We start from the raw sequence: 269,589 nt of genomic DNA on the forward strand, positions 1-269,589 counted from the left end.
AGGTTAGCATTTCCAATTATACTTTATAGAATTTTTTTTCCATATTTCACGGTGGTATCATTGAGAAATAAGAATAATGAGAGAAGAAAATTCACAGCATCTCTGGAACCAGTAATCTGCACCTCATCATCCTTTATCAATAAAATTGACTCTGAGATTATCCTCTGCTACATTTTCAATCACCATTTACTCCAGCCGGAATCACACCTTTCCTAAGGATGAGGTTTCCATACAGTGCAGTTTCCCCCGTGGCAACCACAGCGAAAGATTTCTTCGCCCGTTCGTAAAATTTGAATCCCTCGACGACTTCCAGCTTTTCCATCTGAGCCTCCATATCAATGAAAACGCTTCAAAACTCCTTCGCACTTTGGTCTGTGAAATACTGTATGTTCTACCAGAGGAAGCTGGCCCCTTCTTTCTGAAACCTTCACTGCCCCCATTCTGCGGTATAGGTTTTTATTATAATGACACTAAATGCCGAAGCCAGAGTGAAAACTAAGTGTTTCACTCCGGCGTCGGAGGCCGCTCCTTGCCCCCTCTTCTCCCACCCCCCCCAGGGGGCTAGGAGCAGCGCCGCATCAATTTTGTGCGCCGGGCCTTGGCGCCCACGTCAAAGCGGCCCCGCCTAAATGACGCGGCCGGCGGCGCTTAAATGACAGGCGCGGTTGACGTCCTCCCCGCGGGCGCCCCGCAAGACATGGAGGAAAAAAGAGTGCGTCCTTTAGAGACGCTGGCCCATCGATCAGTCGGCACCGATCGCGGGCCAGACCCCTCCTGAGCACCCCCCTGGTACTCGATCCTCCCCCCCCCCCCCACAAGACGCACACGATCGCGTGCTGTTAACGCCGGCAGCGACCGGGTGTGGTTTGCGCCGGTGTGAACCGGTCGGATTGGGCAGGCTGCTCAGCCCATCTGGGCCGGAGAATCGCCGCTCGACCATTAGAAACGACGAGCGCCGATTCTCCGAGTGGCCTGTCGTAACACTCGGCACGCCGTTTTGGGGGGGGGGGGGGGGCGGGGGGGGGGGGAGAATCGCATGCGGGTGCCAGGGCTGCGTGGTGATTCTCCCACCCGGCGTGGGGGTCGGAGAATCGCGCCCTATATGTCCCTGCGGGGCAGTTTATACAAATTATGTGCAATTCCGAAATACCTGGGCCATAGAAACTATTTCTGATTGCTGCTTCAAAGGGGCTGGTTTAGCACACTGGGCTAAATTGCTGGCTTTTAAAGCAGACCAAGGCAGGCCAGCAGCACAGTTCAATTTCCGTACCAGCCTCCCGGAATGTGGCGACTAGGGGCTTTTTACAGTAACTTTATTGAAGCCTACTCGTGACAATAAGCGATTTTCATTTCATTTCATTTCCATATATCAGTTGGGAACCCAGGATCATGGGAATTACGGGTGATATGGAAAGCTGGGATGCAGGACCTTTGCCCCCAGGCAGGATGACATTGTTTTTAAAATTACCGATCGGGGAACGCGACATTCCATCGATGACCCAAATCAACCCATTGTGAACTCGTAGGTTATGGGGGACCATCTGGTAATTCACTGTATGGATCCCTGCCAGGCACCTAACCGTACTGACAATCATGAGATGATATGTGATAGAATAACAGTTTTGTATCGGGAAAGTGTGTTAGGCAGCCAGTCAGCGCAGGAGTCCGAGAATCGGGTGGGATATTGTCGGAAGCAAGGACTCCACAGGGTATGGGGATCAGGGTGGCGATCAGGCCGAAGCCGACCACCACCACTGAGACACCGGTGAGCTCTGGCTCGATTACAACCATGTGTCCAGGGACAACCCCCAAACCCGAATGTGGTGAGCATATCACTAGCCACACTGTGGGACACGGGTTAGTTCTGACCCTCAATGGTGAATCAGTGATGATGATGAATCAGAGACGATAGTATCACAATATGGACAGGTAAGAGTTATGATTGATGTTGCCAAACTACACTTACCAGCCTATTGCTGTGGTCTAGGTTTGTTTGTAGCCTTGGAGAGGGGGATTTTGGACGGGAGTTGGTGGAAAATACATAAGCGACAACAGAGAGGCATAGTGGAACTGAACGCCCTTGACATTGCGGAGGTAAGTGAAGGGATTGAGGTTATGAAAGGGCAAATGAGAGCTGCAGTTCAGGATATATACCAGGAAATGGTTACAGCCCGGAGCCAGCAAGTCAATCAGCTTGTGTGGAAGGCACGTAAACAGTTGTAGCCATATCAGACAACAATTAATGAGTTACATGGTATAACAACGATACCAAGCGAGGCATTGTGTGTGAATTGCCTGGGCATAATATCTGTTACCATTGGCTGACATGAACTGACTCTATACAGGGATGTGTCCATCGTGGACGCGGATGACCCCGAGCGAACTGACGATGACTAGCGGATTCACCGATATGTCCAGAAGGATGTTCCACGCATCCCGCGCTTGTGGGCCGATTGGGAAGGAATTCGGCAGGTGGCAACGCCAATTGACCACTGGAGCACGGAGCGGGAGCTCATCCAGACTCACGCCGAGAAGGCTGCGGAACTTTTCAGTCACAGAACTTTTTCTCTACAATATGGACTTGGAGACTGAATGCCAATATCCATCCATGGATACCTATTATATCGCAAGTTGTTGTACTTTTGCAGCTGTTTATATTGTTCGTCTTTTTTATTATGCTCTGTTGCCTCAGACGCCGCATAAGACGTCGGGTTCTAGTTTTTCCTATCAGTGAAAACATTCTCTCCATGTCCACTCTATCCAGGCCTCTCAGTATCCTGTAGGTTTCAATAAGATCCCCCCCTCATCCTTCTAAACTCCGAGTACAGTCCTCAACCGTTCCTCATACAACAAGCTCTTCATTCCAGGGATCATTCTCGCGGTCCTTCTCTGGATCATAAGACCATAAGACCATAAGACATAGGAGTGGAAGTAAGGCCATTCGGCCCATCGAGTCCACTCCGCCATTCAATCATGGCTGATGGGCATTTCAACTCCACCTCCCAGCATTCTCCCCATAGCCCTTAATTCCTCGCGACATCAAGAATTTATCTATCTCTGCCTTGAAGCCATTTAGCGTCCCGGCCTCCCCTGCAGTCTGCGGCAATGAATTCCACAGGCCCACCACTCTCTGGCTGAAGAAATGTCTCCGCATTTCTGTTTTGAATTTACCCCCTCTAATTCTAAGGCTGTGCCCATGGGTCCTCGACTCCTCGCCTAACGGAAACAGTTTCTTTGCGTCCATCCTTTCTAAGCCATGTATTATCTTGTAAGTTTCTATTAGATCTCCCCTTAACCTTCTGAACTCCAATGAATACAATCCCAGGAACGCCAGCCGTTCCTCATATGCTAGACCCGCCATTCCAGGGATCATCCGTGTGAATCTCCGCTGGACACGCTCCAGTGCCAGTATGTCCTTCCTGAGATGTGGGGCCCAAAACTGGACACAGTACTCCAAATGGGGCCTAACCAGAGCCTTATAAAGGCTCAGTAGCACATCGCTGCTTTTATATTCCAACCCTCTTGAGATAAATGACAACATAGCATCCTTTCCAAGGCCAGCACATCCTTCCTTAGATATGGGCCCCAAACCTGCTCATAATACTCCAAATGGGATCTGACCAGAGCCTTATACAGCCTGAGAAACACATCCCTGCTGTCGTATTCTAGCCCTCTCGCCATGAATGCTAACATTGTATTTGCTTTCCTAACTGCCGACTGAACCTGCATGTTAACCTGAAGAGAATCTTGAACTAGGACTCCGAAGCCCCTTTGTGCTTCTGATTTCCTAAGCATTTCCCCATTTAGAAAATAGCCTACGCCTCCATTCTTCCTACCAAAGTGCATAACCTCACATTTTTCCACACTGTATTCTATCTGCCACTTCTTTGCCCATTCTCTTAGTCTGTCCAAGTCTTTCTGCAGTCCCTCTGTTTCCTCAATACTACCTGGCCCTGTGCATGATAATGACTAGACAAACTGGTTTAGTGATATTGATTGATGTATCAATATTGTCTATTTTTAATAGGACTATATACATTCAATGCTAACTAGGAGTCTAAGTATATCCATCTGACTCTTACTGCTACTTAGACTGAATAGAAATCATTGGATGTGATGAGACCGTCAATTCACGCGACACGTGGTTAGAAGTGAACAGTGGTTTTAATCATCCTACAACAGAGCCTGCCTGTGACGAGATGAACTCTAGATGAACTGGCAGGCAGGCTCCGACTGCCAAGCTTTATACAACCAGTGGGGGGGGGGAGGAGTCATGGGTGGAGCCCAGCACAAACTTCCGTACATTCCTAGTACACCTCCCCCTAGGGGCAGAGCCACGCAACTGCTCGTGTGCCGAGCTTACAGAGGCATGGTACAACATGTGTGATAACAGCGTGAATTATGCTATTATGAAATGAAAATCGCTTATTGTCACGAGTAGGCTTCAATGAAGTTACTGTGAAAAGCCCCTAGTCGCCACATTCCGGCGCCTGTCCGGGGAGGCTGGTACGGGATTCGAACTGTGCTGCTGGCCTGGTTGGTCTGCTTTAAAAGCCAGCGATTTAGCCCTGTGAGCTAAATCAGCCAAATGATTTTTATGATTAACCACGGGATGAAAACGTCACAATCTGTGTCAATGTGCAGTGATTGCTGGTAGCTTAAGATATGCGTCCTTAAATGTGCATTTAACTCATATCACAACATCCCCCTTTTGTCTAACTGAAGGTTTACCCTGAAAGAATCAAATTATTTTCATGACGCAGAATAACATTGTATCTGAGTGCACTTTAACATTTTCACGTCTTGGAAATGTCCCTATCGCCGATTCGTTGATCCGTTCAGACTTTGATACATTGATCTTCGCTGGATGCTGCTGTACATTTTCAGAATGGTGGTTCGGAATGCTTTGTTTGTGTTGCGTCTTAGACTGTGTTTTGTTTGCAATAGGATCACTCTGTGTTTCTGATTGTAAACACTCATCAGAAATCATCTCTTTCAAAACTACGGTGAACAACCTCATCCGAGAAATATAAACACATTCAACTCCTCTGCATCTACAAACAACTGTTGCATTTCCAACTGCCCTTTCCTGTTCATAGTCCTTGAAAGTGTTGCCGACAGGCAGCATGATGACGCAGTGGTTAGCGCTGCTGCCTCACGGCGCCGAGGTCCCAGGTTCGATCCCGGCTCTAGGTGACTGTCCGTGTGGAGTTTGCACATTCTCCCCGTGTTTGCATGGGTTTCGCCCCCACAATCCAAAGATGTGCAGGGTAGGTGGATTGGCCACGCTAAATTGCCCCTTAATTGGAAAAAAATGAATTGGGTACTCTAAATTTATTTTTAAAATGAAAGTGTTGCCGACTCCCCAACCCAGTTTCAGCTTTCCCATGGTTGTGTCGCTCACATCAGTGTACCACACGATACAATGCAGCAACTCAGCAAGGCTGTTTAGACAGCACCTTCCAAACTGGCAAGGCCTCAACCACCTACAAGGACAAGGACAGTGGATGCATGGGAACATCACGACCTGCAAGTTCTACGCCAAACCACTCACCATCCTGACTTGGATATATATCGTTATTCCGCGCTGGCTCAGAATCCTGGAACCCACCCCCTCACCATTGACATCACGGTGGAGTTTTCCAACACCACATGGCCTGCGGCGGCTCAAAAAGGTGACTCACTACCACCTCCTTGAGGGCAATTAGAAATGGGCAATAAACACTGGGCACAGCTCCCGGGAACAAATATTTAAAAAATTAGATTTCTGAATCTCTGAAATGGCTCTAATCAAAACCACCCCAAAGGGCATTCTCTCTGACCATGACCATGACCAAGGTATATTTTCCATCCTTGTTCTCCTTCGATTCTCTGCAGCCTTTGTTATGATCAACCTACAGCTTACTCCTCCAATGTTTCTGATCCATTATCCCACTCAGATAGAATATCCTTTCACTATTAGCAATGATATTTTACCCCCCCCCCCCCCCCCCTCCAACTAAGGTCGAACCAGATTGTTTGCAATCCCAACCTCAAGCTGAACTTCTTACTCCATATCCATTCCATAACAAAGACCTTCATGTGGCTGAAATCTTTACCCTTAACTTTGTCACCCACAGGCAGCCCTTCTGGCTGGGTTCTCCCTACTAGTACACTGTGTAAACTTGAGCCAATCAGCTTGTACGAACTCTGCTGCCTTCTACCCTCTCCCGCATCAAACCTCATTAATTCCCTCAGCCATGCCTGCCGACTTACATCAGCTCCGCAAATCAAAAATTCCCATCCATGCATGAAACATGGGCCGGGATTCTCCACTCCGAGTTTGCCCTGCCACTGCTACCAATGGGAATAGAGAATTTGGCACTCAGCCAAAACTCTGTTTTCTGTAGAGGGCCGGAGAATCCCACCAGCGTGAACGGACGGAGAATCCCGCCGGCGTGAACGGGACGGAGAATCCCGCTAGTGTGAACGGATGGAGAAATCCCGCCATGGTGTCTGAAGTGGAGCCATAATAGCTTTTTGAACCCTAGTAAAAGCTGCAGGGACACTGAGGACCCGGGAATACAGAAAGGCTCACATCTGCCAAAGAAGCTGCTGAAAAGAACAAAGGGAAACAGACAAAACTGCAAGTGAGACACAGCTCAAAACAGGCGCACAGGAAAGTACAAATCTGCAGAAAGCTACCAAAAATACTGAAGGAGTGACCATGGGAAGTTTTGAAGACTTTTTAATACGATTGCCAGAGGAAGCGCACCAGGTGAATCTGAAGCTGAACAAGAGAAAATTGCAACTGAAGATGCCTGAAGTCAAGTACATAGGTCATGAACTGTATTGACAGTGGAAGGTCTTTGCCTGCATCCCGACAAGGTGAGACTGGAGCAGCGATGCAGTGGCCAACAGATGTGAAAACACTGCAACAATTTGTTGGATTTGTGAACTATTTGGCAACATTTTTGTCTAATTTTGTCAGCACAATGTGAACCTCACTGACAAGGCGCTGTGGTATTTCGATAAAATATTAAAGCACGCCGCTGTTCAGAGAGACTTGGGTGTGCTAGTGCATGAGTCACAGAAGGTTGGTTTACAAGTGCAACAGGTGATTAAGAAGGCAAATGGAATTTTGTCCTTCATTGCTAGAGGGATGGAGTTTAAGACTAGGGAGGTTATGTTGCAATTGTATAAGGTGTTAGTGAGGCCACACCTGGAGTATTGTGTTCAGTTTTGGTCTCCTTACTTGAGAAAGGACGTACTGGCGCTGGAGGGTGTGCAGAAGAGATTCACTAGGTTAATCCCAGAGCTGAAGGGGTTGGATTATGAGGAGAGGTTGAGTAGACTGAGACTGTACTCATTGGAATTTAGAAGGATGAGGGGGGATCTTATAGAAACATTTAAAATTATGAAGGAAATAGATAGGATAGATGCGGGCAGGTTGTTTCCACTGGTGGGTGACAGCAGAACTAGGGGACATAGCCTCAAAATAAGGGGAAGTAGATTTAGGACGGAGTTTAGGAGGAACTTCTTCACCCAAAGGGTTGTGAATCTATGGAATTCCTTGCCCAGTGAAGCAGTTGAGGCTCCTTCATTACATGTTTTTAAGGTAAAGATAGATAGTTTTTTGAAGAATAAAGGGATTAAGGGTTATGGTGTTCGGGCCGGAAAGTGGAGCTGAGTCCACAAAAGATCAGCCATGATCTAATTGAATGGCGGAGCAGGCTCGAGGGGCCAGATGGCCTACTCCTGCTCCTAGTTCTTATGTTCTTATGTAACAGAACAGGAAGCAGTGTTCACAAAAACCAAGCAATGCCGATGTTGAAGTATATGTCAATAATGGAGTCATCTTGCAGCGTGACGCAAGTGAGGCAGGTCTTGGAGCAGACCCAATGCAGCAAGGACAACCAGCGGCATTAATGCAAATGTAACAGCGCTATGCTCAGATTGAGAGAGTGCCTGGCTATTGTTTTTGCCTGTGAGCATTTTCACCAGTGCTTGCTTGGGAGACACAAAGTTGCAGTGGAGTCCGACCACAAACACCTTCAAAGCATTTTCTTCACACCTCTATCTGCTCCAAAGCGACTGCAAAAGATGTGACTAGCCTTCATGTGCAATGCACGAGTACATGTAGTATTTCAACATTGCCGTTGTCGTCACTAGTTGCTTGATTTTAGTGAATGCTGATTCCTGTTCTGTTCCTCAATACCACAGCGCCTCGTTGGCAGTGAGCTTGCATAATGGTTCACACTGGAAGGAATGACAAGACAAGGGAGTACTCAATGAATGGCAGGACACTGGGAAGCTCAGCAGAACAGAGGGATCTTGGGGTGCTGGTGGTCCTCAGATCCCTGGTTAATAGGGTAGTTAAGAAGGCATACAGGACACTTGCTTTCATCAATCGTGGCATAGATTTTATGATCAGGGAGGTTATGTTGGAGCTGTACAGGACTTTGGTGAGGTCACTGCTGGAGGACTGTATTCAGTTCTGGTCACCGCACTATCGGAGGGATGTGACTGCACTGGAGAGGGTGCAGAGGAGATTCACCAGGATGTTGCCTGGGATGGAACAATTGAGCTATGAAGAGAAGCTGGGGAGGCTCGGGTTGTTTTCTTTGGAGCACAGAAGACCGAGAGGGAACCTGATTGAGGTGTATTAGATTATGAGGGGCATGGACAGGGTGCATAGGAAAGCAGCTGTTCCCCTCAGTTGAAGGGTCAGTAACGAGGGGGCATAATTTTAAGGTGAGGGGCAGGAGGTTTGGAGGGGATTTGAGGAAATATCTTTTCACCCAGAGGATGGTGGGAGTCTGGAATGCACTGTCTGGGTGGGGGGGGAGGGGGGGGGGGGGGGGGGGGGGGGGGGTTAGCAGAGGGGGAGAACCACACAATCTTTAAAAAGTACATGGATGAGCATGAGAAAGTCCTAACATTCAAGGCTATGGGCCAAGTGCTGGAAAGGAGGATTAGTGTAAATTTAGCGTAGTTTTGTTGGTGTAGGCTCGATGGGCTGCAGGGCCTTTCCTGTTCTGTATGACTCTTTGCCTAAAATCAATTGCAGGAACAGCAGATGGCTGCTGCAGAAAGATAACTGAATATATCACATATGCGGTTAAAACTGATTTCTATTGGGCAGCACGGTGGCTCAGTAGGTTAGCCTCACGGCGCCGAGGTTCCAGGTTCGATCCCGGCTCTGGGTCACTGTCCGTGTGGAGTTTGCACATTCTCCCCGTGTTTGTGTGGGTTTTGCCCCCCCCCCCCCCAACCCAAAGATGTGAAGATTAGGTGGATTGAACACGCTAAATTGCCCCTTAATTGGAAAAAGTTAATTGGGTACTCTAAAAAAAAACTGATTTCTATTGAAAAGTGAAAGTTATATATGGCCTGATTACCACAAGATCAAATGATTCAGGTTTGGTCCATGTTTTAAGCAGAATATTAAAGGCTGCAGCACCCCCTAGTGGTTAATGCAGGAAATAACCTCATTTGGAAGTCACTTCCTATTTGACAAAATACCTAACATATTTAGAAACATTTTGATCCCAGTGGCTCATTTTGTGTGAAACAGTGTCAACGTTGAAAATCCACAATTTAAATATATTAAAATGAGGTACAATCTAAGACATAGGGTGAGATCTAACAATCACGTTGCGTCTGGTAGATGACGGGAAATTCCACTTCCGGTCGCGATGTGAATCCCGCCCATTGTGGACAGCTACTCTCACTCTGACATGCGTTCCCGAGATCCAACCATGGCGTTGGGATCAATCCCCTTCGCCTTGGCGATCTCGGGCGAGTGCCGTTCAGTGTTGGTTCAGTGTCCCCATTCGGGTAGATTGCGCCCATTGTAAATATTGTTTCCCATAGATTTCCTCAGCTTGCTGCTGATTTCTGGGAGTTCAATGATGACTAAAGTGGAGCATGGGTTGCATGAACTTGATGCAAATTTGGATTGGTGGTGAAGGATTCATAGTGTCATTGTCTATTCAGTGAAACCAGACTGGTTTTGAAAAAAGGAAAGGCTTGTATTTGTGTAGCATTTTTCACAATCACCCTCTGTAACTTTGAACTAACCAAATACTTTTAAAATGTAATTACTGTTGTACTGTAGTAAACACAGCAGGCATTTTTTTTATTATCAATCTTTATGGGATATGAGCTTCGCTGGCTAGGCCAGAATATGTTGACCATCTCTAATTGCCCTTTAGAAGGTGGTGGTGAGTTGCCTTCTTGAACCGCTGCTGTCCCTGAGGTGTAGGTACACCCACTGTGCTGTTAGGGAGGGAGTTCCAGAATGTTGCCCCCAGTGATAGTGAAGGAGCGGCGATTTGTTTCCAAGTCAGGTTGGTGAGTGGCTTAGAGGAGAACCTTCAGGTGGTGGGGTTCCCAGGTATCTGCTGCTCTTGTCCTCCTAGATGGTAGTGGTCGTGGGTTTCGAAGGTGCTGTCTAAGGAACCTTGGCGAGATTCCGCAGTGCATCTGGTAGATGGTACACACGGCTGCCACTGTTCGGTGGTGGTGGAGGGAGTGAATGTTTGTGGAAGGGGTGTCAATAAAGGGGGCTGCTTTGTCCTGGATGGTGTTGAGCTTCTTGAGTGTTGTTGAAGCCGCACTCACCCAGGTAATTGGAGAGTAATCCATTACAGTCCTGACTTGTGCCTTGTAGATGGTGGACAGGCTTTGGGGAGGGTGAGGATATGAGTTACTCACTGCAGGATTCCTAGCCTCTGGCCTGCTCTTGTAGCCACAGTATTTATATGGCTAATCCAATTCAGGTTCTAGTTGATGATAACCCACAGGATGTTTATAGTGGGGGATTCAACGATGGTATCGTGGTAGTTAAATTTCCTCTTGTTGGAGATGGTGATTGCCTGGCACTAGGATGAATTGCTCAGAAATTAGAAGCCCTGCAGTGCAGAAGGAGGCCATTCAGCCCATCGATACTGCACCAACCCTTAGAAAGAGCACTCTACCCATGTCCATTCCCCGTCCACCCCTGTAACCCAAACTGCACATTCCTAGACACTCAGCGGCAATTCACCTAATCCGCACATCTTTGGACCGTGGGAGAAAACCGGAGCACCCGGGGTAAACTCACACAGCCACGGGGAGAACCTGCAAACCCCACACAGACAGTCACCCCAAGGTCGGAATTGAACCCGGGTCCCTGGTGCTGTGAGGCAGCAGTGCTAACCACCGTGCCACCATGCCATGAATGTTACCTGCCACTTATCAGCCCAAGCCTGAATATTGTCCAGGTCTGCATTGCACATGGACGCTTCAGTGTGTGAGGAATGCACAGCATTGTGATAATGATCAGATAATCTGTCATCAGTGATGTTGGTGGAGGGATAATTATTGGCCAAGACACCGGAGAAAACTCCCCTGCTCTTCTTCGACACAGCGCCTTGAGATCTGTTACATCCAACCAAGCAGGCAGATTTGTTTCACATGCCGTCTGAAAGACGGCACCTCCGGCAGTGCAGCGGCCCCTCGGTACCGCGCGAGCGTGTCAGCGTTGATTGTGCTCAGCATCGGAACCTTTTATTAGTTTCACACAGTCGCAGCTTCATTTAGTGCACCTGGAAACATAGGCCGCACTGACCACAACCTGCCAGTGTGTGGCACCCGAAACAGAAATATTTGGATTCAGACAATGACACAAACATGAATCTTCGGCGCCATTTGCTGAGTTTGTTCCACTGCTGGTGTTTGAATTCACCCAGGCTGTGTTATGGAAGCAAACAAATGGAGCTTGGAACCCTGTGCACAGCTGGGAGTTTGCTGTGTGGGGAGTTAGGTCAGATGGGGAAGGCAGTGAAGTAAACAGCAAAGGGGGAGTCCGAAGACTTTGTAAGAAAGACTTTAATTCAGCATGACAGCAGTATTGACACAGGACTGGGTCACACGTCTCACGGTCCTCACCCCTTCCTGTCAGCGGCTGACCTGTTATACGAGTGCTGATTAACTCACAGCCCAATCAGCACGAAGCAACAATCATTTCCAACGCGATGGGTGCCAAGCAGAGTTATTCAACAAAGAACAAAGAACACCTTCTGCTTTTTAAAAAAAACTGTAGGAATTGATTCTTACTCTACTTAAGGGAAAGGTTGTTTAGTGAGTATCTGGCAATGGGGAAAGGCCACTGTGTAAGGTCTTACCAGCAAATGTACACTAGGGGTGGGTAACAGTGTAAAACCCCTCGGTCTGGGTCATTAACCCTCCAATGTGTAAAATAAACACGATGATGTAAATATTTAAGAAAGAATTGTAATGTAAAGAGGGATACGTGTGTAATGCCATCCCAATTGAATGGAAGAAAGTCAAGGGAATGTGTAACTTTGATGGAAATGTACAGTCAAGACAATTCGAAATGTTCTGTAATGTTTATTATAGATTTTATGAATAAAGTATATTTTTTTTTAATCTGGCAAGTGGTTAAGGTCTATTCCATTCCCAAGGGTTAAAACAGTGCAGCAATTGATGGTAAGTTTAATAAATGTATATGTATTTTAAAAAAAGGAAATTAATGCCGGGGGTGATGGAGCTGTTGGCTGAGTTTGGGGGCTTTTCGGGCTATAAGCTGAATCTGGGCAAGAGCGAGGTATTTGTAGTGCACCCTGGTGATCAGGAGGAGGGAATTGGTAGGCTCCCGTTTAAGAGGGCAGTGAAGAGTTTTAGGTACCTGGGGGTGCAGGTGGCCAGGTGTTGGGGGACTCTCCACAAGCTTAATTTTACCAGGCTTGTGGAGCAGATGGAGGAGGAATTTAAAAGGTGGGACATGGAGGAGGAATTTAAAAGGTGGGACATGGAGGGGCAGCACGGTGGCACAGTGGTTAGCATTGCTGCCTACGGCGCTGAGGACCTGGGTTCGAATCCCGGCCCAGGGTCACTGTCCGTGTGGAGTTTGTACATTCTCCCCGTGTCTGCGTGGGTTTCACCCCCACAACCCAAAGATGTGCAGGATAGGTAGATTGGCCACTCTAAATTGCCCCTTAATTGGAAAAAATAATTGGGTACTCTAAATTTATTTTTTTTTAAAGGTGGGACATGGTGCCGCTATCGCTGGCGGGTAGAGTGCAGTCCGTTAAAATGACGGTGCTCCCGAGGTTCTTGTTCCTTTTTCAGTGTTTGCCCATCTTTATCCCTAGGGCCTTTTTTAGGAGTGTGACTAGCAGCATCATGTGCTTTGTTTGGGTGCATGGGACCCCGAGGGTGAAGAGGGTCTTCTTGGAGCGGGGCAGAGATGGTGGGGGGCTGGCGTTACCCAATCTCTCGGGGTATTATTGGGCAGCCAATATGTCGATGGTGTGCAAGTGGGTGATGGAGTGGGCGGGGGCAGCATGGAAAAGGTTGGAGATGGCGTCCTGTGGAGGCACAAGCCTGGGGGCCCTGGTAACGGCACCATTGCCGCTCCCTCCTACGAGGTAGACCACGAGTCGGGTGGTGGCGGCTACCCTCAAGATCTGGGGGCAGCGGAGGCGACATAGGGAGGAAGTGGGGGGCTCGATGGAGGCCCCGCTAAGGGGGAACCATCGGTTCGTCCCGGGGAACATTGATGGGCGGTTCCAGGGTTGGCACAGAGCGAGCATCAGAAAGTTGAGGGACCTGTTCATTGATGGGAGGTTTGCGAGCCTGGGAGAGTTGGAGGAGAAATTTGAGCTCCCCTCGGGGAACATGTTCAGGTACCTGCAGGTAAAGGCGTTTGCTAGGCGGCAGGTGGAGGGATTCCCTTTGCTTCCCGCGGGGGGGGGGGGGGGGGGGGGTGAGGGACAGGGTGCTCTCGGTTGTCTGGGTCGGGGATGGGAAGGTATCTGATATCTACAAGGTAATGCAGGAGGTGGAGGAGGCGTCAGTAGAGGAGCTAAAGGATAAATGGGAGGGGGAACTGGGGGAGCAGATCGAGGATGGGACATGGGCGGATGCCCTGGAGAGGGTTAACTCTTCCTCCTCATGTGCGCGGCTTAGCCTCATCCAATTCAAGGTGCTGCACCGGGCATATATGTCCGGGACTAGGATGAGTAGGTTCTTTGGGGCGAAGACAGGTGTGTCAGGTGTTCAGGGAGTCCAGCAAACCATGCCCATATGTTCTGGGCATGCCCGGCACTGGAGGAGTTCTGGAAGGGGGTGGCGAGGACGGTGTCGAGGGTGGTAGGATCCAGGGTCAAGCCAGGCTGGGGACTCACGATTTTTGGGGTTGCGGTGGAGGCGGGAGTGCAGGAGGTGAGAGAGGCCGGTGTTTTGGCCTATGCGTCCCAAGTAGCTCGGTGGAGGATCTTGCTACAGTGGAAGGATGCGAGACCCCTTAAGCGTGGAGACCTGGATCAATGACATGGCAGGTTTTATTAAACTGGAGAAGGTCAAATTCGCCCTGAGAGGATCGGTACAAGGGTTCTTTAGGCGGTGGCAGCCTTCCCTCGACTTTCTGGCTCAGCGATAGGGAACTAGGTCAGCAGCAGCAGCAACCCGGGGGGGGGGGGGGGGGGGGAGAGGGGGGGGAGGGGGGCGTTGACTATGTTTATTTTAGTTAATTTTAATTTATTTTCCAGTTCTCTTGTTTACTGGGTTTGGGGGGGGGGGGGGGGTTTGATATATGCGTTGCTACGGTCTTGGGGGTGTTCTGCTTATTATTATGTTGTTTTATTGTTGAAATGAAAATGAAAATCGCTTATTGTCACGAGTAGGCTTCAATGAAGTTACTGTGAAAAGCCCCTAGTCGCCACATTCTGGCATCTATCCGGGGAGGCTGGTACAGGAATCGAACCGTGCTGCTAGCCTGCTTGGTCTGCTTTAAAAACCAGCGATTTAGCCTTGTGAGTTAAACCAGCCCCTATTGTTGCTTGTTACTGTTTGTTGTTATATATTTTGTAAAAAATTTTCAATAAAAATTATTTTTAAAAAAAGGAAATTGAATAATATAATTAATTAGTTCATTAAAACACAGTAAGGATCACAGGATAGCCGGACAGGTGATGTGTCGCGGCTGCAGCATGTGGGAGCTCCTGGAGAACATTATGACCCAGGGAAAACACGCCTGCAGTAAGAGTTTGCAGCTCAAGGAGCTTCTGCTCAGACAGTCACTGAGCTGGAGGCTGAGCAGCAGACACTGAAATTCATCAACAGCTTGGATGTTCTGTACCAGGAGGAAGTTACAGCCTTGATGATAGGGTCTTCAGATTTGATCAGTCGTCATGACCAGGAGGGTGTGACTGCAAATGAGGCTGATAAGGGGTCCCCGAGGGCAGGGCTGGGCGAATCTCAGCCCTTGCAATTGTCCAAAATATTTGAGGTTCTCCCAGTTTGTTTTGGATGCGTTAGGGGGCTGGAGGGTGAATGAGCTAACTGACCATGGCATCATGGGGGTCAGTTTAGTGAGAGGGATTGGCATTGTTTATAGAATCACAGAAGAATAACAGAATCCCTACAGTGCAGAAGTGACCATTTGGCCCATTGAGTGTGCACCGACCCTCTGAAAGAACACACTACCTAGGCCCACTCTCCTGCCCTATCCCGTAACCTCACCCAACCATTGGACACTTAGGGCAATTTAGCATAACCAATTCACCTAACCTGCACATCTTTGGACTGTGGGAGGAAACCGGAGCACCCAGAGGAAACCCACGCACACACGGGAAGAATGTGCAAACTCCACACAGTAGTCACCCAAAGCCAGAATTGAACCCGGGTCTCTGGTGCTGTGAGACAGCAGTGCTACCACTGTGCCACCATGTTCCCTGCAGCGGGCAGCACGGTGGTGCAGTGGGTTAGCCCTGCAGCCTCACGGCGCCAAGGTCCCAGGTTCGATCCCGGCTCTGGGTCACTGTCTGTGTGGCGTTTGCACATTCTCCCCGTGTTTGCATGGGTTTCGCCCCCACAACCCAAAAGATGTGCAGGGTAGATGGATCGGCCACACTAAATTGCCCCTTAATTGGAAAAAAATGAATTGGGTACTCTAAATTTTTTTTAAAAGAAAAAAAATGTTCCCTGCAGCAACAAGCATCGTGGCGGCTGTGTCACCTGCCCAGTGCCTGGGTTCGGGATAGCTGCTCAGAGCTGGAGGGGAACTTGCCGTGGGAGGGAGGAGCTAATTGTAGTAATCCATGAAAGTACCAATGACATGAGTAGAACTAAGAAAGAGGTTCTGCACAGCCAAAATGAGGAGCTGAACACTAAATTTAAAAAGCAGAACCTCAAAGGTAATATACCTGAGTCACGTGCAAATTAGAGAGATTAATGCATGTCAAAGATTGGTGTGGGAGAAGTGGATTCTGGTTTGTGGGCACTGGCACCGGTATTGACCATCCACTGGGATGGTCAACGCCTGATCCATGCCGAGGCTGGTATTCTAGCGAGCTGCATAACTAGGAATATAGAGAGGGCTTTAATGTAAATTGTAGGGGCAAGGGATAACATTTGGGACATTATGTTGAATCAAGAGTAGGGACAAGGGAAGAGAGAAAGGTATTAATGTGGGAAATGATAAACCGACCATGACAGGAAGGGACAGACAGTACAGATCTGAGCGTCAATCAGCAGATGATGCTAGAGGTTACAAAAATAATAAAAGCATAAAACAAAAGGCTCTGTATCTGAATGCATGAACCATTCAAAACAAAATAACCCATCACATTTCTCCCTCGCGTTAGCTCTGAAGAACAGTCATACGGACTAAAAATGTCAACTCCAGAATTCGGGGTCACAGTTTAAAATTGAGGGGTCACCCATTTAAGGCAGAATGAGGAGAAAATGTTTCCATCAGAGGATCGCGGGTCTCTGGAACTCTCTTCCTCAAAAGGCAGTGGAAGCAATATCTTTGAATATTTTTAAGGCAGAAGTAGATGGATTCTTGATGCCCAAGGCGGGGTGGGGGGGGGGGGGGGGGGGGGGGTTGAAAGGTTATCAGGTTAAGTGGGAATGTGGCATTGAGGTTACTGTCAGATCAGTCTTGGACTTATTGAATGGCGGAGCAGGTTCGAAGGGCCGGGTGCTGCTCCTAATTCTTATATTTGTATCTGGATTCTTCCTATTTGGCTCGATTAACAGTTTGACGTCCTAATTGGTACATTGGTGTCATGTAGAGAAGCAGCAGGAGAGTTGTATGAACAGTAGAACTGGAGTAGGCCATTTACCCCATCCAGCCTATTCCACCATTCATGGCTGGCCCATTACCTTATTCCAGGTACCCACCGTTGCCTCATACCGATTGCACCTTTGGATAACAGGATCCTCGCTGGTTATACCTTCACATGCGTGCAGGCCCCTGAGCCTCGGCTGCGGCCATCTTATGTATTCAGGTTCCTGGGCCTCAGTTCGAACAATTAACCCTTCCCTCACAGGGAGGCGTGTGCACCAGGTAAACAAAAGTTCCACCTGTGGGAATTGCTTGGCAATTTGGTTCAGGGAACTAAACATCGGGCTGGATTTCAACACAGGGCAATGATGTCACAACTAAGAGCAGTACCTGCAATTTGGTTGGAGAGTTCTTACATACAGTTTGGGGTCTTTGATGCGAGGAAATATAGTGATGTATACTCGATTAACACCTCTGCAAGTTTTGTTTTCATGAAAGACAGCTTACAAGATGGAAATGCTGATTTTCAAAGTTTGTTTTTAGATTTTGCAACATTACACTTAAATAATTACACACTGAGGTGAAAATATACTCTGGGGGGTTGTCATGACAATATGCCATGACCATATTATCAATCGTGAAAACTGTACTTTATAGATTACATTTTCTAAATGGAAGCCTTCACTTCAGACAGTGTAACAACGTAACTACGAAACTACAAGAACCTGCGCTGAAACAGAGAACGAGACCCATTCCATTTTTATTTGTATTGGTTTTACCTTCATCTGTATCCAGAATCAAGTGCCAGGGGGGCACTGCCAGGGTGCCTGGGTGGCACTGCCAGGGTGCCATATTGGCAGTTCTGGGGGAATGTCAGGGTGCAACCCTGCCATCTCCAATAGCCCGCGAGACCCCCTCCCCTCACCCGCCCCATCCCGAGGTGCTGTCACGCCTCATCCGCGTTTGTGTCGACCAGTTGTAAACGGCATCCTGGCGAGACGGAGTTAGTTTAGCTCAGTGGGCTAGACAGCTGGTTTGTGATGCAGAACCAGGTCAGCAGCGTGGGTTCAATTCCCGTACCAGCTGAGAATTCTGAATTCTCCCTGTGTACCCACACAGGCACCGGAATGTGGCGACGAGGGGCTTTTCACAGTAACTTCATACTTGTGACAGTAAAGGATTATTATTATTATTATCTCGCGGGCCTGGCCACTGAGTCCCGGTCTCCGGGTGAATCCGGATTCTGGGTATTTAATTGAGCCATTACGTTGATTTAAATATGCAGATCTGAATGTCGGCCAGCAAGAGAGAGGTTCAGAGCACGCCGGGCTATCCGAATCGGGTGACTTGCGTTGTTCTGAGCGGGTTGCTGAATCACGGCCGTAGTTTACCTCCAATTAAGCTCCCCCTACCCCTCCTGTTTTTAATTACAGATGGCTTGCTGCTGAGTGATTTCACTCACTCCAGGGGTAACAAACCGCGTGCACTCACTTACAAATGTTAATGACCATGTGCACCTTAAAATTGTATCCGACAGGGTTAATGTTCTTGCTTAATGCACTGGTAGAGTTAGCGTACTTGGTGTTCTACTTTAACACTTAGTTTTAAAATGTTATGACTGAATTGAAAGGTCACATGATGGAATCTTACACAAAGTATTTTTTTTTAAATTAAGGGGCAATTTAGAGTGGCCAATCCACCTATCCTGCACATCTTTGGGTTGTGGGGGTGAAACCCACACAGGCACGGGGAGAATGTGCAAACTCCACACGGACAGTGACCCAGGGCCGGGATCGAATCCGGGTCCTCAGCGTCATGAGGCAGCAGTGCTAATCACCTTGTCGTCCTGACCAAGTGAAGGTTTTAAATGGCGCCCTACCGCTGCCTAGAGCAACCTTTATAGTGTTACGGGTTAAATTTGGAGATGATGACATTTTCTGCACATGTAGGTGGATTGGCCAAGCTGATTCTGCCCCTTAGTGTCCAGGGGTGTGCAGGTTAGGTGGGATTATGGGGAAAGTGCAGGGGAGTGGGCCTAGGAATGGTGCTCTTTTGGAGGGTCGGTACAGATTTGACAGGCCAAATGGCCTCCTTCTGCTGGGATTCTATGGTTCATCTGCAGCTGAACTGGGCTGACTTTGGTTGCTTTGCTCCGCCAAGGTATAAGCTGCAGCTTCAGTTTCCATCAAACAGGATGATCCTGCAGGACTGTTTCTGCGGAAAGCTATGTACAAAGCGGCAACGCAGGTATCTTCTGCTTGTGCGTTTTTCTTTCCTGCTGCGGAACCTGCTGAGGGATATTTTCCTCCCAACTCGGAACTATCTTCTCCTCTGAAAACAGGCGGCACGGTAGCACAGTGGGTAGCACTGTTGCTTCACAGTGCCAGGGTCCCAGATGCGATTCCCGGCTTGGGTCACTGTCTGTGTGGAGTCTGCACGTTCTCCCTGTGTCTGCGTGGGTTTCCTCCGGGTGCTCCGGTTTCCTCCTGAAAGACGCGCAGGTTAGGTGAATTAGACATTCTGAATTCTCCCTCTGTGCATCCGAACAGGCGCCGGAGTGTGGCGACTAGGGGATTTTCACAGTAACTTCATTGCAGTGTGAATGTAAGCCTACTTGTGATAATGAAGATTATTATTATTACATCTAGAGGTTCTCTCCCACCTGCCTTTCACAGACTGACATGATTCTGCTGCCTGGGGCCCCATCAATGATAGCACATTGCAACAGATGTCATCACTTAGCAACCGGGGGGGTACAGGAAATAGATATCTTATTGAAACAAGCTTTTTTTTAAAAAAAAATCGCTGGGAAAGCATCTCGCTGGCAGAAATGAAGTATTGTGTGAAAACAAATACAGCGAATGAGCCCTTTATTTAAGTAAAGTGAGAACGGGTTTTATTTCTACATTGCATTGACCTCCGAAGAAGATGCAAGTGTTTTTATTAATCGGTCTAGCTGAGGTTTTTCTTTCCCGCAGTGGGAGAAGATAACGAAATGTTAATAGCATGACGGAATCTTCAGTGTAGACTCTTGAATAAGTGCATCAAATGTGGCCGACCATAGCGACTCCGCTCAGAGTTGACGGTGCTCCTGAAACAGTTTGGTTGCACATTGGCAAAAACCCATTTTTTAAAAAGTCATTCCTCCTTTTCCTGTCCAAATTATGTGCGAGCTGCGATCATGTGGAGTCCAGTAAGGTTGGCACAGAGGAGGTTAATTGGATTATTACTTTGAATCAAACTGCGAGGGCAGGGCAAGGAGACGGAATTTGAAACAGCCTGTTAGTTCCTTCCAAATCTTCCATTCCTCAGGCTAATATCACCTGTCACTCATCTGTCATCCCTCTCCTCACTGATCTCAATTGACACACCACCAGGGGAAAACCATAGAATAATAGAATTCCTACTGGGCAGAAGAGTCCATTCGGCCCATCGAGTCTGGAGCAATCCTCTGAAAGAGCACCCTACCTAGGCCCACGTCCCCGCCCTATCCCCTGTAACCCCAACTAATCCGCTCATCTTTGGACCGCGGGAGGAAACCGGAGCACACAGAGGAAACCCACGCAGCCACGGGGAGAACGTGCAGACTCCACACAGCCAGTGACCCAAGCCGGGAATCGAACATGGGATCCTGGAGCTGTGAAGCAATTGTGCTAACCACAATGCTACTGTGCTGCCCAATTATTTTATTTCTAATTAAGTGATGAGAAATGCCTTCAAGCTGTCCAAACTTGCAAGTACTCACTTAACAGTTACTAACAAAACCTATATACAGGGAAACTAGATAATGGGTTTTTAAAGGTTAATGGTAATCAGATACTGTCCGATGCTTTTGAACTGAAAACATTTGGCACACCAAGGGAGTCACGTCTTTAATTATTTGGAGTTGCGTCTTTAACAATTTGAAAATGAAATGAAATGAAATGAAATGAAAATCGCTTATTGTCACGCGTAGGCTTCAATTAAGTTACTGTGAAAAGCCCCTAGTCGCCACATTGCGGTGCCTGTTCGGGGAGGCTGGTACGGGAATTGAACCTTGCTGCTGGCCTGCCTTTGTCTGCTTTAAAAGCCAGCGATTTAGCCCAGTGTGCTAAACCAGCCCACATTGGTGCTAAACCAATGCCACATTGAACTTAAATTTATTTGCTTTCTTCTAGTGCTATTAAATCAATGTCAATTGTTAAAGAAAGCTGCTTTATAAACCAAACACGTCTATTTCCTAGCCCCAAAAGTCATATTTTTGCATATACTTGGTGTATAAGTCGACCCCCCCTTCTCAGGCGTGACATGTTATACCCGTATTAGTGGTCAGAGTCAAACTTGCACCCCACGAGTGTGTGTTTTATTTACTGGTACCATATAACTGTGGATAAGGGATCAAGCAGGCGCTACGGGCTGTGGTGTGAAGGTGCACGGGAGTTTAAGACACAGCCATTCTTTATGGCAGAAGCAGATAGCATTGCAAAATGGCGGCCACCCACACCCACATTGGGGTTTAACTTTTAAACTCAGTGGGTAAGTCGACTCACTTATTTGGAGGGATTTTGTAAGGTTGCAAAGGTTGATATATTTGAATCTGCTGGAGAGAGCATCTCAGGAGAATCCACGGCAGGTTAGAGCAGTGCTGGTGTTAGCTCTGTACAGAGCCCAAAGGCCTCTGATTAACAACCTACAAAGAAGAAGCTTAACTTGGGAACAAAGCAGTATAAAGATAATTTCTTGAGGTCTGATTTTGTCAATTGTGCTAATGCAAATAAGGATGCAAAGCACATGTGTGTCATATACAGGGAAGTACTGGCAACCTGACATGTGAAAGAACGTCTCAGGTTCAAGCCCCACACCTGGCCTCAAGTAGGGATCAAGGCTGACTCCAGTTCAGTGCTGAGGGAGTGCTGCATTATTGACGATGCATTCTTTCGAAAGAGACTTTAAACCGAGGCCTCTTGTGCCTTTTCGGGTAGATCTAAAAGACCCATGGAGCTATTCCGGAGACAATTCCAACTGAATATTTATCCCTCCACAACATAACAAAAACAGATTTATTTGGTAATTCGCTCACTGCTGTTTCTGGGATCTTGCTGTGCAACATTACAACAATGATTACACTTCGACAGTGCTCCATTTGCTACATAGTACTTTGGGACATACAGGAGGCAGTAAAGAGTGCGACAGAATTGCAAGTCTTTCTATTTTCTTCAGTAACATCCATTACCAGATCCTGGAAAGTTCAACAGGAAAAGTCTCTTGATTAATGTGCTGGATATTACAGGCGGCATGTTTTACAGGACGTGCATTATTGATGTTGTTCATTACTTCTAGAAATAAGCATTTTTTTTTCAAACGAAAGGATGCGGACTCTAAATCAGACAGAACTGCCACAGATGGTGATGTGGACTGTTAAATCCTAACCATTGGTGAGAAGGCAATGGGCTAGTTCCTTCTCTTACAACAACAACTGACATCGCAATTCCCAGCACCAGAGTTGTCCCGAAGCCCCTTACTCGGGGCGGGGTCAGAAGAGACAAAAGTAATAAAAGAGCCAATGGAAAGTTCTGGCAGGAGAGGCGAGGGAGGGGGAATTGAAGGCCTAGTTGAAAGGAAGACGGGTTTCGAGGCGGTTTTTCAAGCTGTTGAGGGGAGCAGGGAGATGGTGGGAGGCGAGGTTGGGCTGGAATGGCTGCGGGGCCTGTCACAGATGGTGGGGCGAAGTCGGATGGGAGGCCGGAGACAGTGGCTCGAGAGCGAGGGAAGTCGACAAAGGACCAAGGTTGCAGAGACGGGGATGTGGGGAAATACTAGACCATGGAGGGACGAGATAAGGAAGAGGGATTTTATAGGATGGACATTTAAGTTTTAAACAACTGGCAGCCGTGAGGTCGGTTTAGTGTGTGGCCAGAGGACAGAATATAAAGTTAAAATGTTCGGAATCCTGTTACAGACCTTCTGTGAATTTGCAAACATCAAATGCAAATTTGAGATGTGGAAAAATGCAATTCTATTTCTTCTTCTGCTAATTTTATCTGACTGAGTTTCCAATGCGGAGGGAGGACTGAAAAACACAGAGCAGTGCTAAAAACTAAAAGCAGACTCATGAAATGGGCACTGGGAGTTAAATCATCTCTGATTGAGGAGGGGCTCCGTAGGTATAACATTTCTAGTTTGGGGAGGGTGAAAGCTGATCTGGCAAGGTGGGACGGTCTCCCTCTGTCATTAGCGGGTTGGCACAGGCAGTTAAAATGAATGTGCTGCCGCGATTCCTGTTTATTATACAATGCCTGCCAATTTTCCTGCCCAAGAGCATTTTTTAGAGAGATTGAAGGGATGATTACCTCGTTCATATGGGGAGGAAAGGTGGCCAGAGTTAGAAAGGTGTTACTACAGAGAGGAAGGCAGGCAGGGGGGTTGGGACTTCCGAACCTGATGTATTATTACTGGGCGGCGAACGTGGAGAAGGTGTGGAGCTGGGTCAGAGGGGTTGACTCCCAATGGGTCAGAATGGAGGAGAGTTTGGGTAGGGGGCCGGGGAGATACTCAGGGAGACCGGTAGTAATAGCTTTGTTGAGAATTTGAAGGCAGTTTTGACAGCACTTTGGGTTGGGGGCAGGGTCAAGGGAAATGCCGATTCGGGGGAACCATAGATTTGAGCCAGGGAAGTGGGATGGAAATTTTCGGAGATGGGAGGAGAAAGGAATTAGGACACTAAAAGATTTATTTCTTGGGGGTTGCTTTGCGGGATTGAAGGAGCTGGGAGCGAAGTATGGGGGACTGGAGAAGGGGGTAGTGTCAGCGGTTTACGGAGCTATTTTGGAAGAGGAGAAGGCACCACTGGAAGGGACCAAAGCAAAGTGGAAGAGTTGGGAGAGGATATGGAGGAGGGGGTTCTGGTGTGAGGTGCTCCGGAGGAAAGCTTTCCTTTAGGGGCAGCAGGGTAGCATGGTGGTTAGCATAAATGCTTCACAGCTCCAGGGTCCCAGGTTCGATTCCCGGCTGGGTCACTGTCTGTGTGGAGTCTGCACGTCCTCCCCCTGTGTGCGTGGGTTTCCTCCGGGTGCTCCGGTTTCCTCCCACAGTCCAAAGATGTGCGGGTTAGGTGGATTGGCCATGCTAAAATTGCCCGTAGTGTCCTAATAAAAGTAAGGTTAAGGGGGGGTTGTTGGGTTTCGGGTATAGGGTGGATACGTGGGTTTGAGTAGGGTGATCATGGCTCAGCACAACATTGAGGGCCGAAGGGCCTGTTCTGTGCTGTACTGTTCTATGTTCTATGTTCTATGTTTTAACATCCATAAGATTTAAAAACAAAACCTTTAACAGAAGCACCTCAGGTTTAATTTCCTTACTGAGAACAGTTACCGCATTGAAATCAGCAAATGGACATTCATAAGCTTGCAGAGATTCACACACAGCCTGCTGTGATTGCAGCTTCACCAAAACTAAAATGAAATCAAACCCACCCTGCAGCAAAAAGCCTAAAGCGAAAGTAAAAAGCTGACAGACAGCCCAGCTCCACCCACACTCTGACATCACTGCAGTAAAAAACACCCATTTCTTAAAGGTACTCTCAGTACAGATATTTATATACACACCCATTTGTAAACACCCATTTCTTGAAGGTACTCTCACATGACACCTGCGCCTAATGAAAAAGAAGAAAATAGGACAAGGGCCATCGGTTCATAATTAATAAATTAATCCATCCATGGGCATTATCTCCTGCTTAATCATTTTTGTTATGAGCTCATTTAATTGCTCAGAGCTGAGTTTTCCCTAAATTCAGAAAAGGTCGACAGTGGGCGGGAAAAGCAGCTTTGAAGTCATCAGCACCAATGTAGCTTTCCCCGCCCTGTCGTCGGGACATAGAACAGCAAGGGGCAGGTCCCACAAGGTCACACAGGTGGGGCAGGCTCCACCAACAACTTAGGGTTTGGTAGATGGGGAAGCCATTTCTAAAGGCCGCCCCAGTGTACAAAAAGCAACTTTCAACCCCCCTCCCCCCGCCACCCCATGCAAAAACCCCTCCCCCAGCACTGCACGGACATTAGTGCCCAAGGCTGACTGTGCCCCCCCCCCCCCTTCCTCCCCCCCCCCCCCTCCCGAGCGATGCACTCACCTGAGCTCCTCTGGAAGATCGGCTCGTCAGTTGCACTCCTTTGGAGACCAATTGGGTTTCACACTGGTCGTCCCTCACTCCGATAAATTTTCTTCGGGGCGGGGGGAGAAATCCAGAGACCCAGACTAACGCTCTGAGGACCTGGGTTCAAATCCCACCACTGGAATTAATTAAAAGTCTAATGATGACCACAATTGTTGATTGTGGTCAAAAAAAAAACATCTGGATCGCTAATGTCCTTTAGGGAAGGAAATCTGCCAGCCTTACCTGGTGTGGCCTACATGTTGTGGTGAAGCACAGTAGCGTAATTCACACTGTATTACACATGCTGTACTATGTGTCTGTAAGCTCGGCACACGAGCAGTTGCGCTGCTCTGCTACTAGGGGGAGATGCACTGGGAGTGTACGGGAGTTTGTACTGGGCTCCACCCTTGGCTCCACCCATGGCTCCTCCCCCTAATCGGAAGTATAAAGGTTGATGCTGAGAGCCTGCCTGCCAGTTCATCTGGAGTTCATCTTGTCACAGGCAGGCTCTGTTGTAAGACGATTAAAACCACTGTTCACTTCTAACCACGTGTCGTGTGAATTGGTGGTCTCATCACATGTGACTCCAGATCCACAGCTAGACCGAGCAAGCCACTCAGTTCAACAGCAATTAGGGATAAGCAACAAATACCTGGCCTGGCTAGCTATGCCCACATTCCATGAAAGAATGAAATAAAGAACACTGTCTCATTCATTTCATAGTTTGGATTTAAGGTCTGGTATTTAATCGACAGAAAAAAAACTTGCTAAATTGAGGATAAATGTCAAGTTGTTGAAAAAAGATCTTGTTTCAATAAACACCGTTCAAAGTTCTTTCCAGCCAAGGAATTAGTTTTGGGGTGTAATCACTGCTGTGAAATCGTGACAGCAACTTTGTACACAACAGGTGTAAATGATCGGCAATCTAGATTGTTTGGTGGTCTTCGTGGAGGGATGAATGTTGGTCAGGACATTGAGAACTCCCCTGCTCCTTGGATATTCACCTGAACTGTGGACGGGAGAGTCAGGGGATTAGTATTCAAAGAGCAGATGCTAAGTTACAAAATAAAAGTAGGATACTCTGGTCACACAAAAACACAGGGGTAGGTCACTCGGCCTGATTTGATTACCTCTTGGCCAATCTGTACCTCAGTTGCATTTATATGGTATATGGATACCTTTGCTCCATGTTCCTTCATTCTCTTATTGAACAATAATATCTACCTCGGGTTTCAACTTTTTAAAGATTTGACTTATTGCCGTTAACAGCGTCTTGAGGGAGAGAGTTCCAGGTTCTCACTTGCCCCTTGTGCAAGGGGGTGCTTCCTGACAAGTTCCAGAATCAGAATCTTAACAGCGAATCCACAGAGTACAAAAACTGTCCCTATCTGGGCTCAGTGACAGATCTTTGATCCTTGCACACAAATATTTCTTTTTTTTTTAAATTTAGAATACCCAATTATTTTTTTCTCCAATTGAGGGGCCATTCAGCTTGGCCAATCCACCTAACCTGCACATCTTTGGGTTGTGGGGGCGAAACCCACGCAGACACGGGGAGAACGTGCAAACTCCACACGGTCTTTGACCCAGGGCCGGGATTCGAACCCGGGTCCTCAGCGCCGCAGTCCCAGTGCTAACCACTGTGCCACATGCCGCTCCTGCGCACAAACACTTCTGGCACGTGGCTCGGCATTACCAGTGGGACAGAGGGCAATACTGGCAGCCCATCTCTCAGTCTTGAGAATTGGGGTGATTGCATTGGCAGGGACCAGACAGAGTTCCACTGGGGGCTGCACTGCGTCGCGTGGTACCTGAACAGGCACGGTGTTCTACTAAACACAAATGAGGCGCAGGAAATTAAACACAAACTCAAAATAATCTGTATTTTTGCATTGGTTTAATGCACAAATAGAATACCATTAAAAGTTCGATAAGCGGGCTTATACTAACCAGCATAAAGTAAGGCACATGACGGAATGCCATTGTAATGGACATTAATGAGAGAGGGTAACATCCGTCCATATTGAACTGGCTGTTTATAACACTTCATATACAGGACGTTTTACTTCCATTACCCAGTTCCTCTGAGTCTGCCCATACATTACAGCTGTACAAAAAAAGTCTTAACACTGTTATCTAGAAATAATAAGTAAACAATCCCATCAAGTTGAACTGAAAAAGGCATGCTGGTTACAAACAGTCTACAGAAAGTTCCAAATATATATAATACCTTATTCTTCATTTGAGACTACAACCTTAAGCAGCAGCAGAATGCTTGATACAATATTAGTCAGTGTAATACAACTATAAGAAAATGTAGTGAAGGGTTTTTTTTTATTCCTAGAAGATTCTTCAGCAAGTTAAGTTCAAGTACTTTTTTTTTTTTTGCAAACTCCCTTGGCATTCAGAAACATCTAACTCTTGCAGTAAGGCTATGATTAAAAAATAAAAGACTTTAAATGCTCTCATATTCCTGCCCTAGCAATGTACATGCATAGTCTACACTATCAACGTGTTCAAATGGTTTAGTCGCACCCCTGTGCGCTTTCCCCGACTTGAGCCTGTGTCGCTCCCACAGATAAACTGCTGTGGAACAATTGAAGGGAAAGGGCATTTGCAGCATCCGTTTCTTGTCAGTTTGACGGCACAGGGTTCTTGCATGCACCAATAGACCAGGCGTACGAGGCTAACTCACAGTTTCATAGTTGCACAGTGGTGGATTTCCATCTACCAGTTAAATATCTAAAATTACTCTTTTATGAGTCTTCCTCTTTAAACAAAGAAAAATGTGTTTCAATCTTCTGGTAGTACAAAGTGTTTTGCTTACAAAACATCCAATTTGTCTCTGCCTATATAATAGCAATCAAATAAATGGTCGCGTTTTCTTAACATCAATATGCACATTCCTCGACATAACAGCAATTGTTGCCTTCCTGGTAACAGATGTACAATAGTTGCTTGTTATTTTTGAACAATCTAATACAAGACTGCTAGCTTAAATGGCAGTTATTTTCCAAAATACACATATATAAACTGTAATGTATTAATAGAATAAAACTAGAATTAGTTTAAACATTGGAATAAATGCAGGTTAATTAATACTGATAATATTTTCATCCCGATTTCAATATATGGCTTCAAGAATTGTAAGGGTTCACTTTTTCTTCCCCAAAGAATTATGTACCAACTTTCATACAATAATCATCTGTTTTAAACATCATTATTTACCTTCCTAGTCAGATTACTCTGGTTGCATACTTTATACAGACAATGACCTGTAGAAAAAGAGACTTTTCTCCGATAAATAATATTTTCTTTTGGCTATAACCTTGGTTTGTAAAATATTCAAGAAAACTCTCAGTTGTGTTAGTAATTTAGTAGAAAAGGTCTTTTGAAAAAAAAAATCTTTTTAAAAAAAATCCACGTTATTTTCAGAAAAAAAAACCTCAAAAGAACAGGACCCTAAAATTCATGCCCCTGAATATATACAAAAAAGGTTACTGCAGATAAACAGGAACTTGGAGAGATAGGAACTTGGCTTCATAAGAAATATTTGTTAACATTAAAATTTTTAACATCTAGAAGATTTCCAAAATACACACACAGTATAAAAATCCAAACAAACGACTATATAGTCAGTAATACTTAAGATAAATACATCTGCAAGCAGAATTCAGAATACATCATATATGGGTAAATATATCCAATATAGCTAAAAACTCCACACTCTTCATTTTCTTGATTGTCCCTTAAAAACCTCACTTTCATACTCACATACTTAGCGTATAAGTTTCTTGTCAGTTTTCTGACATGTCAGTCTAGGTTAACCCTTTAGGTACTGAGTTAATAGTTCTGTCAGAAGTGTTCAGGTGACTGGACACTCATCTCCCTACCTCTGCCACAAGCACCTTTTAAGGTATGCAGTCTGTCTCTCAGTTGCGGCCGAGAATTAAGTGCCTGGAAATCAGGTAGCTGTTTGATCCTGTTCCACTGGAACCTACCTACAAAAGAAGAAAGTACGGCTAGATACTTCGGTTGACCAGGCACCCAGGTGTCAGGGCTGTGGTGGGAGCTGCACTTTTCCTCATTCCATGACTCACACCGACTGCTAACATTACCCCGCACCCATGCCCCCATTTTGAGGGATGACGAAAGAGGCAGAGTTAGGAGGCGGCGGAGGGAGAATGTTGTGGGCTTTTGCATGCACATGCTGTTTTCTCCATGACTGTCTGAAAGTGTGTGTGCATGTTTGTGTACATGTCTGTGTATGTGTGTGATATGCGTGTGTGTGCCTAAAAAATATTTCATCTCGAGTCTGGTTAGCAACAGTAAAGATAAAAATCAATAACATGGCCAACCTTTGTTAACTGCTGTCTTGTCCGCATCATCACTGTCTGTTTGATATACAGATATGCCCAAGTATTGTACATAAGAATAGTTTTAACCATTTGCGTCAGATAACAGTAGCATATCTTTGTGGGGTTTGCTGATGTGATTCCTTACAGCTGAGATCTCAGTCAGAGTGTTGGTTTGTTTGATTGCAAGGAGGCAAAGGCTGAGCGTCTCACCAGAGACAGGTGGTGAGCAGAGTCGCTCTCCCTCGTGAATTGACAGCTCACTCAAGAGGGCCATGAGGAGAGACCGAGGGAGCAAGTGTCCCACTGAACCATCCAGAGAAGCGAATGGGGCTTGGCTCCAAGGAGATGGGAGGGGAGTTGTGGGGGGGGGGGGGGGGGGGGGGGGGGGGGGGGGGGGGGGGAATAATTTATGAAATGAAGCTTCCGTCTCCAGAACCTGTATGTTTTATCCAACAGAATGAATATTGTGAAAAAAAGAGTAAATGGTTGAAATGCGCATCAGGCCAGTCAGCATCTGTGAAAAGTCCTTGATCAATACTGGTGTCTGAAAGATACAGAGCATTTTAAGAGTAGGGGGAAAAAGGTGGGAGAGGAGGGAATGAAAAGGCGAAAAGATTGACCCATGATATTCTATTACCCTGTTCTTCCACTTTACAGATGTCGACTGACCTACTGTGAATTTCAGGGGCTATTTTAAACCCCAGGCAGCTTTTAATTTTTTATTTCATTAGTTTAATGGCTTGTAGGAAACTTTAAGGCAACAGTTCATCTCAGTAAGGCATCATGCCAGTGCTTAGAGTAAAGAGATCACAGTGCATGGCACGCAGAAGAAATGGCACATTGTAATAGGGAAAAAAGGCCTTTCATTCTAAACGGTGAAACTAAATTTATCTGAGGAGTTCAATTTTTTTTTAATGTTTAAATAAAAAAAGAGGAAGAGTTGATGTTCTGCAATTCCCTTGTAATTCAGTTATCTTTTAAATTGATCAGGATATACAATGGTGAACATCAATCCACGTAAAACACAACAGCCTGGATTCTGCAGTGTAAGGAATGGTGAACCTATTGTTTTTCACTTATGAAAAAATAAATTGGACGGCAATTTCTGGGGACCACACATGCCGAATTAAATCTGAAAATCTGTTTGAGTTGTCCTGCTCCTCCAGAAGCTACACTACACTAGAATCCCGCAATGGGATCTACCATTCAATCAGGTAGAAGGGATGAGGTTACTGCAATTGTGTACACAAAACGCAACAGAGGAAGTTGCAGCTTGCCGATTCAAGTGTAAATAATTTTTCAAGAGCCCAGTTGGTCTTAATTACTGAAAAAACAACATCTGGCACTGAAAATTTACAAGTGCGGAATAGCATTCCTTCAGATTTTAACAATTGTTAGGAATTTTTTTAAAGTTTATAAATCTAGGGCGGGGTTCTCAATTTCCGAGAATAAGTGTTGATGACGGGACAGGATCGCTGGACTTCTACGACAGCAAAATCTGTGCCAGTCCTGGAGCAATCCCGGACAGTTAATGGGCTAGCACCAGCCCCACGTGGAACACGGCTGATTCCAATGAAAAATGGTGTCCGATTCACCGGGGTCGGGATCGGCACTCGAGAGGCTGACAAGCTACAGCCGCATATTTGCACTCCACTCCCCACACACACTCATTCAAGCCAACAAGATGGCACTGGGTGCACTTTGGTGTGCCCATTCTGATGATGGGCTGACTGGGGCCAGAGGATATCTAGGGGATGGCCTGCATACGACCCATGGCACTACGTTCACAGTGGGAAGTCAGCGACTTGCGCAGCAGCACGGCTGCCTTGCAAGCTGAGGCAATGGTGGTCCATACCCATCCACCTCTGACCCCATGGCCCAGCTCCTGGCCGATCCCACTACCCCCCTTCCCAGACAGCAGCACAACCGTCAGCACACTTCAACGATGTTGGACATTTTGCGTTCCCCCCCTCTCTCTCCCTCAACAGCCACGGCACATGCTTCCCTATTTTTAAAATCACAAGTGAAACACGCCGTCGGTAATTACTCCTGGCGGAGCCCCAGAGAATACCGAGCCAGGCCCGTTAATGATCTGTCAGCGGTGTTTACTGTACATGTGGAGAAGAATGCATTGACGGCGCTGCCAAGGCACCGGATCATGGCATTCTGTCGGGTGCCCGGCGCTGGCCACGATTTCCGCCTCATGCGTGTTTCTGTGCCCAATCGCCTTTCCCGATTCCGGCGTCGGCCGACGGGGAATCCCGTCCCTAATGCATTTTTACTGTTTCTTTCTGTCTCTTTTAACTTTCTCTCTTCATCCCATCTTTTATTCCTTCACTTTATTTCACTTTCCATACATGATTGGATATTGAGTTGACTATTTTAACTTACAGCCTTGCTTTTTTTTAAATAATACATTTAGAGTACCGAATTATTTTTTTCCAATTAAGAGGCAATTTAGTGTGGCCAATCCACTTACCCTTTAACACCTTAGGATGTAGGCCATTAGGCCCTGGGGACTTGTCTGCCCTGAATCCCAAGAGTTTGTTGAATAGCATTTCCCTCTTGATGTTGATTGTTGTACATTCCACCTTTTCTATTACCCTAAGGGCAGCACGGTAGCATTGTGGATAGCACAATTGCTTCACAGCTCCAGGGTCCCAGGTTCGATTCCGGCTTGGGTCACTGTCTGTGCGGAGTCTGCACATCCTCCCCGTGTGTGCGTGGGTTTCCTCCGGGTGCTACGGTTTCCTCCCACAGTCCAAAGATCTGCAGGTTAGGTGGATTGGCCATGATAAATTGCCCTTAGTGTCCAAAATTGCCCTTAGTGTTGGGTGGGGTTACTGGGTTATGGGGATAGGGTGGAGGTGTTGACCTCGGGTAGAGTGTTCTTTCCAAGAGCTGGTGCAGACTCGATGGGCCGAATGGCCTCCTTCTGCATTGTAAATTCTATGATAATTCTATGAATCACCCGTCAATGTCAGCGGTAATATAATCTTTTTTTTAATTTAGAGTATCCAATTCTTTTTTTTTTCCAATTAAGGGGCAGTTTAGCGTGGCCAATTCACTTACCCTATACGTTTTTTTGGATTGTGAGAGTGAGACCCACGCAGATACGAGGAGAATGTACAAACTCCACATAGACGGTTACCCAGGGCCGGGTCCTCAGCGCCATGAGGCAGCAGTGTTAACCACTGCACCTCCGTGCCGCCTAACACAGCCTTATTAACGATTATTCTATTTGATTGCTTAAGGAGGTACATTGTTACATGTCTTGTTCATATAGGTCCCACATTCCCTGTAGAGGGTACCGGGCAGTTCTGGATTCCTAACTCCGAGTTCAAATGTAAAAGCCCCCCGAAAGTCTGTGGGAAAGTGTAACGCACAGCAGGCACCAGGGTCCCAGGTTCGATTCCAGCTTGGGTCACTGTCTGTGTGGAGTCTGCACATCCTCCCCGTGTGTGCGTGGGTTTCCTCCGGGTGCTCCGGTTTCCTCCCACAGTCCAAAGATGTGCAGGTTAGGTGGATTGGCCATGATAAATTGCCCTTAGTGTCCAGAATTGCCCTGAGTGTTGGGTGGGGTTACTGGGTTATGGGGATAGGGTGGAGGTGTTGACCTTGGGTAGGGTGCTCTTTCCAAGAGCCGGTGCAGACTCGATGGGCCGAATGGCCTCCTTCTGCACTGTAAATTTTATGAAATTCTATGATATGGCGCTGACCATAAAATTCAGCCTTTAACTCCTCTGCTGATGACAATGTGCATTTATGTGAAATCTTGGAGTGGCCCATTAAGGTCACAAGGTGGAGATGTTGTGCCTTTTTCAAGTAAATTAAAGATTGATTACTTTTCACGAATTGTCTGATTCCTCGACCAGTAACGAGTGTGACACAGGAATTTACGTGGGCAACCGGAAGGACACGTCTCAAAACGTATGGAAAATCTAATAAATAACTTTGTATCTCGTTGGGGGAAGAACAGAAAATGGTGGTTGTGATGGTTAATCGATATTTCTTCACATCACCGATGCTGGGTTTGGAACGTTCCAGTGTCTCTAAATTATGGTCGGAGGTTATTACAGCATTAATGTGCTACATGCCTCCACACCCTGGAACAGTGTGACACTTTGGGGAAAGGGGGGGGAGGAAAGGGCGCGTGATGATATCCCACTCTCTTCATCACTAGGCAAGACAGCTCTAAGCAAAGGGGCAGTGCATCCTGCGATGGGCTTTGCTGCGGTACATAGAACATAGAACAGTACAGCACAGAACAGGCCCTTCAGCCCTCGATGTTGTGCCGAGCAATGATCACCCTACTCAAACCCACGTATCCACCCTATTCCCGTAACCCAACAACCCCCCCCCTAACCTTACTTTTTATAGGACACTACGGGCAATTTAGCATGGCCAATCCACCTAACCCGCACATCTTTGGACTGTGGGAGGAAACCGGAGCACCCGGAGGAAACCCACGCACACACGGGGAGGACGTGCAGACTCCACACAGACAGTGACCCAGCCGGGAATCGAACCTGGGATCCTGGAGCTGTGAAGCATTTATGCTAACCACCATGCTACCGTGCTGCCCACCAGATCGTTCTGCCTCGCCTCTTCCCCTCACACACTCAATCTGGACATTTCAGATAAATGGCCTGGGGAGAGGTACTTAAAACAAGATCTGGCATTTCCCCATGCGGGGAATGAATGGGGGAGGCAGTCCCTCCAGGTTGCAGTCTTAAACTACTTAGCAGCCACACCCGGGGCAGCAGTGGAAAGAGCAGAACCAGATGCGAGCTGAGACTAAATATGCGCTAACTTCATGGGGAAGTGCAGCCAAAAAAGTGGAAAAATAAAATTTACTTTTGAAATGATGGGACGATAAATAACATTTAAAAATTGAACTCCACAGATAAGTTAAAGGCATGGAATTACGAAGGCACCTCGTGTTCAGTGATATCTTCAAGATTTAAAAGTTCTTATAGAAATTCACAGTATCATATCGTGCCGCTGTAGTTACTTTATGCGGATACCCAGGGATTTCACTCCAGTTTTGATAATGCGCTGTACGTTCAAACATATTATTCAGTCACCCAAGAGTTAACCACGACTCTTTCCCTATTCAGTCTACTCTTCATTCTCTACAATACCAGACACATATTTGTCAGTCTTCATTATAATCACTTGCCAATAACCATATTTTATTTTGTACTCTTCTAATACTGATGCGTGCCAGTTTTCTTGTCACAAAGAGCTGGGGTGGGGGTCAAAGTTCTCAAGCCATGTGCCAATTCACAGCAAATGGACTTGTACTACCGGCTTACAGATTAGTAATGGCACAGAAGGGGTTTGGTTTAAAGTATCAGCCTTTGAGCCCAGTATGTTCTTTCCCCTACACTGGCTTCACGTACAAAGTCTCTGTAAACAAAGAGCAGGCAAGACACCCCATTGGAGGTGCCACTTTAGATTGCTATTGGTAATACTGTTTCTGGTAGTTAATACTATAAATACAACCTGGGAATATGCACACACGGAGGAAAGAGTCACATTCTACCAATTTAAGGCCACTTTGTTTTCTGTCTCGAGCGAGATTTTGGTGAATTCATCTTTCGACTGGATGTGTAGTCTGAGGACTCGTAAGCGGTGTTGGGAGAGGGAGGCGTGCGGGCGGGTGGGGTTGGCGATGGCGGTGGCTACGAGGTCTTGTGTACCACTCACTGCACCCGGCGACAGTAATAGCCCAGAACTTTGCACTTCTCGCACAGATGCTGAGGATGTTCTTTGCTCTGGTCTGACACATCAAGGCCATCAGGTTTCTCCAAAGGTCTCTGGGAAAGATAAAAATGAGATAAAGAACCATTAATGATGACCTTTAAAGCTAAACACGTGGAAACTCAACCATATGTCATCATGACCACCTTTGAGATTATTTTCATTAGAACATTTATATTTTGCCCATCCAGAAAGGACTTCAGTTTACAGGATCTAGCTAGATAAATAGTTATTTTTGCACCAAGGTCCAGATCTAGGAGGAAGAAAAAGTCCATTCAATCCAGCTGGCTTTTCATATTGATAAAAGAAAATTACTGCAGATGCTGGAATCTGAAACAGAAACAGGAAACGCTGCACAATCTCAGCAGGTCGGACAGCACCTGTGAAGAGAGAAGGGAGCTAAAGTTTCGAGTCTGGGTGACTCTTTGTCAAAGCTGCCCTTTCTCTCCTCCACAGAGGCTGTCAGACCTGCTGAGATTGTCCGGTATTTTCTGTGTTTGTGACTTTTCATGTTGCTCCGGTCCATCCATCCATCAGGGTTCAGCTTTGCCGTGGCATCAAACAGCTATTTGATACATTCAAGGGCAAGTTGGATAAGTACGTGGAGGAGAAAGGGATAGAAGGAGAAGCTGATAGGGTTAAATTAACTCGAGTAGGAGGAGGCTTGCGGGAAGTGTAAACACCAGCACGGACAATTGGGCTAGAAAATGTATTGCTGTGTTGTAAAGTCCATGTAAAGCTATCCCCCTTAAAGGTTGACTGATGGGCTTTTTACCCACATAGGCCTGTATTGTAGCCTCTATAAAATGTTGGGGGCCGGTTTAGCTCAGTTGGCTGGACAGCTGATTCGTGATGCTGGGCGAGGCCAGCAGCACGGGTTCGATTCCCGTATCGGCTGATGTTATTCAGGAAGCCCTGGTCTTCTCACCCCTCGCCTGAGGTGTGGTAAGCCTCAGGTTAAATCACCACCACTCAGCTCTCCCCCCCCCCCCCCCCCTCAAAGGGGAAAGCAGCCTATGGTCACCTGGGACTTTACTTTACTTTATAAAATATAAAGGTAACGTTAACAATCCTCAGTCCTGAGTGGCAAGCCTTGCCTAATAGTAGCATAAACTAGAGAGGTTCCTCAGTCTGTGATTCGAGCAAGGCATTGGCAAATTTACCTTAAAGTGAGCTGGAGTCATGACACATACTGACTGAACTTCCATGTGGAATTTCCCGAGTGTGGTGAATTTGTACTTGGACTTCTACCAAATACTGTACAGCCACTGGCAGTACTTCAGAGGTTTAGCAGGGCAGATTTATATTAACCTGAGTGTGATATACAGGCAAGTAAAACACAGATCTATGTTCCAATTCTTGGGTATCCTTTCCTGTTCAACAGGTCACGAGTTGTCAACTGTCCATTGTCATATACTCGTAAACTAATCGTTAGTCAACACAGTTCGACTCCATGAAAAACAAAACCATCACAAGTGAACTCTAAAAATGGAATCTGCGATATTGTTTTGTTTATTCGTTCCTGGGATCTGAGCTGTCATTCCTAATTGCCCTTGAGAGAGTGATGGTGAGTCAACTTCTTGAATCGTCCATATGATGTAGGTATACTGACAATGTTAGGGAGGGAGCCCCAGGATTTTGACCCGGCGACAATTAAGGAACAGCGATTAATTTCTACGACAGGATGATAAATGGCTTGGAGGGGAGCCTCTAGGTGGCGGCGTTCCCAGGTATCGGCTGCCCATGTCCTTCTAAATGGTAGAGGTCATGGTTTGGAAGGTGTTGTCGAAGGAGTCTTGTTGAGTTGCTGCAGTGCAGCTTGTTGATGGTACACACGGCTGTCACCGTGGTGTAGGGAGCGAATGTTTGCGGACCGGGTGTCAATCAAGAGGGTTGCTTTGTTCTGCATGGTGTCGATCTTCTTGAGTATTTTGGAGGGTTTTTAAAAAATTTAGATTACCCAATTATTTATTTCTGCAATTTAGCGTGGCCAATCCACCTACTCTGCACATGTTTGGGTTGTGGGGGTGAAACCCACACAGACACGGGGGAAAATGTGCAAACGTTACACAAACAGTGACCCAGGGCCGGGATCAAACCCGGGTCCTCAGCGCCATAGGCAGCAGTGCTAACCACTACACCACCGGGCCGCCCCGAGCGTTTTGGAGTTATACTCATCCAGGAGAGTATTCCAACACACTCCTAACTTGTGCTTTGTAGATGATAGACAGACGTTGCGGAGTCAGAAGACACGCTACCTGCTGTTGTTTGGAGGAGGAAGCACCTTTAGAAACAGTTCCAGAAAATGATTGACAGCATCTGTGGAGAGACAAGGGAGCTAATGTTTCGAGTCTTTTTGACTCTTTGTCTCCAGCTTTGACAAAGAGTCATCCAGACTCACAACGTTTCCTCCCTCCTCTCTCCACAGATGCTTTCAGGCCTGTTGAGATTGTCCAGCACTTTCTGATTTTGTTGCAGATTCCAGCATTCACAGTAATTTGCTTCTATCCAGAAAATGATTTGTCTTTTCGGATCTCCTCAAACTAATCACGGTGACAATCGCTTTTAGCTTTTGGAAATTTATCTGCGCTGTTTAAAATCACTATTTATTTTCTGCACAATGGCAGTTGAGCAATTGAACCTCAACGTTCACAGAACAACTCAAAACTTCAAATTTCAACAGATGTGTGGTAAAGGCCTGTGATGAATCACCTATTGCTGCTCTGCGCAACAGTATTCCCAGAATAAGATTTCATTTGTTTTAGAGTTTTTCAGTACAACAGACAATTTTATCATCACGTACGTTGATACTTGGATCTGCCTATTGTTTGATTTTCATTTTGTGGTACTTAAATGTTGTAATCAGAGTGGTGTCATGTCAATGTAGCATGTAAGCTATCTTGTGGGCTGTCGCAATAAAGTGTGCAGAGCGATATTACGTGACTGCATCTCTCACTATTTTTACATATGTACATCTTGCAACTGACATGCATCTGTCAAACTGCAGATGGCACATGCCAAGTATCACACTTTGTTCCAGATGTAAAAATGTGCTCACTGACTGTAGCTGAAAATGAATAAAACCATTCAATCAGCTAACATGCTCACCAGGCAGCAATTAAGCTCTGACTGACCTCACCCAGAGTTTACTGAGCAGCAAGAAAAAGAGAAAATGTCTGTGCAGGTCTGACAGCATTCCAGACTCGAAACATTAGCTGCACTCTCACTCCGCAGAGGCTGACCTACCCGCTGAGATTTCCCAGCATTTCCTCTTTTTGTTTCCGATTCCAGCACCCGCAGCAATTTGAATTTTAGAGACGCAGCTTTAGCAGCAAGGTAATACATTCTGCACCTTGTGGCATAATACTCTTGTTCTCATTCATAGAATTATCATGGAATTTACAGTGCAGAAGGAGGCCATTCGGCCCATCAAGTCTGCACTGGCTCTTGGAAAGAGCACCCGACCCAAGGTCAACACCTCCACCCTAGCCCCATAACCCAGTAACCCCACCCAACACTAAGGGCAATTTTGGACACTAAGGGCAATTTATCATGGCCAATCCACCTAACCTGCACATCTTTGGACTGTGGGAGGAAACCGGAGCACCCGGAGGAAACCCACGCACACACGGGGAGGATGTGCAGACTCCGCACAGACATTGACCCAAGCTGGTAATCGAACCTGGGACCCTGGAGCTGTGAAGCAATTGTGCTATCCACAATGCTACCGTGCTGCTTCGGCAGCATATTGTCCAAATTTGTTTGGACGGTAATACAATGAAACTTGCTAGTGTTAATATTAATGGCACTCTCATCACTCGGCAAAGCAAGGCTCAATATGTCCAATAGCTCAACAGGGAGAAGTTGAGACAGATACACCAGGAAGACCTTGAATGCCCCATCTGCACTGATCTATCGGGAGAGCAGTAGAGGCACTGGGAGTGGGGCAGACTTGACTGTACTGAAAACAGAAAATGCTGGGGGAAAAAACCCGGCAGGTTTGGCAGCATCCGTGTGATGTGTTGGGTAAGCTGTGTCTGCGAGGACTGCGTTTACTGCAGCAGTGAGAGAGACAGGCTTCCAACACTTGAAGAAATGCAACTCTATTTTATTGAACTCTTAACTATTATACATACTTTAACTGTGGGTTGACACTAAGCTGAGTTGACTGGAGACCTGAGGCCAACCTGACCAGACTATCTGACAACCACATGGTGGATGTTCTAGTTGTTGCTCACGGGCTCTGACTGTCTCAGAGGCTGCATCCCAAGAGAGCGGGAAAACTAGTGCCCTCTGGCTTTATAGTGGCCGTGTCCTGTCTGGTGATTGGCTGCTGTGTTCTGTGTGTTCATTGGTCATCCTGTGTGTCAATCAATGCCTGTCTGTGCAGCATCATATACTTGTGTGTATATTATGACACCGTGGAAAGAGAAACAGGGTTAACGTTTTGAATCCAATATGCCTCTTCTCCGGAGCGTTCACAGCCTTGACTGTGTGGCTTTTATGAGCTGTTGAGTTGGACTCACCAATGAATAGCGACTTAGACGAAGTACCAGAGGGCAAACTATTTTGGAAGTTGGCCCAGTCAGGGGGCAGCTCCTCCCTCGAGATAGATATAGGGGAAGATAAGAAGAAGGGCTCATGCCACATAACAGCAGTGCGAGCTGTCACCATCCCTTCACAGTACAGCGAGCGGGAAATAGACAAGAACATCCTACCTTGTACCAGTAACACAAAAAGAAGGCAACATAGCCCCAGTACCCTTGCTTGCAAATCAATGCAACGTGTTTACCATTGACCTTTTATTTGGAATAGTGCCTGGTGTGTACTCCCTAAATTGGACTTGATTGCGCGGAGTATAAACACACATGCCAATCCAATCTTAACTGATCCATTTCAACCCTCAATAAGCCACTTTTTTAGTGTCTTAAAACTTCGAGGCCCTTAATGAGCTGGCTTAGCATCAAGGTCAAGGGCAAACCCCACATCTGTTACTGTAATTCACATGCACTCTGTCCCGTAGCTACTCAGCTCACTCCCCCTCAGCTATTTGTGTAATTCCAAACGACTGACGATTCCCTACCCAATTCCCTGTCCGTTTTGTTTAATCTCAGCCCCCGTCATTATTATCCCAAGTGCCAAATATAAACCACTGGCTTTGCACACGATTAACTGTCCGGATAGGTTAACTCAATGCCTGCCATTACCAAGGCAGTGAATTAATGGATGGTACGCAGTGCCATTTCCAAATGGAATTCAACTCAATTCTCCATTCTAGATGTGAGTACATTAGGAATATCAGTGCCAAAGACGTATTCCACATTCAAGACTCTTTTTCCTACTCTTTAATGAATGTGTTATTCAGCACCATCGCACACTTGCTGCTTTCTGGATGTCTGACAGCTTCACCTTTATGCCTCAGCAATAAATGCAGCCCAAATTCGGATTTGAACAATTATTCATGACAAGTACTTGCTCACCCATCAGTTGATGGTGCGAATTACACATTGCGTTTGTCATAACAGAAGTCGTTCTGGGCCTTAGAGCAGGTCAGTCAGTTCCTTGAGGTGGTGCCACATCGGGCTAGATGGTCTGGTGTCTCTGCAGAGAGTTTCTCTGTGGCCCGCCGTAGACCAGTGATGGGATCTTCTTGTGTCATTGCTGTCAATGGTATTTCCCATTGAATCCACCCCATATCACTGGGAAACCTGCAGCAGACGTGCACCGTTGGCGGGACGGGTATAACCCGCGCAACATCTTGAAGTCCAGGGTGTGGAATTCTCCCATCACGCGGCAGAGTGTCCACGCTGTCTTAAACGCTGTCGCGTGATCGGGCCGCTCCCAGAACTAATTCTGGCCCCTACAGGGGGTCAGCGTGGCAGCTGGAGCGGTTCGCGCCGCTCCAGCTGCCAATCCCGGCATGAACTGTGCGCCACGAGATCCGCGCATGCGCAGTGGCACCAGCACAAACGAGGACATGCGCAGTGGCGCGGGAGCCAACGCGCCGGCCCCGACGCAACATGGAGCAGGACTACAGGGGCCGGCGTGTAGGAAAGGAGGCCCCCAGCCACAGAGGCCGACCCGCCGATTGGTGTGCCACGATCGCGGGCCAGGTCGGACCCCCCCTCCACAGACCGCCACCTGACCCTTCCATGCCGAGGTCCCGCCGGCCCAGAGCAGGTTTGAACGGCATCGGCGGGACTTGGCTCTTTTCTTACGGCCGCTCGGCCCATCCGGGCCGGAGAATCGGCGGGCCGGCCGCGTAGAGCGGTCCGCGACCGGCGCCGCGCCAACCATGCCGGGGCCAATGGCATCGGGGCGGCGTGGCCTGTTCGCGGGATTCTCAGGCCCGGCCCAGGGCTGGGAGAATCCTGCCCAGGATTTCGGACCAGGGACTTGGGTGTTAGAATGGTGTGATTCATGGAGGGAAGGACTTGAGGGTTGTCCTCCTGCATGTAAATTAACCACAGAGACCACAAACATCTCCAGGATCAATGGCTGGGCACAAAGAATGTCAACCATGGCTTAGTAGGTAGTGCACTTGCCTCTTGAGTCAGTCAATCATGGATTGAAGCCCAACCCCTGAACTTTGTCGCAAAGTCCACTGACGCTCCAGCACAGTACTGCGGGAGTGCCACACTGTCACAGACGACACCCTTGGACTGAGATATTGAACCGAGGTGCTGTCTGCCCTCCCGGGTGGGTCTAAAAGATCCCGTGAGGCTATTTTGACGAAGAGCAAGGTTGTGCTCCCTGGTTTCCTGGCCAATACTTATCCCTCGAACAACTTCACTAAAAATAACAGATTATCTGCTCGTATCACTTGTGGGATCTTGCTGTGCGTAAATTGGATGCTGAAATTCCGACATTACTTTAGTGGCTGCACTTCAAAAGAGTACACCAATGTCTGTAAGGCACATGGGATATGCCGAGGTTGAGAAAGGTACCATAGTTAAAAAGATGCCACAATTATTCTTAGTAGCCCGAGGTTAGGATGGAGAAAATAGGTCGAGCTTCCTCTGCCAGGCTATGAATCAGGAACCCCTGATGGAGATGCACGCATGCTCAGATTATGGGAGTCTGGGATCAGTGAGGCCTGATGGAAGCTGAAGCCCTGAGAAAAAAAGGTAATCAGTTTGTCAAACAAAAATCTGTGGTGTACTTCCAACGTTTTATGAAAAGGTATTATAAAAAAACTTGGTGAATAAATACTGACAATACTCCGGGGGCGGGATTCTCTGACCCCCCCCCCCCCCCCCCCCCCCCCCCCCCCCGGCCGGGTCGGAGATTCGCCGGGGGTCGGCATGAATCCCACCCCCACCGTCCTCCTAATTCTCCGGCCCCCCAAAAATCGACGCAGCGTGAGTCACGTCACTCGCCTCGGAGAATGGTGGGGACCGGAGAGATTCAATGGGCCCCGGGGCTGCCCGAATTCTCCGGCCTGCGGTGGGCCGAAGTCCCGCCCGTCTTTTGCCAGTCTCGCCGGCGGAAATTGGAGTAGGTCCCTTACCGGCGGGACCTGGCGGCGCGGACGGCCTCCGGGGTTCTTGGAGGGGAGCAGGGGATCTGGCGCCGGGAGGTGCCCCCACGGTGGCCTGGCCCGCTATCGGGGCCCACCGATCCACAGTCGGGCCTGTGCCGTGGAGGGCACTCTATCCTTCTGCACCGGAGGCTGTACCGGTCCACCATTCCCGGTGCGGAAACAAAGCCCTCTGTTCATGCACGGGGATGACGCCAGCAACCACTGGTGCTCCCGTGTATGCGCCAACTCACGCTGGCTGGCGGAGACCCTTCAGTGCTGGTTAGCGTGGCGCCATGCCCCTTTCTCGCCGGCCTGCAGGGCGCAGACCACTCCGGGGCGGGCCTAGCCCCTGAAGGTGCAGAATCGGGGCGGCCCGATGCCCGATGCCCTTCTTACAGCTCTGTGAACCAGGGGCTGGTTTAGCACACTGGGCTAAATCGTTGGCTTTTAAAGCAGACTAAGCAGGCCAGCAGCACGGTTCGACTCCTGTACCAGCCTTCCCGAACAGGCGCCGGAATGTGGCGACTAGGGGCTTTTCACAGCAACTTCATTTGAAGCCTACTCGTGACAATAAGCAATTTTCATTTAATTTCATTTCATTACAATCTAAGAGACCGCATTCAGTGCTTACGATGCAGCCTCCTCTACACTGGGACACCAAACACAGATTGGGTGACTGCTTTGCGGAACATCTCTGTTCAGTCCACCTGCACGATTCCAATTTTCCGGTGGCTTGTCATTTTAATTCTTCACCTTGCTCTCACACTGACATCTCTGTCCTCGGCCTGCTGCACTGTTCCAGTGAAAGCTCAACATAAGCTTGAGGAATAGCACCTCATCTCCCGATTAGGCCCTTTACAGCCTTCCAGGCTCAACATCGAATTTAATGATTTCAGACCATAAATTCTGCCTTCCGTTTTCTTTTCTTTCCCTGTTTCTCTTTTTCTTTCTCTCTGTACACCTTTGGTTTCTGCTCTTGCCCCATCCCCACTGGCCCTGGAAGACAAACTCTTCTGTCATCCAATCTCTCGCGTCCTCCACCCCATCACAAACCTTCCCTTTGCAGCCTGTCTCACCCACCCCGTACTCAAAGCCTATTGCCTCACGGCCATTTTCCCAGTTTCAATGAAGGTTCATTGACCAGGCGACATTAACTCTGTTTTGTCTTTCCGTAGCTGCCACGTGACCTGCTGATTATTTCCAGCATCTTCTGTTTTCAATTTTAGATTTCCAGCATCCACAGTATTCTGCTTTTCAAAACCGATATTTATCTTTGACTGATAGGCGAGGTGTTAGTCTAACGCAACAGGGGTTGACGACATGGCTGGGTCGATTGAAACGTCCAGAGCCTTTCCAACTGATCCTCTTATACAGTCACATGTTTTTAAGATTACAATCCAAGACTACAGAACAAGTAATGTCTCCATCCATTATTGGATGCTTTCAGATAATGAAATAGAAACATACATAGAAAAAAGATGCAGGAGGAGGACATTTGGCCCTTCGAGCCTGCTCCGCCACTCATCATGAGCATGGCTGATCATCAAGTTCAATACCCTGATCCTGCCTCCGACCCCCCCCCCCCCCCCCCCCCCCACCCCCCAATATCCCTTTATTCCTTTAGCCCCAAGAGCTATATCTAATTCCTTCTTGAAATTACACAATGTTTTCGCCTCAACTACTTTCTGTGGTTGCGAATTCCACAGATTCACCACTCTCTCTGAGTGAAGACATTTCTCCTCATCTCAGTCCTACATGGTCTACCCCGTATCCTCAAACTATGACCCCTAGTCCTGGACCTCCCACCATCGGGAACATTCTTTCTGAATCTATCCGGTTTAATCCTGTTAGATTTTTATAAGTTTCTATGAGATCCCCCCTCACTCTTCCGTAGCTGGATGAAACCATTAGCAACCATATAGAAGAATTTGCATCATTTCATTGTGACATAGTTGTACTAAAGGTGTCTACAGAAATTGTCAATGGTCAAAAGTATGGTTCAGTTAAGATCGGGCAGCCAAAGGGAAGTGCTCATCGCTGTTGCTGTTTCCTGGCCAATCTTCACTGAATCTTTGTGGCATCATTTATAGTTGTTACTCTAGGCAATAATATCTCAAAGAGGGGGAAACGCGAATCAGTAGCAGATTATGAATGACAAACAGCAGCCAAAGGAAGATCTCCATGTCCGTACAATGTACATCTGTCCAATGAGCCTCCAGCATGCTCCACTCCAAATTCTGCTTCAGGTTGGAATGAACGGAAACCCATCGACTGTCAATCCAATGGGCCATTTCCAGGGGTGGATATAGGCTCACTGACTATCTGTAACATTGAGGAAGATGCACAGTTGACTCGTACATCAAGATCAACACCTGAGGAAAAGAGGAATGTGAGACGGATCTCCCCAGAACCACTCCTGCCTTGACTTCACCAGACAGGTAAGTGCACACCTGTTTGTGGTGGTTTAGGAGCAGTTACGAGGAAAATTCCAACACCAGAAATAGATGAATGGTTAGAGAGAGAGCAAGAGTGAAAGACTGCTAGTTAGCTTGCACGCACAAAGCTTTGCTGCACCTTTCTATCTCTGCGCGCATTTCCTATTTACGAACAGCATTCTTTGTGATTACAATTTCGATCACATATTCATGCCAACATTTAATACTGACAATACCTGTGCCGATATATTGGGAATTCCCTATGTAAACAGGTCCCAGTAATATTGCCATTGCATGCTGCTAGGTGGCGGTATAACTCCACTGTACCCTGTTCCATTGTAGCCTCTTGTCACACACAGGTGGAAAGGCATTACTGACGATTCTGCAGAGTTTCAGTCAAATTGTACAATTCTGGCATTGCCATTTTATGAGGAAACATGTTTGGACTGGTTTCCCTGTTCCTGAGGCTAAGTGCCGGTGCCAACGAAGGATCAGTTGTGTTTCACGACGGGGAAATCGGCGTAAACCCTCACCGATTCCGGTACCGGTAGCAACGGCGCCACGTGAAACAGCCGTGGAACAGGTGGAAAACGGTCGGAGAATTGCCAGGTCCCATGCTGCACATGCGCAGGGCTGACAAGCTGCAGTCGCGCACACCTATACCCCCCGCACACGCACTGGTTGCGCCGGGAAAAATGGCGGCAACCGTGCTGGACTGCGTACCCACCCACCCCAACCCCAGAGCCAACTTCCTGGCCACCCCCCACCACTCCCCCCCAGCCCTGGCAGAAGACACCCGGCCAGCGGCACAGATCTCGGCTGAGTGTGGCAGTGCTGGACACTGTCTGCATGCCCTCTCTCTCTCCCCGCAGCCAGCATGCTAGGTTCCCGACCGCGGGGACCACACCTGGCCCATTGGAGGTGGAGCATCGCGGGTGGGCCGGCCGATGACGTGCAAAAGGTGTTGCGACTGCGCGCGGCGCACGTCCCAATGATGCCGATTTGGAGGGGATGGAGTATCGCGACCCACAGTCAAACTGGCATCTGCCCCAATTCCGGCATTGGGAGCCGTTCCCGATTTCGCCATTGGGCTACAGATAATCCCACCCAGAATGAGATTGTGAGATTCACTGAATTAAAGATAGGTTAAACATTTGGAAACAGCAGAACCAGTAAGTCCAATCCTCAAAAATGCTTCCTGCCTATTCATTCGTCCCCTCTTCACGTGACTGGTTAAGGGGTTTAGATAGGAACCGAGGAAATTAAACCAGAAGTAGGCCCCTTGAGCCTGCTCCACTATTGATTAAGATCAGGCTAATCTCTTGCATCCACTCAACTTGTCACCTGGTTTTCACAACCATAGAATCATAGATTTGGGTCACAGCTTCACTCCATATTTCCCATTCAAGTTTTGTAAGTCAATAGTCACAATGTAATGCAGACTCCTTGCACACAAGATAGATGGCAACAATGTTGGGAAAGAAATTGCAGGAATTTGTTCCTCAGCCCCACCTGGTGTTCGGAGTCTGCATTACGTTGTGACTGTTGACATCCAAAACTTGAATGGGAAATATGGAATGAAGCTGTGACCCAAATTATGTAGACGGGAAGTAAGATTTGTGGATTTGAAGTGTGCACCATACACAAGATACTGAAGCCGTACATTCTTGTGAAGTAGTGACAGAAAAGGTTGAATTTCCAAGGAGGACGGCCGATCAGGATCACCAATGCAAAACCATACTCCAGGCTACTATTGAGTAATTCAACAGGGGGTGCAAGTGAAATGAAAACCATTAGTGAAAGTTAATTGGCTTTTGACCGCCACTGGTACTGGATATATGTTGGATGTGATAACGTGGAGATCCAAGGAGAAATTTTATGATTTCACGTTCCTGAAAAAGCCCCACTTGGCAAACACAGCAGCCATTCCGGAAAATGCTAATCATGCCCGAATTCCAGTTTGTGCTCCTGGAGGTCCAGGTTTCCTGCCAAGAATGTGGGAAAGTTAGAAAAGAACCCCTTCGTTGAGAGCAGCATTTTGTATCGCTTACTTGCACAATAATATTTTTTCGCCCTGTGGTTGACGCCTGACGTTAACCGACCTCTCCCAAGTGCAAAGTGAGAGCTAGGGAGAAGAGCTCAATAAACAGTAGACCACAATGTTAAAGAAAAAGCAGACACGATAGCCCAATGAATAAGCACACAACCACCACGGAAACTAACACAAAACAGAAGTAGCAACTCGATTCAAGGCTTGGGAATCAGTTTTTTCTACACCGGAACGTGTGCAAAAGAGCTTTGGAAAGTTCTGTCAGAGTTTCTGGAAAGAGGTCAGGAACAACAGTTGCTCTAATAATTTGCTCTTGTACAGCTGCCCGAGTTCATCGCTGCAAAGTATTGCAGTGGAAGGAGAAGTGTTTGCCTTCGGAGAATTTTACGATCAATCATGGGATTGGAAGGAGCAAAATCACAGAGGGCAGGTAGTTGAGCCAATCTAAGATTCTATTAGTGGTTTAAAAAGTATCGTTTCAAACGTCAAGGGGAAAGATATACAAGCTGAATGCTGAAAAGCAAACTGCACTTAAGATATTAAGACTAAAGTGTCATCTTGCTTCTTTTCTCCAGAGCTCTTGTGCATTATTTTCACACAGCTGGGGGGGGTGTTGGATGGAATCAGATCTCAGCCCCCCCCCCCCCCTGCCCCCCCCTCTCCCGGGTTTCCCCAGAGGGTTGCAATTGCAAACCAAAATGACAGTGAGGGATTTTCTTTGGCTGCTACGTCTGAGCAATTGCCCATAGGGACTGCAATTGAAATAAATCTCCCTTAATTGGCAGGGCCAATTCCCTTAGTTATGCCCTGGGGGGGTTATGGCCTCTCTCTGGACCCACTCCAAGTTCCTTCAAAAAAAAAGCGCCATTTGATTTGGAAACGAGAATGCGTTGGGGTCCAGGCCGCCCCTCTGGAGAAAGCTGAAGCCTGCAGTTTGCCTGTGTATTGGGAAAGAAGGCTTGGCATTGATACAGTAGAGTATTAAATCAAACGGCAGGGGCAGTTCAGCTTGTATCTGAATCATGACTGTTTTAAGTCATTAAGAACATTAATTCCAGCTTATGGTAAATCCAGATGAATGCAGGAAGTACAGGGTGAAGGGAGGCAAATGCCAATATTGCTGCTAACCGTCTAAAAGTGTTAATAAGCCTCTTTACAATAGCTTACAACGAAAATCCAAAATGATAGTTTATTTCGCCAACACCATGTTAACCAATACTTAATCCATTTGCTATTAGGAAATAGGTGACTTTGTATATCGAGAAGTCAGGGTTCGGGCCTTAGGACTGTCTGCCACTCAAAGCTGTCCATGTGTACACAGTTTGGAAGCTATGAAATGATAATTTCTCAGGCAGGCAGGTCAGTGGTAGAACATTGTCACAATCCACCTCCTGGAAAGGAAAACAGTTGCCAATCCTATTCAGCCTGGGTCAGGCACAGGCCGCGTTCTTCCAGGCCGCGGACTCATCAAAAATAATGGGTGTGGGCTTCCAGAATTTAAAGAACACCCTTAAGGTGAAAGTTGAACCAACTCGTAGAAGGAAGTAAAGAAAGCAGGGGAACTGTAAAGTGAAAAGCTTTGCTTTGATACAAAAATGAGCAAAATAAATTTTTTTTAAATGGCAAATCTGAACGAACGCATTCAATTGCAACAGGCAAGTAAGTGGAAAACATTTGATTGAGTTCACAAGAGAGTTAGTGCCTCAGAATACATTGTGCAAAAAGTATGTCCAAATGCATTCATGTAAAGAATCTTCCTGATAGCAAAGTAGGTGAGAGTTGGATAGATGTTCAGTTTTATTGGCCTAATTTAGGGGTCAGGTGGTGGTTACGCTGAACTTTCCTAAAGGAGATTAATTGTGTTGGGTTGAGTTGATGATAAAGCAGATTTGTTCATTGTCCATAAAAGGAGCAGCCTGGCCTTTTCTTGTTCTATGTTATCTTAAGCTGCTGAAACTCATGAGTGGCCACATTAGAAATGTGTAGGGTCATAGAATCATAGTATTTACAGTGCAGGAGGAGGCCTTTCAGCCCATCGAGTCTGCACCGGCTCTTGGAAAGAGCACCCTACCTAAGCCGACACCCCCACGCTATCCCGAAACCCAGCAATCCCACCCAACACCGTTGGACACTAAGGGACCATTTACCATGGCCAATCCATCTAACCTGCACATCTTTTGACTGTTGCAGGAAACCGGAGCACCCAGCGTAAACCCACGCAGACATGGGGAGAACGTGCAGACTCCACACAGACAGTGGCCCAAGCCAGGAATCAAACCTGGGACCCTGGAGCTGTGAGGCAACTGTACTAACCACTGTGCTACTGTGCCCCCACCCTGCACTAGATTCCTATACATCATATGCATCCACTTGTGTTTACAACTGGTTCAAAGAAGATTTAAGTGTTACCACTAAGCTGAGTTAGAGAGTACGATTTTATAATAATCTTTATTTTCACAAGTCGGCTTACATCAACACTGCAATGAAGTTACTGTGAAAAGCCCCTAGTCGCCACATTTCGGTGCCTGTTCGGGTACACAGAGGGAGAATTCAGAATGTCCAAATTACCTACAGCACGTCTTTCAGGACTTATGGGAGGAAACTGGAGCGCCGGAGGAAACCCGCGCAGGCATGGGGAGAATGTGCAGACTCCACACAGACAGTGACCCAAGCCGAGAATCGAACCCGGGACACTGGAGCTGTGAAGCAACAGTGCTAACCACTGTGCTACCGTGCTGCCCCGCAAGGAGGCTGGTCCCAGGTTTACCTCAGCTGGAGCAGGGATCAAACCTCACAATGTTGCCATTGTTGGGAAACACATATATTTACACACACACGCAGTCATACAGAACTTGATTATTGCTGAAAAAATACATTTTGTCGAAGCTTTTCATCTTTCACTCATCAGGACTATCACAAGAATACCAATGTCGGGGAAATAATAACTTTATACTAGAAGAGGGTGCTAATCAGTGGGCAAATGGACTCTGGTTGGAAAATGGACTCTGATTAGTAGAGCTGTTGCCATGGAGAATGCACCAGTTGATGGCGACTGACAGTTAACTGCCAAGCATTGTTTAAAATTTAAACCAAGCCGATTGTCTCCAGTCAAGGCATGCCAAGTGGAATAAACTAGCGAACAGCTACCACTTTTTTGTTTTCCTGAAACAGATGCAATGTGTGTACATGTTCTTTCTCTCTGTAATGCATGCATACATACTCATACATATTATATGCACATGCATTTATATGCACGCGCTGACCATATATTTTATATACACATATAATCATATATACATGTATACTCACATATTACATCCCAAAACAATGCGATTGTCTAGGAGAATATAATTTCAAGCCAATTCGGGAAAAAAATATATCTGGAGCCTCCTGACCCTCTTAGGGGAGCAAAGAGGCTGCTCACCACATGATAATTGAAAGAAAATTAAATCAAGCTGCCTTGTGTTGTTCCTTTAACAGTAGAATTTTTATGTTGACATAAAAATGGGGAGAATCCCTGTTCACAACCAAATCGGGGGCGGCGCCTGTTTGCGGATGCTCTGCCCCCTCCAAAACGGTATCACTGTTGGGGCGGCCTCAGGACGTTACCTGAAGCCCCTCCCCCGATGCTGGGGGGGGGGGGGAGCGTCGGCGAGGGCTGGGGGCCTGGTGGGGGCTGGCCCAGGGGTGGCAAGAGGGTGTCCAGGGGGACACGATCTGGCAGGTCGGGTTTGTGCGCGGCCGGCACCAAGTTGTATGGCGCGGCCGTAACAGGTTGTCACCGTGCGCATGCGCCGCCAAGAGCCCGGCAATTCTCCAGGTGTTTATATCGGAAAGGCTGGGGGCGGAATTCTGAGATCCTGAGGCTAAGTGTTGACGCTGACGGAAATGCCTACACGGGGCCAGAACGGCACTGGAGCGGTTCCTGGTGTGAACTGGGCGTCGCGGGGTCTGCGCATGCGCAGTGGCACCGGCACCAACGCGCGCATGTGCAGTGGCTCCCTTCAACATGCCGGCCCCAACGCAACAGGGCGCAGGGCTACAGGGGCTGGCGCGGAGGAAAGGAGGCCCCCAGCCAGTGACGCCGGCCTGCCGATTGGTGGGTCCCGATTGTGGGCCAGGCTAAATCGGAGGCCCCCCCCCCCCCGCCCCTGGGGTCGGACCTCCCCCCTCCCCTCCACACTGAGTTACCGCCAGCTGAGAGCAGGTGTGGACGGCGGCGGCGGGACTCGGCCTTTTCACGACGGCCACTCGGCCCATCGCGGGCCGAGAATCGGCTGGCCGGGCGCCAGATGTCGGGGAGGCGTGGCACGATTCGCGCCAGTCACGGGGATTCTCCGGCCCGGCCCCGGACTCAGAGAATCTCGCCCTGTGCATTTTACTAGCCCCTCACCGGTTGGAGGATTGGTGGTGGGGCCTCGCTGATTTTTCCGTTGTAAAACTAGACACTGCCTCCGGACACAGCCTGAAAATCGGAGAATCCAGCCCATTGTCTCCCAAACAGAGAGTCCTACCCAATGCCATTCATGATCTCAAAGCTGTGCTTCCAGATGGTAAGAAAGAAAGGTCTGTATTTAGATCAGGACATCCCGAAGCACTTTACAGCTAATGATGTACTTTTGAAGTATAGTTACGATTGTAACTGTAGGGTTAGGGTGAAATCTGGGAGTTTGTAAATACCATTCAGTAGTGGAACCATTCACCTCCCTGATGCCAGTAGCATTTTCTTCATCAAAGGAGGCTCAGATATGGGTGCGGTTGGGCTAAACTCATGTTCCACAAGCGATTGTGCCAATTCACTCATTTTTCATGCGTTACTGTAAATTTCCTTCAGCCGCGAATTTTCAGAGCAACAAGCAAAATTATGGAACAGATTTATTAAATGTTTTCCACACAACCTTGCCAACTTTTAATTTATTCCATTAATATTACTGTAACCTGCAATTTGGAAAGTAGCAGACAGAATTTCAATCTTGACTCTTTTTGGGGGAAAATGTCAATGAATCTCAATCCAAGGGTACCATTAAAAACAAATATTTATCCGTACTTCACTGAGAGGGTGATCTGTAGGGGCATAAACCTACGGATTAGAAAATCATGGGGGGGGGGTGATTTTCCAATAGTTGCCATCAGTTTGTGAGTTGGATGTTTCAGGACAGCACTGGGAGAGTACTCCAGTGTCAGAGGCCTTCAGATTAGACACTAAACTGATAGATTGCAGATCGAAAAGATCAGCATCCTTAACGAACAAACACAAACCAGCAGAGAAAAGCTTTAAGTCATAAATCACTCTCAAAGCCATTCAGAATATGATTATAATTATAATTACTCAATCCTTTGGCTTTAGTCTGTTTTAAGACTTTGCAAAGCTTTAAACTAAGTCTCTGGTTTGCAAGTAGAGTCTACTTTCAAGACACCAATGAAAATCGCGCAACTGAATGTGGCAACAGGGGAATTTGGTTTTACGGTCAACCTAAACCAATGGGTTCGCTTATCATCGGGAGGAATCTTCACTGCTGCTGGGTCAAAATCCTAGAATTCCTTCCCTAACAGCACTGTGGGTGTACCCACACCACGTGGACTGCAGTGGTTCAAGAAGGCAGCTCGTCGCCACTTTAGAACCATAGAATTCCTCAGGGTCAGAAAGAGGCCACTCGGCCCATCGGGTCTGCACCAACCCTCTGAAGGAGCACCCTACCTAGGCCCACTCCCTCCCCGCCCTACCCCTGTAATCCATCTGACCTGCTCATCTTTGGACACTAAGGAGAAAGTTAGCATGGCCAATCCACCTAACCTTGCACATCTTTGGACTTAACTTAAGGGCAGTTAGGGATGGGCAACAAATGCTGGCCCAGCCAGCGACGCCCACATCCTATGAACAAATAATCTTTAAAAATATAACTACTCAAACTAGCTTGGAGAGGAGGAGGTTGGTGTCACCTATCTTCACAGGGTTGAAGGTTTGGATGGGGGTTGGAGGAATTTGAACCGGGCGTTGAATTTGACAGTAATTTATTCATTAATGCCATCTTTCCCATTGACACCTGTGGCATGACCTCAGTATCAACAGTAAAGGCGGAAACATTTTTTTAATAAAGATTTTTTTATTTAGACATAAATCTAAAACAAAGCCATGGGCCTCTTTGCTCTAGAGAAGCAAAGAAGCATCCAATGAAGGCCTTTAAAATCATGAAGGAGTTTGATAGGGGAGAGTTCCAAGATGTGTCCGCGTGTGGAGAAGTCTAAACTAGGGGTCAGCAATCTAAGATGGTGACTAATAAATATCATCAGGAATTCAGGAGAAATTTCAGGTGGAATTTCCGGCTGGTGAGACTTTCTACTCCCGCCGAAGTCAATGGACTTTTGAATGCTTCGCCATATTGTCCAGTCTTGCCGCCTCCGTGACTAGGCCGTGAAATTCAGCCCTTCTTCACTCCGAGGGTCGGCCAGAATGGGAAATGAGCTGCCACATGGTGAGGTTGACAAGAATAACATAGATGCCATGAGAGAGAAGCTAAGATAAGACTATCAGGGATGAGGAAGCGGACTAGACCGATAAGTGGACAGGAGAACACAAAGTAAATAGAGTAGGAGGAGGCACATGTGGAAAATAACACCAGCACAGATAGGTTGAGCTGAATTGCCTGTAACATTGGTAAAAATCCCAATATCCCATCTAAAATGGGTCTTGACTTGTTTAGTCAAATAGCTCTCACCCTAAGCGTCCACTCCTTAAAAGCTCCCGAGCTTTACCTTAAAATAGGATTGAGCATAAATGCCATTCTCATCGTGTATGCTTCATAGTTTAGTCTGTGATATAAACTAGCAGCTGTTGGTCTACATTTACTGTTAAGCAGGCAGAGACTAATCAAATCCATCTCAATTAGCAACTTTCCGACCAGCCGAGAGGTTTCACAGAAAGTTATGGTGATCGGGAGCAAACTAGCTGAAAGATGGTGTAAGCAAACTCAGTAGTAGCTTTCAAAAAGAAATCTCACAAACACTTGAAGGGAAAATAACTGTGGGGCTATGGGGGAAAAAAATAGAGGAATGGAACTAATTGGAACGTCCTTTGAAAGAGCCATAATGTGGACAATGGTCCAAATGGCCACCTTCTATGCTGTATCATTCTGTGATTCAAACCCAGGATTAAGATATGTGATATTGGGCGGCACGGTGGCACAGTCGTTAGCACTGCTGCCTCAAGGCGCCAAGGACCCGGGTTCGATCCCGGCCCCGGGTCACTGTCCGTGTGGAGTTTGCACATTCTCCCCATGCCTGCGTGGGTCTCACCCCACAACCCAAAGATGTGCAGGGTTGGTAGATTGGCCACGCGAAATTGCCCCTTAATTGGGGAAAAAAAGAATTGGGTACTCTAAATTTATTCAAAAAAAGATATGTGATATTATCCATCAACTCATTACGTTCTCCCCATCATGACTTCATCTAGTCTCATCAATCTTTTCCAAACGTTCTTGGTATTAGCAGGATTGATGTCTATTAGATACAATAAATAAAGTCAAGTGTATGAAATACCTTTGGAACTAGAAGGTATTTATTCCACTGGTGTCTAGTGTCCGTAGTCAGGCTCCCATCCTATGGTCTATATCTTTAATTTCAGCCTTGCATTCTAGGCAATTACCTCCCAATAATGGTACCAACTTCGGTGCTGTTCCTTTCTCATTAAAATTCTTGAGCCAAGGAAAAGCACGTTCACTTCATTATATCGCGCACTTACAAGCCTGCTTTTAATTTCATATTCTGTTCATCAGCAGCTTCCACCAAACACAAACGAGCCATTAATCATGCCGGATAACCCCTGGCATTGCGAATGCTCACGGAATATCCACCACCTTTCAATTTGGCTAATGTTTCAACTGATGGAGAACGCACATACCCCTGGAGCCAGACCAGACCCATCATCTTCTTGCAGTGGAATAAGTGCCTTATGACTGTATTTAGGGCAGTTACATTCTTTCTGCTCAGAATTATTAACAGATGATAAATTATACGCAAAGTTACAGTAAACATAATGTTGGCCAGGAACATGAACTAATTAACACTGACAACACTTGAGACTTTTTCCATTATCTTGCTGGTGCCTAATTATTCAAAGCTGTCACAGGAGTTAAAGATTTGAGGAAAAAAAAAAGTTACAGAAGACAGGGAGGAAAGTTCAGGGCAATCTAATGGGGATTCACTGCATAACATTCATCCCCGATCCACTGAATAATACTGAGGGGGCGGCAAGCAATTTTTAAAAATGCATCCCACCCTAAGCATATTCCTCCTGAAGGAGCACAGGAAGCTTAAAGGAATTATTTACACCCAGGTGGAGTTAGTGTGCAAGTTTTCAAAGTGGGACCCAAAGGGATTCCAAGGAGGAAATGCCGGGATTGTCCCGAATGTCACCAGATTTCTGTCCACCATCAAATTCATTTTTTTAAATATTCACTGACTATAAAGAACCAGAGGACAACATTTCAAAATTAGGGGGAAGCCACTGAATGACGAGATGAGATGAGCCGATTCTTTTACTCAGAGGGTTACAAAACTTTGCAATTCTCTGCCGCAGGGAGCTATGGAGGTTCATTGAGTATGTTTAAAGCAATGTTTGACCAATTTCCAAATCCCACTGACATAAAAGGATATGGGGATGGTGTGGGGGAAAAGGCACTGAAGTGGAGGATCAGCAGTGCTTGCTTCACAGTGCCAGGGTCCCAGGTTCGATTCCCCGCTGGGTCACTGTCTGTGTGGAGTCTGCACGTCCTCCCCGTGTGTGCGTGGGTTTCCTCCGGGTGTTCCGGTTTCCTCCCACAGTTCAAAGATGTGCAGGTTAGGTGGATTGGCCACGCTAAATTGCCCCTTAGTGTTAGGTGGGGTTTCTGGGTTATGGGGATAGGGTGGAGGTAGGGGCTTGGGTAGGGTGCTCTTTCGAGCCAGTGCAGACTCGATGGGCTGAATGGCCTCCTTCTGCACTGTAAAAAAATTCTATGAAATGGGCTGAATGGCTTTGCGACTTTAGAGGAGTTGGAGGGGAAGTGGGGTCTCCCCCCGGGAACAATTTCAGATATATACAGATTAGGGCGTTTGTTAAGCGGCAGGTGGCGGAGTTTCCGCTATTGCCGCCAAGGGGGTGCAGGGTAGGGTGCTCTCGGGGACATGGGTCGGTGAGGGTAGGATCTCGGCAATTTATCCGGTGATGCAGGAGGGGGAGGAGGCCTCGGTGGATGAGCTGAAAGCAAAGTGGGAGGAGGAGCTAGGGGAGGAGATCGACGAGGGGACGTGGGCGGACGCCCTGGGGAGGGTGAATTCGTCCTCTTCTTGCGCACGGCTCAGCTTAATTCAGCTGAAGGTGCTGCATAGGGCGCACATGACTGGGGCCAGGCTGAGCCGGTTCTTTGGGGGTGAGGACAGGTGTGGGAGGAGTTCAGGAGGCCCGGCGAATCACACCCACAGGTTCAGGGCGTGTCCGGCGTTGGAGGGGTTTTGGAAGGGAGTGGCCGGGACCTTGTCCAAGATGGTCGGTTCCAGGGTGGAACCGGGCTGGGGGCTCGCGATCTTTGGGGTAGCATCGGAGCCGGGAGTGCAGGAGGCGAGAGAGGCCGGTATCCTGGCCTTTGAGTCTCTAGTAGCCCGGTGAAGGATTCTCTTACAGTGGAGGGACGCGAAGCCCCCGTGCCCGGAATCCTGGATTAACGACATGGCCGGGTTCATCAAACTGGAGAGGGTCAAGTTTGCCCTGAGAGGTCGGCACAAGGGTTCTTCCGGCGGTGGCAGCCTTTTCTTGATTTCCTGGCGGAGTGTTAGAGGGTGGTCAATCTCAGCAGCAACCGGGGGGGGGGGGGGGGGGGGGGGTTTGGGATCTGTTAAGGGGGTTTGTTTGTGCGACTGTATGTTTGCTACTTTCTTTTTTGGTATTAATTTATTGTTTTGTATTGGGGGGGGGGGGGGGGGATTTCTTTCTGTTTTCTCTATGCCTTGTTTATTTTATTATTGGGAGAAAATTTGTTGTTGAAAAATTTGAATAAAATTTTTTTTTTTAAATGGGCTGAATGGCCTGCTCCAATGTCCCCAAGAACAATTTTAACTTAACTCATCTGCTAGGAAACTGATGGGATCGGGTGCAATGAAGGTTTCCCAGTCCACCTGATTTAATTAATGAAGAGCAATATTGGATTGGGGGAGGGTGTTGGTAGGAGTGTTACATAAAACCACTGTTCCACACGATCCCATGAGATCCCTGACTGAGGAACTATAAAATAATAGAACCACACAGAATTGAAGGCGGTCTCTCAGCCATTCTGTTATTCTCTCTCTCCCCTCATCCCACTCTTTTCCCACATGCCTGCATATTTTTTGCCCACAAATATTCATCCAATTCCTTTTTGAAGGCTACTGTTGTATCTGCAGAGGGCAGAGCTCCCCAAAGAGTGAGGCTCAAATTACCTATTTCCATTGATGTGTACTAAAACTCCAACGTAACTGAAACTATCTTTTTGAACGTGAGGACACAAAGGGTCTCTGGGACAGTATCAATATTTGGAAGGAGGCCATGGGATTGTGCTAATACATGCAGGGAGTTCCTGGCAGCATAGCCGTGGGGCCTTTTGGAATTTGCCAGACCACATAAATATTGAGGAACACCAGTTTGGAGAAGCATCAATAAATTTGATCAAGTGCGTTATTTTGTTAAGGTGTCATGCAAGTACCTAAAGACAAATGGTTTCCTAAAAAGGCCTTGATGATTTTCCAATACACCAGCATTCACTGCCTCTCATACTTTTTCTATATTAGACAGTGGGTTGTAGCCCTTGTATGAAATGTAAGGAATGGAGTTTCTGGTAAGGCAGTAAAAGGATTGCTTTTATCCAACTAGAAGGTATATTATAAATTTAGGCAAACGTTGTGTGCATTTTCCACACAGGTTGGGCAGAACATTATGGGTGGGATTCTCCATCCGCTCGCCAGGTTGAAGAATCCCCGGGAGACAGGGCGAATCCTGCCCCAACGCCGGCTGCCGTATTCTCCAGCGCCTGTTTCAGGGCGGGGTTCACGCCACGCCGGTCAGCAATTCTCCGGGCCACGATGGGCCGAGCGGCTGCCGGTTTCTGGCCAGTCCCGCCGGCGTGGATTAGACATGGTCCTACACGGAGGGACCCGGCAGGTATGTCAGCTGGGGCAGTCCTCGGGGGAGGGGGGGGGGATTCCACTCCCAGGGGGGCCCATCACGGTGGCCTGGTCCGCAATCAGGGCCCACCGATCTGCGGGCGGGCCAGTGCCATGGGGGCACTTCTTCCTTCCGCACCGGCCCCTGTAGGGCTCCACCATGGCCGGCACGGAGAAGACACCCTCCGGCATCCACCTAGCCCCAGGAAGTGCGGAGAATTCCGCTACTTCCGGTCGGCCCGACACCAGAGTGGTTCGCACCGTTTTTGACGCTGGCGTCGGGCCATCACGTCGATTGTGGAGAATCCCGCTGTACGCCTCCAATAGGTGCTCCAAGTGGATAAGGACCCCTGACATGAATGTGAGGCTTAAAAATGACCCATTAGAGAACATTCCTCAAGCCAATATCGATTTTAGTGCCTGACTCAATCGGTGTATCTGGGAAAAGTTAATCAGAATAATCCTGATATTCAAAGGGAAGGATTTTGCTCTATATGAGAGAGTCAATTTTGTTTTTTAATTTTAGAGTACCCAATTCAGTTTTTCCAATTAAGGGGCAATTTAGCGTGGCCAATCCACCTAGCCTGCACGTCTTTGGGTTTTGGGGTTGAAACCCACGCAGACTCAGGGAGAATGTGCAAACTCCACACGGACAGTGACCCAGAGCCGGGATCGAACCTTGAATCTCGGCACAGTGAGGCAGCAGTGCTAACCACTGTGCCACCGTGCTGCCCCCGAGAGAGTCAAATTAAAGCGAGAGCTCATTGTGGGCGTTGCAGGCCAGGATTTATGACTGGGCTCTTTCTACGGATCCAACCTTTCACCCTCAGTTAGAATGGGACTCATGTTGCTTGGAGCAATGGAGGTGGGAGCAGTGGAGATTTCTGCAGGCTTTCTTAGAAGAAGCCCAACGATGGGCCGACTGGGACTTGCGCCCTACCCTCACCAAACGCTCCCCAGTCGACCATAATCAGGGTACAGACACAATGTGATAGAGATATGGGGCCTAGCTACACACTGGCTGTTGCCTTTCCTCCATGACAACACTGACTACATTTCCAAAAGTGCTTACATGGCCGTAAAGCCTTGAGATCATCTTGTTTATTCTATCTATCTGCTGATTTGTGTAGCTGATTTTAATCAATGCTGGTGGCTACATTTTGGGATATTACGGCACTATGCTGAAACACGGGAGTACAGAACCCAACACCCTCCCAACCCTTAACACATCGCAAACATTTCACTTCAAAAGTACACACTGCTCTCTCAACTGGCATTCCTTTGGCTTTGTTTGACATAATACGCCTGCTGGAAGGCAGCTATACTGTTACAGTAACCAGCGCTATTGCAGAAGCAGCATCATCATCTAAGTGCTATGCCAAGTGGCGCAGGTGACAATGACTTTCCAATCTTTCAGATCGTAGCAACAGTGGACGACCTTATTGTTGGGAGTTCTGATTCCACCAACAGCTCGTGGAATGTCCACATTGAGCGGGGTGTTGACACCAGTGGTGCCAACCCAATTCACATTGTTGTCCTGGTAAAAAACTGCTTGCATTGACCACATCTGACAGGAAAAAGGAAACATGCAGTGGTTTCCCGTTGCCTTCCTCTTCCCAAGGAATCGTCCAGCTGGCACCAGTCAGCTGCTGTCTTCCCAGATCGTAGATCCTCCCCCTTCACTGCCGTAGAACCCCCCACACCCACCGGTCGTCGTCGCTCACAACCCCGAGGATGAGACTCTTCCAGGTACTGTCTGGGCTGGCAGGAGCTGGGTAGCGTAAAGGGACAAGGCCAACCACACCCTGGATGCCATTCAGGTACCCACAGCCGCCCTACTGAAATGGTGTTGGGGAAAAACACAGGGTTAACTTGTCAGCTTACGTGAGCCTTTAAACATTGAGAAAAGGAGAACAAAATGGCTGTGGTGATCATGTGGGAAGAATTCAATTGGATGAGATGGGGCAAAACTAAAATTAATTTCATAATCAAGAGATTCTTATCAACACAAGAGGAGATTTGTGTTTAAGATGCCAGAGTTGGAACTATTTTCTAATTGGTGGTGGTTCCTGAGAATTACATATTAACAACCAAAGGTCAAAACAAGAACTTCTAACTGTTGACTGAAAGTCCGTATAAGGAGACACCACTTGTGAAAACAATTTAAGGATGGCCCCTGGCTCAGACTATTTACACCAGAACACTAATACAACAAACACGTTGAAGGGTGAAGAGTTTCGCTGTGGGATTGAAAAGAAATATTGGACAGGGTGTGATTGATGGCTCAAATTCCCTGAGGCAACTTGCTTTTTGACGCCGGGGCAGGAGAAAGGCAGAAACTGTCAGCTGTTTTGAAAGGCACAGCACGAAGTCACCACCTTCAGGAGGAAACGGAGAAGGGAGCTTGTTTGGAAAAGTCAGGACACCGGAATCTTGTCCAGAGAAATATTGTCCACGGATTTGTCAATCCAGGGGGCAGACAATGTTAATGATTCAAAATCGACAGTCAGAAACCTACTGCACAGGAGGCAAGTCAACCTGACAGTCTTTGAAAGAGCATTTTTAAGAATATTTATATTGTACTCGCATATGATAAACTAGTAGAAACAAAGAAAACTCCACACGAGTTTCACAGGAATGGAGCTGAAGGAGAGATTAGATGCAATTTGCATTGCAGAGTAATAGACAATTCAAGATTGTTGTAGAAGTTGTAAATCTTTAAGCCAGCTGTATCTAGATTCCAAAAAGATCACTGATTACTTCATGAATACTCCTAGACTTAAACAACTCTTACCTGTGGACATCTTGGACCGCAAGATTTCAGTGTCCAACTGAAAATTCACAGAATCAGAGAATGAAACTGCACAGAAGCAGGCCATTCAGCCCATCTCATCTTTGAAAGAGCTATCCAGTTAATACCACTTCTCTGCTCTTTCCCCACAGCCCTGCAGAACTTTCCCACTCAAGAATTTAACCGTTGAAATTTAGATCAGACCAGTTGTGCTTTCGAAAATACGTTCTCAGGAATATTGCGATATTTACTTTGCTATCAGGCTTTTTCACAGTGGAAACTTAGGAAAATAAAGTACCGCTAGAGAGATTATTCTTTCCTTGATCTCATGATTTTTTGACCAATGCTGAACTACACGCAAGCTCTTAAGAGCAAAACCTTTTTTTTACTGCCTGTCATTTAGCTTAGTTCAATGGGGGTGAAGTGATTGGAACATTGCATCATACATACATACATACTTGGCCTTCGACACACATCAATCATCCCTACAGTCTCGTAAATATGCCAGTTACAAACTCAAATGGTAAACATCGGTAACCATTGATAAAGGCACGCCGCAAGCACTTGGCTAAGGTTGAGAAATGTTCTGCGATCTCTCCCTGGAGTATGCACCAGACGTGAGCATGGATATATTGAAGAGGTTCATGTGGTTTTCAATCACCAACTTCTCGCACACTTACAGTGCATCACTCAGAAATGGTGTTGCAGATGTAAATGTTGAAGAGCATCTGGTCCAACTTTATAAAGCTGGGACAATAATGGCACATTAAAAGCGCTCAGCGAAGTAAAGTGTAAAAAACCCAAAGCTTGGGGCTGAGGCAGAGATACGTCACGGATTTAATGTGCCATTTCATGTTCAACTTTTTGCATTTTTCTTATTTTTCCTGTCTTTTTTTTTTCTCCCTGTTAATACATCTTCCTTGCGCTCCGTTTATTTCTCTTTCTGTATCAAATTTACCCTATTTGTTTCTCTATCCTTAAATTCCATTGGTGAAGGAGATGTTGGTATCATCATTTCCAAAGTCCCAGACATCCTGGCGACTATCGTCAACTCACATTCCCAACAATTCCAAACACAAAAGTTCGAGCTAGTGGCAAATATCCAGCTCATGGAGCACATTATGAATTTGCTTAAAAATTAATGATTGCACCGAAGTGAAGGTTGTCAGTGCTATTAGGAAGCGTTTGCTAGGTATTGTTAGCGTTAAGCTGTCTTAAGTTAGGTATCGAGACTGAGTTGATGCAGAATGCATGCCATGTTTTACAGACCAATTGCATGTTTCCAATATTAATGTCCTCTGTTTGTTATATAAAATGGCTGACTGGCTACCTCATTTCAGTGCCCGATACTAAGGGGTACCTTCACACATGCTTGTGCAGGCTGACCACATGAAACTAGCTGAATTATTTTTTAATTCGATCATGGGATGTGGGTGTCGCTGGCTGAGCTTTGGACTGAGCTGGGCCATTTCAGAGACAGTGAAGAGTTAACCACACTGTTGTGGATCTGGAGACACATGTAGGCCAGACCAGGTCTGCAAGGCAGATTTCCCTCCCTCAAGGATGTCAGTGAACCAGGGCCGGGATTCTCCGACACCCCCCCCCCCCCCCCCCCCGCTGGGACATCGGCCGCCCTATTCCCCAGCGCTGTTTTTCGGATGGCAACAGGATTCCTGCCATGCTGGTCAGGGTCAGCACCTCCCCTTTTCTTACACACTTGCCCAGAGCCCCAAGTGCCCCTTTCAGGTGAGACAGCAATTTACCTGAACTTCCTCCAGTCTGGTCTATACCATTGTATTTGCTGCTCATAGTGTGACATCCTTAACACCGTGGAATCTAAACTAGATTAGGTGACCAGGTTGATGAACACTTTTGCTCCGAGCAGAAGGGTCACCTGAGGACTTCTGCTCATATTGATTCTCAGTCTCACTCTCCTTCCGTGCTCTGGGCTTTGATTTGCTGCAAGATTTCAACAAAGCTTAAAGGAATCTGGAGGAAGAGCCATGTGTCTCTCTGAGGTGAAGTGGGCTGTCTTTCATGGAATGCGGGCATTGCTGGCGTCAGCCAGAATTTATTACATACCCCTAATTGCCCACAAGGGGGATTTAAGAGTCAACCACATTGCTGTGGATCTGGAGTCACATTTAGGCCAGACCAGGTAAGTATGGCAGATTTCCTTACCTAAAGGACATCAGTGAACCGGGTGGATCTTTACAACAATCGACAATGGTTTCAATTCAAGTTTTATCATCTACCATGGTGGGATTTGAACCTGGAGCATTACCCTGGGTCTCTGGAATACTAGTCCAGTGACAATACCACTACGCCACTTGGATAGCAGTGGACGCCATTGGAAGAACATTTACTTTCCTTAGACTCCTGGATCTCTGGATCTTGTTCTAATTTGCCATATTTTCCTGTATCTCATTCCTCCAGCATATCTCCCTACCTCTCAGCTACTCGTACACGCTCTATGTTTCCCCAGTATCTTTGATTTCCTTTGCTGTGTCTCCTACTGTCTTCAGCTTATATAACTCCAGCTGTTTGACCGTTTTGTGGCTTGAGTACAGGTGTGTGTGTGTGCACTTGCGCACCTGCACGTGTATGCATGCGTACATGTGTCAGTGAATGAGTACATGTGTGTCCATGCATGCATATCTGTGTGCCTATGCGTTCATACCTGTGTGCCCATGCATGTGCCTCGGAGTGTCTGTGCATATATATCCATGCTTGTGTCCCCTGCATGCATGCGCCCATGCATGTTTCCATGTGTGCCTGTGTGTATGAGTGTGAGAATCTGAGTGTGTGTGCATGTGTCTGCACGTATGTGACTTGTGTGCGTGTGTATGTGTCTGTGCTGATAAGTCCCAATGAAGCAGACATCAAAGTCATGACAAGGGTTGGAATTTTCTGGCCCCGCCTACTGGCAGGATGTACCACTCCCGCGAAAGTCAAAGGGTATTTCATTGGCTCGCTTCAGCTACCGCAGGGTAATCCGCCAGGGTGAATGTAAAAAGGGGCTATAACAAGTGAAAAACACACTGTTATTGTTACTCTGCTTGAGGATGAGTAAAACAATGAGTGCTGGTCTGAACTGATATTGCAAACCTTAAAATGGAACTCCTGTTCAGACCCGAACCCAGTCATTTCCGAAGTTTTACTGGTTTTTCCTTCTGGGAGATTGAACCTGAAGCCTTGATCTTTGACCTTTCACCCTGTGGAAGATGGAGGCTACCCCTGAAGGCACAGCTGAGAAAGCAAACTTACAACACGGTGACCCATAAATCCTTACACCCCAAGACACATTGCACTTGTGCCCTATACTTCAATGGCTCAATAATTAATTTAAGCCAGCCCACTATGCTTCCTGTTGGATTTGCTCTTGGCAAAAGTCACGCGGTGAAGCCTGGAGTCCTTCCAAAATGGAATAAAGCATTAGAAGCCCAGATTGGCAATTGCTGCAAATCCATTTTAATGATCCTTTAGCTACCAGTAAGCCCCGCAATCCACAATTTGACTGACATTCAATCATGGCTTAAGAACTGTGAGCAATTGTGGCCTCCTCGTCACATTGTCCAAAAAATAAAATTACTGGGGAGCTTACAAATTACAATAGCATTTTTCCCAACCCCATTGTACTGACCTGAAAGGATTAGATTTTCTCAAACGAGAGGCTATTCAGCAACCAATGGATGTTGTTCAGACTGTTTCGGATGCTATTGTGGACATTTTACCCACTTTGTTACGTGGCCACAATTCTGGGGTTTTGTCTCACTTATCCAGCTTCATCAATTGTCTGCTACAACAATGCTCCAGGGTGCTCTACCTTTGCAGGTGCAAATCTCAAAGAACTGCACGGCATTCCTGAGTTGTCCTTGCCCCAACAGAACCTGGGTGATGGTATGAAAAAGCTCTCCCTGTCTTTGGGTGGAAGCTGGAGGCTTTCTACGTGAACCGAGCATGGACAGGCACCAGACTCACGGCAGATGTATGCCAAGGGAAGCTGGCACAAACACATGGGAGGGTGGCTGGCGAAGGAAAGGGAACATAATCATGCTGATTCTGCATGAGATTCGTCCGAGATGCAGAATCAGCCACACTGTTGACAGTGCTGATCAGTGCTGGCATCAATCTGTGCCAGGCAAACACCTGACCTAGGGGCTCTCAATGCTGGCACTGGGCACCAAAGATGAAGACTTGCCCAATTTTCACTGTCTCGTGTTTGAAGTGACATCTCTCACCCACAGCCAGGTTATTTAACCAGTTGCCTCTATGACCAAGAAACCCTGCAGTCCTGCCAGTGCTTTCTGACAACACTGGCCCCCACTATTTGAACGATCAGTCCTTGGAGCATAGAGCAGCCAATACACCTTTCACATCAGGTAAACAAGATATTTTTGAGGTGGGTGATATCCCCTTGAAACTGATTCTCTTCTTTCTACTTTGCCACTCACCGGATGCTCCGCACTAACAATGGCTAAAAAAAAAATGGCACTTTGTCAATACTATCATCAAACTGGCACTTTGGGCTGGGGTGGCAAGAGACCACCTCTAAATTCTAATGTCCGACCCCCCTCCCCCCAACCCCAATCGCCCCTCACCTCACCATCTCCCCAATGAGATCAGTAATGTGCTGTACGAGGGGGCCATGGGGTACAACAGTCCTGTGACCCTCGATGCGCCAAACCCACATGAATGCTGGAAGTCATTCCGTTTCCCCAATTAAACTAAATTAAGTTGAAATGAAAGGTTAAATTGTTAAACTTGCCAGTCGCGTAAGCTGTTTGTGTATTTTCTCCTTAATTGCCTTCGTTGCTTGAACTTAGGAACAGCTTGTGAGTGGTGTCATGAGGTGTTTTTTTGCAGCCTGTGACAGCTGATGCATCAAGTGGTTATGCCGGTAATGCCTGCCAAATGTGAATGCGGTGCATCGATAGTTTTAAAAGTACAGTAACATACTTGCACTTACACGGCCAGTTTCTGTTTGATTGGAGTTCACAGAACTGATGACCAAACTGCGGATCTATATAACACTGGCTCACTGCAATCTCTTACTGAGTTTGTATTTTTCTTTTGATGGAAGGCAGGAACAGGGCCCCTGGAATTCCACTATTCCTTAACCCTTGCCCGAAGAGGCATTCCATGTTTCCAAGGGAAACAGACCGCTGAGTTTATATCGGTCTGAAAACATCTCCAACTCCAAAAAGAGGGGGGGGGACAAAGACTTGGCATTTTGCAGATACCAGGGAGGCCAATGAAGGATTGGGTTGATGTTCTGTCACACAGCGGGGGAGGGGACTTGCTCTTTGCAAACTGGAAAAAAGGCAGGTCAAGGGAGTTAATGTGTAAAATCAGCCAGCATCCAACTGCAGGTCAGAACAGACTCCGAGGGACAGAATGGCCTGTTCCAGTTCCTAGGTTCCAGTGCCACTTGCAGGAAACGGACTAGGAAAGAAGGCAGGCTGCGGAGAGGAATGGCTAAATGACAACACTTGCACTTCAAACACAATGAATTGTCCCAAAGCGCTGCACATCACCATACAATACTTGACACTGAGCCACATGAGGACATATATGGAGAAATTACGAAATAATAATAATCTATTATTGTCACAAGTAGGCTTACGTTAACACTGCAATGAAGTTACTGTGAAAATCCTCTCGTCGCCACACTCCGGCGCCTGTTCGGGTACACAGAGGGAGAATTCAGAATGTCCAATTCACCTAACAAGCATGTCTCTCGGGACTTGTGACAGGAAACCGGAGCATCCGGAGGAAACTCACGCAGGCACGGGGAGAACGTGCAGACTCAGTGACCCAAGCCGGGAATCGAACCTGGTGCTGTGAAGCAACAGTGCTAACCACTATGCCACCGTACCTGATCAAACAGGTAGGTTTTAAGGAGCACATTAAAGGTAGAGAGAGAGAGATGGAGAGGTATAGAGGAGGGAATACCAGACCTTGATGCCTAGGCAGTTGAAGACGGATGAAGGGCTGCCAATAGTATAGCGATGCAAATCGGAAATGCTCAAGGCAGAATTCGAGACGTACAGAGATCTTAGGTAGGCTGTAGAAATGGAGGACGTACAGAGATCTTAGGGAGATTGTCGAGTAAACAAGGATGATATTCTTAAAGCAATCAGATTATTTAAACTAACCGGCCAGCTTAAAATTGGAGGACATAAGTACAAAATTTACAAGCCAACCTGCAGCAGGATTTGAAGTGAAATGCATCCTCCTTCAATATGGACAAAAGGAAATATTGATTGATGCAACTTATGGTCCTTATGATGCATGTTTCTGGATGTATCCTGCTCTATCTCTCCAACTAGGCTGCCCCAGATACTACCAAAGTAATTGCCAATGGCCCTCGTCTAGTACATGAACCAGGGTCCGTGAAAATGGTTGCTTTCTCCTCCTGGAATTATTTTGGAGAGGAGCCATTTGGCCCACTGTGTCTCCTACCATCACTCTGGTGGCTGCTGATCTCCTCTGCACACTCTTCTCACCTTATTCTTGGGCTGCTTTAAGATCAACATCGCCATTTATTCAAATTGCCATGGAGATGACAAGGTTTCTCCTTATTCCCAGAGCCTCCATAAAGAGTCACACACAAGAGCCCCTTTAGAGATTTCCCGTGCTGCTGAAGCCTTGCAGAATGCTTCAAGAAAGAGGTAATTCTCTTGTGATTTTGCAGATATTCCATCCCGTTCAATACCTACGTTCCACACACGCTCCGAAACAAATCAAACTCTAAAAATAACATTAAATTCAAAGAGGACAAATAGAGAATGAAAAAAGGATGAAGGGGATGGTCAAAGATATGGGTAAAGTGAAAATTAAAAGGAGTATTTCAAAATGTGTCTATGCTTTTGAAAGATCCACCACACATGTAACTTTCCTTTAGACACCAAACAGGCCACAAAGCACAATTCCATCCTTAACGGATTCCTCTGGGGCATTTGTCTAAGAACACACGGGATCAGCCGAAAAGGCAGGTCTGAAGAACACTTAATGAAATGAAAATTACTTATTGTCACGAGTAGGCTTCAATGAAGTTACTGTGAAAAGCCCCTAGTCGCCACATTCCGGCGCCTGAAGGCATCCCAGATAAACTGTGTCCCATCAGATTTCCTGGTGACAAGTGACCCGTGCGGGTGGGATTAGCCCACTGCCAGGAAAATAGGCCTTAACCATTTCTCCTGCTGACCAAGTGCAATTCTGTTCATCCTTCCATGTCCTTACCCCTCTCTAATCTCCTCCAGCCCCACATCCCTCCAAGACATCTGTCTTCCTCCAATTCTGTCGTCTTGTATATCCATGGTCTTCATCGCTCCATTATTGGTGGCCATACCGCTGCCTAGGACCCAACCTCTATAATTACCTCTCTTAAGTTTATTTGTCTGTCTACCTCTCTCTCCACCTTTGGACATTCCTCAAGACCTACCTCTTTGAGCAAGGTTCTGGTTATCTGCTGTAGTGTCCCCTTATGTGACTCGGAGTCCAGCTTTGCTTGATAATGTTCCTATGAAGCATTCAGTGATGCTCTACAATGTCAAACGCGCAATCTGAATGCAAGTTGTTGTTATTTCTCAATCTATTGTTAATTGTTTCATTCCCAATATACAGACGCTTATCCGTTGCTTACAATTGGCTCTGTGCTACATGGAACATTCTTGTCAGCAAGATCTGTTGTGTCCAGACCCAAGATAAAGGTTTGATTGTTTGTCCGCAGGTTTCCACAGTGCAGTCTTTGTCACATCTCAAGCAATCTTGAATACCCAGTGATCCTGGCGATGGTGACCCCCAGATTCTTTCCCTTGTCCAATTTTGGGCAACAGTTAGCATTCCCTCCAGTGTAACCACTGGAATGACGCAAACCATCGCGTTCAGCTCCTGCCACAGACCTCGCTGATTCCTGCAGCCCTCCCGCACGGGGAAAGTTGAAAGTCTGCGATCTGACTATTCTACATCATCTGGAGCCAAGTTTAAAATTCTACACCTAGCTGATCACCAAGATAGTTTACTGCCGCCCAACATTACTGATCTGTCCACTTTGAGTTTCAAGCATTATTTCTCATTTCCATGGGCACCGTTTACATTCTCACAAACTCCACTATTATGAGATGCAGTTACTCAGTATTGGTGCTGAGTCTTTTTTCAGGGTTTCCTTCTTTAGATAGATAAGACAGCACACAGCCTGTTCCACACACGTTTGCTAGCTGTTCCAATCAACCTCTAACTGTTTTCCCACTTCCAGGAATACCTGAGCCTGCTGTTGTTCATACCCAGACCACGGAGGAGCCATAATGTAAAGTAATATTGTACAGGGAGGGGTGATTTCCTTGGAAATTTCGCCCCCAATGGTTTTTTACAGGCAACCTTTGACACGGCGTGTTCATTTGCTCACCCGTGTACTTTGAACCCTGGCCTGTACTTCTGCCCATGAACACTTGCAATGTCTCTCCGTCCCACTGTGTGACTTTTTAAACGCCTTTTCTCATTCCGTGGCTTTCCATATCCTTACCTCTGCCATTTTGCAACCAGGATTCATCCTTCATTTGCCTTATCTGCATCTTTTCTTTTGTCCCGTTATGGGTTGATAGAACCTCCACACTTCATCCGAATGGACTCTGAAATTCTCCACCTAAAACTCCAGTCTTCGCTGCAACTCCTCACAAACTTCAACACCGCAAACATTTCCCTCCCCTAATTACTCCCCACGCCCATCCTCCTGCCATACAAAGTCTCCCCAGGTATGTTGGGTTTCTTGCTACGTGTGAAGGCCAACATTTTACACCAACCTTATTACATGGCAGCAATTTTTTGTTCTCTTACAATTCCCTCCCTGAACCTCACTCTCTCCCCCTTCGATTTGTTCCTTAAAAGCTACCTGTCTGACCCAGCCTTTGGTCACCTATTTCATTGATAATATCCCATGTGAATCGGTGGTAGATTTTGCTGGGAAATGTTCCTGTGAAACACCACTTTATGGCTTCAGAGGTGCAATATAAATGAAGGTCAGGTTGTTGTACCAAAGTGCCGTCGGCTGTGTTATTGATTTTGTTTTTACACTGTGGAAAACCACTGCCCGCACACAAGATGTGGACAAAATACCACCTGAATCTCAGACTAGCCCGGATAAGGAATAGCAGCAGTCTATCAGGAAACAAGACTCAATTATACTAAAGCGGGATGGCATGTGGCACAGTGGTTAGCACTGCTGTCTATGGCACTGAGGACCCGGGTTCAAATCCTGACCCTGGGTCACTGTTCATGCGGAGTTTGCACATTCTCCCCGTAATTGCGTGGGTTTCACCCCCACAACACAAAGATGTGCAGAGTAGGTGGATTGGCCACACTAAATTGCCCCTTAATAAGAAAAAAAATAAATAATTGGGTACTCTAAATTTTAAAAAAAAAATTGTGGTTTAGCTCACAAAGCTAAATCGCTGGCTTTTAAAGCAGACCAAGCAGGCCAGCAGCACGGTTCGATTCCCGTACCAGCCTCCCCGGACAGGCGCCGGAATGTGGCGACTAGGGGCTTTTCACAGTAACTTCATTGAAGCCTACTCGTGACAATAAGCGATTTTCATTTCATTTCATAAAGCATCATTGTGCTGGCAGAACCAAGCCGAAACAGGCTCAGTTAACCACCTTTATTTAATATATTTCCCCATCACATTCAATATCATTAGCATACCACCGAGCTTTCTCACATTCAATTCCACTCATAGAAAGCTCTATGAAGTTGTGGGCAGCACGGTAGCATAGTGGTTAGCACTATGGCTTCACAATGCCAGGGTCCCAGGATCGATTCCCGCCTTGGGTCACTGCCTATGCGGAGTCTGCAAGTTCTCCCCGTATCTGCGTGGGTTTCCTCCGGGTACTCCGGCTTCCTCCCACAAGTCTCGAAAGACGTGCTTATTTGGTGAATTAGACATTCTGAATTCTCCCTGTGTACCCGAACAGGTGCCGGAGTGTGGCGACTAGGGGATTTTCACAGTAACTTCATTGCAGTGTTAATGTGAGCCTACTTGAGACAATAAAAGATTTTTTTTTAAAGTTGTTGTGCTATGCTTTTTCACTATTGATAGCACATTGATACAACAATGTCCTTCACATCGATCGCTTGGTCTATCAGTCCTGTGCCTCCTCGTGCCTATCCCTACACAGGCCCCAGTATCAACACAGTGAATGGTGGTGGGGGGTGACGCTGGTGAAAGTGAGAAAAGGAAAATTATTCTGAACACAACAGATCACAGCTGCCCAGGAATAGCTGATTTCCTCGCACTCTCCATCAATCAGCCCTACTTTTCATAGGGGAAAGGGAAGATACTTTATAGTCTGTGGCACAGTGGTTAGCACTGCTGCATCAGGGTGCCGAGGACCCGGGTTTGATCCCGGCCCCGGGCCACTGTCCATGTGGAGTTTACACATTCTCCCCGTGTCTGCGTGGGTCTCACCCCCACAACCCAAAGATGTGCAGGGCAGGCAGATTGGCCATGCTAAATTGCCCCTTAATTGGAACAAAATAATTGGGTACTCTAAATTAATTGGAAAAAAAAACTTTATAGTGTGTGATTTCCTCTTACTTTTCTGGCTTTATAGATGGCACGGTGGCACAGAAGTTAGCACTGCTTCCTCACAGCCCCAGAGACCCAGGTTCAATTCTCACAAGTGGTGCACAGTGGGTAGCACTGTTGCTTCACAGCTCCAGGGTGCCAGGTTCGAATCCCAACTTGGGTCACTGTCTGTGTGGAGTCTGCACATCCTCCCCGTGTCTGCGTGGGTTTCCTTCCGCAGTCCAAAGATGTGGTTAGGTGGACTGGCCATGATAAGTTGCCCCTTAGTGTCCATGGATGTGAGAGTTAAGCGAGGTTACGGGGTTCCAGGGATAGGGCATGAGCCAGGTTAGGGTGCTCTTTCAGAGAGCCGGAACATATTCGATGGGCCGAATGGCCTCCTTCTGCAATGTAGTAATTCTATGAGTCACAAAGTTAGAATGCAGGTACAGCAAGTGATTAAGGTGACAAATGGCGTTCATGGCAAGGGGAATGGAATATAAAATTAAGGATGTTTTATTGCAGCTGTTGACAAGACCACATCTGGAATACTGTGGACAGTTGTGGGTTTCTTTATTTAAGAAAGGACAGAAATGTGTTAGAAGCAGTTCAGAGAAAGTACTTTCAACTGATTCCTGGGATTGTGGGCGGGCTGTCTCATGAGGTAAAGAATAAAGGCTGGGCCTGTAGCGATTGGAATTTAGAAGAATGAGAGGTGATCTCATTGAGCCACAAGATCCTGAGGGGACTCGATAGGGTGGATGTTGAAAGGATGTTAGCCCGCGTGGGGGAGACTGCAAATAGGAGACACCAACTTGTGAAGGTCTGTGTTCAAAGTTTTCTTTTGATATCCCACACGCAGAGAGGGGTATCGCTCCCTCGGCCCACTCCCACACCGCCATCTGGGGCACATTATGGGACATCTAGGAATAATCACGCATCGATCAGGAAAACCGCTGATCTTCTGCAACACGGAGGCTCAGGAAATAAAGGAACGGAAATTCTGTGCATGATCTCAACTTTCAGTAGAATAGAGTTTGATTTGTGTTAAAGCGAGTGGCCGGGCTAATTTCAGACTGGCAGTTTAGATTGAGTCACTTGAGTCCTTAACCAAGTCTTTCTTCGATGAACGGGTTGATCAGAAAATCTAATCAATGTCCTCATCTGTCAGACCTCACAAGGGCGAGGATGAGCCGACTCTTTGAGGGGGTAGAAGATGTGTGTGAACGTTGAGGCGGGGGGGGCCGCAAACCACGTTCATATGTTTTGGTCCTGTCCAAAGCTGGACGATTACTGGAAGGAGGTTTTTAGGGTAATTTCTAAAGTGGTGCAGGTGAAACTGGGGTTGGAAACGGACACGGAGACAGATGCTGTAGCTTACGCCTTGTTGATCGCCCAAAGGCGGATCCTGATGGGGTGGAGAGTCTGTGCCCTGGTGTGGCGGGGGGACCTGCTGGAATTCTTGACTCTTGTGAAGGTCAAATTTGAACTGAGGAGAAGGATGGAGGGGTTCTACAATTCATGGACGTTATTCATTGTGCACTTTCAAGAATTGGATGCATCGAACATTGGGGGGGGGGGGGGGGGGGTTTGGGGGGGGGGGGGGGGGGGGTTGCTGTGTATGGTGACTATGGGTGATTTCTGATTCCATCTTTATTTGATGTTTGTGTTGACATATGGGTTGTTGTTTGGGGGTTGGTGGGAGGATGGGATTGTTGTTGTTGATAAGGGGATTGACATTGTATTTGTTGCCGTTGATTGTTTGTTGGTGGGTGTAAACTTTGAAGAAAATGTGAAAAAGGAGAATAAAGATATTTAAAAACAAAAAATGTCCTGGTCTGCCTCCCTCAAACTGAGGCAACGTCGAAAATCCTGGCGTTTACTTTGCTGGAGTAGACATTTCAAGTCCTCATCCGTGAGGTGTATCGCCCACTGCAAGGACCTAAAAGAATACCGGCTGGGCACTGCCCCCAGAATATTCCTCCCGTTGAAATCAGTGAATAAATGATTGTGGACAACACTTTGACAGTTTTGTTAATGGGTAATCTGTGACATCACAAGTGAAGATGCGGAAAATCCATCCCGCTATCTATCCCGTTTGCGAGGAAGATTCAATATCGTCAAAACATTTGATTCTTCAACCACGGAAAATTAGCTCCTGTTCAAGTCCCAAGTTCTGAAATTCACACCCTGAGCCCCTCCAATTCTCTCCTCTAATAAAATGATCCTTAAAAACTACTTAAATAACCTAACCAATGGCCACTTGTAATATCTCGTTATATTTACATCTGTGAATATTTTTACTATGTTAAAGAGTTGCTGTTTTTCAAAATTACTTCACAGTGAAGATCCCCATGTGTACACGAGGACAATCTCATTATAAGGTTGAGTACAGCAGCATTTTTGTTAGAAACCTCTTGGAAATCTTCTCCCCAGACTCAATTTCTTGCCATGTGACGTGATGCTTCAGAGGATAATTAACAAAAAAAATCCCTTGTAGATTATATTTGGATGCTGTGTGTGTCATGGATAATTAGATTTTAAAATTTGCCATATATTTCTGTACCACCAGGTGTCTCTCACACTTATTAAATGTGTTATCAAGAAGTATCTGATTGAAAACCCACCCTGAAACAGTTACATATGTGCCCGGCTTGTGAACGGGCACTTGCGCTTTGCTTGACTTATTAATACGTTGTCAGGATCGGACAGCGAACCCGACTGTTGCTTTGGTTTGAGGGGGTTTGCTGGGTTTTGTTGCGAAAGATAGCTGCTTCCTCGGCATCTCACTCTGCCTTACATCACCTCAACCAAGATGGCCAGTCACCTGGTCTCAGGTCTCTGCCAATGCATTCCGGAACCTGGGCCAGACTAACTAGAGTAACTCGCCACCTTCCACGTACCTTTGTACCACTGGGCTGGTTTGGCTAAATAGCTGGCTTTTAAAGCAGACCAAGCAGGCCAAGCAGCGCGGGTTCAATTCCCGGACCAGCCTCCCCTAAACAGGCGCCGGAATGTGGCGACTAGGGGCTTTTCACAGTAATTTCATCTGAAGCCTACTTGTGACAATAAGCGATTTTCATTTCATTTCATTTCTTTCTCCCTCCCGCACGAAGACATGCCTGATATGGCGAGGTCAAGGACCCAGCATTTTGAAGATTGTACAGCAGATGGAGCGGCGTTGCAACAGTCAGGAGTAGCAATGACTTGAATGGTGGCAATGGCGATACCCCTTGATCTCCCATTCCTTTGAAAAATCTATTAAACTTTTTCCACACTATCTGCACCCTTCAACATCAGCTGTCAGCTGTGAGCATCACTTTGGCCTCCGCGTCAGGAGGTTGTCCATTCAAGACCCGACAGAGATTTGAGCATGCTTTTCTTTGTTCTTTCAGAAGGTTTGTTTTTTAGTTCGGGAATCATGTCCGGTGCAGGCTTGGAGGGCTGAAGGGCCTGTTCCTGTGCTGTACTTTCCTTTGTTCTCTTTGTTCTTCTAGACCGACACCCCAGTGGAGGACTGAGGGGGTGCTGCCCTGTCAGAAGTGCCATCTTTCAAATGGGACATTAAACTGAGGAGCCACCTACCCTCTCTGGTAGAAATAACAGATCCCTCGGCATTATTTGAAGCCAGCGGAACAGTGTCCGGGCTCATTTTCGTTCCTCAATTAACATCATTAAAAACCGATACGATCGGGTGTCTCAGTGTCGCATTTAGGAGTTACCATCAGCTGTCACATTGCCGATGTTGTCACAGTGACTACGCCTCAAAGTACTTGACTGGCTGTAAAGCACTCTGGGACATCCTGAGGTTGTGACGGGCGCTATTCAAATGCAAGTTCTTTCTTTTTGTTTTAATTCCGTTGCCTGTTGGGCTGCAACAACCCGCCTATCTGTAACTTTCTCAAAACTACTCTCCTGCAGATTGTGCCCCCTCGACTGCGAAAATAATCTGAGCGAGCAAGGGGAAGGGAGTTCATGGACCCAGCCAGTGTTAACGCCCTGTGAGGGAGGGCGGGATGCCAAGGAATCTGCCAACTGTTTTACTGCTCTCTAATGGCAATGAAGAGCTGTACGCGGAGACGGGCGGTACCTGCTTGTGGGGGTAAACATTGATGTGGCACTTGATGCATTCTTGGCCCATGTTGGCCCAGGAGTTGCCGCTCATCCATTTCCTTTTACACTTGGGACACTTGTATTCACCGAAGCAGCGTTTTTTCCCCTGGTAAGGGGTCAGGCCTTCTCCTTTGGGGCGCGCCTGCCAAATAAACAGACACAAACGTATATGTTAAAAAGGCAATGTCTGTCAGGCTAGGACTCTGTAACACATGAAAGCGAATGTGTTTCACAGTATTTTCCCTCCACAGTTTCTATTTAAATCACCAAGTAGAACTTTATTAATGGTCTGCCTGATGATTTTATTTGAATATAAAGATTTATTTGCAACATGCCACATGAGGAAAAACTCGAACAAAGAAATGGTTCACGACTAATATGTTCAGACATGAAAGTGTCACATATTCAAAGTCTGTGTCAAACTTGTCCAAATACCAGGAAAGTGCATAAATCGCAACTGAACAGATAGTTCGCCCACCCGCAGGATCTCAATCGAAAGAAAATAAATGCTTGTTTGCTTCTTCTGACATTGGTATCACGTCCTCTGTCCAAGCGGATGGGAGTCAGGAATACCTAAGGAACCACCAACCTACAACCCAACTTTCCTGTGAAAAGCAATTGGCATCTACTGCACTGCAGGTTATATCTCCCGAACACCAAGTACAAGACTTGGGACTTTACCTCAGGAGCAGAATAATACATTGTCTGCTACGAGCTATTGTAAAGCAGTGGCAACCTTCCAATTTACAGTGAGCAACGTGGCGAAGATCGACTCGTTACACTTAAAGTGCCCAATTCTTTTTTTTTCCAATGAAGAGTCAATTTAGCATGGCAAATTCACCTACCCCGCACATCTTTGAGTTGTGTAACACTTTTCAAAATATAAAATAGATTTTAGTAAGTAAGTAAAGTCACCATAGTCCCCGATGACCATTTCCACTTTGAAGGGGGAGAGCTGACTGGTGGTGATTTAAGGGTCACCACACCTCAGGTGAGGGGCAAGGTTGAGAAGGCGGAGCCTTCATTAGTGACCTCAGCTGATGCGGGGATTGAACCCACGCTGCTGACCTCGCTCTGCATCATTTGAGTGTGGATCCTAAGACGGTTATTAGTGCCTGCAAATAGTGAAGGAATAGGAGGCCCTGTACAGTACAACAAGAGGGAATTGTAAAATAGTTTGCAAATGTACAGCAGACTCTCCACGTCAAAGGCAGAACTTCATTGGCTGCAGAGCATTTTGAAATGCCCCAAGGTTGTGCAGGGTGCTCTCTGAATGCAAGTCATTCTTTTCTTCAAGGGTATTTATATAACGGTAGCACAGTGATTAGCACTGTTGTTTCACAGCGCCAGGGTCCTGCGTTCAATTCCCGGCTTCGAACACTATCTATGCTGTGTCTGCACATTCTCCCCGTGTCTGCGTGGGTTTCCTCCGGGTGCTCCGCTTTCCTCCCAAAAGACGTGCTTGTTAGCTGAAGTGGACACTCTGAATTCTCCCTCTGGTGAACAGGTGCTGGAATGTGGCGACTGGGGGATTTTCCAGTAACTTTATTGCAGCCTCCAGCCTCCCCGAACAGGCGCCGGAATGTGGCGACTAGGGGCTTTTCACAGTAACTTCATTGAAGACTACTCGTGACAATAAGCGATTTTCATTTCATTTAATATAAGCCTACTTGTGACACTAACAAAGATTATTATTATATGCCTGTGAGACAAAACGACCCAAGGTGCTTCCGGAGCCTTATGAAACCTAATCATCTTTATTAGTGTCACAAATAGGCTTACATTAACACTGCAATGAAGTTACTGTGAAAAGCCCCTAGTCGCCACATTCCGGGGCCTGCTCGGGTACACAAAGGGAGAATTCAGAACATATTATGACACTGAGTAATGTAAGGAGAAAAATAAAAGAATTGTGGGATCTTAAAATAAAGCGACGGAGTACAATGAATTATCTACTTCATGGCACGACGCCCCACCCCAGCACTTGAACAGATAAACGGATGCTTTGGTGGGGTGTAGAGGGAGTGTCGCACCATTGCAGCTGTTGTGCTTGGATTAAATGTTTAACTAAACGCCACCACTTAAATTGTTTCTGAAGACATAAAAGAATCTATTAGCGCAAAGCAGAGAAGAGCAGGCTGTCCTCCCAGCAGGTCTGCTCAGTATTCCCGTCTCAACCAACCCCAATGCAAATAGATTAACCAGTCAACTATCTCATCGTTGGTTGCAGGCGATAATCTTGACCATTCTTTACATTTAACAAGAACAAGCAAATATTGGCAATCACTGTGGATGGAAGTCAGAAATGTTGGTGTTGCAATTTATACCGTCTACCATAAACTCTCCTCTAAAGGCCATCTGAACGGGACAGTTATTCATGGCTCCTTGTTGTGGACATGTCGTCTACAATCCTTCCCTTGCCGGGATTTCATGACACTCATAATAGCCGATCACAGCTAATTCGAAACAATTATTTTTAGAGAACATGGGGCTGTTTGCATGTGGCATTTCCAAACTGCCCAATATTATTTCCCTTCCGTTTATAGCATATTTTTACAGTTACTATCCCAACCAAAAAAAAGTGAATGTCTCCCCCTGTCAGGCAGCAGTGCGTTCACGTGGCAGGCACTTTACAGCCAGTGAAGTATTTTTGAAGTGTAGTCGCTGTTGTAATGTAGGAAACATGGTGGCCAATTTGTGCACAGCAAGCTCCCATAAACAGCAATAAGGCAAATAACCAGAAAATCCTTTCTAGAAATGCTGGTTAAAGGGACGACATGGCAGTGGTTAGCACTGCTGCCTCACAGCGCTGAGGTACCAGGTTCGCGCCCGGGCCTGGATCACTGCCCATGTCGAATTTGCACATTCTCCCCGTGTCTGCGTGGGTTTCACCCCCACAACACAAAGATGTGCAGGGTAGGTGGATTGGCCACGCTGAACTGCCCTTTAAATGGAAAAAACAAATTGGGTAGTCTAAATTTATTAAATGGTATCACGGTAGCACTGAAGTTAGTATTGTTGCTTCACAGCTCCAGAGTCCCAGGTTTTCGATTCCGGGCTTGGGTCACTGTCTGTGCGGAGTTTGCACGTTCTCCCCGTGTCTGCGTGGGTTTCCACCCACAGTCCAAAGATATGCAGGTGAGGTGGATTGGCCATGCTTAATTGCCCTTCGTGTCCAAATAGGTTAGGTAGGATTATGGGGATAGGGTGGAGGCGTGGGCTTAAGTAGGGTGCTCTTTACAAGGGCTGGTACAGACTCGATGGGCCGAATGACCTCCTTCTGCACTGTAAATTCTATGAAAAGAGACATTTCGGTCAGGACACTGGAGACTACACACCCGCTCTTCTTCAAAGAGGTGGAACTTTGATTTAATGTCTCATCTCGAAAATGCTACCACCGTCAGTTCAGCACTCCCTCAGTGCTGCACTAATGCGGTTTCCATTATTTATGGAGATGCAGGCATTAAAAATGCAACAACAGGTATTTAGGTTTTGTCGGCAGAAGATTGTACAGATAAAAGATTTTTAAACATATTACATATTACTGAATCACCCATATTGGGTCTGGTTTAGCTCACCAGGCTAAATCGCTGGCTTTTAAAGCAGACCAAGCAGGCCAGCAGCACGGTTCGATTCCCGTACCAGCCTCCTCGGACAGGCGCCGGAATGTGGCGACTAGGGGCTTTTCACAGTAACTTCATTGAAGCCTACTCATGACAAAAAGCGATTTTCATTTCATTACTGGTCAGCTTAAGTGTTCAGAGGATTTGTGTTGACACAAACCACAGAGAATGGACATGCAGGTCCAGCAGAAAATTAGGAAGGCAGATGGTGGACTAGTATTTATTGCAAGGGCTGGTCGGCGGCAGAACAAAGTTAGGAATTCTTGTTGCAGTTATGTAGGAATTGGATAAGACCACAGCTGGAGGACTGTATACGGTTTTGGTCTCCTGACACAAGGAAGGATGTTCTTGTTTGTGAGTGGGTGCAACAAAGGTTCACGAAGACGTTAGCGTTTGTCCTATGAGGAGAGTTTGAATGAAATGGGCCGGTACTGTCTGGGATTCAGCAGAATGAGAGGAGGTTGCATTAACCTGGACAAAATCCTTAGAAGACTTGACAGGGTAGGGGCAGAGAGGTCATTCCCCCTGGCTGGAGAGTTCAGATCAAGGATCCCATTCTCAGGAGAAGTGGTTGGTTATTTTGGATTGTATATTGGGGCGATCTCTTCACTTTGGGAGTTCTCTAGCCCAGAGCGCTGTGGGTGCTCCATCGCTGAGTAGATTGCATGCAGAGATTGGTCGATGTTTGGACTCGCAAGTGCATGAAAGGATACGAGGATGGGCCTGGGGAAGGGAAAGTGGATTTGACGAGGAAAGTCAGTTATGATTTAATAATAATAATAATCATCTTTATTATTGTCACAAGTAGGCTTACATTAACACTGCAATGAAGTTACTGTGAAAATCCCCTAGTCGCCACATTCTGGCACCTGTTCGGGTACACTGAGGGGGAATTCAGAATGTCCAATTCACCTAACAAGCACGTCTTTCGGGACCTGTGGGGCGAAACTGGAGCACCCGGAAGAAACCCACGCAGCCACGGGGAGAAGGTGCAGACTCCGCACAGACAGTGACTCAATCCGGGAATCGAACCTGGGTCCCTGGCGCTGTGAAGCAACAGTGCTAACCACTGTGCTACCGCGCTGCCCTTACTGAATGATGGAGCGGGCTCCAGCGACAGTGTAGCCTAGTCCTGCTCCAATTCCCTCTGCTCTTCTGTCGCAGGACGCAGTTGGAGCTGGTACCACGCATCATTCAGTTACTAATGTGTAAATGTGTGAATCTGCAAGGCGTAACTGCTCTACATTCTCGAAATGAGCACTTGGTTTGATTACGGATCAGACCAAATTCCTTTCTTCCTTTTACAAGTTCAGCATCACAAAGTCTGATTGTTTGAGCTAGCTGAAGATGTGGTCAGTCAGCGTTTCACGTTCTTCAGGGCATGGGTCGCTTGAGGATGGAATTTGCTGACAAATTTCAGTTCAGAAGCACACAGCATTTCGAACAAAAAGCATAGACGTAACTTTTCAGTGCTTGTAAAATCGACAGATTTGCATATGTTTTTCAAATACATATCCATCCCACCTCCCCCAAACTGACTCAAAAGATGTTTTCTCCTCCTATTTGGGGAGACGGGTGGGCGGAGGACCCCTCACAGTGGGTGACAGTGGGCTTTTTATTTTAGTTCTGCGGAGTCTTGGCCGACACTTCCAGCCAGCAGATATTCCTGAGTTGCAATCAAGGAGTGGGAACTTCGGCCCAGCTTTATTGTTCCTCTTGAACTCAGGATTTCTGGGACCAAATGCGGCCTACCTGTGATTGTGAGTTCAGCACAGGCCAGAGATTAATGTTGGGGAGATTTTGCAATCCATCTTGGTTCCGCTTCTCGTTAACCGAGGCACATAGGGAAAGGCATCGGCCATTCAGCCCCTTGAGTCTGTTCTCTGTTCAGTTAGATGATGGCTGATCTGCACGTCTGTACATTAACTCCATCTGCCCAACCTTAGTTCTGTAACCCTTAATCCCATTGTGATGATGCATTATAATGTAAGGTGCTTGGCGGTGCTTGGCAGAGCATGGGTTAACATGGGACTGCAGAGCAGCACCTCCCACAGCGTGCGATACATGTAGTCACGTGGTCAGAGAACAGTGAACTCTGTAAGAAGCCAGCCTACAAGGTGAGGGCAACAACATGCATGATCACCCTTGGAACTGTAAATAATTAAAGCCTACACAGAAAGGTGCTTATGTTTAAACACATAAGCCTCAAGATCTCATCACTGAGCCACCAGCACTCCAGCGTAAAGAACCCATATTACCACAACCATTGCCCAACAAACTCTGTCTCAGTTCTGACATTTTCAATGCATCCCTATCTCAACATTCCAGGGGTGCTCACAGATGTTAACCAGTTGAGCCACGAGGAAAGTTAACCCATTTTTATAAGTCTACCCCTCCTCTCACTGAGGTTTTGTGACACAATGGATGCCCGTGGCCTTGGCAATGCCCCGTTTCTCCAGGTGCTCGTTATGCCCCCTGAGATTGGCACCAGCTCCCGGACTCTGTGGTTGTGAATCTGCCGCTTTTGTATTCACGGAGCACACGTGATGAATTTGGCAAGCTCACCCTGATGACCCCCAATTCTGGTACAGTCAGCTTACACAGTCCAGGTTCCCCTCTCAACAATAAAATGCCGGATTCGCTTTGCCTGTTGCAATTTCTGACAAAGTCCAAAAAACAAACTCACCAGCTGATTATTTAAATGTCCAATGCTCTAGTTGCCATAGCATAGATCATAGCATTTACAGTGCAGAAGGAGGCCATTCGGCCCATCGAGTCTGCACCAGACCTTGGAAAGAGCACCCTAACTAAGCCCACAACTCCACCCTCTCCCTGTAACACAGTAACCCCCACCCAAACAGTTTGGACACTAAGGGCAATTTATCATGGCCAATCCACCTAACCTGCACACCTTTGGACTGTGGGAGGAAACTGGAGCACCCGGAGGAAACCCACACAGACACGGGGAGAATGTGCAGACACTACACAGAGAGTGACCTAAGCCGGGAATTGAACCTGGGACCCTGGCGCTGTGAAGAAACTGTGCTAGTCACTGTGCTACCGTGCTGCCCACGATATGGATGGACAAGATATGTTAGCTTTGCCAACAATATGCACATTAAATGAACAAATAAAAAATATTCTGAACAGCCACAAATTTCTCTAACATTTTTATAATGTTTTTTGAAGTTTGATATTTCAGCTTCCAGCTTAATCTCACATCAGCCAATCAATGATTTTGCCCTCTTTAAATTATTCATTTTAAAGTTTTTTAAAATCAGTGCTTGTTACTTCCTGGTTTGTTGTTTGAGAGGGTACGTCAGTAGGACTGGATGCTTACCCTGCTAGATGTTTCTGAAGATCCCTTTGACTCAAACTGACATTGGGAAAGAGGAAACCCACACAACAGAGATCGCTACATTTTTGTGGGTAGTGTTCTTTGAGGTTAGTGGCAAGCATCATCAGATCATTATCTATTCTAATTTTGCTGTTGTCTATATAGTAAAAATGCATCTGTCTCCTGTACAGTTACAGTATGGTTTTCAAATTTATAAGATCTCTGGCAATGAACTAGCCAATTAATTGGTTATTCACACTTGTCAACCCAGTAAAGCATTGTTTAGGTGGTTCAATTGGTGGCATTTCTAAGCCAGCTGTGGATATCTGGGGCGGGATTCTCCCAACGGGAGACTAAGTGCCGACGCTGGAGTGAAAACCAGAGTGTTTCTCTCCGGCGTCTGAGGCCGCTCCTCGCCCCCTATTCTCCCTACCCCCGGGGGGGGGCTAGGAGTGGCGCCGCGTCATTTACGCGGGCCAGGCCTTGGCACCACGTGAAAGCGGTGCCGTGTAAATGATGTCAACTGCACATGCGCGGTTGCCGTCCTCCTCGCGGGCATCCCGCAAGACATGGAGGATTGATCTTGCGGGGCGGCGGAGGAACAGAGTGCGTCCTTTAGAGACGCCGGCCTGCCGATCAGTGGGCACCGATCGCGGGCCAGACACCTTCTGAGCGCCCCCCACAGGCCGCCCACACAGCGTTCGTGCACTGTTCATGCCGGCAGAGACCAGGTGTGGTTGGCACCGGCGTGAACCCGTCGGATTGGGCAGGCCGCTCGCCCCATCCGGGCCGGAGAATCGCCGCTCACCCGTTGCAAACGGCGAGCGCCCATTCTCCGAACGGCCTGTCATAAAATGCGGCGCGCCATTTTGGTGGGGGGGTGGGAGAATTGCGCCCCTGAAAAATCTGACAGCAAAGTAACAACTTAGAACCTGCAAAGCTCATTTCATGGTGTAGGACAGGAGAATCCTGGCCCTGGTGTCCTTACCTGGTCTGGCCTACATGTGACTCCAGATCCACAGCAATGTGGTTGACTCTTAACTGCCCCCTCAATGGGAATTAGGGATGGGCAATAAATGCTGGCACAGCCTGCGACGCCCACATCCCATGAAATTCTCGCCATTAAAAGACTAAATGGTACCAATTCCTAACATTTTTGCTGTGATCAGATAAAGAGTTTCAGAAGTTTAAGAATGTGGCAGAAAAATAACTTTATTCTAAGTATTTTAGTAATTAATTTTATTTTTCCTTTTTGTTCCTAGTAGCCAAATAGTTGAGCTTGAAAATATATTTTAATCTTCATAGAAATATGTAGTGAAGAATAACAATACATATCTTCAAATTGTAAATTTGTTCCAGTAAATTTAAATCTTTGAAACTACTTCTTAATGCACCCTATCAATTTTGTCAAATTTTAATAGAGGCATTACCCTACGAGTAAGTAAGTTAACTCTTCCATTAAACTAGTAGAGAAATGTGACACAAGTGTATTAATTGAGATGCCACCACTCAATCATTTTGAGGAATAAACTTTTCATAACGCTGATCACATGCTGCCTATAAGCAAAAATGAATACGAGTGTTCTGTAAATCTCCATTAGAATGGAACTAAACAAGTAATCCTTAGTTTAAATTGTTGATTCAAATTTGATTACAATAGCCTTGTTATTACATGGGGGTTTAAACAGGAAAATGCAATGAGAATAAGATTGTGTTCTCTATCAGGAAGTCGATAGGTTATAGCTTACCACACCCAAGTTGTGGGCCATGTGATTGTCTTCCCTGATCCCAAACTGCTTCACGTTTCTCTGTGTTTCACCATCGCTTACAGAAACTTTCCTAATTACTCTGATTGCCCTGGCACTGTAAGTGAACCACAATGTGGTAAATGCAGTCCCCTGTACAGTATTGTAACAACATAAATACTCACCAGCAATAATCTGTCTCTATGTGGTGCCTTTAATGTCGTACAATACCTCAAAGCACTTCACAGGATCATTCTAAAAACATTTGACATAGATATTACCTCAGGTGAACATCAGCCTGGTCAAAGTGGTGGGTTTTAGGAAGCATCTTAAAGGAGGAGAGAGAGAGAGAGAGGGGTAAAAAGATTCGGGGGGGGGGGGGGGGGGGGGGGGGGGAATTCATGGAGCTCAGGGGCCACAGTAATTGAGGGATGCCTACCAATGGTGAAGCCAAGAAAGGGAATTCGGAGACCTCGGCGGGTTTTACAACTGGAGGAGATCGGGTGGGGGTGAGGTCATGGAGGGATTCCAAGTTGAGGAGGGAGTCAGTCACTGATGAGAGTTTAAGAATGATGGTGTTTTTATTCCATTGGTACTAAAGCCGTACGAGTGGTGGCTGCATGTGTAGTCAGGGGGCGGAACCTTGTTGGCTCTAGGTGCCCGTTGAAAGGGTAGGTGGATTGGCCACACTAAATTGCCCCTTGATTGGAAAAAGTAATTGGGTACTCTAAATTTTTTTTTAAAATGACTGGACTCTGAGCATGATGTTTTAAAATCTTCTAGATTGCGTGACTGGCACAGAAAAGCAGATGGAGGTAACAAATTCAATGTGAGCCTTTTTGATGGTGAGTCTTGGCAGAGTTCATAACCTCCGTATCTTTCCAGGCAGGGAGGCGACTTCAGTACCACGCAAACTGAACACCTAGATTCACTGACTGGAGTGCTGAGTCCAAAATCCAGGCCTGGCTGGTGACTTGGGGAGTCAGCAGCCAAATGAAATAGATTTTTTTTTAATATTCCGCGCAGATTCTTAAGGCGGGGTCTGATTCGAATTATCCCTCCTTTGAAGTTACTTCACACTGCTATTTTAGGAAGTTCAAAGGTTAGCTGTGAAAATGTTTTCATTTTTTCAAATACCACTGACCTATTGGCAAAAGGTGCAGAACCACAAATGGGAAGTGGGACAATTTTAATCCTTCATTTTAAAGCGTTTTTTTTTTAATAAACAATTATATTGAGGTAGTTTTTGGCTTTGTAAACAGTTACAGACATCAACAGAAAGAAAGCAAAAAAGGCAAAAATGTGCAAACATCCACGTACATTCCATACTTCAGTCGTAACATACTGCACATGCCCACTCCTCTCCCACCGGTACTACCCGCCAATTTATCCCTCCTACTCGACTCTACTCTACCCCCCTGCTGACGTTCACTCTCCCGCAAAGAAGTCAATAAATGGTTGCCACCTTCGGGCGAACCCCTGTACAGATCCCCTCAGGGCAAACTTAATTTTTTCCATACCCAGGAAACTCGGCATGTCCGCAAGCCACAACTCAGTCTTCGGGGGCCTTGAGTCCCTCCATGCCAATAATATTCGTCGCCGGGCTATCAGGGAAGCAAAGGCCAAAACATCAGCCGCTTTCTCACCCTGGACTCCCGGGTCTTCCGAAACCCCAAAAATTGCCACCCGTGGACCCATCGCCACCCTTGTTTTTAGCACCCGGGACATGACGCCCGCAAATCCCTCCCAGTACCCCCTAAGCTTAGGGCACGCCCAAAACATGTGAACGTGGTTCGCTGGTCCTCCTGCGCACCTAGCGCATTTGTCCTCTATCCCAAAGAATTTGCTCATCCGAGCCACTGTCATGTGGGCCCGGTGAACGACCTTAAATTGAATCAGCCCGAGCCTGGCGCATGTCGCGGTCAAATTTACCCTACTCAGGGCCTCTGCCCACAGCCCGTCCTCCATTTCCCCGCCAAGCTCCTCCTCCCATTTGAGTTTCAGTTCCTCCGTCTGGGACCCTTCCTCCCTCATGAGCACCTTATAAATATCAGAGGCTCTACCCTCCCCTTCTTCCCCCCCAGAGACTATTCTGTCTTGGATCCCCATTGGCGGGAGGCGTGGGAAGGATGGGACCTGGCTATGGACAAAGTCCCGCAACTGTAGGTACCTAAAATCATTTCCCCTTACCAGACCAAATTTCCATTTTAAAGTGTTTTTAATCTTCCATAATAATAATAATCGTTTATTGTCACAAGTAGGCTTCAATGAAATTACTGTGAAAAGCCCCTAGTCCCCACATTGCGGCGCCTGTTCGGGGAGGCTGGTACGGTAGCCTCATCCCTGCCATCAGTTGGTAAATGGTGTTAAAATGTGACTCACTGACCAAATCCTACACTTTCATTCACTGATTAAAATATCAATATCAGATAATTAAATAAAGAATTCAGGCAAAACTTCTTTGCCCGGAAAGTGGGGGGAATCATAGAATCCCTCCAGTGCAAAAGGAGGCCATTTGATCCATTGAGCCTGCACTGACCCTCCGAAAGAACACCCGACCGGGGTCCACTCCAACGACCATCCTATAACCCCACAACCTAACTGGCACATCCCTGGACACTAAGGGGCAATTTATCATGGCCAATCCACCTAACTGTGCACATCTTTGAACTGCAAGAGGAAACCGTAGCACCCGGAGGAAACCCACGCAGGCCACGGGGAGAACGTGCAGACTCCGCACAGTCAGTGACCCAAGCCAGGAATCAAACCCGGGATCCTGGAGCTGTGAGGCAGCAGTGCTGACCACTGTGCCACCCTGATGCCCTGGGGGGTAATGGGGAACTTGCTTTGCAATGAAGTAACTGACGCCAATAGAATAGACCCATTTGAGGGACAGTCTGATAAATACGTGAGGAGGATTAGAGTTGGATGAAGTAGGGTGGGAGGAGGTGTGTGTGGCTTGTAAACCCCGGTGTGGATCAGCTGGGCCAAGTAGCTGTAAATACTTTGCAATGTAATGTAAATGCACCGCAGCCTCTATCTACACATGTGTGCAAGACCTGGGATGGGACTTGAACGACTCCAGAATACTGACAAGTGCTGCAACCAAATGGAAAAGTTATTTTTTAAAGTTCCAACATCTGAACAATTCTTTAAGCGGGGCGGGGTTGCTCTAATGGGGGGACGGAGGGGGAGGGAGGGAAGGTGGTACTCGACGAGAAAATGACATCAGGGCAGCCGTGCACTGAAGACTCTGATACTTGACAAAAGTTACATTGTTGGTGTTGGCAGGACAGAAGGCCACAATGTAGGCAGCTGAATAAAGCCACTCTGTGCTGTGCAGAGCAGTCCTGCAGAGGAAACTCTTTACAATCATTGATGCCGTCCGCTGTTACCCGGGCAATAAAGTTAACTGCCAGCCTTACTCATGTCAGTCAGGGCCAAGTATATATATAATGGATTCCACTTTATCTCATCTCTTATTCATTTGTGGTGGGGGGGGGGGGGGGGGGGTTCTTTTGCTTCCTATTCTTCTCAAAAGGGCCCAGTTCCATTTTCTCCCCCCTCTCCTGATGCTCTGTCTGTTGCCAATAGTGACTGAGGATATTCTCTCTCCCTTCAGGTGTCCCTGGGCTATGCAGCATTGTCCTGGGTGGGCCCCCACTGAACTCTGTCAGCGTTCCGATTCAGCCAGTCACCAGGAGGGTCTGTAACCGGTCTTGAACTGACAGATTAAATGGCCCCATTGCTTTAATGAGCAAACGTTATTGGGTTTTTTTTTTGCATTCTAAACAATGGAAAATCAAGAAGGAATTTTACCAGTGAGTGCTTTGAATGGCGTTTGATTTGTGCCTAACGAAACTCACAGCACTTGTCGTTCAAGCAGCATGGCACATGATACGTTTCTTGCAGCACGTAACTAATAATCCACATTGTCAGCTTATCTCAATACAACCTCAATTCCTCTCCTCCCCGACATGTGCAGCCCCCAGTCACAACGAGGGCCTACTTGCTCAAGGTGGACAGACATAATTAATCTCCCTGTAATTTCTCATCATTTCAATTCAGAGAATCATAGAATAGAATCATAGAATCCATATAGTGCAGACAGACATTCGGCCCATCGCTTCTGCAAGAGCACTCGACCCACTCCCCCACCCCACCCCCGTAACCCCACCTAACCTTTGGACACCACGGGTCAATATTTAGTATGGCCAAACTACCTAACCTGAACATGTTTGGACTGTGGGAAGAAACCGGAGCACCCGGAGGAAACCCGCGCAGACACGGGGAGGACAATTAGCCGCTTTCCCCCAATGTCATGGAGTTGCCCCCTCTGATAGTTACCCAGTTCTGCCGGTTGGGACCTAAACTCCCTTAAACATCTCCAACTTTCTCACCTTCTATAAGATGCTACTTCCACTTTAATGCCACTTTCTTTGGCTCGATATGAATCTTGTCCAATAATCCTCTTGTGAAGCAACTTGGGACGTTTGACTGTATTAAAAAGGAGCCTTTTAAATGCACGTTCCTTTTGTTGATGAGCCTGTATATGTTAATCCAATGATTGTCATGTGGCGACTTCACAGTTCACCGGCATGGCGGCGCAGTGGTTAGTACTGTTGCTTCACCGCTCCAGGGTCCCGGGTTCACTTCTGGCCTTGGGTGACTATGTGGAGTTTGCACTTTCTCCCCATGTCTGCGTGGGTTTCCTCCGGGTGCTCCGGTTTCCTCCCAAAGATGTGCAGGTTCAGTGGATTGGCCATGCTAAATTGATCTTGGCATCCAAAGGTTAGGTGGGGCTACTGGGATGAGGTGGAAGTGTGGGCTTGGGTAGGGTGCTCTTTCCAAGGGCTGGTGCAGGCTCGATGGACTGAATGGCCTCCTTCTGCACTGCAAATTCTATGATTAAGGTTAGATTGGAATTACAAGCTGAAAATCCATCAATTTACACCGATGGTGGTGTGGACATGTGGGGCCGCTGTATCCTAACACTATTTTAGTTATTGAATTTTATAAATTTAGAGTACCCAATTCCTTTTTTCCCCCAATTAAGGGCACTTTAGCATGGCCAATCCACTTACCCTGCACACCTTTTTGGGAGTGAGACCCACAGAGACACGGGGAGAAAGTGCAAACTTCACATGGGCGGTGATCCAGGCCCGGGACCGAACCTGGCTCCCCAGTGTCGTGAGGCAGCAGTGCTAACCACTGCCCCACCCTGCCGCCCTCTAACACAGGTTTGTAATAACCACCTCCAGGGCCTAGGTTGAGCGTTAGCAGGAATATGTACCTGGCCCATCCACAGGAGCTTCTGGAAACTGTATAGGAGTTTGAAAATGTTGGGAGTGCCAAATGACATTTAATAGGTCTGAATTTGAATACAAGCCTGCGTGGGCAATGGGAGGAAGAATGGCCTCTTTGTTAGAATACAGCCTCATCTTGAAACTTACACTCACTACCAGAGAACCAAATGGGCCCCAACTGGAGCACATGAACTCGGCTCCATCTGGAACGCATTAGAATCAAACAACAATATGTTTTTAAAAAACTCCACCTGCTCTTAAGTATAGGTGAGTGTAGTCTCAAACAAAGCTGAGTGTGATCGCTCAAACCCTTGCTGGGGTGAAAGGTCTCAATTTTTCCAAAGTTAGATTAACTACCAAGAAAGATTTTACATAGAACATACAGTGCAGAAGGAGTCCATTCGGCCCATCGAGTCTGCATCGACCCACTTAAGCACTCACTTCCACCCTATCCCCGTAACCCAATGACCCCTCCTAACCTTTTTGGACACTAAGGGCAATTTAGCATGGCCAATCCACCTAACCTGCACATCTTTGAACCATGGGAGGAAACCGGAGCACCCGGAGGAAACCCACGCAGACACGGGGAGAACGTGCAGACTCCGCACAGGCAGTGACCCAGCGGGGAATTGAACCTGGGTCCCTGGCGCTGTGAAGCCACAGTGCTATCCACTTACACTACCGTGCTGCCCCTAGTTGCATTCATATAGCACTTTCTCTGACCCCAGGCTACCCAAAGTGTTTTACAGACAAACATGTGCTCAAGTGTGGTCGCAGTTGTAGTGTGAAAAGGAAATGTTGCAGCCAATTCATGCACAGCAAGCTCCCACAAACAGCAATGTGGCATTGTGATGCGGGTTCAGGGGTACATAGTGACAAGGGTGTTGAGGGAGAAAGCAGCATTTGTTGCAATACTCATTCCTTTGACAGTCCTACCATAACGTTAGTGAGAGACTTTGATCTGCGGGCAGACAGTCACCTGAGTGCAGTTGATGTGCTGTTGCTCCGCATTATTTCCCTTGCCTCCTTTCATTACACAGGCAAATAATGTGCTTCATATGCTGCTTGTCTCTTTAACAAGGACCATTCCCCACTCACGTGCCAGTATAAATATGGGCTAGTACAACAAAGTTGGAAAAGGTTATATTACAGAAGTGCTTCTATTTTGAATATAAATGGAATTATTATTACACACTGGATGACGATCAAGAGGATTGTATATTTTTTAAATTTTAGTGAATGTGGATTAGTTGCGCATATTAATTAACAGGAATAAGAGGCTTCATATTTGCCTCTTCGCAAATTGCGCACGACAGCTCTGCAGGAAGAAAACTTTGAAATGTTCAATTCCATCTTTCCGTGATGTCAGCTGAAACAATTGACTGCTTGACCGCAGCATTAATTATGTGGGCTGTCTTTAATGCAGAGTACACAAGCAGAACTCCATTTGCACAACCAGACTGTCTAACTCGCCACTGTTAGCTGCATATTACTCTGAATAGGAAATTATATCAACTTCCACTGATACGGTGCTTTATTCCATCAAAATCCTCAAAGCAATTTGACCCCCCAAAAAATTAGCTTTCACAATGAATGTATGGTACCCACTATCACCCCCTTGCATGTTTACCCACATTTGCTCTTGGTCAGGCAAACGTTTGACTTTAAAATTCCCATCCGTGTTTTCGAATCCCATGTCATTTCCCCCCACCCCTATCTTTTGAATCTCCTCCAACCCCACATTCACCTGGGAGAAAAGCAAAATACGGCATTGACGTGTTACCTGAAGGCCCTCCCGCGATGCTCTGCCCCCGATGTGCCGAATGCCCGACCGCGGGGGGGGGGGGGGGGGGGGGGGGAATGTGGTCGCAGGGGTCGGGAACCCGGCGTGGCGGCTGCGGACTGTGTCCAGCGCAGCCACCGTCGGCAGGAGCCGTGCTGCAGGCAGGGGGGCTCCCGCGAGGTCTGCGGGGACCGGTGGGGGGTGGCCAGGGGGCACTATTTGACAGGTCGGGTCTGCGCAAGGCCGGTGCCATGGTTTGCCGCGCGGCCGCTACAGGTCATCGCCATGTGCATGCGCAGCCACGGAGCCGACCATTCTCCAGCCGTTTATGTTGTGGGATCCGGGAGTTTTACTCGGTGCGACTACTAGCCTCTCGCTGGTCGCGGGATCGGTGAGGGTTCGGCACTGATTTTGCCATAAAACGCCACAGTTCCCACGCCGGAGTCAGCATTTAGCCTCCAAAACGGTGAATCCAGCCGAAGTCTTTGGTCCAGAGGAGATACAATCCAAAATATCAATGCTCTTCCCATTCTAAGCTCTTGTCCATGCTCCCTATTTTAATTTCTCCACCATTGGTGGCCATGCCTAAGGAAACCCTTCCAAAGCCTCCCTACCTCACTTTTCTCCTTTAAGACACTTCTTAAAACCTGCCTCTTTGACCGAGTTTTTGATCATCTGACCTAATATCTCCTTAAATGGCTCAGTGGTTTGCTCTATTTTATTATACACCTGCCTTGGATGTTATATAAATGTAAGTCATTGGTGCGGTGGCAAGGCAGTTTACATGTGCCTGTATCATGACTATGATACTGAACTTGCAACTCAAGGTCGTGAGGTCAAACGCAATCTGGTAAAGTTGTAAAAACTGAATTGAATAAAGCTGTTATGGGCTGGATCAGTGAATGACCACCAAGTTCTGCCAGATTGACAGTTAGGGGAACGAACTGACAATCAGTACTGGTGTGGAAAGAAGTGAGACATACATGTTGGGTCACTGGGCAATGAAAGATGGGCAATATACACTGCCAGCCAATATTGCCCATATCCCTGTAGAACCAGCCTTCCAAAAGCCTCTCAGAATATCTAGCTGATCATTCCCTACATCATGAAAGCATGTGACTACCTCCTGAAATAACTCCAAATTTGTTGTCTCCTTCACCCTTTTTCGAAGACCGTGCCAGATATCTGTGCCTCTCTTTGAATGGAAAGAAAGCACTTTGTGATTTTGGTTTGTATTTAGCAGCACTCGTCCTACAGTCGTGGTTTCACTGGAAGTCGTGTTCTGGAATAAACTTTGCCATTCCACTTAGCACTTTCTAGAAAGTTCCCTCTCTTTAATTTCCTTTTAAGGCTGACTGACATGAGGAAACACATTTTTCAGCAGCCAGTGGTAAGGATCTGGAATGCACTGTCTGAGACTGGTGGTGGCAGATTCAATTCAGAATTGCAGAGTTGTTACGGCGCAGGAGGAAGCCATTTGGCCCATTGTCTTTGCACAGTCTTTCCAAATGAGCATCATGACTTTGTGCCATTCCCCTGCCTTTTCCCCCATACCCCACAACATTGTTTCTATTCAAATAGTCATCTAGTGCCCTCCTAAATGCCTCGGTTGAATCGGTCTCCGTCACACTTCCAGGCCGTGCATTCCAGACCCCAACTACTCGCTGTGTGCAAAAGATTTTTCTCACATCACATTTGCTTCTTTTCCAAATCACCTTAATCCTCTCTTTCTCGATCCTTTTACGACCAGGAACAGTTTCTCCCCATCTACTCGGTCCAGCCCCCTCTTGATTTCGAACACCTCTATCAGATCTCCTCTTAGCCTTCTTCCTTCCAAAGCCATGATGTGGAGATGCCGGCGTTGGCCTGGGGTGAGCACAGTAAGGTCTTACAACACCAGGTTAAAGTCCAACAGGTTTGATTCAAACACGAGCTTTCGGAGCGCAGCTCCTTCCTCAGGTGAATGGCGAGGTATGAATCAAACCTGTTGGACTTTAACCTGGTGTTGTAAGACTTCTTACTGTGCTTCCAAAGCAGAACAGACCCAACCTCTCCAACCTATCCTCATCACTGAAGTTTGGCATCGCTGGAACCGTTCTCTTCTGCACTCTGTCCAGTGCGTTCACATCCTTCCTATAGTGTGGCGCCCAGATTGTGGCTTTTCAAAAGGGAATTGGAGAAACAGCTGAAGAAAAGAAAATTTGTAGGGCTACGGGGAAAAGCGTGGAGGGGGTGGGGAACAGTCGAATTGCTCTTAGAGAGTCAGTACAGACGCAGTAGGCTGAATGACTTTGTTCTGTGCGGCAACCATTCTACGAACCTGCAACCTTGTGTCACTTGTTCGTGCCTCAGTGTTTGGACATGGTCCTTTCTCTGCTTCTATGCAATTTGACTGAAACTTCAGTGAAATTCTGGGCCCCACTTCATTACAACTCCAAAGCAGCAGGTAACAAAAAGCCAAGTTTACACGGAATTACAACTGACCTCAACAAGATGCTACAGCCAACTACAATCACCTCAGTGCGTCTAATTTAGAGTAGCATTTTAGAAGCGACAGATCCAGTTAGTACATAAACATCATTGCCGCTGACCCTTTGATTTCCGAACAACACCAGTGATCTGTCTGTATCTGAAAAATATATAATTCTTTCAGTAAACTGCTACCAGGCAACAGAATCTGATGCCTTGGAACCAGGAGCCACATGCTCAATTTGAGAGTTGACAGCTCCCTGACCTTCCGAATGGTTTGACATGTAGAACTCGCTGCTCTCGACATTGTTAGCGGGTGACATAACCATTTTAGTTATGAGTTGCAATGCGAAGGAGGCGGGGATGTGAGTTAAAAATAATTCCAGCACAAACTGTGTCAGAAAGTAATGCTGTGGGATCATTCTAACAGCTCAAGTGCGGATAATTGTCTCTGCGAGGCTGGTTATTGAACGTTAATTTTAGTTTTCCACCATTTCCCTGAAGGTGCTAATTATGCCTCAAACCTTTTTAATGAACGACACCGAGGCTGTAAATTGGAACTTTTACTCTGATGTTCTTGCATTCCGGCTTCAATACATTTAGAAATGACCAACCTCTGGGGCAGCACGGTGGCGCAGTGGGTTAGCCCTGCAGCCTCACGGCGCCGAGGTTCCAGGTTCGATCCTGGCTCTGGGTCATTGTCCATGTGGAGTTTGCACATTCTCCCCGTGTTTGCGTGGGTTTCGCCCCCCACAACCCAAAGATGTGCAGGGTGGGTGGATTGGCCACGCTAAATTGCCCCTTAATTGGAAAAAATGAATTGGGTACTCTAAATTTATTTTTAAAATAAATAAATTACCAATCTCTCACTGGGATCGAATGCAGATATCCCAACGTGTTCTTGAAACACCATTCCCACTAGTAAAGCACTGACTCATGTGAAATACTGTTAGGCATTAGTTGGTAGTCCCAAGGACCTCATCCAACTGGGCATCATTCCCAGTAATCGGTAGCCGAAACCTTGGCCGACAGTCCCCATTATCAGTTGAAAACCATTCCTCACGTTGTCATATTCAGAGTCACCATAGTAGTGGGTTTAATAATAGTAATGGCAAACCACTGCAGGAACTGAACCATAATGGGGCAAATGCAAACGCTCTGTGGAATACGTTAAAGGTGTTTTGCTTTACGACAGCGGTTTGCATTTAGATAACACCTTGAACGGGGTTACCAAACCGAAGTTGGCATTTGAGATATCGGTCGGTGTTTAAAGAGTAGGTCTTAGAGGAAGAGAAGGAAAGAGAGACACAGAGGTGGTGCACGGGGATAGGGGGGGGAGGGGGGGGGGGGTTGTTGGGGCATCTCTAGAGAATAGGGCTGAAAGCATGTTAGCCATACTGTGGCTCAAGCAATAAACAGGATGTGCAAGAGAGCGGAATTGGAGGGACACAGAAATCTCACAGGGTTGTAGGGCTGGGGAAAGTTACAGTGAGGGGTGAGGTCATGGAGAAGTTTGAAAACAAGGATGAGAATTTTAAAACTGGGGCTTTGATGGACCAGAAGCCAGGGTAGATTCAGTGAGCATCGAGCTATTGGTGAATAGGGTTTACGCAAGTTTTTTTTCATTCTTGCCTGAGATCTGGGCTTCACTGGCTTCACTGGCTGGGCCAACATTTATTGCCCATCCCTAATTGGCCTCAATCTGAGTGGCTTGTTGGCTATTGCAGAGGGGCAGTTAAGAGTCAGCACATTGCTGTGGGTCTGGAGTCATAGGTAGGCCAGACCGGGTAAGGACAGCAGATTCCCTGCCCAACAGGGCATTAATAATCCAGATGGATTTATTAAATAAAACAGTTAAAAAAATAAAGTTTTTTTTCAAGTAAATTTAGAGCACACAATTCTTTTTTTCCAATTAAAGAGCAATTTAGCGTGGCCAATCCACTCACCTTGCACATCTTTGGGTTGTGGGGATGAAACCCACACAGACACTAAGATTGATACTAAGATTGGTGGAGTTGCAGATAGCGAGGAGGACTGTCAGAGAATACAACAAAATATAGATAGATTGGAGAGTTGGGCAGAGAAATGGCAGATGGAGTTCAATCCAGGCAAATGCGAGGTGATGCATTTTGGAAGATCAAATTCAAGAGCGGACTATATGGTCAATGGAAGGGTCCTGGGGAAAATTGATGTACAGAGAGATCTGGGAGTTCAGGTCCATTGTACCCTGAAGGTGGCAATGCAGGTTGATAGAGTGGTCAAGAAGGCATACAGCATGCTTGCCTTCATCGGACGGGGTATTGAGTACAAGAGTCGGCAGGTCATGTTACAGTTGTATCGGACTTTGGTTAGGCCACATTTGGAATACTGCGTGCAGTTCTGGTCGCCACATTACCAGAAGGATGTGGATGCTTTGGAGAGGGTGCAGAGGAGGTTCACCTGGATGTTGCCTGGTATGGAGGGTGCTAGCTATGAAGAAAGGTTGAGTAGATTAGGATTGTTTTCGTTGGAAAGACGGAGGTTGAGGGGGGACCTGATTGAGGTCTACAAAATTATGAAAGGTATGGACAGGGTGGATAGCAACAAGCTTTTCCCAAGAGTGGGGGTGTCAGTTACAAGGGATCACGATTTCAAGGTGAGAGGGGGAAAGTTTAAGGGAGATGTGCGTGGAATGTTTTTTACGCAGAGGGTGGTGGGTGACTGGAGGTGGTAGAGGCGGGCACAATAGCATCATTTAAGAAGCATCTAGACAGGTATATGAACGGGTGGAAACAGAGGGAAATAGACCTTGGAAAATAGGAGACAGGTTTAGATAAAGGATCTGAATCGGCACAGGCTGGGAGGGCCGAAGGGCCTGTTCCTGTGCTGTAATTTTCTTTGTTCTTTGACATGGGGAGAATGTGCAAACTCCACACAGACAGTGACCCAGAGCCAGGATCGAACCTGGGTCCTTGGCACCATGAGGCAGCAGTGCTAACCACTACGCCACCATGCTGTGGTTTTTACAACAATTTTACAAGTGCATGGTCACCCTTAGACTTTTAATTTCAGATTTTTCTTCAATTCAAATTTCACCATCTGCTGTGGTGGGATTCGAACCCGGAGCATTACCCTGGGTCTCTGGAGCATTACCCTGGGTTTCTAGTCCAGCGACAGTACCACTAGGCTACTGCCTCCCCCAAGTTGGGCCTCACGGTAGCATGGTGGTTAGCATCAATGCTTCACAGCTCCAGGGTCCCAGGTTCGATTCCCGGCTGGGTCACTGTCTGTGTGGAGTCTGCACGTCCTCCCCGTGTGCGCGTGGGTTTCCTCCGGGTGCTCCGGTTTCCTCCCACAGTCCAAAGATGTGCGGGTTAGGTGGATTGGCCATGCTAAATTGCCCGTAGTGTAATGTTAATGGGGGGAATGTTGGGTTACGGGTATACGGGTTACGTGGGTTTAAGTGGGGTGATCATTGTTCGGCACAACATCGAGGGCCGAAGGGCCTGTTCTGTGCTGTACTGTTCTATGTTCCATGTTCTATGTTCTAAGTTAGGATCCAGCTTCAATTCAGATTGATCTATGACACTGAATGAGCCGAGGTGCAAATTTCTTATTTCATATTTTTGTAACCCATTCAAAGAGATCTGTATCCAAATTCAATCCTGATGGGAGCTTGCAAGATTTGGACACATCTTGTGCTGTGATTAATTGATCAGTGTTTGGAAACTAACAAATGAAAAGGATCTTTTGTGATGGTAAATGCTAATGGTCGATCCGTCTGACACCTGCTCTCCCCAGCACCATGTTTAATCTGCCTCAGTACATTGACCTCCAGGCACCCAAACAGTGGTTAAAGGAGATTACATGGAGTGGTTTAAACACTGTTGCCAAGAGTCTTTTTTTTTTTAAATCAGCTTTGGGGAATGGGCGACTATAGCGTTATCGTGTTGTTTGGCAGGTTCTACCTTTTGTGCAGCCTGTTAATTTTTCCAATTGCAATCGTAAAACCAATGACCCGTTCCAGCTGTGCTCCCCTAGGAAGGCAATCAGGTCCTGCCTAGCACTTGTATTTCCCTCTGAGGGTCTATTTCCCTCTGTTTCCACCCGTTCATATACCTGTCTAGATGCTTCTTAAATGATGCTATTGTGCCCGCCTCTACCACCTCCAGTCACCCACCACCCTCTGCGTAAAAAACATTCCACGCACATCTCCCTTAAACTTTCCCCCTCTCACCTGAATGGTGACAGCATCCAATTGGGAATAATGCCCACAGCAGTCGCGTCACCAGCTGCAACCAGGACAGGCCCGTCACACGAGGCAGAGCATCCAAATCAGAAGCAGATGGACGTGCATCTGATCCACAACCCAGGGCAGAACTGGCCTCGTCGATGTTTCAAATTAACCAAGCGTTTCAGGATGTGGCGCGATTCTCACAGGCGGGGGTGGGGCATGAAGTGTGACGAACAATCCGCAGTATCACTGCCAACTACAGAACTGGCATGACCACCCAGGTGGTGCCTTGACTCTCGCACTTGTCCCACTCCAACCATTGTCCCTCCCCCGACATTTCCTTCTCCTCTCAGAAACTTTCCAATTCCCACTCGACAATAAAATCTCTCTTTATTCTTCTACCGGAATTGTCTTTTTGGGGGATTTTCTTTTTAACTCTGCCCAATTACTCTAAATTGCGGAAACCCGTATTCAATCGTGTTATAGCCATTGGTGACGATTTACGAAGAATGACAATCACAAATCAGTCCCACTCCACAGAGCGTGACAATCGTTTACAATCTACAATGTCACCGTATAAAGTTTTGGTCATCTGGGATCCATTTCAAAGCCCTCTATTCTGATCTGAAGTGAATACTTCAGTGTTGGACTATTTATAGGCAAAGAGTAAAAACTAATGACAACTGTAGAGTGGAGGAGCCTTTCTCTCAGGGGGATTTTCTCCTGCATGCAGGCCAAGGGACTGGGTAACATGAAAGAGAGGTTCTACAGTGCCACCATTGGTGGGAGGATGTAATCAATGTGACATGGTTACATAGTCAGTTCCCATGATAAATGTGAACATAGTACGAGAACAGACATAAATTGTGATGAAAATTTGACAACACGAAGTAAGGTATCTCTAATAAGCCTATTCAGAAGACTTTAAAATATAAATATTGAAAAATAGATGTAATGCAATCATCCTCATTCAGACTACTATACAAACAATGCTTGCATCTATTGCAGCAAGATAACAAATTATTTCTAACCCCCCCTGTACTTTAGAAATGTGCAGAACCATGAGTTGTAATATGTCGGATGCTCAACTATGAACTGTACCATTTCTCAGTAATTGTATTTTTTTTCTGGACGTATTCATTCCTTGTGAAGAGTTAATAACTGATATCCGAAGCAGCAATGGAAAATAATACAAAAGCATTGTTTTCGTTTTTAAAGGAATGTTTGTGGGATTCTAACTGGTACAAAAAATTAGTGTACTGTCTTGGTAGCCCTTAGTCTGCATTTGAATCTAGACCAGATTCATAAGAGAAAGACCTTCTTCTTCCCCGAGTAAAATAAGCTTTTATATCCAGTTCCAACTCATGAAGTGCAGTTTGTTGTATGCATGCGCCATCTTAACAGGGTAGCAAAAGATAATGTGAGAAAGGTAAATGTCATTAGGTTACTGCAGGAATCAGCTTGACATGATACACATCACTGCAGTAAAACTCTCTACTCTTAATTTAATCTTTCTAATTGCTGGTGTCAGTGCATTAACAGAGGATAAATATTCAATTGCCCCAGAAATTAAATTAGGTCGACAAATTAATACATTTTGGACTGTTTCCCATACTCCATATGTGGTCCTAAATGAGAAAACATCTCAAGTACATGAGAAGCAGGGTCGTGAGGCAGGGTGAGGGTTTGGAGGAGCTCCAAGACTCTATTGTGTGGCTGGAGAAGGTTACAGAGGTCGGTGGGATTCAGGGGCTTGTCAGAGCAAGAACTTAAAACAAAGGCTTAGCCACACCAGGAACCAGCAACGGTCAGTCGGCATGCCAGTGGAGGGCAAATGGGTCTTTATGTTGAACTTGTCAAGACACTAGATTGGCCTCAGCTGGTGTGTTAGTCCAGTTCCGGCCTCCGCACTATAGCAAGGATGTGAAGCCATTAGATAGGGCGCAGAAAAGATTCTGGAGAATGGTTCCGGGGATGAGGAACTTCAGTTTCGGGGATAGGTTGGAGAAGGGTGGCACAGTGGTTAGCACTGCTGCCTCACACACAGCGTCAGGAACCCAGCTTCGATTCCAGCCTTGGGGGTGACTGCCTGTATGGAGTTTGGGCGTTCTCCCCATGTCTGCGCGGGTTTCCTCTGGGTGCTTCGTTTTCCTCCTACCGTCCAAAGATGTGCAGGCTAGGTGGATTGGCCATGTTAATTGCCCCTTAGCTGGATTATGGTGATTGGGCAGGGGTGTGGACTAGAATTTTCCAGTCAGCTCCAGGTCCCCGGAGGTGTCAGGGATGTAAGTGGCCTGAGATGACCCCCTGGTGGCAGATCGGTGGTGGGGTGGGGTGAAGGGGAAGAACTCCAGGCAGGCCTAGAGAGCTCCCTACCTGCTCTGGGTGCAGCAGACGGCCGTTTGGAAAAGTTCCTCCTCCCCAATAATGGCCGCCAGCTACGCAGTCTATTTTTTATTTTAAATTTTGAAGGAGTAGGCGAGAGGGCCACTGCTCTCCATTTACCTCAAAAGGCCAGCTTGTGCTTCCTCAATGCTGGTGGGAATCCGATTGGCCCTCCTGCTTAGAGAGCTCACTTGCTTTCCTTAATAGTTCCTTCTGGCCACTAATTGGCCCAATTGGGGAAAATCGCATGTGAATGGCTGCTCTCCAGAGTGTGGGCTTGAGACCGCTTCTTGAACCTAATGGCGGGGTCCTGAAGTCTGCAGCAAAGCTTCTGTCCCAGATCGCCCTGATGCGCTGGCTTCGAATAATTGCTTCTTTAAGTAATAGAGAAAATAAAGACCGGCATATAACCTCACAAAACTGATGATTGTCAAGAGTTTGGGACTTTTGTTGTCCAGAGCTTCCACGAGCATGTGAAGTGAAAGCTGTGATTCTATTCCCTGCCCTGTGTGGCATGACGCAAACGCAGATGAACAATTAAATGCAAATCTGGAGAATTTGCGCCCTTACTTCACCTTTCGAGCTTCACCGTGTCATGGGCCTACACAAAAGGGTTTCAAACTGGGGCCTCCAAGAGCCTTGAGACAGACAGCACGTGAGGCCCTCGCGTGTCGACAGGATCACATTTGCCAGTTGTCGGATTTCCGTATTTCTCTGCGTCGCATTCAAGTAAACTAACAAACGTCCCTTTTTAAATATTCATTTTTCAAGGCACCCTTTTTGTTTTGTTGCAAATAGTGCACTATTTTCTTTGGCAGTGAACTCCCCCTGTCAGCAGTTAAAACAAGGCTCAATGGGTGCTCGTGAATATTGACATATTTGCGATGGGTCCTTCCCACACAGGAGAATTTGCAGACCACTGTGTGGAGCTGTCTAACTGGAGCCTGCCTCCTCCATTGCACCCACGCTCGGACTGGCAGTTCAAGAACGTTAAATAAATAGAAGAAATCTTAAATTACCGAAGCTTAATAATAGCATTGAACTGATTTCCTTTCAGGTTAAGATTATTTCTGGAAGTATCGAGGAGTCATTACTGTCAGAACCAGATGGTTTGTAACAGTTTCAGAACAACTTCACAAATAATATTTATTAAGCATGAGTGCAGTTACAAGGTTGTATTTTTTCATTCGTGGGACCTGTGTATCGTTGGAGAGGCCATCGCTAATTGCCCATCCCTAATTGCCCTTGAACAGCAAGGTTCTGTACTGTCGCCAAAATTATTCAATCTGTACACGGACCAAATATTCAGAGAAGGAGATGTACTTCCAGGGGTCAAAATGAGAGACAAGCTCATGATAAACTTGGGGTAGGCTGACAACACAACATTCATCGCAGAACCTGAAGGGGCAAGAATACATACATGCATGCACAACATATTATAGATCAAGTAAAATCTTAAAAGTTTAGAATATGGTTTGGGCATGAACACCAAAAAGACAAAGACGATGGTGGTTAGCAGAAAGCTAGAGTGAAGGTTGAAGAGGTAGGTGTCACATTTAAACAAGTAGGTAGATTTGCGTATTGACAGCAGGACAAAGGATAACAGAAGGTGGCAGGCGCGATGCCAAAATTAGGAGGATAGAGATAGCCAGAAGTACTTTTGTGAAGGTCAAGGATGTATTAACATCAAGAAAACTCAAGCTTGTAACAAGGGGAAAGAAAACTCATTAAATGCTACATTCAACCCATTTTCCTGTCTGCCTCAGAAACCTGGACAATAAATAAAGATCTGTGGAAGAAAATAGAAGCCGTTGAAATGTGGATGCTAAAATGTGTGCAAAGAAATTCCATCTGCATGTCCATTAGACAAATGAAGTGGTGCTCGTCATTGCAAGACCGTAAAGAACTCTCAGAGCTGAAAACCAAAGATCTCTTCTGGAGGACAAACTGGAGGCAGCAGAATGAGACCTAGGATGTTGGACATCACAGCCTAGTTGCCGACAAGCTGTGATGGATGTGTGAGGATGGAGCAAAGATAGACGAGTGTGACATAACCCGACAGCAGATCTTCTGGTAGGAGTAGCTGTACACAGCAGCATTTGCCCTCAAGGGGCTGCGTGCCATCTTCCTGAAGCTCTGCTGTACAGGCGGTGTGGGTAAACACACACAGCACTGCTGGGCAAGGAGTTCCAGGATTTTGACTCAATCACAGTGGCCCTGATGCAGTTCCAAGTCAGGAGGGGAACATGCAGATGGTGGTGATCCCATGTGTGGTCTGCCCTTGCTCCTCTAGGTGGTAGAGGCGCTGGGCTTTGATGGTTCTATTGAAGGAGGCTTAATGAGCTGTGAAATGATACAAACTGCAGTCAATTTGTGTCAGTGGTGAGGAGAGTGAATGTGGTGGATGGTGAGCCAATTTCATTTCTCTTTTCCTTAAACGTCCTTCCCTCCACGTTAGGGATTTTTTCCCAGGGAGCTCTCCAACAATTTGTGGCAAGTCCAGAGTGCAACCTCCGTGCAGACAGTGTGGTGAATGTAATATATGATGTATATATACTAATTCACACTGTTATTGTAAGCGCAGTAGCGCCATCCTACCACTAGGGGGAGTAGCGCCGGGAGCACTTAGGAACTTGTACTGGGCTCCACCCTTGGTTCCGCCCACGACTCCTCCCCTAGTGCAGCTGTATAAGTATCCGTGTCCAGAGTCAGCCTGGTCACTACGAGTTCATCGACAGGTAACAGGCTGGCTCTGAAGTAAGTCGATTAAAGCCTAGATTCACATCGGTAACACGTGTCTGGTGAATTGATGGTTCCATCAGACAGTGACCCAAGCCGGGAATCGAACCTGGGACCCTGGCGCTGTGAAGCAATAGTGCTAACCACTGTGCTACCGTGCCACCCACACTAGTCTTTAGACACCATGTCTGCTATCCTCCAGAGGCAGATTTATCATTTTCAACAGGAGCATTGTTGATAATGACCAATAGTAGTCAGGGATGGATCTGTTTCTAGATTGCACACAGTTCCTCTCTACCTGGCAATCTCACACACCTGTTCCACCTACCTGCGCCATTCAAGCTGCCCTGTTCAAATTATAGCCCACTTCATAATTTTTTTTTAAATCACATAATTACTCTAATATCGTTAACAAAAAGAGACATGCTGTTGAAGCTTTTCATCTTGCAGTCATCAGGACAGACACAAAAATACGAAAGGAAGAACAAGGTATACTGCACCAGGAAAAGATACTGGTTGGTTGGCAAGTGGACTCTGATTAGAAGAGGCCTCGTCATGGAGAATACATCTGGGAACAGTTAACTGCCAAGCTTTTGTTTAAATTCAAACCAGTCGGCTCCGATTGTTCAAGGCAATGTCGTCGGAATGAACCAGGGAATGGCTATCCCCCAAGCACAATGCATGGGCATGTTATTTTTGTTTGCAAACGTACAGGGCCCTGTGTGTGACTATATGTAGCTTCTAGCATGTGTCGGTGAGCCACGCTGCAAATCCGACTGACAATCTTAAATTGGCTGTTAGTGTAATTCTTAGCATACATCGGGATTATTTAGTAAATGTTGTCCAATTGGGGAATCACATCTAACGTCGGACAGGGTCTTCTGCCTTTTCCAAGCTTGGGCCGGTTGCCTCTAGTGGTAAGTCAGTAAACCTTTTCTCCTGTATCGTCATGTCCATGTCCAAAAAATAAAGGCGAGGAAAATCAGTCCCCAATCATTTTTCTTCATTCTGCATTAGAATCTTATTCAATTAAGTGCATGGTGTTTGACATCACTGACTGTCCTCCAGGGAACAATCTTCTTACTGATAAACAAAATAAGGTATTAAAAAGTCAATACTGTCGGTCAATCAACCACGCAAGGTGTATTTCTGTAGTACTACCAACAAGACAAGAGCCGGTTTAAAATCCTTTTCAATAGAAAATGTCTAGCCGATCAATTAGTCTTCCTTCAATGCTGGGGTAAGGTGAGCATTGCTGTTCTTTCAACAGCAGGAGCTCGGAAGTTTCTGCTCCAGTAAGTTAATGTCGCCTTTTGGAATTGCACTTAGTGTGTCCACATATGTCGTCTGCTGTTATTTTTCTCCTGGCAGTTGTTACCTTTCAAGGGCGGCGCTGTGGTTAGCACTGCTGCCTCACTGGTTCGATTCTGGCCTTGGGTGACGGCCCGTGTGGAGTTTGCACGTTCTCCCCGTGTCTGCGCAGGATTCCTCCCACAGTCCGAAGGTGTGGCAAGTTCCTCCCACGGTCCGAAGGTGTGACAAGCTAGGTGGATGTGGCCGTGCTAAATTGCACCTTAGTATCCAAAGTGTGAGGTGGGGTTACGGGGCTGCAGGGGTAGGGGAGTGTAGGTGGAGTGCTATTTTGGTGGGTCAGTGCAGAATCGATGGGTCGAATGGCCTGCTTCTGTACGGAAGGGATTCTATGATTCTATAATTAGGAATGGGAATAGGCCACTCAGCCCTCGCAAACCCATTCCGCCATTCAAAGAGATGATGGCCGATGTGATTGTGGCCTCAACCCCACTTCCTGATAGCCTACGGCGAAGAGTTGTTTCAACCGGAGCCAATTGAAATACAGGCAAACATCATGCTCAAGTGCATCGCCTCCTCTACCTTTAGAAAGCCCACCCTTTTCACAGTATAATCACATTTGTTATTTATAGAAACTACCTAAATTACCTTAGCCTTGACTAATCAGTATTGAATGCCGTGTGCAACTTCATATGTTATGTCTCTGAATGCATTTAAACCAAATCTGACTATGTGACTCAGAGTATTGCCTGGAAGGTTTTGTACTATCAGTAAGCTCTGACATTCCATCTATTAGTGAGCAGAAAGGTTAATCTTGAAAGTGGAACTCAAAGACAGGGTAGAATGTATTTCAATTGTGGTAGAATGCTTTAGCTAATGCATATATGCAGTCCAGAGGTATGAATATTTTAAAATTTGTCCATTCTATTACTTTATATGTGATTTTAAAATTCTTATACTCATTCCGCCCTAACTCTGTGACCTCCTCCAGTCCTATATCCCTCGGACACCCCTGCGTTCTTCCAATTCTAACCCGTTGCATATTTCCGATTTGCAATGCTCCCATCATTGGTCACAGAGTCATCAGCTACCTTGTCCCCGGGCACTGACATTCCCTTCCCAAGTGACTCTGCCTTTCCAACTCTCCTCATTTACAATACTCGGCAAAACGTTACCTCTTTCAACCATTTCATTTATCTGCCTGTGTCTCTTCCTATGTTGTACAATGTCAAATGCCGCGTGTTCGTACTCCTGTGAAGTGCTTTGGACCGTTTCACTATGTTAAACGTACGAACATATGAAATAGAAATGGAAGTAGGCCATTCGGCCCCTCGAGTCTGCTCTGCTGTTCAATAAGATTAAAACTGATTTGCTCGTGTTCCTCATTCTGCATTTTCCATCCACCCCGATTATTTTTGACTCCCTTGCCTAAAGAGAATCTATCGACCTCCACTGTAAAAATAAACAGTGACCCTGCCTCCAACTCTCTTCAGAGAGTTCCAAAGTTGAACAATTCTCCGAGAGGAAAAAATGTTTCCTGACCTCTGTCCTAAAAAGGCGAACCCTCATTTTAAAACAGTACCCTCTAGTTCTGGACTCACCCACAAGATGAAACATCCTTTACATGTCGGTCTTGTCAAGAACATTGTGGATCTTGTATACTTTACAGGTGCTAGACAAATACAAGTTGTTCTCACCAACTAAGTGTATGGGTTTTAAACTTGTGCCAGTCATGGCCCATTTAGTAGCATCCTCATCTCTGATGCAAAGAATTATGGGTAAAAATCCCACTCCAGAGACTTGACAAAAATTCAGGCAACACCGGTGCAGCGGTGAGGGGGTGCTGCACAGTTGGAGGTGACATCTTTTCTGTGAGATGTTAAATCTAGACCAGTCTGCTGTTTCCAGTGGCTCTAGAAGATCACACGGTACTCTTTGAAGAAGAGAACTGTCCTGCCTATAATTACTGCATCCCTTAATCACTGTTATCTGGGCAGTGGTATGTCACTGGACCAGAAACCCAGGTAATGCCCTGGGGACGCCGGTTCGAATCCCACCATGTCAGATTTGGGAGATTTGAATTCAATACAAATCTGGAATTAAAAATTTAACGATGGCCACACAAAACCATGTTCGATTGTCGTAAAAACCCATCTGGTTCACTAATGCACGGGGGAAGGAAATCTGTCACTCTTGTCTGGGCTAGTGACTCCAGATCCACACCAATGTGGTTTATTTTTAAATGCCCTTAGGGATGGGCAATAAATGATGGCCCAGCCAGCGACGCCCGTACCCCACGAACGAATATTTTAAAAATTACCCATCTGTGGGAGCTTGCTGTGTGCATATTGGTTGTTGCATTTTCTGCAGTGACTACAGTTCAAATTCTCCTTCATCGGCTGGGACTTCCTTGAAAGGTGCGATATAAATGTAAGTCATCCCCACTAATATTCCTCACAAATATAAAATCCTCACAAATGTAACTCGTGGCAGGCTTCCCTTGAAGCCAATAGTCGAAAATGACTTCTTTTTCGAGGAAGGAAAGGGACCCGAGATTACACAGGCGGCTGTACAGACTGAACAAGTAGAGAATGAAACGGAGCGAGCTGTAAGCGATGTGGGGCTGACTCCGACGGCAGGAATTCATGATTACCAGGTCACAAGTGTTTAGTCTGAAACGGGGGATTGATATCCGCGAGCGGTTTTCTTTATTTTTCTACGAAGAAAGCTCCAGCATTGCCGGGTTGCCAAATTTCTTCTTCCCATTCAGTGAAACCAATCTATTTTCTCCTTTTTTTTTTCAGTCTCAGGATCTGCAGCTGTCTCCTTACGTGCTCGGAGACAGCAATGCGCTCCGAGGGAGCGGACCAACAAATCAACAGGTGTGCCATGAAGAGAGAAACTTTGGCAGCGAATCACCTTCATGTGTTTCTGTTCTCCACGCCCCCACCCACTCGAAGTTGTTCAGGCCCCTGCTGTGTCTCCAGGAACCCCCTTTTTCCCCCCACAGTTTCAAGGAGGTTCCTTGTCTCTGTGCAAGCAATCTCACCCCCTTGGCTGCGACTCTGCGCTGTTTCAAAGCCAGAGTGGGTCAAGAATAATTCTGTTCTGTGAAAGCTGACGCCAGAACAAATGTCAGCATTATTCTGCCATTCTGGGCACTTGTCAGACAGATGGGAACAATGAGACCATTCAGGCAGCTAAGAGACAGGAAAGGGCCTCAGGAAAAGACCCTCCGAAAGTTCTAGTTTAAAGTGTGTAAGTACGGCTGTGGAGGCAGGGTTTTTTTTTCCCCAGTAATGAGAATGCCTTGTTCACGGGCAGTGACCGATCTGCTTAGTAAAACCTGCATGTTCTTTCAGAAGCAGGGCCTCAAAGCAGGGCCAACACTGAGACCTGCATAAACAGGCGAGCCATTTCTGCAGCTTTTAAGATGTATTTGGGCGCCGTTGCAAAACAAAACAAAAAAAGCCTTTCATTGCGAGGCTCATGATCTGCTGCTGGAGAGCTTCTTTTTGAAAATGTTGCACCGTGCCAAATAAAATATTAGAAAGAAAAAGGAAGCCACAGGTCAAAGGTAATAGGACCACATGGTACACGTATCCTTGCAGCTCCCGTGTTGCCATGGGAACGTCTCTCGGGAGATGAAGTTGGTGGGGGGGGTTGGGTCTCCTCCTCCAACTCCATTGTTTACACTGATGGCTTCCAGATGTGAGCCACATCAGTGAGCAGGCTGCCAAAACAGGAACTGGTTTGATTTGTTGGAAAACAGAGGAGCGAACGTGTTTCCAGAACCAGGCAGAGTGGGATGTCAAACAGAGTTGCTTGATCCATCACCGTTCCTTTTGCTCGTGTCCCAAAAGAAATACATGGCAGGCAATTAACAAGCACACCTTTGAGAAATGTTACCAGGAAATCTCGAGAAATGCCGTTGGCTGGGAAATGTCCTTGTGGGAAGGTATTGCTTCTTTTCTTTTTGCACCCGACTCGAAGAATCATTTTGTTTCACTTATGCCTCTGCTGTGTGCTATCATTTGGTATACATGCCAAGCCCAATGGTTTGCGTTAGGCGAAGGTGGAATGTTTCAACATCATCATCACATGTTGTCACATTGGGCGTCGGTGCCAGGGAAGTTAAACAAGGTTTCCTGCCAAAGTCAGAGGTTCAGTTCAGGTGAACAGCATGGGTCAGCTTTGCTCTGGATGATCATTTCGAGTATTGGTGGGGCTGGGTTGGTGCGTGAGGCTTGGGGCGCGATGTAATGGGAATGGAACAGAATCCCGCGCCAGCCATGTTTAGCCGGGTGTTTCCCTACCCCGCTATTAATTGGGATTCTGTTTCATTTCTGGGCGTTGACGAAGAAGGACCCGCCAAGGCCGCACTTAGTCCCATTTCCGACACTAACAAGCTCTGCTCACAAGTACAGGAAAATGGTGCCCCAATCTCTATTCCTCTGACCATGGCCTCTGACCCCCCCCCCCCCCCCCCCCACCCCCACCAATGCCCCAACTTACAAATGAGGGGGTCCTCGAGGCCCCTGCACTCCACTTCATAAGGGCTGGGCCCAATTCCCAACACAGCCTGGCACCCTGGCAGTGCCCTGCCAGCCTGGCAGTGCCACCTGAGCACCATGGCAGTGCCAGGGTGGTACCAAGGTGGCACTGCCAGAGTGCCCAGGCAGCACTGCCAGGGTGTCAGGCTGCAGTGTCATGGTGCCCGGGTGGCATTGGGTATGACCAGAGCCCGACCACACAGGAACCCCCAGTCACCTGGGGGGACTCCCCACCCAAGTGCTGGTACCCCTGGTCCATGTTGGTGGAGATCAGTGCCAAACAGCACTCGCTTGGGGTCTCCGAGGCGCGGGCGTCAGGTGCCGCACCCTGGGTAACTTAGGGGCAAGCATATTCAAGTGAGCCTGGCTGTACCCTTGAATATGCAAATCTCGGCGGGATCCAGATTGCGAGAAGCTTCTCACGAGGTACAGTGGCCTCGTCACATGCCGGATTTGGCACGGCGGGGTCAATAGATCACAGCCTTAAAGAGAAAAGTGAGATTCAGGATAGTGGCTGCCACCCCCCACCCCAGCTCGAAGGAGCTCAAATGAGACTTTGTCTGAATTTTATGATCCGATTAAGTCTTTACTCGTGCCTGGAAACGGGCAATATGATTGGGGAATAGTGGGTGCAAACAATGATGGCACCAACATGTTTATCAAGCTTGATAGTATGTTTCTCTCACTGAAATGGAGGGGGTGGGGAACAATACCCAGAGTCACCAGTTACAAGAAGGATCTTAAAAACAAGAATGGTAGTACAAAGAACAAAGAAAAGTACAGCACAGGAACAGACCCTTCGGCCCTCCAAGCCTGCGCCGACCATGTTGCTCGCCTAAACTAAAATCTTCTACACTTCCAGAGTCCGTATCCCTCTATACCCATCCTATTCATGTATTTATCAAGATGCCCCTTAAACGTCACTATCAACCCTGCTTCCACCACCTCCTCCGGCAGCGAGTTCCAGACACCCACTACCCTCTGTGTAAAAAAACTTGCCTAGTACATCTCCTCTAAACCTTGCCCCTCGCACCTTAAATCTATGCCCCCCAGTAATTGACCCCTCTACCTTGGGAAAAAGTCTCTGACTATCCACTCTGTCTATGCCCCTCATAATGTTGTTGACCTCTATCAGGTTGCCACTCAATCTCCTTCGTTCCAGTGAGAACAAACCAAGTTTATTCAACCTCTCCTCATAGCTAATGCCCTCCATACCAGGCAACATCTTGGTAAATCTCTTCTGCACCCTCTCTAAAGCCTCCACATCCTTCTGGTAGTGTGGCGAACAATATACTCCACGTGTGGCCTGACTAAGGTTCTATACAGCTGCAGCATGACTTGCCAATTTTTATGCTCAATGCCGTGGCCAATGAAGGCAAGCATGCCGTATGTCTTCTTGACTACCTTCTCCACCTGTGTTGCCCCTTTCAGTGACCTGTGGACCTGTAGTGTCACTGATACCAAACAATCAGCCTTGCAATTGCCTTTGACAAGAAATGGGATCACCAGGATAGTGTTATTGAGCCTATGCCAAAGTCCCGGTTAAGCAGAAGGGTGGTATAGGTCCTTTGATGTTTCAGTGCTGGGGGAGAATTATTTCCAAGAGCCCTGACGGGCATTCCTTTTGGCCAGGCTCTTCGACCCATCATACCGCTGCAGCCTTGGTGAGTCACCTTGCTTGCGCCTTTCTGTTTTGGAAACCGAGGGTGTGGATGGGGGAAGAAAGCGAGAAAAGACGCAAGGCAGCTAGGTCCTGATTTGAAAGGGGAAAGCGCAAACAACATTGCTGCATGACTTGTATAATTCCACAACCGGAGAATCACTTGTAAGAAAAAACAGCAGCATTGAAGTCAGCCTTCGGCACATCAATGCGTAAGATTGTTAAAGTCAGTTCAATGATGTGATGCACCAACACATCCGCCTAGAGAGCGGGAGGAACGATGAAGAATAACTTGCGAACAGCTTCCTTACTCGGGTAAGCGTAACCATGGGCTAATTTTAAGTGTTTATACAGAGATTGTGTGTGATCCCAATTTCCTTAGATACTTATAGAAACACTAACAAATCTGTTTTAATGGCAACAAACTTCAAAATCATGGCTGCAGCGCGTGCTATATACAGGGTGCAGTGCAGCAACTTGCCAAGGCTTCTTCAGCAGCATCTAGAAGGGCCAGAGGGCCACTGAAGCTCCAGCATCGTCAAGCTGACCTCCTAGTCATACACCATCACCGTGCTTTCATTGTCACTGGGTCAAGATCCCTACCTGGCAGCACTGTAGGAGAACGGTCATCGTGTAGACTGCAGCAGCTCACCACCACCTTCTCCAGGGCAATTAGGGATGGGCAGTAAATACCAAAATGCCCACATACCCTGAATGAATAATAAAAACATACATTGAGAGCAAAGACTTTGTTCATTGTGTCACTGCTTTTGAGTGGAGTGCTGGCTTCTAGACTGAAAAATCCGTCAGCGTGAGGAGGAAGCAGAACCTGAAACCAAGATCCTTCTTTGGTTTAGCACAAAAGCAATTACTATTTGACACAAATATGGGTGTAAGATCGCGAAGAATCTTCTGCTCTACCAGATGGCGAGCTTGGAGATGGGAAAGGCCTCTATTTTGGCGGGGTGGCGGCGTACTGGAATTCTGCCACCTCCTTGCCTTCGCCAGAGTTACACCCTGAGCAGGAAGGCCCATGATCGACTGATCCACTCAGCCGCCATTTGCCTAAGAGCCTCATCACACTGCTGTTGGTATCAACCCAGAGGTGGGCAAGCTTGTTGCTATGTGGAGTGCATGGCAACTAAACTCGTCTGTTCAGCTGGTCGCCTCCAGGATAGAGGGTGACGTGGGGTGGCAGGAGGTGGGGCGCAGGGGAGAGAGGGGTGCGGATTTGTGGTCCCAAGCAGGGCCTCAATTGGCAGCAGGGCAGAAAGTTTGGCCAATGTCCTTCCTGCCCAGAGCTTAATTCAGGCACTGAGTTGCTTTGATCGAGGGGCTGGACATTGGGAAGAGCCGGGTCCACTTACAGCCACCCCCCCCCCTACCGTTGCTGCCAGTTCCCCCACACCCTTCTCCCCATGGCCCCAACCCCATGAAACCTTTCCTCCCACCTCCTCAAAGCCACTGCTGAGCACAGCAGCTACCAGCCTCTGATTGACTGGCAGCTCTCCGGCGGCGGGATTTCTGCCCCCAATGTCTTGATTCCCGAGGAAGGCTCACTACCAGCCTCACCATTGCCTGATTGGCTTGTGGGTCAGTGGGCTTTCCTGAATAGAGGCAGCGTGGGTCTATCGCCAACTCTCCAGCCTACAGGCAAGACCCCAGGCACCTCAACAAGATTCCGCCTATGATACTAAATAGTCAACGATATCGCTGAATTCAGGAAAGAGTTTAAGGAATGGAAGTAGACAAACAAGATCAATAGGCAGGTCATTCATTTAGTAAACAATATGAAACTTTGGTGTTGTATAGAACTTTGGTGAGGCCACAGCTGGAGCACTGTGTGCAATTTTGGTCGCCACATTATAGGAAGGATGTGATTGCACTGGATGTTGTCTGGGATAGAACACTTAAAGTTATGAAGAGAGGTTGGATAGGCTTGGGTTGTTTTCGCTGGAGCAGAGACTGAAGGGCGACCTGATTGAGGTGTCCAAGGTTATGAGGTGCATGGACAGGGTGGATAGTGAACAGTTGAAGGGTCAGTTACGAGGGACACAGGTTCAGGTGAGGGGCCGGCGGTTTATGGAGGATTGGAGGAAACGTTTATTTTGTTGAGAGGGTGGTGACAGTCTGTAATGCGCTGCCTGGGAGGGTGGTAGAGGTGGATTGCCTCACATCCTTTAGAAAGTACCTGGATGCGCACTTGGCACGCCATAACATTCAAGGCTATGGGCCAAGTTCTAGCAAATGGGGTCAGGTAGGCAGATCAGGTATCTTACATGCATCGGTCCAGACTCGATGGGCCAAAGGGCCTCTTCTGCACTATTATTCTGTGATTCTGAAGTTTTAAATGGCTTGACGTAAGGGGGAGTAAATGACTCCCAAAGTTGAATACAGTACTCTGGATGAGGTCCGATCTGTGTTCTAAAAGACTGAAGCAGAATGTTCCACCTTCTTATAACCCATAAGACCCAGTCCTTTGAGATCAATATCCCCATTAGCCTCTGATTACTTTTTGAAAATAATTGCCCTTCCCTCGTTTCCCTGTTGACAACTGAGCAGTGTGATAATCGAACATTACACATTCTGTCAAAGAGATAAACATGATCAAACCGAGATTAATCAAACCATTGAACGTTACATGTTTTCCCCATTTGAAGACCTTTAAAGACCTTGGTTTTGAATTAAATTACCCCAAACAACGAACAAATACATATGTAAACTAATTTCTTAGAATTCAACTTGTCAGTTTTCCCTAAGTACAGAAATAGTCTTTGGGACATAAAGGTCTTAAATCTGCGATTAGATCTACAAATTTGGTTTAGTGTTATCAACTTGATGAGTTGGGTGAGCAACATCACTCACTGGAAAAAGGAATGTATCCTCGTAATCACTGTCCTCATATTTTCACCGAGGACCTGCTTCTGGTTGAAACCTTCCTATATTCCGAGAACTGGTAACGGTTTTCCCATGTGTGTTTTCTAATATTCATTTTTAATCCATAATTTTTGCTGCAAGTTTTGTCACAGTAGGGACACTGGTAGAGCGCTCAGCAAATATGCACACACAGTGGGCGGGATTCTCCCCTACCCAGTGGGGCGGGGGGTCCCGGCGTGATGGAGTGGCGTGAACCACTCCGGCGTCGGGCCGCCCCAAAGGTGCAGAAGTCTCCGCACCTTTAGGGGGCCAAGCCCTAACATTGAGGGGCTAGGCCTGCGCCGGAGTGGTTGGCGCTCCGCTGGCCGGCGGGAACGGCCTATGGCGCCACGCCAGCCAGGGCCGAAGGGACTCACTGGCCGGTGGAAGTCCGCGCATGCGCCGGAGCGTCAGCGGCTGCTGACGTCATCCCTGCGCATTCGCAGGGGAAGGGGTCACTTCCACCTCCGCCATCGTGAAGACTATGGTGAAGGCGGAAGGAAAAGAGCGCCCCCACGGCACAGGCCCGCCCGCCGATCTGTGGGCCCCGATCGTGGGCCAGGCCACCTTGGGGCCACCCGCCCCGGGGCCAGATCGGCCCGCGCCCCCCCCCAGGACCCCGGAGGCCAACTGCGCCGCCTGGTCCCGCCGGAAAGGTAGGTGGTTTGAGCCCCGCCGGCAGGACCGGCATGACAGCGGCGGGACTTTGGCCCATCGCGGGTCGGACAATCGCCGGGGGGGGGCCCGCCGACAGGCGCGGCGCGATTCCCACCCCTGCCGAATCTCTGATGCCGGAGACTTCGGGACACGGCGGGGGCGGGATTGACGCCGGGCCCCGCCGATTCTCCGACCCAGCGGGGGGGGGGGGGGGTCGGAGAATCCCCCCCCAGTGTTCCACTGCTGACAAATTTCTGGCCACAGTACGGACAAATCTCCTCTCCTTGTGTCTTTTTATGACTCTCAAGCACAGAGGGAGTCGCAAAGGCTTTGTCACATAGATCGGACTTGAAAGTTGCTCTTTGTTGTTTATCTGTAGATGGTTCTGCAGAGAGAGGAGAGTCCGAAAGGAGGCTTTATACACCTCACACTAGAACATAGAACATAGAACAGTACAGCACACAATAGGCCCTTCGGCCCTCGATGTTGTGCCGAGCAATGATCACCCTACTTAAACCCACGTAACCCGTATACCCGTAACCCAACAATCCCCCCATTAACCTTACACTACGGGCAATTTAGCATGGCCAATCCACCTAACCCGCACATCTTTGGACTGTGGGAGGAAACCGGAGCACCCGGAGGAAACCCACGCACACACGGGGAGGACGTGCAGACTCCACACAGGCAGTGCCCCAGCCAGGAATCGAACCTGGGACCCTGGAGCTGTGAAGCATTGATGCTAACCACTATGCTACCGTGAGGCCCCAAAAGTTAGAGTACCCAATTCATTTTTTCCAATTAAGGGGCAATTTAGTGTGGCCAATCCACCTACCCTGCACATCTTTTGGGCTGTGGGGGTGAAACCCACGCAAACATGGGGAGAATGTGCAAACTCCACACGGACAGTGACCCAGGGCCAGGATCGAACCTTTGACCTCGGCGCCGTGAGGCAACAGGGCTAACCCACTGCGCCACCGTGCTGCCCTCTGGAATGGCCTTTCTTCCGAGTGAATCTTTTTGTGGCTCTGAATACATTTCAGTGAGAAAATACGTTTCCGCAAGGTTTGCATTCCTTAAAATGACCTGCTGCTTTGCCTTTCTGATGGTATTTATATGCTGCACCTCAGTCTCAGGAAATGACTTCGCTTTGTCGAATCAATGGAGTCTCTTTTTTCGACTATCAACAAACCTTTTTGCACAACGGGTTGTCTTAAAGCATGAGCTGCACTATTTCCCCTTGAGCTGGGCATGGCTCGTGCCCCGATGAGCATTTCTGCAAATGTGGGCACAGGTTTGATGGTGTCTGACTGGAAATGAGGGGGAGGCAGATGATGATGAGATTGCTGATATCTGCTAGTGCGCAATCCTTACACTTGGAGCTGCTTGGGCAGGCTGTCTCTGCCACCTTGGGTTTAAGGAAGCATTCAGGCATAACCTCTTGGAATCCAACATGGCAGATTCGATTTGGCCTGTCAAGATCGCGGCTCCCCCCTCCCCCCCACCCCCCGCCCCCTCCCTCAAGGTTAAATCGTCATTCGCTTTGAGGAGATGCTCTCGACCTTGTGGAATTGAAGCCTTTTCAATTAATTGGTCAAGAATTAGTTCATTGGTTAGTGTCCCAGATTGACATGCAAAAGTCAATTGCTGCAACACTGCCCTGTATTGTTTAATATTTTTCCCCCGGGATCTCCGACGCAATGTATATCATTTCATCGTCCTATTTTCCGTTGGCCCCAAGTATTTTTCGAGACGACTTCCTGCCACATCAACTGTAGACATCTTCTCTGAGCTGCTCGAATGTTTGCTGATCTTCTGCTCAAGTGACAATGTACAAATATCACTGTCTTAAGAAATGCTGCTACATCAGGACTGTCAATCCCCGTAGCCAGTAGGGAGGTCTTGAACCCCCAACTCCATCACACCATACAGGAGAATCTGGTGATGAAAGAAATGGTTCTGCAGCTGGTACAGTTAAACTTCGGTTGACCATTCTCATGACCAATTTTTGTTATGTATTTGCCGCGATGCTGTGTATTTTATTTATCTCAAAGCAATGCAGAGGTGTCTCTAGTTCTGAATCCAAAGGCTTTAATAACAGAACTATAAAACATCTCATAATTTACAGGATTTTCAGCACACACAGGGCGGGATTCTCTGACCCCCCTGCCGGGTCGGAGAATCGCCGGGGGCGGGGCGGCGTGAATCCTGTCCTGACGCCGGCTGCCGAATTCTCTGGCGTCGGTTTTCGGGCAGGGGCAGGGATCACGCCGCGCCAGTCGGGGGCCATTGGCAGCGGCCCCCCCGGTGATTCTCTGGGACCCGATGGGCCGAGCGGCCGCCCATTTTCGGCCAGTCCCGCCACCGTGGATTAGACAAGGTCCATACCGGCAGAACCTGGCTTTGAGAGCAGCTTGTGGAGTCCTCGGGGGAGCGTGGGGGGGGATCCGGGTGGGCCCCCACGATGGCCTGGCCCGCGATCAGGGCCCACCAATCTGCGGGCGGGCCTGTGCTGTGGGGGCACTCTTTTACTCCGCGCCGGCCTGTGTAAGGCTCCGCAAAGGCCGGTGCGGAGAAGAAACTTCCTGCGCATGCGCAGGAATCACGCCAGCGGTTCTGTGCATGCGCCAGAACATGCTGACACTCCTGCGCATGCGCCAGAACATGCTGACACTCCTGCGCATGCGCCAACTTGCGCCGGCCGGCGGAGGCCCTTCAGTGCCGGTTGGCACGGTGCCAACCACTCCAGCGCTGGTCTAGCCCCCGGAAGTGCGGAGGATTCCACACCTTCTGGGCGGCCCGACGCCGGAGTGATTCACGCCACTCTTTGGCACCGGTACGGCCCACCCTGCCGATTGCGGGAGAATCCCCCCCATGGTCATTGAAGGGAGCGCCAGATCCTTCTGGAACATTCTCAAAATCCAAGCAGGATTTCTTAATTTCTTAGCTCCACCCACAAGTTTAAGCAATCAAGTGCAGTTACTATGATCAGGGAACAAACGTAATCAAACCCAGATGAATTAAACTGTTGAACACTATAAGCAGGTTGTCACATTACGAGACATTATGGGCAGGCAGCACAGTGCCTCACGGCGCCGAGGACCCGGATTCAATCCCCGCCCTGGGTCATTGTCCGTGTGGAGTTTGCACATTCTCTCCGTGTCTGCGTGCGTCTCACCCCCACAACCCAAAACGTTGTGCAGGATAGGTGAATTTGCCACGCTAAATTGCCCTTAATTGGAAGGAAAAAAAGAATTGGGTACTCAAAATTTATTTTAAAAATATAAGACATTACGGACTAGATTTTCACAGAGACTATGCGGAACGTCTTGAAAAATGGCGGACATAACCTGGATGTAGAGGTCACACCCCCACTTTCAACAGATCCAAGTTTTGACAGCCAGGGAAAGGGGCAGAGTGTAATTCACACAACAGGTAACCTGAATTCAACAGTTTGAACTGAGTGTTCATAGAATTTACAGTGCAGAAGGAGGCCATTCAGCTGATGAAGTCTGTACTGACGCCCCCTACTTAAGCCCACGTCTCCACCCTATCCCCGTAACCCAGTAACCCCACCCACTGTTTGGACACTAAGGAGCAATTTAGCATGGCCAATCCACCTAACCTGCACATCTTTGGACTGTGGGAGGGAAGCGGAGCACCCGGAGGAAACCCACACAGACACGGGGAGAAAGTGTAAACTCCACACAGTCACCTGATGCCGGAATTGAATCTGAGTCCTTGGAGTTGTGAGGCAGCAGTGCTAACCACTCTGCCACCCTTGTTCAGTTCAAACTGAACCCACTTTTGCCTGCTGCAGGGACATTAACCTGCAGTGAGGGAGTCAGGAGTTGGTGAAATAGGTATCAATACTCATGAAGTTCGATAATGTCTATTTAAGTGACATGATCTTAAGCTTTTTAAATCCCCTACTCTTTAAACATAAAACACAGGCTAAACTGGTCAGTGGGTTTAAAAGGAAACCTCTGCTAGACTGCTTAGATTGATAGACCTAGGAAAAACATTACAAAACAGTATAATTAGCGGTCTTTGTTTAGATTTCCACAAGGAATGTTATGTATTTATTAATGCATTATTGAGTTTCAAAGGCTATACTTACCTGGAGGGAGGGTTTAAAGTTCAAATGACAATTTAAAGAAGCAATTAAAGGATTAACTTTCTTTCGCATGCAATTTAAATAGAAATGTGTTTGTTTTTTATTCGTAATTAACCACTTGAGAAGATTTAAAGGATTTGAATGGGTTTCATGAATGGGAGATTTATTTTTTACTAGATCAGGAGTGTATGAGTGAAAGCTGTATCAGATTTTTTAGAAGTTTATATTTTCTATCTCCACGTGACTCCTGAGGTCTGCCGCTGGTGGATACAAGGTGAATGGCTCAGGAGGTGTCTGGGGGGGAAATGAGGGAAAATGGGGGCATGAGTTGGCTTGGGATTATGAGGGGGGCATGAATTGGCATGGAAGTGCCATGGGGGGGGGGAGCAAGGGGTTGGGGGTTAGTGAGCCTAACAGCTCCGAAAACAACTGGGATGAAGTACCAGATAACTGAGGCAGGCCCTTGAACCATCCCGCCTCAGCACTTGCCTGCCCTCTTCAATGCCCTCTTCGATGCCCAGGGTCATTGGACCCAACTCAATCCCCTCCCCACCTCGCTGGCAAAAGAAATTATAACTAATGCGGCCCTTTATAACGAGGCCAGTCAGCCAATTTGGGAAATATCTCTACCTGAGCTACCTGCGGCGGTAGTCAAAATGACACCCCAGGAATCAACTTCATAGAGTGGGATTAGGATCATGTATCAGCCAGAACGTGAAGGGATAGCAGATTACTGTCTCTTATTAATGAGCACTCCAACAGTGTCCATGGCCAGTTATTTTGGTGCCATTTCCACAGAGGATGGTATTTATTCAATTTTACAAATTACCATCGTGGGATTCGAACTCATGACCTTCAAATTACTAGCCCAGTAAACCATAGAATGCTGTGCCCTACTGCGCTGATTCATCCCGGAATTTCCCGGATAATGTCTTTGTCACGTTTACAGTTACATTCTCCTCGCCCCTCTCCATTCCTTTCCTGCTTCGTTCTACAGTCTGGCTGGGGTTCGACACACGAAGCTCTTCCAGCTTTGCTAAGTTGAACTATTAGAGTAAGAACCAGTCCTCACAATAATCGACTCCTTTTTCAGTTTCGATCCACGTGGTAGAAATTAATGACACAGCAGGGCGAGGCATCAGATAATTTAATATCTACATGACCTCAAGACTGTGATTTTCCACGCATAAAATTCCAACATTAAAGGCTCCCAATTCTTTAATAATGCACAGCTAACTCTCCAACTTTGCTTGTCCAATGATACAACCCATCCCACATTGAGATTGACTTTCAATCTGCGCCTGGCAGTCTTCCCATTAACAGTCGGGGAGCGACAGAGGCAGCGTACACACAGACCTCCTGTATGCTCAGCAGGTGGGCAAGCCTCCCCATAGCGGAGGGGGATGCAAAGTCAAAAAGCGTAACCCAATATCAAAATCTGAGAGCACAGCAACCCACTCCCTTCCCGAGCAGCAAGCTACTGTGACCTCTCTCCCTCCCTCTCCAGTCACTTCCGAGTTACAATGAGGCTGCTTGTGTTTCTAGGCAGGAATTCATGAAAAAGAGATGCCTTAACTCTCCACCATAGCTGCAGAAGCTATGTTGCGAATAATGCCTGTGAGAGTTGTGCAGAAACTATAATTGCAATCAAAGAATGTTCATGGAAGTTTCACAATAAAGCATGCTGAAAAAAAGAGGGTGAATTCAGGTTTTGGAGTTTGGAAAAGGGTTCTTTTTTTTAAAAATAGCTTGAATTCTTTCAATTCAGGCCGGAGAATTTCCTTTAATAACTGGTCTATGTGAAAGGTTGTGTTTAACAGGGCCTCAGATGGCTTCAGTAGTAGCATCGATAAGTCAAAAAGGGACAGGAAGGAATCAGGACTTAATCCTTCAATGTTTAACATGAGGAGGGACAGTCAGTGCGAGTTGACGCAGCTGGAAGCTGCACATTGGATGGAACCCAGGGGCTCACTCTCTTCTGTACAGGCTCTGCTCGGCACACAGGGAGCTCCTGTGGAAGAAAGATGTTTTCTAAGAAGGTATAAGCTCAGAGGTTGGCAACAGCCATTTTGATTCTAAACCCACAAAGCTAAAAGCATGGTGTTGTTACAGAGCACACGGCACGTCAATTTACAGCCCCACACAGATTAATAGTTGCTAACATTTCAGGGAATATCAAAGGCGAAGGGACACAACCCCTGGCTATATGAGACGTTTCTATATTTTGTAAAAACTCTCTTATTAAGGTGACTTTTATGTTTCCACAAATCTAAGATTGAGCAATGTATGCTGGCACAAAAATATTATTTACTTAAACTCTCTGCTTTGTTTATGGGGCCATTTCTGTTTGTTCTTCATAATATCCATGGTGACTGTATGAAAATCTGTATAATCCTTACTCGGTTAAGGTTACAGTGTACTTTTCTGACTCCAATCCTAAGTAACTTTGGCCTTTAAACCAAATTTCTTCCTCTGCAGCTGTCCAGCTTGTAACATTAGATGCTCTTTATTCCAGTGAAGTAAATACAGACCCACAGTGAAAAATGGCCTTTTTCCTGCAGTCTTCTGTCCAACCTCCTCCTCACTGCAGTCTCGTGGTTTATTGTATGGTGATATTTTGTTAGCAATCTCCACTGAGAACGCCGACTGTGTGTTCTTGTGTTAGAATTCACAACATCCTTTCAGTCCCTCTTATTTTGTTTTTTTCGCACTTCCTCTCCTGACATTATGGACTGATCCTCACCATTCCACAGACAATATTAATGATCTTTATCAGTGTCGCAAGTAGGCTTACATTAGCACCGCAATTAAATTACTGTGAAAATCCCCTCATCGCCACATTCTGCCACCTGTTCGGGTGCACAGAGGGAGAATTCAGAATGTCCAATTCACCTAACAGCACGTCTTTCGGGACTTCTGGGAGGAAACCGGAGCGCCCGGAGGAAACCCACGCAGACACGGGGAGAACGTGCAGACTCCGCACAGAGAGTGGCCCAAGCGGGAATCGAACCTGGGACCCTGGAGCTGTGAAGCAACAGTGCTAATCACTGCGCCACGGTGCCGTCCATAGTCACATCCACTCTTGTTGGCACTGCTGCCCATTCCTCATGAATCAGCCAAAGCAGCCAGTGTAATCATGAAGACGTTGTGGAGCATTGCAAATGACGCCTGTTCCGTTCTTCCTCGAGAGCCGCACATCTCCAACCCAACTGCTGACCACTGCATAAGGAATCCCTCGCTCTACTATTGGCGGCCTTGCCTTGAGCAGGCTCAATCCTAAATTCTGGAATTCCCCTTCTAAAAATCTCAGCCTCTGTTTATAATAAGACACATCTTAAAACCCACCTCTTTGAACAGGGCTTGGTCACTCATCCTACTGTCAACGTTTGCCTGGTTATATCGCTGCCTTGGGAAGTCTTATCATGGAAAAAGCACTATAATATCGTCGATTCTTCCCCCCCACCCCCTTCTCTCTCTCTCTCTCTCTCTCTCTCTTTCCCCCCCCCCCCCCCCCCCCCCGCCCGCCCGCCCAGTGATGCTGAAGCTATTTCTGGCATCTTCAGGGAGGTCTCGATTGAGCTCAAGTTAGTTGAAAATAAACTAGGGAACAAGCTTGAAGCTCCTCAGTCTGTGGGAGATCAGGGCGGAAAAACACACACAGAAAACCTCTCAACTGAACACAGCCCCAGGTTTCTCTTGTTATTCCAGGTTGCATGGAACAAATGTACAGTAGAGGCGAGGAGGGAAACAGTTGTTAGTATAGTGGCTAAGATGGGGCCGAGGTCGATTTCTTCAGCAGCTGTCAATGAGGCAAATGTAGCTAATATTCTGCCTCGGCCTCCTGGCTGGGCGCCAGTGTAAAAAGGAAGTGATGTACAATAGTGAAAATTCTAATAGTAAAGAAAGGCGAGGCAATCTACAAGAACGTCTGGGAGAGCAAAACCACTTAAAAATTCAAAATGCCAAGAAGGTCACCTGATTGCTAAGACAGCTAGTCTGGGAACTGCAGCTCAAAGAGAGGTTAGGATGCTCCTGGAACCAATGATTCCATCTACTGAACCCTCCACTATCGCAGGAAATTTGACTGCCGACAGCATCTGACATGCATTTTCCTGTAATTCCTATTCCTGTGCCTCCTTCAGGCGCAGTTATCAGAAATGTCACGCAGGAAATTCAAGGGCATCAGTTAAAAAAAAAAAATTAACCCCGGTTTTCAATGATGTAGCACTCGCTTGCCGCCATTCCAGCAAAATTAGTACCAATGTCCCCCGAGTGCACTCCACTTTGACAAAAGTTACATATCGAAAGTCCTCACTGGGCTGTTAGTAACAGGATCTGGCGGGATTCCATGTGATAGATTATCCTGTTCCCTTCTATCCCAGAGTGCCTCCCAGTGCAAGGCAGCGGAGGCAGCTGCTTCCAGATTTGCATCCTTCTCATTTCTGAGGCCCAGCAGGGCAGGGCTGACTCACCCTTTGATGCTTCCTTCCTCAGTGAAGGGAAGGGAATGGCCAAAAAGACTCCACCTCCAAAATGGAGCAGTCCGGTGTCAGGGAATCCATGCATAAAAGAGCCCAGGTCCCCATCACACACATCTGAATCTGACTGTAAATGAGCATGCTGGGATTGATTCCACAGAACATTCTGGCGCAATACTATTTAGTGATAAGCCCGAAGGGAAAAAAAAAACTAGAAAGAGATTTCAGACAACTATGCTGAAAAATGAACAGGAACTTAACGTGAATTAATTGATAAATGGCAAATATCTTTTTCCACCCGCTTGGGACGGCGTTCAGTTCACAGGGAAAGATATCTTCACTTATTTTTGTAAGTTATGTTTTGGACAAAAACTGCTGTCCGCAACAATTAAAGGGAAAAGGTGGAGAAATCGCAAGGATGACGTGGGGGAAACATCAATTCATGTTTGAACGCTTGAGCTTACGTTCATAACTAAATGTTTGATCTCGGAGCAAGGAGACCAGTAAAATAAGGGATTGTTGGATCAGTTGGTCGAAGCAGGCCGGTGCTCTCACTGTTTGGGAGTTTCCTGCTCGAATTCATCAGCTTGCGTTTGCTCTCAGCCGAAGAGTCAAAGCCAAGGCCAACATGGAAACTTGCAACAGATGATCTCTGTTTTTCTATCAGGATTCACTCCATGAAAACAGGACAGCGAGCAAACTGCACTTAGAACATGTAAATGCCAAACCGGTCAACCCAGAGCTCCGCAGACACAAACAGAATCTTTCTGTATACTTTACCAAAAAAAAATAAAGACTCGCTGACTGAATTTCCTGTGGTGGGCCTGTGCTGTGAGAGTGAGCATTTACAAACACCAGGCCTCGGTGATATTTGTACAATGCTGTTGTGATGTCTCACACTGTGGGGCTCAAATGCAGTCTTCAAGGACAGTACATGGAGTAACCCCAGCCTCAAGTTTAACTTCAGGTTATTCTCTAATAATAATATTCTTTATTAGTGTCACAAGTATTCTTACATTAACACTGCAATGAAGTTACTGTGAAAAGCCCCTAGTCGCCACACTCCGGCGCCTGTTCAGGTACACTGAGGGAGATTTCAGAATGTCCAATTCACCAAATAAGCACGTCTTTCGGGATTTGTGGGAGGAAACTGGAGCTCCCGGAGGAAGCCCACGCAGACACGCGGAGAACGTGCAGACTCCGCACAGACAGTGACCCAAGCCGGGAATCGAACCTGGGTCCCTGTCACTTTGAAGCAACAGTGCTAACCACTGTGCCGCCCCTTTGTTCAACTCCCATGTTCCTAAATTGTAATTCGTGGAGGTAAGAGTTACTGAGGTCTCACCAACCTTGATTGTACAAGTAGGAAGTGAGCATGTGATATCAAACTCTTGCCAAGTCTCCTCAAAAAAAAGTGCCGAGTTTCTTAAATGAAATTGCGAAAAAGCTGTAATAAATCGTGATGGCGTTATACTAAATGTTAATCGACAGTTTGGGGTTTGCCAGTGGAGTAAGCAATGAGCCACTCCAGTCTTTGCAAAGCGCTGTGAAGTATTTAAAGAATGGGATATTCAAAGCAAGTCCTGCACTATCCAAACACTGTCCATCTGAAGATTACAGCCATGAATCGCTTCAAAAATAGCACCACAACCATCCCCCAGAGCGTCTGTGTGGAATCGCCAGCCTGTTTGCATTGCGTACCACAGAGATGCCGTTTTTACATCATCAAGAAACTTTTTCCTCGCGGTACTTCGTCCTTCAACGGTTAGTTTTGCTCAGACCCGGGAATTTTACTCAGCAGTAAATCCGAATAATTATGGCCAGCAGAGGTGGAGGAATGTTTGGGTTAGCGAGGGAGAAATGAAGCAGCCCTGGGCGACGCAGCCAAATTTAAACATACTTGTAGTCACGGCCGTCCAGATTATAAACTGTCACTTTGGTCAAATGGCCGACCGTTTAGCTTCAGATCCTGAAGCCACCACTTTCTCCAATCACTGCTTTCCACAAACTGTTGGCTCTTTTTTTTATATATTTATATAATAGTCTCATGACAGTGCTCACTTATTAAAGAGTACATGTAATCAAATTAGCTGATCTTGTGGTATTTTGTTGTTGAGTAAATTGCGATATTCTGACTCTCGAAGTGTGTGCTGTTTAAAAAAAAGGAGAGCTCCAGGTTTCTTGATGTCTGTGTGTGTGTGTGTGTGTGGGGGGGGGGGGGGGGGGGGGGGGGGGGAATGATGCCTGGCCTCACAGCTGTACAAAATAGCCCAAGGTAATCATAAAGAAGAAAAACTATTCTGCCCATCTTAATCAATCCATCCAGAAATCTATACTCCCCCAACATCTCACGACTTAAATGATTCCAGGGTTTCTGCGCCCAATGTTCCATCTAGGAATTAATTCCAAGTGTTGATCACCCTTCAAGATAAGAGGCTCCAACTTTGCAAATTTAAAAATAAATAGCACTTGCAGTCAGGCCACCACTGTTTCTGCGAGGTGGGAGCACCTCTCAAGGGCGGCCTGTGGCTGTTTCTGTACCCAGGCAGGTAGGGAGGGTATCTCGAGTTGGCAGGGAACTGGACTGTGCTCCCCCCCCCGCCCACCCCCTCTGGCTCTTGCCAGCAGGAGGCTGCCTCCAGCCTGTCTTCAATGTGATGGAATCCACTTCACTTGCCTAGATGAGTGCAGCTCCGACAACACTCAAAAGCCCAACACCATCCAGGACAAAGCACCCCCGCTTGATTGCCAGCCTGTAGTAATCCACGGGAGGCAGGAGTTCCGTTACCACACCAATATTTATTTACAATAACGATATTACAGGAGCAGCTACAAACAGTGCTGCTAGCAGTCCAGTCAACTTAAGACTGCTCACAAAGCCTACACAGGTGATTATATGGGCCCCCTCAATGAGCTATCATTGAGGGAGCTCATACTCCAATTGGCCAACCAATAAAGCCAATTGGAGTTCATTACACAGCCCATCCACAAACATTCATTCCCACCACCATTGACGCACAGTGGCAGCCATGGTACCATCTACAAGATGCACTGCAGGAACAAACCAGGCCGTCCCTCGACAGCACCCTCCAAACCCACGGCCACTAGAAGGACAAGGGCGGCAGATACATAGAAACACCACCACCTGGGCGGTCTCCTCCAAGCCACTTACCATCCCGACTTAGAACTATATCCTTCAGAATCACCGGGTCAAAATCCTGAAGCTCCCTCCCGAACAGCACTATGGATGTACCTATGCTGCATGGATTGCAGCGGTTCAAGATGGAAGCTCACCCTCGCCTTCTCAAGAGCAATTACGGATGGACAATAAATGCTGGTCCAGCCAGCAAAGCCCACATCCTGTGAATGAATAAAAGATCTGGTCCCCACAGGCTGCAAAAATCCAGAGGCCAAGCAAAACAATCCCAGTCTGCCTCCATCAATTGGCCCAATTGGCTTTTAATGAACCTGATTGCCCACCTATCCTGTCCGGGCCATGTCCCCATTATCCAGCTCCGCAAAACTGGCCCAACGGCCGGTTAGCCCTGAGGAATTGGCCCCAGGCTGGCAGGGCTATTATCAGCTCCCGTTCACATCCATTCCCATCCCGAGCATCAGGGTTGGAAATTCAGCCCCTTGTTCCCGCTTGCTGAAACACAAGTCATGTTACAAATCTCAGAAATGCAAGCAAGTGGCCTAAGTTTGATTGAGCGGTGGGTCTCACCTAATCAGGATCAGAAAGTTGCACTGCTTAAAATCCAGATTGAGCTATTCCACCAACTTAATTTTTTCCCAGTAGATACTTCACTCTGCAACAGAACTATGCATCCAGCATTGTTTCGGTTTTCCAATTGGTACGAAGCTCCCCATTCCTGCATGAAATCAGGCTCGCTGATTTTTGTACATAAAGACCACCATGGATTTATGGCCCCATGGCTATTAGTCAGCTGCGGGTAGGTCCAAACTACTCCGGAGCTCCAGCGATCAGGGCAAAGAGTGGGATTTTAGCTTTCTTTTCCAAACTGTTTCACTGCAGCAAAGATTAAGCACAACACCGAAAGGGGCCACTCAGCCCAACAGTCTTGTGCTGGCTCAGGAAAGCAAAATACTGCAGATGCTGGAAAACTGAAGACAAAACCCAGAAAACACACAGCAGGCCAAGCGGATTCCATGGGGAGGGAAACAGAGTTAAATGATAATCTTTATTAGTGTCACAAGTGGGCTTATGTTAACATGTCAATGTAGTTACTGTGAAAATCCCCTAGTCGCCACACTCCGGCACCTGTTCGGGTACAGAGAGGGAGAACTCAGAATGTCTGATTCACCTAACAAGCACGTTTTTAGGGACTTGTGGGAGGAAACCGGAGCACCCGGAGGAAACCCGCGCAGACGCGGGGAGAACGTCACAGACAGTGACCCAAGCCGGGAATCGAACCTGGGACCCTGGCGCTGTGAAGCAACAGTGATAACCACTGCCCTACTGCAACTTTTCAACTCAATGACCTCTCATCAACATTAGAAGGCACGAGAGATTTAAGGGTTCAGAGCAAGTGCAGAAACAATAGCAGTTGATTGGGGTTGGCGCAGTGGCATGATGGGGTGGGAACAGCAGGAGATTAAATTAAAACATTTGCCAAGGAAAGTTGGGGATATTTACACAGGGAGATGCTGCAAGTACAACGAGGGCGGTAATGAGATAAGAAAGTAAGAAATAAAGAATGAGTGCAGCAGAATAGCAGAGGGGCGGGAATCATGGGAGATCCGACAGAGGGTAAGGTCTCTTGGTTGGGAATGCGGGACAAGGTGGATAGAGCTCAGCGGCCAACACCAGTGTTTCCACATGATCTCCGTTCCACCTTATAGCGTTTCATTTGAAACATGCCAAATGCTTCTATTCATCGCTCCCTCGTATACTTGTGCAGGTTCTCCTCAAACACATCTATGTTTTTCATCTCACCCCTCCATTTGGTTGCAAGTTGTACATTCTCGTCATATGATGTCGAGAAATTACATTTTTACACATTGAGTCATTTTCTTCAATTACACCAGCGACCTCTCTTTCGGCCCTCAATGCCAATGTTCAGAACCGACCTCCGTTGTGTAGCTGCAGACTTGCTGCCGACAGATTCTCCTGTTTTATTGAGTCACTCATATGGCCACAAAGCAACTTATGATTACATGTTGACAGGTCACGGTAATTAATCACTAAGTTGGTCAAATGTTGCTTTTAGTAAGCAGTAGCAACTCAGACTTTACATTTTTAATGTTGAGAAACACTGGATCCTGTCTAAAGATTGGCTCGATGCACACACAAACTGAAACATTCATTTCCATCTCTCCATTAGCTAGGCTCACAACTCAAAACAAAGGCTCATGACTATATATCCACCCTGGTTGATTACTCAAAAATCATGCAGCTGGATTTTATGCCCCCCTCACATGTGTTTTTTGAAGGGGTGGGGAAGGTAGAAGATGTCAGGTGGCTAACCCTTAACTGCCTCCCCACTCACACACACCCAATCCGCAAAATACCGGGTTAGGGTGGGGGGGAGGGCAGTTGGATAAGGCAGCAACTAAGCTACCCGTCTTTAAGCATTAACTGGTGAATTATTACCCACTTAAGGCCCTCAATCTGCCCCTCCTGGCTTTAAACACCGGGCAGTGGAAGGCATGCAGGAGTCAGAAGGCCATTCTTTACCAACGTTTTTGTAAAGGCAGGAAAGAAGGGAGACACATCATTCAAGATGCGCGGATCAAGAACAGCTCTCCCCCCTGCCCACCACAAAATGTTACCATCTCCACCCCACCCCCTCCTTTGTTCCTCCCGGCCTGACCATACAAACCCCCCCCCCTCCCCCCCCCACCCCCAACCCGTGGTCCCCCTCCCTAGGCTGCTCGATCCCTTCCTGCCCCAAAACACCTGAGGCATACCTGGCCATTAAACCTCTTCCCAGGACTCAGCAGACCCATTTCTGTGTCCTGGTGCTACTGGCTGGGGAGGGTTTGGGGAGGTCGTGAGGGGGAGGGGGGAGGGGGGGGGGGGGGGGTACTGTGGCCGGCAGTAAATCCCACCCCCTGTAATCAGCCCACGATGTTTCTCATAGGTATCACTGGTGTATGCACACAGAAGTAGCTTTTAGACTCAATCTAGAGAGCTTCAGGGCACAGGGGAAAATATTAACTAATATTTAATATAAAGCTGAGCAAACAGGTAACGTTTAATTCAGATCTTGAGTGAATATCCGTCATGATATATCTATAAATATATCTATTTTGTATAGGTCGGGGGAATGTGCCTAGGTAGAGTTCTCTCTCGGAGGGTCAGTGCGGACACTATGGGCCGAATGGCCTCATTCTGCACTGTAGGGATTCTATGGATCCTATGAACAGTGACTTTTGTTGCTCTTAACTGGTCCGTGATATTATGACCATTAAAGTACATTGGGTGGGATTTTATGTTTCCGCCGCAGCAAGGGCTGGGGCGGGGGGGGGGGGGGGGGGGGGGGGGGGGGTGCAGTGTAAGCAGGAGTTGAGGATAGGGGTGGGGAGTGGATTGAAAAGGCTGAGTGTAAAGATACACTTTCGCATTATTAGTGAACACAGAAGGTATTTATTAATAAGAATTGTACAGCAACCACATGGGTTGTAGCTCGCTCCCAAAATGTCTCTGCCGGGGAGCCTTTCTCACCTGGTGAACTCGCTGGGGGTGGCCACCCACACTTTGGGAAGGTGCACTGCAGCGGCCCGCCAATCCACCTTCGTCAGCGCTTTCAAACCTGTGATCTCCACTACTCAGAGGGACAAGGGCAGCAGGTATTTGGGAACCACACAACCTGCAAGTTTCCAAGTCTCCCGCCATCCTGACCCGGAACCATAATGGCCGCCCCTTCACTGTCGTGGGGTCCAAATCCTGGAGCTGCCTTTCCAATTGCACTCGAGGTGTCCTTACACCACATGGACGGCTGTGCTTGAAGAAGATGGATCACCACCACCGTCTCAACGGCAATGAGGAATGGGCTACAAAGGCTGGCCCAACCAGTGATGCCCACGCTCCCGGAATGAATAATACAAAATACACTGAATTCAGCAGCTAGATTGGAATACATCTGACCACTGAAGAAAAGTGAATGTAGTTTAAAGCACTGCGGCATATTGTAGACCATGGCTGTTTCAGCTGGGCACCCAGCCATATTTCTCACTAATCTATAACCCTGATCCTTCTTATTAAATTCGTTCTAACCACCTTCGACAGCAATGAACAGCTCTACAATTCATCAGTCTCCTTCAGGATCAGCAAAAAAATGTAGAAAAGCATAAAGGCAAAGGCACATTCACAACAACTTACATTGATCACACACCTTTATCATTGCCAGACTTCCCGAGGCACTTTACAAAAACATAATCAGTTAAAAATCTCCATTGCTCCAAAGAAACAGGCATTACGAGGCTGATAATACCTGCCCAAAGAGCAATACCAGATTTACCTTAGTTGAATGGTTCATGGTGGTACAGTGGTTAGGGGCGGAACTGTGGCAGTGGTTAGCACTGCTGCCTCACAGTGCCAGGGAATTGGGTGACTGTGTGGAGTTTGCACGTTTTCCCCGTGTCTGTGGGAGTTTCCTTCGGGTGTATTCCACAGGGTGCTCCAGTTTCCTCCCACAGTCCAAAGATTCGCAGGCTGGGTGGATTGGCCATGATAAAATTGCCCCTTCGTTTCCAGAAATGTACAGGTTAGGTGGATTGGCCATGATAAAATTGCCCCTTAGTGTGCAGAGATGTGCAGGTTAGGTGAGGTTATAGGGATGGGGCTAGATAGAGTGCTTTTCGGAGGGTCAATGCAGACTCGATGGGCTGAATGGCCTCGTTCTGCACGGTAAGGATTCTATGGTTCTAACCCTCCTGCCCTTATTGAAATCAATTTTGCCCAGCTGTGCCCAATGGCAAAGGCTATCTGTTGATACATATCCAGATAAACGTTTTGAGAATCCATCACATTTCAAACGTGTATGGAAGAGGAAGGCAGTCATTTTCTCAGGAGAGACAGGTGTTTACAGGCACCTTTCAATCTGTAAAATTACTCTCGTAAATAAACTGTACCGACTACAGTTATGAAGGTTTGTGGTGGCAAAGGAACAGACTAAATGAAATATATCTCCACCCCGGGGGAGACTGGTACAGCGTGTGCTTTGAGATGGTCAAAGTACAGAGTTATTTTGAGTAATGTTACTCGACCTCTCCAGAAACATTTAAAACCCAAAGTTAGAATGTCATGACAGTGATGCAACACTGGTTTATGTTCTCCCCGTGGTACCTTTCTAAGTACCAAAGCTATCAATTTATTATAATACGTGTGAATGGGTGAAAAGGGACTCGAAGGATATGGAGACAAGAGCAGGGAAATTAGGTGAGGGCCCCTGCACATTGCCTCCTCTTTCGGCCTTTCCCGTGTTACTCGGTGCCGCCACAAAGCTGGCTGATTACCCCCTTCATATCAACCATTTTGGGATTTGGTGGGTGGTCTTACAGCGAGATGCCCGACCCATTTACTCGGGCTGGACATTGGCACTGATACACTCTAGCTTATCTAGCTTACAGCGAGATGCCCGACCCATTTACTCGGGCTGGACATTGGCACTGATACACTCGAGCTTATCTGCTAACAAGTTCAGGAGTGGGAACTGAACCTGGGACCTTATTGCTCAGGGGTAGGAGAGCATGTTGTAATTTTGATGTAACTTTACACAATAGAAGCAACATGAGTTTTTTCTTCATTCTTTCATGTGAGGTGGGCCTCATTAGCAAGGCCAGAATTTGTTGTCCATCCCTAATTGCCTTTCAACTGAATGCTGGGCCAATTCAGAGGGGACAGTGTGATGAATGTGATTCACACTATATATAGTTGCCAATATCACTCCGTGTATATATGTTCGGTATCTACCCATTGTAGGTGCAGTTGCACTATTCGACCACCAGGGGGAGTCGCTCTGGGAGTACGCAAGAGTTTGTACTGGGCTCCTCCCTTGGCTCCGCACAGGACTCCTCCCCCTGGGACCGATGTATAAAGATCAGTGCCTTAGAGCCAGCCTGCCAGTTCACCTGAAGTTCAACGACGAATAGGCTGGCTCTATTGTGAGTGTATTAAAGCCTCTGTTCAGATCCAACTACACGTGTTCGCTGAATTGATGGTTCCATCAGACAGTTAAGAGTCAACCACATTGCTGGAGTCACATATAGGCCAGACCGGGTAAGGATGGCAGATTTCCTTCCCTAAATGACATTAGTGGACCAGATGGGTTTTTACAACAATCGATGACAGTATCATGGTCTAACCATTACTGAGGCTAGTTTTCAATTTCAAATTTTTTGAATTGAATTTAAATTCCACTGGCATCAATGCTGGGATTTGAACCCACATCCTCAGAGTATTAACCTGGGCCTCTGGATTACAAATCCAGTGACAATATCACTACATAACCATCTCCCCTTATTGCCCTACTGGAGAGTCCAAATTGCTCACAATTTACGTGTCGGCGATTCTGAATAACTCACCCTTTCCCCAAGTTAGGCTCCCAATCATGTTTGAACTAATCCCCGCATCCGGAGTACTTAAAACACAGGAATCGGGTTGTAAACAGGGGAAGAAGAAGAATTTTGAGAACACCAAATGTGAAGCAGCTTCCTTAAAAATTAATTCATGGGATGTGGGCTTGTATGGCTGACCCAGCCTTTGTTGCCCATCCCTAATTGCCTTTGAGACGGTGGTGGTGAGCTGCCTTCTTGAACCGCTACTGTCCATGTGGTAAAGATACACCCACAGTCGGAACGAGAACATACGAAATAGGAGCAGAAGTAGGCCATTCGGCCCCTCGATCCTGCTCTGCCAGTTAATGAGATCACAGCTGATCCTCCATCTCAGCTGCAATGTCCCACCCAATTCCCACGTCCCTTGGAGTCCAAACCACTTACCAATTTTAGCTTTGAATATAATCCTCGTGTACGGAGCACTCCATCGAACTTTACAGGCTTGAGCGTAAAGCCAGGCCAGATGGATTTTGCAGCTTTAAAGATTCAAAAGGAGTGATTCAAAAATATCAAATGTAAACGCTCGGGTACAATGGGTTTTGTATGGTGGGCACGAGGTGGAAACTGATCATAATAATCAGTGAACAATTTGTGGTCCCAGTGCACTATAATTAAATAGAAATAAAGATGGGGGCTGGCTTCTGAATACCAGCCACCTGGCAACTTGGCAAATAAAACTAGTTAAAGAAATGCAACTTCCAGTCAGTCAGTGCAGTTAGCTGGCAATAATGGTTTGGGGATTATTTCACATTTAACCCTTCTCCATTAATTGTACGCTAGGTGGTAGAGGCATGCAATATGAGACTGACAGCTAAAAGGCACCCTTATAAAAGTGTAAATTGCTTATTGAAATGAAACGGGGCATTCAAAACATAGAAGAAAAGGGCGAAGGAAAGCTGATAAGGTCCAGTGATGCTCACTTTACCCGTGAAACCTTGTGCACCACCCTCGCCAGTCAATAGCAATGCTAACTCCTGGGAGAAGCCACAAGGAGAAAGGTTTGAACACATATTGTGTCCTGGTTTCTGCTCGTGGTAAAGCTGCACAGCTTTCTGGAGATGGATTGCTGCTGTTAACTCACACTCTTTTTATTTTGAACTCCATTAACTGCGGTCAGGTGACTTAACAATTATTCAACTGGTAGTCAATGCAAAAGAAAGGGGCGGGATTTCCAGTGAAGCCAGGGGTGAAAGGCTTGAGCAGCCACGCTAAGCAGCTGGGTGGTTTGCCGGCTGATTGAATCATAGAATCCCTACAGTGCAAACGGAGGCCATTCAGCCCATTGAGTCTGCACCGACCCTCCGAAAGAGCACCATACCTAGGCCCAATCCCCTGCCCACTCCCTGTAATCCCACCTAACCTTTAGACGCTAAGAGTCAATTTAGCGTGGCCAAAGGCAGCACGGTTACACAGTGGTTAGCACTGCTACCTCCTGGTGCCGCGTTCCCACCTACCCTTTGGGTTGTGGGGGTGAGACCCACGCAGACACGGGGAGAATGTGCAAACTGCACACGGACAATGACCCAGGGCCGGGATCGAATCCGGATTCTCAGCGCCATAGGCAGCAGTGCTAACCACTGCGCCGCTGCTCTTTCATTCGAGTGGACGTTAGACTCTGGGGGCTGGATTTTCAATTTGGGATACTAGGGGATACTAACAGAAATGTTTATGTGTCATTTCAGGCGGGTTTGGCTGGGAGTCTCTCCCTGGCTCTGTGGGTGTGTTCCCCACCGCTATCTAACCACACTTAGTCTTATTTTCTGGGCCCTGAGGAGTTTCTCCCCGGGTTAGCCCAGACTTAGAGGCCACGATGTAACGAAATGGGACTAAATTTAACTGTAGAGGGAGATCAGAATGTCATTTTTAAAAAGCATCCCGATCTCAGAGGCCCCCAAAGCAAACCCCTCACCCACCTCATCGCTCTATGGCAGCGTCTAGGTGGCAGTGCCAAGGTTCCCAGGTGGCAAAGGGAGAGCGAGAGTGCCTTCAATGGCCTGGGAGACACCCCCCCCCCCACCCCGCCCCCGTGGCCGTTCTGCCTGGTCCACGTTTGCGTACTAATTGGAGCCCAGCTGGAGTCTCCTTGGAGAGGCCAATAGGGAGGCTGGGAGCTGGTTATATCTGGCATCAGCATGGTTATAAATGCTGCGCATGAAACATTCAACTGGCACAACCAAACATTATTGGGGTCAACCTTATGCTGAATGAACAAAGTTCCGTTCAGCTGCCTGCACTGGATCACCCGAACACAGCTCTCAGCCCATCAAACTCAACTTCAGATCCCATTCACTGAAATCCTGATGCAGACTCTGCCATGTTCCATGTTAGAGGGAAAGCTCGCTTAAATTTCTTCATTAGGCGAGGAGTAGACAGACATGACTAATAGGGTGAGGGTGAGTAACTAATGTCTGCGGAGGGTTGCATGGAGCACGGGTCGCCAACCCTCCAGGATTTGGCCTGGAGTCTCCAGGAATTGAGGATCAATCTCCAGGACACTGCTGTGTGTGACCCCGGAGAAAAATCATCGGGACATTCAAAAAAAAAACCTGTCATTTGCTTTGAACATCTCTCTTTACCAGATGCAAGAAAATATTGAAAATGGAGAGAAGAAAGATTGGCCAACTGTCAAGGAGCATCCAATTGGGTAACAAGTCTTATTGCTTTATAATTGGTCTAGGAAGGCCGCGCATCACAAGGTTGGTCGACGAATGGCTGGAGCGTGCAGGCAAGACATGTGATGAAACCTCCAGGAATACATTTAATCATAGTTGGCAACTCTGGTGAGCATAAATCCTAAATCCTGACCGAGGCCGAACGGCCTGTTCCTCTGCTGTACATTTAATGTAATATTAGTTTGTTGTCACTCTTTAAAGTTCAGGTTTATTATAGAACAAGGCAATCTGATACTTGACAAAATAAAAACTGAACCCAAGAAAACCGACCCGGCTAAGTTTAGCACAGTTCGGACTTGAGCTCAATTAATATTCTCCACCCCCCCCTCCCCCCCCCCCCCCCCCACCCCCCCACCCCGAGGGGCTAATGGATTTTTCTTAGCGGGGCGGTGTATCCTGACTTACCCTTGCAGTCTCAGGCTGAACAGTAACAGCAGCCACAGCACTGGAGAACGTCTTATGTTACCTACTACACCGACTGACCAGAAATACAATAGGTACAAAATAAGCACCCGGATCAGACAGCCAGCTGGTCTGTGTAAGGAAAAACCATCTGTTAAACACTGATATAAATGAAGCTTTGAGGGGTGGGTCCTTTGTCCCAGCACTAGGGGAGATGAGCGACTTGAATTCTTAGAACCCGTCAGGAGAAGTGGGATTTTAAGCGCACCATTCCAGTGTTATCATGCCATCTGCCATCTGTTCACCCCGCAGTAGATGCTGTGCAGAGGTGCAAGATTTTGAATTGTGGATATTTCTCTCAAGTTTTTTTGTCAAAGTTTTATTTTAAACAGTGCCAGATACATTAAAGCAGTTTAACACGATGCCAGCCTTCGGATTCCACTGCGCTCCCCGTCTTGACTAGATTTTTGTTTGCTGCACACAGCATTGAGGAAAGGAAGCATCCCTGCCTCTGAGCCAGAAACTCCAGGTTTGAGTCCCAGCCCAAGACTTGATGTCCAAGGAAGGTGTCAATCTGCAAAATTCCTTTCAACGCCAATGGCAGTTGATAAGAGTGGGAGAGTCTCCTGGTCAGCCATACTTGACGCGGAGTGGCGCCCCTTAAGCTATAAGCCTCTGGCGAGAGTCTAGCGACCTGTTCCAGGGATAGCTAGCTATGGAAACCAAGGAAAGCCTGCTTTAGTGCATCACTAGGTGCAGGAAGAGAATTGGAATTGGAATTGTGCCGTATTGTACACCAAGTTGCCATTATCCCTTGAACTTTGACAGGGCACGTGAGTGAAGCTGGGAATGAAAAAAATGGAAAATTCCTCACGGGAAGAATTATTGGAGACTCCTTTCTTCTTTGTGACGAGGACCCGGGTGTGGTTTCCTTAAGGCTAGGTTTTCATTACAGGAGACATAAAAATGATAGGCTGTACCCTGACGTGTGTATCTAACTGGAGAGACTGGAGAAAGTCTGGAGGCAGCAACACAGGAATGTCTGCACTGCTGAGTAACCTTTGACCGATAAAGAATGCAATCTCCTCTTCCTTTTACCAACCCCCCCCCCCCCCCCCCCCCTCCCCACACTCCTGGACAACTCACTGATCAGATCACATATTTAAAAAGTTATATTCAGAATATTTGGCAACAATCGTGTTGCCCCTGTAAATGTTTCATGATGGATTTTTCAAAGTATTGATGAACTCTGCCTTAGGAACGTTTCACTTTGTTGAAACCCATGCTGAGCTTTACCCTCATGAGTTCCGAAGTGAATCTTGAAAATATCTCAAAATCAAACTATTTTGTAAGAGAAACAGCATTGCTTCGAGTTAAATCTATCAGCTGATGAATGCTTCTTTAAGAAAGACGTAAATGAAGCCGTTTGTTACCTCACTATCTATTCCAGGCCAGTAAAATGTGCCACAAACAGCAATAGGGTGAATCACTGATTATTCTCTTTTTTGTCGGTGTCGGTTCTGGGAGAAAGGTTGCGGCAATGACTTTAGGAGCTCGCTACGAACACCGTGGGATCTTCAACATCCACTCAATCCTTCAGAGTAAGCATACAGAGCTTTGGCTTAATATCCCATCCAAAGCACTGTAAGCTTTGCAGACCGGGATACCAAGATAAGGTGCTCCGTTCCAAAGTGCAGTCTCGGTTAAATAAAGGGTTAAAATTCTGCGTCGGAAGCTTTTGATCAATGGGCCTTTAATAATGCCCTTGCTTATTATGCTTGGCAGATAGAACAGTCTTTTCATATCAGTAAGTACAATATTAATTCCATGATTTCAATCAGCCTCTGGCCAGAGTCTTGACTGGAATTTCAATGGGGTTATGGCGCAACGTGCCTCACACGGTGAAACACACATGTTCCAAGTCTGAGGAGTGTGTTTTTGTGGAAGTTAGGGTCATTTGTGCGTAGGTTGAAACAAACTAGAATATTTTGAATTAGCTTCCAGCATTCAAAATCAGTAGATTAATACATAATGCGACGATTGCCAACCAACAGTGAATGAAATACAATTTAGCTGAATGACAGTGCAACATCATTATGGTCTTCGTTCCCTCTTTTGTGGATCTTCAAGGCAAATGGAACATCTTTCCTGTTAACTGAATGAAAAGCAATGTGGAGCTAGAAGCAGGAACATAGAAAATAGGAGCAGGAGTAGGCCATTCGGCCCATCGAGTCTACTGCACCATTCAATATGAGCGTAGCTGATCCTCTATCTCAACGCCTCCCGTGCTCTCCCCATTCCCCTTGACAACTTCTTAAATATATTCAGTGACTTGGCCTCCACAGCCTTCTGTGGTAGAGAATTCTACCGGGGGGGGAGGGGGTGGAATCGGAGATTGTTTTGAGGGCCTCAGAGATCGGGATGCTGCTTGGTATCTCTGTCTGCAAAGGTGTTGGTGTAACTTACCTTTTGGATGGGTTATTAGCCAAAGCTCTGTCTGCTTACTCTGAAGGATTGAGAGGATGTTGAAGATCCCACGGTACTCGTAGCGAGCTCTTAAAGTCATCACCGCGACCATTCTCCCAGAACCGACACCAACAAAAAAGAGAATAACCGATCTCTCGGAACAATGGGAGTTCCGGGGAGCAGAGCCCGTTGCCCGCTCAGGCCCATCATTCAACGAGAGTTGTGTTGAATAGCTATGTGTCTCCCGCCACTGCGATCGCTGGGAAACAGGCAGCTAAACTCACTAGCTAGGGGACTTTGCACCCTTTTGGAAGAACCTTGCCCATTAAATAACATAAAATCCCGACAGTGTGGAAGGAGGCCATTCGACCCATCGAGTCTGCACTTTGAAAGACCACCCTGCCTAGGCCCGATTTCCCCGTCCTATTCTTGAAATCCCACCCTCTGAGCACTTTAGCATGACCAATGCACCTAATTTGCTCATCTTTTGGACTATGGGAGGAAACTGGAGCGGCCGGAGGAAACCCATGCAGACATGGGGAGGAAATGCAAATTCCACACTGGCAGACAGTCACCTGAGGTTGAAATTGAACCCGGGTCCGTGACGCTGTGAGGCAGCAGTGCTAACCACTGTGCTACCGTGCTGCCCTACTGTATCCCCTCTAAGACAAGTCTATCCTTCCTTAAGTAAGTCGGCCAAAACTGTAACACTGCACTCTTGGTGTGGACTCACCAAAGCAGCCTTAAATGCAGCAAGACTCCTGTGGCATTTTAACTAACTGGCAGAGGAGGCCTAGGTAGTTTTTCTTGGATGATAATAAGATCCTAATTGTAGTTACCATTGCTAAAGTCTATCAGAGCACGGTAACTGCCATGTAAAACTAGAGGATAACTGCCTATCTTATAATCTTGAATAATGGAAGGCGCCCAAAGACGAGTGCAAATTCATTTTGATTTAAGTCAGTGGTGGCACTTTCATGGAGAATTCATCACCGTAAAAGGAAACATAAGCAGAAAAAAGATCCCAGAAAGTTCTGTGCAGCCTCCAAGATAAGCATCACGTCATCCTCTGGATGAATGCACTCGACGCATGTCACATAATTCACATCTAACGTGCAATTAATTTCCTTTTTCCACGGCTCATAAAAGAAAAAATAAATAACGGCATCTTTGAATGCTAGCATAGGCGTTGGTTAACAGTATGCATTACCAGTTCTTTTGATCAGGCGCCATGGCAATGCACTGCAGTGTGCAATCCCGGCATCATTGGTGCATTGTTGCTGCAATTGTTTAATGTACACCGTGTACTGCAGCAACTCACCAAGGAAAAACTTTCCCCGCACCTGTGACCTCCACCATCTGGAAGGCCAAGCAACAATCCCTTCGGAACGACATTGTGGAATCGGAATGCTTGAGAGCATGGAAGGTGGCCATTTGGCCCAGCCGGGGCCGAAAGGACTTCGCCGGCCGGCGTACGTCTGCGCATGTGCCGGAGTGTCAGCGGCTGCTGATGTCATCCCGGCGCATGCGCAGGGGAGGGGCTCTCTTCCGCCTCCGCCATGGTGAAGATCATGGCGAAGACGGAAGAAAAAGAGTGCCCCCACGGCACAGGCCCGCCCGCCGATCGGTGGGCCCCGATCGCGGACCAGGCCACCCCCCGGGGTCAGATCGCCCAGCGCCCCCCCCCCCCCCCAGGACCCCGGCGCCTGCCCGTGCCGCCTGCTCCCGCTGGTAAGGTAGGTGGTTTAATCCACGCTGGCAGGAGAGGCTTATCAGACTTCAGCCCATCGCGGGCCGGAGAATCGCCACGGGATGGTCCGCCAACTGGCGCGGTGCGATTGCCGCCCCCGCCGAATCTCGGGTGGCGGAGAATTCGGGAAACGGTGGGGGCGGGATTGACGCCGGCCCTGGGCGATTCTCCGACCCGGCAGGGGGTCGGAGAATCCCGCCCACAGAGTTTCTCGGGTGGACAATCACACTCGTTCGTGAATAATCTCCAAAGAAGAGGAAGATTCCGACCGGCTCAGCTGACGTTATTAGCAATCTTCCCTCTCTGCTATGTGGGGCTTGCCTGTTACACCTTGAACTACCCTTAAAACGCTCTCAGGACCCAGATGTTCACCTTAAAAACAACTTTGGTTTTGTGCAGTCTGCTGGTGGCATTGTGCGATACGCTTTGGATTGCTGCACATCTGTGCACTCATGCAGCTTATAGAGAACACTGCTAGTCAGCTACGATTTAGCAGATATAATTCACCAATGGAATACACTTTCTTTTTTCTGAGGAAAAGACATTGCTCTCCAGCCAAGCTCCATGCTCTGCCAACATTAATAGCCCAGTATTAACACATTTCTAATAACTGATTGGGCAAGGGACAAGAGGGCTGATCTTGAGTCGGGCTGACATCATAGTTAAAATAAAAATGCAGAATAAAATGACTTCCCTCCATCTTCAACTGTGTTTATTTATCTATCCAGAGTAAACATGCTGAGGAGAGGCTTATGAAGGATGTCATATAGAAAGCCCATTTCCAGTACTGATATTTTGACGCTTACAATAATAGATCCCAGAAGCGCCGTAATCGCGCACTCTGGACTCAGGCAAATGAACAATCAAGGCCTACTATTTACAAATGGAAAAATTAATCACAAGTGTGTGTTATGTGCACAGATTGGAATACATTCTGAACACTTAAATGGAACACAGTCGCTGCTCCATTATCGTTTGCACCTGAAATTGTGAGACGCTCGCTCCGGGTGTGGGGTCTCAAGTTAATCCCCCCCCCCCCCATATCCAATTAAAGATTGCGCACAATCTTTGAACTGGACCTGGGAGTTAAATTCAGGGGGCTCGCCACATTTTGCCACCATGGGGAATATGCATCCTTGCACTCAGTTCTCCAATTTCAAATCCCATTCCTTGAGACAGCCCTGAAATCAATGCCTCAACACCTCAGGACTGGTGTATATAAAACCATTGCAGCATTCACTTTAATTCACACATTGTGATGGCACATGGAATTGCCGTGATGACTTTATCTTCACAGAGAGTCAGGACGTCAGGCTATAGTCATATCGAACTTCCTAAAATAACTGTGGTGCCACTTTTAAACAGAAATTTCCCTTATTATCACAACACATTTTTATTTTTCCCATTCTTTAAAAATAAATTTAGTGTATCCAATTTATTTTTTCCAATCAAGGGGCAATTTAGCGTGGCCAATCCACCTACCCCTGCACATCTTTGGGTTGTGGGGGCGAAGCCCACGTAAACACGGGGAGAATGTGCAAACTCCACACGGACAGTGACCCACGGCCAGGGTCGAACCTGGGACCTCGGCGCCATGAGGCAACTGTGCTAACCACTTACGCCACCATTATCACAATACGTGAAGTCATTTTCCCATCGGGCAGCTAAAATGGACTGCTGTATCTTCTGTAATGTGTAACTTGGATTGTTGTCCAATATTTTTAAATTCTCTTAATTTACCTATTAGAGTAAATGTGTTCGATTTTCCTTCTCTTGGGGGAAGATGTTAGAGCTAACTAGATGTTAGAGCTATCCAGATGTTAGAGCTATCCAAATCAGAAGCTACAGGTCAGAAAGGGATGTAATTGGAGGGGGAAAAGAATACAATAAAAATGCAACGATCATTTGTTTTGTCAATTGTTAAGGTTTCATCACCACTCTTGGCCTCAGATTTATCTCACTAAAGTAAAATAATGTGGGTGCTGGAAACCTGAAATGGAAACCGAAAATGCTGGTCATACGCTGAGAGAGAAACAGAGTTAAACATCTGTCTCAATTCTCCCCTTCTCCAAAGTGCTCTGCCTTGGGCTTCTTTCTTCAATTCTGTGTGCAATCCTCCAAACTGTAAGTGTTCCAGACTGATTCACCTTTGCTCTTCTTCCCTCTTGATTAAGTTCCCTCTTCCTGTCCTTGCGTCACCTCTTTCAACAGCCCATTCCCTCTCTACGCAATCCCGATCCAATTAAACTTGCCCTTTTCTGATGAAAATAATGAAAACAAGTCCTTCTTGTGCCACAGGCAACTTTCCCGTCGCCACTTTTTCCAATAATCCACTTTTCCACATTAATTTCCAAGCCCACATTCTGAAAATTCCCAGGAATCTTAACCTTGTCGTTCATCGGCATCCATGTTTCTGCACAGCAGGTTCACATCAATATCCCCTTTACTTCAGATCTCCATTCAGTTAAATGAGCAACTGGTCAAAAAGGGAGACTCCCGGGTTTGAATATTCAGCCTGTTCTGTGATATAAAACGATTTCCGTTAGAACAAGTACAGGGATCGATTCAAATCAGATTAGCTTCCAGAAATCAGAGTTAATGTTTGCTTTGAATACAAATATACCAAAACAGCCAAAAGGAAAATTTGCCAAAGTTAAAATGACCTACCTTGGTTTGTAACACTAATAGGATGATTTAAGTGCCAAGAATTTGTTGAGTTGAATTTTTATTCATTTCCTGGGCACGTTTGATTCTGGTTGGGTTTTAAGCAGATGTTCAGTTTGTTTGGCCTCCATTCAGCCCCTTCCTCAAAGCAGTTGCAGTCTGAAACCTTGATAGATCAATGCAAATCCCACCCAGATACGTTGCCCCCAAAATGCTTCTTTTCACTCAATAGTTATCAATTCGGGTTGATCACGTCAAGTAGGCGACGTGAAATGTCAAAGCCCTTGTGTGAGACCCGGCCTGTTCTTCACGTAATAAGCATGCTTCACCCGATATATAACCACGATGGTTGTCATGGGTGATGGATGCCATCCTTCTGAAAGCCACTGCTAAATCTTGAGTCTTGCGTCAAGATTAGACATTACAGCTGATATCCTGAGCAATTGGAGAGGTGGGCGCACGTGACTGCAAACGTATAAGTGGTCGCTGTGGTAATGGGTCCATGTGGAAATCACAAAATAAAATTGGAAAAGTGCCCTGTATATCCACAATATTGGAACATTAATATTCCCCCATGGACATATTAGTCCCACATGCTGTGAGTTGCACATTAGTTTGACGATAATATCCTTCCCAAGTTGGAATATGCTAAACATTGATGATCAGCAAGCCAGAGACACCATTGGAAGCACCGGGCGTCACTAAAACATGCCCTCATGGTTTCAACCTAAAGCAAATGAAGTTCAAAAATTAAACATTAAATTTGAAAACGTGCCAGAGACAGGATAAGGAGATTTTTTTTTTTAGTGACGCAACAAGTTGTTGTGATTACCTGAAATGATTACGGTTGTGGTAACTTTCCAAAGTGTATTTGGATGAACACTTGAAGGGGAGAACATTTCGGAGTACTGGTGATTAATTGGACAGTTCTCTCAAAGTGGTAGCCCGAGTGTGATGGGTCGAATGGCCTACTGGTGTGCTGATGCTTTATTAGCCATTTCTGCATCATGTTCCCAGGAATGGGATGAAACAATAGAAGCTTACAGCAAGCATGGGAGAATATTCGGCCCTTAACACCCATGCTGGCCCTTTGCCGGAGCTCCCCAAAATTAATCCACCGTGCCAATCACTTTCTGCAACCACATATCTAACTTTTTTAGTTCATCCATCTGTAGGATGTTCTTCAAAGTATAATGTTGTCGTTATTGTTATAATAATACATTTCTAGAGTTTACGTAGTCTTCTGTCGGGTCTTTTGAGTTCTACATGTCGACAAATATTAGCTCCAGTCAGGGTGCTTAGAGTAAAGGTCCAAATTGATCTGCAAAACTTGTGTTCATGCGGCCAAAATATTATTTTTACATGTGCTAGACATTAGTGAATATTGTATTTATATAACACACTACGCATTTCCCCAGTATAACATGCACAGGATCTTATAGATCATGGCTGGAATTCTTTTTTTTTTATAAATGTTTTTTATTGAGTTTTCATATTTTATATCCAACAAATTACAAATTATTAGAGAGAGAAAAAGAAAAAAAAAAAATGCGAAAATTAAAATGTATATTTACAGGTAAGCATCTTCATAATAACAACTGTGGCCGCCCCCTTTAGCCGGCATACATATTTTACATTCCCCAATATGGCCGAGGCACATGTTTATAGGCATTTATTTACAGTTTGGATTTGGGACTTAGCTAGCCATCAGACCCCCATAACGAACCCATAGCCCCCCGGCTACCTTCCCCTGATTCCCGTTCATTTTCCCATGATTCTTGGCCACCCGGCTATTCTTCCACTTGTACGTTGGCCACAAACAGGTCCCGGAACAATTGCATGAATGGCTCCCACGTTCTGTGGAAGCCGTTGTCTGACCCTCGGATGGCGAATTTGATTTTCTCCATTTGGAGAGATTCCGAGAGGTCGGACAGCCAGTCTGCAGCTCTGGGCGGTGCTGCTGACCGCCAGCCAAACAGGATTCTACGGCAGGCGATCAGGGAGGCAAAGGCAAGGGCGTCCGCCCTCCTCCCCAGGAATAGATCTGGCTGGTCTGAAACCCCGAAGACCGCCACTATCGGGCATGGCTCCACCCTCACCCCCACCACTTTGGACATAGCCTCGAAGAAGGCTGTCCAGTACTCCACAAGTCTGGGGCAAGACCAGAACATGTGGGCGTGGTTGGCCGGGCCTCTTTGGCACCGTTCACATCTGTCCTCCACCTCCGGGAAGAACCTACTCATACGGTTTCTTGTTAAGTGGGCTCTTTGTACCACTTTTAGTTGTGTCAGGCTGAGCCTTGCGCACGTGGAGGTGGAGTTGACCCTATGCAGTGCCTCGCTCCAGAGTCCCCACCCTATCTCAATCCCCAGGTCCTCCTCCCATTTCATTCTTGTTGCGTCCAGTACGGTGTCGTCCCTTTCTACCAGTCGGTCAATGGCTGGAATTCTTTGGGATTCTGCCGGCAGCGTACTCCCACCCGCAGGTTTCCCGGAGGAGTGGGTGGCTTCAATGGGAAATCATATTGACAAGCGGCGGAAAGGGAGAATCCCGCCGCAAGCGAATGGCGCCGAGAAATATACAACTGGGGAACCGGAGAGTCCCGTTCTTTGTATCATTGTTATATTCTGTTCAGAATTATCGTTAAATCAACATAATTTGGACTGGTTCCATGCCAAATGTAATTCCCTAGGCAATCTGGATGTAGGTCTACGCTGCCGTGTGCAGTTATAAACGTAGGTCTTGCAACATTTGATGCAAAGCCGTAATTCCTTCAGATTGAGCTGTGCCAGCCCAGCACACAGACAATCCTATGAAAGAAAACACTTCTTGTAAAATTCCCGAGCGTTTTGATAGTTTTTCCTTGACAAAAATGTCCCAAGAGATCCAGGAAACACGGAATCGCCACTTTCTGACATCGGTGGTAGGTATGGTTGAAGCAGGTCAACTCTGATGGGTTAAATATTGTCATGGGGAATGAACCAGGGAATGGCTGTCCCCCAAGCTTTTGTTTAGTTAAGAAAGGTTCAATGCGTAGATATGCTCCTTCTGTCTGCAAAGGGCAGGGCCCTATATATGAATACAGGTTCCAGCACGTGTAGTGAGCCTGACTGATACTCTTAAATTAAGTGTCAGTGTGATTCAATCAGTATTGTTCAATAAGTGTTCCCCAATTCCAGAATCACATCTAAAGTTGGAGACCATGTCTTGGGTGTTGCGAGCAAGGTCTGGTTGGGTTGAACAGCTAAAAGGATGTGGTGTTTCACACGATCTAACTAGTCATTTTTTTTCAGCTGTACTCAAACATAAAGAGGAGACAAATATCGGAGGAAGTGATCCTACACTGCTTACCAGGTCAAAACCCTTCATCTTATAGAGAACACATACAGCAGCTACCAAGAAGTGGAAAGGGTGATGGAGAGTTAGAGGCAGTGATTCCAATCTATTCTGGGTGGTATCGAGCTTGTGCATTACTGCAGCTCCACTCATCCAGATGATTAATGAGAATTCTATCACACTCCTAACCTTGGAAACAGCGGGGAAAAGTCAATCAATTTTACTCAATAGAAGCCTCAGCACAAACAGCAATAATAATATTAATAACATTTTTTTTTAATTCCCATCTCGAAAGGTTTATTCAGTTGGAACACATTGCATGCAATTTTTCTCTAGGCTTTTGGTTTATTGATTTGAATTGATGAATTTAGTGATATTATCACATAGTTAGGACATTGCGCAATATCATCAAATCCTGCATTTTTCTAACCCATTGCACAATTTGGGCAGCAAGGTAGCACAGTGGTTAGCACTGTTGCTTCATAGCACCAGGGTTCAATTCCCAGCTTGGGTCACTGTCTATGCGGAGTCTGCACGTTCTCCCCGTGTCCGCCTGGGTTTCCACCGGGTGCTCCAGTTTCCTCCCACAAGTCCCGAAAGACGTGCTGTTCGGTGAATTGGACATTGTGAATTCTCCCTCTGTGTACCGAAACAGCCAATGGACAGTGGAGCCGAGGGCATTTTCATAATAACTTAATTGCAGTGTTGATGTAAGCCTACTTGTGATGCTAATGAAGGTTATTATTATTATTTACTCTCTGCTGTTTCAATAGGAGGTGTCACTTTCAGGAAAGTGGAGCAATACCGCATCAAATCTTTTGCCCCAAATGTAATCTCTGATCTGTAATGCCACCTCTAAGGTGCTTTTATTACTGCGGCCAATCCCCCAATGTTACATGACTGAATCTGACTCCCTCGAGCTGCAGACTATAATCCGACATATTCCTGCCGGTTTCATCACATGACCTCCTGACCCCAAACACCCTGGGCGGGATTCTCCGCCCTCGGGATTCTCCATTCTGCCGGCGCCCGGGGGTTTCCCGATGGCGAGGGGCTGCCCCACAATGGGAAACTCCATTGACCGGCCGGCGTAACGGAGAATGCCGCCGGCTGGTCGGGGCAGAAATACGGCGCAGTGGGGCGGAGAATCCTGGCCCCTGTACTGCTGTCACTGGTTCCTTAACATGTCCATCCTCAGGGTGTTCCCTTTCCTACAGGAATCAGAAATTGAGTTGGCACTTCATTCCCCAACTGGATCATTCTGGACCGTTTGGCAAATAGGCCTTTGGGTCCAATATTTTTATAATTTGTAATAAGCATGTTCCAAGGCAGTTTCTTTAAAAACTGACTATATTTTTTAATTGGCCCCAAGGTTTTTCTTCTGGATTAGCCCACAGCTGTATCGTGAAGACCAATATTTAATTTCTGGAGATGTCAAGGTCGTCCTGGAGATTTGACAGCCCGACTGAGGCAAAATTGTAAAGCTACATATTTTTTTTAAAAAACAGGTCTCTACTTCTGCTGCCAAAAATAAGAGGATGTCGGAGCGTCAACGCTCGAAGCTTGCTCATGGGCGTTGCTCTGTTGGAAGTGGCTCATGCCACTGCCTTCAATGACACGAGCACAAAACGTAGAACAATAATCCCAGGCAAACTAGGCCGCATGCGGTTAGAGCTGCAAAGTCTATTTGTTACAAAAGTTACGCTGGTTCCGAAGGGTTCCGTTTTTAACATTTACTGGTCCAATTATAAATTAAATTATTGAAAGCAGGCCATCGTATTTTATGGGCTGCTTCAACGAGATTCTTTTCAAGCCGAAGTAATCCCACACACTACTATAAGATGAAAGCATGTAAAGCTGTTTTTGTGGCGGTGGTTGATGGAGTAACATTGTTCCGGACACAGCGCTCTTCTTTAAATAGTGCCTTGGTGATCTTTAATTCGGAAATGTACATACTGTACTGTTTAGCTGCTGTCATTTACCCAGTTGTTATTTAAAAAAATAATGCTTTTTTCCATTTCCATGTTTCCTTTTTATTCACCCTGAACTCACACCCCTTCTCTTTTTTTAGTTGAGTTGTCAGTCAAGGAACTGTGACCATGCCTCTCAAGACCCTCTATGAGTAATCATTTGGGATAGTACCAGTAAAACCACACACCGCATCGCCCAGTGGACAATAGAGGTTTATAGCTGACTCTGTGGGGAGCGATAGGCTTCAGTCCACATTATGTTACTTTAAGAGATTCATAGTACAGTTCGTGTCTTAAACGTTGAATTTGACAAACTATTGAATGTTGTGGCTGGGGCTATAACAGCTGCCATTTGTTTTTCAAATCAAAGCCTACTCAGGGTTTTTTGAATCCAAAGAATTACCCTCATTTAATTTTGAAAAATGCCACATCTTAAAAGTTAAAGGGCCAAACTTCAAACGAGTGGCACATTCTCTAATGCACTGTTAATTGGCGATCAACATTAAATGGATGAACCGCAAGTGAACATTATGAGCAGAATGCCTCCCTACAAAACTTCCCAGCAGCTTTTAGCGAAACGAGAAAATTCAAGCAGGAAAAGGAATATAATTCAGAACACATGTCGGCTTTCGTTCCAAAAGATTTGGTGCTTTTAGAGTTCTGCATAACCTGCTTCCAAGAAGTGTGAAAACAAAAGACAGCTGCAAACAATGACGTGGCCCCTCTGAAATGGCCACTTCTCTCTGCTTATACGCCGTACTTCAAAACTCTCTGTGCTGGAATTAGCTGGAAACAAGCAGCCTCCAGCTCCTGAGAGCTCACACAGCATCTCCACCCGTGCCGAGTTCAAGAGGCCTCTGAAAGGCTCCTGCTTTCAACCCGGCATTTAATGGCTCCCACCTCCCTCAAAGCTGGGTCGGATGTACTGTGACATGGCAGACGCTGCTGCATTAGAAGAGATTTACGGCCCCTCATTTTCTCCCCAAAGACAAACAATTCGACTGAACAGTGATTAACTTTGTGAATGGGTTGGAATGTTCCTCTGTGGCTGTGGTGATTTGTGGTGATTGTCCCTTTAAGGGCAACACAGCAGAGTAAGGGTCACCTGGCTTGGATGACCAATGGGGACTCAGAATGGGCAATCACCCCAAGGGTGGTGTCCTTTCTTTGGCAGGAGACATGTAGGGGACTAGGTGCAGATGTGTGGCTGCCAGGGCAGCAGGGTGGCACAGTGGTTAGCCCTGCTGCCTCGCGGCACCGAGGTCCCAGGTTCGATCCCGACTCTGGGTTACTGTCCTTGTGGAGTTTGCACATTCTCCCCGTGTTTGCGTGGGTTTCGCCCCCACAACCCAAAGATGTGCAGGGTAGGTGGATTGGCCACGCTAAATTACCCCTTAATTGGAAAAAATTAATTGGGTACTCTAAATCTTTTTTAAAAGATGTGTGGCTGCTGTTCTTCCTATTAATAAATCCTTTGTGTTGCTAATGAATTCTGTGGAGGTGCATTATTATATTTTCTTGTTGTCATGTCTTCTCTTGAATTCTTTTTACTGCTTCATTTTTATGTTCAATAGTTCCTAGTTTCTTTTGACTACTTTAATTTCTGCAAGTGAATCCATCATGTTCGTACAGGACACATATTTAACAAATAATTTCTACTTGTCTTAACTTCAGTCAAAGCCTTTGGCTCCACTGTTGGTCAGATTTCCAACAAAATGTTGACTGTTTCCATTCTGTAATTATCTCGTTGTTCATCATTTGGTCATATCAGGGGCTATCAGGGCCCTCCTTCTGGGGTCTATCAGGGCCCTCCTTCTGGGGTCTATCAGGGCCCTCCTTCTGGGGTCTATCAGTGCCCTCCTTCTGAGGTGTTTCAGTGCCCTACTTCTGGGGTCTATCATTGCCTTCTCTGAAGTCTTCTGTTGCCTCTTACTTGAGGTCTTTGTTGCTTATGGACATTTTTTGAGAGCTGTCCTTCATTGGAGAAAATTCATCTTCTCCAATTTTCCTATCCATAGCCATTTGTCCCATCTTGTGGTTGTCGCTTTAAGTGCATTGCCACTTTAAGTGAATTACCTCTTTAAATGCACTACCGCTTTAATATGATAATTTTTTTTTCCCTATGAGCTGCCACCAGCTGCCTGTTTTCTCTTTGTTTTTCCCGCATTTTTGAAGTTTTGGCATGAACCTAGCTGCTCTTTTTGAAACATTTAAAACGTCTCCTTTTTCTAAGGGCAAGTTATTTCAGCGCTTTCGGGAGTTTTTATTTCTTCTTTTGGAGAGTTCATTTTGTCTTTCTTTTTTTGATGTGCCAGGTTGTTTTTGGCAATTTCAGTGGGAGATCTAGTGTTCTTGAGGTCCAAGGAGCCATTTTTTGGTTTAAATTTGCTACCTTTTTTTAAAAAAACAGGTTTAAAACTTCTCTTCTTTTGCTTGAGGTCTCATAGTGAATTCTGCCACGGAACCCCTGCAGGCTTTGCTCTGATCGGGTGCTTGTCAGTTTCAGCATGTCAATATTTTCCCCCCCTTTGGGACACCTTGCTGCAGCTCACTTGGGACATTTTGTTTTTTACTTAAAGCACTGAGTGCTTTTTTTTTAAATTGCAGCAACTTTTAAAAAAAACTTAAAGCCACAGCTCTTGCTTCGCAGGGTTATTTTCTCTTGATTTCATTTCTCTGTACGTTTCTAAACTTTTGACTGTGGCAGTTTGTATGACATCTGTCCACCAGCCTCTCCAAAGCACTGAGCCTCCCAGACCACTTTGCCTCCTAGTCCAAAATGTAAGTGGAGGTGTGTTTCTCCATTTCGCTCAACGTTCTATTGGACTCTGGCCCAGGGATCTTGTCGTGTTCTCGCCATTGCCCATGCAGCTTGGAACTGTCTGTCTTTTCTGATTCTACATTATTCAGAGGTCTGGAAATATTTCAATATTTCAAATGGGTCGATTCGTCCATTCTGGAGAGTACGTTTTTCTTCAGACTTTCATCAAAAAAAGATACTGACAGGTGTTGGGCCAGAGGCAATGTCATGATTACTCCATCCTCGTAGCCAGATGTAATGCTGCATTTTCACAGACTTCATTAGAAACCCAAAGGGTTTATTAATAAGAATAACTGTACAGGAGCCACACGGCTATACCTAGTTCCCTCCATGTTTCCTGCCTGAGAGAGGACCCCAACCCCCTGGAGTCATTACCCACTCCGAGTCATCATTAGCCATCCAAGTCAGGTGACCTCTGCTGTAATGCTCTGAAAGGGACACTCATCGCAAATCACCGCAGGGATCAAACTTACAATAGGGCTGGTTTAGCACACTGGGCTAAATCGCTGGCTTTGAAAGCAGACCAAGGCAGGCCAGCAGCACGGTTCAATTCCCGTACCAGCCTCCCCGGACAGGCGCCGGAATGTGGTGACTAGGGGCTTTTCACAGTAACTTCATTTGAAGCCTACTTGTGACAATAAGCGATTTTCATTAAGGAATGAACAGAATATTCATTTTTTTTAAATAATTTGTTTATGTTTTAAATTTCTCCCACCCCAGTTACTGCTTTTCCTCGATCCTCCATTCGAGAACATGGACATAGCAAATCCTCCTGAACGTTAGCATTCCACAATTGGCAGATAGTACGAACCTTGCTTAATATGGTCTGGGGAGGTTCAGGCATCATCCTTTCCTCCCCATGTTTGTTATTCACTGGCTATCTTCCTGACCCAGCAAAGGACAGACATCACAATTTCCCATGAACACTCAGTGCTGCCTTATGCCATTATCTCTTTCATCATTTATTCTCTCCTAGCCTCCAGCCATTACAGACCTTCCCCATCGTTCCTTCCTCCCTTTTTCCCAGTCTCTTGACTTGCTTGAAAGCTGTTCCAACTTCAACTTTTGCCAATTCTGATGAAAGGTCATCGGCCCTGAAACATTAACTCTGCTTTTTTGTCTCTCCTCAGATGTTGCTTCATCTGTTGAATGCTTGCAGCATTTTCTCTTTTTAGCATCACGTTGGGCTGGTTTGAAGCTCCAAGCTAAGTTTAGGTTTGCTGTCTACAACAGGTAATAACTGTACGACGGGAAGTCATTGACTGTGTTGGTGTAGTCACATTATCTCTTCTACCTGTCTGTATGTAAAGCAGCTTAGAGACTGGGTGTGTGTTTTTCATGCTTAAACACAGGCAATGCAGCATCCATCAAGCATGGTGCAAGTCGAGGTTGAGAACTTTGTATGGGCATTATGGGCGAAATTCTCCCATCGGGAGACTGGGCACGATTCTCCGCAAATGCGGAGAGTCGTAAAGGCTGCCGTGAAACTGGCCGTGTTTCACAGCAGCCTCCGCGCCCCCTCCCGGGACCCGATTCTCCCCCCGGGCGGGGCTAGCAGCGCCGCCCCGTGAAGCACGGCATCGCGGGCTTAGCGACCGTCGCCAAGCCCGCGCGGCAAGCGTCACGGCAGCTGACGCGCACGATGACGTCAGCCGCGCATGCGCGGATGACATCATCACGCATATGCGTCAAACCCGCGCATGCGCGGGCCGTCATGCCCCTCAGCCGCCCCGCGGACTGATCCTGCGGGGCGGCGGAGGAACAAAGAGTGCGCGGGTATCGGACCCGCTTCCCGCGATCGATGCCCACCGATCGCGGGCCCATGCCACCCTTGACACGGCCGTGGTGCGGCCGTGCCAATCGGTGCCATGGTTGTCCCGAACGGCACTTTGAGGCCATTTTCACGAACGGTGAGAGCAGGTGTGTTTGCGTTCGTGAAAACGGCCGTAAAGGCCTGGGAACTCGGCCCATCGGCCAGGGGAGAATCGCTGTTCGCTGTAAAAAAAATAGCGAGCAGCGATTCGTGTCGTGGGGCGGCCGTGGGGGGGGGGGGAGAATAGCGGGAGGTCGGGAAAAATGTCGGGAAGGCCTTCCCGCTATTCTCCGACCCGACGTGGGCAGCGGAGAATTGCGCCCTAAGTGCCGACGCCGGAGTGAAAACCAGAGTGTTTCAGTACTTTCAGCTCTGGACATTTTTTTTCAAATGTTCAAAATGTGAGAAAATCACTTCTCCCCAGCTACTGTATAATGGATAAGATGTGCGTGTATTCTACAATGCGAAACGGTCACGCGGTAATTAAAAGGTTAACAGCAGAGCCTCCAGAACCAGCTATTCCTTCCAAAAGATGCCTGGTTCAGTTTTGTTAAATAAAAAAAGTCTAACACCGCCACCGTGCCCCTCCTCCCCACCCGCCCCACCTCCAACCTCCACAATAATATCCCTCATTTATTGTTGGATTTTCAAGTCAATGGGTGTATTGATGGGGGAAGCACACTTTCCATCACTGCTTTGACTGTTCCACTTGTTCAATAAAGATCCAATGGCATAACGGGAAGGGCAACATGGAGTCCTCCCGGTCTAATGGAAAACATTCACCCTCTCAGACCAACAAAGGACTGATTAACTGGTCTTCCTTCTCATCGCCATTTGAGAGCTTGTCCCCTGCACAAAATGGCCGCCACCTCCGATAACAACATTGAAACGCACTTCAAGAGAGCCCCATTGTCTGTGAAGGGCTTTGAGATGCATCCGAGGTGCCTGACAGATTGTTAAATCTTTCTTTCGTACAGAAGAAGGGAAGTCTAACGCAATAAAAATGACCTTCCCGCCCTGGCGATCGCTGGTTTTAAAGAAATCTTTATAAAGCAAAGGTTTTGTATTCACAAAGAAAAGCTGCCTTGACAGCTTGCTCTGTATTCCAAAAATCACCATTGCCTTGGAATGTCAAATAGGCTGAGTCTGCATTGTGGACAAGAAGGCAAACACAAACTCAACCACAAAACTAGGGCCTAAATACATGTATTCCAGTGAACATTTTCAGTGATCAGAAACGGTTAAGAAAATGAAATTAAAGCTGAGCTGTTTTTTTTTTAAAAACAGCTGGAAGTGTTCAGCTGAGCTGGAAGATGGTGTGCTGTCTGCGTGATCAGAATACTCCATCTACACGCCAGGAGGCACAGATTGCAGTGAGGATTTTACCAGCTCCAGCACCAGTTGGGAGGAGCTCACGGTTTCCTCCGCTGTTATATCATTTCGCAGCCCAAAGTGTTCCTTGAAAACTGCCAAGTTTCCACATTCACGCCGTGTGGGCAGTGCTTGGTGTAAGCAATTAGTTTAGCAGATACAGCACCCCGGTTACACAGTTACTGTGAGGTTCATTCGCATAAATCTCGTTAGTTTGGCAGAAGGGGAGGGAAGTCAGTCTTAAAGGCATATTAAACAACGTGGAAATATCATCAAATGTCAATTCTCTCCTTAACCTCGCATCTGTTGGTTGGATAAAAAGTGGAACAGAGTACCTCGACGAGCCTACAGTTCAAAACATGTTAAGAATCACATGGCGCCATTGAGAAGAGGAGAAAGGAATTCCTCTGTTGTGCCCAACATTTCTCCCTTAAAGACACCAGATCGCACCGAATGGCACAGCAGCCTCGAAGGGCTGAATGGCCTACTTCTGCTCTGTGCCCCTGTTCTAATGTCCCAACGAAAGAAATGAATGGGTGCTTCACTTTATTATTGTCTGTGGGATCTAACACTGCACAAAATAACAGCAATTGCTTTTCAAAGTGCTGTATACATTCTATCATGCTCAGAAGGACATTTCCGAATCACATGTCAAGGTGCTATATGAATGCAAGGCCCTACTTTCTCGGAGCTCAGTACAGAATAAGGGAGCCATATTTTGGCACACTAACGTTAAGATGTTGTACAAGATCCAATAATGGAGACCCCAGTGACTACCACAACACTGCCTTTCCTATCCTCAGCATATCCCACTTCACTGCCAATTAATTAATTATGAACATGATTATGCAGACTGATTTGGTAGCTATTTCATCACAGCAAAGACCCACAAACAGCAAATTAGATATATGATCAGATAATCAGTTTGGGGGTTAATTGTGGAGCAGAATACCTCGCCTGTTCTTCAAGTAGTACTACGGCATCCTTGATCTCCTCGGTCTAATGATCGTCCAAATGACGGCAGCTCTGACAATGCTGTGCTCCTTCAGCACGGCACTGGGACATTCAGCATGGACCATGTACTCAAATTTCTGGAGGGTGGGGTGGCGGGGGCAAATCCAGAATCAAAGGGGCTTCTAAGGAACCACGGTGACACCTAGAACTGGCATAATATTGCATGTGATGGATTCTATTTCCAAAAAAACAACTGTGTTCCAGCCTACATTCCCTCATCCCCCATTCTAAGGTGTTCCAGAAACCAAGACTTTACTGCAAATGGTAATGTGATGACTTCCATACTGACAAATTAATGGCTGCAATGGATTTGCGATTGGAGAAGATTTCTGTTTACAATTTGTAGTAAAATCATAAACATGTGTGCATGTTTGCTATTCGCGACAAACAACAGAAATAGTACCAAGTAGGGGTGATGGAATTGTTGCTTCATGTGAAATGCAAAATCGGAATTCCTCGGAAAAAGTAAGGATGGCATTCATGGTGTGTGAAGAGGCAGTAAACGCAACCAGGAACAAGCCAGGAGATTGAAAATGAATGTCAAGAAACAGTGTTCTCTTCGCCGTTTATAAATCTGTTATTCATTACAATATAAATTGAAGAATTTCTTACTGTTGTTATTTATAATCAACGTTCCATGGTGGACAGTGGTGAATGGAATGCAATTTAAATCCAATGCTATCTGGTTTATTTACCATCTGTCATGGGGCACTATCAGAGCTTTATTGGATAATGGAGTTGAGTAGCTCATAATCTGGCACAATGTGGTTCTAATGGCTATAATGCACTGATAAGTGCAGAGTATGATTTTTGCAGCTGACTTTGCTGGTTTACCTCGCCTTTGGACAACCTACTTGCAGTCCTCAACTAGTTATTAAAGTAAAGTCGCCATATTCCCGGATGACCATAGGCTGCTTTCCCCGTTTGAAGGGGGAGAGCTGACTGGTGGTGATTTAACCTGAGGGTCACCACACCTCAGGCGAGGGGCAAGGTGAGAAAGGGGGAGCCTTCCTGAATAACCTCAGCCGGTATGGGAATTGAACCTACGCTACCGGCCTTGCTCTGCATCATGAACCAGCTGTCCAGCCAAACAGGCCTGTTACTAGATCAGGCTTGCTGCCTGCATGCTTGGCCCTCTCTCTCATTGGAATTTAAGAAAAGCCAAGGATAAGGCTCCAGATTCCACTCCAAGACAGACCTACCCCTCGACCCTCTCCTCCACCTAACCAACGAGCTGCCACTTGGCAACATCATCTGAATAGATGGGACTGGTTATGAATAGGGGGGTGGTTTAGCACAGGGCTAAATCGCTGGCTTTTAAAGCAGACCAAGGCAGGCCAGCAGCGCGGGTTCAATTCCCGTACCAGCCTCCCCAAACAGGCGCCGGAATGTGGCGACTAGGGGCTTTTCACAGTAACTATATTTGAAGCCTACTCGTGACAATAAGCGATTTTCATTTCATTTTCATTTTCATTTCATTTCATTTGGGAGTCACATCCCACTCACCAACTCCACCTCATATCTACTTTTCCTCAACCTTATGGTGCCAGACTGACTTCCTGTCACAGACGAGTGTCAATTTTCTCAAGTTAAATAGGATCAACTAAATTAAATAGGACAAACTATTGTCTTCTCTCTGCCGTACAGTTCCTCCGCCCGTGCCACTTACTCTACCCCCCCCCCCCCCCCCCCCCCCCCCTCACAGCTATTGTCTCAGACTACCCGGACCGTTTGCAACCTTGGAGTCCTATTCAACCCTGAACTGTGCTTTCTGCCTCATAACCCCACCGTCACAAAGGCCATCTACTTTCACGTCTACACCATCACCCGTGTCCCCGCCACCTCAACAGAAATAGCTCAAAGTATTCCACATACAAAAAATGACTTTAAAATGCAGTTCGGTTTAAGTAAGAATGGACCATTTGTCAGCAAAAAAAATCTCACAAGCAACAAGTGGCGGGTCAATTTATTATTGGCATTATTATTTGACACATTCAATTGTCCAGCACTCTCATCGGGGTACTTCTGGAAGGACAATTTGGGTTATGTGCACGCACACCAGCTGATCTGTGGTCTGATTCAAATGTGCGTTACACCTGCCATCAGATTAAAATCTACGAGAGTACAAAATTGGGGTATTTCACATTTAACAATGATGTCCTTTTACCTGGAATGCGGAAATAAGTCATTGGTCTATTCTCATCGGAATAGTCTAAATGGGGAAACATAAATTTGGTACTCAATAGCACTCCTGATTTTGAACTTTGAGGGTTAATCACAAGTAATTGAGGGCTTGATTAATAAGGGGATCAGGGGTTATTGGGAGACGGCAGGAGAATGGGGATGGGAAAATATCAGCCATGATTGAATGGCGGAGCAGCCTCGATGAGCCAAGCGGCCTAATTCTGCTCCAATGTCTTATGGTCTTAATTTGACTAAGTTGCATAAATCACAGTACTATATTAATACGACCAAAGAATCTCTACAGTGCCATTCAGCCATTCAGCCCATCGAGTCTGCACCGATCTTCTGAAAGAGCACCCTACCTAGGCCCACTCCCCCACCCTACCCCCGCAACCCATAACCCCACCTAACCTGCGCATCTTTGGATACTAAGGGGCAATTTATCATGTCCAATTTTCCTAACCCTCACATCTTTGGAGTATGGGAGGAAACCCACGAAGATACGGCGAGAAAGTGCAAACTCCACATCATAGACAGTGACACAAGTACAGGACGGAACCCGAGTCCCTGGTGCTGTGAGGTAGCAGTGCTAATCACTGTGCCATCCGGAGGTTAGAAGGTACAGTCAGAGAGAAGTGTCATGTTTTCTGGCCGTTGGCATGGTTCCAGGTGGATTATAGTTGTGCCTTGGTGCACCAATTTTATATCAGATTACAAGGCAGCTGTCACAGGCAATACATTTACAAAAAAATCAAATAAATGGAATTGGATTCAGTAGTGGTACAAAATATCAAGTTGAGAAATAATTTTTTTTTAAAACACAGGCCCGTGTTGTGGAAACGGTTACTTTAGGAGGTCGCACAACATGTTTTCAATCTCCACAGGTGTTATATTGGTTGTATTTCATTGTGCAGAGGTGGTAGACTATAACAATTGAGTCCCTATAAATAGACATGGACAAAAATGATATCTATTGCTCTTGGGGTACACTTGTGCTGTGTAACTTTGTAAATAAATAGAAAAGTGTGTAAAGATTGGCTTCAGTTCTATCCTTCACCGACTAGCCTTCTGGATTATAGCAACATGAACCTGAATAGTTATGCAATTGGCATTGACCTATTCCCATAGCCCTGATACTACATAAATTGTCATTGAGATTGTGTCCTCAGGGTCTAGGAGTTGGACACATGGTAAAGTCACTGTGTTACACACAGTACCAGGAACAGATATTATGTTGACACCAAGCAGCTCAAGTGTATTTTGCAATATTCTGTGTTGACCTAAAAATACCTCTTGTTTCTCGCTTCCCGGATCCTGTCTGATCCGCTGCGTTTTCTCCCCAGCATTTTAGATTTTTAATTCTATACACAGGTTAAAATGGCCTTTTGACTATTCAGGTCAGCACATTGGCACTCCCCCTTCTTTCTCAAGCCAACTACTGTGGATTGAAGAGAGAGATCTGCCATCCTTATGATATATTTACACAGGGACAACAGCTAAAGGCCACCCAACATGAAGTCAAGAGCAGAATACCCTTTGTAGAAATTGAGTTCTGGGATATATGCAGCAGGATTCTCCATTGACTCCAAAGCAGGATTCGTGGACGTCCACGACAGCAAAACTGGTGCAACAGTTGGACCAATTTGCCGACTGTGAAGTGGCTAGCACCGGCACCATGTGAATGGTGCCAGATTGGCAATTGACACTCAGGAGGCTGAAATGCTGCAGCTACATATACAGGCTTCACTACCCACCCATTCCACTACGCACCCATTCTAGCCAACAAAATGGCACTGGTTGCGCTGGAGCGCGCCCATCCCGCTGATGGGTTGGCTGGGGCCAGACGGCACCTAGAGGGGTGCCCTGGGGGGGGGGGGGGGGGGGGGGGGAGGAGGTTTAGCGCGAAACTGGTGCCCGCCATGATTTCAGTGTCAAAAACGATTCTCCACCCAATCGCGTTCCTGATTCTGGCGTCAGCCGACGGAGAATCCCGCCCATTATGTTTACTTGGACAGAATGCTCCTCTTGGGAACCCGTCATTAGTTTGGGAAGACCTGTACGGTCTTGTGGTTTCTGTTACGTTTGCTCACCTCCTAGCCTGTATAAAATAGATCACTGATGGTGGGATGCAAGTTGCTTCCAGCCCCATTCTGCAGCGAGCGGGGCTGTATCTCGGCAGAACTGTACTGTTGTGGGTTGGCTCCACTCCTTGTAGAAGATATAATTTTATATGTACCCAAACTGTTGAGTCCACTGAGATCCTTTTTAGATTGCTTTTTTATTCACGTGAAATAATGGCCGAAATCTCTGGCCCCTGGTTGGTTACACTCTCAGAAGATGAACTGAGAGACCCCTGGGAATTTCTGAGGCACTGACTATGCAAGAATTTCCCAAGAGGTTACAGCTCCTATTTGGTAATTATCTTCGTATCAAAGTGTTCAGGTTTACTCACCAGAATAGTTATCCAGCAAAAGTTAAAAGGATTGAAAGCAGTTCTAACTACCATGCTATACCACGGGACTTTTCTGACTGACTTCTTTTAAGACTGCAACATGACTTAAATTGGATAGAGAAAATTCGGTACACACAGCACTCCTGCGCCAGCAGCATCCAGTCAAGGTGAGCAAAAGCTAAGATATATTTTGGGGCAGCACAGTAGCATTGTGGATAGCAGAATTGCTTCACAGCTCCAGGGTCCCAGGTTCGATTCCCGGCTTGGGTCACTGTCTGTGCGGAGTCTGCACGTTCTCCCCGTGTGTGCATGGGTTTCCTCCGGGTGCTCCAGTTTCCTCCCACAGTCCAAAGATGTGCAGGTTAGGTGGATTGGCCATGCCAAATTGCCCTTAGTGTTGGGTGGGGTTACTGGGTTATGGGGATAGGGTGGAGGTGTGGACTTGGGTAGGGTGCTCTTTCCAAGAGCCAGTGCAGACTCGATGGGCCGAATGGCCTCCTTCTGCACTGTAATAGTCTATGAAAACTACTGGGTGACAATACAATTGAATCCCTGACTTCCCACTGGTTTCCCCCTAACACCCATTCCCCACCGCCATCATTCCGACTGTGATTACCCTCTCCTCAGAACTTTACACCATTGTTGTAAATTGTTATTTTTGAAAAGCTCCAGTATGCGATGCTGGATAAATTCACCAAATAGAAGGGAGGAAATCAACTGGTGGCTGATTGAAGATCGGCGAACTTGGATTTTAATGATCTGAAGATTCCAGAGGGAGCAAAGAGTGGAGAGGGGTCCACAGTTCTGGGAACAAATAGATCTGAACAGGTTTGATGATGGTTAATTTCCTTACACTGAGGAGGATATAGGGAGAGGAAGAATGTGTAAAATGGGTGTAGGAACTGAGAGGAACAAGGAAAGTATGTTCAAAGAGTGACAGTAATAACAATAAAAATAGAAGACAAGAAGAAATGTTACAATAGAGAGGGTTGGAGGCTAAGCCAAAGAGAGTACAGTCTGGCAGATAGTAGACGTTTTGTCTGTGGATTCCGTCCAGGAGAGATTGGAAGGTCCTCCTCAGATAGGGAATAGATTACTTGACATATGGCTGGCAAAAGCCCCCAATGCAACATATCACAACCCATTAGTGTAAGCTGCACATGATAAACTAGAACAAAAGATAAGCAATGACATTTTACAAACAAAACGTAAATAATAATTATTTATTTGTTAAACCACTCAGACACTGATTTTGTTTGGATCTGGGCAGACCAGAATGTGCACTACTAAATCACGCTCTCTTCTCCCAGTGACAGAATTGTAAACACGCAAAAATCTGGGCCTACAACTCTACTGCTGGGTTAAGAGAATGGGATTTGGTCACGTCGATGCTGGAAAGCAGTAAAAATCTCAATGAAACAAGCAATGGAATGAAAATCCCTGAAGAATTCGCAGCAGTTTACAGAAAACTACATAAACCATCTGGCAAGTGAGTGTTGAGCTTGGCGAAGATCTGTGGCTGCAAATTTAACCGGGTGATTTGGCAAACAAGGGGTTAAGAGGGGACAAATGATCCCGAAGCACAGGTCAGATGAAATCATTTAGCAGCAACAAGCTGAAAGCAAGCTTGGTTGGCTATGCAAGGTCGCTGACTCGTCTGAAAGATAAATGGGCTAAAGGGGATTTGAACTGAAGGAAACTCACTCGAAGCCAAGGGAAAAGGAGCGCATTGAACATGTTGGGAGGTGACAGCAGTCTGCAATGGGTTAACTGTTAATGTTAGATCGTCTCATGTTGGGAAAAATGTGAACCCGTGTCTGGGTGCGCCAATTTTAGAACAGATCGAGATATCATAGGACAAGAAATTCAAAGTCAATATGGCAAGGAGTTCAAAACTCCATTGACCTCAGTACAACTGGAATATCCCACCAGCAGGAGGGGCTATAAAACTCAATCACATAAAATGGCACCCAAAAAAAATCAAAGCAATGCTTCTGCACTTTGTCTTAAGTACCTACTTTTGAGTTTATTATTCCCTCCTTGTTGTACATATTTATCGTGTCATTGCCCTGTAGTCTTTTAATTAAGCAATGAACTTCCATCCATCAGCAGCATTAGTAGCTTTCAAACTGATTAAATGAAAAGGTCACGGGCCAAAGCCGTTTACTGACAATGATGACCAGAATAAATGTTTTCATCGATTTGTTACATTTTAGGAATGAAAGACTAATAACTGGATGATTGACCTTAAAGCTGTGGTCTGATGATGTTGCCATCTCATATCGCTTGTCATTGGCTTGCTTAAAATTGATTTTAACCATCTGGTCTTATTCCTATGTTCCTATTCACTGCTAGTTGCTTGGCCTTCATAAAATAATTTGATAGTGCTCCACTAACTTTTTTAGCCTGATTGCTTTTTTTTAAAAAAACATCAATAGCAGTATCTGGATTAACAGAGTATTTTACTCTGCATAGTCTTTAGGAATAATTGTCACATCTTAAATGAAAGACTGAGCATAGTGAAATCCTCCCTCTATCCAACTGAGATGTCAAAATGGATCTTGCACCAGTGCCAGCCCCTATTGAGCCAAATATCCACTCCTGGGGTCTCTCTTTCCCCTGTTGGGATCCCGAACAACAACCCAAATATTTTCAATTAGCAAAACTGAGGAAATGTTACTGTACCACAGGACTGATAACACCGACCAATCGGTATCTGTTACGGTAAAACAAACTTTAGTTTAAATGCAGAATTAACCATGTTAGCAACAAAGAAATTGCTTTACAGTTAACGGTTAAAACAGTTCTTAAATAAAATTTAGAAATCTTAACTTACTTCCTAAACCTGCCACTATATTCCAATTAAGCAAACAAATATATATTAAATACCACTTATGAATAAAGTTAACGTGGGCAGCACAGTGGCGCAGTGGTTAGCACTGCTGCCTCAAGGCGCCGAGGTCCCAGGTCGAATCCCGGCTCTGGGTCACTGTCCGTGTGGAGTTTGCACATTCTCCCCGTGTTTGCGTGGGTTTCGGCCTCACAACCCAAAGATGTGCAAATTTAGTAAAACAAGGGTTTTACTTGCTTTTCTCTGTACGGAATCTTTGGAGAGAGAATCTTTAAGGACAAAACCGAAACATCTCTGCACAGATTAGAGTTCTAGACTCTACTGACTCTTCAGATAGACCTAGCTCCTCCCATTAACTACATCAACTGTACCCAAAGCATAAGTTATTCCTTTGTCTCTTCTTAAAAGATGGCACTTGACTTGTTTTGCCAGGCCCAATCATAATACACCTCATAAATTATATATAATCCATGGTCCTTCACACCTAAAGAATATTCCATTAGCTAGCTGTCTGTAAACAGGTAAATGGTTCACAAGTTCTTTTAGCAGAACACTTCACCTGCAAATAATTGAATACCTCACTTTTACATCTGTCAAAAATGCATCTTAACCCAGGTTTAATATTACTGCAAAAAAATATAAAGTATGACAATTTCCTACAGTCATCACACCCCTCCAACCCATCCCCAGTCTTTTGCACCCAACTCAATCCCTCCTCTTCTTCTGATCGATTCATCTATTTCCCCCCCACCCCTCACCACCTTTACCTCCTCCCCCTTCTCTTTGTCATCTCCCTTTTGCCGTATGCTTCCTCTCCCAACCTCTATTAATCTCCATGCCATCTAACACCACTCAATAGGCAAGCCTCTTCCTTTGATTCTCCAAATGTAATGCCACCTGAGATAATGGTGTATGAACAATAGTACTGGTACGGTTTGCATGTAACGCAACTCAATACTGTAAGTTTGTCTGTACCTCAAAAATAATCCTGCATAAATGGTTCAAATTTGGTAGTAAACCATCAAGAAATATGTTCTCGCTATACATGTAATTCTCTATCCATCATGCCCTCTCTAACAGCATGTGGGTGTACCTACACAACATGGACTCCAGCGGTTCAAGAAGGCAGCACACCACTCACCTTCTCAAAGTCAGTTAGGGATGGGCAACAAATGCTGGCCAAGCCAGCAACGCCCACATCCTGTGAAAGAATGAAAATGAAGGGAAATTTTGCATCCTACAAGTTTATACCATCCCGAGTTAGTGAGCAGGAAATTCCCGGGAATTAAAGATCAAAAGGATTAAGAGCTGGCATGTCAAAGCTGCACTACTTCATGGGGAGTCTCAAATCTCTTCAAGTTTAAATCTATATTCCTAATAAATTGCAATAAGTAGAAATAGAACTAAGTTGCTGGGACTGTGTGAACTAGATTACTAGCGTTGAGGGAATATAGAACGATACAGCGCAGTACAGGCCCTTCGGCCCTCGATGTTGCACCGACATGGAAAAAAACTAAAGGCCATCTAACCTACACTATGCCCTTATCATCCATATGCTTATCCAATAAACTTTTAAATGCCCTCAATGTTGGCGAGTTCACTACTGTTGCAGGTAGGGCATTCCACGGCCTCACCACTCTTTGCGTAAAAAACCCACCTCTGGCCTCTGTCCTATATCTATTACCCCTCAATTTAAGGCTATGTCCCCTCGTGCTAGCCACCTCCATCCACGGGAGAAGGCTCTCGCTGTCCACCCTATCTAACCCTCTTATCATTTTGTATGCCTCTATTAAGTCACCTCTTAACCTTCTTCTCTCTAACGAAAACAACCTCAAGTCCATCAGCCTTTCCTCATAAGATTTTCCCTCCATACCAGGCAACATCCTGGTAAATCTCCTCTGCACCAGTTCCAAGGCTTCCACGTCCTTCCTATAATGAGGCGACCAGAACTGTACGCAATACTCCAAATGCGGCCGTACTAGAGTTTTGTACAACTGCAACATGACCTCATGGCTCCGGAACTCAATCCCTCTACCAATAAAGGCCAACACACCATAGGCCTTCTTCACAACCCTATCAACCTGGGTGGCAACTTTCAGGGATCTATGTACATGGACACCGAGATCCCTCTGCTCATCCACACTACCAAGAATTTTACCATTAGCCAAATATTCCGCATTCCTGTTATTCTTTCCAAAGTGAATCACCTCACACTTCTCCACATTAAACTCCATTTGCCACCTCTCAGCCCAGCTCTGCAGCTTATCTATGTCACTCTGTAACCTGCAACATCCTTCCGCACTGTCTACAACTCCACCGACTTTAGTGTCGTCTGCAAATTTACTCACCCATCCTTCTGCGCCCTCCTCTAGGTCATTTATAAAAATGACAAACAGCAACGGCCCCAGAACAGATCCTTGTAGTACGCCACTCGTAACTGAACTCCATTCTGAACATTTCCCATCAACTACCACTCTCTGTCTTCTTTCAACTAGCCAATTTCTGATCCACATCTCTAAATCACCCTCAATCCCCAGCCTCCGTATTTTCTGCAATAGCCGACCGTGGGGGACCTTATCAAATGCTTTACTGAAATCCATATACACCACATCAACTGCTCTACCCTCGTCTACCTGTTCAGTCACCTTCTCAAAGAACTCAATAAGGTTTGTGAGGCATGACCTACCCTTCACAAAACCATGCTGACTATCCCTAATCATATTATTCCTATCTAGATGATTATAAATCGTATCTTTTATAATCCTCTCCAAGACCTTACCCACCACAGACGTTAGGCTCACCGGCCTATAGTTACCGGGGTTATCTCTACTCCCCTTCTTGAACAAAGGGACCACATTTGCTATCCTCCAGTCCTCTGGCACTATTCCTGTAGCCAATGATTTTTTTTTATAAATGTTTTTATTCAGTTTTCATATTTTATATTGAACAAATTACAAATTGTTAGGAGAAAGAGAAAAAAAAAACCAAACACGCAAAAATTAACATACATATTTACAGGTAAGCATCTTCGTAGTAGTAACTGTGCCCCCCCCCCCCCCCCCCCCCTCAACATGTTTATTTAGTTTGGTTTTGGGCCTTAGCTAGCCATCGAACCCCCGTAACGAACCTGTAGCCCCCCCCCCCTCCCGCTACCTTCCCCCGACTATTCTTCCTCTTGTACATTGGCCACAAATAGGTCCCGGAACAGTTGCATGAATGGCTCCCACGTTCTGTGGAAGCCGTCGTCCGACCCTCGGATGGCAAATTTGATTTTCTCCATTTGGAGAGATTCCGAGAGGTCGGACAGCCAGTCCGCAGCTCTGGGCGGTGCTGCTGACCGCCAGCCAAACAGGATTCTACGGCGGGCGATCAGGGAGGCAAAGGCAAGGGCGTCTGCCCTCCTCCCCAGGAATAGATCTGGCTGTTCTGAAACCCCGAAGACCGCCACTATCGGGCATGGCTCCACCCTCACTCCCACCACTTTGGACATTACCTCGAAGAAGGCTGTCCAGTACTCCACGAGTCTGGGGCAAGACCAGAACATGTGGGCGTGGTTGGCCGGGCCTCTTTGGCACCGTTCACATCTGTCTTCCACCTCTGTAGCCAATGATGACCTAAAAATCAAAGCCAAAGGCTCAGCAATCTCTTCCCTGGCTTCCCAGAGAATCCTAGGATAAATCCCATCCGGCCCCGGGGACTTATCTATTTCCACCTTGTCCAGAATTGCCAACACTTCTTCCCTACGCACCTCAATGCCATCTATTCTAATAGCCTGGGTCTCAGCATTCTCCTCCACAATATTATCTTTTTCTTGAGTGAATACTGACGAAAAGTATTCATTTAGTATTTAGTATATGTACGGTTCAGACAGAGCCAACAGTTTAGATGCAACCCATTGCGATAGACATGTAGTCTTACATATAGTGATTTCCCTTTTTAGGGAATGAGAGTGAGTTTTATGGGAATAAGGCAGGAAAGTGAGTTGAGGTGGAGGATTAGGCATGATCTGATTGAATGGAGACGCAACCTCGAGAAGACACATGCCTCTATTTCTGACATTCTTACGTCAGTGAACTGTGAATTGCAGCGAGCTGGGATCGAATACTGTAAAATCCTGAATGTTCTACCTTCCACAGTGCGGGAAATATTTCCCAGAGTTCTTACACTGGTTGATAGAGATTGATAGCTACAATTAGTCAACAACTCCATTGCCATTGGATCGTGCCACTACCAAGAGGTTAGGAGGTGAATTAGGTGGGCCGGGCTCCTTTTCCATCCAGCAGCCCCCATTTGTTCTCTTGAGTTCAGTTTATGTCTTTGTTTATTCCCCTTTTGGGAGATTAAACAGGTTGGGCAAATTCCACAGCTTGTGGTCTGCAGTGGAAACAGACAGGAGAAGCCAAATGGCCTTTTCTCATTCCAAACTTTATGTTCTTATAAATCTCACAATTCAGTTGCATCTCTTCCAATCACGTGATCCATTATCACCTCATTTCATCTACACAGCGATCTGCCCCATGTAGGTTTATACGAACGTGGCGTGACAGGACTTATTGGCTGAACTCTTGTGTTTGTATATTTCAACAATGCTTTGAGTGTTCTCAGCTATCTGATTTTTATAAGCCCAATGTGTGCAACATGTTGGAAAATATACCTTTGGGATATCACTTTATTAATGCACAAGACTGCGTGACATGATAGAATTAAAAGGCAGACCGTTGCTATATCAACCTTCTTTTGTAAGAGGTCATGTCCAATGTCATTGCGCTAGCACTTCCAGCTCAGGAGTACAAATAATATGATCACAGAATTGTGATGGTGCAAAAAGAGGCCATTCAGCCCCATTGTATAGATACCGGCTCTCCAAACGAGCATCATGACTTAGTGCCATTTCCCTGCCTCTTCCCAACATCCTGCACATTGTTTCTATTCAAGGAATCAATTAATGCCCTCTTGAATGCCTTGGTTGAATTGATGGACAAAAAGCTTGTTAAAAATATGGAGAGTATTGCTTATTAGGCACAGTGCTTGTGTGTACTATACTTGCAACTCATCATACCTTCGTCATCACACTTCAGATATCGTACTTAAGCATATTGTCTGACTCACTGAGAACACCGTAGATAGATTTTCTCGTAATTTTCCGAAAGAAAGCATCTGTTGCAATCTGAATAAAACCTTAGTTACGCGACTTTGCTGAGGTTAAACCTGGATTTGATAGCAATTTGGATTTACGTAAAACATTCAAAACATTCTGAGGCTTGTCACAGGGGCACCATTAAATAAGGTTTTGACACCGAGCTCCATTGGGGCGATCGCTGAATGCCTGGTCTGAGGCATAGGTTGTCTTAAAGGAGCAGAGAGAGAGAGCGAGGAAGTTTGAGAGGCTTAAAAGAGGAAATTCCAGAACGTGGGTCCTTGCCAGCTAAACGCCACTCACCAATGGTGGAGTAATTAAAATCAGGGATGCCCCAAGACGTCAAAATCAGTGGCGTGAAGATATCTCAAAGATTGTTCGTTGGAGGAGGTCACAGAAATATGGGAGAGTGCAATCATGGGTGGGTGGATTGAAAAACAAAGGTATGAATTTTAAAATTGAGCCATTGCTCAACCGAGGGCCAATGTGGGCTAGCGAGCGCTACTTCAATTCGAGATTTGGAAAAGCCACGTTTGCATTGATGTTTGATTCTAACAGACGGATATCTATGAGCTTCCAAGGTTTGAATGATTAAATCTGGCTCCCTTATCCCAGTGGCGGAATTGTGGACCTGTGAAGAACTGAATCCACAATTCCATCTCTGGCACAAGGTAAGATCTGGATTTAGTCGCAGAAATGGACACAGAAATGAAGACCTGTGTCCGGTGCCAGTGAGAGCAGCAAGAGACAATGTCTTCAGGCTGGTGGGCAAGGTGGGAAGGGGCAGGGAGGGATGTTCTTAAATGTAAATAAACTATTCCAGAACAAAGACGGGAGCAGCATCTCCCCTCCCATTTTTCAGTCCGAACCTACAAACCTCTCGGCCAATGGCCAATAACTGAACATGGATCAGGGGATCGAACTTCAGACCTTCATGCTCCGTGTGGCGCAGCCATTCACTGACGAATGTCACTCCATGACAATATGGAGCAAAATAAATCCGACCATAAACACTGTCTAGGGCAACAATGCTTCAATTACAATTACATGATGCAATTACGGAGTTAACATTACTTGCTGCATTTTCATCATGACATCCACCAATCCAGAGGAAATGCGCAATAAAAAAGCAGTAAATCTGACTTCAGTAAGTTCAACTGTACATGGTATGCAGAATAGAAAGCCTGGACATTTACATTAAAGCCACCACACGTAGGCAAGTTGCTCTATGACTGTATGTTCTATGACATTATCTATGTTGGGTCAAAGGATGGGGATTAATACTTCAGTTTCCATTTGTCCATTTAAAGGGCACATGTTTATGCATTTGTTACCGCACATGCAGATTTCGCTGATTTGCCCGCAACCCTGCTGCAATAGTTTCAAGTTGCAGAATAGATACATTGGAGAGGAAAATTTCCCCTCGCTGAAATTGTCAAGAGAGTGAACTTTGGGATTAAAGAGTCCCGCCAGGCAACACTCCCCACCCCGCCCCACATTTCCTTCATGCCAAAGATCAATCTTTAGGTTCTGCTATTACAGCCATGCTGCAGAAAATCAGAAACGCACAACACAACTGATTTTATTATTTGCACAAGGGCCGTCAGCAGCTGTCTTGTAGCTCTTTTTTGCAACGTGTTCCTCCTGCACAAGAGAACTTCAGATGTGGAGCCACTGGGGAGCGGGAACTGTTTACCTTGGACAGTGACTGACTTCGCCATGTGTTACCAAGGAGTCTGCACTCCCAGCATGCACCCTGGTGTGCCATTCCGTTTAATGACTGGAGCAGCTGTGATAATGCCTTGGGTTTCATGTTGCCTGAGTAACAGCAGCAGGTGGGCTGGACTACAAGGAGCCCAAATAGAAAAAAAAATCCAAGCTCCCTCATTCCACAGCTCCACGGAATGGAATTCCAGGATTAATACTCACCGCCATTTTTCTGACCAAGTGGTATGTCGATCTAGAATAGACGTTGTTTGCTATTTTCTTCCACAGCATGCTGATGGATTTCCATCAAAAGCGAGGCTGGAAACGAACATGTTGGGGGCGATTTCCCGCCCACATTCACCGTCAGGGAGAACGGCGAGGCGGGCGGGAAAATTGGCGGGATTCGGCAAACGCGAATCCCACTGGCACCATCACGTTTCCCGATTTTCCACGCCCCTCATCACTGTGGTCACGAGATTCACACCCACTGAGGGCGAGAGCCTCATATTAATGTTTCAGCATGCATTTTAGTGTCCTTAGCTAGCCCCCCCCCCCCACCACCATCACCACCACATGATCTCCGCTCACTAAATATTAAAAACTCGGTGACGTGACATCATGTCCGCGTGGTGTACCAGAGCAATTTTGAAACCCGATCCAGTCGAGGGATCACCGACCAACACGCCCCCTCTCCCGGTTCAAAGGTAAGTATAGCCCCTGAGGGTGGAGGGGAGACGGACATTCCCCCTGCACAGGTTGGTACTGCCAACCTGTGCCAGGGGGCAGTACCATGGGAGGGGTCCCTCTTTATGTTTGGGGGAGAACTGAGGTCTGTGAGGGGTCAGGGTGCCCCCAAAACTGTGCGGAGATGTTGGCATCCCTATGCCAGCAAGGGTGTTGGGGGTGAGAAGGGGTCACCTCCTCCCCATGTCTGCGAAGCGGGGGGGAGGGGGTGTCCCAGTGTTGGTGATGTGGGGCAAGGGGTGGGGGGGGGAAGGTGAGAGCCCCATTGCTCGTGCTGAGGTGACGGGTGGGGAGGTGAGCCACTTGATGTTCATGAGGAGGGTCCTAACCTGTGATAATGTGGTGGCGGTGGCGGGGGGGGGGGGGGGGGGGGGGGGGGGGGGGGGGGGGGGGGGGGGGGGGGGGGGGGGGGACGGACATTCAGTTTCTATTCTGCATGGAACGTGGCAACCTTTAAAGATGGCGCCCCAATCTCTGTGGAGCAGACGCGTCCGGCTCTATCAGGCCCCGCCCTGCCAGAGTGATGGTGAAAACCCTGCCCACTCATTTTCCTGCCCCTCTGAGGGGCTTAAGATGTGGAGTGAAAACTGCTTTGTGCAGCTGGAGAGCTACAAACCGGTTTTTAGTCTGAGCCAGACTGAAAAGATATAGGAATATCTGTGTTGTGTTCCATTCAGCAGGTTTATGAGTACGTTAGATACAGCCTTCCAGGGCCCCGATACCCTATCTAATTGCAATCACTATCAGCAATGAAAGGCTCTTAACGAAAGCTTCAATATGGAGTATCTTGCACAACCCTCAGGACACCTGCCTTCCTGCCAATTAATTTATTTGGAATTATTGTTGCAATGTAGGAAACGTGGTAACCAATTCGCACACGGCAAGATCGCACAAAACCAGAAAATGACCAGATAATCTGCTTTCGTTCTGGACTTGGCGGGTTGAACCTTGAGCAGGCCCACCAGGGAGAACTCACTCCCCTGCTCGTCTTCGAAACCGCCCCAAGGGATGGGGCAGAGATCTCATGTCGTCTCATCTCAGCTCGCCAGAAAGCCGGCACCCCCGACAGCGCAGGGCTCCCTCAGCACTGCACTGTGGGGTCGGCCCAGATCCCCATTTCAATTGCAAAGCTTTTATGCGCACGGGAAAGCTCCCAAAAGCATGGCTTTAAATAAATTAGGCTGCTCCCGGCTTCCTCACAAGTCTATCTTTGTTGCTGTGCTCAAGTGCTTCTATTTCTCATTGCTTATTGCCACTTCACCTCTGTGACATGACTGATATTTGCTCCTGCTGACACACTAAACGGAATTCGGTCATCCACCAATCTCTCAGCGATCTGCTTTATTTATTCAACTGTTTAATTCCGTGTTAAGGATCTAATCTGCCTGCCATGCTTGTGCTGTCTGACTATTAGGTACATTAAATTAATAGGAATTCTCTGCAAATTATTTGCATGTAACACTGTTGCAGTAGCTCCTGATAAACAGTGAACTAATAGTGTGATTTTTTTTTAAAAAGTTGTGTTATTGACTTCCCCTGCTTCATTCGCACTCTGCAATTCTATCACTTTCTCGTAACGTTTTCCCTCTATCTCTCTCGATCATTTCATCATGATTACACCCCTCACCTCTCGCTCAATGACTCGGGGGGGTGGGTAATTTTCCAGTCCGCAGTTAAAGTCGCTCTCAGGTTACAGACCCAGCCAGATGCTGACCGGTTTCTATGTTTACCTCTCAGGAAAACGGGCAAGGTCAAAGTACATTTTAAAATGGCAACATACACAGCAGGCATCCATCCTCTCTTCATCACACAACGACAACTTGCATTTGTATAGCACCTTTAGCAGAGTTTTTAAAAACTGTTTAGCAGAAGCCTTACCAACCACAATTTTGACGCTGAGCCACATATGGAGATATTAGGACGCGGGAAGGAAAACCTGGTCCCAGAAGCAGATTTTAAGGAGTACTTTAAAAGGAGAGAGGATCAGGGAGGTTTAAAAAGGAAATTCCAGAATATTAAGCAGCTGAAGGCGTAGCCCCAGATGGCAGAGCCATTAAAATCAGGGATCCCTAAAAGAATTGCATTGGAGGGAGTGCAGATCTCGAGGTCGCTTCTGGGGCTAGAAGATGCTGCAAAGATGGAGAGGATCAAGGCCATGGAGGGGTTTGAAAACAAAGATGAGAATTTCAAAACTAAAGTAATTATAATAATCTTTATTAGTGTCACAAGTAAGCTTACATTTACACTGCAATGAAGTTACTGTGAAACGCCCCGAGTCGCCACACTCCGGCGCCTGTTCAGGTACACTGAGGGAGAATTCAGAATGCCCAATTTATCTAACGAGTACGTCTTTCGTGGCTTGTGGGAGGAACACCAGAGCACCCAGAGGAAACCCACGCAGACACGGGGAGAACGTGCAGACTGTGCACAGTCATCCAAGCGGGAATCGAACCTGGGACCCTGGCGCTGTGAAGCAACAGTGCTAACTACTGTGCTACCGTGCCACCCGGATCCAATGTAGGTTAGCGAGTATTGGTGATGGATGAACCCAACTAAGCTTCCTCCTTCCCTCTGTGTTTGAGTCATTATTCTTTTCTCTGTTCCCCTACCACAGATGGAACCATTCCCAACACATCTCCTTTGTCTCCCTCTTTCCTTTCCAACAGGATTTCCGCACCTCCCATGAGGCTCTCTTCCCTTTTGCCCCTCAAATGGCCCCTTTCACTTTCTTTATCCCTCTACAGAGTACTGTACGGCAATGTTTTTGGAACTTTTTTTCCCGGGACCCACTTTTATCAACTGGCCGTCTTTCGGGACCCACACCAGCCGACCTTCACGACACACCATTTTTGGCTTACCTTTAAAGGGACAGGTGAGCCTGCTTGGTCCTCACAATCTTACTTGCTTTGTCATTCAATTATTCTTGGGTTATTCTCTCTTCAAACATCTTCCATCGGGCAGGAGATACAAAAGTCTGAGAACATGCACTAACAGACTTAAAAGCAGCTTCTCTCCTGGAGTTACAGACTCCTAAATGACCCTCTTATGGACTGAACTGATCTCTCCACACATCTTCTCTACTGAGAAGTACTACACTCCATATGCTTCACCCAATGTCTACATCTATGTATTTACATTGTGTATCGATCATATATCCTATTTTTTTTCATGTATGGAACGATCTGTCTGGACTGTACTCAGAACAATACTTTTCACTGTATCTCGGTACATGTGACAATAAACCAAAATCCAAATCAAATGCTATATTGCTGCTAATAACTTCAGCTGGTGATTTAAGTTCTCATTGCATCCTCTGAAAAAAATGGAGAGGTTTGTCCTCGAAAACATCATGCATAGTTTTCAAATGCCTTTGATGTTTTGAGGGATTTAAACTTTCATTTGCCAGTACTTCCCTGCGTATAACACACATGGGGTTTTGCATCCTGATTTGCATTGGCACAATTAACAAAGCCATACCTCAGGAAATCATCTTTGCACTGTTTTGTTCCTGATTGCAATTTTTTCTTTGTTGAAAATAATCCATCTTCAGTTCTTCACATTCCTGCTGCCTTGCTTGCGCGCAGTTGGAAGATGGAGGAATCTCTGCTTCTTGATTTTGCACCATAAGCACAAAAGTGACATTGGTGTACATGCCAGGCATGTGACCTGCTCCCTGCCGCGGCTTCTGGCTGGAAGACTGCATCACTGTATTTAAAAGCTGATCACGGCTGGCATTCTCAATTTAAATGCCGGCCGTGGCCATTGGGCGCTTCTCCTGGTATTGGGAACGCTGTGACTGATCGCTCCGTGGCCCTCCCGCCACAGTTTGAAAAACCCTGCTGCATGCCTTCCGAGAGCGCCTCCTTGCTTCTCCCGCTCCACAATTGAATTTTCTTGGCAGAAGGGTCCATTCACACTTGTGAATGTGAATAGGCGACAAACCATTAATGTTATTGCTTTCAAACACGGTCGGGCAGGGTTTGAATTTTAGTGGAAAATCTGAAAACTATCCTCTGTAATAACCAAAATTGATCATCATTTTCAGAATCACCCTAACAATAATAATAATAATAATAATAATCGCTTATTGTCACAAGTAGGCTTCAATGAAGTTACTGTGAAAAGCCCCTAGTCACCACATTCCAGCGCCTGTTCGGGGAGGCCGGTATGGGAATTGAACCCGCGCTGCTGCCTTGCTCTGCTTTACAAGCCAGCGGTGCTAAACCAGCCCCTTTAAGACCCTTTAGATATGTTTGCCTTTCCTGTACGCTCAAATTGCCACAACAGAAGTTCATGCATCAATGTAAAAACTAGAGTAAATTGCTGTTTTAATAGCGGAACTGCTCGGTCCAGGGACCAGCTGCACTTTTTAAAATTAACATTCAAAGCACCATAACCAGAACAGGTAAACATGAATCGCGGATTGAAATGTTTCACATTTACAATGGCATTGCGGTCGAGTGTTTGACGAAATTGCACTGGTGCGCGGGGTCTTCCACCTGCAGGCCTCAGGAACTCCTCCCACCTCGCCGGTCTCCCGTTTCCAGCCACTTTACTGAACACAAACATTGAAAGTACAATGCATTACTTTTGAGGATGAGCCATTGTTGTGGCAGCCATTCGTATAAAGCAAGATCTCGCGGTGAGACTGAACAATGAGCGCGTGTCTTTGATGGCGTCTGAGGGACAAAGACCACAAGAGAGTTGTTCATCTCTTTCCAACTTGAACCTCTCTGGGAAGTGGTTTGGGTTCTCCTGCTGTGTGTATATATCGGAAACCTGGGCAGAGGGCTACCCATTGTATTCTAATATTATTCTAATTGCCGAAAACACTGGAAAATCTCAGCAGGTCTAGCAGCATCTGTGGAGAGAGTTTTTTAAAATAAATTTAGAGTACATTAGAATGTGCAAACTCCACATGCACAGTGACCCAGGGCCGGGATTCGAACCCGGGTCCTCGGCGCCGCAGTCAAAGTGCTAACCACTGTGCCATGTGCCGCCCTGAGAGAAACAGAGTTTTTTTTTAAATCTTTTTTTTAAATTTAGAGTACCCAATTAATTTTTTCCAATTAAGGGGCGATTTAGCATGGCCAATCCATCTAGGCTGCACATCTTTGGGTTGTGGGGGCGAAACCCAGGCAAACACGGGGAGAATGTGCAAACTCCACACGGACAGTGACACAGAGCTGGGATCGAACCTGGGACCTCGGCGCCGTGAGGCATAGGGCTAACTCACTGCGCCATCGTGCTGCCCGAGAGAAACAGAGTTAACGTTTCAAGTCTGGATGGCTCTTCTTCAGAGTTAAAGAGAGGAAGAAATGTGATGGATTAGAGACTGTATAAGATGGGGTGGAACAGCTCGAGCAGAGTGGAAGGTCAGTGATTGATGGGAACCCAGAGAAATTTCAACAGAGATTGTGAGGATCACAAGTCAGAGGAAGCATCAATGGCAGGTGAAGGTGCTAGTATTTGCCTGAGGAAAAGATATCTGAATGTGTGAATGGCAGAATAAAGGTCAGTTGGGCAGCACGGTAGCATGGTGGTTAGCATAAATGCTTCACAGCTCCAGGGTCCCAGGTTCGATTCCCGGCTGGGTCACTGTCGGTGTGGAGTCTGCACGTCCTCCCCGTGTGTGCGTGGGTTTCCTCCGGGTGCTCCGGTTTCCTCCCACAGTCCAAAGATGTGCGGGTTAGGTGGATTGGCCATGCTAAATTGCCCGTAGTGTAAGGTTAATGGGGGGATTGTTGGGTTATGGGTATAGGGTGGATACGTGGGTTTGAGTAGGGTGATCATTGCACGGCACAACATCGAGGGCCGAAGGGCCTGTTCTATGTTCTATGTTCTAACTAAGGTCAGTTCGGTGAAAGGAAAACTGAGGAACAAGTGATAGGTGGCCCAGCAGGGGAGGGGGACAGGTTTATTTTAGCATTTAGACAAAAATGTTTTGGGTATTTAAGAAAATGGTCAAGATGGAGGAGGACACAGTATAAAGTAGTCAAACTCAACGTCGAGTCCTGAGGGAGGTAACGTGCCTAATCGGGAGATGAGGTCAAATGGACTCAAAACATTAATTGTTTCTCTCTCCACAGATGCTGCCAGACCTGCTGAGTTTTTCCAGCATTTGCTGTTTTTGTTTCTGCTTTCAGCATCCACAGTATTTTCCTTTTATGATCCTAGTTGATTTGATTCCCATAATGTCTGACACGTACTCCCGAAAGACTGAGATGAAGAGCACAAGTCCCTGCAGCGCCTTGGAATCGTTAACATCAGATTTATCCGCAGACAGATCAGATCTGAATCTTTCCTGTTAAACACTCTGCAATTCTCCTTTTTAGCACCTCATCCAAAAGCCAGTACCCTCCTGATCCTGCCTCAGTGCGGTCAGATTCTTTTATGTGACTGGTTGCTGCAATGAAGCTAAAACGCACAGACATCCAAATTAGAGGTGAGAGTACAATCTGAACCGGGATAAGAAATGCAGACTGTGTTTGTGTGGGATTGTTATATTATGGCTGCTGTGTCTGAATCAGCTTTTACTCATCCATTGAATGCTCATTTGCAACACATAAAATTCATCGCATATTAAGGCATACCGTACTGGCATGTCATGCAATGAGAGACATGTGATTAAACTAATTGATTGATTGATTGATTTAATTTATTGTCACCTGTACCGAGGGACAGTGTAAAGTATTGTTCTGCGTACAGTCCAGGCAGATCGTTCTGTACATGAAAAAAAATAGGAGATACATAAATACACTATGTAAATACGTAGGCACAGGCATCGGGTGAAGCATACAGGTGTGTGGTACTACTCAGTAGAGAGGATGTGTGAAGAGATTTGGGCCGGGATTCTCCCCTAACCGGCGGGGCGGGGAGTCCCGGCGTGTTGGAGTGGCGTGAACCACTCCAGCATCGGGCCGCCACCTTTAGGGGCCAAGCCTCATATTGAGGGGCTAGGCCCACGCCGGAGTGGCTCCCGCTCCGCCGGCTGGCGTGAACGGCCTTTGGCGCCACGCCAGCCGGGGCTGAAAGGACTTCGCCGTCTGGTGTAAGTCCGCGCATGCGCCGGAGCGTCAGTGGCTGCTGACGTCATCCCGGCGCATGCGCAGGGGAGAGGGTCTCTTCCGCCTCCGCCATGGTGAAGACCATGGCGAAGGCGGAAGAAAAAGAGTGCCCCCACGGCACAGGCCCGCCTGCCGATCGGTGGGCCCCGATAGCAAGCCAGGCCACCGTGGGGGCATCCCCCGGGGTCAGATCGCCCCGCGCCCCTCCCCCCCAGGACCCCGGCGCCCGCCCGCCATTCCCGCCGGTCAGGTAGGTGTTTTGATTCCCGTCAGCGGTGGGACTTCAGCCCATCGCAGGCCGGAGAATCACCGCAGGGGGGCCCGCCGACCAGTGCGGCGCGATTCCCGCCCCCGCCGAATCTCGGGTGGCGGAAAATTCGGGACACGGCGAGGGCGGGATTGATGTCGGCCCCGGGCGATTCTCCGACCCGGCCGGGGGGGGGTTGGAGAATCGGCCCCGATCAGTCCACAAGAGGGACATTCAGGAGTCTGGTAACAGTGGGGAAGAAGTTGTTTTTGAATCTGTTAGTGTGTGTTCTCAGACTTCTGTATCTCCTACACAATGTCAGAATTTGGAAGAGCGAATAACCTGGGTGGGAGGGGTCTTTGATTATGCTGCCCACTTTCCCAAGGCAGTGGGAGGTGAAGACAGAGTCAGTGGATGGGAGGCGGTCTAGCATGATGGACTGGGTTGAGTTCATGACTCTCTGTAGTTTCTTACGGCCTTGAGCCAAGCATTTGCCATATCAGGCTGTAATGCAGCCAGATAGAATGCTTTCTATGGTGCATCCGAAAAAATTGGTACGGGTCAATGTGGACATGCCGAATTTCCTTCATTTCCCGAGGAGGTATAGACGCTGTTGTGCTTTCTTGGTCATAGCGTTGACGTGGGTGGACCAGGACAGATTGTGGTGATGTGCACACCCAGGAATTTGAAGCTGTCGACCATCTCCACCTCGGCCCCGTTGATGCTGACAGGGGTGCGTACAATACTTTGCTTCCTGAAGTTAATGACCAGCTCTTTCGTTTTCCTTACATTGAGGGAGGAGTTATTGTCATTACACCACACCACTAGGTTCCCTATCTCCCTCCTGTATTCTGACTCATTGTTGTTCGATATCCAACCCACTACAGTCATGTCATGGAATTGGTGCCAAATTTTGCCACACAGTCGTGTGATTACAGGGAGTATAGTAAGGAGCTGAGCACAATTGCTGCTCACGCTAACTAAACAAGGCCTAAGATTTTCTCCCACTGCTGAAAGCACTGACCCACCCGCGTTGTGGGTACTAGACAACTTGGTCAAACCATTCAACATTGGGGCCATTACAACTGCGCGCACTTTCAGCCAGACCATGGATCACAATCAGGAATGGGAGCCCCAGCTGATTTTTCAGTCTCTGTTACCTCTATTATGCAGAGGCCAGTTGCTTTGTCACTACCGCAGCACTGACAGATAGCAGCTTACTCAGTATGGAGCAGGAATTGAGACCCGTCTGCATGGCTTTGATTTGTAACGGCCGATGCACTTACCATTCAAATCATCAGAAAAACCCACGTATTTGGTCATTTCTCAAAGGGCTTTTACTTCCAAGTGCTATCTGCATTGTCCCTAATGAACATCCCAAAACAGAATTGCAGAATGCCCATTGCCAAGGAATATTACCGCATTTGTACAGACTACCAAATAAACGTGTGCGTTTTGTGTCTGACAGAAGCCCCCAGTCCAGGACTTGAGCACAATAAGCTAGGTTGGTGCTTTGGAGCAGTCGTGAGAGATTTCTGCGCTGTTGCAAGTGCTGCCTTTTAGAGGAAATATAAAACAAAAGAGCCCGCCTTCCCTGTTTGGATTTGAATTTAAAATTCCTGTGACGATGATTGAAGAGGAGCAGCCCAGAACATATTTACTCCCAAGCCGACATCACCGAAACAGATTGACTGACCATATATCGCGTGCCGTTTGTTGAACATTGCGTTGCTTAGATTTGCTGCCACTTATTCCCTAAATAAGTGATTATAGTTTAAAAGCAATTCCTTGGCTGTGAAGCATTTCAGGACATCCCAATGACAGGATAGGTACTATATAAATGCAGTTTTTTGTTCTTTCTAGAAATGGTTGTGGTGTTTGATCATTTTACAGAGCTACCTCTACATGGTTCCAAAAATGCTGCTCTATACTTCAGAAGCTGATTGCTGTCTTGGCATTAGAAGTCATGCCAGACCCATGCCTCAGCCTTGAGTCAATGCGACCTGCAAAAGTTTTCTGGCTCAGCAAATTCCATTTTCCCTTGCAGCTCCCGCTACTGGAATTATGGAAAGTCTTTGTTTGCATTGGCAATTTACGCAGAGCTTTGGTCCTTGCCCAAGAGCAAAAAAAAAACCCTCTTCCTTAAACTGGTTACACCCACAATCCAACATAAGAACATAAGAAAGAATTCAGCCATATGACGCTTCGAACCTGCGTCGCCATTCGATGAGATCATGCCTGATCATCTCATTCAATTTCACTTTCTTGTCCGATCCACACATCTCCAAAAATCTGTCAATCTCAGTCTTTAATATTTTCAATCACTGAGCATCCACAACTCTCTGAGGTAGTGAATTATAAAGATTCACCCTTTGAGTGACAAAATCCATCTTTAACTCAGCCCTAAATGGCCAGCCAATGGGTGGGATTCTCCGATAATGGGGTGTTTTACAACGGCGTCATCAGCCCGCTAGGAGCAGCGATCCTACGCCGCACAGGGGGCCAGCATGGCACTGGGGCGCTCCAGCAGCCAATACGGGTGCCAATACGGGCAGCGCAAGTCCGCGCATGCGCACCAGGGCCGGCGCAGGTCCACGCTTGCGCATGGGTTGATGTCTCCATGCCAGCCCGGGGGCAACATGGCGGAGCCCTACAGGAGCCTGATGCAGGGGAACATAGGTCTCCCCCGGAATTAGCCCGCCTGCCGATCGGTAGCCCCCGATCGCGGGCCTGGCCAACGTGGAGGCCCCCCCACCCCAGAGTCGGATCCCCCTACCCCCCACCAGGATGGCCCCCGCAGCCAGAACGCTGAGGTCCCACCGGGTAGCGCAACACGCGTACGGCAGTGGCCGGACTCGGCGGGCATTTGGCCAGTGAAGTGCGGAGAATAGTCCTCTCCCCCCCCCCCCCCCCCCCCCCCCCCCCCCCCGTCGCCGATTGGAGAATCCCGCCCATTATCTTTAGAATACTTACTCTACCTTGCCAAGCTCTCTCAGAATCTTGGATGTTTCAATGAAATCTTCTCACCTTCTCCTAAATGCTGGAGAATGTCTGCCCACTCAACTCAATCACTCCTTATGGGGCAATCCTCTCATCCCAGCTAATCTTGTACCTTGTAAGCAGATGATTCTTGTTTGTCTGCGAGTATCCACCAGCAAACTCTAATTCAGCCGACTCTGCTCTGGATGACTGTGAGGAGATGCCAGCAGAGCACAAAAATCACTGCCACTCCAGAGGTCCGTCCTCCTCCTCTAGTATGTTGAAAAGCTCTCTGCTTTACCACAAAGTCCATCAGTAGCAACCAGATACCAGCAAATGGACAATGCTGGTGCAGATTATCAGCTGTCCCTCAATTCGAGATTGACGTATACTCAGGGTCCTGAGGTTTCCCCATGGGCAACTGAACAGGCTGATTCTTGACCCACAACTCCTTGGGAACATTGGATGTCCTGTGAGGTGGTGGAATCCAGAGCATAGGGTTTACTTCCTTTCCTTACACTCCCTATATCATCATGAAGACATTGCGGCTGAATGAGTGACTCAGCTTGACGGACAACTGGCTGCCATTTTGGACCATTGAACAAGCTCCTCCCAGTCATTTATACCAATTCTTTTTTAAAAATAAATTCAGAGTATCCAATTATTATTTTTTTTCTAATTAAGGGGCAATTTAGCGTGGCCAATCCACCTAACCAGCACATCTTTGAGTTGTGGGGGTGAAATCCATGCAGACACGGGGAGAATGTGCAAACTCCACATGGACAGTGACCCATGGCTGGGATTCGAACCCAGGTCCTCAGCGCCGTAGTCCCAGTGCTAACCACTGCGCCACGTGCCGCCCTATTAATACCAATTCTGCCGTACTTCAAGGAGAGCATCAGGGTGTCTTTGAAACACTTTCTTTGTCCTCCCCTGGAACTTTGGCCAGCTGAGATTTGATAAAACAGGACCTTGAAGGGGAGTCGTTTTTGGCCCAAATTCACCAAAGTTAATTTTGCCAAAATGCTTGTGGAACTGGTTTCCAGAAGGATGGTATTGTTCGTTCGATGGTCTTCCCATTGCATCTGGAGGATGTGGTGGGGGCATTGCTGATGGAATTTCTCCAGCACTCCTATGTGTCACTGATACACAGTCCAGGTCTCACTGCACAGAGAAGTGATAATAACATCTGCTCGGCACACTAGGGTTTTTGTTGACTTACGAGATCTCTTAACACTCGCTGCTGTCATTTGTAGAAGGTTGAACTGGAGCAGCTGATCTTGAGTGGGATCTCCTGATCAGTGGTGGAATTTTGAAAGAGGTGGCTGCCATGATATGAGAATTGCTTGACAGAGTCTCCTTCAATTTACATGGGGCGGCACGGTGGAACAATGGTTAGCACTGCAGCCTTACAGCGCCAAAGTCCCGAGTTTGATTCCGATCTTGGGTTACTGTGTGGAGTTTGCTCATTCTCCCCGGGTCTATATGGGTTTCCTCCGGGTGGTTTGGTTTCCTCCACAGTCCAAAGGTTAGGTGGATTGGCAATGGTAAATGGCCATGCTAAATTGCCCTTCAGTGTCCAAAGGTTAGGTGGGGTTATGGGTTTGCGGGGGAAGTGGGCCGAGGTAGTTTGCTCTTTTAGAGGGTCAGTGCAGACTCGATGGGCCAAATGGCCTCTTCTGCACTGTAAGGATTCTATTCTATAAATATTTGTCCGGCCAGGTTTGAGTTGACATAAGGGCCGGGATTCTCTCCTACCCGGCAGGGCGGGGGGTCCTGGCATAACGGAGTGGCGCCAACCACTCCGGCGTCGGGCCTCCCCAAAGATGCGGAATTATCCACACCTTTGGGGGCTAGGCCCGCGGCGGAGTGGTTGGCGCCGCGCCGACTGGCGCCAAAACTGGCGCCAATGGCTTTTGACGCCCGCCGCCCGGCGTCGGGGCTGGCCAAAAGGCCTTCGCCGGTTCGCACATGCGCCGGTGCGTCAGCTGCCGCTGACGTCACCACTGGCGCATGCGCGGTAGGGGAGTTCCCTTCCGCCTCCGCCATGGTGGAGGCCGTGGCGGCGGCGGAAGAAAAAGAGTGCCCCCATGGCACTGGCCCGCCCGCTGATCGGTGGGCCCCGATCGTGGGCCTGGCCACCGTGGGGGCACCCCCCATGGTCCGATCACCCCGCGCCCCCCCCCCCCAGGACCCCGGGGGCCTGCTCGCGCCGCCAATCCCGCTACCACCAGCAGTGATTGAAACCAAGGAGGCGGGATTGGCCTCTCAGCGGCTGGACTTCGGCCTATCGCTGGCCGGAGAATCGCCGCGGGGGGCACGCCGATCGGCGGGGCGTGATTCCCGCCTCCGCCAATTCCCGGGTGGCGGAGAATTCCGGCCACGGCGGGGGCGGGATTTTCGTCAGCCCCGGGTTGTTCTCCGACCCTGCGGTGGGGTCGGAGATTTTGCCCAAGAGTTCTGTCCTCATTGCCACCCCCCCAAAGAAGAAAAGATAATCCTTCTGGTCAACTTTAGCGCTCGGGTTGGTCATGACTCCGGGCGGAACCACTGGGAAAAATGGGGTGGGGATAAAAACAATGCAAATGGCGTCCTCCTGTTGACAACATTTGCTCAGCGTGGCCTCGTTGCAACAAACACCTCCTTCCACCAGAAAACCAATCCCAAACCAGGCAACTATTCCCCAGTGTGGTGATGTCGGCAAAAAATGAGTAGGAAAAGGCAACCCCTTGATTATTTCTCTGAGGCCTAATTTACCGTTAGTTTTGATAACACCAGCACAGGAACACAAAAATATAACAAAATACAAATATAGGTCGTTAACAAATTATTTTGATGCGGCCAAACCAATTTCAGATTACTTTCTTAAAAGTAGGATCATTCCTGGACAAGCACTTAAAGACTGCTTTCCGTAATGGGTAATTAAAAGGAAATTGAGTTCCCTCAAAATAATGGGACAAGCGTTCCCAGTTGGGCGGGATTGTGGCATTTCCGCCACATTTAAAACCCAAGAGTGAAAACTAAGCCTTTCTGCACAATTGCAAATTACTTTATATCACTTAAAATCACTGCTTGGTTGCACCCTGGAGAAAGTTTCCGTCATGCAGAAAAAAAGCAAATTGTAACGCCATTGCCATGGTCGCCACTACGTACTATAAGACGCGAGCAAGAGTACTCTATTATTCCGTCGAGCCTGATCAGCCTTTCAACAGGACCTCGACGGGCATTCAACTTCAACCCCACATCTCTCGCGCCACCCCACATATCTCTTAATTCCCTCAGCCGCCGCCAAAAATTCTATTGGCCTCTGTTCATATCATAGAATTTACAGTGCAGAAGGAGGCCATTCGGCCCATCGAGTCTGCACCAGCCCTTGGAACGAGCATCCCACCCAAGCCCACACCACCCCATCCCCACAACCCAGTAACCCCACCCAACCAACACTAAGGGCAATTTTGGACACTAAGGGCAATTTAGTATGGCCAATCCACCTAACCTGCACATTTTTGGACTGTAGGAGGAAACCAGAGCACCGGGAGGAAACCCACGCACACACAGGGAGAACGTGCAGACTCCGCACAGACAGTGTTCATGACTGAGCTTCCACAGCTCACTGGGGTAGAGAATGCTGAAGATTCACAACCCTAGAGTGAAGAATGTTCTCTTCACCTCAGTGACTCCCACCTTATTCTGCGGCCGTAACGCTGTGTTTAGCTTCCCCAGCCAAGGGATATATTTTCTCAGCACCTCCACTTGTCAACTCCCTCAAAAGTGTTCTAAATTTGATCTATTATTCTTCATCACCATCAATGAATGTGGCCCTATTCTATGAAGTCCCTCATCATCGTGTTGACATCCAGGACATTACCCCGACATTTTGTTAGAATACCAGACAAGAACCCCAATTAATTAATTTGTAAAACTGTGAGGAAAGGATACTGCACCCCAGAAGTGATAACTCTGGTCAATAGGTACCTTTTATGTTAAAGCAAACTTTAATTTAAACACAGAATTAACCACGTTAACATCAAATAAAATAACTTTACAATTATCAGTTAACCAGTTCTTAAACACAAGGAAAAACTTACTTACTATTTATACCTGCTAACTTCAATTAAGAAATACCAACACAGTTCAACTGCAACATATAAATAAAGTTAATAGAATTGCTTATCAGCGCAGACCTTTGAAGAGAGAGGCCCTTTCAGGAACAACCTAAATATCCTTTTGTCTTGTCAGGCTCTTCTGTTCAACCTGACAGCATCTGGCAAAGCTGCTATTCAACTTAAAAACTTCTAGCAGACTGCTAAAACTACAGACAGACCTGGCTCCTCCCATTAATTACATCATCTGTATCCCACTATGATGTTCCAGCACCTGCTTAGCAAGGACTACATACAATCCCTCATCAATTATCTACTCTCCAGGGAATCTCCAGCGATCATGACAAGGTTCCATTCGGCATCTCTATGAAAAGAAGCAAATGTAAAATTAATAATTACCATTTATGAGCTCTTAATTGCAGCTTTAGCAGATGCACAGTCTGGATACCTTAATCTGGGTTCTTTAATAATATTACTGCAACAAATATAATTCAGGCTTTTAAACCCTTACTGCAACAGATATAAAATACAATATATATCGACCAAATTCTTAAATTCATCTCTGGAGAATAATCCCACTCATCCCAGGAACCGCTATCTCCTTTCCCCTGCAAAAGTATCTACCTTTACTGGTCACTCAATAGGAACGCAATCAGTAATGTAGCACTGATTTTTTATTCCTGTTAAACCTCTGGACTTGGGGCAAAAAGGTGGAAAGAGCAAAAAAAAAAAATCAGCCGCTTTCAGAGAATTCTCACAATAACTTCTCATTACAACACACTTAAATAAATCAACGCGCATTGGTTGATGCGTTATTCACCCATACTGAGGAAAATGCCACTCCATACAACACTCAGATACACCACAACCTCCTCCTTTAAGATTTATGGTTTTTGCCACTGATATAGGAACCAAATCCAGGAACCACTGCTTCACTCAACCTATACCACAATGTTTATCAAGTAACACATCGCTGATGGTCTACACATACAAGTGCAAACACAAGATACAGCAATTTATTTAGAACATCACAGGGTGCTTCTACATCAAAGCATTCTGGAAATGAATGCACAATAACATTGCAGAACATTTTTATTCTTGTGGTTACAAATGTTTCCGTAATCTTGACTCAGATATTTGACTTGAAAGCTGCCCTTACGCTTTATAGCTTACCCTCAAAAGATGATCTGATAAATTTACAAACTGGTACTTTCAGATAGAAAAGGTAGGAAGGAAACCTTGTTCAGCTAATGATTAAGACCATGCAAATATTTTCTTCGAACGTAGACAAAAATACCTCCATTAATACATATGGACACAGTGAATATTCAGAACCATTTATGATCTCAAACAAGACCGCCTTAACACAACTGTGCTTTGTGAAATGTGTTACATGCTACTTTGGGAAAATAGGTTTGAGACAATGCACATCCAATTCAGATGCACTAGTGATGGAAGAACAGGGAAAACAAGACAAATAAAACCCGAGAAGGCCAAGTCCTGAACTTGTACCTCACAAGACAGGACGACAGGGGGAAAGAGTGGGGGGGGGGCAGACCAATTGGATAGCACTTTCAAAGAGCTGGCACATGCACGATGAAGTGAATGCCTTCCTTCTACGATAATGCTGCCATCACCCAAAAGCGTTGCCTCTCCCTGTTGGCTGGTCCAGGACCTGTCCACATTGTGTCTCCGCAGTCCCATCCCGTTGTGGCAAAATAGTGAATGAACAAATTCTGGCTTACAAGTGGCGTTGAGTGCAGGTTAAGAAATGGGACAGTGTGGGGAAACATTAAAAGGTATTGGGGGACCAAGTGGGGGAAAATATAAAACTGCAATCACAACAACAAAAATATAGGAAAAAGGAAAGAAGATATGAGGTTGCCAGTAGAATTTTGGAGATGGAATTGTCAATGTAAACTCTGCATTACACTATGGTAGACGTTCAGACCCTATCGCTTGTGACATTGGGAATTCTTGTATTGTGATAGACTTTTCATTAAACACCTCCTCCAATACAACCATTGTACCAAGTAACAAATACGTCATTGGGGCACTCACGGTTGTGCATGAAATATCCACTTTTTTTTTTAATGAAAGCATTGTAAAATAGAATCATCCTTTCTGGCCTGTTTGATGTGTGTGAAGAATAAAAAATGTTTTCCTGATGACTAACCCCCCCCCCCCCCCCCCACCCCTCCTCCCCCACACACACACGCGACACATACCCAGATAGACCTTCACTGAACAAAGCAGCTTCCTGCAGCGTATACTCTATGCTATCAGTCACCATTCACACGACAGAATGTTTTCCCCCACCTCAGCAGCCTCCTGGTGGATTTACATCTACAAATACAGGAGGACTAAATCTATCTCTCCAGAAGCTGTGATCAGAAGGTGAGGCGGGGCTAGTGGATGTGGTGGTGAGGGGGGGGGGGGGAGATGCAGAGAGGGCAGCTTCCTTCTGTCCATTGTGGTGATATGATCTGCATACCTGTCTGCCATTGGGCCAGAATGTCGGCTTACCATTGGCCTTGGTCGGTCATGTGCCTCTCGACCGATTGGCCGAGAGGCTGAGTTAACCACGCCTCTGTTAACGAGGTATAAATAATCAGACGCCTGACGATCGTCCTTTCCATTGTAGACGATCGCAGAGCTGTGTTCTAGTCAATTAAAGCCAGACTTTGGTAAATCACTCGCCTCGCGTACAATTGATGGTACATCATCCATCTTATGCAATGTGAACCTGTCCTTTTCTTCTATGCCCATTACATTTATTCGGTGTTTTACACAACTGCTGAACATCTCAAAGTGTTCCAAAGCCAATGGAGGACTTTTTGATGTGTGGTCATTGATGTGAAGCAGGAAACTTGGCAGCCAGTTTTGTGCACAACGCACTCTCACAAATAGCGAGGTGGTAACGGCCTGGTAACCTGGCTTTGTTGGTTGTGGGATAAATATTGACCAGAACACCAGGGATAACTCCCCTGCTCCTCTTTCAAATAGTGCCACACACTATTTTACAGCCTCCCAAACAGGAAGGGGAGCTATGTTATTTAACATCTTATCCAAATGACGGGACCTCCGATAGTGCAACGCACACACAGTACTGTGCTGGAGAGCCAGCCCAGATGGGGGGGGGGGGGGCACAGTAGCACAGTGGTTAGCACCATTGCTTCACAGCGCCAGAGTCATGGGCTCGATTCCCCATGTCTGCGTGGGTTTCTTCCGGGTCTTCCGGTTTCCTCCCACAGTCCAAAGATGTGCGGGTTAGGAGGATTGGCCATGATCAATTGCCCCTTAGTGCCCAACAAGGTTAGGTGGGGTTACTGGGTTATGGGGATAGGGTGGAGGCGTGGGCTTAAGTGAGATGCTCTTTCCAAGGGCCGGTGCAAACTCGGTGGGCCGAATGGCCTCTTTCTGCACTGTAAATTCTATGATTCAATAATTTTATGAACTATAGGACAGCATCTGATATTAAACTTATCATTGTTTTATCTGATAATAACTACAACAGAAGTACAGTGGTGAGGGTCACACTGCCACAATGATAGCTTCTGCCTCACCTCATACTTATTGCAAAGGCCAATGTTGTGTTACCCTTTGGAGATCTTTTGGAACAGCCTGTTCCTGGAACTCAGATTGCTTGAAAATGTTCCACTCAAGCGAGTAATGCACTTTTAACTAATTTCTCGTTTAAGGTGTCACTGAAAAATTACAGAGATAACTTTATATCCAGTCTTTCAGACTATGAGTGGGAGCAATAAGGTAAATATACTTTTTAATGTTTCCACTTGCGGCGTGTCCAAATCTAATGGGCCAGAAATAGAAGATATTCACTAAAAAATCCAATAAGGAACTTGAGAAACTTCTGTACTCAGTGAGTGGTTAGAATGTGAAACTTGCTTTCATATGGGGTAGTTGAGGTGAGTGGAATTGGTGCGCAAGGAAGCTCGATAAGTACATGAATCATAGAATTTACAGTGCAGAAGGAGGCCATTCGGCCTGTCGAGTTTGCACCGGCCCTTGGAAAGAGCATCCCACTTAAGCCCACACCGCCACCCAATCCCCATAACCCAGTAACCCCCACTTAACATTTTTGGACACTAAGGGCAGATGGTGGGGGGGGTGAATCACCAGGCAGGAATGTTCCCTTCCAGTCGGGGAACACTTCAGCAGTCAAGGGCATTCAGCCTCTGATCTCCGGGTAAGCGTTCTCCAAGGCGGCCCTCAGGACACGCGACAACGCAGAATTGCCGAGCAAAAACTTATAGCTAAGTTCCGCACGCATGAGTGCGGCCTCAACCGGGATCTTGGATTCATGGCGCATTACATTCACCCCCCACCATCTGGCCTGGACTTGCAAAATCCTACCAACTGCCAACTGTCCTGGCTTGAGACAATTCACACCTCTTTAACCTGGGGTTACCCCTGTCTCTGGATCTGTAATGATTTAATTACCCACAAATGCTCGCATTCCAAGCATTGTCTGGCATCTCTGACTTTGTCTATAAAAATGTTTCTGGAACACACCTCTCCATTCACCTGAGGAAGGAGCAGTGCTCCGAAAGCTCTTGTTTGAAACAAGCCTGTTGGACTTTAACCTCTTGTTGTAAGACTTCTTACCGTATTTATTTGCACAGTGATGATTTGGTTGGGGGTGCCCTGCACGGGTATTGGGGGGAGAGGGGGCAGGGACTCTCCCATAATGCCTTGCGGCTTTGGGGGGGGTCGGGGATGACTTTGGGGGCTTCAGAGATCAGCATATCACTTACAAATGGCGTCACGATCTCTCGCTACACTGAGGGGTTCCGACGAACAGAGCCTCTCAATGCCCAAAACGGGGCTCTGTGCGGCTGCGGCCTCACGTTCCCCGCTGAGGCCCCCTTTCTCATGCGAGTGATGTTTAATAGCGTTGTCTTTCTCAGTGCTGCGAGCGCTGGGAACACGCGGCTAAACGCATTCGCTATGGGACTTTGTTCCCATTTAGTTAAATCCCGCCAATTGACTCCCACACAGAGAATTTTGCCCATGGTTATACCTTTCTTCACGGCAGCAAACAGCAACAAAATGGACCAACTTAAGGAGATGTGAGGTCATAAATTCCTCGTTCCTCTGTCCCTATCGAATAAACCTCTGAAAATATTAAGATATACTGAGCAGTGTTGGTTTGATATTTTCACATAAATGTTGCCATCCTTTTAAGTTACAAATCCTGTTTCCTTTTGCACATTTACTCCAGTTTCGATGTAAGATATCAACCCAAATGTTTACCCCACCCCCCCCCCAAAAGAAAAATAAAGTAAGCATTGAGATATTTGCCTAGCTTTCCTTCTGCTCCTCGCTATTAGCAACTGTTGCTAACTGTTAGGTTTTGATTTTTCTTTTTGCCGGTGCTGTTTGGTTTAGTTAAGCTGGAACTCCTGGTTGCCACATGTTACTTGGTACTTTCCATGTTTGCTCAGTTGTAATTTGTTTCTGCTTAAGCAATCTGATGCCAACGTGGCCCAGACTGGGCCTAATTTTAACTCCGAGGCAGTGATTGGCTTTTGAGTGAGTTGACTGCTCGCTCTAAATTTGACTGATTGGTGGTGCGACTCTGCATTGTGGCGGACAGGAAATATGTGCAGTTTATGTGCTATAACACACACACACACACACACACACATGCGCGCGAATACATATACTCACATATGTACAAACAGGATTTACTAACCCTGCACAAGCTGACAACTGAGCGTATTGGTTCAATTGTTGAAAAGTGCTGCTCGTCGCTATTTTCACGAGAATATTTAATGCATCTCACAAAATCGGCCACTTAACAAGTAGCAGATTGTTTGTGATGTTATTTGACATATGACAGGTCCAGGACCTCAGAGTAAGCAAAATTCTTCAGCTCCCTGCTGACTATTGTGCCTCTGTCTCTGCAGTCAATGCGCTGCCCTGTTTCCAAAACCACATTTAAAATCTGACTTCATCCAAAAATTATGTCTGGATACTGGACAATGACCGGCCTTTTCCCTTTCTTCAACTTGCCTCTCTAACGTTTGTGCTTGCAAACAGCTCAAACAAGACACAATTAATTTATGTGGAGGGGAATCTCTGCGAAGGGCTTGGAATTCTTGTGTTCTACAAAATGGCGAGGACCATTTAGTTTGGTGTTCCACCGTCAACGGTGAGGGCAAACGCGAAATGGAGGGGCAGGAATTCTAAGTTGTCTGGTAAAAATCTTTACAACTCCAGGTGTGCGAAAGAGGGAGAAAATCCTCAACGAATTCTTAAAAATTTGCAATAATCCTCACTGGGGAGTCAAAGGTTAATTCTCACCCCCACATGTCAAACAATGGAGAGCTTTCTCTTGCTATCTTTGTCCGGTGTTTCTCTTTGTATGTTTGTACAAAAGCGTATTTTGTAGGTTGGTGCTAGCGAAGATGTAATGTTGCCCCCGGCTTTGGTTCTCCTGACACACATGTGGATATGGAGCGAGCATCAGTGCCGGTACAAAAGGCCTCCTTCTGAACTGAAGTCGCTACGATCCTGTGGCTGTGCTCCAGTTTGACTCAAAGCCACCGATTTGCATTTGTCGCAGAAAAAATTGACAAGACTCAAAACCCAACCGCAAAACACCAGTTTAAATCCTGAAACAATGCAGAATCCCATCTCACACACACAAAAAAACAGAACTTAACTTTCGGTTTCACTACCATGAAAACCCACTGAGAAACATGGGAAGATCCCATAGCAGTATTTGAAGTTCATCCTTGCCTGGCCATCCTCCACTACCAAAAATAAATTGAGTCCTCATGCATTTCAGTGCCAGTTTGTGTGACATTGATGTACACAACATAGTTACCGCATTTCACCCTATAAAAACAAAAATGACAGCATTTCAGTGTCATGCATTATGTGTGAACTGAATTGGGACTGCATTTGGGAGACATGATGGGGTGTATATAAATACAACTTTTACTCATGCATATATCTTGTGCATACGTGTGAATATTTTCTGAGGGCAAGTTTAATCTAGTCCACTCATTTATTAGATATTGATGATGCTTTCTTTACAAGAAGCAAGGGCACCCCACAGGTTCAGGGACAAAAAGGAACTCCTTCAATAATAAGGGTTTAATTGTTAAGTCAGTTACATATCTTACCCCAGTGGCTCAATACTACTGCAGAAAAGAGAGAGGTCCCTCATAACCAACAGTCTTGGCTGTTTTATTGGCCTGAGACCTGCCTGATGTGGAGTCCTATTTTCTTAGATATTCATCTGAGGAAGGAGCAGTGCTCCGAAAGCTAGTGATTTGAAACAACCTGTTGGGACTATAACCTGGTGTTGTAAGACTTCTTACTGTGCCCACCCCAGTCCAACTCCGACGTCTCCACATCTTTTCTCAGGGGAATGGATTGTATCTTCTTTTCTTCCTTTACCTGCTCAGAATTTAGGGCAGCAGGATAGCACAAGTGATTAGTGTGGCTTCACAGCGCCAGGGTCCCAGGTTCGATTCCCTGCTGGGTCACTGTCTGTGCGGAGTCTGCACGTTCTGCCCATGCCTGTGTGGGCTTCCTCCGGGTGCTCTGGCTTCCTCCCATAGTCCAAAGACGTGCAGGTTAGGTGCATTGGCCATGATAAATTGCCCTTAGTGACTAAAGAAGGGGTTATTGGGTTACGGGGATAGGGTGGAAGTGAGGGCTTAAGTGGGTCTGTGCAGACTCAATGGGCCGAATGGCCTCCTTCTGCACTGTATGTTCTATGTTCTAATAGGGCAGTGGATTGACAATCGGCTGCACCTTCTGCCATTGCCTATCAGGAAAAATCAACCCCTTGGGTCCACGTTTGCTCAACAATATTTCAGTCGATGGGCATTCCTGCCATGAGAGACCAGATAGGTAATGCCCTCGGGCTAACAGCAAGATCAGCCCCATCTTCTTTTTATTTTCCGTCAGACATTATTGGATGGAGACCAGGAGCTGGAGGCCAGGCAGATTTGACCAAAATGGTTCTAATGATACCATCCACCCTGCTGCCTCAGACTGGCTAAATTAGCTTCCCAGGTGAGGCGGCATTACTAATCACCGAGCCATCTTGGGAGCGTTTGGTTGGAATTTCAAAAGGGCGTTAAAAGTCTGGTGATTTTATTTTAGCCCGTCATATAAAGCACCGATGACAGGTGATGCCATGTCGCAGAGCAGCAGAATGTGTTCTCCCTCACCCTACCTTACGCACTTTACGGAATTCTTTGGAGTGTCCCAAGGAAAAAGAGAAATAGGACTATTGCAGTCTTTGCAAAGATCTGGAAAGAGCGAGATAAATTATCCCCAGATCAATGGTGCAGTGCACGGTATTGCAACAGAGAGTTAGATGAAGAAAGAGTGAGAAGAAGGCTTGTGTGGGGCACAAACACAGACATAGACCCTGGGTTGAATATTTTGCGCTGTAAATTCCACAGAGGTCTGTAATACTTGCAGAAGAACTTACCAGATATGGGCGATGGGCAACCGAAAATAAAGTCTTGAGCAGTATTAGAAATATTTATGGTGGGGGAAGATATATTTTGTGTTCATCATGATAGTGTCAGGCACCTGTGCCTTTGCTATATTGGTGTTTTTGACCATGGCTTCACAATAGCACCAATCAGTGTGGTCCCTGTACCCCAGCCGTTGTATTATGTCCTTGAGTGACATTGTGAATTTGCTGTCAATTAGCACTGCGTTATCGGCAGTCTGTTGCATGCTCATCAGGAATTGGGATCGGACTTACTTAAGAAGGAATGCTTTCAGCTGACAGGGAGAGAATTTCAGCATTTCAGTCTGTGCTGGGTTCCAGGGCAGGTCAAACAAGCGATAGGACTGTTGACACTCAAAACGGTCACTCAGCCCAACTTTATATTGTGTCTTAAATACCTCAACTGCAATGTTACACAGACTGGGGCAGAAGCAAAGAAGAGAAATTAGCTCTTTAATCTCAGCTTCTTTCAATATTCTGTAATCTGCAGGACAGGATTGGATAATGGGGTCCAAAATACGTACGGCTGTTCCACCCCTATCGCATTTGGTCACTGCCAGGTTTACCCAGTTGATTTAAGATTGAGCGATGACTCAGTCGGATGTGACTAAACTGCTACAGTCTCACGTTAAATAAACTGATTGCACTTCTGTGATTTGATAACCAATAGAAGCTGTCTGCTACAGCAACATGAGTGAAGAGTTATGGAGCAATCCCACTGGGGCATCCGTCACTAAAAGCATTCAGTGGTGACTCAGTAAGTGACAGACTTACCCTGAGTCAGACGTTTGTGGGTTCAGGGCTTGAGCAATTAAGAAAAAGAGGTACTCTGCTGCTGCAGTGTCCCACTGAGGGAGTGCTGCCCTGCCAGATGTGCCGGTCGGTCAAACCAGCGTAAAAGATGCTCCTCTTGTCATTTTTCCTGGCACCGGCCCCCAGATCAGCAGAGTTAATAAATTCCAAACAGTGCAGTTTGAAGCAAATACCACAACCAGCAAACCCAATATACCACCAACATTAGTGATGACCTCAGTATTTATGTATTTATAGTATTACACTGATTCAGAATTAAAACATTTGAGTTCTGTTTCTGGTGAGGACAGATTTCCAGGAGTCCACGAATGAATGGAGATTTAACAGTGTTATAATCCGAAAAAGGGGAGGGGGGGGGAGGGGTGGGGGTTGGGGGGGGGGGGGGGGGGGGTGGAGGGGGGGTTAGAGGGCGGGGGGGGGGGAGACTGTGGTCTGGCTGTGTCGTGTTGTTACTGCTTTTCGTTAGTCTGTATATATATTTTTGAAAATGCTTTTAATTAAAATATATTTTTTTGAAAGTGCTATAATCCACCAAACGCCATCACTTAATTACTATTTTCCAATACATCGATTATAAAGAACACAAAATAAAGAAAATCCCCAAACTTTCTCAAAGGTGGGGAAAATGGCAGGAGAATAGGACCATAGAGACATTGCACAGAATGATGAATGTTTCGTTTTAAAGTGTGCTGAAACGGAAGTATTCTTTTGTACCAATGCTCATTATCCACTGTGGTACTTATCGCTGTGGAGGTTTACCTGCCAGGTTATAGGCTGGTGAAATGAAAAATGAAACTCGCTTATTGTCACAAGTCGGCTTCAAATGAAGTTACTAGTCGCCACACTCCGGCACCTGTTCGGGGAGGCTGGTACGGGAATTGAACCGTGCTGCTGGCCTGCCTTGGTCGGCTTTCAAAGCCAGCGATTTAGCCCAGTGTGCTAAACCAGTGCTCTCAGAGTTAGCCTGATGTTGACACCGCCTTTGGGAGACCTTGGTAGGCCCAGTAAGTGGGCCTGTGATCTTTATGCTTGCTCAAGAAGAAAGGTAGGATGCCCACATTACAGTTATTGTTTAAGCAGATAGCATGTATCAGTGTTGGCATCTTCATTTGCAATTGGACTGTCAAGGATTTAGTTCCCTATCTTGCCATTGTGGGATTGCTAATCCAGTACCATAATCTCTAGGCTCCCCGATTTAATATTGATACATTTCAAGAGAGAGGAGGGGGGAGGTGAAAAGTTACATTTATATAGAATTTTACCCTCTCCCTCAGAAGCATTTCAACATATTTCAAATATAATGAATTATCTTTTTGGAGTGCAGTGTCTACAGTTAGGTTTCTTTTTTATCGGATTAAAGGCCGCTTGCAGAATGTGAGCGTCACAGGCATTTATTGCCCATCCCTAATTGCCCTTCAGAAGGTGGTGGTGAGCTGACTTCTTGAACCCAGTAGTCAATGTGCTGTAGATAGATGCATCTAGTGCTTTTTCTGTAGCAGCTTCAAACAACGGAGTGGCTTTAGGATAGTTAGGAGTCAAATGTATTGCTGTGGATCAGGAGTCACATGTAGGCCAGACTAAGTAAGGATTGGCAGATTTCCTCCCTTACAGAGCAATAGTGAACCATGATTAATGAGACGAGCATTTTATTTCCTAAATATTGATTAATTAAATTGAAGATCCCCTCCCCCCTCCCCCAGCTATCATGGTGAGGTTTGAACTCATGTCACCTCGGGCAGCACGGTACCATTGTGGATAGCACAATTGCTTAACAGCTCCAGGGTCCCAGGTTCGATTCCGGCTTGGGTCACTGTCTGTGCGGAGTCTGCACATCCTCCCCGTGTGTGCGTGGGTTTCCTCCGGGTGCTCCGGTTTCCTCCCACAGTCCAAAGATGTGCAGGTTAGGTGGATTGGCCATGCTAAATTGCCCATCGTGTCCAAAATTGCCCTTAGTATTGGGTGGGGTTACTGGGTTATGGGGATAGGGTGGAGGCGTTGACCTTGGGTAGGGTGCTTTTTCCAAGAGCCGGTGAAGATTCGATGGGCCGAATGGCCTCCTTCTGCACTGTAAATTCTATGGGAAAAAAATTCTATGAATTACTAGTCCAGTGACATTACCATTCTGTTACCATCCCCTTGCAGGTGGCGAATGTGCCAACCATTTTGTGCACAGCACTGTCCCGATAAGTACAATGCGATGACAGACGAGGTGATCTATTATTGTTGGTGTTGGCCGAGGACAGAACGTTGGCCGGAACATTGGGGAAACTGCGGACTGTCCTTTGAGCACTGCCAAGGCGTGTTTCAAATCCAGCTGAAGCAGGGAAGTGGGCAGACAGGACCCAAGTTTCTGACCTCCTCATCTGCTAGCGAGCACCCCCTCAGTCCCACAGCACTGAAGGAGCAGAACGCTGGAGTGGGGCTTGACCCCTTGACCTTGTGACTCAGCTGCAAGGATACTATCGCCAAGCCAAGTTTAAACAGAATACCAGACCCTCCCTCCACTTTTTCGATCTGCGCAAAAATGACAACTACTATCAGCTGCTCTCCAGAGCAATTTTTAAAAAGCTGTGTGTGTGTTTTAATGAACTACTGGAGTCACTGCCTAAGTCTTATTCAAGTGTAATAGGAAGACTAGTTTTAGGCATGAGCAATCAGCCCAAGAGGAAGTGTGATCATTGTTATATCAGTAAATGCAGAGAGAGAGGAAGACTGCTTTACCTTTATTTAACTCACAACAGCTGGCAGGAAATGTCCCTTATTCTTTAAAGTTAGATTTCCTTTTTAAGAAAGACTTGGCAGTGCAATCTGTGCACAAGCACTGTTTACTGAAACCAGTTCTAACTACTTGAGCCTGTCGTACAGGGTAAGATCAGTGTAGTTGGTGTGCCGAAGTTTACTCTCCGCTCCCCTCCCCCATATTGCTCTTCTGCCAGAGACATGGGGACCAGGTTCAGTGTGATTCAGAAACGCCTCCGTTTATTTCAGTCTCCTTGCAAGCTGTTTGCGCGAAAGCTTTAGGAGCAACTTAGTTCCTGGCTAGTTTTATTAAACTGCGACCAGGTTTCGGTAGATTTCTACACACAAGTGGGTTAAATTGGTTGAATGACCTCGCCCATCTGTTCTCAACCTTGAGAGGTCAATGCTGTATGGGTCAGAAAGGCTTGCCAACTCTGCGAGGATTGTATTGAAGTCTCCCACTTGTCCAGAATAATCTCCAGGACATCACTACCAAGCAACCTGGGAGAAAAATCATTGAGCCATTTACAAAAATGGTGCACCTTCTTTCAGTTTCCTTGAACACTTTGTTGGGTAACGCTCCTGTGAAGGGCCTTAGGCAACTTCACTGCCTTTCACACTGGCTTCAATTCCCACTCCAGGAATTGAGCAGAAAACACCAGGCCGACACTCTAGCGCAGTACTGAGGGAGGGCTGCACTGTCTGAGGTGTCATCTTTCAGGTCAGATATTGAACTGAGGCCACTATCTGGCTATGCAGATGGATGTGAAAGATCCCATGGCATTACTCTGAAGAACAGCAGGGGAATTATCCCTATTGCCCTGCCAATATCTGTCAACATCGCATAAACACATTGTCTGGTTATGATCCTGCTGCGTTTGTGGGAGCTTGCTCGGCACAGATTGGCTGACTATACTTCCTTCTTTGCAACAGTGACCACACCTCATCAGCTGTCAAGCACTCTGAGATGGCCAGTAGTTATGGAAACCGCTGCATAAATGTAAGCCATCTTTCCAGAGGTTTTACAGATGCTGGAGATGTGACAAAAGAAGGCTGTCTGACTGGGAGGGTGGAAGATCCTGTGATTAAATTACTAGGAATCCAGTGGATCAGCTCATTTGGGCCATTAAAGCAAACCTAGGGTTGCAAAAGGCAAATGCTGTTATATTTCTCTCTGCATGGGCAGCACGGTGGAGCAGTGGGTTAGCCCTGTTGCCTCACGGCGCCGAGGTCCCAGGTTCGATCCCGGCTCTGGGTCACTGTCCGTGTGGAGTTTGCACATTCTCCCCGTGTTTGCGTGGGTTTCGCCCCCACAACCCAAAGATGTGCAGTGTAGGTGGATTGGCCACAATAAATTGCTCCTTAATTGGAAAAAATGAATTGGGTACTCTAAATGTTTTTAAAAAATAAATAAATAAATAAAAAATATTTCTCTCTGCAAGCTACTGGCAACAAGAAAAAGTCAAATGATTGCCCACTGACCAGGAACAGCCGTCAGCGTCTGAAACCAATTAACATTCTGTTCATGATCAAAATGAAAAATAAGCAAAGCCACAGTTTCTGCCATTACAATGTTTTGCTGCATCTCCCATCCATTATGTACAATCTGTAACACAAACCCAACCTCACACATTTGTAAAACAAAAGCACCAATACTTTAATTTTATCCTCCCTGCCTAAATGCAGCGGCACACATAAAAAAATTTACTTTTCCAACAAACAGGCCCAGGTTTTACATAAGTAGAGAGGAGCCCACTGCTGCCTCACAGTGCCGGGGACCCGGGTTCAATTTGGGTCTTGGGTGACTGTCTGTGTGTAGTTTCCACGTTCCCCTCGGGCCTGCGTGGGTTTCCTCCGGGTGCTCAAGCTTCCTCCCGCAGCCAAAAGCTGTGCAGGTTGGCAGATTGGCCATCCTACAAAATTGCCCCATAGTATCCAAAATTGTGCAGATTAGGTGGGATTAAGGGGATAGGGCAGGGGAGTGAACCTCGGTAGGGTGCTTTTTCAGAGTATTTTGATGGGCCAAATGGCCTCCATCTGTACTGTAAGGATTCTATGTTCTATGTCTATTGTTCCCCAAAATAACCCTTCATATGTGATCAGGTTGTCCACCATCTTTCTGTCGCTAACTCCTAAGCTTCTCACACTGCCTTGTAACACGCCAGTTTGAGTGAAGCCAAACCTGGCGTCAAAGTGGTCGGAGGCCTGGCCCTGTTTGTGTAGCTGTTGTAGGTGCTCCTTTTCAGCCATACCAAGACATCTCATCCCAGTTGGCATTGCTGGCAACTGCCACAAACTGTTTATGCATCTAGTCCATTAGGAGAAATGTCTTCACTCAGAGGGCGGTGAACCAATGGAATTCTCTACCCCAGGAGGCTGTGGCGGCCAAGTCGCTGAATATATTTACAAAGGGAATAGATAGATTTCTGGAGACTAGAGAAATCCTGGGATATGGGGAGAGAGGATCAGCCATGATCATTCTGAATGGTGGAGCAGGCCCGAGGGGCCGAATGGCCCATTCCTGCTCCTATTTCCGATGTTTCTGGTCATGCGGCAATGTTTAAGATGAGACAGAGGCTGAAGCTCAGGTGACGCCTGCTGCAATATGCTTCCATCGATGCTAGTGGCCTGGTGGTGCTGGGTCCAAGTGGCTGGTATTCACAGGTGGACATTGTGGGGGTGGGAATCTGGACCAAGGCAAAAGACACCACAGGTGAGCCAGTCCTGTCACCATCCAACCTCCAGTTCCAGCAGAAAATACTGAATAGCGATCCCCAAGCAGAAGGTTTGATTGCCACCGATGTTGAAACTAAGGGACCTGCCCAAAATTCACCGAGACGGAAGTTAAATAGCGCAACATAAATTAGGAATGTATGGGGCTCAGAAATGCAAAAGGCAGCACATTGTCCACTGTGCCTTCAGGAAGCTCCAGACCATATTATTATTATTATTGTTATTGCTAAACAAATCATATCACAAAATTTCAACTTTGAAGTTGACTGTCACACACTCGTTCCACTGTTAAAATCGGAACAGCTAAAGAAAAGCACCATACTAAATGTAATATCAAGCTTTTAACATCAATTATCACCGGTCATAATCAACCACAACTTAATGCGCCAGGGATTGATTGCTTTGATATAAAAGAGCCACCAGTAGGGGGGGGGGGCGGCATGCTGGCGCAGTGGTTAGCACTCCTGCTTCACAGTGCTGAGGACCTGGATTCGGCCCCGGCCCCAGATCACTGGCCGTGTGGGGTTTGCACATTCTCCCCGTGTCTGCATGGGTCTCCCCAGCCACACCCAAAGATGTGCAGGGTAGGTGGATTGGCTAAATTGCCCCTTAATTGGGAAAAAAAGAGAATTGGGTGTGCTAAATTTATACAATAAATAAATAAATAAATGAGCCACCAGTTGACCACTGTAACAGACAGAAGTGTAGAGTGGGCAAAGAATTGAAGAAGTGGATTTGCAGAATGCAATTTTGTTGTGAAGTTTAAACAGGATTTCTGTTCATCTTTCAGCGCCCACCTTTTGGGCTTCAGACTTCAACTGGGTGGTAATCAGGAGATGAATGTCAGGTCAGTAGAATCGCCACAGCAAACTCGCCCTTTAATGATCACAGAGGTACTAATAAAAAGGGAGGGATCACTTGGCCCCACCGCAGAAGCTGATGGCCCCACCGCAGAAGCTGATGGCCCCATCATCATTTCAACACCACTGCACTGCCCGGTAGACCATTGCAAACATCAATCATCATGTGTGCGCAACATTGCAAGGTCAGATCAGCTTTGACCAAAATGCCTGTCCTGATGGTTCCTGTTTCCTGTAAACCAGTACTGCTCTGGACTAACCTTTTCTATTCCACTTAGTATCTTAAAGACCTCTGGAATTTTTCCTGCTCATTTAGTTCCTTTCAAGGCTGATGATTCAAAGTTTTCCTCATGGTTAAGGAATCCTCAGTACATGTGCCCAGTCTGTAACACAATCCTGCTCAGAGCAGAAAAACAGCCTGAGCTGCCATAGTGAAAGCCCTACGGGCATGTGTTTACGGGTCAGATTCCTCTGAATGCAGGCACTGTAAAAGTGGGCTCGAAATCCAACATTTTCAAGCCTCAAAACGAATAACAGATATTTCTACGTGCACCGTTTCACTTCTCGGTTGACCCGGGGGGTGGGGTGAGGGGAGTATTTGGCTTCTGCCTAAAACCAATATTAACCAAAGATATTCAGAAAAATCAAACAGCTGAAGTAGTGTCCAAAGAGTTCATAGCAATGCATCAGTTGGCATGGGGTATAAACCAACTCGAGTGGGTTTATGGAGCAAGCTGTAACTGGATATAGCTGGATTGACGCACTCTTTTAAATACTGTAACCATCCAGGAGTCACATTTATGATGTACCTCTATGTCGATGCGACTGGTCGTAAAATGCCAAGAGGATTATGGCTAAGAGCGATGTGACAGAGGGGGCAAATGACCTCGTTATTAGGGTTTTGCTGTTAATTTGGGCATCATAGTCCAGGGTTCTGCCCATCCACGTATACGCGTTGGTTTACTGAGACTGAATAAATCCCATTTTTCATATATGTAGGATTCAAGGATTCCCCAGGATTTTTTTAGTTCTAATTTGTGGATCGCGTCCTTGATCAAAGCCAGTGCTTAGTGTGTTATGGTGAGGATTATGTGACTGCCTTGTGCGATCAATGCCACAATTGTAGCATAGCCAAAGCTCAGGATCAGAGATCCTTGTTACATCATTTGACTGGTCTTTGACATTATTAATTAGAGCGGCTATAATGTGCATAAAACAAGAGGAGGAAAATCAACATCAACCAGTGTGATGAAGGCCCTCTCGCCCTGATTTTAACCTCAGTGGAATGGAGACTGCTTTTGGGTCAGGTGCCTGGTTTAAATACCACTTGACTTTACGCTCCGTTATCCTCCAATGGTGTGTATAACTGGGCAGGGTTAAACCTGTAGCTCCCCCAAACTCACCTAGATCCCACCCTTGCCGGGTTCTTCACTCCATCAGTTCTCTGTAGCAAGGGAAGTAATGAATGGAGAATCAGAAGTACGTGGAGTGGTAACAATTTAACTGATGTTCTAGGTGAAGGAACGGTGGACTGAAAATAGTTTTCCGGCTGCATTTTTTTTACTAAATATTTTATTGAACATTTGTCATTTTATACAAATCGCAACCCCAATAAGACATAGAACACCAATAGCAATGTAAAAACAAAAAAGAAAGAGGAACCGCGTCCCCTCCCAAACTTCACACTTATAATAATAATAATAATAATCACTTATTGTCACGAGTAGGCTTCAATGAAGTTACTGTGAAAAACCCCTAGTAGCCACATTCCGACGCCTGTTCGAGGAGGCTGGTACAGGAATTGAACCCACGCTGTTGTCCTTGTTCTGCATGACAAGCCAGCTGTTTAGCCCAAGGTAGGGCCAGCTTTACGGTCAGCTGATCCGCAACCTTCTTTTTTTTTATAAATTTAGAATATCCAATTCATTTTTTCCAATTAAGGGGCAATTTAACGTGGCCAATCCACCTACCCTGCACATCTTTGGGTTGTGGGGGTGAAACCCACGCAGACACGGGGGAGAATGTGCAAACTCCTCACAGACAGTGACCCAGGGCCGGGATTCGAACCCGGGTCCTCAGCGCCGTAGGCAGCAATGCTAACCACTGTGCCACCGTGCTGCCCTTCCGCAACCTTCTTATAGAATTTTACCAGGAACCCATCTGGTCCTCGCACCTTCCCTGTCTGTATCTTTCCCAAGGCCCTGCGGATGACCTCCAACCTCATCGGCGCTCCAATTCTTCCCACAACTCCTCCCCCACCTGAGGAAACTCCAAACTCCCAGAACTCCACCATCCCCTAATTGTCCTCTGGTGGCTCAGACCTTTGGAGCCCCTCCTAAAAGGACCAAAACACCTCACTGACTTTTTGCGGGGCAGAAACCAGCCCACCCCGGCTCCCGCACCTGCACAATCTTCCTGGCAGCCTCCTGCCGCTTTAACTGATGAGCAAACAGGCGGCTAGCCTTCTCCCCGTACTCAGATACCATCTCCTTTAAGCGCCTCCGCTGGTGCACCACCTGACCTGTGGATAGCAGGTCAAACTGCATTTGCAATTTCTTCCTGTGTGCCCAAAGCTCTGGTGTTTGTTCGCAATACATACTCCCTATCTACATCCAAAACCTCATCCATCACCACCTGACATTCTCCCCTGATCTCCCATCCATGTGTGACTTGGTCAAGATGATCCCTTGCCCTTTTCACCGCTGCACCTCCTCCAAGTCCCGCACATTCCAGGTGATCAACCTTGCCAGGGATCTCTCACCCCTCCTCCCCACCTCGAGTCAGCCAACAGCTCCGTAGTGCAATATTCCTACCATAGTTCTTGGGTCCCAGGCCCATCTTAGTGGTCCCACCACTCGGGTCAGGCAAAGAAAAGCCCCTGGTCACTGTTGCTGGTCACTGTATGCTGGCTGCATTTTATTTACAGCTGGCTTAAATGGTTTGGATTCCAAAGCCAAGTGGTCACATTGCTGTGGAATAGTGAAATGCAGATTTATCCAACACCACCCTGTGAAAGTGAAAGTCATCCCGAAAAGTGATGGGAAGGTCATGAAACTGATAAACTCTGTCCTCTACAGAGACCCACTTAGATAGCAGATTGGGCAGAAGGTCAGGAGGAAGTCTCTTTCAATACTCTTACTTAAATTAAACTGATTGAGGACCCGGACTCAATTCGATCCCAGCCCCGGGTCACTGTCCGTGTGGAGTTTGCACATTCTCCCGGTGTCTGCGGGGGTCTCACCCCCACAACCTAAAGATGGCTGGGTCACTGTCTGTGCGGAGTCTGCACGTCCTCCCCGTGTGTGCGTGGGTTTCCTCCGGGTGCTCCGGTTTCCTCCCACAGTCCAAAGATGTGCGGGTTAGGTGGATTGGCCATGCTAAATTGCCCGTAGTGTCCTAAAAAAGTAAGGTTAGGTGGGGGGTTGTTGGGTTACGGGTATAGGGTGGATACGTGGGTTTGAGTAGGGTGATCATTGCTCGGCACAACATCGAGGGCTGAAGGGCCTGTTCTGTGCTGTACTGTTCTATGTTCTATGTTCTATGTGCAGAGCAGGTGAGAATTGGCCATGCGAAATTGCCTCTTATTAGGGAAGAAAAAGATTTGGGTACTTAAATTAAACTGAGGATGGTACATGCTGCAAGAAACATGATGAGAAAGTTGCTTTAAAAAATGGAACAATAATTTAAAAGAATTAATTGCTGGAATGAAATTTCCCATCTGCTGTCAATTGAGCAAGTTATTGAATATCCAAGAAATATACTAGACATGGGTTGCTCCAAGCATTTTGAATTAATAATACCTGGCATGGAGCTTTGAGGGCTGAGTATAGAGTTTAAATCCACAATTCTGTTCATTGATATAAGTGTCAAAGTGCAGATTCTGCAGACTGGTTTAGTATGCATCCATCAATGAGACAACTTGGCTAAACACGATCCTTCCAAATCTTCAAATCCATGAGATTCAAACACAGAGTGGAAGAACTAAGTGCTGATAGGACTGAGTTGGTTGGGTTATATAAGCCAGATGGCTAAGATAGCGTGGTTCACAGCCCTGCACAGTTTGGAAATTCCTCTTCTAGATCCTAAAGAACACCCTGCGGACAGTGACATCCCCCCCCCCAAGGGGTTAGCAATTCGAACAAGGCTGCATTCAGTGCCTTCTCTTCTTTTAGTGGTTTCAAAAAAAAGAGTGAGTGACTTATTTGATGGTTAAGCCACATAATGTGCATTACAAGTCAGATGTAGGTCATGCTGTGTGTGGGTACCAAACAAAATCAGTGAACCATTGGGCTTTTGGAACATACAGCATCTTTCATAGTCAGCCACATTTTTTGTATCGGATTACTTAATTTATCACAGTGGGGTTTGAAGTCAAACTCTGGGTTATTAGTCCAGTACCATACCCAGATACCGAAATGACAACAATGATTTGTATTTGTATGGCATCTTTAACATGATAAAACGTTCCCAGCTGCTTCACTGGAGTGTCATCAAGCATAATCTGACGGAGAGCCACATAGGAAAGATCAGTAAAAGCTTGGCGTTGTGAGAGATCGAACCAAGGTAGAGTTGGAATGGAAGGTAGAGTGGAACCAGACATTGTGTTTATGGAAAATTGTCACCAGGGGAAATATGTTGATGAAAATAGGATAGAACCCTTCGGGGGTTGGAGGGCACACCAAAGGAGATACAAGAGGAACAGGAAGAGAAGCCAATGCAGATAATTCCCGAGCTTTCAGTGGATAGATAAGAGTGGAACCGATCCCACTCGACTGGGCAATGGAGGGGAGGCAATAGAGCAGGGTGGTGCCATCAACTGTATCAAAGGCTGTAGACAGGTTGAGAAGGATGTCAGTTATGATAGGGGGAGTGGGATCGGCTAGCTCAGTTGCTCAGAAGGTGCTGCAGACTGACACCAACAGTGTGGATTCAATCCTTATACTAGTCACCGCACTATAGGAGGGATGTGATTGCGCTGGAGAGTGCAGAGGAGATTCACCAGGATGTTGCCTAGGCTGGAGAATTTTAGCTATGAAGAGAGGCTGGATAGGCTTGGGTTGTTTTCTGTAGAGTAGAGGATGAGAGGGGACCTGATTGAGGTGTATAAGATTATGAGGGGTATGGACAGGGTGGATAGGAAGCAGCTGTTCCCTTTATTTGAAGGGTCAATAACAATGGGGCATAATTTTAAGGAGAAAGATAGGAGATTTAGAGGGGATTTAAGGAAAAGAATTTCAGCTAGAGTGTGGTGGGAATCTGGAATGCACTGTCTGCGAGGGTAATTGAGGCAGGAAACCTCATAACCTTTAAAAAGTACTTGGATGAACACTTGAAATGCCATAGCATTCAAGGATATGGGCCAAGTGCTGGGAAGTGAGATTAGTGTAGATTTAGAGTTGCTTTTTGTTAGTGCAGGCTAGATGGGCCGATGGGCCTCTTCCGTACTGATTGATTCTATGATTCTGTGTGCTAGTTGACGAAGGAATTCTTCCATGCCTTGCCCCATGCTTTATCTGGAGTAGAGCCCCTTAAGCATTATAACTAATTGCCGCTCTCTAACAGAGAGATGCTTATGGTCAGTTAAATCTATTGAATCCCTACAGTGCAGGAGGACATTTGACCCATTGTTCCTGCACCAACCCTCTGAAAGAGCAACCCACCTAGGTCCACTTCCCCATCCTGTCCTCGCAATCCCACCTAACCTGCACATATTAGGGGCAATTTAGCATGGCAAATCCACCTAACCTGCACATCTTTGGACTGTGGGAGGAAACCAGAGCACCCGGAGGAAACCCACGTGGACACAAAGAGAAATGGCAACTCCGCACAGTCATCCAAGGCTGGAGTCGAACCTGGTTCCTAGTGGTGTGAGGCAGCAGTGCTAACCACTGTGCCACCATGCTGTCCCTCATAAGTACCATTGATAAGGGCCATTTCAGTACCGTGGCAGGAAGCAGGATTGGAGGGATTCAAACATGGAGTTGTGGGAAAGATGGGGATGGATTTGGAAGGTGACAACATGCTCAAGGATTGTGGACAGAAAAGAGAGGTTAGAGATGAGGTGATAGTTTGCAGGAATAGTGGGATCGAGGATGTATTTCGTTTGAGAAGGCAGTGAGTGGACATAAAGGAGCAAGAACTGTTAACAATATCAGCTTGCATGGGGGGCCAGGAAGGGAAACTGGATGGTTGACAGTTTGCGGAGAATAGAGTTGAGGGAGTAAAATGTGGGTCTCATGGTGAGTACAGAGGGGCGATGAGGCGATTTCAGAGAAAAGCTGGAGAAAGATTCAGGTTCAGTGTTAAGGCAGGGTTATGGAAGGTTTGGTCCATTGTGCTAGGTGAACGGAGGGAAGTGGCAGAAGCAGCTGATTTAAGCATCTCAATCTGAGTGACAAAGTGGTCTAAACCATCACAAGTTCCTTCACAGCAGTGTTATGAAACAAAATTTGAACCGGGACAAGAAAGAAATTCCAGTGAGCAGAGAGCCCCACTTAATCAAACTTGAAATCCAAATTTGGTGCCATTAAGTATTTTATTGCCCAACTCCATAATAATAATCTTTATTAGTGTCACCAGTAGGTTTACATTAACGCTGCAATTAAGTCCTCTTGAAAATCCCCTCATCGCCACATTCCGGCGCCTGTTCGGGTACACAGAGGGAGAATTCAGAATGTCCAATTCACCTAACAAGTACGTCTTTCGGGTCCTGTGGAAGGAAACCGGAGCACCCGGAGGAAACCCACACAGACACGGGGAGAACGTGCAGACTCCACACAGACAGTGACCCAAGCCGGGAATCGAACCCGGGTCCCTGGCACTGTGAAGCAATGGTGTCAACCACTGTGCTACCGTGCCACCCAGTTGCCATGGAGGAGAGATTGTCACCATTTTCAATTATGTATTTTCACCGCCTATTGTCTCCAAGTAAACTGAAAAAAATTTACATTATAGAGTTCTCAAAGTGACACCAGAGTAATTTAATTACTCAGGTTGGATGAAAAAGTAAAAGACAGCTAGTGTTAAGTGAATCAAATCCCCATAATGGGAAAAATAATTCTTGGTATATTTTTATTTTTGAAGTTTCTCTCTCTCTCTCTAACCTTTCCTCTCCTCCTTTCCCGACCTCCACCCGCATCCACCCCCCCCCCCCCCCCCCACCCCCCCACACACACACACACATACAAAACCTAATGTGGATTTTAGATTAATTCAGAGTATTTGATCAAAGCAAAATCACAGATGGATGATGGGAGCCCCAGAACTGGCATTGGATCACAGTCTTGGATTCCTTGTGAAGTTAGAGCACTTTATTTACTTTGATGGATTTGGTCCAACTTTTACACACCAGCTTTGCTAATTGTTACCAGGGACTGTTATCCTTTTGTGTATTTCCTTGACAACTGGGGGAAGGAGAGAATTGAAAGTCAGAGGGTTGTTTCTTGTTCGCTGCCGAGGTGCACTATCAATAGACAACACTGTGCTGAACCTACTGTTACCAGACAATGATCTAACCACATTGAATGTGATAATAAAGTCCTCAAGAAACAATGATGGAGAAAGGCTTAGATTAACACTGAGAAATTTGTGCTTAAAGCAGTCGACTCTCACAATGAAATAATGATGGTTATTGTAACGGGATAGTGGATCATGGAGCAGTCGGGTAAAATTGCCTCCGTGGTTCTTCTGCTTGGGAAATGTCCAATCTTGAAGGTCATGGAAAGATGTGCCAGATGGTGGGTTAGTATTTCAACTTATAGATGAAGGAACAATCTGCCTTCCTCAACTTCTAGCATCACTGACATAGGCCCCGAGAACAGCTCACTGCCTGAACTGGTCATCAGCAATTGGAACAACACTTGTGGAACAACTGGTGAGTGAAAGAGGGCAGGGACGGTGGGGAGTGGAGGAGAAGAAAGATGAGAAGGGAGGGGCTAATAAGAATAATGCCTCTTGGTGTTCCTGGAACCTTCCACTTAGCACGGGTACACAATTCCATGGAGATGAGATTGGGAATTGGCTGCTGTGCTACCCACTCACCCTACTAACCACTGCTCTATGACCCCTGTTTTCCGTTATTGACAGAAAGCCGGAAGGTTGGGCAAAAATGGTGCATTTCTGACACTGATGGCTGTCGTGGAAATGTAAAAAATAGCATTAGGAAAGTTAAATTCTTGTTCAGTCCCTCCTCCTCCTCCTCCCCAGCTAAACTAACGATTCATGTTGAGGTACGGTGCTGATTTATCTCGTCAAAGCGCCACTCCTGTGTAAACTTCAGCAGTAAGTGTTGCTACAATATGCGGCCATAGGGAACATCACACCCGTCTCCACTCCAGCCCCCACCCTATACATCTGTAATGCACAGCAACGTCAGTGCAAAGCAGGAACAATGCTTAATTTCCTCCATTATTTTCTCCAACATAAGGACACTAAGGTCCAATTGTAACGCACTGCTGCATGGAATAAGCCAAATTGACAGCAATCAGTTATTGGACCAGAAGTGGATTTTGGTCGACATGGCTCGATACCCACACCACACAGAAAGTACATCCTGAAAAAACATTTTCGCCATTAACCTTACACTTTTCTGTGGACAAGTTAGAGCATTACCAATGCCCAGACTGTGGAGTCACATATTGTATGATGCATTGCCTCTCAAATGAATATACCTCTTGAAAAGGCACACATTTACATGATTGACCTAGAGATGACCTGGCTTCTCCCCAAGCAGCAATTAATGTGCAGAACAATCGAGGTTAACCCTACAACATCCAGGACAAAGCAACCCACTCGATTGGCACTCCATCCACAATATTAAATATTCAGTCCCTCCACCAAAGTGGCAGCAATGTATACCATCTACAAGATGCACCACAACAACCAAGGCACCTACGATAGCACTGTCTAAACCTCCACTACCCAGAAGGACGTGGGTGGCAGATACACATGAACACCACCACCAGGAGGTTCCCCTCCAGGTCACTCACCATCCTGACTTGGAAATATATCACTGGGTTCCGTCACTGTCACTGGGCCAAACTCCTGGACCTACACCACATGGACTGCAGTGGTTCAAGAAAGCAATTCATCTTCTCAAGGGCAATTGGGGATGGGCAATACATGCTGGTTCAGCCAATGATGCCCACATCCCACGAAATAAAGAAACGACTGAGCTCAATAGTTGTCTTTTTAGATCCTTGGTCCAGTGAGAGTCCAGGAGTTTTGTCTTAATGGGGCCAGGCAGATGAGCACGTAAATACTGCAACCATGCTTTAAATTCTCGAACACACATAAGCAATGTCACAGGATACAGCTAGTCAATTCTGTGCCGTTTTTGTCTCCTTATCTAAGAAGGGATATACCTGCCACAGAGAGAAGACAGAGAAGGCTCACCAGACTGATTCCTGGGGTGGCAGGATTGTCGTATGAGGAGAGATTGGGTCAACTAGGGCTGTATTCACTGGAATTTAGAATGAGAGGGTTGTCGAAACAACTACTTCAACTTTAGTCGGAAATATTAAAATTAAATAATCGGTGAACTTGTGTAATCATTCATACATGAGGTGTCATCAAAAAAAAGTTACTGTTCATGTATTAAATCCGAGGGCTTCCAGGCTAATTGGGATAGGCAGAAGTGCTATTAGGTCTAACAATTAGTTTCACTGTTGATAGCTAATTGGCATCAATGGGATTTCATAATGAGACATTTGGCAGGTAATAGGACAAAGACTATTGCCAGCTAATGTCATGAAGCACAAGGCACTGTTAGTCTGAAATGGGTGAAAACATCAGTTGCTTTTAAAGTGAACGTAAGATAGTAACAAAACAAGCACTGCAGGTGGAGTTGAAATTGTAAGTGATACGTTAGTGAGCCTTACATTACTGGCATGATAGGGCAGCACGGTGGCCCAGTGGGTTAGCCCTGCTGCCTCACGGTGCCGAGGTCCCAGGTACGATCCCGGCTCTGGGTCACTCTCCGTGTGGAGTTTGCACATTCTCCCTGTGTTTGCATGGGTTTCGCCCCCACAACCCAAAGATGTGCCGGCTAGGTGGATTGGCCACGCTAAATTGTCACTTCATTGGAAAAAATGAATTGGGTACTCTAAATTTACATTTTTTTTAAATGACAGGCATGGTGGTGAATGCTAGACTGCTAATCCTTAAGTATGTCTAAATATTTTATATATTTTCTAATTCATTCAGGGGATGCGAACATTGTTGGTTAGGCCAGGATTTATTGCCCATCCCTAACTGCCCTCGAGGTGGTGGTGAGCTGCCTTCTTGAACCGCTGCAGTCCATGTGTTGTAGGTACATCCACAGGGCTATTAGGGAGGGAGTTTCAGGATTTTTACCCAAAGGAACAGTGGCATAGTTCCAAGGGAAGATGGTGAGTGGCTTGGAGGAAACTTCCAGGTGATGGTGTTCCCAGGTATCTGCTACCCTTGTACGTCTAGGTGGTAGTGGTTGCAGGTTTGGAATGTGCTGTCAAAGGAGCCTCAGTATACTCCTGCAGTGCATCTTGTAGATAGCACACACCACTGCCATTGTGCAGCAGTGGTGAATGGCATGTCAATCAAGTGCTGCTTTGTCCTGGATGATGTCGAGCTTCTTGAGTGTTGTTGGAGCTGCATTTATCTCGGCAAATGGAGAGTATTCCATCACACTCCTGACTTGTGCCTTGTAGATGGTGGGCAGGCTTTGGGGAGTCAGGATGTGCATTATCACCGCAGGATTCCCGGAACTTCATTGTAGTGTTAATATAAGCCTACCTGTGACAATAAAGATTATTATCTGCCTTGCTCTTGTATCCACAGTATTTATATGGCTTGTCAATTCAGTTTCTGATCAATGGTAACCTCCCAAGATGTTGTTAGTGGGGAATTCAGTGATGATAATATTATTGAATGTCAATGGTTACATTATCTCTTGTTAGACATGATCATTGCCTGGCACAAATGTTACTTGTCACTTATCAGCCCAAATCTGAATGTTGTCCAGGTCTTGCTTCACATGGACACAGACTGCTTCAATATCTGAAGAGTCGGGAATAATGCTCAATAGTGTGCTACCATCAGCAATCATCCCACTTCTGGCCTTATAGAACATACAGTGCAGAAGGAGGCCATTCGGCCCATCGAGTCTGCACCGACCCATTTAAGCCCTCACTTCCACCCTACCCTCGTAACCCAATAACCCCTCCTAACTTTTTTGGTCACTAAGGGCAATTTATCATGGCCAATCCACCTAACCTGCACGTCTTTGGACTGTGGGAGGAAACCGGAGCACCCGGAGGAAACCCACGCAGACACGGGGAGAACGTGCAGACTCCACACAGGCAGTGACCCAGTGGGGAATCGAACCTGAGACCCTGGCGCTGTGAAGCCACAGTGCTAACCACTGAGATACAGTGCTGCCCCTTGAAAGAAAGTCTTTTTTTGAAAATAAATTATTTTTTCCAATTAAGGGGCAATTTAGCGTGGCCAATCCACCTACATGGGCGGCATGATAGCACGGTGGTTAGAACTGTTGCTTCACAGCACTAGGGTCCCAGGTTTGATTCCCGGCTTGGATCACTGTCTGTGCAGAGTCTGCACATTATCTCGTGTCTGTGTGGGTTTCCTCCAGATGCTCCGGTTTCCTCCCACAAGTCCCAAAAGACGAGCTTGTTAGGTGAATTGGACATTCTGAATTCTCCCTCCGTGTACCCGAACAGGCACCGGAATGTGGCGACCAGGGGATTTTCACAGTAACTTCATTGCAGTGTTAATGTAAGCCTACTAATAAAGATTATCCTTATCCTTGCATTGAACACCGTTGGGCTGTGGGGTGAGCCCACTGTGCCACCTGGACGGAAGGCCATTGATGGAACATAGAAAATAGGAGCAGGAGGAGGTCATTCGGCCCTTTGAGCCAGCTCTGCCATCATTATGATCATGGCTGATCATCCAACTCAGTAACCCGTTACCACTTTCCCCCCATATCCTTTGATCTCTTTAACCCAATGAGTTATGGCTAACTCCTTCTTGAAAACATACAACATTCTGTCCTCAAATGCTTTCTGTGGTAGCGAATTCCACAGGCTCACCACTCTCTGGGTGAAGAATTTTCCCCTCATTTCAATCCCTAGACTGTGACCCCTAGTTCTGAACTCCTCTGCCATCTGAAACATCCTTCCTGCATTTATCCTGTTTAGTCCTGTTTGACTTTTGTAGGCTTATGAAGTTGCTGAAGATGGTTGAGCCAAGGGAACTACCCTGAGGAACCCCTGCAGCAATGACCTGGGACTGAGATGATTGACTTCCAACAACCACAATCATTTTCCTTTGTTCTAGGCAACCACAATCGATAATCAGGTTTTCAAACTGTGCATTTTTCAATATGAGCAACATTCCAGTTAAATAAGAAACTTAATGGGCAAATATCATAAGTACGAGATAGGATGTTGATCAAATAGATTATACACAGATTACTGTTGTGAAGAATGTACATTCCATTTATTCAGTCTTTTAACCAAAATAAATGTTTCAACTCACATAACTAAAGATCTGGCCAAATTCTCTTTTTTTTTAATGTAGAGTACCCAATTCTTTTTTTTTCCAATTAAGAGGCAATTTAGCCTCTTAATCCACCTATCCTGCACATCTTTTTGGGTTGTGGGGGAGAGACTCATGCAGACATGGGGAGAATGTGCAAACTCCACAGGGACAGTGACCCGGAGCTAGGATCGAACCCGGGTCCTCAGTGCCATGAGGCAGCAGTGCTAACCACTGCGTCACCATGTCGCATGCGGCCAAATTCTCTTGACAGAGACCAAAGTTTTGACTCTTGAGCATTAATCATTTTGGATGATTAAAAACACAATTCTCTGGATTCTTTCCATGCTGCAGTGTAAAGCTGACCTAGACTCTAAAAGGCAGTGCCAGTTTGGGAATGCCTGGACTCTGTTCCTTACACTGTTTCAGCTCTAAATGTGGGAGGCAGGGAGGGAAAAGATACGAGCACAAACCCTGAAGAGTTAGTCTCTGCGGATTAAGATCAGGCATCTGGATTTTATTACACTTCAGACGGGCAGCCTGTTTGTCCAGACCTCCTGCAGAATGAGACACAACTCAAGCATTTCCCATCACTGATCTCTGACAACCTCCAAACCAATGTATTCAAGAATGCAAAATCATTCTAATGGGATAAATTGGCAAGATCTTTCCAGGAGACACATGAACAGGAGCTATGCAAAAGTCAGAGTAAATCCAGTTGGCTCCATAGCAGCCAGTACTGTCTACAGTTGCCACCGAAGGGTAATGGCCATTATCTGTGACAACATCACACGAGATGAAATCTGCTTTAACGTACTTATGTAAAAATGATCTGGCGTCAATTGTGCAAACAAGAGAGTTCATAGTGACATTGATTTCAAACAAGGGCAATAAAGAACTTTACTGTGACAGTCACTGATTTACAATGACTGGATAATCAAATTCCACTTTTATTCCCGCAAATTCTACAATCCTATCAATCTCCCCATAGAGTTAGTGTCCTTGATTATTGTGGCTTTCTGAGAACTGTGATATACATATATATATAATTCTAAAAGCACGAATGAGGAGCCTGGAAATAAATTTGATGGCAAAGATGTCAAATTGGTGCACTTTGCCTCCCATAACAGCAGAAATTGTAGCTCAAATGATTAGTATCTGGACAAGACTCTGACTACTATGAAAAGTGCCTTTGAGGCTGAGCTAACATTTAGTTCAGACACTCCTGTGTTGACTCTTTTGCATTGTAACAATTGAGGTCAAACAGAACCAACTTGTGCATCTATTTCTTAAAACATCCTGATTGAACCAGGCTGGCAAGCTCTAACCTTCAGAAATACAGTTGATTTAATTCTCATTATTTACACAATTCTTTGGTTGAAGGCGGTGGATTCAGCTATACATATGTACGTTCAAACTTACTTTGCAGATATTTTAAATGTGAATGCATTCGTTCAATATTTCAAGCACATCAAATATTTCACTTGCTGCCGTTATTCACACAATCTCACTTTTTGTAAAAATCCATCAGTAATGACTAGACAAGTGGGTGTCCCCGCACAATCCCCCTTCAATGCTGCTATTGTGACTCACTCGTCAATAATCTGCATTATTCAGCAAGTTTGAGCATCACCCACTTTTCTCTCTGGCAGTGTTCAGCTGGCCCTTACCTGGGGACAGTCCTTGATGTAGTGTCCTTTGTTGAAGCAGAGGTGGCACAAATAATTGGGAGGAGGTCTTTTACCAGGTTTGCGAGGTTCTGCTGACAGCGATAGATCCGAGAAATGGTCTGTCAGAGAGCTAAGGCCGTCCACGATATTGCTCAGGGAACCATAGGGCGAAGCGTTCTTGTACAAGCCGCTGGTGATTGCCTGGATAACGGGATTATATTCAGTTACTGACAATGCCACTTTCTGCAGCTGAGTGCTAGCATACAGCTCAAACTGGTGAAACGTGTTTAACCTTTAGCGAAATAAGCAGTCAAACTGATCCTTGCGTTTAACATATTCAAAACTGGGCAGCCATGAGTTTACAAAATAGCCAATTGTCTACTATGGGGAGTTGAACTCGGAGCTGCAGTAAGCGAGCACACTAGAAGTATACACTAGAAGTATAACTCCCAAATGCTCACACCCCCAATGCCAGTCTAATGTGTGTTATACCAGCAACTGTTAATTCAACACAACATGTTTTAAGGCCGATGTGACACATGATTGTGACAACGCATTGTAGTGAAGGCAGATATCACAGAGAGAATGGGTTTGTTGCAATTTCTGAAATTGCCCTTCTCGCTGTCTAGATCTGACACGGGGGTGGGTTCTGTGGCGGGAGGCTGTTTATTTGCCTCTTGTTCTCTTTGTAGCAAAGCAAGAGGTTCGGGGCGTCAGGACTCACTTGATCCTTAAAGTGCATTTTAATACAGGCGAGAAATGAATATGAATGAAGGGGGTTGGGAGAGGAAAGTTGAAAATAATGCCTGATCCACAATAAACAAGCACTTCGCCCTCGGCCCCTCCCAAGTTCTGCCAGCCCATATTACACTTCCCTGGCATCTCGGGTACACAGTTCCAGCGCCAGTGGGGCATCACGTTGGGATGTGGCTTTGTGGCAGTCTGGGGAGGGGGGGGGGGGGCATTGAGGGGTTTTGCTCTGCTCTTAACAAACACACAGGCGCTGAAAAAAAAAGTGGAACAACTTATTTCTCTCCCTGGCTACAAAACTAAACATTTAACCCCCTTCCCGCCCTGGATACACATCCAGCTGATATAACCTTGCAAAGAGAGAATCTAAAGCAACAGCCCCACAATCACCTTTTAAACTGTCCCATCAAAGCGAACAAAAAGCCCAAAGCAGGAGTGGGTGAATGGAACTTGCTTTGTATCTCTCCAAAGCCACAGACCAACCCCCAAATGTCTGGGCCACGCTGAGCTATTTTTAAAACGAAACAATTCTTTGGCGCTGACTCCGGCTGTCATGTTTACAAGGCAGCTTTTCTGGAGTGAATTGCAATAAAGTGACCCCGTCAGAAAGGTCGGGGCATTTAACCCTTCGCCCTCTGCGCCCTAGTCACTGCTTTGGGGGTTTTGTTCGCTTTGATGGGGCAGTTGAAAAGGTGATTGTGGAGCTGTTGTGGGCTGTTGCTTTAGATTCTCTCGTTGCAAGGCTATATCAGCTGGATGTGTGTCCAGGGCGGGAGGGGGGTTAAATGTTTCGCTTTGTAGCCAGGGAGAGAAATAAGTTGGGTATTCCTTAATTGGGGGGGGGGGGGGGGGGGAGTGGCGGTGTTTCTTTGTGACTTGATCAGGGCCCAGCGGAGCCTGTGTTGCATTCACACCGAATGAAGCAATGCTCCAGAGTGTAGAATCCTATTTGGGCTGAAGAAACATTGTAGGGGTCTTCTGTAAATGAGTTGGGGGGGGGGGGGGGGGGGGTCTCTTATAGAACCAAAGTGGTGCTCTTAAATCTTCGGCTACCCAATCAGAATGGGAGAAGTTTGTGGTTTCCACTTTTTTTCAGCGCCTGTGTGTTTGTTAAGAGCAGAGCAAACCCCTCAATGCCCTCCCCAGACTGCCACCCTATCAGTGGAGGGCCATCAGCAGAGAGGCTATTCACACTGCAAACTGTTTTCACTCTCAGCCCAGGCCGATTAGCTTCTCCTGCCTCGGCCAATCCAGATCTCAGACGTATTGGCATCCAAAGCAGTGTCTCACTGTCCGTCCCCACTGAATTAAACTTGCTCTTTTCTTAAAAGGGCAATGGCCTTTTGGCTGAGAGTCTATTTGTTTCCCCCGTGTGCTGACTGACGCGGCCCAGGAACAGCCACATAAGCTGGCATCCAAGTGTCCATGTTCAGGACTTGACTGTGCTGCTGGAGAGAAAGGCCGCTGTGTGAGTGGATGGAGACAGGGTAGGAGTTAAGGCAATCGAACAAACTAATGGTGCTCATGCTGGGGACCGGCACAGTGCATTTCAGTACATTTCTAAACATGTCCTTAAATCAATAATGGATAGATTGGAATTCCAAGCCCAGTCCAGTTGCTTTCCTCCTCCAATGCTGCTATCACAGAATTCCCACAGTGCAGGAGGAGGCCATTCGGCCTATCGATTCGGCACCAAACTTCTGGCAGAGCACCCCATCCAGGCCCAAATTCCCCCCTCCATCCCACCCCCGCAACCCCACCTAACATTTGGACGCTAAGGGGCAATTTATCACAGCCAATCCACCTAACCTGCACATCTTTGGATTTGTGGGAGGAAACCGGAGCATCCGGAGGAAACCCACGCAGACACAGAAAGAACATGCAGACTCCACATAGACAGTCACCCGAGGTCGGAATTGAACCCGAGTCCCTAGCGCCGTGAGGCAGCAGTGCTAACCATTGTGCCACCTTATAGCCACTGTAGAACCCTCACTCCAGTCAACCCAAGGGCTAGCTGTCAGCTACACTGCTACAGTCTCACACCACAGCGTTGCAATCTCTCAGTATCTCCTCAAAATTACACTCTTGCACCTTTCCCTCTATCACTTCATTTATTTTTCAAGGGCAGTTGCACACACCTCTTGAGTTAGAGTCATAGAGTGTTACAGCACACAAAGAGGCCCTTTGGCCCATCCTGTCTGCACCAACTATCAAGCACCTATCTATTCTGATCCTCTTTTCCAGCACTTAGACTGAAACCTTGTAAGCTATGACATTTCAAAGGCTCGCGTAAATGCTTCTTAAATGTCGTGAGGGCTGTACTGCCCTTAAAGACAGTGAGTTCCAGATTCCCACCACTCTCTGGATGAAAAGGTTTTTCCTGAAATTACCTTTAAATCTCCTGCCCCTTTCCTCCAGTTTGCTGACCCCTTCATTAAAGGGAAAGATTCCTTCCTATCTAATAATAATCTTTATTATCACAAGCAGGCTTACATTAACACTTCAATGAAGTTACTGTGAAAATCCCCTGGTGGCCACATTCCGGCACCTGTTCGGGTACATAGAGGGGGAATTCAGAATGTCCAATTCACCGAACAAGCATGACTTTCGGGACTTGTGGGAGGAAAGCGGAGCACCCGGAGGAAACCCACACAGAAACGGTGAGAATGTGCAGACTCTGCACAGACAGTGACCCAAGGCGGGAATCGAACCCGGGTCCCTGGTACTGTGAAGCAATTGTGCTAACCACCATGCAACCGTGTTGCCCTCTACCCTATTTATGTCCCTCTTAATTTGTACACCTCAATCCCCCCTCCCTCCCCTCCCCCCCGTCAGCCTACTCTGCTCTCAGGAAAACAATCCCAGCTGAAACGCTCCATCCCAGGCAACATCCTGGTGAATCTCTTCTGCACCCTCTCCAGTGGTAGCACATCCTTCCTTAGTTCCTCTCTTATTTCCTAGGATGAATTTCCCTTCCCCCGAGTGTGAAGTTCCTTGTGACACTTTGCTATATTAAAGCCACTATATATGCCTGTTGCTTAAAAGAGATGGCAGCAATTAACAGTGCGAGTGCAATAGCAGAATTTAAAAGCAATCATACACATACATGTGTATAGTGTGCCAACTAGAACTCTGGAGTTAAAAATGGACCATTCAATTTATCAATCCCACTCCATCCAGAATTCAATCACAATGTCTTTTTATACCACCTTTAACATCACATTTGCTCTGGGTTGATTCACAGGAGCATTATGAGGCAAGGCTAGACACAGCCTCAATGGGGTAAATGCCCAAAAGATTGACCAAAGAGGTAGGTTTTAAGGAATGTCTTAAAGGATAAAAGCCAGATAGAGAGGCAGAGGAGTTTAATAAGGAGATTCCAAAGATCACACAGCAGGTCACTGAAGGCAACCAATGGTGGAGCGATTCAAATTGGGGATGTGCAAGAGACCAGAATTAGAGGAACGCGGAGATCTCAGAGGACAGTAATTCAGAGTTAAACCTTACGCTGGAACTGTATACATTATGGGTTGTCACAACAGTAGTACTCTTAAAGGGTAGAGCAGCCTATGGTCACTTGGGGCTATGGCAATTTTACTGTACCTTACTGTGGGCAGTTCTAGTCACCCCATTACAGAAAGGATGTAATTGTATTTGAGAGGATACAAGAAGGGATGTTGCCAGGACTGGAACATTACAGCTATGAGGAAGGATTGGACAGTCTGGGGTTCTCCTTGGAACAGAGAAGGCGGAGGGGAGATGTGATTGAGATGAACAAAATTGTGAGGGGCCTGGATCAAGTGGATGGGAAGGGCCTGTTTACATTAACAGGGAGGTCCGGAAGATGTCTGGATTTGCACCTCAAGCGCTCAAATGCTGCAAAGTGGGATTACGTTGGGGGGGTGGCTCTTTTTATGTCCAGCACAATGGGCCATGTGGCCTCTTTCTGTGCCATAAACCTCCCATGATTCAAAGTGATTCACTGAGCACCAGGACGGTGAGTGATTGGGGCTGGGTGACAGTAACAACATGAGCTGTCCAATGACATTGAGTTGACAGGGGGTAGGACTGATTTGGAATTCTGCAATATTTATCCCAGCGTGGGCCTCTCCACTGTACCCCTAACCTGTTGACTACAACTTTCAAAATTATCTCCCCCCCCCTCCTTGAAAGCCAATCAATATCACAACAATATTCAGTTGCCCTTCTCAGCGGATGGAGAGATATCATTTAAAGGTTCCATCTGACCTTGACTCAATTGCTCTTGGGATCTTGGTGGTAACGTAACCCCTCCCCGCCCCCTCCCCGGGATACTGGTGGTAATATAACCCCGTCCCTCACCCCGGGATCCTGGTGGTAACATAAGCACCCCCCCGTCTCTAACTTTGCTCTGAGCTTGTGAACTTTGTCTCCTCTTTGGGCTGTGACCATCTGTGGTGAATGTATTACTGAGATCATTCACCATTGTATTACATTACATTGTATCATGTTGGTGCCCTTGTGGGCTCCGCCCCTGGCCCCGCCCCCTTGGGGGAGGTATATAGATCTGCAGCCTGTAGGCGGTCCTCAGTACACAGCAGTCCCAGGCAGGCACAGTTGATTAAAATCACTGTTCACTTCAACTCTCCGTCTCCTGTGAATTGATGGTGGCATCACCAGCACATTCATATTGTTTTCAAATCCCATTACAAGGATTTGATAGTTTAGTCCCAACTGCTCTCACAATATGGTCATTTATGGAACTTTTTTTTCCAAAAATAGATGCCGGAGAAGAAAATACTTTACAATGCGAGTTTATAAAACGGGAAAGTACTTTCTGCCTCCCTCTTGTGTATCTTGCTACGCATTGCCCTTTTAAGATCAAACCTCATCCACCAACTTTGCTGCATATTTACTCATGGGGAGAGCGACGTATACATGGCGTTTTATTTTTGTAGCTGTAGCAGCAACCAGATATTCCAACTGGAAAATAATGACCAGGCTCTCACATCACAACATTCTCGAAGAGACTGCAATCTGAAATTCTAACTAACCCCCTAACGCCCCTGGAGAGATTGCAGATCACCCTGCCCATGGCTATGTACCCTGCTCAAACCTCACACACGCTTCTCTCGACTTATTTGTATTTTTTAAAAAGCTAAGACAGGACATCCCGATAAAACAGCACGTCATTAGCCTAGAAATCTCTCCAGCCAAATCATCCACGATTCCTTGCCGGCTGGACCATGCTGAGTTAATGCATTGCATTGCTTGTAACGAGCTGTCAATCAGGGTGGGTGATTCACACGCTCAGGCGAGAGGGGGAAATTGTGCAAAGGGAGGTGAGCAATCTGCTTCGAAACACGTCTTTCAGGCATGAAGGCAAATTCCAATGGCTGACAAGGGCAGAGAGTAACGGGGCCACTTTAACACTCCAGCCCCTATTGCACACAGCACAGGAGCGCCCTCAATTATTAGCCAGCATGTCAACATGACTTCGCATTGAGAAGAAATCGGACAAACAAATCCCGCTTCGCACACATAAAAGTTCTACAGGATCTTCCAGGGACAACAATCTTGAAAGAAAAAAGATTGCCCCTCTCTCTCACACACACACTCTCTATTTCACACAGTCTAATGGCGGGCGTTTAAAGAAAAAAAAAACCCCTCTGTACTCGCAAGAGAAAGTTGGTTAAAGTTCCCATCACAGCCTAAAACGGATGGCTCAGAAAGAGCACATTTCAGATCGCCTGGCTTAATTAAGACTGTACTTTAAGGGAATCAATCCGCACCTCGTTCCTGTGGAGTTGAGAAAAGTTGTTGAGATAGTTGGAATAGAGAGAAGTTCCCAGATCGGCAGCTTTGGTATAGTTCAGGTCGTGGTGCTGGGACGATGACTCGGGTCTGAAGGCATCGAAAGCACTCGGCTGGTGAGTGTCCTGCAGAGACAGATAGACCCAGTTTAAGAGCTGAGCTGGCTGGTAGACAGAGGCGCTGGTGTCGATCGCTGACAGCAAACTCATCCTGGCCGGCGTCTGGCTCGCCTGTCCCTCTCTTTGCTAGCACAGTGTGTGTGTGTGTGTGTAGTAAGTCCCAAGCCAGCGCTGGCTGCTGTGGAGAGGTCGGATCTCCTTTTTCTGTCTATGTGTTTTGTTGTTGTTTAGTTGCCTGTTGCTGTGTTGTTTGTGAAGTTGTCAGTAAGTTTTCTCTCTTTCTTTCCTTCCTTCCTTCCTTTCCTTTCCCCCCTCCCCTCCCCTCCCTCCCTCCCCCCCACCCCCTTGTTGGGCGAGAGCCTCCAAGACTGATCCGCTAGCTCTTTATCTCCCCCCAGGGGAAGTGTTACTCCCCGGCAGCCAATCAGTGCAGCGCATTGGCACCCGGAACTGCATCATCAGCTTTTGATACATTTCACTGGCAGAGTGGGGCTGAAATGCTGCTTCGCATTGAGTCGATTTCAACCCTCTGGCAGCCCCCCCCCCCCCCCCCCTCCCCCTCTCCCCGTTTTATTGTCCTGCACTCCAGTCACAGCGCGATGCAGTCCCACCTCCTTCAACACTTGAGTTGTGTGTGGACTTCTGTCTTTTACACCTTCCAGTCCCAGTGCCTGGGCTAAATGCGGCCAATTTCATCATTTAACTTTTCCAGTGCTAAACTGGGAAGAAAATCTAACTGTTTCAAGCTGTCTGAATGCCCCCTCTTATTTTAGAATGAAAGTATAAATTATATGTATATATATTTTCAATCACACTCTAAATATCCCCCCTCATCCTCCCCACATACTTTACAGTCCTATTTATTCCTGGACAATTTACACAGACTGCAATCGATAAGGAAGGTGTCTGCACGGTTTAATTAAATTTAGATTAAAATCAAACTATCGCCAGGGGATCACTTTACGAGGAAGTGTGTGTGTGTGTGTTTGCAGTGGCTTGGGAGGAGAGGGAACTTTTAGGAATTCTGTATTCAAATTCTTCACAGGCAAAAGTGTCTGGGGGAGAGCAAACTGCAATAGCATTCCCAGATCCGGGCAGGGGGAGAGAAAAGGGGGGACGGAGAGATGGAAGGAGGGAGGGAGAGGGGAAAAGGAGGGAGGGACAGCAGAGGGAGTGGGCCGGCACGGTTACACAGTGGCTAGCACTGTTGCTTCACAGCGCCAGGGTCCCAGGTTCAATTCCCGGCTTGGGTCACTGTGCGGAGTCTGCGCGTTCTCTGTGTGTGTGTGTGGGTTTCTTCCGGGTGCTCCAGTTTCCTCCCACAAGTCCCGAAAGACGTGCTTGTTAGGTGAATTGAACATTCTGAATTCTCCCTCTGTGTACCCGAACAGGCGCCGGACTGTGGCTAGGATGTGTGAAATTTCACGTTTTCTGATATATGTTGGGAATATTATAGACTCACCTTATATTGTTGAACAGTGATCAGAGGAAATACTGGAAACAAATCATTCTGCCAAGGACCAACAAATCAATTTAAATTACAGAAATACCAATATATTTGCAGAAAATAATGATCATGTTTTCAGTTTGATAAAATCATAGTTACAGCACGGAAGGAGGCCATTCGAACTTCTGTCTCGGTGCTGGCACTCTTCAACAGCAGTTTACCCAGTAGCCATAACCCCACCTTTTCCCAGTAGCCCTGCCATTTCTTTTCTCTTCAGACAATGATCCACTTCTCTTATGGAAGCCAGAATCCAATCTGCCTCCACCACACTCTCAGGCAGCGCATTCCAGATCCAAACTACTCACTGCGCAAAAACGTTTTTCCTCACTGAAAATGAAAAATGAAAAATCGCTTATTGTCACGAGTAGGCTTCAATGAAGTTACTGTGAAAAGCCCCTAGTCGCCACATTCCGGCGCCTGTCCGGGGAGGCTGGTACGGGAGCTGGTACTGCTGGCTGCTGTTTCCGTTAGCCAATCACCTTGAACTATCATCCTCTGGTTCTCATATGTAACGTGTGGTGTATCAAAATAAAAATAAAACTTTTCTCAATTGGTACCATTTTCTGTATGCTTATAATCGAGGTTGGCGTCAATGCTCCCTATTTAAAGAGCTAGAGCAAGGTTTGTATTGGAGTTCCCCAGAGTTTTGTATTGGGAACCTTGCTTTTCCTCATTTATATTAATGACCTTGGTGTGCAGGAGATCATTTCAACTTCTGCAGATGAGATAAAACTTGGAAGCATCTGAAACTGTGAGGACAGGGCAAACTTCAAAAGGACATTGGCAAGTTGTTGGAATGGGCAGATAGGTGGCAGATGAAGTTCAATGCAGAGAAGTGTGAGGTGATGCATTTTGGCAGGAAGAACAGGGACAGACAATATAAAATAAGGGGTACATTTCTTAAGGGTTACAGGAGCAGTATGACCTGGGTGCATACGTGCATAGATAATTGAAGGTAACAGGAGAGATGGAGAGAACAGTTAGTTAATAAAGCATTGTATCCTGGGCTTTATGGACAGGGCATAGAGTACAAGAGCAAGGAGGTTATGCTGAACTTATACAAGGCACAATTCGACCTCAGCTGGAGTATTATGTATAGTCCTGGGTATCACACTTTAGGAAGGATGTGAGCGGACTGGAAAGAGCGCTGAAGAGGTTTACAAGAATAGTCCCAGAGATGAGAAACTTCAGTTTTGAGGATAGATTGGAGAGGTTGGGACTGTTTTCTTTGGAGAGAAGAAGGCTAAGATTTTACAGAGGTGTTCAAAGTCACGAGGAGCTGGACAACAGAGTAGATAGGGAGAAATGAAATGAAATGAAAATCGCTTATTGTCACGAGTAGGCTTCAAATGAAGTTACTGTGAAAAGCCCCTAGTCGCCACATTCCAGCGCCTGTTCGGGGAGGCTGTTACGGGAATCGAACCGTGCTGCTGGCCTGCTTGGTCTGCTTTCAAAGCCAACGATTTAGCCCTGTGCTAAACAGCCCCCACTTGTTCCCACTTGTAAAAGGATGAAGAATGAGAGGGCACAGATTGAAAGTAATTTGCAAAAGAAGCAAGTGCAATGTGAGAAAAAAAAATTTCACAAAGCGAGTGGTTGGGGTCTGTAATGTACTGCCTGGAAGTGTGCTGGAGGCAGGTTCAGTTGTAGCGTTCAAGAGGGCATTCAAGGTGATTATTTGAATAGAAACAATGTGCAAGAGTACGGGGGAAAGGCATTTGTAGATACGTTGGACCGAATAACACTGTAACAGTTCTGTGATGCGGGTCCGAGTAGCAATTCAAACGTTCTCACATAGGCCATGTACAAGTTGGCTCCTTTAAGTTACTGCACAGTACTTGTGTGGATGCACAAGAAAATAATTAAAAGAGCCACGTACTTAAACAAATGACCCACGCACTCCAACAAAATAAAATAGAGAGGGAACATTGGTTGACACCCCAATGACGTACGGTTACTGATGGAGTGCTGCACCTTTGGTTGTGCCAACTTTCAGGTTAAAAACTTAAATCAATGACCTTTTGAGTGGACGTAAAAGATTCCATGGCACTTTCGGAAGAAGAGCAGGAGCGTTTTCCCCAGTGTTCTGGACAATACTTATCCCTCAAACAACATAATAAAACAAAAACAGATTATTTGGTCATTATTTCTGCACTTTGTGGGAGTTTACTGGACTCATTTACTATGTTACAACAATAACTATGCCATCAATCTCCAAGTATGTTTAGAAGTCTTTGAGGTTGTGAAAGGCACCATATAAATGGAAGTATTTATGTGGCTCATGGAGTGATTGCAAACTTTACATGAAGCACCCACTTTAATGATGGTGCTGGGGTGATTAAGTATGTTGATGCTGGTCAGTTTTCAGTCTGTTAAATGTTGCTCTACCTCATGCATTACTTATTCGTAAATGCAATGCCTCCCCCTTTCAATTAAATCAGGACATTGGCACATGGACAAAATAACTGAATTACCCTCTGCACCAGTATATTTGTCAAGCAAAGAGCTCCCCAGTTGGGTCAATATATTTAAAAATTAAGATGTCGGGCAGCACAGTGGGTCAGTGGGTTAGCCCTGCAGCCTCACGGCGCCGAGGTCCCGGGTTTGATCCCGGCTCTGGGCCACTTACCGTGTGGAGTTTGCACATTCTCCCCGTGTTTGCGTGGGATTCACCCCCACAACCCAAAGATGTGCAGGCTAGGTGGATTGGTCACGCTAAATTGCCCCTGAATTGGCAAAATTAATTGGGTACTCTAAATCTAAAAAACAAAATTAAGATGTGCGATCTTTAGAGATGGCAAGATGTTTGTACTGCAGGTATGGTCACAGAGCATCAATGTTATGAGTCTTCAGTGTTTAAACATAGAGACCATTCTATATAAACTGTTGCTATTTATCTATCACAGCATGTCTAGGGATATTATTTTTATTTGAAACAGCCCCAAAGAAAATATATATATATATATATCAATTTGTTACACTTTCAATTGAAGAAAGACTGGTTGAGCTATTTGGACTCAACTTGTCGATATACCAAATGTAAGATATCTCAAGGAAGTGAGAATCAATCAACTTTTAATATATTGAGAAGAAAATTAATAATTCATGGTTGGCAGTGAATTATGTGCTTTCCAAAACAGGATTAATGCCTAAGGTACTTGTTCGGCTGCTGCAATCATTACTTTTTAACAATCAAGGCAATTGTAGGGCTATTATGCATGTATGCTAGCAATAATGCCAATTTAATTTTAATGTTTTTCAAATGGGCTATTTTGAGAGCCACTCTTTTATGGAATAAACCACATTCTGTTTTTTATTACAGGAGTTTAGAGTTTCCACTAGTGCCTGAGGTTTGAGTTTTCTAATGTTGACCATTTTCCCACAAAGATCACAAACCAGTGGTGTTGTGTACTTTGACTGTCGTGTCTGCATTGTCTTCATTCTGAATGTGCATAAAACTTTACTTTGGAGGGTATTACACCACAAAGTCAATAAACAAACCACTACACATTATCATGTGAGTGTCCTGTTCAGAAATGTGTTCCCTTATCACATGGCTTCAGTGATTTCATTGTGTGGGTGGAGCTGGGCTGTGGCTCTGGGTTTTACTTTCGGTTTACACTGTTGGAAGCTGGATTCAGGCAAATAAGGCTTCTCTCTCTCTCTCTCTGCATATTAAATGGTGTCCAGATCACTTGATAATTTAAAAATGATAACTGTTTTCTGTAAAGAATTCAAACCTACTGTTTTGGTAAAAAGGGTTTTACTGGTATTGGATGTTGTTATCAAGTTGAAACAGCAGAAAGGGAAGTGATTAAGGGTTATATATATATATAGAGAGAGAGAGAACTGTAGCTGTGTGGGGTATTTATGTTTGTAGTTGATAAAATTCTTTCTGTGTGTGTTTATAAAATGTTAACTGAATTCGTAGAATAAACTTTGTATTGTTTAAAAGTGCTTAAGGCCTCTGTTAAATAACACCTGAAAGGTCGGCCCTTGTGCTCCTCGTAACCAAAATCTCTAAACAGTTGTAGGTCAGGTGAACTCCAAGATATACTTTGGTGTTCTCTAAACCCTGGCCCATAACAACATGAATCACACACACTGATGTAGATCTGTAAAGTCCGGTACTGATGGATTGGAGATAGATTGGAGAGGTTAGGACTGATCTCCTTGAAGAAAGAAGGTTTAAAAGGAGGTTTGATAGAGGTGTTCAAAATCTGAGGGAGCGGACGAGTAGATAGGGAGAAACTGCTCCCGCTCGTAAATGGATCAAGCACGAGAGGCACAGATTTAAATCTGTGCCCTTAAATTTGCAAAGAAGCAAATATGGCGTGAGAAAAAAACCTTTTTCGCACAGCGAGTGGTTTGCGTCTGAAATGCACGGCCTGGGGAAGTGTGCCAGAGGCAAGTTCAATCGAGGTATTCACAAGGGCTTTAGATGATTATCTGAATAGGAGCAATGCACAGGGGCATGGGGAAAATTCCAGAGAGTGGCACTAACGGCGCAATCTACCCGAATGGGAACAGAGTTCCGTAACGCACGCAATTAGCCGGGTGTTTCCTGGTGCTCGGAATGCCGAGAAACACCATGCTATTGAGCGGTCATTTGGGTAGATTGGGGCCTCAGCGGGAATGCGTGGCTGAGGCCGCACTTAGCCCCGTTTCTTGCACTATAGACCTCCTCAGTGCAGGGGAGATTGGGACCCTATTTAAATGGAGCCCGATCTCCTGACACGGCCATCAAACCTCAACTCACGTACCTCCCCCCACGCAGGGTACCCCCAGGTCCATTCCACAGCACAGGGAAAATGCTAGCCTGGCACCTTGGCAGTGCCCCTGCCAGCTGGCAGTGCCACCTGGGCAAATTGGGAGTGTCAGGATGGCACCCAGGTTGCACTGCCAAGGTGCTCAAGATGACAGTACCCAGGCGATGCCAGCAGTGCCAGCTGCCCAGAGGGCAAGCAGCTGGTGGCTTCCGATCCCCTGGGAGACCCCCACAAGTACTGTTCCATCTGGTCCCCATTTGTGGAGACCAGCACTGAACACCACTAGCCCAAGATCGCCAAGGAAAAGGGGGTTAGATCTCACACCTGGGGTAGATTGTGGGAATGCATATTAGAGTGAGACTAGCTGTCTCACTCTAATATGCTGAATTGCTAAAAGGTGATCCCACCCACAATGGGCGGGATACATCACGATGTCTTGCGAGATCGTGTAGATTTCATTAGGCTGATCATAAGGCAGGGACCTGGTTTAGCACAATGGGCTAAACAGCTGGCTTGTAATGCAGAGCAAGGCCAGCAGGCGGGTTCAATTCCCCTACCGGCCTCCCCAAGCAGGCGCCGGAATGTGGCGACTAGGGGTTTAACAGTAACTTTATTGAAAGCCTACTTATGACAATAAGCGATTATTCTTATAAGGCTTGCAAGCCGAGTGATCCCGGGAGAGGGATGACCCGGCATGTCCGACCATGCCTCGCTGCGCGCCCTATGGCGCAACACGGCCGTTAGATCACGCCCTATGTCATTATGCTCATTTGGAGAGCCAGGACAGACAGCATGGTACGGAATAGCCTTCTGCAACCATAAAATTCTACGATTCTGCATCAATAATTCAAACCAACATCTTCCATGAATCTCAATGTTAGTTACTACCTGGTTTAGTGTTAGAAAAGGTAAAACTTTCCTGGAACGGGGCAGGGATAAGGGGGCTGCCGTTGTCCAACCTCTGTGGGTACTACTGGGCTGCCAACGCAGCGATGGTGCGTAAGTGGGTAATGGACGAGGAAGGGGCAGCATGGAAGAGGATGGAGGGGTGGCGTCATGTGTGGGCACATGACTGGAGGCACGTTTGCCGCTCCCTCCAACGAGGTATACCACGAGCCCGGTGGTGGCGGCTACCCTCAAAATTTGGGGGCAATGGAGACGGCATAGGGGAGAAGTGGGGGTCTCGATGGAGGCCCCGATTACGGGGAACCATCAGTTTGGTTCCAGGGAGCATTGATGGAGGATTTCTGGGCTGGCACAGGGTAGGGGTTAGGAGGTTGAAGGACCTGTTTGTGGAGGGGAGGTTCGCGAGCTTGGGGGAGTTAGAGGGGAAGTTTGGGCTCCCCCCGGGGAACATGTTTCGGTACATGCAGGTTAGGGCATTTGCCAGGCGGCAGGTGGAGGGGTTCCCCTTGTTGCCCCCACGTGGGGTACGGGACAGGATGCTCTCGGGGGTGTGGGTTGGAGGAGGGAGGATTTTGGACATATACCGGGTAATGCAGGAGGTAGACGAGGCCTCGGTGGAGGAACTGAAGGTAAATGGGAAGAGGAGCTGGGTGAGGAGATTGAGGAGGGGACGTGGGCGGATGCCCTGGAGAGAGTGAATTCCTCCTCTTCCTGTGCGAGGCTTAGCCTCAACAGTTCAAGGTGCTGCATAGGGCCCACATGACTGGGACGAGGATGAGTAGGTTTTTTCGGGGGCGAAGACAGGTGTGCCCAGCGAACAACGCCCATATGTTTGGGCGTGCCCAGCGCTGGGGGGTTTGGATCGGGGGGAGGGAGAACTGTGTACATGGGTGGTGGGATGTGGCGGGTGTTATTTCTTTTCCCTTTGTTGTTTGGGTGTTCTTTTGTTTTTTCTTTTGTTTGTAGTTGCGTTTGAAGATGGGTGGGTGTTGTTCTTGGGGTGTTACCGCTGTTGTTTTGTTAATATAGTTGAGATGTTTATATTTTGTAATAATTTCAATAAAAATTATTTTAATAAAAAGAAACGATAAAACTAACTAAAGCATTCCTGATTGATGTAGCCCTGCTAACAGAAGGATTTCAGAACTTTCAAAATGGAACGATATTTTACATAACATTAACTTAGTGTAAAGCAATTTCCCACCCTGCACCAATGTTAAAACAGTTTATTTATTTTTTTCTTGGGATGTGGGCACAGTTGGCAAGCCCAGCATTTATTGCCTGTTGCTAATTGCCCAGAAGAAAGTGGTGGTGAGATGCCTGTTTCAACTCTTGAAGTGCCACAGTGCTGTTCGGAAGGAAGCTCCAGGATTCTGAGCCAGGAACAGTGAAATGGTAACAATTCAGATGGTGTGTGGCTTAGAAGTGAACTTGCAGCTGCTCGTGTTCTTCTGGGTGGCAGAAGTTGTGGGTTTGGAAGGTGCTATCAAAGGAGGTTTGGTGAGTTGCTGCAGTCCAACTTGTACAAGACATACACTCCTGCCAATGTGCATGAGTGGTGGAGGTAGTGAATGTTTAAACTGGTGGATGGGGTTGCCAATCAAGCGGGGCTGCTTTGTCCTGGATGGTGTCGAGTTTCTTGAATGTTGGGGCTGGACTCATCCAGGCAAGTGGAGAGCTATTCCATCACACTCCTGGCCGGTTCCTTGTAGATGGTGGACAGGCTTTTGAGGAGTCAGGAGGTGAGTTATTCGCTGCAGGATTCCCAGCCTCTGACCTGCTCTTGTAGCCACAGTATTTATGTGGCTGGTCCAGTTCAATTTCTGGTCAATGGTAACCCCACATTATGTTGATAGTGGGGGATTCAGCGATAACCATGCCAGTGAATTTCAAGGCAAAGTGATCAGATTCTCTCTTGTTAAAGATGGTCACTGGATGGCATTAAATGTTACTTGTCACTGATCCATGTAAGTCTGTGTGTTGTCCCCATCTTGCTGGATGTGGGCACAGACTACTACATAATCTGAGGAGATACAAATGAGACTGAACATTGCAATTATCAGCAAACTGCCCCGCTCTGACTTTATAAAAGGTCATTGATGAAGCAGAGGAAAATAGTCGGGACTAGAACACTTCAAACAATGTCCTGGAGCTGAAATGATTGTCCTCCAATAACTACAACCATCCCTCTTTGTGCTGAGTGTGACTCCAGCCAAAAGATAATTTTTCTCCTCTGGCATTGAGTTCCGTTTTGCCAGGGCTCTTTGAAGCCACATCTGGTCTAATCATAGAATCATCATAGGATTTACAATGCAGAAGGAGGTCATTCGGCCCATTGGGTCAGCACTGGTCCTTGGAAAGAGCACCCTACTTAAGCCCACGCTTCACCCTCTCCCTGTAACCCAACCTAATCTTTTGGATACTAAGGAGCAATTTAGCACGGCCAATCCACCTAACCTGCACATCTTTGGAGGAAACCGGAGCACCCGGAGGAAACCCACGCAGAAACGGGGAGAACGGGCAGACTCCACACAGACAGTGACCCAGTGGGGAATTGAACCTGGGACCCTGGCACTGTGAAGCCACAGTGCTATCCACTTGTGCTGCCGTGCTGCCCATAGGGGAGCTGTCAGAGGTCGGTTCTTTACACAGAGAGTGGTGGGTGCGTGGAATGCACTGTCAGCAGAAGTGGTGGAGTCAGAGTCATTAGGGACATTTAAGCGACTCTTGGGCAGGCACATGGACAGCAGTAAATTGAAGGGGTGTAGGGTAGGTTAATCTTAGATTAGGATAAATGGTCGACACAACATCGTGGGCTGAAGGGCCTGTACAGTGCTGTATTATTCTGTGTTCTGCAGTACTGTCAGTGACATTTTCCATTAGTTTGCTGCAATGTAAATCTAGAGGATAAGCTTCTGCAATAAGATGCAATGAATGCCCGTCTCTCTAGGCCCCTCCAGGCCCTCACTACAGAATTAACTTGCATTTATGGTTAACCACTTCACAGCAACTCGCAAGTTGTAGTGTAAATGCACCCTCAAAAAGCTTTAAATAATATCTGGAGTATCCTGTTAAAATCTACAATTCCTCTTACTGTTTGCAATGCGCAGATAACCCACATTAGCCACATGTGGCATATCTCATTCCTTGGATCTGGCTGCCCTTTATTAATAATGGTCAGATTCTAAATCTTTTGTGTTGGACAATTGGATTTGCACTGCCCAGCGATTTAAGAACAATCACTCTCAATTTCATTGGAATCATTGGTATCCTGTTTAACCTGCTGAGGCCTCAGTGTGACTGGGGTTTAGCTTGATTTTCTGACTCCAGGTTTTTGCAACAACTGAAGCATTGGCGTGATGTGGAGCACTAACCTTGGGTGAGTAAATACACCCGATCATTTCTCAAGAGTAAAATATATCTGCCACCCTCACTTTAAATCTCAGCAGCCATTTCCTTCATTAAACTTGACTTGCGTTGGATTGCTTCAATCAATCTTATCCTTTGTAAGCTTCGTCAGCGGTTGGCTGAGGCTAGACAAATGATTCTGTATATTTAATTTCTAAGTGATTATTGAAAAACGATTTGTGTTTAGAAGGGGTTTTTCCAGCGATCTCCTCCATTGCCTGAACTCTGATGCTCCCTTGTGTTGGAGACTGCCAATACTCACTTGTTCCCACAGTGTTAAGGAAATGCACTAAATTTAACTCTGATTCTGAATACCCAGGTATCCCTTTAACAGAACCAGGAAAGAAGTAAGTCTCCACAGTGGGCGGTGCCCTTTTCCTGATTTCGTTTTACTCATTGTTTCGTAAAAGGGTAAATGAAATGCAATGGTCATGTGGTGCAGCTAATTAAGTGTGAAATGTAACAGAACTATTCAACTCATTAAATGGCAAACTGACTACACAAGCTGCTTGGTTAAGACTGCCATTGTGAAAAGTGCCACACACAAATAGTTTGAGATATCATGGGCGGGATTCTCCGACCCACCGCCGGGTCAGAGAATCGCCGGGGGCCAGCATCAATCCCGCCCCCGTCGTGTCCTGAATTCTCTGGCACCGGAGATTCGGCGGGGGTGGGAATCGCTCCGTGCTGGTCGACGTGCTCCCCCCCCCCCAGCGATTTTCCAGCCCGCGATGGGCCGAAGTCCCGCCGCTGTCATGCTTCTCCCGCCGGCGTAGATCAAACCACCTACCTTACCGGCGGGAGCAGGTGGCGCAGGTGGGCTCTGGGGTCCTGGGGGGGGGGGGGGCGCGCGGACCGATCTGGCCCCGGGGGGTGCCCCCACGGTGGCCTGGCCCGCGATCGGTGCCCACCAATCGGCGGGCGGGCCTGTGCCGTGGGGGCAGTCTTTTCCTTCCGCCTTCGCTATAGTCTTCACCATGGCGGAGGTGGAAGTGACCCCCTCCCCTGCGCATGCGCGGGGATGATGTCAGCAGCCGCCGACCGGCAAAGTCCCTTCGGCCCTGGCTGGCGTGGCGCCAAAGGCCTTCCACGCCGGCCGGTGGAACGCCAACCACTCCGGCGCAGGCCTAGCCCCTCAATGTGATGGCTTGGCCCCTAAAGGTGCAGAGACTTCTCCACCTTTGGAGCGGCCCGACGCTGGAGTGGTTCACGCCACTCCATCCCACCGGGACCCTCCCGTCCCACTGGGTAGGGGAGAATCCCGGCCCATATTAGTCAACGCAAATCACAGTCTTCAATGAAGAAACTAACTGCTGCTCTCTCCAAGGGAAGATTTCCTTTCGGCACTAGTAATAGCAAAGTTGTTGGCGCTGATTAGAAAGGAAGTGCTTACGAGAAAACCTTCCTTTTGAGTCCTTCATAGAAAGAAATTCCTGTTGCTACAAACAAAATAGTTGCAAAGAGTCATATCAATGTGACTTGCTTTTTTATGAGATTGTAAAGGTGTGATAATGTGGTGCTATGCTGCTGGAACCTCAACATTAAAAAAACACCAGTGGGTACCCCAAAATCTACGCGATCAAGAACAGACAATCTTCGGGTGGCATGGTGATATAGTGGTTAGCACTGCTGCCTCACGGCGCTGAGGACCCGGCTTCGATACCAGCTCTTGGTCACTATCCGTGTGCAGTTTGAACATTCTCCCTGTGCCTGCATGGGTCTCACTCCCACAACCCAAGCGAGGTGTGCAGGGTAGGTGGACTGAGAATGCTAAATTGCCTCTTAATTGTGAAAAAAAATAATTGGGTGCTCTAAATTTATTTAAAAAAAATTAAAAACAGACAATCTTCCAAAGCTCAAGGTGTGAGTCCATATTAAGGAGAGGTGAATATTTGGGAGTATTCTCAATTTCAATAATTGCAAAGCATTTTTTAAAAAATCAGCGATGGGAGAATCAAAAACGATCAGGTGACAACAATTAAACATCTCAAGCTGTACTCCGCATTTGCTGAATCGGTTAGATACGATGTTTGAGATGAGACTGGTGTGAAGCAGCGATTAGGTTGGCTGAATGAACATGGGAACATAGGACGTAGGAGCAAGTGTAGACCATTCAGCCCTTCAAACCATTCTGTAAATCATGGATGATCTGGTTTAGTCTCAACTTCACTTTCCTGTGTTATGATACCTTGGGCTATTGCGCGGTCAATTTCAGCCCCACTTGATCCAGAGTCACAAAACAAGTGAATTCACCAATCATTCTTAGGAAAATACCCAAAGTCCTTGGCTCTTGGATGTCCAATAATGACAGTCACCAGGTTTGTAAATGTAAACACAATTACTGCTTATTCATAACAAGAACTATTATTAAAAATGCAGCAAATGCAACTAGTTATCTACTATCTAATTCCTGATTCCCCACTTTAACTTACTTCCCACCCTCTAGATCAGGGGTGGGCAAACTTTTCCGTGCAAGGGCCGCATTCAGAAATTCACAATTCACAAAGGGCCGCACAGTATATTAAGTAAAATAATTACGTCACCCGGTTATGATTCTGGGCGCCTCATATAGAACATAGAACAGTACAGCACAGAACAGGCCCTTCGGCCCTCGACGTTGTGCCAAGCAATGATCACCCTACTCAAGTCCACCATATCCACCCTATACCAGTATAGTAACCCAACAGACCCCCACCCAATTAACCTTTAAAAAAAATTTTTTTGTTTTTTTAAAAAAAAAATTTTTTTTTTTTTTTTTTTTTTTTAATGACTTGGAATGGGCCGCAGAACTACTTAGCGGGCCGGCATGCGGCCCCGCGGGCCGTAGTTTGCCCACCCCTGCTATAGATTACAACACACCAAGGCAAGCAAAATGCAGAGGAAGGAAGAGGGGTAACAAATCGCAAGAAAAGGAAAAACGTCTTTGTATCGAATGTGGTTTCCGCAACTTAGTCCTCTTCAACGTTGCTTTAGTTCATGGTTTTTAATTATAGTTATATGAGTCTTTGTATTTCAGAAATACATTCTCACAGCCTTTCTGGAGAGAGAGAGAAGGTGTCTGTCTTTTTTGCAGCCTGTAATGGTTTTTCCTGTTGATTCATTCATTCAGGTTCTCTGCAGCCCCGGAATGCAGCCTTTCTACAGGGAACATGGAGGAGAGAGAGATGCCTTCTCACTGAGTTTTCAGGAGACAAATTGAAACTCCTTGAGACTCTGAAAATCATTCCACTGGGAGAGGACCCAATCACCATCTGTTACCGGGCAGAGTACAGCCTTTTGGGCCAATTTATTGGCTACCAACCAATCAATCAAACCGAGTGAGTGTCCATTCATTATCCATTGATCAAAAATTAAAACAACAAAATAGTGAAATAAGGGAATAAACAGGAAGGATCCTCACACCTGTCTCCCACCACAATAGCCCTTGACTCTGTTGAATATCAAATATCTATCAAACTCCGCCTTGAATAAATTCAATGACCCAGCCTACACTGCTGTCTGGGGAAGATAATTCCACAATGATCCTCTGAGAAAGAGAAAATCCCATCATCTTTGTCTTAAAAGGGAGACCTCTTATTCTTAAATTGTGTCCCACCTCTGTTCTAGACTCTCTTACGATGGAAACATCCTACTGGTGTTCACCCTGTCAAGACCCCCTCAGGATCTTACATGTTTCAATAAGATCACCGCCCATTCTTCTAAATTCCATTAGCTATAGACCTAACCTGTTCAACCTTTCTTCCTAAGATAAGATCCTCAACCCAGGAATGAGTCGAGTGAATATTCTCTGAACTGTGTCTAACACAATTATGTTTTGCCAAATAAGGAGACCAAAACTGTACATAGTGCAGTACTCTAGATGTAGCCTCACCAAGGCCGTGTATAGCTGCAGTAAAATGTCTCTACTTTGGTATTGTATTCATTTTTCAATAAACAACAATATTCAATTTGCCTTCCTAATCCCTAACTGCATACTAACTTTTTGTGATTCATGTCGGGACACCCAGTTCCCTCTGGAGCACAGAGATCTGCAATCTCTCTCCCATTAAATAATATGTAGCTTTTCTATTCTTCCTGCCTAGGTGGACAAGTTCACATTTCCCCCTATTATACTCTGTTTACCAAATATTTGCCCACTTACTTAACCTGCCTATATCCCTTTGCAGACTCTCTACTTGCTTTTGATAACTTCCATTCCTGCCCATCTTGGCGCCATTGGCAAATTTAGCTGTCATACATTCAGTCCCTTCAACCAGGTTGTTGATATACATTGTAAATAGTTTAGGTCCAGCACTGAACCCTGTGGCACTCCACTTGCCAACCTGAAATGACTCATTTATCCCTTACTCCCTCCTTCCTGTTAGCTAACCCAACCTCTATCCATGCTAACACATTCCTTCTTACAGCATGTAACTTTTGATATGGCATCTTATAAAATGCCTTCTGGAAATCCATGTACACCACATCGACAGGTTCCCCTTTATTCACCTAGCTTATTACTTCTTTAAAAAATCACCAAGAAATTAATTAAATACAATTTCCCTTTCATAAAGCCTCTGCATGATCAAATTCTGATATTCTAAATATACTACTATAACCTCCCTAATAATAGATTCTAGCAATATCGCTCAGATAGATGTTAGTCAAACTGTTGTTTTCTGAATTTTGAATGGCCTCTTTCAATGTAATTTAATGTAATGTATCCTGTGCATGTAAATTTAATCAGTTACTTCTTTCACAGCATAGTTTTTACAATGCTGCAATAGATTCTGGTTCACAGCCGATTCCATTATAATATCAGGAGTTAATGCGCAGATTCACAGAGAAAGGGGAGGGTTATGGAGATTCTCCTGGAGAAAAGCATTACTTGGATTTGACATTGAGTAAAGTGTAACTGCAAAATGCTGTCAAACCTGGGTTAGAAAGTGCATGAGAAGCCAAAGTGGAACTCTGTGTAAATGTGCAGAGAAAGCCATATCAGAAGCAATTCATGTGAGAGCTGGACCTATTTCTGGCTGACACAGAAATCATTTGGTACAAAAGGCAAGTAACTGGATGACGTTAATCACAGGCAGAGTGTCCCTGGATTCCTTTTTGATCAGCTGATTTTCGATACACTAACACTTTGCAACCACAGTAATAAAGCTTGTGGTGTCTGCGAGTTTCCTAAAGACAGGAGGAACTCTTAGGTTACAATTGAAAAGCCAGAGTTCGAGGCTTCAAGTTCCTTTGTTCATTCAAGGACTGTGAAACCTTACTGGATTATTCTTCAAATTACATCTGAGATGGCAGCAAGGTTAAACAGAGTGATGTCCCTTTAACAGTGTAATATCAGAAGATAAACCGCTGTTTATAGGTTTGAGTTAATGCGTCTACCTGCAGTTGGAAACTCTTCCCCAAAGAATGATCTTTGAGTTGCATGACGTTCATCAGTTGCAAAGGTGCACTGTTAATATCGATTTTTGTATAATATGATATTTTTTTCATCTTTATTTTAAGACAATTTATGCATTCGTTTCAACTTTGTTCCTTTTGTTTTTAATAAAAGCAAATTCATTAAATTTGACATTTTAAACCTCCTGAGGTACAAAGAATTATTACATTATTGAATACTCCATTAGCATCAAGAATAATTCACATGGCAATCTACACGGTTTTAGCAGAATATCATATAGCAGGATTCTGCTTTAAAATGCTCTTTCAATCGGTCACTTGGCTGCCTATATTGTGGCAGCCAATGAAAAAAAGGACAATGGATGTTTCACAAGATGTCTTAAGTAAATCCTTAAAAGTGATTTTTTTTTAAAATTTGCAAATCAATCTATTGCAATGTGCTACCCTTTGTGGATGCATCTCACTCCCACTCTGGGCAGTAGTTATTGATGTTTTGCATTTCACTCAAGGAGTCGTAGTTGCTGTGGCAATGTGCACTTTTACATGGAATAGTATCATAGAATCCCCACAGTGCAGAAGGAAACCATTTGACCCATTGAGTCTGCACCAACGTCTGAAACAGCACCCTACCCAGATCCACTCCCCCGCCCTATCCCCGTAACCCCACCTAACCTGCACATATTTGGACACTAAAGGACAATTTAGCATGACCAATCCACCTAGCCTGCACATCTTTGGATTCTGGGAGGAAACTGGAGCACCCGGAGGAAACCCACGCAGAAATGGGGAGAACATGCAAACTCCACACAGATATCCATGTTGCAGTCTGGAGCTTTGGACAGTGATATTGAGGCTCCAATGTTCTTTCCATCACCAGGAATTTCCTGACCAGGAATCTCTACCACTCTTACCCCTTGCTATTGGTGCGTGTTGGAAGGATTTTCAACCACACTATGAACGCATCTTCTTTGACCATCAAGACCTGGGGTGAAACTCGAACCAGAGCTTCTGGCTCCGAGGCACGGATACTAGCCACTGCACTCCAAGACCTCCAGATGTTGAGAGACTTCATTAGAGTAGGACTGATTTGGATTTATGAAACAGCTCATTGGAAGGGGATTTTGTGAGGATGTGATCAAGTGGGCCGAAAGGCTTTCTTCAACCGAATTTGTGTAAGAGTCGGGAAATGCCCGGCTCTATGTCTTTCATATCACTTTGTCTTCCTTGTTACCGTTTAGCACAATTGGCTGGTGGCTGGTTCATGATGCAGAGCGATGTCAACAGCACGGGTTCAATCTCCATACTGGCCGAAGTTATTCATGAAAGCCCGGCCTTCTCAACCCTGCCCCTCACCTGGTGACCCTCAAGTTAAATCATCACCAGTCAGCTCTCAAAGGGGAAAGCAGCCGATGGTCCTCTGGGACTGTGGCAACATTTCCTCCCATTACAAATCTCAACAGTCCGGACTCAGTTTACAGCATTTGTACTGAGATTGCAATATGGGCTCTTACTTTACATTGCAGGAACCAATCAAAGCACAGTTGTCTCATTGTGGGAAGACAAAAACCCAAGAAACATTACTCCAAAATCTTTCAAATGATCGTTTTGAAGTAGGGAACCTGAGTATTGCTGAATGGTCTGGATGCTTTTCATCTTGCACTCATCAGGACAGCTCCGTGAGATTACCCAATAGAAAAGGGAAGAATAATTTAGTCTGCATGAGAAGGGAGTGCTGAATCGTTGAGGCATTTCCATAGACAATGCAGCAGAGGACAGTTAACTGCCAAGCTTTTGTTTCAAATTAAAACCAGACAAGTCAACTCGAAATGGTTACGGTCACGGGGAATGAACCAGGGCCTGGCGGTTGCCCAACCTTTTGTTTGAATTTGAAACAGCTGCATTCTCCTTGGCAAAATCTTTACCAATCAGAGTCCACTTGCCAACCAATCACTAATTCTGTTGTCATGCAGTATAAATTGTTGTTCCCTTTACTTTTGGTTTATCTTGCATAGCTGACCTGATGCGTGGAAGATGAAAAGCTTTGACAGAAGGTCTCTTTTTTCAACAATACTGAAGTCTTTCATTGGAGATGCAAACACGAGGCCTAGAATAGCTGTGAACACGCTATGGTTCTATGAGATTGTGACCCATTCTCCTCTCCATTTTAACATTGTAGCATTCTCGACCACCCCCCACATTCTCAACTAAATGCAAATACTCACATTCAAAGTATCATCTTGCATTATTGACTTTGTCTCTATATATGTTTCTGGAACCCACCTCTTCATTCACCTGAGGAAGGAGCTGCGCTCCGAAAGCTAGTGATTCGAAACAAACCTGTTGGACTTTAACCTGGTGTTGTAAGACTTCTTACTGTGCTCACCCCAGTCCAACGCTAGCATCTCCACATCTCAACTAAATGAGCAACAACTCACCTTGTATCTTTCCTCAATCTGCAAATAAAAATCTGTTTCTCCAAATCAATTGAAACAAGGCGGATGGTGAAATTTATAAAGTTTCTCAGGTAAACTGCGACGGAAAAAAAGTGTTTATCTTGACTCCGAGGGTGGTTGACAGAGGTTGGGAAATATTACTGTTGTCGTATTTACATGATTCCCATTTAAAAAGCAGCGTGAAATAGTCATAGGATTCATGAGTTGATTAACAATCTGAAATAAGTGCTGCTTCCATGGAGTGAGGTGAATAGAGAACAGAAAAAGAGGTTGAGAGTTACGGAGAACGAGGAGAAAGCTATAGTGGGTGGCTGATTAATATGTCCAGGCAGCAAGCTGAAAATCTACCCCAGTGTCATTTTTAATTAACAGAGAAGCAAGAACTGTTGGCCAATCTAACTAAACTAAGCTACTTTGGATGTTCATGCTTACAAAATTGAGATACCGTTGGACTATAAGCTACTTGTGAGACAGAACTATTTTGTTTGAATATAAATGCTGAGGGAGCCTCTTCTGCTTTTTTCAAACAGGTCTCCATTTTACAGCTTTGGATTTCCACAAGTTGTGTCAATGCCCTGGTTAACTCGCTGCTAACTAGGTAAAAGTGGCAAAGGAGCTTGCTGTGTCATCCAGGCATGCTGCCCTCAAGTCTCATTCTACAGGTTTGAGACCAGTATCACTGATATACCTTACGAACTAGGAGCAGGAGTAGGCCACTTGGCCCCTCGAGCCTGCGTCACCATTAATAAGATCATGGCTGATCTGATTGTAACTGCAAACCCACAATTCTGCCCAGTGACAACCTTTCATCCCTTTGTTAATCAAGAACCAGTCTCTGAGGTTAAGGAAACATCCATATCGAGAGTTTGGACCAGGTTGAGATCCATGTAACATGCTGTGAAAGAAGAGTCTTATCAATTGTATCACTGCGTTCCACCTCCCCCTCCAGCACTCTCCTTCACAAAATGCCATCCCCTATATTGGCCTTGAAGGGAGTGTGGTGTAGATTTAGCAGGATGATACCGGAACTCCTTGTGCTAAACTATGAAGAGAGGTTACACAAACTGAGGTGTTACTCCCTGAAGTTTAGAAAGTTAACAGGTGATTTGATAAGACAAACAGATGTGTTACATAGAGACAAACTATTTCTGCTGGTTGGGGCAAGTAGTTTGTGGGGACATAGTCTAAAAGTTAGAGTCAGACCTCTCAGGGATGAAATGAGGAAACACCCTTTCACACAAAGAGGTTTGGAACAGTCTTCCGCTGACGGCAATTAATGCCAGATCAATTGTTGGATTGAAGTCTGAGATGGATAGATTTTTGTTATCCAAAGATAGTCAGGATTCTGGGGAAAGGTGGGTAAACGGAGTTAGGTTGCGAATCAGCATGGTTTTATTTAATGGAGCAAAAGGTTTGAAGGGCTCATTTTCCTAAGTTCCTTCTGTCAATTTTATTCCCGTAATATTAGCTGACGTTTTACCAAAGGCCTTGCCCAATTACCCATGACTTTTGTACTTTGCTGTTTGTTTGACAAAGACATCAGTAAAAAGCACACATTGTCATTTCGCAATGTCCGGTAAATAGTCTGACAATCCACGTTTGATTTTCTAAAGATGATAAGTTACAAGATACTATTAATACATTTGCAACAAAGTGAAACAATTTGATGGGCTTGTTGGATTCAATGGATTTGTGAAACTGACAAAATAACCTACAAATAAAGCATGGAATCTTTACCTCACGAGAACGTCAGGGTTAATGGGATAATTTTACATTGCAGCAATGCTGAAAAATGTTACAAGCCATTGGGGTCACAAATGGGGACCAGGCTGAATGGCACTTGGGGGGGGGGTCTCCCAGGGGAACTGAGGTCCCCGGGTGGTTGGGCACCAAGCAGGGTAGCACCCTGGCAATGCTGGTGCCATCTGAGACCTTGGCACTGCAGCCTGGCAACCTGGTACTGGCACTCTGACAGTGCCACCTGGGTGCCAGCCTGGCACTTGGTGTTCCAGGGTGTACAGGTGGCACTGCCAGGCTGGCATTATACCCATGCCAGAGATTGCGCCTGGTGGGGAGCCCTGTCCATGTGAGGTGGGGTGCAGGGTTCCCGTGGACCCCGTTATAGATGAGGTGGGGCTTTGGGGGATCTGGGGTTTGCATGGGAGGAGGGAGTCGAGAGATCAGGATGCCATTTAAAAATAGCATCCTGATCTCCTCCTTCACTGAGGAGTTCTGGCGAGCACAGCTCCTCAGTGCAGGAAATGGGACTAAGTGCGGCCTTGGAGGGGCGTTTCCCACTGAGGCCTCGGATAGCAACAGAGTCCCGTTCAATAGCGTGGTCTTTCTTGGACCCCCTCGCCCCCAGTATCTTTTCCAAATGGCCTCGATTGTGAATGCCGGTTGGCAACTCCACTACCGAGGGCATCACAGCTGACCTGATTCCGTACAACAGCAAGAACCTGCAACAAAATGATCAGGAGAGGGAACCTGAGACAACTTTAACCCTTTCTAGCTGTGAGTTGCTGTGGAAAATTAAATTTCTGCTGTTCCACAGCAGTAACTAAGCTGGGCTGAAGTAATTGCTCCAACATGTTCTTGTGCATTTGGCTAGAATTCAAGGGTTAAAGTACAATGTGCCACAAGTTAAGAGTCGTGCTAACTCAGTATTCATGTGTTTCAAGTTAGCTCCATACTTATTACAGTAATTCGATTAGCTAGGTTCAGAAAACCATATAGCTTGAAATAAAAAGAATGCAAACTCCACAGCGTGGAATAAAATGTTAATAACCCATAAAAAAAAGGAATATATGTGTATGTACATATTGCAACATTTGTGAAATCCTTCACCAGCAGCTCAGTTAATGAGGAGTTCTGGAGCTGTGTGTATGGTAAGTGGTTCCATGCTGCTTGGAATTGAAATGATCAGCACGACACAGTGTGAAAATATTCATCCCGTCTTTAACAACCAATCCTTTTTATATCATGATTGAATGACTGTTTCCTAACTTCCCAAGAGGTCAATTCAGACCTATGCCCTAAAGGAATATCTACACATACAAAACACAAACTTATTCAAGAATTTTTGTTCACAGTCAGAGCTGAAGAATGTAAATTAAGTTGGATCCCTCACGAGTGATCATAAAAAAAAGGCACAACATAGCCAATGGAAATATGGGAAATGTCACTTTTTTTTGCAGCTTTTATCTGTTAGCATTTGGAGGAACATTTGTCATAATATCCACTCATGTATATAATGAGATGCAGACAGGCAGTGATTGACGCACAGGATGACCAGTAAGCACACAACACAGTGCAGCCAATCACCAGACAGGACACTACCACTATAAAGCCAGAGGGCACTAGGTTTCCCGCTCTCTCTGGACCCAGCCACTGAGACAGTCAGAGTCCACGAGCTAGCAAGTGCAAACACCATGCGGTAGCTAGTAAGTCTGGTCAGGCTACTACAAGGTCTCCAGTCAGTTCAGTATAGTGTCGACCCACAGCTGAATATGTATATTAGTTCTATCGTTGAATAAAACAGTGTTGGATCTTCTCCAGTGTTAGATGTCTGTTTCTAGCTTCCCTGCATCGAGTGCAGTCCACATCGAACCAACCTGCCTGACACATCAACATTTAAGGGGGAAATATCATTGAAATTTTTCTAAAGGGGTAACCGTGACCTTTTCATTACAGCGTGGGTGGGTGTTTATATTTGTTAACTGTTAGTGTGCTTACTTTGCTGAATTTTTCTGTACATTGCTTTTCACAGATTGTTTGTGTGTGTGTGAGAGAAATAAAAACTGTATTAATTACATACCCAACTTTAGTTAATGTTTGAAAGAAAGTGTGTTAAGCTGAGATCTGCCTAACATAACTTTTGTAACAGTAATAATGGATACATAAATCTTCATACTTGTAACAGAGACCATTGGAAATAGGAACAGGAGTGGATCATAAGGCCCCTTGAGCCTGCTCCACCACTTAACACAATTAAGGCTCACCTCCTGCCTCAACTCCCTCTTCCCTTTCCCCCCCCCCCCCCCCCCCCCCACCCCCCCTCGCATATCCTTCCACTCACTGAGAGACCTAAAATTTCTCTGTTCCACCGTCTTACACATATTTGACGATGGAACACCCACAACCCTTTGGGGTATAGCATTCCAAAAATCCACAACCTTTCGAGTGAAGCAATTTCTCCTCATCTCACTCGCAAATGATTGGCCCCTTATCCTGAGACTGTGCCCCCTTGCTCTAGGTTCTTTAGTCCACCCCTGTCCACCCTGTCAAGCCCCTTCAGAATCTTGTATGTTTCAATTAGATCATTGGGCTGACAAGTGGCAAGTTACATTTGTGCCACACAAATGTCAGGCAATGGCCATCTCCTACAAGAGAGATCTAACCATCGCCCCTTGACATCCAATGGCATTACCATCGCTGAATCCCCCACAATCAACATCCTGTGGGTTACCATTGATTAAAAACTGAATTGGACTAGCCACATTAATACTATGGCTACTAGGGCAGGTCAATGGCGAGGAATCTAGCGATGAGTAACTCACCTTCTAACATCCCAAAGCCTGTCCATCATCTACAAGGCACAAGTCAGGAGCGTGATGGAATACTCTCCACTTGCCTGGATGCGTGCAGCTCTAACAACACTCAAGAAGCTCCACACCATCCAGGACAAAGCAGCCCGCTTGATTGCTCCCCCTTCCATAAAGATTCAAACCCTCCACCATCGACGACAGTGGCAGCCGTGTGTACCATCTACAAGATGCCACAGCAGTAACTCACCAAGATTCCTGAGACAGCACCTTTTAAACCCATGGCCACTACCATCTTGAAAGACAAGAGCAGCAGATACCTGGGAACCCCACCACCTGGAGGTTCCCCTCCAAGTCACTCACCATCCTAACTTGGAAATAGATTGCCATTCCTTCGCTGTTGCTGGGGCAAAATTTTGGAACTCCCTCCCTAACAGCACAGTGGGTGTATCTACACCTCAAGGACTGCAGCGGTTCAAGAAGGCAACTTACCACCACCTTCTGAAGGGCAACTAGGGATGGGCAATAAATGCTGGCCTAGCCAGTGATGCCCACATCCCACATAAATTAAACCCGAGAGTGTATAGGCCCAATTTACTCACACTCCTAATCATTGGACAACACTCTTATACCAGGAACCAATCTAGTGATCCTTCGGAGACTAAAACTACACACAGTACCGCAGGTGTGTTCTCACCCATGCCCTGTACAACTGTGGCAAGGTCACTTGTGGTGTCCGTCAGGTCAATACTGCTTGTTTTAGTTCAGTTGGCAGTGACCTGTCTTTTTTAGATTGTTCCTTCCCACCAATAGTGTCTCCGAGAATATCCATTTTGGGGAGATGAATGAGAATCTCCAAAGGGAAATATAATTTCCAAGATCTGGTCCTGTAGGTTGTAATGTTCTTGTCGGATGTTTCTGATTTATTACAAGAACACTTATAGCTGAAGCTATGAATAATTTATAAACATTAACTCTGGGTAAACTATGTATAAGACAACAGACAAATAACAGTAAAAATCATGCACAAGCAACCTCTCTCTTCAGCTTCCTCCAGCCAGTCTGAGGTCTTACTTTCTAGTCAGGTCAGTTCACTTATATGCTAGTGAGACTCCTAGTGGTTAGTCATTGAATTACAACACAACCATGATATCATTACATTTCCTTCCCTTTGAAAGAATAAATTAATACATTATCATCAGTATATTTACAAGTGATATCATGAGCTTATGAGTCCAACAGTATTATTATTTTTAACATTTTAAAAACTGGTCGATCAGGTTTTCTTCTGACTCTGGTTGATCTTCTCAAAGTTTGACCTTGCTGCTCAGAACTTGTGGACTCAATGTTCTCCATGACATTCTCATGCTCAGGAACTGCTGAACTATCGGACACTGCAGCTTGCGTTGATTCTGATGTAGATTCATCATCCATCACGGTGTTGTGAAAGTCTTCTCTGGTTTATCAAGAGTGTGCGATGATTTCTTCTTAAAACCACCCATCCTCTGTCTGTACATTGTAGGAAGGGGTTCTATTTATTCAAGTACATGGCGTTTCTCGACCAATTGCCTGAATCTCTGCTCTCACAATGTCATCACTACTCAGAGGTGGTAAAGTTCTGGACACTATCATAGAACTGCTTTTGTTTTGCTTTAATGTTTTGCATTTCCTGCAGCACCACATTCTCCTCCTTCTTTTCCAAGTATGGAAGTGTGGTACGCAACCTTCTATCCATGAGTAACTCTGTTGGCGATCTACTATGTGACAATGTTGATGCTCTGCAACTCAATAGTGCGAGATATGAATCAGATTGGCGGTCCAATGCTTTCTTCAACAATTGCTTAACAATATGTACACCTTTTTTGGCTTTTCCAGTGGCTTGAGAGTACAATGGACTCAATGTGAGGTGATTGAAATCATACGTGACTGCGAAGTGTTGCCATTCTCTACAACTAAAAGGACTGTTGTCACTCACAACGACTTGTGGAATTCCGTGTCTAGCAAAAGTGGACTTGGTGTGCACTGCTTTCCGTTATGCTTGACAGTAAAGCCATTTCAGGATAGTTTGAAAAATAGTCTATGATCATTAAATAATCTTTCCCTCGTAGGTGAAAACGATCAATAGCTACTTTCTACCATTGTGCTGTAGGTAAATCATATATTTGTATAGGTTCTCTTGCTTGCTTGCAACGATGCGTCTGTCACATGTCGTAACAACTGACCATCCTTTCAATATCCTGGTTTATACCTGGCCAGTAAACAGAGTCACGAGCTGTCCGTTTACATTTTTCAATCCCCAGATGTCCTTCATGTATCCTCTTTAGTACATCCTTGCAAAGAGATTGAGGTCTGACTATAGTGTTCAAACAAAGTACCACTCCATTAATGAGTTATATTGTAGAGCTCAATACACTGACCTCTGGGCTAGTTGATGTGAATCTGTGGAACTCCTTGCCGCAGAAGGCTGTGGAGGCCAAATCACTGAGTGTCTTTAAGACAGAGATAGATAGGCTCTTGATTAATAAGGGGATCAAGGGTTATGGGGAGAAGGCAGGAGAATGGGGATGAGAAAGAATATCAGCAATGATTGGTCTTATCACCTCTTGAAGAGTTTGATCCTTCTTGGTCTCTTCTTGGATCTCATATAGTTTTGCATCCGATACTGGTCATAGTGTGGAAATAAGATTGATATGCAGATCTGCATCGTCAGCAATCTCACCACCAATACTTTGCATCGGGGCTCTCGATAATGCATCTGCTAAGAACAAATATTTGCCTGGCGTGTAGATGAGACTGTTTTTCTCCTCCTCGGTTCCGTCATCTCTCAATTGTCTCTCCCCCTCGCCTCTCCTGGTAGCCGGTTGGCCCCCTCCCCCACATAGCGTTGTAACATCATCATCAACATCTGGTTAGGATTTGTTTTGATGATGTTAACCAAAGGACGATGATCTGTCTCAACTCTGAAAGTTGGAAGCCCATAGACGTAGTCGTGGAAATTCTCCAAGCCTACAACTAAACCCAGGCATTCTTTTTTGATTTGAGCGTACCTCTGCTTTGTTGTCATTGTGGATCATGATGCATACATGACTGGTTTCCAATCATCAGGCTCGAGTTGCAGAAGAACTGCTCCTAGACCATCTTTGGACGTGTCTATTGACGCTTTAATCTGCTTAAACGGGTCAAAGGATGTGAGAACTGTTGCATTAGTGAAATCTTGAGCGTCTTTCACTCTTGCTCATGTTGCTCACTCCAAGTGAAACCCGTGTTTTTTGCAGGAGATCACGTAGATGTGTTGCTTTTGCTGACAGGTTTGGAATGATTTTCCTATCAAATTGATCATACCCATCCCTCTTAAGATGCAGTTCTTGTTGTGTGGGTTTGGCACATTGAGAATTGCTTGGCTTTTGTCCTTGTCAGGTTCAATGCCATGCGATGAGAGCCTGTCACTGAGGAATGTGACCTCAGTTACCCCAAATTGGCATTTTTGCTTGTTGAGCGTCAGCCCATTTCTGCTGACACCCATAAGAACTTTAAGCAACCTCGTATTGTGCTCTTCTATAGTGGAGCCCCAAACGATGATATCGCCTACGTACACAAGCACACCTCCGTTGCCTTTGATTATATACTCCATGTCACAGTGAAAATTTTCTGATGCCAAATGGCATTCTCAGAATGCAGTACCGTCCAAATGGCCTATTAAAAGGGCAGCATTTAGTACTTTGTTCCTCCAGGTTTAGTTGCCAGAAACCCTGAGATGCATCTTTTCATAAAGGATTGTGCACCACCCATCTCAGATGTGATTCCCTCACTCTTTGGTATTTGGTAATGTTCTCTTTTGATATTCTCATTAAGATCTTTAGGATCCAATGCATATACGAATATCACATTCTTTTTCTTTACACAAACCATGGAGTTTACCCAGTCGGAAGGTACTTCTATTTTTCTGATTACTTTTAATTTTGTCATTCTGTCTAGCTCCTTTTTGAGGCAATCCTGTAGAGGTGCATGTACTCTTCATGGTGCCTATGTCACAGCTTTTGCATCCTCATTCAGATGTATCTTGTAGGTGAATGGTAGTGTACCAAAACCTGTGAACACATCCAAGAGATGTGCAGGTTAGGTGGATTGGCCATGCTAAATTGCCCTCAGGGTCCAAAATTGCCCTTAGTGTTGGGTGGGTTACTGGGTTATGGGGATAGGGTGGAGGTGTTGACCTTGGGTAGGGTGCTCTTTCCAAGAGCCGGTGCAGACTCGATGGGCTGAATGGCCTCCTTCTGCACTGTAAATTCTATGATAATCTCTGAATTTGCTGATAATTTCATAGAATTTCATAGAATTTACAGTGCAGAAGGAGACCATTCGGTTCTCAGAATTGGAATGTTGATCCAATCCATTGTGGATGCTATTTACCAACTGCACTAGACCTAGTTCTTCACAGGACTGATCACCAATTAATGAATCCAAGCCCTCGGATACAATATAGAATGGCACGGAATACACTGTGTTCTTCACCACCACACTCGGGTCACAAGCACCATAACATTTAATGCGTGAACCATTATAAACTCTCAGAGATATTTTGTGATTTCTTCTAATTGGCTGAAATTTTAGATTTTTTAAAATCAATCATGCTGATTAAATTGGCTTTGGCACCAGTGTCTAACTTCAATCGGACCACTGTACTGTTCACTTCAAGTGATAGCATCCATCAACCACATTTATTTTAAACGGAGTATCAGTTTTTCTTTTCTTTTCTTCTTTTTCTTTCTTTTTTTTCTTTCGTTTTCTTTTTATACAGTGCAGAAGGCCATTCAGCCCATCGAGTCTGCACCGACCCACTTACCACTTAAGCCCTCACTTCCACCCTATCCCCATAACCCCAATAACCTCCTCACCTTTTTGGTCACTAAGGGCAATTTATCATGGCCAATCCACCTAACCTGCACGTCTTTGGACTGTGGGAGGAAACTAGAGCACCCGGAGGAAACCCACGCAGACATGGGGAGAATGTGCAGACTCCGCACAGATGGTGACCCAGCGGGGAATCGAACCTGGGACCCTGGCGCTGTGAAGCCACAGTGCTAGCTGCTTGTGCTACCGTGCTGCCCATGCAATACAAAAAGTTTGCCTTTTTTTAAGTGCTGGAGAATTATTTGATGTCTCCAAAAAATTATTCTTCTGTGTTATTACTCCTACAAACAATGATGTTTCATCAATTCTGCGTCTTCCACTGTGCTGACTGGTCTGGGGTTGAGCTTAGAGTAACAATTCTGAGCAAAGTGATTTTTTTTCCTTTGCATCTTGAAAAAAACTTGCCAAATGCTGGTCACTGTCTTAATTTGTGCCTTTGACAAACCAAAGATGTGTAGGTTAGTTGAATTGGTCATGCTAAATTGCCGCTTAATTGGAAAAAAAAATAATTGGGTACTCTTAAAAAAAATGTTTTTTTAAAAAGGGCAGCATGGTGGCACAGTGGTTAGCGTTGCGGCCTCATGGCGCCGAGGTCCCAGATTCAATCCCAGCTCTGGGTCACTGTCCGCGTGAAGTTTGCACATTCTCCCTGTGTTTGCGTGGGTTTCACCCCCACAATCCAAAAATGTACAGATAGATTGGCCACACTAAATTGCCCCTTAATTGGAAAAATTGAATTGGGTACTCTAAATTTATTTTTAAGAAAGATTATAAGATTTTACACCAGAGTGCCTAGAAACAGCCTATTTAATTTGGCTGCCATGCTCCAATTCTGCGTAAATATTGGTATGTGGAATGTCAGTGGCTTCTCCAGGTTTCAGCTGTGTGTTCTCCAGATATGAAGTGCTTTGTACCATTTCCCATGCAGCAGATTCATTCAGTATCAGACAGATTTTATATCATGTGTTACTCTAACTGAGGGGAGAAGAGTACAGGTAGCTCACAATCTCCGCTGATGTTGTCGTGTATTGACTTAGTCACAAAAGATACATAAATGGTGCCATAGGATCCTTTCAGTCCAGTAGGGAGCTAGACGGGTTGTACCTCTTGTCTGCAAGATGGCAGCTCTGACGGTGAAGCACCCTCATTATTGCACTGAAGCTTCAGCCAAGATTGTGTGCTCAAGTCTTTGGCAGGGGGCATGAACTCACTCAGAGAGAACTGAACCAAGGCTGATGCTCTGGCCCAGAAGAGCTGACTCCCCCAAAACAAGCCTGATGAAGGACCCTCAGACCGAGATCAGACACTCAGGATTGGAAAGGAAAAGAAATACGATGACACCCACCAAATTTCCCATTTGTACCTGATCTTTCTTACCCTCTAAATTTAAAAGGAATCTTGCCACTGTTGCGAATAAAGTAAATCATGGGTTTTTTCCCCCCTCACACATTTTGACAACTTTCCTGAAAGCACTGGTTCATTCTGACCCATGCTGTTCCTGACCCCGCACAAATCACCTTGAAACTGAAAAAATGATCTGACTTTGAGTAAACTGCTGTGGTCTCCTTTAGAACTGTGGTTACACCACTCAGCACAGTACACGGGTATGTGTGCTTTTAATATAACTAATCAATAAGGAAACTTCCAATACAATTTCCGACTAGTCAATGCCAGTGATAACCATTTCTCCCTCCCTATTGGAGGGAGAGAGGTGACTATGGTCCTGTGTGGACTATAGCTAATTACTTACTCCACATAAACCTCCTATTACCTTATTGAACATAACTCTGTTGCCTTGCCATATAAACTCCCTTTGGCTGCTCCTTCAGTGATATCTTTACAATTCTTTTATTTGATTGCTGACTTTTCTTCTTCTTCCCTCTCTCAGCTCCAAATGGGAAATTTGGTGGGTGTCACCTGATTTTTTCCCCCCCTCTCCAATCTGGAGTGTCTGTGCAATACATGAAGCAGACAAGCCCTGACCTGGTTCCTGTTTTGGGGTTGGAGGGAGCTAGGAACGATTTCTTCCTCCGAAGCTTTTATTTTTACCTCCCATTACCCTCCTTTCTGTCTCTTTATTTGTAACATTTGTGTTACAATAAATTCCAGATGACGATCAATTCCTGTCAGTCATATATTATTGCCTGTTATACTACTGTCTGACTTCCTGGCTCTGTCGTATTCTAAAGATCAGAGTGTGTTCACATCCATGCATTCGTTTCTCATGTCCATGCCTGTGTTGTTAACCTGGACTTTATATCATTTTTGTTGAATGCACCGTCCAATTGAAACAGTGCGCGGACCCAAGCATCGGGATATCAAATACATCCCACAATCAATTGGCAAGTAAGCATGCAACGAGCCCAACCAAAAAAAAAAGGCCCAGAAATTTGCTCTTACGTTATTCTTTAATATAGTCCAATAATGTGCCAGTTCACTTAACAGAGCTAGTTTCCACCATCTGGTTTGTCAATCAGGTCCAATTATTCAAAAAGTTAATCACGAGATTTTTTTTTTTTTTTTTTTTTTTTTTTTTTAAACAGTACAGCACAGAACAGGCCCTTCGGCCCTCGATGTTGTGCCGAGCAATGATCACCCTACTTAAACCCACGTAACCCGTATACCCGTAACCCAACAATCCCCCCATTAACCTTACACTACGGGCAACTTAGCATGGCCAATCCACCTAACCCGCACATCTTTGGACTGTGGGAGGAAACCGGAGCACCCGGAGGAAACCCACGCACACACGGGGAGGACGTGCAGACTCCACACAGACAGTGACCCAGCCGGGAATCGAACCTGGGACCCTGGAGCTGTGAAGCATTGATGCTAACCACCATGCTACCGTGAGGCCATAACCTGAAACTTAAGCTTAGAAAAAAAGAAAGATTAAAATTGTATCTAATGCTAACCTAAATGTATAAATCAAATATTAATGGATAGGGAGTGTGAACACAAGAATTCCTCCGTGCTTGCAGGAAAGCTGTATTCCTGAATGTCAAGGACTGATTTATTTGATCAAACCTTTGGTGTAAAGAACATCTCCAGTATTTTGAATGTCTGAGAATACATCTCACATTTTGTACCTGGGGTCAGATACAACAAGGATTACACAGGGTGACAGTGGTGTAGGGGTACTGTCACCGGACCAGTATTCCAAGGTAATGTTTCGCGGATCCGTGAATTTAATTGAAAAGAATTTGAATTAAAAGTCTAAATGACGACTGTGAAACCATTGTCGCATGTCGTAAAAACCCATCTGGTTCACTAATGCCCTTTAGGGAAGGAAATCTGCCGTCCTTACCTGGTGTGGCCTACATGTGACTCCAGATCCACAGCAATGTGGTTTGACTCATAACTGTCCTCTGAAATGGCCGAGCGAGCCACTCAATTCAAGGGCAGTTAGGGGCGGGCAACAAATACTGGCCTTGCCTGTGACATCCATAGCCCGTGAAAGAATAAAAGAAAAATACAGAAGAACCACCCAGATGCAGGATTGTGCCTTAACTCCAACCTTCAACTGCACCAATATCTCATCCCAGCCATCATTGTGGCCTCCACAAGGGATAGTGGTTTGCTAAATTATAGGCTGACAGCTTCCAATTAATAAGAACTGGTCAGAGACTGATCCCAATTAATTTCTTTCCTGAGACTTACAAGCATTCCAAAGAGGAGATGGCATTATTCTGGGTTGGTTTCAAAACTGACTGCTGGAGGTGAAGGGTATGTTCTCAGAGGGTGGAGGATTTAATTTGATCCTTCGGGGATTGTGCAATTCAAATTCCCAGTGGATACGCAACAAAGGCTCCATTTGGAACTATTCCTTACGAAGGGTAGAAAGTAGTAATCTGCAACAACGCTTGCAAAGTAGTTTGTTAAGCTAAGCACTGTCGTTTTGTGGAATGACTACTCTGATAGACTATTGACAGTAAAAGCACCTTCAGTGTTGACGTTTGATATTTTTTACAACTTCATTACAAATTTGAGCAATAGCGAGACTGAAAAGCTCACCATCGAAGCAGAGCCTCACATTCAGAAGGTGGAGTGATTGATAGTGAAAATTAGCCACACTATGTGAATTCATTGATAAATGCACTGTGATTTCAAGGATCCAAATAAAGGAATTTCGATTGCAAGCAATTTTTAAATTAAAATTGTGCGATGATGACAGAGGATTTGGTGCATATCTTTTCTGCAAGTTGAGCACAACCAAGAAAACATTGCATGAGTTGGAGCAGATGTAGCCACACAAAATGTTCTATACGCCCATCAATTCCTCTGGCTACCACACTCTTCCACATTAACCTGTCCAGTATTGAAAGTGACATTGTTCATTTTGTCCACTTTCGGCTACCATACACACATATACCAGCAGAGGGAGTTTAGAGTGGACAAACATGCTTTAACAGCATGTGCCATTCTGATTGTGTATGCTTGCTGAATCTCACTGACCCCCCCCCCTCCAACCACATGAAGAGCTTGACAACCTGCACCTCCCATCCTTTGACATGCTATGTTCATCTGTCCATTTATGTCCTTTTGCAATTCCTGTGCTCTTTTTGACAGTTTACAGTACCGTCGTTCTCACTTAGTCTCATCTGCGGACTTGGGTATACTTCCCTCCAGTCCGGTGAAGTAAATTTAGCCTTGTAGCTTATCAGCTAAAAGCTGAAATCAATATGAAACACAGGTCAGCAAATTCAATCTCTGATAGCTCTGTGCAAATTCACAAGACACACCATGCTAAAATGGTTCTCATATTGGTCCAGTTTCTCCGCCTCTGTGGGCAGCGAGGTAACCTTGCCAGGTTGGCACAGGATAGCAGCCTGGAAACAGTTGCTAAAAATCATAGAATCGTACAGCACTGGAGGCCATTCAGCCCATTGTGCATGTTGCCAGCTCTTTGAAGGAGCTGTCCAATTAGTCCAACAAGTCCACTCTTTCCGCATGACCTTGCAAATTTTATACTCTTCCATATAATAGAAATTCAAAATCCTATATACTGTACATAGGTTTCTGTGTGCTCAATATGTGGTGCAATGTCTCTCCCTGTCGACATGCCACACATACCAAAGTTCAGGAAGCATTGCCACATATCCCAAAACTTAGGGGCTTCCAACTGTGCCTAGGAGTACAGCTGGTGACTAACCTGCTTAAAATCCCATTTTGCACTGGACTCTGAATTCATGCTGAATTCTTTCATTCCTTTTAAATAGCAGCACCTACAGACAAAATGAATTCCAGCAAGTCTACATGTCCCACAAGATATATAAGCAAAGGGACAATGGACATGTGCCTGGCCAAAAATTTCCTAAATAATAGATAAGAATGTCTTATGAAATATCACATGGTTGTAGCTGGAAGTCCTTTGGGTAGAGCATTGTCTCTATCTGGAATTCAGCAGGGAGGGGTGGTTGAAATTCAATCTAACCTTCTGCTGAAACGAATGCTATTTGAGTGCAGTGTTAGGCCCAATAAATCATTTCTGCAGTGATTACATTGGGCCGTTTTATGGTCAATTCCGTGCCATTTAAAGAAAATTCAACAGGTGGTTTGTTTATACTTCCCTCCCGCGCAACTTTAGGCAGCAAGCCTGTGCAAAAGGGAGAAATATTGTCACAAATAATAGGCCTGCCCTGCAATCATCCTCAATACAAAGCAGAAATGAAAGCTAAACAAAACCCTTTACATTTCTGATGCAGGTACATAGCTATCACAGAGTCCACCTGCCTTCATATGTATGTTTGATAGCTACCAGCGCAACAAAGAATACAACCAACCAAATCAGCAGATTTGTCTTGGTGAACCATTAATTGGAGAATTAGTATCACACTGTCGTAGTCCTATTGCTGACCAGTAGTTTCTTTACGCTTTGTTTCAGGTGTGCAGGGAACTTGAATATCTAATGCACTTGCAGCTTTTACGTATTGGTTTAGCAGATAGTGTGTTTTTTTTAAGCTTTCCTACCGGCCTTGGAAACTCTTTATCCTCTCTAACCATGTTGAGTGCCCAAAAATGTAGAGTTAAACAGCAACTATTTAAGACATTGAAAGTAGCAATGTCTCTGACCAAGATTCTCTTAACATTTTCGATCCTTCCACTCTCGTGGTAAAGGTCATTTGTGAAATCTCATTCTTCTTTTCAAATCTCTTCATGTTCTCATGCCTCCCTCTCTCTATAACCCTCTCTATCCCTCAGAGATGTCTGCGCTACCCCATTTCTGGCTTCATGCAATCACCGATTTTAATCGCACCACTGTTGTTGGCTGTGCCTTGACCCTAAGCACTGGCATACCTTCCCTAAACTCCTCCAATTCTACTTCATTAAGGTTCTCCTAAAGATCCGCTCCATTAACCAAGCTTTTGGTGACTGGCTCCTATATCTCATGTGTCTTGGTGCCAAAGCTCTTGTGAAACACCTTTGGGGCATTTTACCTGCTATCTAAACAAAGGTTATTAATAAATGCATCAATACATTTGATGATAGCAATTTCATCCGATTGCTCATCACCATTTCCAATAGTATGCTTCTAAATTGAAGTAGGATTCAAGTATTTTTAAAAGAAATTTAGACTACCCAATTAACCTGCACATCTGTGTTGTGGGGGCAAAACCCACGCAGACACGGGGAGAATGTGAAAACTCCACACGGACAGTGACCCGGGGCCGGGATCGAACCGGGTCCTCAGCGCTATCCACTGCACCACCGTGCTGCCCTAAAGGGGGACTCAAGTTAAAGTGAACTCAAAACGTGGAAGAGGCTGTAATATCTACTGACTCATTGGGAAATCTCCAGATGCTACCTGTATCGCCAGCCTTCGAACACCCCTGCCAAAGTACCTACAGTGACAGTCCCAATTCTAGTGTAAAAAGCACAATTAACTTAAAGGGAGAGCAATTATCATCTGCTATACAAGAAATGTATTTCTGGGAAATTATTCTTGATATTCAGGCTGTGCATGATTTTCTGATCATTGAAATTTATAGTTGGAATTGGGAATCATGTATAACGTGTGCCTCTCTAATATGCTTGTTTTATGTGAAAATTTGAAACGTTACCCATTACAAATGTCAGTTTGCTTTTCTACTGGCTACAGCTGGGTTACATAGAACAGTACAGCACAGCACAGGCCCTTTAGCCCACAAAGTTGTGCAGACCATTTATCCTAATCTAAGATCAACCTAACCTACACCCCTTCAATTTACCACTGTCCATGTGCTTGTCCAAGAGTCGCTTAAATGTCCCTAATGACTCTGACTCCACCACCTCTACTGGCAGTGCATTCCATGCACCCACCACTCTCTGTGTAAAGAACTTACCTCTTTACACCTTCCTCCAATCACCTTAAAATTATGCCACTCGTGACAGCCATTTCTGCCCTAGGGAAAGGTCCTTGGGTATCCACTCTTATCCATGCCTCTCATCACCTTGTACACCTCTATCAAGTCACCTCTCTTCCTTCTTCGCTCCAGTGAGAAAAGCCCTAGCTCTCTCAACCTTTCTTCATACGACATGCCCTCCAGTCCAGGCAGCATCCTGGTAAATCTCTGCACTCTCTCCAAAGCATCCACATCCTTACTATAATGAGGCGAAGAGAACTGGATGCAATATTCCAAGTGTGGTCTAACCAGGGTTTTATACAGTTGCAGCAAAACCTCGCGGCTCTTAAACTCAAACCCCCTGTTAATGAAAGTCAACAAGGGCAGCACGATGGTGCAGTGGGTTATCCCTGCTCCCTCACGGCGTCAAGGTCCCGGCTCTGGATCACTGTCCGTGTGAAGTTTGCAAATTCTCCCCGCGTTTGCGTGGATTTTGCCCGCACAACCTAAAGATGTGCAGGCTAGGTGGATTGGCTATGCTAAATTGCCGCTTAATTGGAAAAAATGAATTGGGTACTCTAAATTTATATTAATACATAAATGAAAGCCAACACACCATAAGCCTTAACAACCCTATCAACCTGGGTGGCAACTTTGAAGGATCTATGTACATGGATCCCAAGATCCCTCTGTTCCTCTACACTTCCAAGAATCCTGCCTTTAATCCTGTATTCAGCATTCAAATTCAACCTTCCAAAATAAATCACTTCACATTTATCTAGGTTGAACTCCACCTGCCACTTCTCAGCTCAGCTCTGCATCCTGTCAATGTCCTGTTGTAACCTGCAACAGCCCTCAACACTATCTAAAACTCCACCAACCCTTGTGTCATCGGCAAATTACTAACCCTTCCACTTCCTCAGCCAAGTAATTTATAAAAACCACAAAAAGCAGAGGTCCCAGAACAGATCAGGACACCACTGGTCACCGACCCCCAGGCGGAATACTTTCCATCCACTACCACTCGCTGTCTTCTTTCGGCCAGCCAATTCTGTATCCAGCCTAATTTCCCTGAATCCCATGCCCCCATCTTTCTGAATGAGCCTACCATGGGAGAACCTTATCAAACGCCTTACTGAAATCCATATACACCACATCCACTGCCCGACCTTCAATGTGTCTCATCATATCTTCAAAGAATTCAATGAGGCTTGTGAGGCATGGCCTGCTCCTCACAAAGTCATGCTGACTATCTTTAATCAAGCTATGTTTTTCTAAATAATCATAAATCCTATCTCTCAGAATTCTTTCCAATATTTTGCTAACCACAAATGTAAGACTGACTGGTCTGTAATTCCCAGGGATTTCCCTATTCTCTTTCTTGAACAGGGGAACAACATTTGCTTCCCTCCAAACAGCCGGTACTACTCCAGTGGAGAGTGAGACACAAAGGTTATCGCCAACAGTGAAGAAATCTCCCTCGCTTCCCGTCAGGCCCAGGGGACTTATCTATTCTGATGCTTTTCAAAATTTCCAGCACATCCTCCTTCTTAATATCAACCTGTTTGAGTCTATTAACCTGGTTCATGCTGTTCTCATGAGCAACAAGGTCCCTCTCTCTGGTGAATACTGAAGCAAAATATTCATTTAGAGCCTCCCCATCTCCTCAGACTCTAGACACAAGTTCCCTCCACTATGCCTGATCGGCCCTACTCTCACTCTGATCATCCTCTTATTTCTCACATAAGTGTAGAACACCTTGGGGTTTTCCCTAATCCTTCCCGCCAGGGCTTTTTCATGTCCCCTTCTAGCTCTCCTAAGTCCATTTTCGAGTTCCTTCCTGGCTACCTTTTAACCCTCTATAGCCATGCCAGATCCTTGCTTCCTCAACTTTACGTAAGCTTCCTTCTTCCTCTTGACTAGAAGCTCCACTTTTCTTGTCATCCAAGGCTCCTTCACTTTACCATTCCTTCCTCGTCTCAGTGGGACAAAACTATCTCGCACTCACAGCAAGTGCTCCTTAAACAACCCCATTACTGTTGTGCATTTCCCCCGAGAAAAACTTCCCACTTTATGCTCCTCAGCTCCTGTCTAATAGCAGTATAATTTCCCCTCCCCCAATTAAATACCTTCCCATACTGTCTGTTCCTATCCCGCTCCGTGACTATGGTAAAGGTCAAGGTGTTGTGGTCACTGTCACCAAAATGCTCTCCCACCAAGATATCTGACACCTGGTCTGGTTCGTTGCCAAGCACCAAATGCAATTTGAGCTCCCCCCCTAGTCAGCCGATCTACATATTGAGTCAGGAATCCTTCCACACACCTGACAAAATCTGCTCCATCCAAACCATTTGCACTAAGGAGGTTCCAGTCAATATTAGGGAAGTTAGGGCAGCACGGTGGCCTAGTGGTTAGCACAGCTGCCTCACGGCACTGAGGTCCCAGGTTCGATCCCGGCTCGGGTCACTGTCCGTGTGGAGTTTGCACATTATCCCCGTGTCTGCATGGGTTTCGCCCCCACAATCCAAAAATGTGCAGAGTAGGTGGATAGGCCACACTAAATTGCCCCCTTAATTGGAAAAAATAATTGGATAATCTAAATTTAAAAAAAATATTAGGGAAGTTAGTCACCCACCTACTCTGCACATTTTTGGATTGTGGGGGCGAAACCCACGCAGACACGGGGAGAATGTGCAAACTCCACACGGACAGTGACCCGAGCCGGGATCGAACCTGGGACCTCAGTGCCGTGAGGCAGCTGTGCTAACCACTAGGCCACCGTGCTGCCCTAACTTCCCTAATATTGACTGTTACTTCTGCAAGTTTCCACGGTCTGGCGCCCAATCTGTTCCTCCATCCCTCTGCTGCTATGGGATGGGATGGGGGGTCTATAGAAAACTCCAAATAAAGTGCCTGCTTGTTTCTGACTTCCACCCATACTGAATCAGTAGACAAACCCTCCTCGACTACCTCCTTTTCTGCAGCTGTGATGCACTCCCTAATCAACAGTGCCACTCCCCCTCCTCTTTTGCCTCCCTCTTCTTTTTAAAACATCTAAAGCCCGGAATATCTAACAACCATTCCTGCCCCTGTGAAATCCATGTCTCCGTCATGGCCACAATATCGTAATTCCAAGTACTGATCCATGCTCTAAGTTCATCTCCCTTATTCCTGACACTCCTTGCATTGAAACACACTTTAACCCATTCCACGGAGTGCAACTTTGCCCGATCAACGGTCTATCCTTTCTTGCAGACTCGCTGCATACTATTTCTGCCTGTTCAATAGCTACCCTAGCCTCTGATCCATAGCTCTGGTTCCCATCCCCTGCCAACGTGTTATTTTACATTTTCACATCCACAGGTGCTTTCAAAGTACTTTAGTATCTACTGTATTTTTTAAAATATGTTCATGGAACGTGGGCATCAGTGTCTAGAGAGTGTTAATTGCCCCTCTCTAATTGCGGGTCCATCTACAGGGGTGCTTGGGAGGGGGTTCTAGGATTCTGACTGAGCAACAATGAAGGAACAGCGATATAGTTTCAAGTCAGGATGGTGTGGTACATAATAATTAACTTTATTATTGTCACAAGTAGGTTTACATTAACACGACAATGAAGTTACTGTGAAAAACCTCTAGTCGACACACTCTGGTGCCTGTTCGGGCACGCTGGGGGGAGAATCGAGAATGTCCAATTCACCAACGAGCACATCTTTTGGGACTTGTGGGAGGAAACCGGAGCGCCCGGCAGAAACATGAAAGGGATCTTGCAGGTAGTGATGTTCCTGTCCATCTGCTTCCCTTCTCCTTCTAGGTGGTAGATGTTGCAGGTTTGGAAGGTGCTGTCAAAAGAGCCATGGCGAATTGCTGCAATGTATCTGGCCACTGTGTCAGTGGTGGAGGGAATGAATGTTTACGATGAACAAGGTGCCAATGAAGCAGACTACTTTGTTCTGGATGGTGCTGAGATTCTTGTGTGTTGTTGGAGCTGCACTCATCCAAGCAAATGGAGAGTATTCCATTTCACTTGTAGTTGGTGGACAGGCTTTGTGGATTCAGGTGACTTACCACAGAATTCCTAGCTTCTGACTTGTCTTTGCAACCACAGTATTAATATAGCTGGTCCAGTTTGTTTTTACAAGTAGGCTTACAATAACACTGCAATGAAATTACTGTGAAAAGCCCCCTGTTGCCCCATTCCGGTACCAGTTCGGGTACACAGAGGGAGAATTCAGATTGTCCAAATTCCCTAATAGCATGTCTTTCGGGACTTGTGGGAGGAAACCGGAGCAAGCCCACGCAGCTACAGGGAGAACATTCAGACTCCGCACAGGCAGTGACCCAAGCAGGTAACTGAACATGGACCCTGGTGCCGTGATGCCACAGTGCTAACCACTGTGCTGCCCCAAGGATGTTGATAGTGGGAGATTCATGCCAGTGAATGTCATGGGCAGATGGTTAGATTCTGTTTTTGGGAGTGCAAATGGAGAAAATGCAGATCATCTATTTTGTGCTGTTTGAGAGATAAACACAAGCTAGGAAACCTGGGATAACCCGTCTGCTCTTCAAAATAGTGCAATGGGATCTATTACATGCACACAAGATTAATTAGGTCTCATGATCCTCGTAATCAGGTCACCTTAACTCTGATATTCAGGCAGGCAATAGGGTAACTTACGTTGTCAACATGCAGTCCCATGTGCATATCACGGACTTGTGGTCGGGCTCCGGTCCACATTCCAGAGTTAAAACCAAGTGTAATCCAATTAGTATTTTAAAAAATAATAAAGCATACTACACAATAAATTAGCAGCTGATCTGAATTTAATAACAAATCTGCAAAGTTCTTCAGCAGTAAACATAAGCATTCTTATCCTGTGTGCCAGAGTTCTGCAGACTCAACTTCCAGCTGGGCACAACAGGCCAGGGACATGGAAACCCACCTGCCCCAACATCCATTCAGAGAAGAGGCCATGCGAATATTATATCCAATTCCCTAGGTTAACGAACTGCATTGTCAAACTGATGGATGTGCCACTCTTCCCGCTGAGTATTTTACAGTTCTCTGGAACACAAATTCCAAAGATTGTCTGATTTCTCATCTCAGTCCTAAATGGTTGTTCCCTTATTGAGATTGCGACCCAGTGTTCTAGATTATCCAGCAAGTGGGGGGGTGGGGTTAACATACTCCCAACATCTACCCTATCCTATGAAGCCCCTTAATAGGATTCTACGTTATATGCGTTTGGGAGACAAGACAATCTTGGGAGGCCTAACTTATTGAAAATGTTGTGTTCAGCGGTTTGGGGAGTGGGTCCAATTAAGCTATTTTACTTTACTTCCAAATAGGAATTCCAGAATGATTCCAAGATCTCAGTTGCTAGTGCAACTGATGGTCTGTACTTTTCTGCCACCTGGTGGTAATCTTTTCATCAGTGCTAATCCCACAAAGTGAGGTATGATCTTTGTTTCACACTCGTGGATGCACACAGCACAGTACATTTATTAGCTAAGTTCTCATTATCATTCACAGTTGTTGATTTTCTCCACATGTAAAATACATCTCCAGGATGCAATACAGAAGAAATTACATTATTCTAGCCATGCTATGGGGTTGCATCACAACATATATTGGTATTGCTGGTCAAACAGAAGGGAAATGAACAATTCCTACAGGTTTTAGGTTCTTGCTTGCAATCCAGCAACTAGAAAGTGGAAAGTGCATGCATACACACCAGGAACAGCTACCAGGCTCCAATTGAATAATTTCACTGTCAAAATTTTACCTATGAAGGTCAGTTAATGGGTCCAAGGTGCTGGAGCTCTGGCATCAGTTTTCCTCTCCCAAAGTAATCTACCATTCAGGAAAGAAAATGCAGATCGGGCGTTGTCAGTCTTGCTACTGAACAGAATGCATTGTGCACGCAATGAAAATGAAATGAAAATCGCTTGTCACGAGTAGGCTTCAATGACGTTACTGTGAAAAGCCCCTAGTCGCGAGGGGAGGCTGGCATGGGAATTGAACCGTGCTGCTGGCCTGCCTGGGTCTACTTTAAAAGCCAGCGATTTAGCCCAGTGTGCTAAGCCAGCCCCTAATGGCGAGGTACTGTCCATGTAGGATTAATCAATAAAGCCAAGATCACGAAAAGTCATACATGTAAGGACAGCACAGTGCCGCGATGGTTAGCACTGCTGCCCCACGGCACCAAGGCCTTGAATTCGATCCTGGCCCCAGGTCACTGTCCATGTTGAGTTTGCACATTCTCCTTGTCTGTGTGGGTTTCACCCCCACAACCTAAAAAGGGTAGGCGAATGGACCACACAAAATTGCCCCTTAATTGGAAAAAAAGAAATGGGTACTCTAATTTTATAAACCTAAAAGTCATATGTGACCTTTCGTTGAGACCATCACCTCCCCCGGTCTACTACTGGCCACCTGAAAGGTAAATCTTATTGTGTTGCCAATACTAAAACCACAAGGAACGATGCATTTTTAATGGGAATATATTCCCCAGTAAAGTCAAGTTGCCACCGTCCCATTTGACCACAGGCTGGGAGAGCTGACTGGTGGTGGTTTAACCAGAGGATCTCCACACCTCGGTGAGGCGCAAGGTTGAAAAGGTGCGGCTTTCATGAATAACTTCAGTTGGTACGGATTTTGAACGTGCGCTGTTGGCTAAACCAGCTAAATAGACATTGAGCTAAAACGACCCCCATACTGCACACTTTCCTATGCTGCTTAGCTTTGGGCGCCATTGGTAAACTTGGGTTCCATACCATCCTGACTTATAATATGTTGCAGTCCCTTCATTGCTGCAGGGTGAAAATTCCGAATGCCCTGTTCAAGTAACATGCAAGCACCGTGACCACAACAACTGCAAAAGGAAAAGGTGAGGCATTGCTGGTGACACCCAGACTGAAAATTAATTTCAAGAACCTGGAGAGAGAATGCTATCTACCAGTTTCAGCACTTCAGTTGAATGGAATTGTGAGGATAGGTGGTAAAGCAATAATACAAAGCAAATTTGGAATTGGAATCAATGAAGTTATATTTAATCAGAATTATATTCACATCTGCCCACAATTAATGATGCTAACAGTACTACTAGGTTTGCCTTCACCGCTGCCCAATTTATCCATCTTCTTCACCACGTCGTAGCCTTCTACGACCTTACCAAATACAACATGCTTTCCATTTAACCTGCAAGATTGAACAAAATATTAGTATCCATAACATTTTTCATAAATAATTAAGTAGTAAGTCACCATACAATTACCATGGAGTTTGTGCAGTGCAGATAAAGAACTGGGAGCCATTTGTATTTGGTCCAGAATTGGCCATGGACAAGATACCTGCAAGAGCAAGATGACAAAAATTATTTCCAAAACGTATTCAGCTTCCTCGCCTGCATAACTTGCATTATGTATTGTCCCAAAGTTATCATAGTCCCAGATGACCATAGGCTGCTTTCCCCTTTGAGGGAGAGAGCTGACTGGCAGTGCTTTAATCACAACACCTCAGGTGAGGGGCAAGGTTGAAAAGGCAGGGCCTCACGAATAACCTCAGCTGGCATGGGAAATGAACCCGCGCTGCTGGCCTTGTTCTGTATCACAAACCAGCTGTTCAGCTAAGTGAGCTAAATTGGCCCCAGTCCCAAAACATAGCAAAATGTTAAAATGCACATCAAGGACTTGGGAGAGAAAAGAACTCCTGCATTGTGTCCAACCCTGTTAAGAGGAATTAATAAGGAAAGATGACTGAAGGTCAGCAAGGTCAGGTTTGCAAGCAGATTTAAAAATGGATAGAAATGTAGCTTTTGAACTCAATACACAAACATTAAACGTGTTCACATGCCTCCTCCTATATTCCTCTGCTTGACTGACAGATTATAGGCTCAGTTTTGATAGAAAGATACATAATAGCCACTTTGGTCTTGAACTCACTTGCTTTGCCCAGTGCAGACCTGGTGCATACCTCAATCTGGCTAAGGAGATTCACAGCTCAGTGTCATTGTTGGTGGGACCCAGATTTCCTATGCAGGGTTGGCACTGAAGTGGCTTCCTAAATACAAAATTCCAGTGCAAAAATCCTATAATAGATCTGTGGCCTCGTGGACATGAGTAGTTTCCATCATTCATTAAATTGTAGCAAATACAGCTCAAAACTGAAAATAATTTAATTCATAAAACTGTTCATAAAGGCACTTGGGGGAGAGTCAGTGCAGAATCAATGGGCTGAATTGCTGCCTCCTATACTGTCGGTATTCTATGGATAAGGTGCAGTATACTGGAAGAATAAGGAGAGATCAAATTGAGGTATATAAGATGATTAACGGTATGGATAGACAATGAGCGGATGCTTCCTCAGTGGGACATTTTAGAACGAGTGGTCATAATCTTAAGTGGCAGTAAATTTAATATGGAGTTGAGGAGAAACTACTTCTCCCAAAGGGTTGTGAATCTGTGGTTTGTGCTGGGAGAGAGTAAATTTGAGGACTTAAGACAGATTTTTAATTGGTAATGGGTTGAAGGGTTATGAACAACGGGCAGGACGGTGGAGTTAAGGACATGATGAGATGACTCATGATCGAATGGCGGGCCAGACTCGATCTTATGAACATATAATCTTATGTGACAGCTCCAAACTGCACCTCCTCAGATACTCTTCAACAAGCCAAATCACGCAATTGGTCATGCAGAGCAGCCCTCCCACACTGAACATCACAGCCATTTGAAGCAATTTTCCCTGTTTTTAAAATCGACCACTTCATGCATCTGACCACATTCCCCAATAAACTCAACTTCAAGCTACTTCTTTCCCACCCCAACCATGAAAACACCTACCTGCCCCTGTGTGCTCCAGCTTGAAATTCTCATCCTGAAACTTTTCACCGTAGATGGACTTCCCACCAGTGCCGTCGTGCCTGGTGAAGTCACCACCCTGAACAATTGAAAGTTGAACAGGTAATGTAGTCATTTACTCAAACAGGTGAAGAGATATTCCCAACTAGATACAAAATAACATTGCTCATTTACCTGGCACATGAATTCAGGAATGATTCTGTGGAATATCGAGCCCTTGTAACCAAATCCTTTCTCACCAGTGCACAAGGCACGGAAATTTTCTGAAATAAAGTCATTCAGATTAAGAGCTCACCTTTAAACAACGGAGAATTTCCTCACCTCTAAACAATGGAGAATTTCCTCACATCAGCATAGTTAATTTCTGGGATTTACCTGCAGTTTTTGGGACCACATCAGCCCTGAGCTGAAAGACAAAAGCCATGCACAACATTAGTATTCATGCATAATAATATTTAAAAAACAGCTGCAGTCACTTTTCCCACATTGCATGGAGAAATTTTTGAAAATCCTCCAAGTACACAAGAACAAGTTTCATACAGACTAATTGTAATCGCTAGAAAGAGGATATAATTACGTTATCACACCTGATTAGTACCTGCTCAAGATTTTTACATTTTCTTAGTGTGGAAATCCTGGCAAATCTGAACGTAGTCCTGGGGTCTCTTGCAAATAGTGAGTCTGGGAAACACATTTTAGAAAGAGTGCTAGCTGGTCAATGGAAACCCATCACACAGCTCAGTAGGAATAAGTAGTTCTGTAATCCCACTCCCCCACACTTATCTTTGAGTCTTTACCCGCTGGCGCATTTGTAAACTTGGAGTCAAATTCACCTGTAAACTAACGATACCCACCATACCTCTTCGTCTAATGCATCATTGAAAATGTGCCATTCAATCACCGGTGTCTCATTTATGTGGCACCTAAAGAAATCCCTGCTACATTCCAACTACCCAATTCTGTATGAAGACTGTCACCAGTTCAATCACATGCTTTAGTCACTGTATGAATGAGGAAGGCCAGTCAATCCAAATTAACTCGTCAAAAGAGTGCTACAGTCCCTCACTTCTATCATTTCACTGTCTCCAGACCTTTTGTCGCCATGCAGGAAAAGATCATTATTCCTTTGGCAATTACTGTGCACAGTAAACATAGTACATTCACTGCTTTCAAATCACTCTGCACGGGAAAAACACTTGCCCTATTCTCTATTGGTCCCCATGATCAGTAACAAGCACACTACTAAACCGAACTTACAAAGTGCAAAATACGTACAGTACGAGTCTGCATGCAGCAGCCTTTTGTGACAAGTATTGAAGAATTAAGCAAAAAAAAAAACCCGATCTTGAATCAAAATGCATAACTAACTTGGGGCATTTCAAAACACTTGGGGGTAGGGTGGGGCAATGGGTACAAACATTTCCCAAGCTTCATCTCAAAGAATTGTTGGCCTTCAAACAAGGCAAAAAGCAGTGTAAACTCAAATTGAATTGCACAAACCTTGTTGCCCTAAAGCTTTCCATCACTGGAGTCTGCTCTCCAGCATATTGTTGACTAACGAACAATAGATTGATCACCTATTAGACAATAACTTAACTGCATCATGCAACAGGATGGGAGAAGACAAACTAGATGAATGGTGGCAAGAAAAGATCAGCGCCCTCACCTGAAAGGGTAAATGTTTCTCTTAAGATCTACTATTTCAGGTTTTCAGCAGCTGTAGTATTTAGTGATGACCGATGTGCACTTGCAATCAACAGGGTTATGGAGCAAGAGCTAGAAAGTTGGATTAGACTGGATTGTTTATTTTAAACACAATGAACTCTTCCTCTGCTCTAAATTTTCCATCCGACCAATTGATCACCATTCTTGCTGTGGTTTTCCCCAAATTAATTTATTCACCGTCAAGTGGATCCAGATAGGTTTCATTGGATTTGGCATAGTGTTAGGATGCTGGACAAGAACCTAACAATTTGCAATTTGTAAAACTGCGAAGAAAGGATACTTGGCCACCAGAGCAATAACACTGACCAATAGGTATCTTTTATGTTAAAACAAGCTATAATTTAAACAAAGAATTAATCACATTAGCAACAGAGTAATAGCTTTACAGTTCTTAAATAAAAAGGAAAAACTTTAACTTACTCCCTACACCTGCAACTATACATATTCCATAGAATTTCAGCAGTGTAGGAGGCCATTTGGCTCATTGAGTCTGCACCAGACTTAACCTACTTAACCTACCAGACCTACTTAACCTACCAGACCTACTTAACCCGCCCTATCCCCGCACCCCAATTAACCTGCACATCTGTGGGCAATTTAGCATGGCCAATCCACCCAACCTGCAAATCTTTGGACTGTGGGAGGAAACCCGCAGACAGTCTCCCAAGGCTAGAATTGAACCCTGGTCCCTGACGTTGTGATGCAGCAGTGTGCCACCGTGCTGCTCTAAGCAAGCCAATATAGTTCAAAGGCCACTCATAAATAAAGTTAACAATCAGGTTTCCTTGTCTTTGGAGAGAACCTTTCAGGAGCCAATTGAAGCCCGGTTTTGTCAGAATAAAATCCTCTATTACATTGACCTATTTAATCGAGGTCTAAGTACCATCCCACAAATTATCTACACCCCACTTCAATGCTCAGTGCGCACCACAGGGGTTGGGTTGTTTTAATCGCCCCAGTTTTCACATTTTGATTTGATGTTAAGTTTCCGTTCCACTTTGCTCTTTTTGGGCTGTGCTCCTTTTAGGTGCAGTCCCTTTTAATTTATCACTCAGCTAATTGATGGTCTTCTATTTAGTTGATTGGTCCCAGAATACAACATCACCCAAAATCAAAACAATTAGACATCAATCTTTAAACAGGTAAATATTTAAAATCAATTATCTCACTTTTATGAACCCTTAAAATCCCAGTTTTAGCATGCATGCTGCCTGTATGCATCTTAAACCAGGTCTTTAAAAAAATATTACTGCAACAAAATATAACATATAACTATTTCTGACATTCATGACAACAGCCCAGAAATTGCAATGGAAGTTATCAGAATTGTGGTCGTTGCCTCTCTGAAATTTGACAACCAAGGCATCTGGGCAGGCTCAGTGGGACAATCCTCAACTTGCAGACTGTCACCACCAGAGCCCACAATCATGAAATGAGTGAGAAATGTAACTTCTGCTTTCCCACTGAGGTATTTGAAATAGACTTTGCTCAACGTACAAATTATTGTAACAGTGATTTATTTTTAACACGTTGGGGGGGGGGGGGGGGGGTGTTGAGAGAGAGCCCCAGTGCTCTCCATGCTGTGAATGTTCAGTGAAGCATGACTGTTGCCAGCAATTGCAATACCATTACAGGGCAATAGAGCAGAAATTCACTTTGCCCCACCGCTGACCACAAATTCAGAGCCATGATTTGCTTCCACCTGATTTCCTCAACAAATTAAAGGATTAGTTGTATAAAAGTTGACCCCTCCCTTTGGGGAGCGCGTTTGTGCAAAACAGGAATGAGCCTTGTAGCTGCCCCGAGAGCGCAAAGTCCAGGAGCCATACTCACCTCCATCAGGATCCGGCCCAGGGGTTCGCCGCCCGCAGAAACGTCCAGGAAAACCCGGGGATTGCGGCCGGCCTTCGAGCTACACCATCGCGGCCCCGTGGCAGCCGCCAGCTGCTGCCTGCACAAGGCACTGGCGCCTTTGCACCAATGCGGGAGACATCGGACAGCGGGCAACATGGCACCGAGGGGGAGCTGGCAGCTGCGCACGCGCCCGGTCCGGGAGGCAGCTTTCAATCAGTGTGAGGGGCGGAAGCCGCCTCTCCGGGACCGGAAGGGGAAGAAGCATAGCATCTTGGCAATCAAAGAGCGGGGCGGAAGCCGCCGCAGGGACCGAAAGGGACAGAGCTTGGCTAATTTGGTTCTCACTGCCTCGCTGAAGGTTGTGCCGCCATCGATAAATGCGCGGCAGGATTGGGAATGGGGGGAGATCGGGAATGGGGGAGATCGGGGATGGGGGGAGATCGGGGATGGGGGGAGATCGGGGATGGGGGGAGATCGGGGATGGGGGAGATCGGGGATGGGGGGAGATTGGGGATGGGGGAGGTCGAGTAAGGGGGGAATCAGGATGGGGGAGGTCGAGCAAGGGGGGAATCAGGATGGGGGAGGTCGAGCAAGGGGGGAATCAGGATGGGGGAGGTCGAGCAAGGGGGGAATCAGGATGGGGAAGATTCAAGGTGGGCGAGATTGGGGATGGGGGGTGGGCGAGATTGGGGATGGGGGGTGGGCGAGATTGGGGATGGGGGGTGGGCGAGATTGGGGATGGGGGGTGGGCGAGATTGGGGATGGGGTGTGGGCGAGATTGGGGATGGGGGGTGGGCGAGATTGGGGATGGGGGGTGGGCGAGATTGGGGATGG

The 269,589-nt window shown here is 46.3% G+C and overlaps 2 protein-coding genes across 3 annotated transcripts; both read right to left on the reverse strand.

Moving 5' to 3' along the window:
* Window positions 1-35,162: 35,162 nt before the first annotated feature.
* zcchc24 (zinc finger, CCHC domain containing 24) lies at window positions 35,163-221,418 on the reverse strand. Its single transcript, XM_038783083.1, has 4 exons — window positions 220,960-221,418; window positions 214,439-214,639; window positions 75,937-76,101; window positions 35,163-35,370 (listed from the first exon to the last, which is right to left on the reverse strand). The coding sequence occupies exons 1-4, from the start codon at window positions 221,188-221,190 to the stop codon at window positions 35,257-35,259; spliced, it is 711 nt and encodes a 236-aa protein (XP_038639011.1). The 5' UTR covers window positions 221,191-221,418; the 3' UTR covers window positions 35,163-35,256.
* A 41,923-nt stretch (window positions 221,419-263,341) lies between these two features.
* Window positions 263,342-268,974, reverse strand: LOC119956104 (peptidyl-prolyl cis-trans isomerase-like). Of its 2 annotated transcripts, none has more exons than XM_038782965.1 (6): window positions 268,735-268,974; window positions 265,552-265,582; window positions 265,351-265,439; window positions 265,159-265,255; window positions 263,592-263,667; window positions 263,342-263,515 (listed from the first exon to the last, which is right to left on the reverse strand). In XM_038782965.1, exons 1-6 carry the CDS (start codon window positions 268,909-268,911, stop codon window positions 263,383-263,385), a joined length of 603 nt encoding a protein of 200 aa, XP_038638893.1. In that variant the 5' UTR covers window positions 268,912-268,974; the 3' UTR covers window positions 263,342-263,382. The 2 variants fall into 2 exon arrangements, with proteins under 2 accessions (XP_038638893.1, XP_038638894.1); XM_038782966.1 differs by lacking the exon at window positions 268,735-268,974 and adding an exon at window positions 266,843-266,952.
* Window positions 268,975-269,589: the final 615 nt, after the last annotated feature.

This window comes from Scyliorhinus canicula, chromosome 22, assembly GCF_902713615.1.
Source record: "Scyliorhinus canicula chromosome 22, sScyCan1.1, whole genome shotgun sequence".
Classification (NCBI taxonomy): domain Eukaryota; kingdom Metazoa; phylum Chordata; class Chondrichthyes; order Carcharhiniformes; family Scyliorhinidae; genus Scyliorhinus; species Scyliorhinus canicula.

Coding starts and splice junctions, on each gene's coding strand:
- LOC119956104 (XM_038782965.1), bottom strand. CDS start 268,911: ATGTTGCCCGCTGTCCGATGTCTCCCGCATTGGTGCAAAGGCGCCAGT. Junction 265,440..265,551: donor TGTGGTCCCAAAAACTGCAG/GTAAATCCCAGA, acceptor ACTTTATTTCAG/AAAATTTCCGTGCCTTGTGC. Junction 265,256..265,350: donor TTCCTGAATTCATGTGCCAG/GTAAATGAGCAA, acceptor TCAATTGTTCAG/GGTGGTGACTTCACCAGGCA.
- zcchc24 (XM_038783083.1), bottom strand. CDS start 221,190: ATGAGTTTGCTGTCAGCGATCGACACCAGCGCCTCTGTCTACCAGCCA. Junction 214,640..220,959: donor CTCAACTCCACAGGAACGAG/GTGCGGATTGAT, acceptor CCCGTTATCCAG/GCAATCACCAGCGGCTTGTA. Junction 76,102..214,438: donor ACATCAAGGACTGTCCCCAG/GTAAGGGCCAGC, acceptor TTTATTTGGCAG/GCGCGCCCCAAAGGAGAAGG.